This window comes from Miniopterus schreibersii (genome assembly GCF_964146895.1).
Source record: "Miniopterus schreibersii genome assembly, chromosome: 9".
Lineage (NCBI taxonomy): Eukaryota > Metazoa > Chordata > Mammalia > Chiroptera > Miniopteridae > Miniopterus > Miniopterus schreibersii.
In genome coordinates this window covers 54,887,681-55,130,027 of record NC_138118.1, presented here as the reverse complement: position 1 = coordinate 55,130,027, position 242,347 = coordinate 54,887,681, and the positions used below count along the sequence as shown (strand labels likewise).

General features: G+C 38.8%; 3 protein-coding genes and 1 long non-coding RNA gene across 22 annotated transcripts; 2 read left to right on the top strand and 2 right to left on the bottom strand.

Annotated features, from left to right (window-relative positions):
• Positions 1–1,905: 1,905 nt before the first annotated feature.
• On the bottom strand, positions 1,906–43,266 carry CROT (carnitine O-octanoyltransferase). 4 transcript variants are annotated; one of them, XM_081147607.1, is made up of 17 exons: positions 43,176–43,266; positions 41,314–41,449; positions 36,441–36,565; positions 34,727–34,908; positions 34,448–34,572; positions 26,741–26,849; positions 22,017–22,110; positions 21,591–21,716; positions 20,111–20,212; positions 16,054–16,137; positions 15,863–15,970; positions 15,282–15,412; positions 9,326–9,449; positions 8,420–8,498; positions 8,240–8,333; positions 7,997–8,116; positions 1,906–3,388 (listed from the first exon to the last, which is right to left on the bottom strand). In XM_081147607.1, the coding sequence occupies exons 2-17, from the start codon at positions 41,426–41,428 to the stop codon at positions 3,268–3,270; spliced, it is 1,839 nt and encodes a 612-aa protein (XP_081003733.1). In that variant the 5' UTR covers positions 41,429–41,449; positions 43,176–43,266; the 3' UTR covers positions 1,906–3,267. The 4 variants fall into 4 exon arrangements, with proteins under 4 accessions (XP_081003733.1, XP_081003735.1, XP_081003734.1 ...); XM_081147608.1 differs by lacking the exon at positions 1,906–3,388 and adding an exon at positions 4,975–5,053 and having other exon boundaries at positions 43,176–43,259; XM_081147609.1 differs by lacking the exons at positions 34,727–34,908; positions 41,314–41,449; positions 43,176–43,266 and having other exon boundaries at positions 36,441–36,559.
• Positions 43,267–45,563: 2,297 nt separating this feature from the next.
• LOC308561943 lies at positions 45,564–100,323 on the top strand. Its single transcript, XR_013999575.1, has 3 exons — positions 45,564–45,767; positions 47,437–47,630; positions 96,360–100,323. It is a non-coding gene; the product is annotated as an uncharacterized lncRNA (long non-coding RNA).
• A 5,675-nt stretch (positions 100,324–105,998) lies between these two features.
• On the top strand, positions 105,999–129,750 carry TMEM243 (transmembrane protein 243). Of its 6 annotated transcripts, XR_013999573.1 has the most exons (6): positions 105,999–106,224; positions 106,795–107,077; positions 125,035–125,085; positions 126,609–126,713; positions 128,105–128,296; positions 128,412–129,701. XR_013999573.1 is itself a non-coding variant. In XM_081147603.1 (5 exons), the coding sequence occupies exons 2-5, from the start codon at positions 107,000–107,002 to the stop codon at positions 128,225–128,227; spliced, it is 357 nt and encodes a 118-aa protein (XP_081003729.1). In that variant the 5' UTR covers positions 105,999–106,224; positions 106,795–106,999; the 3' UTR covers positions 128,228–129,750. The 6 variants fall into 6 exon arrangements, 4 of the variants coding, with proteins under 4 accessions (XP_081003729.1, XP_081003730.1, XP_081003731.1 ...); XM_081147603.1 differs by having other exon boundaries at positions 128,105–129,750; XM_081147604.1 differs by lacking the exon at positions 105,999–106,224 and adding an exon at positions 106,297–106,394 and having other exon boundaries at positions 128,105–129,750.
• On the bottom strand, positions 128,736–169,585 carry DMTF1 (cyclin D binding myb like transcription factor 1; the record flags this gene model as incomplete). Of its 11 annotated transcripts, none has more annotated exons than XM_081147599.1 (19): positions 169,383–169,585; positions 158,495–158,615; positions 156,688–156,804; positions 154,810–154,932; positions 149,873–149,967; positions 149,095–149,209; positions 147,588–147,664; positions 144,270–144,427; positions 142,879–142,911; positions 141,865–141,974; positions 139,310–139,538; positions 137,972–138,123; positions 136,481–136,690; positions 134,224–134,309; positions 131,698–131,853; positions 130,776–131,141; positions 130,061–130,208; positions 129,733–129,842; positions 128,736–129,335 (listed from the first exon to the last, which is right to left on the bottom strand). In XM_081147599.1, exons 3-18 carry the CDS (start codon positions 156,794–156,796, stop codon positions 129,733–129,735), a joined length of 2,277 nt encoding a protein of 758 aa, XP_081003725.1. In that variant the 5' UTR covers positions 156,797–156,804; positions 158,495–158,615; positions 169,383–169,585. The 11 variants fall into 11 exon arrangements, with proteins under 11 accessions (XP_081003725.1, XP_081003724.1, XP_081003727.1 ...); XM_081147598.1 differs by adding an exon at positions 165,248–165,331 and having other exon boundaries at positions 128,736–129,842; positions 169,383–169,537; XM_081147595.1 differs by lacking the exons at positions 128,736–129,335; positions 129,733–129,842 and adding exons at positions 165,248–165,331; positions 167,442–167,584 and having other exon boundaries at positions 129,855–130,208; positions 169,383–169,510.
• Positions 169,586–242,347: the final 72,762 nt, after the last annotated feature.

The window sequence follows — 242,347 nt, the reverse complement described above, 5'->3', positions numbered from 1 at the left end:
CAAGGCCGGTCACAAACAGCATCTGACATTGGCCTGCACAAGAGACCACCCAAGATGGGAGTCCTAGTAGATAAACCTAATACACAGAAACAAATCCAAACAGGCAGCCAAAATGAGGAGACAAAAAACAAGCCCCAAATGAAAGAACAAAAGAATTCTCCAGAAGAACTAAATGAAATGGAGATAAACAATCTATCAGATATAGAGTTCAGAATACTGATCATAAGGATGCTCAACAGCATGAGAAAATAAATGGAAACTATGAAGTAAATTAATGACATAGCAGAAATAAGAAAAACACTGGAAGGAATAAACAGCAGATAAGGGGAAGCTGAGGATTGGATCAGTGAATTAGAAGAGAGGGTAGGAAAAAAAAATCAGAGAACCAAAAAGAAAAAACAATTAAAAAACAGTTTAAAGGTGCTATGGGACAAGATGAAATGTAACAATATTCATATCTTAGGAGTGCCAGAAGATGTAGAAAGGAAGGGTTAGAGAGCCTGTTTGAAGAAATAATGGCAGAAAACTTCCCTAACTCGGTGAAGGAAAAAACACATGTTCAGGAGGCACAGAGTGTCCCGGGCAAGAAGAACCCAAAGAGGCCCATGCCCAGACACATCATGATAAATGCCAAAAGTTCAAGACAAAGAGAGAATCTTAAAGGCAGCAAAAGAAAAGCAATCTGTTACCTACAAAGGAGCTCCCATAAGGCTATCAGCTGATTTCTCATCAGACACTCTACAGGCTAGAAGGAAACAGCATGAAGTGTTCAAGGTAATGAAAAGCAAGGATCTGAACCCAAGAATATTCTATCCAGCAAGGCTACCATTCAAAATAGATGGTGAAATAAAGAGCTTCCCAGACACACAAAAAAAGGCTAAAGGAGTTTATCACCACCAAACCAGCACTGAAGGAAATGTTAAAGGGACTGCTGTAATAAAAAGAAGAAATAGAGAAATATTGGCATAAAGAATTAAAATGGCAATAAATAAAGACCTATCAATAATAACCTTAAATAAAAATGGGTTAAATGGTCCAATCAAAAGGTTAAGAGTAGCTGAATGGATAAGAAAACCACACCCAAATATATGCTGTCTACAAGAGACCACCTCAGAACAAAGGACTCCCACAGGCGGAAAAACAAACTTCTGGAGGACTTTAAGGGACAGATCGATAGCAATACAGTCATAGTAGGGGACTTTAACACCCCACTGACTTTACTGGATAGATCTTCCAGACAAAAAATCAACAAGGAAACAGTGAGTCTAAATGAGACACTAGATCAGATGGACTTAATTGACATTTACAGAACAATTCACTCCAAAGCTGCAGAATATGCATTCTCCTCAAATATACATGGGACATTCTCAAAGACAGACCACATGTTAGGACACAAACAAGTTTCTACAAGTTCAAAAGATTGAAATCTTATCAAGCATATTCTCAAATATTTACACTATGGAATTCTATGCAGCTGTGAAAAAGAAGGATCCCTTACCCTTTGAGGCAACACTGTGGGACATGTAGAGTATTATGCTAAGCAAAATGAGCAAAATGAGCCAGTTAGAGAAAGACAAGTATCTCATGATCTTACTCATATGTGGAATCTAATGAACAAAATAGATCCAGAGACATAGAAGCATGGAACAGACTGACAAATCTCAGGGAGAAGGCAGGGGTGGGTGGTGGGTGGAGAGAGATTAACCTAAGAACTTCTATGCATAACCCATGGACACAGACAACATTGTGGTGAAGGCCAGGAGTGGGGGGTTGCAGGGTTGAGGGGATCAATGGGGGGTGGGGGGGGAGGAAAGGGGACATCTGTAATACTTTCAACAATAAAAAGAAATTAAAACATAAAGAAAGTATAAGGTCAAACAGGAATAAAATACTCAAACAAAACCATAAGCTATATGATTTCGAGTTTTATTTTCTGAGGGTAGAAACTACAGAACTGAACCAAGGAGGAAAAAAAATGTAAAATTCTGAGAATGTGATTCAATATTTAATCCTTTTAAAGTCATTAATTCTGACAACTAATTTTAAATATAAGTGCTTTAATTTTATATTCAGAAAACTAATTACAACAATATACTATTCATTTTTTAGGGTTTTCATGTGTGTCAGAGGGTGTAAGTCTCCCTACTACAATTTACTTCGTCTGTTTAACAGAAACTTTTATCTTTTAATCCTCACCCAAGGATACGCTCACGGATTTTATAGAGAGGGGGAGGGGGGAGGGAGGAAGGGAGGGAGGGGGAGGGAGGGGGAGAGAGAGAGAGAGAAACATGGTGAGAGAGAACATTGATTGGCTTGACTTCCGTACGTGCCCCAACCTCGGATGGTACCCACACCTAAGCACGGGCCCTGACTGGTAATCAGACCCACACCTTCTAGGTGCACTGGATGATGCGCCAACAACTAAGCCGACCCAGCCGGAGCAACAGAAACTACTTTTGTTAGATCACCATTAAATTGTAGTGGTCTTTCCCAAATATAGTAAGCTTGTATCTCTGTGGTGAATGTAAAAGACACTGATTTCAGGGAAATGAGCATCCAGTCACGCATTTCATACCACTTGGCAACTAGAAAATGTTAAAGTGCTTGAAAGATAAGACTCTACAACAGTGATTTTCAATCTGTGTGGCTCAGCACACTGGCATGACACAAGAATTTTTAAAACATGGAATACCTGACTATTTAGTGATGGGCACTGACCTCTTTTCCCTTAGACTGTCACATAAAAACATGACAACAGCCAATACAACAGTAGCTGTCTGGCGTGAGTGAATCAAAATTATACCTTTTTGTTTTTTTGTCAGATTGGCAAAAAATACATTTTTTGGTGTGCCACAGAATTTTAGTAATTCATTTATGTGTGCCATGAGATGAAAAGGGTTAAAAAACACTGCTCTACAATGATGTTCAGGGAGAGAATTTATAACCTATACAGGTACCAATAAAGACATTCAGAAGTTAAAGTAAGACTTGCATTGTTAAAATTTATAGATTTGCATTGCTGAGGCTTATCTTAAACTTTGCATAGTTCTAAATTCATTATATCAAAATCTGCATTGCTGCTGCATCAGAGGAAGCTTAAAAATAATATTTCTACTTTCTGTGTGAGAATAAATTTAGAGAGCATGATTCTATTAATGTCTACATTTCCTTCAAGTCAACACTCCTTCCTATCTCACTTCTCCAGCCCAATTCCAGCACCCAGGTTAAATGATAAATTTTGGTAAGGGCTTAGTCAATAATTAGTCTCTAGAAATGAGCAAGGTTCATCAGCCGCATCATATCATGGAAAGCCTGGAAAATCTGCCGAACGAGCTTCTCTGCGTCAGTCTCTGGACATGACTTCCAGGCTGAACAGGCCACAACGAACCTGTGGAGCATAATAAATGATTAAGTACTAAGCAAAAGGCACCAAATGATGATGACCTTTATCTATCTGGCTGTTACTATATGAAGCATGAATTCTGGCTGACATTAGGTAAATGTAACCTGACACATGGAAAGTAGGAGCATACTTATACATAATGCTGGGAACACTGAATTCACTATGTGACTGGAGACTAAGGACAAAAGGGAACAAAACACTGGCCAGAGGTCAGAGTGGTGGGAGCAAGGTCTTACTGTATTAAAGAAACAAGCCCACCTCTCCCTAAAATAGACCTTCCCAAGTGTGCTCTGAATGGAATGAGGTGGAATATGAATTCATGCCATTGTTTGCAATGAAACTTTGAACTATTTTTAAAGAAGAATATAGCACTTGAAGAGAGCAAAAAAATAAAATAAAATAGAGAAGTATAAGAGGAGAAAAAAGCTATTTTAGGAAAGCCATGGAGAAACTCTCTTGGGACCATCTTCCACCATCTCCTTGTAGGTCCTCTTGATGAAGAAATCCCAGTCTGGCAGGTGGCCCTGAAAGCTGAAGGAAATAGGAAAGAAGCTGGGCTTCCCGTGGGCTCAGAGCAGAAACTGGGCTATGAACTCCCTTGGAACTAGCCTTCTCCTTTCCAGACACTCAAATTTTCTATAGCAAAACATACATAAAGCTCAAGTAAAAACCAAAGCATTGTGTAATGTAAAGCTGCGGACAACCATGCAATTCTCAGTATATTATGTATCTTTGACATGTACTTTAGATACGCAGAATGAAGTAAAAACATGCTCTGGCCCAGGATACAATGATGAAGTAATCTTTGAGTGGATTATATTTGCTGAAAGATACACAGGACCCTACAGGAAGGCCTTGTTTCACCCAGTGATTTCACATAACTTGTCATTTTCATGCTACACTGCATGTAATTCTCAAATACTTATCAACATCTAAATATATTCCTTTGCAAAGATCAACAATTCCTATTTAAGTGTCAAATTTTTCAAAAATTCAGTTATCTTCCTAAATTAAGGAAAGAAATAACTATCTTCACAAAAGAATGTACATAGGTTTCAGTAACAAAGAAAAAATGTTTTGTTCATAAGTAAAGAATTCAAGTTGTATTATTTTCCCCTACGAATTGGTAAAGAATGTTTTATAATGCTCAGAGTCAGCAATGCTGTGATGAAATAAGGAAGGATATATTATCATTATTTGTAATAATGAAAAACTGGAAATTGTAGGTAAGAGGTTAGATTATAGGAATCCCTAAGACTAGACATTATTCAACCATTAAGATAGCTCAAAGCATATTTAATGGTGCTGGAAGTTGCTTGAAATAATATTGAGACTAAAATTCACACAAAGGACATGAAAATATTTATAATGTGATCTAAATTTTTCAATAGTTTATAAAATTTTTATAATAAGCATGTAGTACATTTAAAACAAAATGCTATTTCAAAAATAAACCAATTTTCTTTAATTCATACAATTTTCACATTTAATAATCAATGAAAAAATACCTTCCAGACAGTTTCCATGCATTTCATTTGAAAACTATTTTGGGTGTACGCACAGTAATGACTCATAAATGTAGACCTCTATCCCTGACCTCTTTTCTGAGTTCCACACTCATAGGTCCAATGGCCTATAGACCCATATTCTCTAGGATATAAATATAATAAATTCCTGTATTAGCAGAGATCTCAAAGTCAACATGTACAAAACAAAATTCTTGGATTCTACCCTAACATGTTCCCAAACCCATTTGTCCCTTAATTTTGTCCATCCCATTAAATGCCACCATCAGAATCAGCAACCCATCAGTAAGTCCTACTAGTTCTACTTCCAAACATGTCTCAAATCCCTCCACTTCTCTTCACCTTCATTATTACCACTGCAAGGTTCGACTTATCCTCTGTGCTTCCTAACTGACTGCTCTCACCTCACTCCTGCCCCTGTCTACCTAACTTATATTCCATATAACAGCCGATGGTCCTTTTCACATGTAAATAAAACATGTAACATTCACGCTTAACACTGATAAAATGCTTCCCATTATTCTTAGGAGAAAATCCAAACTCCTTACCATGTTACAAGGCCCTATACCAACTGACCACCCCAACCAAATCAGTCTCTCCGGGAGCCGTGTTTTTAAAGCTCTCTAGGTGATTCTAATGTGCTCTCAAGACTGAGAACACTGCCCTACAAGATTTAGCTCTTGTTGCCTCTCCTCAGCTTCTTCTACCACACTCCCACTTACTTGCTAATTCACAGCAATACTGCCTCTGCCTTTTCCTTATAAATGGCCAAGCTCTTCCCTCCTACCCCAGGACTTGTTTACTTATGTTCAACATGTCCTGTGAAAACATTCCCAAGTGCACCATATTTTCAAGTCATTGTTTCAGAGCTGGGGACACAACAGCAGACAAATCTTGTGGGTGTATATTCTAGGAAGGGAGATTTTAACATGTATAAGGCACACACACAATTTGGGTGGTTTTAAGTGTTAAAATGCAGCAGGTACATGGGGGGGAGGGGGAAGTGCTATTTTAGATGGTCAGGGAAGGCCTCTCAGTGACAGCAAATATCTGTATGAAGTAAGGGAGTGACTCTTGCATATACTTCAAGGAAGAGAGTACCAGGCCGAGGAAATCACGACTGTGCATGCCTTGGGAAGGGAGCTTGCTTGGTATGTTCAAGGTACAAGGAGGCCAATGTGGCTGGAGTGACACAGGAGAGTGGCAGGACATAAAGTCAGAGAGGTAAGTGAGAGCCAGACCGTGCAGGGTCTCACAGGAGGACTTCGGAGTTTACTGTGGGTAAAATGAGAAGCCTTTGGGGGGTTTTGAGTAGAATGATATGACTTCAGTTACAGTTTTAAAATGACCATTGGGACTGCTGGGTAGAGAACGACCTGCAGGGAAGGGAAGGTGGAAGCAAGAAGGCCACATAGGAACCTGCTGCAATAAGCTAAGTGGAGAGGAGAGTTCAGCTGGAGCGACAGCACGGCTGACAGAGCAGCGATCGGATCCTGGAGAGCTGCCTCCTCGGCTCTTCAGATGAGTAAGTCCTTCTCCTCCTCAACATCTCAGCTTCCTTGTCGCTCCCCAGAGGACGTCCCTGACCATACTACAGGGTGGGGCAAAGGCAGGTGTGCAGTTGTGTGTATGGAAAATAATACAGTAATTCATAAATACAAGAGCTGTCAAACGCACAACTGTACACCTGCCTTTGCCCCACCCCGTCTAAAAGCGGGGTCCCATCTCCCCGCCAGTGAGCCTATTACCACCGCACCTTGCTTACTTCCTCCACAGCGCTCAGTACTACTGGAAGCTATCCTGCTCATTTATTTGCTTTCCCCCCCCTTTCCCAAATAGAAAATAAAATCTGTAAGAGAGGGGATCTTGTCTGTCTTGTGTTCTCAGCACCAAAAACAGTCTTTGGCACACTCTAAGTTCTCACTAAATATTTTTGAGTGACAAAATCAAAGTTCTACCCCAGGATCATTAAAAATGTATTTTTTGAAAAGTCAGAGAGCCCACGACCAAAACTCTCTTATGATTGCATGCAATATGAAATCCACTGCTCGTCAGGAGATGTGTGAGAATGCTTATTCTCTGTATATGGTGATGAAATTTTAGACCTCTGACCCTTTATTCTGACAATAAGATCCATGTTTAACCTTTATCATTCAACCTTTAATTAGTAGATTCATGTACACAAATTGAATACTATGAGACTACATAATCCAAGGATTTAGATATCAACAAATTCTCATATCACTGGCATAACAGACTATCATACTTGGCACGAAAGCAGATGATAAAATTTTGAAAAAAAAACGCTGACTGTAAATTCTTTACACAAGTATAAAAACATATAGTAGAAACTGAAATGTCACATGTATTATCATTCCAAATGTTTACATTCCACCTGAAGTGCCTCCAAGCCTGCTCACTTATTTACGTGCTTCCTGTGGCTACATTATCTTTTATAAAGCCCCCCGTGCTTGGAAAGATCCCTGTGAAGAAACTGCCAGACTGTGCGCACAAGGACCTTCAAGCCTTTCTGTCAATTCCACGTTACCTTGTTCCCAATGTCTTTCCCCTGCCAGGTTTTTATTAGTTTCTTTCTTACTCTTTCCACAAACTTAACTCAAACCCCATACCACCCAAATGAAATGCATCTGAATTGGCAAAGCTTATTTTTTATTATAAGTTAATTTATCCAGTCTCCTGTCTTGGTCTCATGGGTACTGTCTATGACGACATGAACCACCGCATGTTTACGGGCTCACATTTTATCTGAACTCCCATAAATGCTTTGGGTGGAACACCTAGGTTTACATGTGTACTGGCTTTTGAGGAGGACGCCAGAATCACTGAGTCAACCTTAAACGGTATTCTGCACAGAACACCTAATGGGCCAATTTGACAAGTGCCTCAAAAGCAGGATAGAGAAACAAATGCATTCAACATTTAAGTGGTAAAAACAATTACTCATTAGCAAGTGACAGATGACAACACAATCAGAAAGACATTCAAACAACAAAAGTGACAGCTTTCTTACTCTACAGCCCAGGAAGAATAAAAACAGCGGCCTCACCTGTCGTCTCTGATGTGGTAGAAAAATCCGTAGCCATTGTGTACCATGGGAACCACCACGCCCTGGACTCTTAAATAGCCAATCAGACTTGTTGAGAGAACAAAGTTTCCACCTCCTCCGCTGTGGTGGCACAAAGAACAGACATTATATTAGTTACAGAAGTTTACATTGTTCTGAAGAGCTTTTAACATTCAGGAAAGAAGAAACTCATTGGTAAACTTGTAAGATACTACATTGCATTACCTTCTGGAGAAAAGTGGATCCGTAAAGAGTTCTGGAACAGGGAGACCGTTCTCTCTTGCTATGAGTAAAAGACCTAAAAGATGGCGGTCAAATCCTGCAACGAAACCCCAAGTCTGAAGTTAGGAAAAATTTTCAGCATGAGAGAACTGTTTTAAGTCAGAATAATTACAACGTAAGTACCTTTTCCAGTTGAACAATCTTTCATCATTTTATTATGTTTTGCAAAAGCTTCTAACATCTTTTGCTGCCGCTCAAGAAGCTGTGTTAAAAATCAAGAGATACTTCAATAACCAATTGTACAGAAAACAAACAGATAAAAAACCTGAGCTCAGAGAAATTAGGATTCAGGAAGTTTGGGAGAGAAAAGCTTTCCTAGGAAGACACTGAGACATGTGCTTCTGTGTCTGTTCATCTCTTCTCCCACTGCCTTTTCTTTCCTATATGCCCTGCATCTTGGTTCTTTCTTTCCTGGAACAGCTAAACAAGAACTTGTGGGCAGCACTGAAGTGACATTATCAAGTGTAAGGAAAGAACTAACTAAAGAATAGTTACACAAAAATGGTAGTGATGCAGTTCTATGAAATTAAAATAAATTAACATACACTATATCTATCAAAAGTAAAGAAACAAATACAATACCAAAATAGCCGTGGGAAGGAACTACCCTGTTGCCTAAATGCTTCCAAAAAAAAGTAAAACAAAACATATAAAACTGTTAAGAATCTGTGATTTGAAAAATATTCCACCACATTAGGAAAACCTCCTTTTCAAGGCACTCTGGGCATGTCTGCATTTTATTGGTGTTATTCTGAAGGCAGAACAACAGCAGTGAAATACTCAAGGTACTCTGCCTGGAAAAGGACATCGATGGGCTTCTTCTCGGGGGTCCCCCGTTTCCTATTCTTTTCAAGTACTGGACATACTTCACTGGCAAATGAACAAATAAATGTTTTGAAAACTTCAGGAAAAAATGTCTGACAGTATTTTACTGATCCAGGGGAACGGAGATAAAGGAGCTAGTTATTTAAGGGCCAAGGTTCCCTTAGAACAGACAAATTCTGCTACTTTTTCTTTTCAAATACTCACACTGGTAGAAGGATCCTGCATGGACTGGCACCACCTGACTGCTTCTGCTGTACATGATCGCACAGTCTCTGTACGGCCATGATAAAAAAATCTTGTCATAGCTGTTTCGTAGCAGCAACCAGGGCTACAAGAAAACAATGAAAACAAGAGAATGTGTCATAATAAAGGAAATGCTCTAATGTTATTACAAAGAGAATTTACCTAATAAAGCTGGCTTTGGTCAGAGACTAAGCTCTATTAATACAGACTACAGTTGAGACTTTCAACAGCAAAGATGCTATTTCTGATGTCAAAGAACAAAAACCACCCTGGCACACAGGGCCTGGTGTGATATGGGATATTTCTAAGGCCTGGCTGCTGTCAGGTTACATACACTGGAGTCTGTGGTAGGTGGTCGCTATGATGACTGCCCCCCAGTGATCCTTGCCTCTTGCTATTTATGCCCCTCACTTTGAAACTGGGATGGACTTGATGACTTCTAATGAGAAATATATGACAAGTGGTGGGATGTCACTTCTGAAATTAGGTTACAAAGAGAGCTCTCTCTTGCCCTTACTACCTTGCTCTGAGGAAAGCCAGTTGCCCTATAGAGAGGCCCAAGTGGCGAAAAACTGAGGGATGCCTTTAGACAACAGCTTGGGAGGAACTGAACCCCACTAATAACCATGTGGAAGCAGATCCTCTCTGAAGAGTACCTTCAGATGAGAATACAGTCCTGGCTGACACCCTGACTACAACCTCCCAACAGACCTGAAGTCAGAGATGCAACTGGATTCCTGATGGACAGAAAATGTAAGATGATAAATGTTTGTTGTTTTAAGCCACTAAGTTTTGGGGTAACTTGTTACACAGCAGTAGATAATATAGAGTCCTTGGCCTTTAGCTCCTTCATATAGAACATGAATGACTGTAGAATTAAGTAAAAACATGATTTAAGGAGTTCCCCAGAGTGATGCCTGTTTTCCTGGGTTGGAGGATGACATAACAATTTTAGATACAAAGCTCTCTTACTTTCCTGGTGGTTGGAATTTAGAGTTAAAGAGACAAGTGGAGTGAGGGTAGAAGGTTGGAACACGGGCAACTGCAAGGGCTCAAACAGAGTAACTGAACCTCTTCTGTGTTTCTGTAAGGCTGTCTCTCTGGGGTGAAATAGTATCCTTTCAAAATGTGCCGGAGAGTATAAATAAAAATTTAAAACACCACTAAAATAACATTATTTTAAAAACAGATGAAAAATAAAAAGCAGTAATAAGAATGAATGACAAAATATCACTACTCTGCAACCTCTAATGAAATAACAGATCTTGGTAATGATCATCAATGGCTACTAAAAACCAAGTAAAAAACTCAGAGAGGAAGCTTTATAATGGATATTGGCGACAACTGAACCCACTCTCAATTTGAAATGATAAAAGAGAAAATTAGTAACACTGAATATTTGATTTATTGTTGTAAAAACAAAAACAAAAATACTGATTATTATTCTCAAGTCTCTAGATCTAACTACCAGGTTATAGAAAACACAGGAGACCGAGCAACGTGTTTAACTGTGTTTTTTACTTAAAAGGCAAATGCATAAAGCAATAATATAAATTTATATTAATGGGCACACAGTGTACAAAGATATAATCTGTGACAATAAAAGAGGACGGTACAGAGATATACAGAAGCAGAGTATTTGTATACTGCTGAAACTCAGCTGGTTGTTATAAATTTGTTATGGTAACTGTAATCTCCAAGATAACCACAAAGAAAATAGCTAAAGAATACAGAGAAAAAGAAAGAAAAAGGCAATCAAAATGGTAGACTGCAAAAAATCAATTTAATACACAAAAAGGGCAATAATGGAGGAATTGAGGAACAAAAAACATGTAACACTTGCAGAAAACACAGCTATGTGGCAGAAGCAAGACCCTTATCAATAATTATTTTAAATGTATATAGACTGAACTCTTCAAAGACAGATTGGCCGAATGGATTAAAAAAACATGGTCTAACTATATGCTGTCTACAAGGGATTCACTTTAGATATAAAGATGTTAAGAGGTTAAAAGTAAAGGAATGAAAAGAGATATTCCATGAAAATAGTAACAAAAAGAGTTGGAGTTACTATCTTATTGTCAGAAAAATAGATTTTAAGTCAAAAGGTTAAAAAAAGGCAAATAAAACAGTATATAAAGGGTTTAATTCATCAAGAAGATACAGCATTATAAAAAGATATGCACCAAACAACATTACCCTAAATTATATGAAGCAAACATTGACAGTTGCTCTACAGCCACAGTTGGAGACTTCAATACCCAACTTTCAACAATGGATAGAACATGCAGACAGAAGATCAATAAGGAAACAGAGGGCTTGAACAACACTATAAACCTCTAGACCTAACAGACATATATAGAACATGGCACTCAATAACAGCAAAATAAAAATTCTTCTCAAGTGCACATGGAACATTCTCCAGGACAGACTATAAATTAGGCCACATAAGTCTCAATAAATTTTAAAAGATTCAAATCATACCAAGTAACATCTTCAGTGACAATGAAATGAAGCCAGAAATCAATAAAAGAAGGAAAACTGGAAAATTCACAAATATGTAGAAATTAAATCACACACTCCTAAGTAACCGATTGGTCAGGGAGAAATCACAAGGTAAATTAGAAAATACCCTGAGATAAATGAAAAGGAAAACACAACACACAACATGCCAAAACTTACTGGATCAAGCAAAAGTAGTATTCAGAGGAAAATTTATAGTTGTAAACACCTATGTTAAAAAAAAAATCTCGGATCTATAAACTAACTGCACACCTTAAGAGATTAGAAAAAAAGAGAAAACTAGATCCAAAGTTAGCAAAGAGAAGAAACTGACAGAGTAAAGATAAAATACAGAAATAAAAAAATAGAGAAAGTTAACTAAGCCTAAAGTTGGTTCTTTGAAAAGATCAACAAAATTGACAAACCTTTAGCTACATGACTAAGAAAAAAAGAGAGCAGACTCCAATTACTAAAATTAGCTAAGAAAGAGAGCATTACTACTGACTTTACAGGAATACAAAAGATTGTAAGTTAACACAATGAACAGCTGTATACTAAAAAGATGGACAACCTGAAAGAAATGGACATATTCTGAGAAACTTGCAAACTATCAAATAGGACTCAAGAAAAAACAGAAATCTGACTGAACCTACAACAAGTAAGAAGATGACTAGGTAATCAAAAACCTCCCAATAAAGAAAAGTGCTAGACCAGATGGCTTCCTTGGTGAATTTTAACACTTGAACAAGTAACATCAATTCTTCTCAAACTCTTCCAACAACAAAAAAAACAGAAGAGGAGGGAACATTTCCTAACTCATATTGAGGCAAGCATTACTCTGATATCAAAACCAGTCAGACACTACAAGATAAGGCACTATAAACCAATATTCCTTATGAATATAGATTGAAAAATCCTCTACAAATTATTGGCAAACTGAATTCAGCAGCACATTAAAAGGATGATACAGCATCACCATGTGGGATTTAACCCAGAAATGCAACCGTGGTTCAACAAGTGAAATTCAGTCAATGTAATATACCACATTAACAGAATGAAGGAAAAGATCTATGTGGTAATCTCAACTGATACCGAAAAAACATGTGACAAAATCCAACACTGTTCCCATAATAAAAACACTCAATAAACTACAAAGAGAAGGGAACTTCCTCAACATGACAAAGGGCATTTAGAAAAAACCCACAGCTAACACCAGTCAGTGGTGAAAGACTGAAACTTTCCACCTTAGATGAATAAGAAAGGATGCCTGCTTTTGCCACTGCCACTCAACATGGTACTGGTTATTCTAGGGGGAAAAGAAGTAAAAGGCATCCAAAAATTGGAAAGAAAAAAGAAAACTATCTCTAATCACAGATACCTGATCTTGTATTTAGAAAATGCTAAAGAGTCCACAAAAAAGCTGTTAAAACTGATAAACCAATTTGGCAAAGTCTCAAGATACAAAAATAACACCCAGAAATCAGTTTCATTTCTATATATTAGCAATGAGCAATCTGAAAAGAAAATTCAAAAAAACAATTCCGTTTACAATAGCATCAAAAAGAATAAAATATTCATGATTAAACTTAACCAAGGAGGTGAAAAGACTTGTACACTGAAAACCATTACTAAAAGAAATTTAAAGAGTTAAATAAATGGAAAGAGACCATGTGTTCATGAACTGGAAGATTAACACTGTTAACAGTATTACCCAAAGCAATTCCATATTCAATGTAATCTCTATCAAAATCCTAATGACAGTTTTGCAAAAATGAAAAAACCCATCCTAAAATTCTTATGAAATTTCAAGGGACCCAGAATAATAAAAACAAGCTTGAAAAGAAGAACAAAGGTGAAGGACTCACACTTCCAGATTTCAAAACTTACCCAACTGAAATAAGCCAGACACAACAGGACAAATATATAATTCCACTTATCGGAAATATCTAGAACAGGCAAATTCATAGCGACAAAAGGTAGATTAGAGATGAGCAGGGCCTGGGACAGATGGTAGAATGGGAAGTTATTACTTAATGGGTACAGATTCTGTTTGGGGCGATGAAAAATTTTAGAAATACACAGTGGTGATGGTGGCACAACATTGTGAATGTAGTTAATGCCACTGGATTATACACTTAAAAATGGTTAAAATGGCAAGTTTTATTTTATACATATTTTACCATAATAAAAAAAAGATAACTGCTTAAGGCAAAAATGGTAACAGTACATTGTGAGGTTTATAACAAATGTAGAAGTGTAATGCGTAACAACAGCACAAAGCGCAGGGGAAGTGGCCCTGGCTGCCTGGGTGGCTCAGTCAGTTAGAGCTTCGTCCCATACACCAAGGTTGTGGGTTTGATCTCTGGTGAGGGCGCATCCAAGAAGCAACCACCGGCTCAGCTGGCGTGGCTGAGTGCCGTCCCATGCACCAAGAGGTCACCAGTTCGATTCCAGGTCCGGGCACATGCCCAGGTTTCAGGCTCCATCCCCAATAGGGGGCTGGCAGGAGGTAGCTGATCAATGTTTCTCTCTCATCACTGTTTCTATCTTTTAATCCCTCTCCCTTCCCTTCTCTCTAAAATCAATTTTAAAAAAAGGAATCAACCAATGAACTCATAAATAAATGGAACAACAAATTGATGTTTCTCTCTCCCCCTTCCTCTCTCTCAAATCAATCAATTTAAAAAATGGAAAAGTGAAATTGAAGCATTTTAAGGTTCTTATGTTATACTTGAAGTAAAAAATATTATATGAAGGTAGACTGAGATAAATAAGATGTATTTTGTAAATTACTAAAAAAAAAGTACAGCTGACTATGGAGATAAAATGGAAAAAATTTAAAAAATGCTATGAATTCAAAAGAAGATAAAAAAGAAGGAACAAAAACAGATGAATAAAGAGAAAATATACAGCAAGGTGATAAACATAAACCCAACCACACCGATAATTAGATGTAAATGATTAAATATCCCGTTTAAAGACAGATATTTTCAGACTGGATTAAAACAAGCAAGATCAAGGAGCTTCCACTTCTGCTTAGGATGTAGAAAGTCACAACATACCTCCTCTCCTTTCCTAAAAATGAGTAAAGACTAAGATAATCTACAAATCATAGCTTTTCATGAACCCATCAGAAAACTGAGGCTGCAAGAAAACCAAATGATCTGGATTGCAAAGAATGGCAAAACACCTCTTAGAAGTATTAAAGAAATGGAAACCAAGGAAAGACTACGAAATTGTCACAGATCAAAGTTTGTCATTCTTTGCAATTACTGCTGATGAAAGTACAAATTTGGACATGGTGCCAATTGGGGAAAAAAGTAGGAAAAGACACTGGGAGTTAGAATGAAGTAGCTATGATAAAGATATACCCTTGGAGTTCAAGAGTCAACGATGGAAAATGAACGATCCTCACCGTCCGTGAAGTCTGTAATAGGCCAGCTGAAGTGCAAGCTGAATAAATGTATCAGGGTGAAGCATCTTCTTCTTGGTTAGCTTTTTGCCAAAGGGTGTAAAGGAATATGCCACAATCTGAAGATCAGATGCCTAACAAAAAGAATTAAATGGGAACAGTGAAAAATCACCTAAGGAGAATATCCCAAAGATCACCAGATTATCATTTGCATCAGAGTAATAATTAAAGGTATCACAGCTATAATTTCAGTGTTTCATGCTGTCACACTCAGATGCTGCCCAAGTCTTTACATATAGTAGTTAAAAGAGACAGCATGCCCTGGCCAGGTGGCTCAGCTGGCTGGAGCGTCGTCTCGGGCACAAAAGGCTGCGGGTTTGACTCCTGGGCAGGGCACGTACCTAGGCTGTGGTGCAGTGCCTGGTTGGGGCACACGCGGGAGGCAACTGATCGATGATATTCTCCCTCCCCGCCCCCCCCTTCCTCTCTCTAAAAAAATTAATAAAAAATATATCCTTGGGTGAGGCTAGAGAGAGAGAGATTGAAAGCATAACAACCATCTAGGAGAAAAGTGAAAAACCTGCCTGCTTGAGATGCTGGGCTTTAGCTTGGTTGATGTCACTTAACACTTTCTCATCCACAGTGAAAACAAGCTCCTCTGGAAGTGGTATATCCCGTACTTTTTCTGAACCCTGAAAATACATAAGGATGAAGAATATTATATTTGTAAAAAATGAGGAGAACAAAGGATGAGGTATTTGTTCTGGCAGCATACCTTCCATCTCCCTTCATTCTCCAGAATCTTCTCATCAACGTAATAGCTGATGCTTACCATAACCATGGCATCAAAAGGAGCATGCTAAAACGAAAATACACAATATTTTGAATACTTTATATCAAGTTGAAACCTGACCCAATATTTTATCTTCACTTTTCCTCCATTCTTAACACATGATAAAGTGCAGAATTCTCAAATGCCCTTACCTCCTAATGTCCGAGATGGTGGATATTGTGCAGCACAGTAATTGCTATATTTTATTTTCTGAGAAAGAATATTTAAAGTTGGAAGCACCTAATCAGGGCTCTTGAGGTAATGGGGAGGGTCTGAAGTAAACATGAACCATCTAGAGAAAATAATTGCTATTTGTACTGGAAGTCAGAGCAGGCATATGGATGCAGTGCTAAGATGCTCTGGAACTGCAAGAGCACTGTGCAAAAGCAGATGGGGACGGCAGACTCTCTGAAGGCTAAATAGAGAATGGGTATGAACTTTAGGTAAAGACAGAGGCCCACGAGATGAGCATTAAAAAGCATAACAACTTTGTGCACTTATCTACAAAAGTGCTCAGAAGTGGCAGAAATAATTCTCAGTTTTTAGGAGTGTGGGAAAGATGGGCTGAGTAACAGAGTGTTATATTCAGAGAAAGGAATCGAGGCTAGTGAATTTTTCCATTGTTTATTCTGAAAGACAAATTTTTTGCCTTATTTTCCCCCATGTCCCTTTGATGATAATTACATTAGATGGCTTTTTTCTCTGTGTTGCTGCTACTACTTTACATTAAACAAAGTTATCATTCGTGAACTGAATGTGACTTGCTAGCCTTGGGGAGAAAGAAGGGATGCTTAGCATATAAACCCAGCCACTTGGGCCTGGCTCAGGAGTAAGTAGGTGTCTAAAATATCACCTTAACGCCACACAGCTCCGCGTGCCCTGTATCATGGCCCAGTGGAGCCTAGGAGCACAGTGTGCTGTTGTCAAAGGAGCAGCCACAGTGTCAGGAAAGGCTCAGGAGGGAGGTCAGCACAAGATGCCCAAGCAGCTGCTGCCACCTGTCAGCAACAGCACATGTAACCAGACTCATGGGTAACTGACAAACCCCTTTTCCAACTGTAACAACTGTGTAGTGTTTTATGGCTTTACAAAAAATTTTCACAGATATCTTATTCATTGTTTCATTTACAACAACAGTATTAATCTCTAACTCTTACTGGAACCTGTTAGAAAGAGCAAGAGTGATGGATATAATTCTGCTCAACTTATAATTCTACCCACCCATCTCCTGGTAAAAAGCTAATAATCAATTTAAAAAATTAGAAAAATATGAAAAATTCTAATGCTTTCCTGATGCTTTATTTGTTCACATAAGTTTGACCATTTTTATTTCATTTATATGAAGGCAGTATGTGTAACATACTGTTTAAAATGTGGACTGGTTCTGATTCCAAACCTCACTATCTGCTGGCTGTGCAATTGTGAGAAACTTATTTAATTCTTTAAGTAAATCGCCTCATCTGTTAGTGGGGATAATAATCCCCATTCTCATTCAGCTGCTGTGAAAAACGATTTTAATAAGGCTTATATAGTGCTCACTACGGAACCTAGCTCACAGCAATAATTAGTAACTACTGTGATTAGGAACAACTAATGCTTATTACATGCTTCTTCTGTACCCTTCACAAAGCCCTGTAACAAAGCCTATGCTGAGAAAACAAAACTCGTTGACCCAGGATTTTAAATCCTAAGAGGGAAATGTGATTAATTAGCATAATCACAAAAGTATGTACTCAAGCACTAATGGAAGAAAACAGCAGCATGGCTTTGAATTAAGACAGCTTTATTTTACAGTATATATACTTATTAATGATGTTTTACATAGGTTAGATTGCATTTTCTGTAACATCTTAGGTTATAAGGGAAACCTACATGGAATTTTAAAAGCAGATTATCATAGAGATAATCAGACTGATTTTATGAATATATGTGTGTTAATGCACACACATAAACACGTCTACACCTACTACAGGAAAGCACTGCAATAGTGTTGAGATGCACATTCATAATGGGACCAATAGTCTTTATTCAGAGATAGAAAAGATCATTAAAATTATTTTCACCGTGAATTTGAGCAAACAGCAGGATGTTGGTGCTATTAGTAAAAATCAAAGTAGTGCAAGGGTGTTTTTTGGGGGGAGGGGAAGGGGAAGAAAACCAAGATGATGATTTCTTCTTGATGATGAGAGAAACTCAGCCCCATGTAACGATATAACATCCAGTCTGAACAATTTAACATACAGTGAAACAAAACTCTGAAAATGAGAATAGGTAAAAACCAGAAAAGTATAACTGCAAGCCACCTATATAAAAATGGAAGTATTAAACCAGAGAAGAGAGCAGCACAGGGGAAAAGCATGACAAATATTAAGGTCAGTTTTCGAGCAGACAGAGAGGGAACGACTGGGAAGAGGAGGGAGGCAGGGTCTGAGCCTGTGAAGAGGTGACCAACTGCAGCAGGCAGGTAAGGGAGAAACGGAAGGCACAGGCCAGGCGACAGCTACTTTACAAAGGACAGTCCCCAGGGACCAGTGAGGCTATAAACCAGACTGCGGAGGTGAAGAAGAATCAGAGGAGGAGCTTGAAGGGAAGAAAACGGAGGAAATTAACGAGAAATATTTTGTCAACACTGGACTCCAAGGAAGAGCAAAGACAACAAAACTTCAAAATGACTCACGGTAACCTTTCACCCAATGAGCTACTGTACCGGACGGCTGGTTTCATCACCTGCCTGTCCCCCACTCCACCTCTTCACGTGACAATAACAACTTTATTTTTCTTTAGGCAACCACCACATCTTTGTGGTGGTTTGAATAAGAGTGATTCTACCCCTCGGTTCCAAGGTTTGTCATGTGACCCAGACCAAGCAAATAAGGGTGCCCGCTTCCCTGGAATGGGCACATGATTCACACACACCAATCACAACCGATGAGCGTTATTCCCAGGACTTATGATGGGACCACTGGGGGGGGAAAGCTGGCTATTTCCATGGGGAACACTAATCTGTGAAGAGAGTTGTGAAGACATGAGGTTGTGGAAAACAGAACCAAACAGAAAAGTAGCACCAAAAAATGGAGAGGGTAATTTTTAATGGAAGCGTCTGAACACTGGAAGTCACCCTTACCCAAATTTAGCTGCACCCCTATGCCAACAAATATCTTCTTAAGCTAATGCCAGTTTGATTTAGGTTTGTATCACCTAAAACTGAATAAATACTGATTAATACAACCATTGGACCCAGATCAAGATAACAGTCTTTTTAGTATTTTACAGTCACTAAATGCTTTTAGGGGAAGGCCACCAAACACTAACAAAAAAATCTACCTCATACTTCTTTCTACCAAATTACATACTTTATCAAAAGTGTTATAATGAGATTACAAGCGTGTATTGCAAATTTGACTTAGGTTGATTTTTAAATTTTCTTCATCCATAGACCTCCTGAATGTCCACCAGAAAATGGCAAGGTGGAGCTAATGAGAGAGACCATGGCAGAACAGAAAAGAAACAAGAAAAGATTTTTGTTGTTGTTTTTTATAAAGAAGGTAAAAATGGTATTAAATACCAGACACTTTAATATCCACAGTGTAAATAAATAATGTTCCAAAGAGCATGGGTCATTTTAGGAAAATAGTTACAAAATTACTAGGTAAATCTAGAAATATATCCATATATATTTCTCTGTGCATAAAACATATACATAATGTATACATTTTTAAATAGGTTGTAATTTTCAACAGAGAATTTTAAAGAGCTTATATTACATGAAAATATATGCAAATTCCCCTTTGCAGACACACCAAACTATTAGCTTTATCACAGATGAAAATAACTTGTCCTACATTCTTTCACTGAGAACTCATAACCAAACCTTTTATGATGATGCCATAAAACTAAGTATTTACTCATACTACCACTGCACAGCATAAGTGTTGTAGCTTATGCCTTTAAATCAACCTAAAAGATTAAAAGAAACAAATAACTTCAGTATTCTACTTACATCACAATTACAGCCAAATACTCCATTAGAAAAGGAAATCAAGTTATAGGATTTGTCACCCCAGCGTACTGTTGGGTCTCCAGTGAGGACCATTGCTATTGCCTAAAATAAATTTAATATTTCCAAATTAAAATGATTTTAACATTTATTTTTAAGTATTTATATGATATATATATTCTCACTTTTCCCCTTCAGGTAAACCAAATTTAATAAATGATAAATTACACTCAAGAGACAGTAATTCGGGTCCTGACTTTAGATATTTCTTAAAAATCTCGAGAAATCCTCCATAAAAGAGAATGCTGGTACAACATGCGTAAATGTTTACAGAGCATACAATACAATTGAAAGGACAAGGCTTTTGCAACTTGAATAGTGTTAAGAGGCCTTAATAAGTTCAGCCATTAAAAATTAGTTATGAAAAAAATATTTCAAGAATTCAGATCCCACCACACCTGTCTCTTAAACGGTAGGTTTTGGCCCATTAGTGAGTCATGAAATCAACTTAGTGCATCACAGAAAACATTCTTTACAAAAAGAAAGAATCAAATGAAGCATAAACATCAGAGTACATCACAGATAGTAAAAGTAATTACTTTTTTGTGAAACTTCTATTACATACATGTGTGTGCACAAGCACATGGTGTATGTGTGTGTGTCTGTGTGTGTAGTGGGCTACAGTCTAAATGTATGTCTAACTGTATTGCAGTAAAAAAGTTTGAACAATACTGCATTAAAATATATTTTTCCTCAAGAAGTCTGGTGATTCTTCTGCTAAAAAGAAAATAAAACTAAAAAAGAGGAAAAGTTGGTTTCTAGCTACAAGGTTTCTCAATTCTATATTATTTTATTGCTATCATTTAATATAGATGAATGCATTATTACATAATTTGAGTGTTTTTAAAAGACTATGAGACTTCTAAAAATATGACTACCTTTTATTACTTCCCAGGAAATGATAATATCCTGGGGAGGGAAAAGTAAGGCCACATTTACCCTTAAACTCACTACAGTCAGTTTGTTCAATAAAAACCAAATGATAAAATAAATTACTTACAGTTTGATATAATTCTTAGGACAGACCTCACCAACTAAGGTGTCAAGGCACACTGGTGTGGGTTATAGGTACTCGTGAGACCTTTGGCACGAGAAGCTCATTTAGCACAGTGACCTGTGCAAATTTTCTGTTTATGCATTCAATGAAAAAGTCTGAGAAACACTGATATGTGATATGCAAATGATAGTCATACTTCTTTAAACAACATACAGGATTTATCTAAGTGGACCTGAACAATGTGGAAAGAATTAATGAAGCATTATTTATCTACTATAAACTTCAATTTGGTACATGTATATATCATAGCTAAGAAAACATTTTAAGAGCCTTCATATAACAAAAAAATCTTCTCATGCTCAATATATATAAGAGCTCTCCAGAAAAATTTGTGGGAAGAAATAACAGAACAAGATAGTTGAGTACCTGCGAATAATCTTCTGGTGTTACATGTGGACTGCTATCCTCTATGGAATACACCAGTAAACTGTTCTGAATTTTTTCCAACATAGTCAAGTTCTCTGGATCAAGACTAATCAAATAGTCTCGTGCCTAAAGGACAAGGATATAATGATTAAATGTTACAAATTAAATATATCCAGGAGGGAAAAGGTTCATTAAGAAAAGTATATAATTAATAATAATGTATTGGATATTTGAAATTTGCTAGAAGTAGATCTTAAAATTTCTCATCACAAGAAAAGAAATTTGTAACTATTGTGACAGGTTAACTAGACATTGTGGTGATTGTTTTGCAATATATACAAATATCGAATCATTATGATGTTATACACCTGAAAACAATGTTATATGTCAATTACAACTCAATAAAAAAAAAGTGTAAATTCTAACCTTAGCCCATCGAGTTCTCTCCTCGCTAGTTAATGCTGCTATCCCAGGCCCATCAGGTTCGCTATGGCACTTTTTGTGGATGTACGTCAATTGCCTTACAGAAGATTAAAGAGAGAGGATTCAAAAGGAGCACAGGCACCATCACTACCTATTCTGGCCTTTAACAGGCCATAATGTTTACCAGTGTTTAAATGTTTCGATACGTTATCCAGAGAAAGTGATTATGATCTCAACAGCAATGGATTTATTTCCAATACCACATCGTTTTTTAAAAAGATGATTATATGACCAATTAACACCAAAAGTGTATTTGATAGTAGCTTAATAAATTTGGTGTTTGGCTGATATAATTTATACTTTCAAAATGTACATGTACTTTTGGAGTTCACATAAATACCTCTTACACAATGGAGAACTTGAGTAATATTCTGGTAAGTAATCTCACAAATATCACACACACCTTATCTAACTGAAAACTATGTACATATATACTTAATAGAGGACTTACTCTATAGCCAACTAATATGTGCGTTTAACCTAAAACATTAAGTACCATGTAGTCACGTGTTATTGTTACTTATAATCATTATATTTTAAAGACTCTATCAGCTAAGAATAAATTCTTTCCCCCCATAGTTTTCTATACTCCCAGTTTGGTGAATTTCATGTATTTTTAAACATATGGCAGGTAAATAACAGGGTTCTTCCATAAATAAATAAATTTTCATCAGTCAAAAATCCAGAGAGGTTTAGTTTCAGCCTTACTTCCTCATGGCACATGCTAAGGAACTGCCTCAATTAAAAGCTTCCAGGTGTTTCTCAGAAAGTGAGCGAATGTAATTTAATAAGTGATCAAAAGTCACCACTAGTAGCCATCCCTTATTTGTGTTTTTTTCACTCAAAACTGGAAAAAATAAAATGTTTAATTTGCATGTTTTCCTCTGTTCCTTAATTATTTCTGTAATACTGATGAAGAAATAAATCCCTCCCTCTTTATTTGAACACCAAGGGAGTTCTGGGGAGCACATGAGGCTTCTTCACCAAACAATCTGCATCTACAGTGGGAGCCACTTGCCTTGCCTCTTCCTGCTTACCTGTCGTTGCTAACTCTGATTTTTCTTTAATTACAAACAAAGCCTCTACAGTTGGTGGTTATGTGGTAAGCACAGTAACTAGCATGAATTCTGAATGCTAAAGTAATAAAATCTACCTCGATCTTTTTCTTCATATGGTACTGGTTGCTGCTCTTCCCTCATCACCTCAAATCACCAGTTTTGACTATGAAACTTTTTCCTGCTCCCTGATATGGCTATTTTCACATTCAGTGGGAAATGACCACCTCATATAAGGTGGTCATTATCACAGAGAAATTACTAGGGAAAATGTGTTAAAAGTTTGATAATAAAAGGTCAGATAGCAACTAAATCTTCTCCATTAAGAAGTACATACTGCCCAAAGTAATCTACTGATTCAATGCAATCCCTATCAAAATCCCAACGACATTTTTCACAGAAATCCTAGAACTCACAAGAAACCACAAAAAAAACTATGAATAGCCAAAGCAATTTTGAACAAGAACAAAGCTGGAGGTATCACACTTCCTGATTTCAAAATAAATGTATTACAAAGCTACAGTAATCAAAACAGTATGGTACTGGCATAAAAACAGACATATATACACCAGTGGAACAGCATACAGAGCTTCCAAATAAATCCACTTATCTATGGTCAACTGAGGTTGCCAAGTATGCCAAGAATACACAATGAGAAAGGATAGTCTCTTAAATAAATGGTGTTGGGAAAACTGGATTGCATATACAAAAGAATGAACCTGGACCCCTATCTTATACCACACACAAAAATCAATTCAAAATGGATTAAAGGTTTACAGTAAGACCTCCAACAATAAAACTCCTAGAAAAACACAAGGGGGGAAAGGCTTCTGACATCAACTTGGCAAGTTATTTCTTGGATATGACAACAAAAGCACAAACAAAAAAAGTAAAAATAAAGAAGTGGGATGATATCAAAATAACAGCTTCTGCATGGTAAAGGAAACAACAAAATGAAACGGCAACCTACAGACTATGAGAAAATATTTGCCAACCATATATCTGATAAGAGGTTAATATCCAAATCATATAAGGAACCCCTACAGTTTAATAGCAAAGAAACAATCTGATTTTTTAAATGGGCAACTGAATAGACATTTCTCCAAAAAAGATATACAGATGGCCAACAGGTAAGTGAAAAGGTGCTCAGTATCACTAATCATCACGGAAATGTAAATCAAAACTATAGTACATGCCTCACATCTGTTCGGATGTGATATTACATAATCAAAAAGACAAGAGATAAGTGTTGGTGAGGAAGTGGAAAAAAGGGAACCCTTGTGCACTGTTGGTGGGAATGTCAACGGGGCAGCCACTATGGAAAACAATATGGAGGTTCTTCAAGAAGTTAATCGTAGAACTACTCTACGTTCCAGCAATTCAAGCTCTGGGTACTTATCCAAAGGAATTGAAATGAGGATCTCAAAGAGACATCTGTACTCCGTTGTTCATTGCGGCATTTTTCAAAATAGCCAAGAGGTGGAAACAACTTAAATATCCATTGACAGATGAATGGATAACCAAATGCATATACATACAATGAAATATTATTCTGGCTTTAAAAAGGAAAAACTCCTGCCATTTGCAGGAAAATGGAAGAAGTTGGAGGACATAACGCTAAGTGAAATAAGCCAGACACAGAAGGACAAATGCTACATGGTTCCACTTATATGAGGTGTCTGAAATATTCAGACTCCTAGGAGCTCTAGAGTAGAATGGTGGTTGCCAGGGGCTGGGGTAAGGATACAAAGGATACAAAGTTTTACTGTGCAGCATCGTGCCTAGAGTTAACAATAATGTATTGGATACCTAAAATTTGCTAAGAGAGTAGCTTTTATGTTAGTGTTCTTACCACAAGAAGTAGTAGTAATAAAAAGGGCAGGAAACTGTTGGAAGTAATGGATATGTTTATGGTTAAAAAGAAACTATAGTATGTCCATTTGATGGAATCCTATGCAACAGTTAAAAAGAATTCTATGCAACAGTTACAAAGAATATAAAAATATCACTGTCTTATTATGGACTAAAAGAAGCAAACTACAGAAAATGCCAAAAATAAAACTCTTCTTTTAAATGTGTAAAATTACCCGTTCCTCATGCAACATACAAAAATCAATCTGGGGGAATGCTAATGTAAATGTGAAAGTCAAAACAATAAAACTCTAGAACAGAATATAAGAAAATACCTTGACATTGGGTAAGGGAAAATTTTTAAAAACCAGGACATGAGAAGTATGATGCATATGTAAAAGATTAATTAATTGGACTACATTCAAATTAAGAACTCTTGTTGGTTAAACAGACACCTTTAATAGAACAAAAGGGCAGTGATAAACATCTACTCTGTGGATATCAACACATAAAACCAACAAAAATGAATAAAGAACTCCTACAATACTCATACACTAGAGGAAGTGCTTATTAGTATAATTATTTTGGAAAACTGGCATTATTTACTGAAGGAAATTTGCACATACACTAACATTCAGCAAGTCCTCTCCTGGGTATGGTCAGACAGAAATGCAGGCATATGTGCATCAAAAGACTTACAAAATAATTTTCACAGCTGCATTTTTTTGTACTAAGAAAAACTGTAAGAAATCTAAATGATTACCCTTGGGAAGGAGGGAAAGCACAGTAACTGGGAAGTGTCACCAGGGGGTTTCTGGAGTACTGAAAATGTTCTGTCTTGAACAGGGGGGTGGTTACATGAGTATTTAGCTGTATACTTCCATGTGTGCTTTTGTACATGTTATAAATACTTAATAAAAATAATTTTTAAAATATACAGATACATACAACTCAACATTTATAAGTCTGAAATATGAAGAACTGATTACACAATAATGACATTTAAAGACAGTTAATTTTTTAGAAGCAGCAAGTCATTCAACATGAAAATAGTACTTACTACTATATATGTGTATATTTTTAAGGGTCCCTATATTTTAGAGAGACCTACTAAAATATTTATAGTGAAAGGATATTATGTTTGAGATTTTCTTTAAACTAACCCATGGGGGAATGAGAAGAGGGTCATAAGGAGGTAGAGTTGAGACGAGACTACGGATTTATCACTGTTGAAGCGAGAAGCTGATAACTGTTGAAGCTAGGGGAAGAGTGCATGGAAGAGCTTCATTATATAATTCCCTCTACATTTTGAAATTTTCCATAACACACTTTAAAAATACAAACATACAAATAATACTATAACACATACTATATACTACTATAGGTACAATATCTTTGTATGTATGTAATACATACTATACATGAAATATATATATACTTTAAAATCTATATGTACATATAAATAGATATGGAAGGTTAGAACACACACAACTAGTTAACAGTAATGAATTCTGGGGAGGGGATGAAATTAGTAGTATTTATAATGTTTTCCTTTTCTCCAAGTAGAATATATTCATACAAGGCTAGTAAAATTAAAAATTAATTTAAATTAAAAATAAAATAAAAACAGATATTTTAAAATTCAGCATATATAAAATTCTTATTTTTCTGTCATCTTATAACTAGGCAATTCTGAACATTTGTTTTTAACTCATACAAAAGCTTAAGACCTAATGAGATTCAAGAAAGCAGTTCAAAAACCTGAGAATCTCTGGTGGGGTGATCAAACATCCTTCGTGCATTACATCAAAGACAAAAATTCGGCCTCGACACAGCACTGCAATGTGAGTTGGGGAATACCCTTCACTCTCTGGAAAAAAAAAGCACACAGAAAACAAAAGGCCAAATCTCTCAAAGTTAAACAAGAGTAAAGTTGCATATTTACATCCAATAGAGAGAAAAAATTACTCCAATATTTATCAGGTATCCAATACATCATAAGAACAAAACAACTTTAAGGTGATAGAACTCGTTATTATGATAACATTTTCTCGAAGCCTGTCCATGTGAAACATCTAGAAATCCATGGGAGTTTTAAATATTTGTATACCTTGAGACTTGTATAAATTCCAAGCTACTGCAGGGCTTTCTCGTTTTATTTATGGGTAGGAGTGGGAAGAGAAGGGTGGCAGAGAGATCCTGGAAGAGAGCTACTTGAATTAACAAGCTTTTCTTTCGGATTATTTTAATATTGACTATTTGCTGGATATTCTAGCTGTGATTTCTGAATAAAATAGTTTTCAGTAGAAGAAGGACATTGTATGCCTGAGCGTCAAGGAGAAAGACTTCTGCCCAATCTGTAGTTTTATTTAAGGCTCTGATATTACCTAGTAAGTCACTGATACCTGATTCTGTGTTGCCTGTGGCAGACCTGAGCTCCCCAAGAGCTATCTGTTTACCATAAACCTCAGACCATTCTGAATTAGCCCTAGTTTTTCAAGTACTAGTCCCTTTAACAAGGTCTTCCTGTATGACTCCTGCTCCTTCCCTCTAAGAAAAGGGGGGGAAAGTGAAAGAAAAGTTAGAAAAGACATATACTGCCACTGGAAGGACACTTACTAGTTCAAATTATGTACAAAGAACTGTGCCAAATGCTTTACACAGGTAATCTCATGAACTCTATTCGTAAACTAAGAGGCAGGGCCATCTCCTGAAAGGACTCCTAGGTTTTCCTTTAATCCTATTTCCTCGAGTCCTGGGGGTGAAGCCCGTTATTTTCCTTGTCCCTCAGGGCTCCTCCCAACTCGTTTCCTCTCTCTTCCCCTTCAAACCCCCCTTCCCTCTGACATTTACCACTACGACCTTCTGTTGCTGTCATCCACTGACCACAACCTGTCAAAATTGTAAGGCTGTAAAAGAACAAAGAAAATAGCTTAATGCAAAAATAATAAATGGTTGGGAGGAGGGTGACAGGAGGGTGACACCTCAGGATGAGCCGAAGACGGGACATTCGAGCAGGGAACTGAATGGCGTGAATGAGAGAACCATGGAAACATCTGTGGGAAGAGAGTTCCAGGTGAAGGAAACAGCAAGCACAAAGGCATCAGGACAAACCGAACCGGCCTGCTCCCAGGAAAACAGGGTCAGCGCAGCCGGAGCAGGCAGGGAGGGGCAGAGGAAGACAAGGTTGGGGCCGGGCCAGGCTGGCTGCAGAAAGGGCTTTCCACTTTAAGGATGATGGGTTTTAAGCAGGAGAGTAACAATGTGGCCTAATTAATACTTTAAGAAGGTCACTTCAGCTGCTCTATGGAGAAGAGACTGTAAGAGAGAAGAGAAAATACAGCAGGATCAGCTAGGAAGTAACCGTAGTGGTCCAGGCGAAAACGATCTAAGTGGAGGGTGAGGGTGGCTTTGAATGGGGTGTGACACGTGAAGGAGACAAGAGGTGAATTTGTTTTTGTTTCTTCTGAGAGGAAGATGTCACAGATGGGATGAATCCAGTAAGAAGGGAAAACTGATCATGCAGCACAGAGAGAAAGGATCATCCTGAGCAAGGTTCTTGATATGCAAGAGGCCGCGGTGCCCAGTGCACCACATAGAGGGGTTGTGCTAAGGCGTCAGAACAGTTTGTCCACTTTTAAGAAAGGGAAGGCAAAACAGGTGATTGTGCAATAACGTACTGCAAAGGCGTTGTAGGATGGGAAAATACTTAAATGAGTATATTTCTATGATTGCTGTAACAAATTCCCCCTAATTTAGAAGACTGAAATGTGTCTTACTGGGCTAAAATGAAGGTGTCGGCAGGTCTGTGTTCCTTCTGGAGACTCGTGGGAGAATGTCTCCTTCACTTTTCTAGCTTCTGGAGACTGCTCACATTCCTGGGCTCATGCCCCCCCCCTTCCTCCACCTTCCAACTCATCGAGGGGAAATCAAGACTTTCTCATGCTGCTAGCTCTTCGGTTTTCACTTCTACCTCTTTCTCCCACTTATAAGAACTCTTGATTACTTTGATCCCACCTGAAAAATCCAGGGTAATCCAGGAAAAGCCAGTTTATTATATTTATTAGCAACCTTAATTTCCTCTGTAACCTTAATTCCTCTTTACCATGTAACCTAACACATTCAACAGATTCCAAGGATTAGGAAGTGGACATCCTGTGTGTGGGGCAGGGAGGTGGTGTAATTCTGCCTGCCAGATAGGCTGGTAAATTTGGGAATGCAAAGATTGGTTTTACATTGAAAATAAGAAAAGGGTTCGTTAGCTGAGAATAAGGAAGGAGAATGGCATAAAATGGTCTTTTCTGGAAGTGAGGATAACCTAACAGAAGAATATGGCAAGATAGTAACCTGGGTCCACTTGAAACTTAACTGAGAAAAGTTAAGTTTAAAAAAAAGAGAGACAGAAAAGTGAGGTTTTGTGGTTTTCTCTGGCTAAGTAAATTGCTAAGGTAGATCTCTCTGATAGGTGGAGGTAAAGCTAAAGATTGAAATTTAATTGCTATGGTAGGGGGGCAGTGGGGAGGAAGTGGGTGGGCAAAGATCTCAATGTATATGCGGGGGAGTGATTACCGTGAAGAACCATAGAACAGAGTTAAGACTCGGAGTAGGGGAGGGAGGGGTGGAACTGTGAGGAACTGTGGGGTAACTGAATTGCAAGTCACAATGTGGTCAAAGAAATAGCTGAGGTGGACAACTAAAGGAAGTGAGTCTTGGAGAGAAGGTGGATATCAGACTGAGGTGCTTATAACTGTGATGACAGAGGTGATAGAGTTTTTGATAATACGGTTTAGGGCATGACCATAGGAGTGGGTGGCTGCTTAAGATGGAATGAAGATACAGATTCCTAGAGAAAGAAAATAAAGAAAAGGAGCATTGACCAACTACAGCTGGAAGCTCAAGTCATCAAGAATGTGACTGAAGTAATAATGGAAAGGCAGTGACATGGCACTAAAACAATCAATAAATTAAGGCGAATGATCAAAAGGAAAGTCACTGAAGTAATGACAAGCAGTGGTGATATAACCTGAGTGCATTTTTTTTAAGAGCTCAAATGGTAAGAAAGAAGAAAAAATGGAAAGAGCAATGGGAAATAGAGAGGACAAGGAAGGTCTCCTACATGCCCTCTAGTACCCAAGGAGAAAAGAGAAATCCCCACTTGAGATGGTTCTATGAAAAGCAGTGAGCTCAAAGGACAACCAGGCTTCAGTACCAGTGCTTTTCAGAAGAAAACAGGAGCTTTCAGGGAAAATGTTGAGGATATAATGGATTTTGTGACCATGAGTTCCAGGAAGTACAGCAAAGGGTTTGGGGAAGGGTCTGGGGAAGGGGGGTGGGTCACAGTAGTGGGGAACTTGGATCAATTAGGCTGTGAACAAACCCATGAATCCTGATGACAAGACACGACACAGGAAGTCTGAACTTTTTGCGCAAAATGAGGTGAACAGGATAAGAGGTAAGACTGAATTAGTCTTAATGGTCTCTTAGGTGATAAGTAAAGAAACCAGTTCTTACTATTGCCTCCTTACTAAGACTAGCCTCATAGCCACAGCAGCTCGCATGCTGCCCTCTGCTGCCACCCCCCCCCCCGCCCCGTCACACACACACACACACACACACACACACACACACACACACACACACACACACACACACATGATTTCTTCAACTTTCACCCTGTCCAGGATAGATTCCAGCATCCAGCACTATAATCTCCCCCTTGCAAAAGCCCTTCAATCCTTCCCACCCTCTCCTCTGCACCTGCCCCTGATTGTAGATGAAGGAAAAAACCACAACACACCATGTAGCCTAACTTCAAATTCATAAACACACATTTTAAATGGTCACTCGACACCGCTCAGCTACTCCGCATTTCCACAGCATGTCTGCTTTTCCCACTTTCCAAAGTGGCTATTTCAAACTTTCTCCTCTCTCCTTAAATCTTCCACCTGAGGTGGTGACCTCAGTTCTTATTTCACCAGGGAAAACACAAAGAATGCACAGGACCTCCTCATCTTCCTGTAACAAAACTGGCCAATCTGCCTGCATCGAGATGCACACTTTCCTCATCACCTCTCACCCTTGCTCTTGAAGACCAAAGACCAATCCTTCCACCACCTCTGCTCTTGACCCTCTCAGCTCTTACCTTCTCAGTGACTTTGGCTCCTATCCCTTCCCCTGCAAGACTATTTTTCCTTCTCTCCTATGCATTCCTATGATATAATATCACTCATCTTTTTAAAAAATGTGTTTATTGATTTGAGAGAGAGAGGAAGAGAGAGGGAAAGAAAGAGAAACACTGATAAGAAACATCTATCGGCTGCCCTCCACACGCCCTCTACTGGAGATCGAGCCCACAACCCGGGCACATGCCCCGACCAGGTACAGAACCAGTGACCGCTTGGTGCATGGGACGATGCTCAACCAACTGAGCCACACCAGATGGGCAATATCACTCATCTTTTAAAAAAAATAAACAAAAATATCTCCCACTGCACATCAAAACTTTTTTCACAAACATTATTTCCGGATGTTGTCACCACATGTCTGCCTTCACTTCCTCCACTGGAGCTCCCTTCCCCAACTTCCACTAAGGCTGCTCTTGTCAAGGGCAGACTTTGTCAACATCATGTTGACAATTCCAATGGTCACTTTTAATTTTTATCTTATTTGACCTCTCAAAAGCGTAACATAAAATACTTCTTTCTCTTGGATTCTGGGAGACCACTATCCTTGTTTTCTTCCTACCCTGGTCTTTTTTGCTGGCTCCTTCTCTGATCACCAAGTACTTTTACTGGTTCCCTGGTACCTTCATCTATGTGTTCCAAAAGTAATCTCATCTACTCCTATGGCTTTAAAAACAATTTCTATGCCTGCTAATGATGACCCCTAAATCTTTATCTGCAGTCCTGAATTCTCCCCAAACACTCAATTTTTATCCAATTGCCTATTTAACATTTCCACTAGAAGTCTAAAAGTCATCTTAAACTTAACATAGTCTAAGGGAACTTTTGATTTTCCTCCCCCAAAATGCTTCTCAATTTTCTCCACCTTGTGAATCAACACACCTACCTACCCCATTAGTTATTCAAGCCAAGTATCTTGAAGTCATCTATAATTCCTATTTTTTCTTATATCTCATAACCAATCTATGAATAATTCTGCTAAGCCCAAATTCAAAATATATCCAGAATCTAATCACTTTTTACCAGTCCATGCTTCCCCCCAAGTACAAATCATTATTATGGCTCACTTGGACTATTAAAGCAACTTTCCAACTGACCCTGCTTCTACACTTGTCTGTCTCCTAAAATCTTTTCTTCACATAGCATATAGAAGTATCTTTAAAATATTAACCCGGTGACATCACACTTTCTCAAAACCCACTTATAGTATCCATTCACATTTTAAATATAAAGCCAAACACCTCAGTTGGTTTACAAAGTACTGTATGATCTAGCTTCTAGTCACCTTTCCAGTCTGCCCCGCCCCCCACCTACTTTGGTCCATCCACAATGCCCTTCAAACATGCCAAGTTTATGATGCCCAGGGGATTCCCCTCACTCCTGCAACACAAACCAAACAAAACAGAAACAAACTGAACAAAACAAAAACAAAAAACACCAAAAACCTGTGCAGGATTATCTTATCATTCAGATCCTCAGAGTGGTCTTCCTTGACCACCTTGTCTAAAATAGCCACCCAGTTACTCGTTATTTGAATTCTCTATATTGTATTTGTCATCAACTCTCCGATATTTTTCATGTTTACTTATTACCTCAGCTTTATCCCTATTTATACCTCTTCACATAGCCATAAGTTAGAGAATATACTGACCGTGACAGCTTGAGCCACTGTATCAAGAAGTTCATTATTAAATCAATGAATCCCCGTTTTATATACTGTAACTTAAAGGAGTCACCTTATCTAAAGAAATCTTTATTAGGTGATAAAGATTAAATTCAAAACCAGGTCTACTGATATTAGTTTTTTTTTAATATATTTTAATTGATTTCAGGGAGAGGAAGGGAGAGGGACAGAAAGAGACAGAAACATCAATGATGAGAGAGTCACTGATCTGCCTTCTGCATGCCCCTGACTGGGATAGAGCCTGCAACCCGCACATGTGCCCTGACCAGGAATTGAACCATGATCTCCTGGATCATAGGTCAATGCTCAACTGCTGAGCCACGCTCAGCAGGGCCAGATATTAGTTCTTAACTGGTGTACATATTCTCTCTCTTTGCTACTGCTGCTCTCATATAAATTTTCTCCTGTTCATCTTTTCCACTCATACTTAGGCATTAAACTTCATGCCAAAATAACCAGATTCCTTAATTCTTTCTCTTAATTCTTTCACTTGCAACATCAAGGTAAATGTGTGTAGGCTTGAGGACATTATCTCAAGCATCTAAAGAGGTTTACAAAGAGGAGTTAAATTCTACATGGAAATAAACTCATACCTCTCACACTACAAGCAAAGTTGGCTACAGGAATTTTACTTTTAAATAAAATTGTATATAAAAAAAATATCCATTCATAATTACATTCTTTAGTAATTATAAACTATGTCATTAAATTTATAAAAAATAAAAATTCCAAAATTCCTGCCCCGGCCAGCCTGGCTCAGTGGTTAGAGCATCAGCCTACACACTGGAGGGTCTCAGGTTTGATTCCCGGTCAAGGGCATGTACCTGGGTTGCAGGTTCAATTCCTGCCACTGGTCATGGTGTGTGAAGGAGGCAACCAATCGATGTGTCTCATGTTGATGTTTCTCTTTTTCCTCCCCACTCCCTTCCACTCTCTCTAAAAATCAATGGAAAAAAATATCCTCTGGTGAAGATTAAAATAATAAAAAATAAAAATAAAGACCCCCAAATTCCTCAAGTAACAAAACTAGCAGTTACTACAACAGAATTTTCCATTGCAAGATATGCTGGGACACCACCAAGCAGACACTGCTATTAAACTGACAGTAAAAACAAAGACTTTGATGAGTCAATCTGAACTCATGTGCCTTTAAGAAGACTTATACCAGGCTCTCACCTCACATAAGAGGAAAGAAAATCATATTCACAATGAGGGACATGATGAACACATATAAGCAAACACTCAAAAAGAGACTTCAGTTAAGAAGGAAGGAGGGTAGAAACAGAAGGATCCAAATCATATTCCCCAGATTTCCTAACACTCTGATTCATAACTCTACTCTTTAACTAAAATTTAAACTTTCAAATGATGCAACATTAGCATCAGATTTGTATAGAACTATGTAAGACAGTTTAGAAAATCCATCCCCATAAATCACTTTTAACTAATCAGAATGACTGAAAGGTTCATAGAAGCCTTTGGTTAGTCAAAAGCCAATAAATATTTTTCAAAAGAGTATATTCCACAGTGTCATAGAAACTACAGCAAAACTAGCCAATCCCAATGCCTTTACCAAAGAAAATACCCACATTTTATACTTACCAGTCTTAAAATAACTCATAATTGAATCTCTAGAAATTCCTGGAACCTTGCAGGTAGAAAACAGCATGCGGAGTTGACTCATATCTAGAGGAGTATTCCCAACTTTATCAACAGGCACTTTTTCTCTATTAAAAAAAAAAATTTTTGATTAAGAAGTCACTATAAAACTTATAAGCCAAATAGTCATAACTATATTATTCATCCCCAAATAAGTAAATTAAGCTTCTCAACCTGAGACTCTGGGTAAATTTCTTTATAAATTCCCATAAGTATTCTTACTTTCTTAACAGCTGCCAGTAGTTCAAGTTATGCCAAAGACTTATACTTCCTCTTTCCAATTGCGTGCCTTCCTTTGGAGGCCAGTAATGTTCAAAATGGGAGGCAGGACCCCCAAAGTTGACATTCAGTTGTGATGGTATACGGACATCCAGGTAGGCAACATTCAGCCACCACTCTTCCAGCTAAAATAAAGAACATCAGCCTAATGCTACTGATAATACGTGAATGTGTAAAAAAAAAGAAAAAGTTACTGTCTATTTGCATTTTTTTCTCTTCTTTCCTTTGGAGCCATAGGGTCTTAAATACTATTCAGTTTAACTACATTATCAAAAACATGAAACAAAAAAGCACTTTCAGACAGATGATATTAAAGTCACAAATACCCAACAAAGTACTGAGGTGTGTTTTCTCAGAGTACCAGGGGCACGCTAGCTAGTCAATAAATCCTCAATTAAGAGATTTACAATTTTCCTTTTCCATGCAAAAACTGAAATAGTAAATCAGAAATATAAAAGCTTTTCAGTAGGTTTAAAAAATTTAGGTTTTTCACAGTGTTCTGTGTGTCCCTCTTTCACTATAGGCACTTTAATTTCATGCATAAGAAAGCAGATCTTATCAAGTTACCTTAAGTTATTTTAGAAAAGATTGATGTTCTCTATTATAATCAGTCATTCAGAAAAAGATACAAATAAAAAGGATATAGGCAGAACAACTTCTTACCTTTACCCTAATTTAATTAAAATCATTCAAGGCTCGCCCTGGCCGGTGTGGCTCAGTTGGTTGGAGCATCATCCGGTAAACCAGAAGGTGGCAGTTTGATTTCGGGTCAGGGCACACACCCAGGCTGCGGGTTTGATCCCAGTCCCGATGCGTGCAGGAGGTAACCAATCAATGTTTCTCCCTCTCTCCCTCCCTTCCTCTCTCTGAGATTTAAAAAAAATCGTTCAAAGCTCAAGACTGAGAATAAAGGAATCTGGAAATATAAAATTTTATTATTCGTATAAAATTTTATTATTCCATCATAGGTATCAATGGCTGAAGAAAAGATAAGCTTGCTTTTTAATTTCTAAAACTAAAAGCAAATATTGCCATCATTATTTCTAGACTAAAGTAATGATTTTAATTAAATCTTCTGGTTTACACTATAGAAGTAGAGTAGTTAAGTTGAAGAAGCCAAAGATTCCTTGTAGAAAATTGATATCCTTAATAATTACTATAGCAATGTCTTGTTAATCTAACTGAAACACAGAATACTCACAACTGTTCCCCACTCCAATTTTTTGTAATGGCTCTTTTTCTCACATGCACTGTTTAAATACTTGTACACCACCTATGTGACACATCTATTTTAGTAGTGTTTCGAGCTTTTTAGGCAGCGATTACCTGGACAAAATGTTTCTCTCAAGTTTGGTCTACAAACTACATGGAGCAGTTGTTAAAATAAGGGTTTCTGGGTTCCATTCCAGAGATACTGAATCAGAATGACTGGTCCCAGGAAATCTGTGTTTTAACAAGTTTTCCATATGATAAGAAAGTTGTCCACCCATAACACTCAAAACTCCGGAGTTAAGAGGTTCATAAATTCTTCTGAATGATAATGACAATAATAATTGTAAGAATTTTTACAGTAATAATTTTAAAATGAAAGCTATGTAACATTTTCATTTTTTAAGCATCATCAATTTTCTAATCTTAAGGACAATAACATAATTACCCAATTTCTTTTTCCTTTTGCCCTTTCAAGTAATTTTTGGTGCAATTTTTCTCCAATACCATTTTGAAATTTTTGGACAATTTCTTCAGTTTTCTTATATTCTTCTTCATTTGCAAACGGCTTTACTATAAAAAAAAATGCATTAAAGTGCTTAGACATGAAGCACCACAAACTCACCTCAATTATTATTACTTACACAAATCTTGAGACTCAGTTATGTAAAACCATTATGGAATATTAATTATCACAGCAGTCCAATAAATTAGAGTTTACAACATGAAAATAGCTTAAGAGCAACAATACAAAATACTGTAAAAAAAAATAAAACAGTGGAAATTATGTAATCTAATAACCATTTCCTGAAGAATTTTTTAAAAATCATTCTGGATGATAGTTAAAATGACAAAGACAGGAGTATCATCTAGCTATTAGTCCTATTAGTCCAATAGGAAAGTAAATCCTGTTTAGCCACAAATAAGAGAAATTAAAGCATCTTTCCACTAATGTAGCCTTGAACATTCTGCATGTAAACATGCAATATATAAGTGTAAAGCCTGCCCAGAGCAGTGTTGGGTGCCCTGTGGCCAATAATGGTTTCCTTCACACACACGTGCATGAAAAGAAAAGAAAAAGAAAGGATATAGGATTCTTAATCCATTAAAACCAAGTGCTCAGAAAATTAAACTATAGATAAAAGTAAATTTTAGAAATCTTGGGACATTAATATCTACCTTTTGCTCTATTCTGCCTCTTCAGAATCTTACATCAAAATAAATTTAAATATCTGTATTCATAAAGAGTACACCTGAATAATCAAAAAGTGAATAATCAGTAAATTTTTTTAAAAAATACTAGAATTCCCAAATGAAAGTAGATGAGAAAAAAGAAGAAAAGGAATTTTAAAAAAACAACAGAGGGCTTCCAGTTAAGTAAAGTGAATTAAGATACAGATTTACCTCCACTACTTCTGGAAAATCACTAAAATGACAGTAATTAAAAAGGTATAAATCCATAAGGGAAAAAAAATGAACAAAGAGAGGACAGCAGCCAGCTCAAGCTAACATTTTACAAATTACAAAACACATGGAAAAATGGCGACTTTGTAGAATGGAGAAAGTATCTAAAGCCTAGAGAGTGGAAGGTAGCGGGAGATAGGGTAGAATTAGGTGCACACCAAGAAGCCAGCCAATTCCTGCAGTATAATCCCAGAAAGGTTCAAGAATTCAAGACACATGGAATTCCAAAGGCAGGGGGCAAAGTGAGGCTGGAAACAGGAGGATTGCTTCAAAGACTTTAGAAGCAGCAGACAATTGCCCCATCCACACTTGTCTCTGTGTAGAAAGCCAGGCAACTTCCTCCCAATGCCAGTAGAAATGTGGAGGTTTACTCTCAGGAGAAGTTGGACCAGATAAAGCAGAAAACCTGGATTCTAGCTCAAACTGAAAAAAGAGGAATGGATTATACCGAAAGTGTATACCCAGAACAATGAGTCCTCCAGTCCCTTCCCTCTATTAAGCTCCCAAAACACCAGCAGTCAGGCTTACGTCTTTTAACCAAATGATGAGAGGATTCTTCTGGTGAAACTGATCAGGACAAGAGAAAGGAGTACTGGTATTTGGGTATAACCTAATAGAACTGCTAGTTCTCTGCCCTATTACCCTAGAAGGCTCACTCTAAGGCTCACTAGTCACCAAGCCCTTGGACCCATGCACACAGAACTCCTAGTCAGCTTTTTAGGGTCTGACTCAAATATGAATGTCTAAGGATTGCCAGATATTTGAGGAAAGCCTCTCACGAATCAGAGAGCAGAACAAAGGATTGGTAATACTGAACAGTAACAGAACAAAAAGGGGAAGGCATTAACAATGAATATGCATCCAAATCTTTTTAAAAAATATATTTTTATTTATTTTTAGAGAGAGGAAGGGAGGAGAGAGAGAAACCTCGATGCGAGAGGGGAACATCAATCGCCTGCCTCCTGCAAGCCCCCCACTGGGGGATTGAGTCTGCAACTGGGCATGTGCCCTGACCAGGAAATGGAACCAGCAACCTTTTGGTGCACAGGATGATGCCCAACCAACTGAGCCACACCAGCCAAGACTAAATCCCAATATTCAAGAAAGAAGATGCCAAGATGTGTGGTAACTCTAAGGCTTTTACTCTAATTTCCCACACAAGTAAAGTAATACTCAAGGCGATGCAACAAAAGCTTTTACCTTCTAGGAAATACTGGTTGTTCAAGCTGGATTCAGAAAAGAAAGAGGCACCCTAATTGCAAGCATTTGTTGGATACTGGAGTGCTCCAAAGAATTTCAGAAGGTTAGTCTATATGTTATAGATGACAGTAAAGCCTTTGAGTGCACAGATCATGAAAAGCTATGCATGGATTGCTCTGAAAGAAATGGGCGTGCCTCAGCATTTGATCATCCTGATATGTAACCTGTATTGTGGACAGGAAGCCACTGTCAGGGCAGAACATGGGGAGACAGAATAGTTTCCTATAAGCAAATGTGTCAGACAAGGGTGTATTCTATCTCCCTTTTTGTTTAGTCTGCACACAGAATGTACCATACAAAAAGCTGGACTAGACTCAAAGGAAGGAGTGAAAACTGGTGGAAGAAATATCAATAACTTAAGATATACAGATGATACCATCTTACTGGTAGAAAGTTGCAATGATTTGAAATGACTTCTGATGAAAGTGACAGAAGGTGCCAAAGCAGGACTGAATTTGACCATCAAGACAAAAATTGTAACTACAGAAGAAATACATAACTTTAACATAGACAATGAAGATATCAACATTGTTAAGGTTTTGCTTACCTTGATTCAGTCACCATTTCAAATGGAGACTGCAGCCAAGAAATCAAGAGAAAGCTGAGACTTGAAAGGGCAACAATGGAAGAATTAGAAAAGATCACCAAGAGCAAAGATGTGCCATTAGAGACCAAGGCTTAGATCATCCACACCCTTGTATTTCCAATAACTATATAGGGATGCAGAAGTTGGACAGTGAAGGTTGATAGGGAAAAAAAATTGATTCATTTGAAACATGGTGTTGGAGGAGAGCTCTATGGATAACCTGGACCACCAGAAAGACAAACAAGCAGGTCCTAGAGTTTGCCTGAAATATCACTAGAGGCAAAAAGGAGAAAACTGAAGCTGTCCTACTTTGGGCACATCATGAAAAGGAAGGTTTTCTGGAAAAAGACACTAGAACTGGGTAAAATAGAAGACACCAGGAAATGAGGAAGACCAGATGGACTGACTGCATAAAAGAAGCCATAGGCTTCTACAGGAGCCGAGCAGGGCTGTTGAGGACAGGACATTGTGGACATCACTCATTCATAGGGTCACCAGGAGTCAAAGCTCACTCAATAGCAATTAACACACTAATAATGAAAGGGAAACATTTTTAAATTAAAGGCTTAACCTAGAAGGACCCAGATCCAAGTAACAGTAGTTCCAGAAACAGGAAGCAAAGAAGTGAGGAGAAAACTATCAAAGAAACAGTATTTCAAAAATGTCCTAGAACTAAAGAACATGACTTTTTAAACTAAGAGAATCCGCAACATGTTCGAAGAAATAAATGAAAAAAAAAAACCCTACAGGCTAAGAGACATCATTGAGAAATTCAGAATGCTAGGAATAAAAAAAAGAGGTTGCCAGACACATCCAGAGAGTAAAAAACCATAGGTCACATAGAAAGGACTAAACATCAAAACAGCATCAGACTTCTCAAGAGGAACAAACAGTGCCTTCAAAACTCTTTACAAATATAATTTCCAACCCAGAATTCTATAATCAGCCAATCAATCAAGTACGAAGGTAGAATAAATGTCTTTTAGGTCCTATGTTATTTTCTTCCCAGATACCCTTTCTCAAGTGACTACTGAAGAGGTACTGCACTAAAATGTGAGAAGAGGAAAAAAGAGGAAGACAGAATCCAAGAACCAGGGAATCCAACATAGGAGGGGTGAAGGGAATTACCAGGAAGATGACCAAAGGAAAGCCGCAGGACAACAGCTGCCCCATCAGCTCAAGAAACGCTGATTGGAGCAAGAGAAAAAAAGGGCGTTGGGGGGATGCCTCCAAGAAGAAATGAAACTGAGAGAATTTCTTATGTATTTAAAGATATTCAAGGATTCTCAGTGTATTGAAATATTTGGGGGTTAATCAGTTGTGAATACAAAACAAACTAAGCAAATGAAAAATGGGAGTGGGGGTGGGGGGATGCACAAAAAGGTGATAAAAATGCACCAAGTGGTTCTCTTGTGAATGAATAACTGCAAAACCATAAACCCTAAATGGTCAGGCAAATCAATTCAGGTAACTAGTGATTTATATTAGGTGAATCCCTAAATTAAATCAGGTCAATACTAATTTAATCCCAAATGGTGATTTGTACAACTATATTGAAAGAATGAGTGGGCAAATGTGGATATGTTGGATTGCATATATGTTGGGGGGAGGAAGGTTAGGTGGTATAAGAGAGCTAAATCCACATATTTTTAGGAACTAATTCATAATAGCAACAACTGAAAAATCCAAGAAATAGTAGCACAAGAAGTTTAAATAGTTTAAGCCTGGAGATAACACAAGAAACATAAATTATTTGAAAATACTTGCTTGAGAGAGTGGGATTTGTAGGGGGTGGGGGCAAAAAACTACTACTTTTTATTGTAAGCCTAATAACACTATCTGGCTTTTTAAACTATGGAAAAATTAACATAAGAGAAAATTTTGGACATTTTAAGGGTATTTAAATATCATGAGCCTAAAGGAAAAAGCAATTAGACCCTCACTGACTTCTAACAATTTCATAATTTTCTAAGTTGCTAACAATAGTTATACTAAAAGATTACAAACATACCTGATTCAAGGTATTTTTTTAATGATTCTTCAAGGGAAGGAACAGGCAGTGATGGAAGAGAATCCTGGTACTGAAATGTTCGTTCTTCAGTTGACTTTGCCAATTGATTTTCCATGATGCAATCACAATAGGAAAGCTAAAGAAAAAAAGACAACCCTAACAACTTCAACCACATAAGTATTCTTATATATGGTAGGTCCAATTCACTAAATCAATATTTAGGGACCGCAGTATATCCAGGACTTGGTGCTAGCCCTTAATAAATTCATAAACTTGTCAGAGAGAAAAACAATTTTAAAAAAGAATATACTCTGAGGGGAAGCAGAGTTTGCCACCCCAAAATATGCCTTTTTTGGACAATGATTATTTTAAGCTTGTTATTTTTAAGAAACAAAAGACTCAGGAAAAACTTTGACTTTCCTTCCAACAGCCAAAAAAAATTTAGATAGAGGGCCAGCTCCAGGAAGAAAGCAATCGATAGTTTAATAAGAACTAAATGTGATACACAGGGAGTAACTTGGCAAAGCATCTGATCAAAGACCTCTCTGTGTCCCATCTATTTACCAAACATTTGCTTTCCCTTCTCCATGTGAATTGCCTCCCTGCCTTTTGAAGGCCCAAATCACAACCTCCTACTTCTTCTTAGCTCAAGATGGCATATAAACCTTAACTGCCAGATCTGTCCTCAGGGGCCCACATTCTTACAGAACCTCCGTATGTACGTATGTAATATATGTGGTTATTTTCTCCTGTTACTCTGTTTCATGTCAATTTGATTACTGGACCAACCAGAAGAACTTAGGAGGGTAGAAGGAAAAGTGTTTTTCCTCCCCTACAACTCAAAGTGCTAGAAGTCAAGGAATAATCAGTGGGACTAGGATAATTATCATTTATTAAGCACCTCCTATTTGCCAAATACTGCAGTAGGTACCACAGAAAACGTATTATCTCCCTAGTCTTCATATTATCTCCGGAGTGGCATTCACTACCATTTTACAAATAAAGAAACCAAAACTCAGAGAGATTTGATAACTTGCCTCAGATCAAACCAACAACTCAAATCCAGATGTGTTTGCCTCCAGTCTTCCCCCCTATACAAAGGCTACGTAATAGTGGGAGAAGGGACCTGCAGTGGATGTAAATGGGTAGGTAGAATTCAGATGTACAGAAGAGAATAATGGGCTGAGAGAGAGAGAACTTTGGAGAACAAATATATAAGAATATTAGAATACATAAAATCACATGACAAGCTGCTGTACTCTAATTGTGCAGATGCTGTGAGACCTACACAGAATGGTTTTAAGTTTCCCAAAGCAATCGTGAACATTTCCCACAAATGTATTTTCATCAGAAAATTCAAACTAACCCAAAATGTAAATGAGTTTTACAAGGGCTAAATGAAAAATGAGATTTCTCAAAAAAGTCTTTATAAATTATGTATTAAAATACCAATTGAGAAATCAAGGAACATTAATACTAAGAATTTCCTGTCCTTTCAAATACAATGTTTTAAAACTAATAGCAAAGACAAACAAAATATTCCACTCAGAGGTTACAGAATAAAACATTATATTAAAAAAAAAGGTGGTATGGCAGAGACTCTTTTCAGTCAATATAATTTTCCTTTTCTTTCTTAACAGAATCTTGAGTTTTTGCTGGGCATACAGCCACACAGCTATAGCTCTCCTTCTCTCCTTTGGAGCTCAGTATGGCTTTGTGATGTATGTGTCACCTCCAGGTCATGCCCTTATAAAGGACTACATGTGTTCTCCTTGTGCTTTCTCTCCTTGTCACTGCCTAGCAGGTAGTCGCAACTGGAACAGAACCTTGGACCCATTTATGAAAGCCATGTACAGGCATACCTCAGAGATATTGCAGGTTCGATTCCAGACCACTGCAATCAAGTGAGTTGTAAACTTTTTGCTGGTAGAGGGTCTTGCCTTCAATTGGTAAAAAAATCTGTAAGTGAAATAAAATGAGGGATGCCTGTATTAAGGTTATAATAATCCTCCTACTAGTCCTGGACTCTTCCCTCTAGATTTATGAAAACATCAACAAAAAACTTTTATCTTTTTTATACCATTGCATTTTGGGCTTCCTTTGTTAGGGTAGAAGAGCTTGGCCTAAACCAGTAATATAAAGAGATAATCCAAAAATGAGATACAACAAAGATTTCATAATGTCTCAGCTTCTTCCTGTCTGATGACTTTGGCTGCACTTCACTCTAACCATACATAAACATGACTTCAGACCTAACTGAAATGTAGATCTGGGCTCAAATACCAACTCGGCCACTTTCTAGACATGTGACCCTGGACAACTAACTTTACATTTTGTTAACTGTAGAAAGTATAATCATATGATCAGATAGAGTTGTTGTTAGGGTTTTTTAAAATGCCTACATAAGCACATTATAAAAATAATCTGGTTAAGACAACCACATTATGTTAGCTAGGCAGAATTTCTATGAATGACCTCCATGACTCCCCCCACCCCACCACATCCTCAGAACCTGTGAATATGAGATTTTCATTTCCAACACTATGATCCTGTTATTTTACACAACACAACTGACCTTAAAATAGGGAGATTATCCAGGTGGGCCTAATCTAATCACTTGAGCCCTTAGAAGCAGAAAGCTTTCTCCTGCTGGTGACAGAAGAGTCAGAGAGATTAAAACCACAAAAGGTGTTGTCTGGCTTTGAAGATGCAGGTGGTTTTAAGGGACTAAGAGAGACCTCAGCTGAGAGCCAGGAAGGAAATGGGGACCTCAGTTCTACAACGACACATAAATGAATTCTGCCAACAACCTCAATGAGCCTCCTGGAGGTGGATTCTCCCCCAGAGCCCCCAGGAGGAGAGCCCAGGACTACAGAAACATTTATTTCAGCTTTGAGAGTTCCTAAGCAGAGTACCCAGCTAAATCTACCTGGACTTCTGATCTATAGGAACTGTGAGATAATAAATCTGTGTTTTTTAATTGAGTTTGTGATACATTGTTACGGCAGCAATAGGAAACTAAAACACATATATAGAAAACATAAGGTATTTGCTGTATACCTCCCTGCCATTTAACAGACATTAAGAAACTGAGACCAAGAGTACCAATTCCATACCCACTGCAGTCTTAACTAACCAAGAGGTACACATTAAAATACGAATTATCAGATTCTTTCATGAAGGATTGTTTTGAATTCTCAACCATAAAGATTAAATTTAACATAATTCCAAAAGAACCTATATATGCATTAAGAAAATGATGACAATGGATTTAATCATAGCAATAAGATGTAAACTCAAAGAGAAAAGGAGAATCGGGAACAATAAATAAATAAATAAAATTTTTTAAATTGATTGCCACATACCAGTCCACCAAGAATTGTTTAGGACTTCCAGGAGCCTGTTGGAACAATTCTGTTTTGAGATCACAAGTGCCTGAACTAGGCTGGTAACTGTGGGAAGGAAGAAACAAGCTTAACAATTGCAGGGGGGGTAATATTAACAACAGGTGGTGAAAAAAGGTGGCAGACAATCTAGAGATTGGGAGGCCCAAGGCGCAAACTTTTGGGAAAGCACAACAAACACACGCAAAAAGTCCATCTGCTAGAAAGCTGGATAAAAACTACTATAGGGTTCACTAGCTTGCAAACAACCGCTCTTCCTTCCTTGAGGTCCACGGGCTACAATGAAGCACCCCGACCCCCGACCCCCGAGCCCCGAGCCCCGACCCCCGAGCCCGGCAGAGCCGCGGAGTGCAAGGCTCGGCCCTAGAGACGGAAGCGCGGAGGGCGACGAGCGCTCGGAGGCTCCTCCCGCAGCCCAAGGTCAGCTGTCAGCTCCGCTCCCCGGGGGGCCACCGAGCGCGGCGACCACCGGCCCGACGCCCGGGATGCCCCACCGACCCCGGCTGCTGACCCGAGCCCCCGCCCGAGTCCCGGCGCCTCCGCCGTCCCGCATTCTTTAACTCTGCTCTACGCGACTTAACTTTCCCATCCCGCATGGGTTGGGGGGGAGGGAGCGCTGTCTCGGGGCCTCACCCCGCGAGCTTCGCCCACTCCGCGGCCGCCGCCAGCCGCGCCCGCCGCTCCCTCAAGGCCGCCGAGGGGCGAGGAATTGGACAGAAACCCGCGGAGGCCAGCCCCGCGGCCACCGGGGAGCCGGGATTGGACGGGAAGCGGGAGGGTGGGACCCCGCGGCGACCGGGGAGCGGGGATTGGATAGAAACCGCGAAGCTCCCGCCCCCACTCGGTACGGGGGCAGGGCCGGGCCTGCGTCCTGCCCGCGCCGGGCCCCGCCTCCCGCGGGCGGCCGCGGCTCCCGGCTGGACTCTAGCCCGCGGGCCCGCGAGGACGGTCCCAACGCGGTGCAGCGGCGGGGAACTACGTGCTGCGGGCGGAACACGGCGCCCGGGCCCGGGACGCGGCGGTCTGGGCCCCCGCGCTGCGCCCGCACAGGTACCTAACTGGGGCCGACGTGGGAAACGGCGGCTCGGACCCGTTTTTGCCCAACTTGTTAAAGACGCGGTGCCCCGTTTACCTGCCTCCCCCGGCCCCAGCTCGGCGCGCCAGCGGCTCCTCCCCTTCCCGGTGCGACCTTTCCTGAAGCCCCAGAGCAAGAAGTTACACCAGCGCCTGCTACGGGAATGTTAGGGTCGCCCCGTGTCCCGGTGAGGGAGCAGCCCCGCCCGTACCCACCTGACCTCTCTTGACCTTCATCCTGTGAGGCTGAAGTTTGCGGGCGGAGACGCGCCGCAGCGCCCCCGCCGCCCCGGCCCCCTGCGCTCCCGCAGGTCGTCAGGTGCCTGAGGCCTCCGACGCCCCGGGATGCTCACGCTCAAGCCTGGGGTCCATCGGACCAAACAATTGAGCTTTTTAACCAGAGTGGAGCTCGGCAAGTTCTAGAGGAAGATCATAATGCACTTAACTTAGTTTCACCGGTTAATCTGTTTTACATTTACCTCCTGAAATAAAATTGACTTTCATATTAAATACACTGTTTATTTTTGTGTGAAAGAAAACAACAATAATTTACAGTGGCCCCAAACTAGATATCAAATATAAAGAACTAGATTTCAAATGAACGTGTCATTTCAGGTCCCAGTCCTTCATCTATCTTTCCTAACTCCCTTAGTAAAATCTGACCTGAATGGAACTGAGGCTATGTATAAATGAGTAGTCACTCGGTGTGAATATTCACAAGTTTCCTACAGATTACAGTGCAGTTCCAGACCTTGCTGGGAGGTGTTGCACAATATGTGGCAGACACACTTTTCTAGTAAAAGTTCTAAATTCTGAAATATACCAGGTCAAAAAGGTTCAGATAAAGGATTGTTAATTTATATTAGTAATTTCTGAAGCAATAAGGAACTTTTCCCTCATAGTATATAAGTGCTATGTTGTGAATAATGTTAAAATTTGCTTATTCTTAATAAAAAGCTACTCAAAAAACCTTCATTGAACTTTTTTCTCCTTTCTAGTGAATTTTAGCACCTCTTAAAAAGTTTATGCATGTTTAATGCCTGTTGGTGGCATAGAATTTAGGGTCACTTGGCTTCACTGTCATTCTCCTAGTCTTGATATTTATTTAAAGGGAAACTATTTCTGTAAAGATTTCTGGATTCTTGGAAAAAGAAAAAACTTTGGGACAATGAAAATGAGTTGTACAGAGACTTGATTGTGCAGGAGAAAAAAAAGGTAATCTTTTAAAATATACTAATAAGCAAATGTACCAATAGTCCCCCAAAGCATATGTTTATAAATGATTTGTTTTTCTTCAAAATGCATAATATGCATTCTAACAGTAGATTCCAAATTATATTCTCTTCAGGGTAAATTTGAACTGGTCTGCATTCATCTGAATGGAGTGGGAGGTATTGTCTAGTGAGGAAGATATTTCAGGCACATAAAGGACGTTGATGATAATAATTTGTCCCGAGGTTAAAAACTGTGAGTTTTTGCTGTATAGACAATATGAAATATATGGACAGTTTAGCATACTGGCATCTTAGTTTAAATGTTGGATATAAAAGTATACCTTTCAGTTTAGCCTAATTTTTTCCATGAATTATGTCAGAGAATAATATGATTTTTTTCCCCCCTCTTTATCTATGGCCTACTTTTTCAGGGCCTCTCCAGTGTGTCTTCTGCCAAATTCACATTATGAGCACATCATGCATGACTGCATTTGGAGGCAAAGGGTATTCTGTACAAACACCAGGGGAAGTCCAAGAATCCCTGAGGTAATAATACTTGGCAGACACAGCTAAACCCTCTCTTATCAACATCAAGATTGAGCTACAAGCCAGGTGAAAAGCCCAGGTAATGTGCCCTTTTGTGATGATGGAAAAGTTGTGCTATCCAATATTATAGCCTCTAACAACCTGTTGCTCTGAGCACTTGAAATGTGACTAGTTAAAATAACAAACTGAATTTTTTGTTCTATTGTTTTTTAAATTGTTTTATTAAAGTATAGTTGGCATACAATATTGTATTAGTTTCAGGTCTGCAACAGTGATTTGACATTTATATACCATATGATGTGATCGCCATGGTGTGTCTATTAAGCATCTATCACTGTGCAAAATTATTACAATATTACTGACTACAGTTCCTGTGCTATACACTACATCCCAGTAGCTATAAAAATAAATACACATAATAAATATGATACTTATTATAAAATAAAAATATTTTATAACTGGAAAAAATTGATTGGGAGTCAAAATATTTTTTCTGGAGAAAACATTGAAAGTACTACAAGTGATAAGTTTTTTTTTAAGTTGCCATAAAAGATCCTTCATTTTGGGCCCTACAAGATCTTTCATTTTTAGTCTTATGTAGCTCTTTAAGTTCCACCATAAAAAGTATAAAAAAGAGGTTTACATTTTGGTCTGCAGAGCTAGCTTACTCAGAAAACATGACTCTATGAAGTAATGAGGTGTAGTATAAATAGCTCTAATCCATGGGACAGATCTTTAATCTACTTTCATTCTGATGTATAAAATGAACATATTGAAGAAATAATTATGTGATCTTTCCTTATTTTTAATGGGGGAGGGGGAACAGTAGAGGGGTGGCCATTTTACGAAGCAGCCAAAGCAAATTTAAAGTATGCTGGATGCGAAGAGGTCAACCTGCCATTGACAGGTTAGCTCCACTGCCAACAGCAGATGAACATGCAAAGGGCCTCGTTTTAGAAATAATCATTGCTTTGGTTGCCTTTGATGATATTTGTTGTATATAAAAATTGACTACCAAAATTCTAGGGAAGAGTTAACTATGATGTTTTTATATCTCAGAAAAATTCCTTACAGAACATAATATTATTAAAAAATTTAACAGCTTTATCAAAATATAATTTTCAAACAGAAAGTTCACCCATTTAAAATGTATATATCAATGGCTTTTACTATAATCATAACTTATGTATTCACCATAATCTAATTTTAGAACATTTTTATCACCCCATAACAAAAGACATTGTACCCATTAGCAATCACTTCTCACACACCTCTGACCCCACCTCCCAGTCCTATGCAACCATTAATCTATTTCAGATGAATAGGATTATACAATATGTAGTCTTTTTAAAAAATTTATCTTTATTATTGAAAGTATTACAGATGTCCTCTTTTTTCCCTGTTGACCCCGCCATCCTCCCTCCACTCCAGCCCTTCACCACACTATTGTCTGTGTCCATGGGTTATGCATATATGCATGTAAGTTCTTTGGCTAATTTCTTCCCACCCACCCCTGCCTTCCCTCTGAGATTCGTCAGTCTGTTCCATGCTTCTATGTCCCTGGATCTATTTTGTTCACCAGTTTATTTTGTTCTTTAGATTCCACATATGAGTGACATCATGTGATACTTGTCTTTCTCTGACTGGCTTATTTCCTTACAATATGCAATCTTTTCTAACTGGCTTCTTTCATTTAGTGTAATGTTTTCAAGATTCATCCATGTTGTAGCATTTTTCAGTACTTCATTCCTTTTCATGGGTTAATCATGTCACATTGTATGGATATACCTCATTTTGTTTATCCATTCATGAGTGGGTGGGCATTTGGATTGTTTCCATATTTTGACTATATAAATAATACTGCTGATCATTTGTGTACAAGTTTTTGTATGAACATATGTTTTCAGTTATGTTGGGTATATACCTATGAGTGGGATTGTTGGGTCATATGGTAACTCTATGTTTAACATTTTTAGAAACTGCCAAAGAGCTCCTCAAAGTGGCTGCAGCATATTGCATTCCCACCAGCAACATATAAGAGTTCCAATTTCTCCTCACCCTAATAGCAATAACAATATAACAATAACAATGTTATTATTGTCCATCATTTTTATAATAGTCATCGTAATAAATGTGAAATGTTATCTCATTGTGGTCTTAATTTGAATTTCTGTGAAGACTAATGATATCTTCTTTGGAGAAATGTTTGTTCAGATTCTTTACTCATTTTTAATTGGGTTATTTGTCTTTTTGTTGAGTTGTAAAAGTTCTTTATGTATTCTGGATACATATCCCTTTCAGATATATAATTTGCAAGTATTTTCCCCCTTCTGTGGGTTGTCTTTTTACTTTCTTGATAGTATCCTTTGAAAAACAAATGGTTTTCATTCTAGTGATACCCTACTAATCAATCTTGTCTTTTTAAAAAATTTATTTATTTTTAACAATTTTAAATATAGCTGGTATACAGTAGTATATTAGTTTCAGGTATGCAGTATAGTGATTGATATTTTTCAACCTTACAATGTAATCACCCCACTAATTGTAGTAATCACCCCACTAATTCTAGTAATCATCTGTCACTGTGAAAATTTATAACAATATTATTACTGTATTCCCCTTTCCCTTTTCACCAATCCCCCCTAGCCTCCCTTGTGGTCTCTGTTTCTATGAGTGTCTTTTATCACTTGTGATTTTGGTGTTGTTTACTAAGAAATCATTGCCTAAGTTAAGATCTTAAAGACTTACCCCTGTGTTTTCTTCTAAGAGGTTTTTTTTGTGTGTAATTTTTTAATCTTTATTGATAAAATATTACAGATATCCCCTTTTTACCCCCATTGATCCCCTCCACCCCGCATCTACCCCACCCTCAGGCCTTCCCCATACTAATGTCAGTGTCCATGGGTTATGCTTATAAACATATAAGTTCTTTGATTAATCTCTCCCCACCCACTCCTCCATCCCCACCTTCCCTCTGAGATCCCTCAGTCTGTTCCATGCTTCTATGTCTCTGGATCTATTTTGTTCGTCAGTTTATTTTGTTTATTACATTCCACATATAAGTGAGATCATATGGAACTTGTCTTTCTCTGACTGGCTTATTTCACTTAGCATAATACTCTCCACTTCCCTCCTTGCTATCCCAAAGGGTAAGAGAGCTTTCTTTTTTCCAGCTGCATAGTATTCCACGGTATAGATGAACCACAGCTTTTTTATCTACTCATCTACTGATGGGCACTTGGGCTGTTCCAGATCTTAGCTGTTGTAAATTGCACTGCTATGAACATAGAGGTGCTTAAGTTCTTTCTGACTGGTTTTTCGGGTTTCTTAGGATGTATTCATAGAAGTGGGATCACTGGTTCAAATGGCAGTTCCATTTTTAATTTTTTGAGGAACCTCTGTACTGCTTTCCATAGTGGCTGCACCATTCTACATTTCCACCAGCAGGGTAACCCATTCATTGTTTAAAAACGTACTATTTAGCCTCCATGTGTTTGAATGTTTTTTAGTGTTTTTATTGTAGTTGATTTCTAATTTCATGCCATTGTGGTCCAAGAAGATGCTTGATATGATTTTGATCATCTTGAACTTATAGAGACTTGTTTTGTGTCCTAACATGTGGTCTATCTTTGTGAGAATGTCCTATGTGCACTTGAGAAGACTGTATATTCTGCAGCTTTGGGGTAGAATGTTCTGTAAATGCCAGTTAAATACATCTGATCTAGTGTGTCATTTAGGGTCACTGTTTCCTTGTTGATTTTTTGCCTGGAAGACCTATCCAGTGAAGAGACCCGCCTCTAAACAAAATACTCTCACAGAATAAGAGTGAAGGAGTGGGAAAAAAATTTTCCATGCAAACTGAAATGAAAAAAAAAAAGCTGGGGTAGCAATACTCATATCGGACAAAATAGACTTCAAAATGAAGACCATAACAAGACATAAGAAAGGTCATTACACAATAATAAAGGAATCAATCCAACAAGAGAATATAACCCTGATAAACATATATGCACCCAATATAGGAGCGCCTAAATCTATAAAAAAAAAACTTCTAGAGGACTTTAAGGGAGAGATTGACAGCAATATAGTCAAACATTTCCTGCAGTGCTGGTTTGGTGGTGATAAACTCCTTTAGCCTTTTTTTGTATTGGAAGCTCTTTATTTCACCATCTATCTTGAATGATAATCTTGCTGGATAGAATAGTCTTGGTTTCAGATTCTTGTTTTGCATTATCTTGAATACTTCATGCCATTCCCTTCTGGCCTGTAAAGTCTCTGATGAGAAGTCAGCTGACAGTTTTATGGGGGCTCCTTTGTAGGTAGCATATTGCTTTTCTCTAGCTTCCTTTAAGATTCTCTCTGTCTTGAATTCTTGGCATTTTAATTATGATATGTCTGGGCACGGGCCTCTTTGGATTCTTCTTGCTTTGCACTCTGTGCCTCCTGAACTTGTGTGACTTTTCCTTGACCATGTTAGGGAAGTTTTCTGCCATTATTTCTTCAAACAGGTTCTCTAACCCTTGCTTACTTTTGACCTCCTCTGGTATTCCTATAATGTGTATATTGTTACATTTCATATTGTCCCATAGCTCTCTTAGACTGTTCTCCTGTTTTTAATTGTATTTTCTTTCTGAGTCTCTGATTGAGTGATTTTTCCCTACTCTGTCTTCTAATTCGCTGACCCGATCCTCAGCTTCCTCTTATCTGCTGTTTATTCCTTCCAACGTATTCTTTATTTCTGATGTGTCATTCTTAATTTCCTTCATAGTTTCCATATCTTTTTTCATGCTGTTGAACATCCTTACAATCAGTATTCTAAACTCTATATCTGATAGATTGCTTGTCTCCATTTCATTTAGCTCTTTTTCTGGAGACTTCTCTTCTTTCATGGGGCTTGTTTTTTTGTCTCCCCATTTTCGCTGCCTGTTTGGGTTTGTTTCTGTGTATTACGTAGGCCTGCTAGGACTCTCAATCTTGTTGGAGGGTATCTGGTGCAGGCCATTGTTAGAAGTAGTTTGTGACTGGCCCTGAGTACCCTGTTTGGAGCTATCAACAACCCTCAGCTTGAGGTCTCCTCTGCTGGGGTTGGGTGCAGTTGGACAGAACCAAGATGCATGCTGAAGTATGCTTTTCCAAGGCCTGGGTCTGGAAGCAAATCAGGCAGACTCAAAGCACTCTGAAGTCTGCCTCTGCCTGCAGGCTGATTAATCTGATTCTCTTAATGAGACTCAGGCTATAGAAACTCCTCTGGGTAGGGCAAGAGGCTTTCTAGCAGAATGGGGCAATTACTTCCCCACCCAGGCAAAAGCAGTAAGTTGTCTGCCTGAGATGTCCTCTGCAGTCCAGGGGAATTGCTCAGCACAGGAATCCAGACAGGTGCCCTCTGACACCACTCTCCAGAGCCCACAATCCCAGACTCTCCTCACACAGCTCCAGTCCACTCTGCCCTCCCTCTGCTGGAGCCCAAGGTGAGTGGCTGCACAGGAAACTTTGCACATTGGCTCTTTAAGAGGGTGCCTGCATTTCCAGCTGTCTCTCCCTGGCAGACAGAAACCCTGCTGCTTTTCACAGCCAGATGTTATGTGGGCACCTTTCTCAGGTATGGTGCTCTTGACTGGGAAGCCCAGCCTGGGGTTTAGACCCCAGACTCCTCAGTGGAAACCCCCACAGCTGAGATCTCCCTCTAGACCTTCAGCTGCTGCCTGTGGGAGCCCGGCCAGCCCTCTCCTGCCTCCGCACTTCCTACCAGTCTCCATGTGGTCTCTACTTTTCCTCCTTGGTTATGAGGGTGCTGTCCAGCTGGTCTTTAGTTGGTTTTCAGGATGGTTTTTCTATATTTAGTTGTAATTCCAGTTTGGTCCCCGGAGAGTGTTGGTGTAGCTTTTACTCACTCCACCGCTATCTTTAATCTCTCTCTTCTAAGAGTTTTATAGTTTTTGCCCTTATACTTATGCCTGTGATCCACCTTAAGTTACTTTTCATGTGTGGTGTGAAGTAGGGGTCCAAATTCATTTTTGTGTCTGTGGAAATCCAGTTGTCCCAGCAGCATTTGTTGAAAAGACCTTTCTTTCCCCATTGAACTGGCTTGGCCCCTTTGTCAAAAGTCAGTGGACCATAAACTATGAGGTTTATTTCTGCACTCTTATCTCTGTTTGATTCATATATATGTGTGTGCCATGCCAGTACCACACTACCTTGATTACTGCATTTTTTTTTTTTAGTTTTAAAATCTGGACATCCAAGTCCTCCAACTTCATTTTTCTTTTTCAAGATCTTTTTGGCTGTTTTGGAACTCTTGCATTTCCAAAGACATAGTATTTTGCAATATAGCTAGAGGCACAAGAATGCATAAATAGTGACATTTAGTAACTAAGTATTGACTTTTCATATACATTATACTTCTGAGAAACCAGTCTCATCTAGTTAGTGAACTGGAAGTATCAGTGTTCTTCGTTCTTTTCACTATGAAGAAGCTAAATCTCCCCTTTCTCAGTTATGAGGAAAAAAGTATTCACAAATGTAAAATTCAGTATGAGTATTTATTAATAGTACTAGGTTTATAAGCTACGTATTGCATAATATTCATGCTAATGTGTATCTGGAGATTTTCCCAAATAGCATCCAAAAAATAAGAGAAATGATGTGTATGTATCCTCAAAAGGAAACCAGTAATATTTAGTTTCATTTTAAAAACTACTCTATAGTTTACAAAAATGGTACTGTGGTCAGCCCTGTAGTGAAACATCAGTGGGGGCTGATTTACAGACCATATGTTCCTAGGCTGCTTTTAGATCAATAAAAATAAAATAATTTTAAAGCGCTAAGGTTAAAGATACATTATCATATTAGTGTTTACATAGTAATGTATCAACTTTTATTCAACATTGTATTCCTGCTTTGAGGAAAATACATTTTGTGTATAGTACTGAGATTGCCTGCCCTGTTTCCTCTCTCTTCTGGGTTCTGAGACTTATCTTGATACACGGAACCATTTATACTTTAGGGCTATCACTTTTCCAGATAGAATTTTGAAGATGAGAATATAATATCCTTGAATAAACAATGAACTATTGTAAATCGATTTCAGAATAGTCTTGAAGAACCTCAATATTCCATAGCAGGGCCATTATAATACTGATAGTGTGAGGATAGGGCAGAGTAGTATAGTCAGAGTACTCGTGGTAAGTAAGATCTAGAAACCTATTTCTGCTGCTAACAGACGTGTACTTTTGAGCTGATCATTTAAACCCTAGGTAGGCCCCAGCATTTTTGGGGAAATGGTTCTTCTCTGAACTCCATGGTCCCTACCTTCTTTATAGTTCTGAGAAACTCCTAATGAGCTTTATAATGTGACCCAAAGCAGGGCTCATTGTGACCATGTCTCTTGCTGGATAGAAATCCCACAGGAAGGTGGAATAGTCATGGTGTGGTATGATTTGCAATCCCCACAGGGAACTTGTAGACTTCCTTAGAAAACACAATGACTCCACCATCTCTTAGGTCTACCCACCCCTCTTTCTTACACACAGACTCCTGTAGGAAACCCCTTTCTTAGTAGTCTTCTTTTCCTCTTCTCTCGTCTTCACCCAGGCTGACTACACAACCTGTTTCTTCACAGATCTTTCCCAGTGTCCACCCTTTTGTAACTGGAAACCATTCTCAGCTGCAATTTCACCCTGAGGGTCTGAGTTACTGAAGTTGGTTAAGTAGACTGGGCAACTTTGATACACTTCTATGACTTGCAGATTCCTAGCCTTGCCCGGGACTTTCTGAACTGGAGGCAGGAGTGGGACCCAGGAATGTGCCTCTTTAACAAGAGCCCTTCCCCACACTCAAAGGAAATGGAGGGCATAGCAAGTGTGAGAATCTCAGGACCTAGGTCTATAGATCTCATATGAAAAATCCTAAGTAAGAATAACAAAAATTAAAAGGATGGAGAATATCCAGTGACAGATCTTGGAATTAGGAATCTGGGAGTTTGTCAAGAAGAGAAAGAGGGGAGGGGGCATGCAGCTGAGGAAAGGGCAGAGTTGGACAGATGGACCCATGGGCACAGTAGAAGTATGTACTAATAACAAGTCTGGGTGGGACCGGAAAATGATTAAATAAAGACAGTTTGAAGGCCCATACAAAATCTTGAGCAAGACTATGGGAGTGGCATGTAGAAGCCTGGAGAAGGTTAGGTGAGGACACAGCCATCAAGCCAATAAAACACATAAATAAATAGAAATTCAGTTTTAAATTAAGTTCTAATTGAAATAAAATATTTTAATTTATAGTTTAATTTATGCTTGGTGCTAAAATAGGACTGCCTCTAAAGAGATAACATTAAGCTGAGATCTGAAGGGTGAATAAATTACCAGGTGTAACTTTGTAACCAGGTTGTTACCAGGTGAAGATGGTTGGAAGAGCCCTCTAGGTAGATGGAAATCATGTTCAAAGACTTTGAAGAAACACACAGAAGGCCCATGTGGCTGGAGGTCCAAGAACCAGAGGCAGTATATCAAGAGACAAGGTCAGAAAGAAACAAGTTCAGGCAGAAATTTTAACGTAGTCCCAACCAGCATGAGGGAGGGATATTAGCCCCAGCTGCTGCTTTAAATAGCCATTCCAACCTACCTGAGTGTGTTTTGGGAGAGGGGTGCTTCAGTTTGCTAGAGTACAATGTTTTCAGGGACACTATCCAACGTTGTTTTACAATAACCTGACTAGAAGATTTTTCAGCCAGGAGTTCATAAAACAAATAAACAAACAAAAACTTTTCTTCTTGGTTAGGCAAGCTCACTAAATTCCTGTAAGCATTCAACATGTTTCAGTTTGGGACAGTATAAAAAGGTAAGATTTTATTTAGACCTATATAATTAATATTTAAAAAATAATATCACCCAATATGGGTGCAGATTTGGGCTGTGAATATGTTACCCCAGACAGCAAAAGGGATTTTGCAGATGTAGTTAAGGATCCTGAGGCCAGGAGGTTTTCCAGGATTATTCAGGGGGTCCTAATGAAATTGCAAGTGTCCTTGTAAGAGAGAAGCAGATGGATTGGAGTCAGAGAAGCAGAGATCAGTCATGGGATTGCTGGGTTTGAAAATGGCCAAGGAATGCAGACGACCTGCCTCCTCTAGAAGCTGGAAATGGCAAGAAACAGATTATCCCCTAGAGCGTCCAGAAGGAATGCAGTTGTGCCAACATCTGGATTTTAGACCCATTTTTGAGCTTCCCATCTCCAGAACGAAAGATTTTTAAAAATGTGTTGTTTTAAGCCACTAAATTTGTGGTAATTCATTTCCAGACCAATATGAAGTTAATGTGAAATAGATATACCAATTTCTTCCCCAAGGTCCTATCACTAGAGGTGATAGATCATGAATCAAACCTAGACCCTCTCTGACTCCTGAACTCACGCTTAAAACGCTATAGTAGGGATGTGACTTACGCATAGATAAGGGAAGAAGAATCTGTCGAGTTACTTCAGTTAGAGATTTATCCTGAAAGTCTAAAATATTTGAGAGAAGGATATGTCAGTAGTTTGAGTTGGCTTGGGGATCAAACCAGTCTTCTGTAGATTATAATTTCCCACGTCAGTGGTGTGTAAGACCGATGGCAACAAAGGCCAGAAGTGAATCTTGAGTGAGAAGGAATATTGTTTCTCCAAACATTCCTTATCTTCTTCCCCCTTCGCCTACTACTGCCATCACCGTGACCTACTTGCTTTCAATTCTTGAGTGCTTACGCTTTTAGCAATATGTGATGTGCTTTCTGTACAGAAAGTTCACACATCCTTTCCACACAGAGAGAGGAAGGGAGAGAGGGAGAGAAACATGGATGTGAGAGAGAAACATTAATCCGTTACCTCCCACAGGTGCCCCGTCCAGGGATCAAACCCGAAACCTGGGTATGTGCCCCGACCGGGATTCAAACCTGCCACCTTTTGGTGCACAGGATGGCGCTCCAACCAACCGAGCCACACCGACCAGAGCCACACACGTGGACATTTTAATAAAGACCTTTAGCACACGCATCACTGTTCAAGCTTTATGGTGTGTAACTGGAGTGAATGAAAGGAGTAAAGAGGAGAGAAGGGGAAAGAGTGGAAGCTTCTGATATGTTTGAGTCTGTGAACAGCTTCCTTCTGTGTAGTCAAATGAGCAGATTCAAGTCTGAAATGAGTGGCAGATGTGGCCAAGCTCCCTGTGGAATGGTCCCTGGGAATTTACATGGCAGAATAGTTTTCAAAAGTAGTCCAGTTAGGGCGATCCGAAAGGTTACTTTGAAAAGCAAGCTAGAAAGATCCCTCTGCTACCCAAGAAATAGGATACTAGATCCTTTTCAACTACCGAAGAAATAGACAAAAGGCTGGGTGTGCAGTATTTAAGTAAGGGCCTTAGGGATACGTGCAAGCCCATGAGCGGACAGGCCCTGGCTGTCGGGGACACTCAGAGCCACGCCCTGCTCGTCATGACCATCTTTAAAGGCTAACTGTTGCTGCACCCTTTTCATCTTGGTTCTAATTTTTCTAATCTCCGTTTTATTAATAGTATTCATGTCTTGAGTTGTAAACTGTCTTAAGATTGATTCCGATAAGAGATGCAGTAGATATAAATTTAAGTTAAAATGTACAAATGTCTGGACCATTAGTCGCATAAAATCTGAAACTTGAAAGAAATAATTTTTAAATGTAAATTCTACATTTTAGGTCACTTTTTCAAATCATCTCCCTCATGTTCATTAAATCTCTTTCAAAGTATCAGTTTCTTGGCGACCATAAGAATTGATTAACCTTTGCTCTTGCACATGATTCTTGTGGGACGCATGCTGATTGTTCAGGACTGCCTAACGCAGTCCGGCTGTAATCATGCCGAGCACCGCCCTGACTCGGGCACTGTCGGCGGCAAGTGTGAGGCTACAGAGGCGAGGGCCCCGGCGCTGACTCAGTTTGTCATCCGCTGAATCCATTTCTCCTCCTTCACCTCGACCCATCTCCAACCCTATCTCTGATTTGTTTTGTCTTATTTACATCATAGTTTTTATCGGCTTTTTGTGTGCGTGTGTGACTGTCTTCCTGATTTCTATGCTGTAACACAAAAGACAATAAATACTGATCAAGTGAGTAGAAATCTGGAAAGAACCCTGGTAGCGGACAGGATGTAAGCACATTTCTCTAAGCCATATAGGGGAAGACAATAAAGGGACAGAAATGAAGGGGAGAAGAAATTTTCTATTTGTAGTGCTTGAATTTGGGTCACAATGTGCTTAATATTTGTTTTATATGTTGCTGATTTGATTTGCTGATAAATTGTTCAGAATTTTTCCATTTACGTTCATTAATATATTGGCCTAAAATTTTAATTTCCAGTAATGTCCTTGTGGGATTTTCATATTAAAATTATGCTTACCTTATAAAATGAGATAGACGGTGTTTCTTCTTTTTCTATTCTCTGTAAAAGTTGGAGTAAAATAGATGTTATTTGTTCTTTGAGTTTTTGCTAGAATACATCAGAGAAGCCCTCTGGACCTAGAGTAGTTTTTCTATGTATTATTGCTTGAGGCCATCTAATATATTTTATATACATTTAAAATAGAATTAAGCTTTTATCGTTATGGTATGGCCTTTTAAAGAAAACTTTCTAGTTTAAAATAATTACAGATTCACACAAAGTTGCAAAAGCAGTACAGAGTGGTCCCACGTACCCTTCCTCTAATTTCCCCCAATAGTTAACATTTAACATAACATGTTATAGTTTTTATAGCATGTTATAGTTTTTATAGTAATATAAACACCAGGAAATTGACATTGGAACAATGTGTGCATAATTATTTTATCAAGTATGTACATTTGTGTAATCACAGAACTATTCCTTCACCACAAAGAAGGCCCCTGTGCTACCCTTTTATAATTACCCCCTTCTCCTTCCCTCTCCCCACCATCCCCTAACCCCTGGCAACCACTAAATCTGTTTCCATCTCTGTAATTGTCATTTCAAGAATGTTATATAAATGGGATCATACAGTATGTAACATTTTGAGATTGGCTTATTTCACCCAAAGTGCTGTTGATATCCATCCAAATTGCTGTGTATCAAGAGCTCATGGCTTTTTTTTATTGTTCAAAATATTACAGATGTCCCCCTTTCTCCCCATTGACCCCTTCTACCCCTACCTACTCAGCCCTCTCCCAAGCCCCTTCTTACCACACTATTGTTTGTGTCCTTGGGTTAGGCATATATGCACATAAATTCTTTGGTTAATCTTTCCCCACCCACCCTCACCTTCCCTCTGAGATTCATCTGTCTGATCCCTGCTTCCACTGAACCTATTTTGTTCATCAGTTTTTTAAGTTCTTTAGATTCCACACATAAGTGAGATAATGTGATGTTTGTCTTTCTCTTCCTGGCTTATTTCGCTTAACATAATATTCTCCAGGACCATCCATACTGTCCCAAGTGGTACGAGATCCTTCTTCTTTAACAACTTCGTAGTATTCCATGGTGTAAAATGTCCCACAGCTTTTTTATCCACTCATCTACTGATGGGCACTTGGGCTGTTTCCAGATCTTAGCTATTGTAAATTGTGCTGCTATGAACATAGGGATGCATATATTCTTTTGGCCTGGTGTTTCAGGATTCTTAGGATATATTCCTAGAAGTGGGATCACTGGATCAAAGGGCAGTTCCATTTTTAATATTTCGAGGAACCTCTACACTGTTTTCCATAGTGGCTGTACCAAGTCTGCATTCCCACCAGCTGTGTACCAGGGTTCCCCTTTCTCCACACCCTCGCCAGCACTTGCCATTTGTTGATTTGTTGATGGAAGCCATTCTGACAGGTGTGAAGTGATACCTCATTGTGGTTTTAATTTGCATCTCTCTGATGATTAGCAATGTTGAGCATTTTCTCATGTGTCTCTTGACCATCTGTATGTCCTATTTGAAGAAGTGTCTATTTAGGTCCTTTGCCCATTTTTTAATTGGATTGTTTGTCTTCCTCTTGCTGAGTTGTATGAGTTCTTTGTACACTTTGAAAATTAGCCCCTTATCAGGTACATCCTTGGTACATATGTTCTCCCATTCTGTGGGGTTCCGTTTATTTTGAGGTTGATTTATTTTGCTGTGCAGAAGCTTTTTAGATTGATGTAGTCCCATTTGTTTATTTTTTCTTTTGTTTTTCTTGCCCTAGGAGATGTATCAGTGAAAATTCCACTACGTGAGATGTCTGTGACTTTACTGCCTATGTTTTCTTCCAGGATTTTTGTGGTTTTGTGACTTATATTTAAGTCTTTTATCCATTTTGAATTTATTCTTGTGTGTAGAGTAAGGTAGTGATCTAGTTTCATTTTTTTGCATGTACCTGTCCAGTTTTCCCAGCACCACTTTTTAAAATTTTATTTATTTTTTTAAATTTTATTATTGTTTAAAATATTACAGATGTTCCTTTTTCTCCCCAATGACCCGTTCCACCCCGTTCCTTCCCCCTCCCCAGTCCCTCTCCCCACCATTGTCCATGTCCTTGGGTTGTGTATATATGCACATAAATTCTTTGGTTACTCTCTCCCCCTCCACCCACCCGCCCTCCTCCATCCCTCTGACATTCATCAGTCTCATCTATGCTTCCATGTCATTGAATCTATTCTGTTCATCAGTTTATTAAGTTCTTTAGATTCCACGTATAAGCGAGATCATGTGATATTTGTCTTTCGCTGCCTGGCTTATTTCACTTAGCATAATATTCTCCAGGTCCATCCATACTGTCCCAAAGGGTACGAGATTCTTCTTCTTTACAGCTGCATAGTATTCCACGGTGTAAGTGTCCCACAGCTTTTTTATCTACTCATCTACTGATGGGCACTTGGGCTGTTTCCAGATCTTAGCTATTGTAAACTGTGCTGCTATGAACATCGGGGTACATATATCCTTTCTGATGAATGTTTCAGGATTCTTAGGATACATTCCTAGGAGTGGAATCAATGGGTCGAAAGGCAGCTCCATTTTTAATTTTTTGAGGAACCTCCATACTGTTTTCCATAGTGGCTGCACCAGTCTGCATTCCCACCAGCAGTGTACTAGGGTTCCCCTTTCTCCACACCCTCGCCAGCACATGTTTGTTGATTTGTTGATGGCAGCCATTCTGGCAGGTGTGAAGTGATACCTCATTGTGGTTTTAATTTGCATCTCTCTGATGATTAGGGACGTTGAGCATTTTCTCATGTGTCTCTTGGCCATCCGTATGTCCTCTTTGGACAAGTGTCTATTTAAGTCCTTTGTCCATTTCTTAATTGGGTTGTTTGTCTTTCTCTTGCTGAGTGCTATGAGTTCTTTGTACACTTTGGAAATTAGCCCCTTATCAGATTCATCCTTGGCAAATATGTTTTCCCAGACCGTGGGGTTCCTTTGTATTTTGAGGCTGTTTTCTTTTGCTGCAGCACCACTTATTGAAGAGACTGTCTTTACTCCATTGCATGTTTGTCAAATATTAACTGACCATAATAGTATGGGTCTATTTTTGGGGTCTCTGTTCTTTCCCGTTGATCTATATGTCTGTTGTTATACCAGTACCAGGCTCTTTTGATTACAGTGGCTTTGTAGTACCATTTGATATTTGGTGAATTGATCCCTCCAACTTTGTTCTTTCTCAAGATGGCTGCGGCTATTCGTGGTCCTTTTTGGTTCCATATAAATTTTTGGAATATTTGTTGTAGCTCTGTGAAATAGGCTGTTGGTATTTTAATAGGAATTGCATTGACTTTATAGATTGCTTTGGGTAGTATGTACATTTTGATGATATTAATTCTTCCAGCCCATGAGCATGGTATCTTCCACTTGTTTAAATCTTCCTCTATTTCTTGTTTCAGTGTCCTGTAGTTTTCCATCCTTAGTTAAGTTGGTTTTACATCCTTAGTTAAGTTTATTCCTAGGTATCTTATTTTTTTTAGTTGCAATGGTAAATGGGATTGTTTTTTAGTTTCTCTTTCTGAGAGTTCATTATTGGTGTATAAAAATGCCTTTAATTTCTGGGTGTTAATTTTGTATCCTGCTACCTTGCTGAATTCATTTATTAAATCTAGTAGTTTTTTGATGGAGTCTTTTGGGTTTTCTATGTACAATATCATGTCATCTGCAAATAATGACAGTTTTACTTCCTCCTTTCCAATTTGGATACCTTTTATGTTTTCTTCCTGTCTGATGGCTGTGGCAAGGACTTCCCGTCCTATGTTGAATAAGAGTGGTGAAAGTGGACACCCCTGTCTTGTTCCTGTTTTTAAGGGAAATGGTTTTAGTTTTTGCCCATTGAGTATGATGTTGGCTATAGGTCTGTCATATATGGCCTTTATTATGTTGAGGTATGATCCCTCTGTTCCCACTTTGCTGAGAGTTTTTATCAGAAATGGGTGCAGGATTTTGTCGAATGCTTTTTCTGCATCTATTGATATGATCATATGATTTTTGCCCTTCATTTTGTTTATGTGATGTATCATGTTTATTGATTTGTGAATATCGTACCGGCCTTGCATCCCCAGAATAAATCCCACTTGGTCATGGTGTATGATCTTTTTAATATATTGCTGGATCCGGTTTGCTAGTATGTTGTTGAGGATTTTAGCATCTATGTTCATCAGGGATATTGGCCTGTAATTTTCTTTCTTTGTAGTGTCTTTATCTGATTTTGTAATTAGGATGATGCTGGCCTCATAAAAAGTTTGGGAGTTTTCCCTCCTCTTGAAATTTTTGGAATAGAGTGAGGAGAATAGGTGTTCATTCTTCTTTGAATGTTTGGTAAAATTCACCTATAAATCCACCTGGTCCCAGACTTTTGTTTGCTGGGAGTTTTTTGATTACTGCTTCAATTTCATTAGTTGTTATCGGCCTATTCAGGTTTTCTGATTCATCCTGATTCAGCTTGGAAGATTGTATGCTTCTAGGAAAATTCCATTTCACCCATGTTGTCCAGTTTGTTGGCATATAGTTGCTCATAGTATTTTCTTTGGATCCTTTACATTTCTGTTGAGTCAGTTTTTATATCGCCTCTTTCATTTCTGATTTTATTTATTTGGGTCCTCTCTCTGTGTTTCTTAGTGAGTCTGGCTAAAGGATCATCAATCTTATTTATCTTTTCAAAGAACTAGCTCTTGGTTTCATTGATTTGTTTTGTTTTGTTTTTAGTCTCTATGTCATTAATTTCTGCTCTGATCTTTATTATTTCCTTTCTTCCACTTCCTTGGAGCTCTTCTTGCTGTTCCCCTGCTAATTCTTTTAGTTAATGTGTTAGATGGTATAGTGGAGCTTTTTCTTGTTTCTTGAAGTAGGCCTGTACTGCTATTAACTTCACTCTCAGGATGGCTTTCACTGTGTCCCATAGATTTTGGGTTGTTGTCTGTTCATTTTCGTGTTTTTTTTCAGGAAGTGTTTGATTTCTTTTTTGTCTCATTTGTAACATTTATTGTTTAATAACATGCTATTTAGCCTCATGTGTTTGAATATTTTTGAGTTTTTTTATAGTGGTTGATTTCTAGTTTCATGCCATTGTGATCCAAGAAGATGCTTGATATGATTTCAATTTGTAGAGACTTGCTTTGTGCCCTGACATGTGGTCTATTTTGAATTTGTAGAGACTTGCTTTGTGCCCTGACATGAATTTGTAGAGACTTGCTTTGAATTTGTAGAGACTTGCTTTGTGCCCTGACATGTGGTCTATTTTTGAGAATGTTCCATGTGCACTTGAGAAGAATGTGTATTCTGCTGCTTTGGGATGAAATGTTCTGTAAATGTCAGTTAAATCCCTTAGGTCTAGTGAGTCATTTAAGGTCTGTGTTTCCCTGTTGATTGTCTTGATGACCTGTCCAGTGTTTACAGTGGGGTGTTAATGTCCCCCACTGTGATTGTATTGCTGTCTATCTTTCCCTATAAGTCCCCCAAGAAATTTTTATATATTTAGGTGCTCCTATATTGGGTGCATATATATTTATAAGGGTTATTTCCTCCTGTTGGATTGATCTCTTTAGTATTATGTAGTGACCTTCTTTGTCTCTTGTTATGGTCTTTATTTTGAAGTCTGTTTTGTCAGAAATAAGTATTGCTACTCCTGCTTTTTTTTCACTTCCATTTCCACGGACTATTTTTTTCCATCCCTTCACTTTAAGATTCACTGTGTGAATCTTTTGCTCTCAAGTGGGTCTCTTGTAGACATCATATATATGGGTCCTGTTTTCTTATCCATTCAGCTACCCTATGTCTTTTGATTGGAGCATTCCGTTTACATTTAAGTTACTATTGATATATACTTATTTAATGCCATTTTCTCCCTTTATGCCAATGTACCTTTCAATATTATTCTTCTTAGAGCAGTCCTTTTAGCATTTCTTGCAATGCTGGTTTGGTGGTACCGAACTCCTTTAGCCTTCTTTTGTTTGGGAAGCTCTTTATTTCACCTTCAATTTTAAATGATATCATTGCTGGATAAAGCAGTTTGGTCCAGGTTCTTGCTTTTCATTACTTTGAGAACTTCATGCCACTCCCTTCTGGCCTGAAGTGTTTCTGTTGGGAAATCTGCTGTCAGCCTTATGGGGGTTCCCTTATAGGTCACTGCTTGTCTTTCTCTTGCAGCCCTTAATAGTCTCTCATTGTCTTTAGCATTTGCCATTTTAATTATGATGTGTCTTGGAGTGGGTCTCTTTGGGTTTCTCTTGCTTGGAACCCCCTGTGCTTCCTGAACTTGTGTGGCTTTCTACCGCACCAGCATAGGGAAATTTTCCGTCATAATTTTCTCCATCAAGTTCTCTATCCCTTGCTCACTTTCCTCCCCCTTTGGCTTCACTATGATGTGAATGTTGTTTTGCTTCATGTTGTCCCAAAGCTCCCTTAGACAGTCATGCTTTTTTTTTTTTTTTTAAATATATCTTTATTGATTTCAGAGAGAGGAAAGGAGAGAGAGAGAGAGAGATAGAAAAATCAATGATGAGAGAGTCATTGATCGAGCCCACAACCCGGGCATGTGCCCTGACTGGGAACCGAACCCCGATCGCCTGGATCCTAGGTCGACGCTCAACCCCTGAGCCACGCCCGGCCGGGCTGTCATGCTTTTTAAGTGTTTTTTCTTTTTGCTGCTCTGATTTTTTTTTTTAACCTTATCTTCTAGGTCACTTATTCTATCCTCTGCTTTATTGAGCCTGCTTTTAATTCCTTCCACTGTATTCTTGATGTCAGATACAGTATTCTTCATTTCTGCCTGATATTTATTTTATTTATCTCTTTTTCATGTTTTCACTAAGTTCCTGGAGCTTTCCATTAAGTGTCTTGTTCTCATTAATTTCCTTGAGCGTCTTTTTAACCATTATTATGAACTCTGTTTCTGATGAGTTGCTTAAATGCATCTTATCAAGGCCTTTTTCTGGCGATTTTTCCTTTTCTTTAGTTTGGGGGGGGAGGTTGTTTCTTTGTCTCCCCATTTTAGTGACTCTTAGTGTTTATTTCTGTATATTAGATATATTTGCTGTCTCCCAGTCTTGTGGGGTGGGATTTTGTACTGTATGTCCAGTGGAGCCCATAGTTGTGTTTTCCTTATACTTCTGAGCTATTTGCTCTAGGCGTGTCCTTTTTTTGAGTGTCTCTTTTGTGGGTTCTTTGGGCTCTCCTGTTGTGACTTGGTCTAGATTGTTGTTGACCTGTTCTTTGGAGGGCCCTCCTCTCAGACTGGCTGTGTAGCTCAGCCCCAACCTTGTCATTTGAGCTGTTGTACAGGTGCTTGCAAGGCAAAACAAAACAAAACCAAGCTGCCAGGAAACAAGCAGTATCTTACAAAATATGCCTGACAATCACAATGAAAACATCCCAAGAGAAAACAGAATTGGGAGAGCGAAGCGAGAACACCAGTGCTAAAAGAAAAAACAGAGAGAGAGAGAGAAGGATATTATTGCTAATAGTAAACAAACAAAATAATAATAAAATAAAAAGTAAAAAAATAGAGAAGCTACTGGGAGATAAAAGGGGCAGAGAAAAGATTCTGAAAGAAGGGCAAGCAAAAAATTAAGTGTAGATCTTAGAAATAGGAAAATAGTTGAAAAATAAAAATAAAGAGACAAATAGAAACAAACAAACAAACAAAACAGGAAGACAGAATAAAAGGGGAGCAAAAGAAAAGAGAGAAACAGGCAAAAAATTATGTCAATGGAACAAGAAGAGAGAGAAATAAAGCAAGGGCAGGGAAGGAATCCAATAAGAGATATGGGGGAAACAATAGAGAAAAGCAGTAAATTTATTGGTTATAATGATAATATCCTAGCAATTAAGCAGAGAATATCAAGAAAATCTTGATAATAGGACAGAAAAACAAAACAAAGCAAAAAACAAAAACAAGAAAAGGAAAACAAATTTTTAAAAATTAATTAAAAAATTAAAAACAATTAAAAATTTTTTAAATTTTTTCTTCTCTCTCTGTGGACCACCTCCACTTGTCAACTATTTTGCCTCCCCCTTGTGATTGCCTGGTCTTACTGCAGAGTCTTCTGAGGAGTCGTTAGGGTGCAGTTTCGCTAGTGTAGCTTGGAATATTGCTCCCCTTACTTAGAAGTATTGCTTTCAGGCACTCACTGTGGGGAAGTTAGTCTCTGCTTCAAAGCCAACTCCTCTGTCTACCCTGTCCTCCTATTCTAGTTCCCCATCCAACTGGCCTGCTACAGTTTCAGATTGAATTCAGTCTCTTGCCTTTTCTATGTGGGCAGTTTCAGTGGCCTGGGCTCAGTGGGTTCTACTAAAAAACATTCTGGTGAGCCCTTTGCCTGCCCAGCCCCCAGCAAGGGTTTTAAGCTTTTTCTCCAGTTCCCAAACAATAGTCCTTGAGAATCTTATTCTTGTAATGTCCTCCTGTGAGCTGTTCTCCCTTCCCCCTCAGGACTGTGCCCTGCCGGGGTATCTGGGGCTTCTGTTAGATGAACCAGCCCCTTTCCTGTTGGGGGTGGTGCTTCTAGCCTGTGGGAGAGGTAGGCTGCTCCGCCTTTCCTTTCCCAAGCTGGTTGGCTGATCCCACAGGGCACTTATCTTAAACTCTCACTATGCAGACACAAATCCCAGCTTTCGCTGATCTGTCTCCCCAGTGCACGCCAGGAAGGTGGATGCCTGTTCGGCAATTAGAAACTCAAAAACGCACAAAGCAATACACGGGCAGAGAACCCGCCCTGTGAGGTTCCGTCGCCCCTGCCCTCAGAACCAAACAGGAGGGGTCACAAAGTAAGTCCCACACTGCTCCCCTGCACAGCTGATCTCAGTAAAGCTGGGGCAGCTTCTTGCATGCTATCCCGGCTTCCCTGAGGGCGCATCAAAGGTCCCCAATTCGCTGCTGCAGCAGCAGCTCTGGCTGCTGGAGATCCAATCTGCCTCACTGGCCGTCCGATCTCTCTCTGGTGGCTGGAGTCCAGATCCACCTCACCCACCAGCAGCTCTGGCATCTCCAGTCACTCTCTGGTGGCAAGAGGGCTCACTTCTCCTTCCCCACGCCACACAGTTCATATGCTTTCTGGGGTTCAACACAATGTCTTACAGGAAAGCAGAGGGTCCTTGTAGGTGGCTGCTCAATGCAGCCTTCTGGCCCCCTTTATATTGGGAAGCCACACACTGTGGGACAGCCTTTCCCAGAGTCAGCACCCAGGGTGAAAGAGTCCTGTCCGGTCTCCTGCCATTAGACGGGTTGGGAAGGCGTCGTCCCCTCCTCACAGGCACACTGTTCCCCTGGCTCCCTCTGCATGCGTGCACTGGCACTCCTTTCCTTCTCCTCCGCTCCGGGTTTGAGATCCCTGCTTTTGGATTCCAGTCCACACTCCCAAGGGGAGGGAGCTTTGCAGCCTCTAACCTTTGGGCCTCAGAGCCCAGAACAGGCTTCAGGGGGATTTCCCATTTCTATGGTCCCCCTCTTTTGCCAGACTCTGTGATATTTCTTCTGTGCTCCTTACTCGAAATATGTCCACTCAGGTATGTTTCTCTTGTTTTTCCAAGCTGGTTACACAGTATTTTAACCAGCACAGTATTTTAGCACTAAATGAAGTCCGTGGCTGAGATCAACGGTGCTCTGCTTCTTGTCAGAGTGCCGCCATCTTCCCTTTCTGTCGAGTTTATGCCTTTTTAATACTGAGTAGTATTTCAAGGTTCTGATGTACCAGTTTATTTAACTATTCATTTATTGAGAAATGTTTTGCTTGTTTACATTTAGGATATTACACATAAAACTACTATGAATATTTGTATACAGGTTTTTGTGTGAATGTAAGTTTTCATTTCTCTGGGATAAATGTGCAGGAGTGGAATTCCTTGATTCCCAAAACTAAAACAACAACAAAACCCAACCCATTCTTTGCTGATGGGCTCTGTGCTAGGGCACTCCTTCAACACTTAGCCACATTTGCACTGAACTCTAGGGATCAGCTTGACGTGAAAGCTTAAGGTCTTTTCAGATCTTTTCTGAGCATGTTTGCCCTGCATGGTGGGCTTTCTAAATTCCTAAGTATATATGAGTACTTTGAATGCCCTAATTTCCCAAAGAAATTTTCTTCTGACTTTTTCTCTCAGTCTTTAGTAGATCTTTTGTATATTTCAACCATGATCTTTTGTTCCATGCAGATTGTTTGCCTGCAATCTGATGTTAATGAGCAGTGCTTGCTGTTTTTCTAGCCTGGGTAAGTCCCCAATTATGTGAAACAGACAAGCATCTGCCTCAGTCCTCCAGGTATCCTCCAGAAAGGTTAGAACAGAACCATACAATAATTATTGAATAAGGTCTGCTCTGCTCCCTCAGATCCAGGGACCAAGGTCCCACCCTAGGAACACATGGTGCTGTCTTCAAGACTACCTCTGACCTGGGGAGGGAAAGGGAAAGGGCAAGTAAAAATACCACAAAGCTTTCCTATTTTTTTTTTTAATATGTCTTTATTGATTTCAGAGAGAGGAAGGGAGAGGGAGAGAGAGATAGAAACATCAAAGATGAGAGAGAGTCATTGATCGCCTGCCTCCTGCACGCCCTCGACTGGGGATCAAGCCTGCAACCTGGGCATGGGCCCTGTCCGGGAATCGAACTGTGATCTCCTGGATCAAAGGTCGATGCTCAACTGCCAAGCCATGCCAGCTGGGCTTTCCGATTGTTTTAAGTTGCCTTTTTAATTCAGCATTTGCTTGGTTGCTGTACATTTTTTACTATTTTCCAGAGTTCTAACAAGGTTGGTTATGATCATCACTGTTTGACTTTTGATGGTGGGTAGGAGCTTAGAGCTGTCTGCTCTGCTGTTTTGATGTCACTCCCTGAAGTGACCTTTTTATTTCTCTAGCAATACTTTTTGCCTTAAGATCTACTTATCTGATATTATTACAGTTAAGCCAACTAATAATAGCATAATCATAGTAAAACTTTTTCTACCTTTCAGCATTCTGCGTGTTTAATGTGATTCTTATACGTGGTATACAGTTGCGCTTTTTTGATCCAATCTGACAATTTTTGTCTTAACTGAAACATTAAATCCTTTTACATAGAATGTAAAAGCCTACATGTCTGATTTAAAATCTATAATCTTTTGTGGGCTTTTTAATTGAAACTCATCTTTAGTATTTTTTTTGCTTTTGTTACCTTTTGGTATCTGATACTATGTGGCTGGACCTTGAAAATATTACACTAAGTTAAAGAAGCCAAACACAAAAGGTCACATAAGTAATATTCCATTTATAAAGTTCCATAAATATTCCATTTTAAAAACAGGCAAATCCATAGGGACAGAAAATACTCTTGTGGTTACCAGGGGCTGGGAGGAGAGTGGAATGGTATGTGACTGCTAATGGGTATAGGGCTTCCTTTGGGCATGAAAACAAATGCTCTGGATTTTTGGTTGATGGTTGTACAACCCTATGTATATATTTTTTAATCTACTGAATTGTATAATTAAGAAGGTAAATTTTATGGTATGTAAATTACATCTAAATTTTTTTAAATTAAAAAAATTAATGATTCTTTAATATAACCATCTGTGTAATTTTTGTTTCTTTTCCTTATAACATTCTTATTTTTGAGTTTTAAAAATACAGAATAATATGAGTGAAAATGGAAAGTGGCTAATTATCAAGTCACATCTATAAACAATCTGATTTATAGGAGGATACAGTTCCAACAGCAAATTCCTGTTTCATAGGGAAGAGAAAATTTTCAGGATAATAAAATAAAAGGAGGTTCAAAGGAAATAGGAAAAAAGCAGCTTCTGTTTCTTAAAGAAAAAAATAAGGTAATTTTATGGAATTTGAACATGAACTGAACACGTGAGATCAGAGATAGTTAATGAATTAATAGAGATCTCTGAAGCATCAGAAGATGCTTCTAATACCAGTCAAACTTTCAGGGCTGGAGCAACTGAGCAAAAAAGAAAGAAAAAGAAAAAGAAAAAGAACTCATCATGGACACAAACAACAGATTGTTGACGGGGGGAGGTGGGAGGTGGTATAGGGGGGATAAATGTGATGGAAAAAAGAAAAGAAAGAAAAAAATAAAACTGGTGAAACTTTCAGTTATGAGGTTCCAGGGATCTTACATGTAGCATGCTGACTATAGATAATAATACTGTACCTTATACTTGAAATTTGCTGAGAGTAGATTTTAAGTGTCACACACACACAGAAGAGGTAACTGTGAGGTGATGGACGTTTCCATTAACTTGATTGTAGTAATTATTCACAATGTGTACTATTATTAAATCATACCCTTGCACACTCTACTTTACACAACTTTATTTGTCAGTTATGCCTCAATAAAGCTAGAAAAAAAATAAGTAAAACTAGTCATTCATGAACAGTTTTGCTGAACCTTTAGAATCCATGTTGGAACAAATTTTCATTCCAAAAGGAAGCTTAAAAATAAAGGCAGTCAGGCCATTTTTCCAAAGGTGCTTCTGAAAGCATATAGAAATGTGGTTTCTATGGAAACTGAGTGCTAAACCCAAATGGACAAGAAGGGAAGAATGTGGTAAAGTATAGACCCGAGACTGGGCCACCTTGTGGGGAGCCGGCTGGCTGCCCCTCCTGAATAGTCTCCCTGGCAGGGTGCTGCCCTGGAGTCTCTCCAGGGGCTCGCCGACCCTAGCGTCGCCTTAGAGAGAAATCTCTGGCACGTTGACCCGCAGGGTGGGTCGGCAGAGCTAGCACCTCTGCCTCCTGTAGCTTAGTTAAGATTACATAGTATCCTTTGCTTTAGGGAGTAGAAACCCTGCACAAAGACCTTGACTTGGAGACAGAGTGTCTAGACAAACAAGAATGTTTGTGCAGAGCAGGAACTGGGTAAAAGGTCACTGTTTTGGGTATTGTGGTCTGGGTGCACTATAAAAAGCTTGTAATCAATAAACTCGGCGCGCAGCCCGGCTCAGCTCAGCTCAGCTCTGCCTTGGCTGTAGCCCTCCCGATCCCATCCTTTTCTATGAGTCTTTCTTTTCTAATCCTCACCCCCTCAATCAGGTCCTCGTTCGCCTGCCGGCTGGCTCCGGCACCACCTGGCTAGTAACTGCTGAGACAGACCCTGCTGAGACAGCGCTTGATAATATGAATACTAATATGAAAAATAGCACCCAATTATTACTACCTGAGAGTATTAACAACAACACAAACAGCAGCTACCTTGTGCCTTGCGTTGCTGAGTCTTTTACTTACATCACCTTGTATAAATAATACTCTCTACATTCCAAGGCAGAAGAGAGCATGATTGCCATTGTACAGGTTTAGGAAGTAACTTGCTGAAAGTCAGCTATCAAACCAAAATTCTCTAATTTGCTTTGTCCCAAATCCCATGACATATAGCTTTGTCTAGTGTCCCCAACTGTCAGGAAACTGGACCTAGAGGCTGTGACTGCTGCTTCTTAGCAACCAGTCCACCTTCAACAGAGAGCACAAGCAAGTTCAGGGATTTAAACTTGTCTCTTCACCTAGGCTTGTGGCCCCTACTTCTAAAGAGGTTACCTGGACAGAAACGGTCCCCACTCGCCTCACCAGTTTCCAAAGTGCCCCACCCCTTGGGATAAGCTCTGTGTCTCTAGTGGGGCCCAGCATGAATGAATAGGGTCCTATTATTTGGATTCTTCTTTGGTGAGGAAACAAATACAATCTATTCTGGAGCAAGTGCTGCAGCTATTGTAACTCTTCAACAGTTAAAGTACAAGATGAAACTTGTGTTCTATCATGCCAAGAACTCCAGGAGGAGCCTACCTAAATCTGTGCCAAGCCAGGAAATAATTATCAGCATTGTATTAAGAGCATAAAAGAATGTAATTAGATTCATACTCTTACATAAGAAATTAGAAACTTTTTATCGTAAGAGAGCCCTGAAAGGATAGTGTTCACAGATAATTACTGATACAAGCATAAAACTTCCTCAGATTTGTAGCAGTGTATTTTAAGAAGGGTTTAGGAATTACTTTTTCAGTTTATGTATGTTCGTTGCTGTTTTTTCTAATTAAAAAGGGTCAGGGAAAATTCTGGTCTAGATCCATGTTATTCCACATGTGGTCCAGAAACACGTAGCACTAGTGTCTCCTGGGAGCTCATTAGACTCTCAAGCCCCACCCCAAACCTACTGAATCAGAATCTGCATTTTCACAAGATCGCCAAGTGATTTCTGTGCAATAGCCCAGACATAAATGATAACAGCAGCTGAGGGTGGTGGTGGTTGGTCTTTGGAAATAGGGGTGGGGTGAGTGGCCATAGTGAGTGGAGCCTAAAGCGATCCTCAGGTCAGAGGATTAATCCTGGGAAAAGTGATTGGGTAGGCAAGGCCAGCAGGTACACTTCCCCCTGAGGACATGGTTACATAATACTATAATGTAAATATTTATTTTCCCTGGCCTGGTATCTCAGTCTGGATATGCCAAGGTTGCAGGTTTGATTCAGGGTCAGGGTACATACAAGAAGCAACCAAATAATTCATAAATAAGTGGAACAACAAATCAATGTTACTCTCTCTCATCAATAAATTTTTAAAAATTTAAAAATATTTATTATTTCAGTGATATTAGGGTTGGGAGAGAGCTGTCACTTTACTTCCTTAAACCCAGGCTGTTATCCAGTAAAACAACAAAACCCTCCCTTAAATACTTCAACCCCAAATTTGACACAGTTTTAGAAATCAGATCTCAGTCTAAATTATAGAACTGATATTTTCAAGAGCTTATAAATGAGCTTATAAATGAAAAATGGTATAGAATTATGGAAAATATGGGACCCTTTACTTAAATTTACTGTCATCTTCTGTGAACTAGGAATGATGCTGTTTACTGGTGGGTTGTAGTGATGTACATGAATCTAGACCAGAATTTTCCCTGACCCTTTTTAATTAGGAAAAAACCAACAAACATACATAAACCAAAAAAGTAATTCCTTAAACTCTTCTTAAAATACACTGTTACAAATCTGAGGAAGTTTTATGCTTGTATTTTGAAAAATATTAGAATAATTGTTAGAGTCAATATTCATTTCACACCAACAAACACAGCAGTAGCCTCACTGCCTACCTGCATATTAAACCAGTGAGAATCCAGTTCCTGGCTCTACACCTGGCTGTTGAAAGCAGCAGAGCTTGACTTAGAACCGGAAGTTCTGGATTGTGCTTCAACGCTTATTTGTGAACATACACAACGAGGAGAGTTGAAAGTGAATGACCATATGAGACCAAGGAGAACTCGCTTATAAAGGGGTCATTTGTCACCTGTCCTGCCGGGAACCATGGTAAAGAAAGCTGGAAATTCCCATGATCCTCGCCAGTTACTGGACTCAGGATCAGCTCAAGCCAACAATGACACCAGACAGTCTTCACAGTGTCCTGCCTGTTAAAGAGGATATTTCAAGAAAAATTAGAACAGGGTCCAGCCCAGGCCCATTTCTCTTCAAAACTAGCTTATGTGCCTCAAGAACTAGGCTCATTTCCCCATCCCACACCCCCTCAAATTGCTCAGTTACTTTTTGCTGCATAACAAACTACCCACACTTGGTGGCTCAGTATAACAAACAAGTTATTATTTCTCACGATCCTGTGGTTTGACTGGAAGCCCAGTTTCCAAGTCAGCTTTCTAGTGATGGAGCTGATAGTTGATCTCCACCTGTCCTTTTCTAGTGCTGTATTTCTCAGTTGTTCCAAATTTTAGAGGCAAAGGTAATAGCGCCAACCTAAGACAGTGCTCCTGTAACTGACTTTGCTGAAGAGCCGTGAGTGACTAGAGCAAAATTCCATGCAGGGGGAAAACTTAAAAACATACACTAATTACAACTATTTCCACATTACAGGTTTTTCAAACATAGTTAAGCCCTTCCCTGGACACCATGCATTTCCCTGTGTGGGTGTCTGTCCACTCACCTCAGAAAGAGGGAAAGAGAGTTTCTTCAGTGTCTTGCAGCGTACATTGTACCACATCCTTCAGGAAAACCCCTTAGCAGAGCTGAAGTTCAAGTCCCCGTCTCTTCCCCAGCGGCATCTTGCACATGACGATTTTCCATAGAACAGTTCTCCAAACCTTAACGCAGAGTGAGGGGAGGAGCTCTGTCAGGTTGGCCCCTCAACGGTTTTGACCTCCCAAGTCCTCTGTTCTTCTTTGAGAATTCTCTACAGGTGAGCCCCGAGGATGTGCTTCTTCATGGTCCCTGCAGGCTCCTAGTGGATTTCATCCCCCACCCCCGTATGCACCTTTGAGGATAAACAGTCAGAAACAGTGGCATCTAAATCCTTATGAAGGGAGAGAACCGTTTCTCTACGTGCAGCCTCACGAGAAGACCCCCTTCCCTCGGGACACAGTGCCCCACTCTGCAGAGCACCTGTATCAGCTCCTCTTCATGCATTTTTCTGCTTCCAGACTTTGCCCAGGAACCTATTAATATTTTCATATTATAAAAGGAAATCAGGCCCATTTATAGTATCTTTCCAACAATATAGAGTATAATCCTGTTGGCTACCCTGTAGCCATACAGAGTCTGAACAGAAGCACTGATTGTCAGTTTGTTTTTCCCTTGGACCAAACCAAGTTCTTGGATGCTAGTCTCAATAAGCAGAGGATGAACTGTTTAAAGATTACAGAATTCTTTTCCTCTGTCCAGAGCACACACACAGGGCCAGGTTGAGACGTGTATTCTCCTTTCGGCATGTATAACTACTGTATAATTTATGAAAGCCATTCACTGTGACAATCTTCCCCCCAGGGGAAGATAATAACCTGAGGCAAAACGTGCCATGTACCTAGACAGTAGCCAGTGTGCCTTTAGAACCTGTGTCCTGCCACCTCTGAGCACTATTGCTTTGACCATGTCAGACCACCTGGCAAAGGTGGTCAGGCCATGTGGCTCCAGTCTCCAAAACAGTCCCTTTAATACCAAGCGTAGGCTTTACCTTCTTAGCATTTTGACAGAATTATTCATTGAGACTAGAGTTCCTACAATGGCTTTATTGTAAGAAAGCAAAGCACACGCTGTCCCCTCACCCCCTTTTTGAGAAAGCTCCTAGCACGTGATATATCATTTACTGAGAATCTTAAAATACCTGGCTAAAAAAGAAATTAAAAAGTTCTTCAAAAAGTTAAAAATAATTTAAAAACCTGATAAATTTCCTCTGGGTAATAACATGGTGAAAATAAGCACTTGGGCACAGCCTGGTACCTATGACTTGGTTGTAGATTTAAAGAAATGGATTTAGTGAATTCGGTCCTTCTGCAGGTGCTATCTGTGGTGGAGCGACACCTTCTGGCGCACTTGGAGTACTGCATGCTAGCTGGCCCCTTTTGAGGAAACTAGTTGGCCTTAGACAAGAGTGCAGTCAACTGACCAAGTTCAATCAACTGACCAAGTTCAGCCTCATCAACAGGGCCAAAGGTAGGTGACAGTGTTGGTTAGAGAGTTAATCATTTACTCTTCTCTATTTTACAAGTTGTTACTGACCTTTTAGAGAGAAACAAAGTAGCCTCAAGTACACAAATTATCTGGATTTATGGGAAGTATAGGCCATAGCCTCCACACTCTCCACTCCATGTCCCACTCAAGAGAAGACCTCATAAGACAAAAATTCAATGGAGCCCTTCCTGGATGACACAGGTAGCTGGCCAGTCGTTAAAGGGCATCACACCTTGTATTATTCTGATAGGCAGTGGGGAAAAACCCCAACACAATGATGGGGCTCCTAACTTCAGAGGAGGATTGCAATGTATGGCTGTATTAGTTTGCTAGGGCTGCTGTTACAAAGTATCACAGACTGGGTGGTTTGAATAATAGAAATATATTGTCTCACAGTTCTGAAGACTAGAAGTACCAGGTAAGGTCTCAGCAGCGTTGGTTCCATCAAAGAGCTGTGCAGAAGAATGTGTTCCATGCCTCTCTCCCAGTTTCTGTGGGTTTCTGGAAATCTTTAGTGTTTCTGGACTTGTAGACACATTGGCCCAATTTTTGTTGTCATGTTCGGATGGTGTTCTTGTGTGCATGTATGTTTCTTTACATGATGTTCTTTTACAAGGATTCTAATCATATTGGATTAGAGGTACACCCTTCTCGGTATGACCTGACTTTACATCATCACATCTGCAATGACCCTATTTCCAAATAAGGTCACACTTTGAGGTACTGGAGAGTTAGGACTTCAACATATGAATGGTCATGGGGGACACAACTCAACCTTTAACAGTTTGCCTCCTGGTCCCCCAAAATTCATGTCATCAAATGCAAAATACAGTCACTTCATTCCAACATTCTTCAAAGTCTTAACTCATTCTAGCATCAACTCTAAGTCCAAAGTCTCATCTAAATCAGATATGGGTGAGATGCAGGGAGATATTTATCCTGGGAAAATTCCTCTCCATCTGTGAACCTATGAAACCAGCCAAGTTCTCTTGCTTGCAAAAAAATAATAAAGGGACAGGCATAGGATAGACATTACCATGCAAAAAGGGAGGATTTGAGCATTACATTTACCAATACCTGCGCACATAGCAATTTATGTTTGGAAAACATTGACCATGTCCTCTAGCTTACTTGGTTTCTATAGCAATCTCTCTCAATGATGGAAATTTTGGTTTGCTGACCTGTTATCCATATACAAATGCTCATTACTCTCCAATTCCTGAATTCCTTTGGAAAGAGGTAGCATCTTGAAATTCAGTGCTATTGCCCCACACCCCTCTCCTGCCACACACATGCACACTCATAAATATATGCACAAAAACAGTGCCATCAGAACTCCTTCTTTTGAACAAAGTATTATCTTAAAAACTGTAAGATTGGCCATATGTTGATGATTACAGAAGCTGGATGATGGATATTATGGGGCTTCATTCTGTGGTTTTCTCTACTTTTAAAAAAAACATTTTTATTTAAAAATTACAGTTAAAGTATAATGTTATATTAGTTTCAGGTGTACAATCCCATGATTGGACATTTATATAACTTACATATTGGTCACCCCATAAATCTTATACCTATCTGACACCATACATAGTTACTACAATATTACTGACTATACTGTATTCCCTATGCTGTACTTTACATCCCCATGACTATTCTAACTACCAAATCCTACTTCTAAATCCCTTCACCTTTTTCACCCATCCCCCCAACTCCCCTCCCATCTGGCAACCATCAAAATAATTCTCTTGCCCTGGCCAGGTAGCTCAGTTGGTTAGAGTGTCGTCCCAATACGCCAAGGTTTCGGGTTCAATCTCTGGTCATGGCACACACAAGAAGCAAAGCAACCAATGAATGCATAAATAAGTGGAACAAGAAATCAATGTTTTTCTCTATTTCCCCCCTTTCCTCGCTCTCTAAAAAAATCAATTAAAAAAAGACTATTTTTATTTTTGAGTATATTTAGAAATTTCAACAATAAAAATACTTTTTAATTATTAAAAAAGGGAGAAATTGGAAAGAAAAAAAGGGACCATGGGTCCCAAGCAAGTAGAAACCTAGCACAGAAAATTTCATTAGATTTTGAAGCTTGAAAATAATTTTTTTGGGTGGATGCTCTGTCCTCTGGGCCACTGGGGGGGGGGGTGGCCCTGTCCTCTGGAATGACAGGAGCTGGCCCCTGCAGGGACATTCTCTCCTTTTCTTGAAAAAGAATAACACATGTTCACAGCCAGGTAAGTCTATTGTTCTGTTTCCTGCCTCTAGAATTTCAAAAGTCCAGAAGCCTTCCATTATTCCTTCCAATCTCTATCCCTTGTAGTCCAAGCTTGTGATGTTTCTGCAGAGATAGTTGATCGGATCCACAAGCCACACGTCTAATCCCTTTAGGACACTTTCTCATTTTTTGCCATATGAATAGGATGAGAATTTTCCAAATCTTCAAGTTCTGGTTCCTTTTTGCTTGAAAATTCCTTCTTCAATTAATTTCTTTCCTGTTGCATTTTACTATAAGCAGCAAGGAGAAACCGGGCCATAAATTCAACATTTTGCTTAGAAAGCTTCTCAGCTAAATATCCAAGTTCATTGCTTAGAGTTCTACCTTCCACCTTACAGAAGAACACAATTCAGCTACAGTCTCTGACACTTTGTAGAGTGGATCTCCTTTCCTCCAGTTTCCAATAACAGCTATCTCATTTCTGCCTAAGACTTCACCAGAAGTGCTTTCACTGTTCACATTTCTACCAACAGTTTCCTCAAGGCAGTCTAGGCCTTTCAATCAAGCACCTCAAAACTCTTCCAGTTTCTACCCATCACCCAGCTCAAAGCCATTTCCACACTTCTGGTATGTTAGAGCAGCACCCCATTCCCCAGAACAGAATCCATGTTGGTTTGCTAGGGTATTTTTACAAAGTACTATAAACTAGATAGCTAACCAACAGAAAGGTCTTACAGTTCCGGAGGCCAGAAGCCTGAGGTCAAGGTGTCTGCGAGGTTGGGTCCTAAGGCAGGAGTGAGGAACGTCTGGCCCATGGATCATATACACCCACGAAATCACTTGGTCTGGCCCTGCCAAGGCAACCACAGGTGAGATTCGAAATTCAATAAATTTGGGAGCTTTTTTCATAGCTAATTTTTAAGTTGATAATTTTATATGGCCCAAGAATGATGTTATAAATATCCAAATGGCCCTTGGCAGAAAAAAGGTTCCCCACCCCTGTTCTTAGGGCTCAAGGTAGGATCTCTTCCATACTTTATGTTCGGTAGTGTTCTCCCTTTGTGCATGTCTGTCTCTTCACATGGCTTTTTTTATAAGAACATCAGTCATATTGGGTTAGGAACCCACCCTACTCCAATATGTCCTCATATAAACCAATTACACCTGCAATGACCTTAATTCCAATAAGGTCACATTCAGAGGTACTGGGGGTTAAGACTTGAACATATGAAATTTGGGGGAAATACATTTCAATCCATAATATTAAGGAAATATTTATTCTCTTAATCTCATCTCCAAAAAGTAATAGGTGTCCATGAGAGCTATGCATGTGTGTATTCTAGTAGGTTCCACGCTTAAAGTGCAGGTATGCCAACAGGTCATAGTGGTGATGTTAGATAAGAAAAGGATCTTAAGGTTTGGGCAGTTCTTACTGAATGCTATTCTTGCTAAATGTTAAAATGTAGCACAGTATTTTACAGGCAGCTGTAACAGGATGAGCTTGTCAGGAACCCAACCAGATAAGTGTAGCCAACTGCGAAGAAGAAATCAACATGCCATTAACCAAATAGTGTATATAAGCAATGTCTAAGCTTCCTTTCAGGGTGACAGAGCTTTGGATATGACTCACCTATCTACTTTACTTGCTGCAAGTAAATAAAACTGCCTAATGACAAGAACATCTCATTCTTTTTTCTTTTTTTTAAATTAACATTTTGTCAATACGAGGCACCATAAAATGTAAACACTATTACTGTCATAAACCTGGATATACCTTCAAGGATTGAAAATGCCTTTTGTTTAGTTACCCTGTTTGCACATAGTACAGAGAAATGTCTTCATGGTGGTACTATGTACATAAGAAGAGATCCAAATTATAGGAGAGGCAGATAAAATTTGAAGTATTTAAATATTCGTTAAATTATTCTTCAATAGAACATCCCAAGTGGTGAAGTCCTTGAGTTTGGTAACAATGGGAATATTAAACCCACAATAGACCTCAAGACCTACAGCAGCAGCAATCCTTGTCTGCTCCCTGCCATGTGACTGAGCACACCATCACTAAGAGCCCACACTCCTCATGACAGAATGCCTTAGCCAGGTGTAACACACAGTGGGGATGGAAATGGGTCCAGGATTTGTGACTGCTACCTCTGGGTAGGGGCTAGCTGCCTGAAGGAGATGCTCAAAGTTGATCTGGGAAAAAAACAATAGACCAGGCTCTTTGGGATGGGAGGGGAGCAATAGGTGGAGACCCTGCCACCTCTGTGAAAGGCCCTCCATCCTTTAATGATATCCCTATAGGACTCTGGCAAAGTCCTAGTCAGCAAGCACTTCTGGTCTCCTTATTTTGCAAATGTGGAAATAGACTCAACGAGGAGAAGGCCAAGGCTCTGTCTCTAATTAACAATGCCTTCAGTTTGTGCCTCTAGAGCAGAGGCTCCCAAATGTTAAGTGCATCGGGCCCACTGGAAGGACTTGTTAAAAAACAAATCAAAGGGCCCTACCCCTAGAGTTTCTGTGGCTGGAAAATTTGCAGCTCAGGCAATGCTGATGCTGCAGGCCTGGGAGGCCCCGGTTTGCGAACCACTGGTCTAGAGATTCGAAATGAGAAGAAAAAAGAAAATGGAAGTGAAAAGAAAGAAAAGCTTTAGATTTTTTATCGTGTTGGATGTGCTCTTTGGGTTATAAGGACAGCAACTGATGCTGGTTAACTGCGTTAATAAAGGCCTATTGTGAGGATATAGAATATTGTATGAATTTAAGATATTGTGAGGCTATAGATAGAAATTTTTAAAGGATATCAATACAAAGCGAAGCCACATTGGAACAATAGCTACTGCAGCTCAGCCAGGCTTTAAAGTGACCAGAATGTGGTTTAGAGCTGAAAGGCCATTCGGAATTCAGTGAACAACCTGGTTAGCCCATTGCCACCTGCAGCTGAAGGAAACTTATTTGCCCTCAGAGGAGCTGTGTGTGTTTATAGGCTGTGATGCCGAGTGATTCAGTCCGTTTAGGTCTTGCACTGCATCCCGTTTGCACGCGACACCCCATCACCATTCTAGCTTTTGCACTCGGGCACCTTGGTCTTTGGGGTCAGGCATCTGTCTCGGTTCCTGTAAGCAAGTATCGCTTGTGAAGTAGTTTAGGCATTGAGAAACATTAGGGTCTTTTGGATTATAGTCCAGTGACATAATTAAATATAAATTTGTTTGCACAATGGGACCAACTGGGGAGCCATAAAAACAACAACCCACAAACAAATCTGAAGCCTGAGTCTCAGTGCCAGAGACTGGGAAATAATTGATTTGTTGTGTGCTCTGGATGTGGGTATTTTTGAAAGCTCCCCAGGTGATTCCAATGTGCTTCACCTTTAGGGTGACTCATCACATGTCTCTGCTTCTGGCAGAGACCAGTCAGCCTCTAGGGCGGGTAAGGACCCATTACTCAGGTTCTCTACAACCTGTGTTTTTATGGCATATTGTATTTATCTGTTATTCCCACTGCCATGAATGTTGGTTTCACATTTTAAAAAGGCAGTATCTAATTAGTCTTCTTAGTTCCTTTTTATCCTGATTGGGCAAAACTTTCACATTAGGCCAATCCATAGGCTACTTCGTGTGTGTGTGTGTGTGTGTGTCTGTGTGTGTGTGTGTTGCAGTCTTTTTTTATGATAATTTTTCTTTTCCTTTTTTAAAAAAGTTACCTTTGTCCATGGAGTATGCATATATGCATATAAGTTCCCCTCCCCCCGTCCCTTTCCCTCTGAGATCCCTCAGTCTGTTCCATGCTTCCATGTCTCTGGATCTATTTTGTTCATCCGTTTATTTTGTTCATTAGATTCCACATACAAGTGAGATCATGTGATGCTTGTCTTTCTCTAACTGGCTTATTTCGCTCAGCATAATACCCTCCAGGTCCCTTCATGCTGCCTCAAAGGGTAAGAGGTCTTACTTTTTTACAGCTGCATAGTATTCCATGGTGTAAATGTCCCACAACTTTTTTATCCACTCATCTACTGATGGGCACTTGGGCTATTTCCGGATCTTAGCTATTGTAAACTGTGCTGCTATGAACATAGGGGTGCATATATTCTTTCTGCCTGGTGTTTCAGGATTCTTAGGATATATTCCTAGGAGTGGAATCACTGGGTCAAATAGCAGTTCCATTTTGAATTTTTTAAGGAAACTTCATACTCCTTTCCATAGTGGCTGCACCAGTCTGCATTCCCACCAGCTGTGTGCTAGGGTTCCCCTTTCTCCACACCCTCGCCAGCACTTGTCATTTGTTGATTTGTGGATGGAGCCATTCTGACAGGTGTGAAGTGATACCTCCTTGTGGTTTTAATTTGCATCTCTCTAATGAATAGTGACTTTGAGCATTTTTTCTTACATCTCTTGGCCATCTGTATGTCCTCTTTGGAGAAGTGTCTATTTAGGTCCTTTGCCCATTTTTTAATTGGATTGTTTGTCTTCTTTTTGTTAAGTTGTATGAGTACTTTACATATTTTGGAAATTAACCCCTTATCAAATGTATCATTGGCAGATATGTTCTCCCATATACTGGGCTCCCTTTTGTTTTGATGCTGGTCTCTTTTGCTGTGCAGAAGCTTTTTATTTTGATATAGTCCCATTAGTTTATCTTTTTCCTTTGTTTCTCTTGCCCTAGGCATTGTATCAGTGAAAATCCTGCTACATGAGGTGTCTGATATTTTGCTGCCTATGTTTTCTTCTATGATTTTTATGATTTCACAACTTACATTTAAGTCTTTTATCCATTTTGAGTTTATTCTTGTGTATGGTGTAAGTTGGTGGTATAGTTTCATTTTTTTGCATGTATCTGTCCAATTATCTCAATACCATTTATTGAAGAGACTGTCCTTACTCCATTATATGCTCCTGCCTCCTTTATCAAATATTAATTGAGCATTAATGGTGTGGGTTGATTTCTGAGTTCTCTGTTGTGTTCCATTGATCTATATGACTGTTCTTGTGCCAGTACCAGATTGCTGAGGCTATTCAGGGTCTTTTTTGGTTCCATGTAAATTTTTAGGGTATTTGTTCTAGCTCTGTGAAATATGCTGTTGGTATTTTAATAGGAATTGCATTGAATCTATAGATTGCTTTGGGTAGTATGGACATTTTAATGATATTAATTCTACCAATTCATGAGCATGGTATATTCTTCCATTTGTTTATATCTTCTATCTCTTTTCTCAATGTTCTGTAGTTTTCCGAGTACAGGTCTTCTACCTCCTTGGTTAAGTTTATTCCTAGGTACCTTTTTTGTTGTTGTTGTGATGGTATATGGGATTTTTTTTTTTTTTTTAGTGTCTCTTTCTGAGAGTTCATTATTGGTGTGTAAAAATGTCATCAATTTCTGGATGTGAATTTTGTATCCTGCTATAAGCCCTCTCTTACCATTGTACGTGGCCAACAAGGTAAATGAGGGATCCCCAACCCACATTTCAGCTAGGACTTAGTTGTGCAACTGCACACATCGCAGAGCCCCTATGCCTCTCAGCTTCAGTCATCTTGAGATGTTAGCCTCCTCTTTTTCTCCTTTTAACTCCTGATTTTATTTGATAGATTCCATACCCCCATCTTTTTCCTTCACTAAGGATTCAACTAATCTCTTTGCTGCCTGATTGAGTCTCTCCTCTTTCTTTCATCTGTAGAACCAATAATCAAACACTCCACAGCCTTACTGAGAAACTAAACCATGAAGGAAATGGTTCGACATAGCTACAGCAAAAAAATAACCTTATTTTACCTCTTAGAAAAAATTACTTCATTTGTGACACACTTTAAGAAGTATTTTCACTAAATGTGTATAAAAACACAAGAGTAAATTTGCAAGTGTTTCAAATGCCTTGTTTGGCACTCCAATGTTCACTTGGCATTTTTCTTAGAAGCTTTTTATATTCTAGATTTACTATATTAAAAAAATTACAAGGTTTACAACACCATTTCCAGATACACTAGAAAAACTGGCTATTTAAGCACACAAATATGTTGCTAAACAGTGAAGAAGGTATCTGGGATGCTGTTTTGATGTTAAAGATAAAAAGGAAAAACCCTTGCTCAGCTACTAATAAGCAAAGGAAAAAATACTAATCTAAATGCAAATGTCTGTTTTTAAAAAAAGAGCAGGAGCTGGTAGATAAACTTGCCAGGCAGACTGAATATGTATTTCTTCTGAGGCAATGGCTGAATACATTTAAAAAGAAACATAAAACATTTACAATAACACTGCGTTCTACCAGGTTTAAACTGCCAATGAAAGCCCGTCCTGTGTAAGGATGATTTACAACATAAGTAACTATCACACACTTCCTTTTTTAGGGAACTTAGAACAGAAGAAAAATGCAAAGTAATTTTTTTATTGATTAAAATTAAAGAAATTAGATTCTTCATGTCATCCAAGAGAAAATCCCTACCTCAGTTCACCAGTAAAGATGAACCAAAGTCTTTGGGCTTGAAGTTCCCATGAAAGCCAGCATATTTCTCTGCAGGGCATTAACAATGGTTGGATGAATGCACAATTTGAGGCACTAATTTGGCAAAAATAATTTATCCCAATTTTTCTACGCTGAAGTTGGTTCCCAGAAATGAAAGTGATGTTCCAAGGCAGCTGCATTCCTCAAACTGTGGGGTTGAAGGATGTATTTCAGGAACAGCTCTCTGGTTCCAAAGTTGAGGAAAATGAACTAACGTTGTTCAGTCTTTTTTTTTTTTTTTGCAATTAATATTGATAATGTGAGTAAAGAGCTAAAAACAGAAGCTACTGAACTCTGGTGCAATACAATAGTGAAAACCTCATAGGAGGTTGTTGGAAGAAGAAATTCATTTTAAATATCTCTGAAATAGTTAAATACAAAAATCATGAATTATTTTCATGTTCAGAAGTACCTATGTTTGTGAATTACTATTTTTCATTTTAAATAATGCCAACTTTTGCTTCCAATGAAAGAATCCAATCCAAGGCAAGAAGTTTATACTAAGTGTGAGACAGCTAGGAAAAGGGAAACAGTACAGAGTTTCCAGTTCCAAATTATGAGATAAGGTAATAACTAAGATACTTCTATTTTTCACAGTCACATTTAAAATATCTTCAACATAATACTTGTATGGTGAGTTCACGTCTGTAAGTATGTAAACATAGGTCCTGTGTGTTTATTGTCCCTGCTGCTCTTTCTGAACTCTGCTTTTTAATTCTTCCCACCACAAAAATCAGTAGACCTAACTCACTCTTTTTAGAAACAAATTTTGTAAAGTGAAATTTTCCAAATCCAGAAACTAGCTAAGACTCAGGCTGGGGAATAGAATGGATGAGTGAAAAGTGACACTAGGAGGAGGGAGGAGAGGAAAGAGAGGAGAACCCGAGTCCTGGAGAGGAAGAGAGAGAGGGCCCATCACAAGCGCGGGGAACCGTGTGGAGGATCCTGTGCCCAGCTGTGACAGAGTGAGGACCGTCAGCAGCCAGCCCATTGGACCAGTCACCTTCCAGTGGTACCTGTAACAGACCGAAAGTTTCTCCCTCCCCCCCAAATTCACATGTTGAAATCCTAGCTCCCAATGTGATGGTACTAGAAGGTGGAGCCTTTGGGAGGGGGGTGATTAGGTCATGAGGGTGGAGTCCTCTCCTTGTATTAGTGCCCTTATAAGGGGGCCCCAAAGAGCTCTCTTGCCATCTTTCTGCCATGTGAGGATACAAGAAGTCTGAAGTCTGCAGCCAGGAAGAGGGCCCTAGCCAGAAACCAACCTCAGATTCTTTCAGCTTCCACAACTGTGGATAATAAATTTCTGTTGTTTACAAGCCACCCACCCACTCTATGGTATTTTGTTACAGATGCCTAAAGAGATTACACAGTAGCTGAGGGCAAAGGAAGCCACCAGAACAAGAGTTGGCATGGGGTGGGGATAGCTGCTTGAAGGAAAAAAAATCTCACCCCAGAACAATTTAAAATTTCCTTAGTAGTCCAGCAGAAATAGACACATTATTCCTATTTCAGCACATGACTATGATATGGGGCATGCTTCCACCACAGTTTAGTAAAAATAAAGAAAATGTGCATATAATCTTGGCAGTTGATGACTTTTCTTATATCCCAGCCACTGTTCCCTCCTTTCTTCTTTTTGTTTCCTCCCAGTCCCATTCCTCCCTCCCTCCCTGCAGCCCTGCCTCCCTGCCTCCCATTCTCTCTCTTTCCCTCTCTGCCCTACCCCTCTCCCCTGTATTATTTCTCCTTTCAAGCTTTATCTCTCTGGGTCTCTGCTCTCCCTCCCCTCCCCTCCCCTCCCCTCCCCTCCCCTCCCCTCCCCTCCCCTCCCCTCCCCTCCCCTCCCCTCCCCTCCCCTCCCCTCCCCTCCCCTCCCCTCTCCCCCCTCCTGACTTCTACTCTCCCTCAGAGAGTCCCTCCCTCCACAGCCCTCCCCCTACCCCCCAACAGGTGCTCATGCACACATTATCTTTTAAACTGTATTTTTACTGTACTTTTTCTATTGTTTAGATACACGAATACTTACATTGTGTTACAGTGGCCTACAGTATTCAGTGCAGTAACATGAGTAGGGGTAATAGGCTACACCAGATAGCTTAGGTCTGTAGTAGGCTATCTAGGCTTGTGTGAGTGCACTCTGCGATGGTTTCGCAATGACAAAATTACCAAACGACTGATTTCTCAGAATGTACCCTGTCCTTAATCGACAGAAGACTGTGAAGGGTTTAGTACTGTCTGGGGCTTCAGGTGTCCACTGGTTGTTAGAATGTATCCCCCAAGGATAAGGGGGCAGTACCGTGCATGCTTGTGGGAAGAGAATGTATTTTATATTTTGTGTACATACCCGTTCCCTTCCTCCCTCACACACACACCTTTCCCAGGCCTGGCACACAGTAGTTGCTTTATAAATACTTGTTGATGATGGAAAGACAGTCCCATTTGGAACTACAGTATTTGTTTAGTCTCAGATATGAAAACAAGTCTCTTTTCTTTGAGAAGGGGAACATCTCAACATATAACCACCGGAGAGAAGCAGTAATAAAAATGGAATAGGTTTAAGTGTTGTATGTAGTCATACAATTCTCAGAAGCTCAAGAAAAGGCCTCCCTTTGCCCAAGGCTGTTTTAAGACAGTGGAGAGGAGATCAGCCTGTCTTCCCTTTTCTGACTGCCAGATAATCCTGCTCAAATATTCATTGCAGAGATCAGATGCGGTGGCTGTGATGCTTAACTCAGCAAGGGTGTATTGGGACCGATTGCACGAAGGACCGAGTGCAACCAGAGTGTGTGATTCAAGTGAGAGCCTCACAGGTTAATTGGAAGAGTCACTTGTAAAAGTAACTCTACATGGAGATACACTCTCAAGGGGCACTACTAAAGGGGCACATGTAAATGAACAGTGAGCATTTGAAAACCTCTTCTACCTCACAAGTAATCAGAGGCAAGCACATTTACATAATAATAAATGTCATTATTCCCTGATCAAGTCGGCAAGGTTTTTGTTGTGATGCACAACTATATTGAGATGTGTTCTAGAACCCTGTCTTTCATACTCTTTCCATATGCCTATATTAAGCAATAAACCTTTTGCATCACATCCATGCACATCCATACAGGTAGGGAGTAAGCTGGTTCCCACAGTACAACTATGCTACTTGTTTGTCACGAGTGCCTATTTCTACATCATGCCAGTTCTTACGGGTTTTTGAATGTTATATATATTGTTTACACACACACACATACATCTGAAACAAAAGTTTCATGAAATAATACTAAATATGAGTAATGTGATGCACGCTTCTATTTTCTGTTCTGTTCTGTTCTGTTCCATTATGTTTCATTTTATTCCACTCTATTCCATTCTTAAAATTCTGGTTGTCAGTCTCTAGTTGATTTCATCATCCTAAATTTTAAAAAATGCTTTATTTTACAATTACAGTTGACATACAGTATTATAGTTTCAGATGTACAACATAGTGATTAGATGTTTATATAACATAGTGACCACCCTGATAAATCTAGTACCCATCTGACAGCATTCATAGTTATTACAACATTACCGACTATATTCCCTTTATTGCACTTTAAATCTTCATGACCATTTTCTAACTACCAATTTGTACTTCTTAATCCCTTCAGCTTTTTCACCCGCTCCCCCAAGCCCCCTTCTGTCTGGCAACCATCAAAATGTTCTCTATGAGTTTGTTTCAGTTTTGTTTGTTCATTTATTTTGTTTTTTAGATTCCACATATAAGTGAAATCATATGGCATTTGTCTTTCTCTGTCTGACACATTTCACTCAGCACAGTACTCTCTAGATCCATCCATGTTGTAAATGGCAAGATTTCATTCTTTTTTTTATGGTTGGGTCATATACCATTGTATATATGCACCGCTTCTTTATCTACTCATCTACTGATAGACACTTAGGTTTCTTCCATATGTTGGCTATTGTAAATAATGCTGCAATGAACATGGATGCATATGTCTTTTTTGAATTAGTATTTTAGGTTTCATAGGATAAATAGAGTGGAATTGTTGGGTCCTTCTTTGTCTCTTGTTATAGCCTTTGTTTTAAAGTCTATTTTGTCTGGTACAGTATTGTTACCATAACTTCCAGTTTTTTGTTGTTCTTTCCAGTTTCATGAAATATCTTTTTCCATCCCTTTACTTTCAGTCTGTGTGTATTTGTCTAAATGAAATGAGTCTCTTGTAGACAGCATGTGTTAAGGGTCTTGTTTTCTTATCCATTAAGCTACCATATATCTTTTGATTGGAGTATTTAACCCACTTATATTTAAAGTAATTGTTGATAGATATGTAGTTATTACCATTTTGTTATTAATATTTTCATCTTGTTTTTCTTCTTTTTCTTAAAGAAGCACCTTTAACATTTGTTATAATACTGGTTTGGTGGTGATGAACTCCTTTAGCTTTTTCTTGCCTGGGAAACTCTTTATCATCATCTTAAATTAAGGTACACATAATTTGAAAACAATTCTGGAAGAAAATTACCATGCTTATAATACTGGACATTTCCACAGAGGGCACCACAACTCTAGCCAGACACATTTTATACCAAAGGCTCTCCCCCTGGGGAAAGTAGGAGGGCAGGAATGTCGTCTTTTGTAGCACACAACCAAATGGACCAGAAGTGGGCACCTGGCCCAAGGACAGCCAATCTCGTGACCATTATCCTATCTAAAAGCCGGACACAAAAAGCCCCACCCCTCCAGAGCCTATCAGGGTCCATCAGAGTCTCAGTCTTATGAATCTTAAGAAGCTGTAGAGAGATTTAAATGGTTGACAGTAAAGGTCAAAATCCATGAGATGAAGAGAGGCTAGAAGAGTAATAATGAGTCACTAATAAGCCAAAGGTTTCTGTAAGTTGAAGTTATGAAAAAAGAGAAGCTGGAAAAAACAAAAGAGATAAGAAGCTGAAAAAAATACATAGGGCAGGGAAACCTGTCAATGGAAAGAAGAGAGAGCAGCAACCTGTGTAGAAATGCAGTCACTTTAATGGTGGAACTCTGGAGGATCTCAGACCCCTGCTCCAGCATCCCTGGAGCTCCCAGCTCTGTAAGGCCTGGTGACACGTGGATTCCCTTTCTAGGAGTTTCATGGATACGGGTATCCCTCAGTGTAGAGTATCCTTACAGAAAACCTCCCTCCTCTTGCTCACGTCACAGCAGTTGAGTCTCTTCTTTTCATTCCTATAAAGGGGCCTAATTGAAAAAAACAAAAACAAAAAAGAAAGATGTTCCCAGTACATTAAGTTAAAAAAGAATACCACTTAATAGCATTTCTTTACAACATAATTTTGTTTTACTTTTTTTTTTTTTTTAATTTGTCTTTATTGATTTCAGAGAGAGGAAAGGAGAGGGAGACAGACAGAAACGTCAATGATGAGAGTCATTGATCGGCTGCAGCCCACAACCTGGGCATGTGCCCTGACCGGGAATCGAACCCCGATCGCCTGGATCCTAGGTTGACGCTCAACCGCTGAGCCACGCCCGGCCGGGCCATAATTTTGTTTTAAAATGTGTAATATAGTGTAAAATCTGGATGCATATACATTGTTATAGAACAGGAAGAGTTCATCCACTCCGTGCTAGCAGAGCCAAACTCTAAACACCGAGAACTGCAGTGGAGAAATGTTGGCTATTTTATTATGAATGGCACCACCCAGGAGAACGGGAAGCTAATGCTCAAAAGCCTGAACTCCCTGATGGCATGTAGGTTACAGATTCTATAGGGCAAAATCACAAGACACCATGGATCAGGGCTTTGGGGTCATACTGGGAGCTGATTGGTAGGAAGTGAGGTAAGGATAATAAACTATTTCTTGCGGTCTTGAGGACAGATCAGAGGTTTGTCCCTTTATCTGGTTCATGGGAAAGTGGCTGAAATGTTGTTCCACCTTAGGACTCAGGAGCTGAAACATAACTTAGGTCAAGATGTAATTGTAGCTTGCTGGAGGTACAGACTTTGTGATCATTAGTCAGGTCCAGGGTACTGTCTTCTGTGTCTGAGGGGTTGCTGATTATGGGAGAAAGGCTAGGTCTCCGAAGGAAGGAGGGAGGGAGAGAGGGAGGGATGATTTCTAGAGAGCTGGGATTTAAAACTAAATTTAATCGAAGTCATAAGGACCTTTGATTTCAACATCAAGATACTAACAGCAGCTATAGCTCAGTGATGATATCATGAGCATATTTTTACTTTGCACCAATACTTTTTTCCTAAAACAAGCATTTAAGTGCAATTTTCATTAAAAAGAAGGAAAGAATTTTTAAAACCAAGATACTTTTAAAGAGAACAGTACCAGGTTGCAAAATGTCTCCAGAAGGATCATGTGATTTGGGTTGGGCCCCAGAGGCCTTACACGGTACAGGTGTCCTAGGAACTTTCCTCGTAGGGGCCCCTGAACAAAGTCCCAGAGGCTAGTGCCTTTGAGGAATACTGAGAAAAAGGAGCGGGGCTGACTGCTGAAGCAGAGAGCACTCCAAGATTATAAGGGACACAGAAATGGAATATATTTGGTGGAGATTGTTCTATTGTTTTAGACTTGTAAAAATGATGCACTATTTGATAGATATTTTTAAAGCTATAACTTATACGTTATAAAGCATAATAATAAATCAAGAATATATCCATTACCCAAATATAAAAATAGAACTTGACTAATATGTTTTAGAACCTCACATACCCCTCTCTGAACCCATCAAGCTCCCTCCCTTCCAAAAGTAACCACTCTTCTGAATTCCGTGTTTGACATTTCCCTCATGGTTTTATTGCAAATGAACAATCCTTAATAATAATAAGAGCTGACATTCTTTCTGTGCTTGCTCCCTGTAAGACATTACTCTAAATTCTTTATATATTTAACTCTAATCTTCACAACAACCATGAAAGGTAAATATTGTTACCATCCCCATTCAGCAGATGAGGAAACTGAGGCACAGAGAGTTTAAGTGACTTGCTGAATGAAAGTCACATAGCTAGTAAGTGGCAGACCCTGGTTTCAAACCCAGGCAGTCCACTCTAGCTTCTCTACCCTTAACTACCCACTGTACCTGCTCTTAACAATATATTGTTGTTCTACTTATTTTTTAATCATGTTCAGATAGAATCCTACTGTCTTAATTTTGTTTGTCTAGAAACACACCCTGAGATATGGATTCTAATAGAAGTGGTTTATTTGGAAGGTGAGCCACTGTATTAGCCAGGGTTCTCCAGAGAAATAGAACTAATAGGATATCTATAGAGATATATTTGAGGAGATTTATATTTATTACAGGAATCGACTCACATAGTTGTGGAGGCTTAAAAGTCCTGCCATCTGCTGTCTGCAGGCTGGAGAACCAGGAGAGCGGGTGGTGCGATTCAGCCTGAAGGCCGGGGAATCAGGGCCCAATGCTGTAAGTCCTGGTCTGGGTCTGAGAGCCTGAGAACCAGAGTTGCCAGCGTCTAAGACAGGAGAAGATGGGTTGGTGCCTCAGCTCCAGCAGAGAGAGCCAATTCGCCCTTCCTGAGCCTTTCTGTTCTGTGTAGCTCCTCAACAGATGGGCTGAGGCCCCCTGCTCTGGCGAGGGCGCTCTTCTTTTCTCAGTCTACCTGCTCAAATGCTAACTTCTTCCCTGGAGGCCTCCCAAACACACCCAGATGTGTTTTACCAGCTATTTGGGCATCCTTTAGCTCAGTTAAATTCATACATAAAATTGACTGTCATAGCCACAAAAACCCAGTAAGGGAGTGAAGAACTAGGACAGGGAAGGAAGAGCAGGCAACAACGAGGTTACCCCCATGGAGACCTACATCTTAGTCACACCGAGGAGCCAGAGCAGAATATACACTTAGAATTGTCCCACCCTAGGGGTGAGGGAGCTGGGGTGCTTACAGCAGCTCCTGTCGACCATTGGTTGAGGGCAGGCTTCTAGAGGGTGTTAATTCCCTGGCACTTCTTGCCTGCTGTGTGTGCAGGCAGAGCAGCTTCCCCAACAGAGAAACCCTCTGGCAAAGGGCTGAGATGAGTGACAGCTGGGGCTGGTCTGGCCTGTGCCCAGTGGGGATAGGAGTGGGCACTTCCAGTATCTGTGACATACTCCACGAGCATTCACAACTTGCTCTTATGGTTGTGAGATTCATCCATGTTGTCATATTGGTACATAAAACTGCGGTTCATTCATTTTCACTGCTATATGCCATGGTCTGAATATGCTCCATTTATCCATTCTTCTTTAAAATTTTATTTTATTTTATTTTTTCCATCACCATCCATCCACCACCCCCCAACAATCACCACACTGTTGTCCATGTCCGTGAGTTCTCTTTTTTCTTTTTTGCTCAATTCCTCCCCACCCCCACCACCAGGGCTGTCTGCCAGCTATCTATCTATGAGTCTGTCTCTATTTTGCTTGTTAGTTCAGTTTGTTCATTAAATTCCACATGTGAGTGAAATCATATGGTACTTGTCTTTCTCTGACTGGTTTATTTTACATAATACTCTCTAGGTCCAGCCATACTGTTGCAAAAAATAAGATTTCCTTTTGTAAATGTACCACAGCTTTTTTTATCCACTCACCTACTGATGGGCACTTAGGCTGCTTCCAAATCTTGGCTATTGTAAACAACGCAGAATGAACATAGGGGTGCATATATTGTGATTCCTCCAACTTTGTTCTTTTTTCTCCAGATTGCTATTGTTATTCGGGGTCTTGTGATTCCATATTAATTTTTGAAACATTTGTTCTAGTTCTGTGAAATACACCATTGGTATCTTGATAGGAATAGCATTGAATCTGTAGATTGTTTTGGGTAGTATGGACATTTTAATGACGTTAATTCTTCCAATCCATGAACACAGTGTATGCTTCTACTTATTTATATTTTCCTCAATGTCTTTCTTCAGTGTCTTATAACTTTTTAAGTACAGGTCTTTTGCATCTTTGGTTAAATTTATTCCTATGTATTTTATTCTTTTCGAAGCAATTGTGAGTGGGATTGCTTTTGTAGTTTCCCTTTCTGATAGTTCATTATTGGTGTGTGAAAATGCAATTGATTTCTGGATATTTATTTTGTATCCTGCTACTTTACTGAATTCATTTATCAGTTCTAGTAGCTTTTGGTGGAGTCTTTAGGGTTTTCTATGTACAATATCATGTCATCTCTAAATAATGACAATTTTACTTCCTCCTTTCCAGTTTGGATGCCTCTTATTTCTTCTTCTTGTCTGATTGCTGGGGCCAGGACTTCCAGTCCTATGCTGAATAAGAGTGATGAAAGTAGACACCCCTTCTTTTTCCCTATCTTAAGGGGAATGCATGTAGTTTTTGTACATTGAGTATGATGTTGGCTGTGCATGTCTTATATATGGCCTTTAATATGTTGAGGGATGTTCCCTCTATTCCCACTTTGCTGAGAATTTTTATCATAAAAGGGTGCTAGATTTTATCAAATGTTTTTCAGCATTTATTGATATGAGCATATGGTTTTCATCCATCATTTTGTTTATGTGATATATCGTGTTTATTGTTTTGCAGATATTGTACCAACCTTGCATCCCTGGAACAAATCCCACTTGATCATATGTATGATTTGTTTAGTGTATTGCTGGATTCTAATATTTTGCTAATATTTTGTTGAGGATTTTAGCATCTCTGTTCATCGAGGATATTGGCCTATAATTTTCTTTCTTTGTCGTGTCTTTATCTAGTTTTGGAATTAGTATAATGTTGACCTCATAAAATGAGCTTGAGAGTCTTCCTTTCTCTTGAATTTTCTGGAATAGTTTGAAAAGGATAGGTATTAGTTCTTTGAATGTTTGGTAAAATTCACTTATAAAGCCATCAGGTCCAGGGCTTTTGTTTGTTGGGCATTTTTTGATTACTGCTTCAGTTTTACTAGTTGCAATCTGTCTGTTCAGATTTGTGATTCTTCCTGATTTAGTTTTAGATATCCATTATTTTGTTGAAGGACATTTCAGCTGTTTCCACATTTTTGTTATCACAAATAATGTTACCTTGAACTGTCTCACACAAGTCTCTTGCTGCATTTGTTCAAGAGTTACTCCTATACACCTAGGTTTAGAATTATTGGTAGGAAGTATTTGCATCTTAACCTTTACTATCCCATGAGTATAGTAGAAGTACCAGTAGCAGAGTATGACATTTCTTAATGTTTCATATCTTTCCCCAAAATGGTATTGTCAGACTTTTAATTTTTTGCCAACCTGGTAGGTGTAAAAATTATGAATAGTAAAAATTCTTCACTGTTTGAGGATATATTTAAATTTAAAAGTCATGTGAATCATTCAAAAGAACATATGCACCCTTATGTTCATTGCAGTGTTATTTACAGTAGCCAAGATATAGAAGCAACCTAAGTGTCCATCACTAGATGAGTGGGTAAAGAAACGTGTGGTATATATATATATACAATGAAATATTCCTCAGCCATAAAAACGAATGAATCTTACCATTTTTGACAGCATAGATGGACCTAAGTGAAATAAGTCAGTCAGAGGAAGACAAATACCATATAATTTCACTTATATGTGGAATCTAAAGAACAAAATTATTTAAAGAGACCTGCTGGCATGACTCAGTGGTTGAGCATCGACCTACAATCCAGGAGGTCATGGTTCAATTCCCTGTCAGGGTACATGCTCGGGGTTCAGGCTCAATCCTCATTAGAGGGCATGCAGGAGGCAGCCAATCAACGGCTCTCATCATTGATGTTTCTATCTCTCTCCCCCTCTCCCTTCCTCTCTCTGAAATCAATAAAGACATATTTTTTAAAAATTATTTAAAGAAACAGACTCATAGACACAAGGAACAGACTGATGGTTGCCAGAGGGGAGCGGTATTGGGGGAATCGGTGAAAAAGGTGAAAGGATTAAGAAGTACAAATTGGTAGTTACAAAATAGTCACAGGGATGTAAAGTACAGCCTAGGGAATATAGTCAATATTATTGTAATAACTATGTATAGTGCCAGGTGAGTACTGGAAATATCAGGGGGAATACTTTGTAAAGTATATGATTGTATAACCACTGTGCTGTACACCTTAAACTAAAACAAAATAATATTAAATGTACACTGGAATTGAAGTATAAAACTTAAAAGTAATAACAATAATAATAAATAATAGTCGTGTGGATTTGAGTTCAATATTGGTTTGTGTCACTGTAATTTTTTTTTTTTTAATATATCTTTATTGATTTCAGAGAGAAGAAAGGAGAGGGAGAGAGAGAGAGACAGAAACATCAATGATGACAGAGTCATTGGTTGAGCCCACAACCCAGGCATGTGCCCTGACTGGGAATTGAAACCCCGATCGCCTGGATCCTAGGTCGATGCTCAACCGCTGAGCCACGCCCGGCCGGGCTGTGTCACTGTAACTTAAATTGTCTAAGAAAAAGGATTAGATAATCACACCTGGAGTGGTCACCGTTAGTGAATGAAATTGTTTTCCCTGCCTAATGTGCATGAGGGCTAATTGTATGTGTCAATTTGACAGGGTCACAAGGTACCTAGATATTTGGCTAAACATTATTTCTGGGTGTGTCTGTGAGGTTATTTCTGGATTCAACTGGTATTTGAATCAGTGGTCTTAGTAAAGCATTTTGTCTTCTCCAGTGCGAGTGGGCATCATCCAATCTGTTGAGGGCCTGAATAAAACAAAAAAGTGGAGGAAAAAAGAATTCAGCCCTTTCTGCCTGATTACTTGAGCTGCCCTTGGCACTCCCAGTTCTCAGACCTTTAGATTTAGAATGAATTACACCACAGCCTTTACTGGATCTCCAATTTGCAGATGCCAGGTTATGGGACTTCTCAACCTCCATAATCGCACGAGCCCATTCTTTTTCATCAAACTCTCTCTCTCTTTCTCTCATTCTCTCCATATATATAAGTAATTGGTTTTGTTTCTCTAGAGGACCCTGACTAATAAAACTTGCCAATTGGTTCTAAGGTCAGTTACAAAACAAATCTTTCAAAACTATGATGAAGGCAGCAATTTTACTTAGATGTAGTGTCTAAGGATGACAGTTTGGGATGACACTAAAGTTCTGTGTGTCTATTAAAATTCAGTGTCCTTATTTTATAGGTAGATTTCAACCTAGAAAGGTGATAGGTTTCCTTCTCTGTACTCTTACTCCATGGTTATCTTAAGACCCTTTTCACTTTGGGACAAGTGGTTCTTCTCGGGCACTTATCACAGGAGAAAGCTTTATATTAATAAATTCTTGTAACATCTCCAGTGAAGGAGTAAGTGGCCCTCAGCAGAAGTTCCCAGCATTTGTGTCATAGGACTGTTGTAACAAATTACCACAAACTGGGTTGCTTAAAACAACAGAAATTTATTCTTTCACAGATGTTTCATAGAAACATCAATGATGAAAGCCATTGTTGTGGAGGTCAGAAGTCCAAAATCAAAGTGTCAGCAGGGTTGTTTTGCCTTGGAGGCTGTGAGGGAGAATCCATTCCACACCTCTCTCCTAGCTTCTAGTAGCCGCCAGCCACCCTTGGCATTCCTTGGCTGTTTAACTCCAATCAATGACTCTGTCTCCACATGGCCCTCGGTCTCTGTGCTTCCACTTGGCCGTCTCTTAAAAGTGTACTTGCCATTGGATTTAGGGCCCTCCCTAAGCCAGGATGATTTCATCTTGAGAATCTTACCTTAATTACACCTTCAGAGACCTTTTTTCCAAATAAGGCCTCACTGGTTTGGGGGTAGACACATCTTTAGGGAGTCCACAATTCAACTCACTACAGGAGGCAAGAGAAGACATTGTCGATAGGAGAAGCTAATTACATTAGATAGTAAGAGGATCTGCTCGTATCTCTCTTTTAGTGGGTGGGGTGAAAAAAAATATACTGGGTGTTATAGATGAGATTTCTTCCTTTGTGTATTCTGAGAGTTAATATCTTGTCCCTAAATAGAGGCTCAGTAACAGATGTCTGCTCTTACCTAAGGGATTGTCAAGGAACCCAGCCAAGGGGAAGTCATGCTAATATTTACCGGGGAGGAGAGAAATGACTCTCTAAGGAGGAAGAATATGTGTGCTGTTGGATGGACAGATTGCAAGATAATTTATCTTAATTGTTATTTAATTTTTCTTCCCATTCTCAATGTCTTTCCTAAAACAAAAAACAAGCAAAAAAATCTTCCCCAAACCTCATTCTGTCATGTTCTATTTGTTTATTTAAAAAGTCAGAAATAAGAATGACAAATGTTAACTTTTTCATTCTTGATTGGTTTTTTGTTTTTGTGTTTTTACTTTTCTGTATTTTTACAGTTAAAAAGGTAAATTGATGAATTTTCTTAATTAACAAGAGACATCAAGATACATTGTTAAGCAGTACTACTTACTTCTTCAGACGTTTATTTTTCCCTTGAGCCTGGATTTCTAAGCAGTAAGGTAGTTGTGTTCCTGTCTAGTCTCCCTTACAAAAAATTAAAGTGACATTATTCTAAGAAAAGGCATGTGATTACCCCATTGTTACGTCTATTTCGAGAACAACTTAAGTAGTATGGAAAGAGGGACCAGAGCAAGGCTAGCAGGTTTGGGCTTGAGTGTGTGTGGCTCTGTGCTTACAAAACTAAAAATATCTTATCACAGAGAAAATACCTTCATGAGAAAGATCTTACCCCCTCCCTCAAAAGCAAAAGATATTCAGTGTTTCTATATCAAAAGCTAATATAACTACACTGCTTCTGTGAACTACGTTTGCATTTATATTTTTCTTTCTCCCCTTTAACTTTAGGCCTCCCTCTCTCATGGACAGAGTCACACTATTTTACTACCAGAGATCTTTACAAAGCTATCTATCTGTTCAATCATTCTTACTCCACAGTGAGAAAATGGAAACTCTTAGTGTTAAAAAAATAACTGAATGTGACGCAATAAGTGAGAAAGCCAGGGCTGGCACATACTCCTCCTAAAGCTAAATGCCTGAATTTCAAACAATTTATTAAAATTGTTCGCAGGAATATTCTAGATCTGGAATGAAATGGTAACAAAAAATAACTGATGTCATTCCCATCATTTTTCCCCCTAAGCTTTCTTAAGAAATGTACTATAGTTCAAAACTTAAAAATTCTTTACCTTGTCCTTGAATCTTTATTTTCAAATTTCTAATTCATGAAATTAATTAAAAACAATGTGTACACACATAATTTAAAACCCAGAAGTTATTGCAGGAACTTCAGTAAACTGTTTACCTGCTCAAAAATCTATTTGCTCCTATATGAGAGGGTTTGCTTAAGTTGGCATATTTGTTTAGTTTCTCTGTGCAAATTTTGAACTTTCAAATTGAGAACAGTGTGTCAACTGTGTGCAACAGACCACTTATTCCAATTTTATCTGTTTTAGTATCAGTACTCAGTTATTAAAACACCTAAAATTCACTGTTGATCAGTTGTGGCTCATTCGATGAATAACACTTCAGGATATAAGAATCATCTTCACCCACCATAGCTCAATTCTCACAACAACCCGAGGAGGAATTTGTTTGCCTTATGTTTTAGTGCACATAAAACTAAACCTCTGAGATTTCTCAAGAGGAGTGTGTAGTTCTATATTACACATCAGCCTATTTAAAAATACGGAACTCCAAATAAAGTGTGTGGTTTAGTTAATAGTATACCAATGCTCATGTCTTAGGTTTGATAAATGCCCTATAGTTGTGTAAGAAAAGCTAGGTGAAGGGTATATACTGAAACTGTACTTCTCTACAACTTTTCTGTGAATCTAAACATATTTCAAAATAAAAAATTATAAAAAGAGGACCTCTATTCCACAGTTTACAACCATTTCAGAAATGACAGGGCGGAATATAATCTTCACTTTTACAGCTGACGATACCAGTGCCCAAGCTGACTTTCGTAAGCTCAGACCAGACCAGAGATCCCCTAATTACTGAGCTGGTTCTTTCACAACACATGCCCTGATTTGCAGGAGGTATGTAGAAATCTCATCCTTCTGTTCAAGAAAAATTTGTCAGGAGGCCCACAGACCATATCTACTCTTGGGAGCACATTCAGACCTATGTGTACAGTCTGTTGCAATGTCTAAATTCATTGTATCTGTGAATCAATTTTTCTATCACATGATTATTCAAACTACATGCACCTGAAAAGGTCACCAGCATTATTTCCATCTGGCCTCACTGGTGGGTATTCGACTCTGATTTTCCAAGTCCTCATTTCCTGGACTGACTTTGAATGCTGACTCTCTCCTCACCCAGTCCTAACATCTAGTTTCAGTTTCTGAGAACTGCCCTCGGCTATTGAAGGATCATATGATGCCACTGTTGCTACTCAGCATATATTAAGGAGAAGAAAGAAAAAGAAAGAAGCACAAAGTTTTCCTATCTTCTCACAAAGGCACAGAACTTCAAAATCATTCAGGAAAAGAGACAAAGATCAATTTTTAAAACCCTGTTTTTATATTTTACATGTTCCCTTCCAGGCTTGGTTCACATGCATAGACATCTTACACAATTACACTATAGAGATTCTATTTTATATATATATATATATTCCCTTTAACATTAAATCATGTTTTTTTCCATTTTGCTACAGTCTTCATTATGTTCATTTTAGTAGATTCCTAATATTCATAATTTAGAGTGTTAACTATGTGTCGGTGTTTAACATACTTTATTTCATTCCCACTGAATCCTGTAGGTCAGGCATTGTTCTGCTCATTTCACAAGTCAAAACTGGGGCTCAGGGGTGTAAAGTAATTTGCTCAAAATCATGCATCCTAGTGAGGAGGTAAGCCAGGATTCAAATCAAGTTCTGCTGCTTCCAAAGTCTGTGCTATTGATTTGTCAGAGAATGGACTGAGGATCCACCAACCCCAGGCCCAGATGTGTAGCCCAATACTCTCCCACAAACCAGTGGTTCTCTGCTTGGCTGCACACCAGGATCATCTGAGGAGCTTTAAAAAATACGGCTGCCTGAGTCTCATCTCAGAGGTTCTGATATAATTGGTCTGGGGTGTAGCCCCACGCATCAGGATATTAAAAAATCTCCCTAAGTATTTTTTATTTTTATTTTTTATTTTTAAAAATATATCTTTTTTTATTTCAGAGGGAGGAAGGGAGAGGCAGAGAGATAGAAACATCAATGATGAGAGAGTCATCATTGATCGGCTGCCTCTTGCACGCCCCCATATTTTTAAAATATGTTTTTTATTGATTTTAGAGAGGAAGGGCGAAGGGGGGGAACATTGATGTAAGAGAGAAACACTCACTGGCTGCCTCCTGCACCTCCCCTACTGGGGATCGAGCCTGTAACCTGGGCATGTGCCCTGACTGGGCATCGAACCGGTGACATTTTGGTGTATGGGAGGATGCTCAGCCATCTGAGCCACACTGGCCAGGACGTCCTCAAGTATTTTAATGTCCAGGGAAAATTGAGAGTACTGCTCTCTATGACAGCTTTACTATAGAGACAACAAAAGAGGAGAAACAGTTAAATGCTACTCAAAATGAGTGAGAATATTATTTAACTTCAAAAATGGCTTCTTTCATAAGTTATATGCCTCCTGCCAAATTGTGGAAGTCTGTCATGTAGGTTTCAGAGTTATTAGCACAGGGCAGCAACTTTCAACCGGTGTGTGGCAAGAACTTTTAAAACATGCAACACGACCATTTAGTCAGGGGCACCGACCTCTTTTTCCTTAGATTGTCAAATAAAAAAATGACAACAGCCAACTCAACCATCAATAGCCATCTGGTGTGAATGAATCAAAATTATACCTTTTTTTTTGTCAGATCAGCAAAAAATAGATTTTTTGGTGTGCTGCAGAATTTTAGTAATTGGTTTATGTGTGCCATGAGATGAAAAGGGTTGAAAATCACTGGCATAGAGATATAAATGGAAGCCATGGAGGTAGATGAACTGGCCCTGGCAAAGCATGTAGTGAGAAGGGAAAAAGGCTAAGAACAGAGCCCTGGGAGATAATGTTGAAGAGATGTGCAGAGGAGCAGCAGAGTTATAGGAGGGCCTTTTCCAGGATTTAAAAATACCAAGAGGCCATGTAGCAGAAAGTCTGAAAAAGTGTCCAGTGGCTTCAGCAGTCAGTCCTGTCTGGGGCCCTCATGGGAAACATGGTGGAGCAGTGTGGGGTGGGTAACCCAGATTTCAGTGATTGAAGCAAGTGTGGGAGGTATGAAAGTGGACTCAATCTATATGGACCTTTTAATGGAAATTTTGGCTTTAAAAAAGTATTAATGTCTTTTCAGCTGTAAGCATGGGAAAACCCAAATAAAAGTGACTTACACAATAGAGACCCTCCCATTCAACACACACACTATATATATAGTAAGCAGCAGTCCAGAGGTGGGGGGGTTCACAGGTTGGCTTCTCTGGGGATACTCTTGGCTACCCTTTGTGGTCATAAGATGATAAAAGCATCTCCAAATATTCCATCCTCATATGACAACATCCAGAGGGATAGCTCTCCTCATGTGCCTCTCTCGTTGTTAGGAAGGAAACCTTCCTGACATATTCCCTAAGGACTCCTTGGCTTTAACATTCACATACCCCTTCCCCAGCTACAAGGGAGTTTTGGCAAGTGAACACCTGGCATTTCCCCCCACCCCCTTTATATTAGGATGTAGGCTCTGCTTTCGAGGAAGAAGGGGAGGAGAAAGACGTCTATATAGACAACCAAGAGTTCCACAGAGGACATGGAGAAAAAGAGTGTGGGAGCCAGAGGGAGACATAAGCTTAAGGCAAAGTTTTTACTTTAAAAAAACACACATGGTTGGGACTGAGCATATTTAAATGCTTTTTATAGGAAAAATATAATCATAATAGTGAGACTCCTGTGATTGTGGGATGCAATGGGATGTAAAACATGAGAGATGGACAGACATCTCTCCCATTCTAATTGGAGGGAAGGAGAAATGAATGAGGGTGGATATAGGTGAATGTGTAGGTTTCTGGGGAGGTGAGGGAATTCCCACCTGATGGCTTTGGTTTCTTTCCTGTGGAGTTGGTGACCTGCTGAGGGTAAGGAAGTGTTTGTTGCCCAGGCAACACAGGATTTCCAGCTGATTTTAAGGCACAGTTGAGGTTGGCTGCCCTGAATTTAAAATTACTCTAATCAGGAGCATGAATGATTTTTTCCCCCCTCCAGCTGCACTAGACACCTGGTCACAGGTGTTGAGAAGGCAAACAGATTAATATCTCGGGAGTTTCTGCATAAGTGTGATAAAATAAATGAAACAAGGGAACAGGATATTATAAAAAAAGCAACTGCAGTGATAGAACACAGAATCTAAGTTGGACGAAAGTGAAAATAGGGAAGTAGACCCGTGGGGAGAAAGCCAAGACACCAAAGGATCAGAGACATTGAAGTTGCCAAAGGACCAATAAGAGTGAGAGAGTGAGTGAATTGGAAGGGTTGGAGGACAAGGCATACCAAATAGTCTCTCTGGACATATTTCCAACATGGTGCAATTCTGGATGATGACAAAGCCCAGAATGTTGCACTGAAATGAGTGGCTGAAACATAATAAAAAACTAAAAATGAGCTATGGTATTTGGGTGTGTCATCTATATGGCCTGTGACCCAATTTGTAAAAATAGAGATGTGTGAAAGAAGTGCTTTTTAAACTTCAAAGTGCATACAAATCCCTTGGGGATTTTATTAAAATGCAGATCATGATTCAGTAGATCTGAGGGGAGGACTGAAGCTCTGCACTTCTAACAAGTTACCAGGCGATGCTGATTTGGTGGTCTGGGAGCCACACTTTGAGTGGCAAGACCCCGGGTAACCCCATTATTGACTTCCACACAACCTTTGTTCTCTATTTAAAAGTCCTCTACCCTGCTCTGCTGAAAGGGGTGGACCTTAGACTCAGAGATATGTTCTATCTGGTCCCATCTGTTGGTTGGTTGGGGGGGGGAGACCTGACACAAAGTAGAAACCAATTCATAATCTGGACTCAGACAATCAAAATTCTCGTGTAAATCTGAGCTAAAAAGTAGAGAGGGAACCTCCAAAGCAGTGGTGGGCAGTGGAGCTTTAAGATCCATTTTCCCTGTTTAGCACCAACAACAAGGTAAAGTCTTATGTAAATTGAACATTTGGGGAGCAGTAATTATGATGAAATCGGTTCTTAGGGAAAATGGAGCAGAGGCACAAAATTGATATGAGACAAGAGACTAAGCAGCTCTAGAATGAGAGGGTCATTATCCCTGACACAACCTTTCTCCTCAAATATACCCTACACAAACATCTAAGCTCTCTGGCCAGCCTCCTTACTTTGGCTAAATCACACTCATTTTTTTTGGGTGTGTGTGTCTTGATTTAGAAGGCTCCCCAGAAAGCTTCCCCTGCCACCTGAAGCTGTGGGTGCCCTCCCATATATACCTACAGCATCCCATAGTGTCCAGATCTTAGCATTCATCACCATTTATAACCACCACCATTTGGATACTTATTTTCCAGGTGTCAATATTCTCTATTATATGTGGTGTGTATTATATATAGGGTGACCCCAAAAATAATAATTATAAATGCAGTGTTTATTAAAATACACTTCATTTTCAAAATTGAACTATCAGCTGTTAAAGTGTGTATACATTTTGGGGGGAATACATATATATCCAGTTGAAGTTAGATATTCCAGTTTCATTTATTGTTATCAGTCTTCCCTTTTTACATAAGAAGGAGCTCAAGATTAGATAACTTACCCAAGATCACATAGCTTGTGGCATTGAAGTTTGAGGACATATATGACCAACTTCAAAGTTTGTGCTCTTAGGCGTTGTACCTGCTCCTTCCTCTAGACTTTAATCAGGTGTCTACCTTCCACTCCAGCCTCAATACTATGATCTTGCCTGTCTCTTGATCACTGTATTATCCTGTCTGGTGGTTGCCTGTCTTATGTTTGTTCTCAAAAGTATTTGTTGAATGAATGTGGCTGAAGATGAGTTAAAAAAAAGTTATTTGTTGGGCCAATCAACTTTATAATAGAACTGGGTGAACGATTCTGGGTCAAACTTCCCGTTACAACCAAAAGTCCTGAACAAAGAGAGAATTTATAAAACACATAACTGGTAGATCAGATATGCACAATACCTGATTGTACTCAGTGTTGCAAATTCCAAATCTATAACTCTGTGGTTCTTAGCCCATCCCTTGTCCAAAGCCTGGTCCTAAGCTGTTAAGGAACCGCCTGGAATCTTTGCTTGGCCTCTTCAGTGTTATGCAGCTACACGTGCCAGCCTGGCTCTCCCTGTACACAGACGCTGTTAGAGCTCTCCTCACTCCAGAAGCTGGTGTCCAGGGAAGCTAGCCTGGCTGTGCTTGTTTTGTATACTTTATAAATAACCCCAAATGCAGAGGTGCCCACGCGGCCTGTCCACCTCCGGTCCTCTGTGCTCTAAGAAGCGGAGGGAGGCGGACAGACAAGCGTTGTCCGTCGCTGCAGACATGCTTAGTCAGCACCAGCACTAGCAGGCTGAGCGGACAAAAGTACCTAGCACTCAGTACCTCCCGACCGTTTCTGTAAACGACACAGGATCCCTATCACAGGCAAAAAAGACATCCATACCCTCAACCAAATTTACCAATGACCCCGCTCCGTCCTACTGTGCAAAACCTGGGGTGGTTCAAGCAGGCTGGTTGTTTTTGAGCCGCTTTTTGCCAAAAGCAAAGCTATCTTCAGAAATGTTCTTTGCCCCCGCGGCCTTTTCAGGCGCTAATGACCGAGAGGCCACGGAACGCGCAGCCGGAGACCCCGGCCGCCGCCGGGAATAAACCGGCACCTCTAGAAATAAAGCCCCGCAGCCAGTGCGTCGCCGCGGCACGTGGGATTGGCGGCCGCGGCCGTGACGTGACCTGGGCGGGCCGAGGCGGTTTGCGACAGCGGCCGCGGTCCCGGCGGCGGATCCCAGGGAGCCCCTAGCGCAGCGCCTGGGCCGGCGCCCGCCCTCCGCCAGCCCCGAGGGTCTCTCTCTGGCCCCCGCCCCCGAGCCTCGAATCCCAGCGCCGTGCGGCCCCGAGACCCGCGGGCCGCCGCGTCGCCAGGACCCCTCAGCGTGCGGCCGGCCGGGGCGCCGAGGTTTGGCCTGCGGGCGGCGCGGGACCGGGAGCGGGAGCGGGGTTTCCCGGAAGGGCCGCCAATCTGTGCAGGGCTGAGGCGGGATTCTCCGGTCCGCCCGCTCCGCTCCGCTCCGGCCGCCGCGCCCGCAGGGCGCTGGAGGAGAGCAGGGGAAGGCCGGCCGGGCGCCGGTAATGCAACAAATGCGGGGGTCCAAGTTGCTGGGCCCGCCCCCGCAGCCCTGCGGGAGGGGTCCGCGGAGCTCTGGGCTCTGCTCGGGCAACTAACTTCACTTCTCCCGCCGCTGGGGAGCTGCGGGAGGCGGTGGCGGCGAGGAGGTGCCGAGGGCTTGGCGAGGGGCTTGTACTGAATTCTCCCGTGAGAACTTTCCCCCTGAGCCCGAAGGTCCGCGCGCCCGCCGGGCGGGGGCCGGGCGGGAGTCACGTGCGGCCGGGCGGCGGGGAAGCCGATGGGCTCCGCGAGCCGCGGCGCGGGCGGCCGCGCGCTGAGATTTGGGGAAGTGGGGCTGCCCGGGCGGGGGCGTCCCGCGCGGAGTCGGCCAAAGGTGTTTCCTTTCACTTCCTTCGGCAGCTGCTCGAGATGAGGAGGCGAGCGGGGCTGGGGCGGAGCGGCCTGGCCCCCCGCGTCTGAGGCCCACCCCCGGGACTTCCCGGACGCCCGGGCTCGGCGATGTGTGCCCGGTGACCAGGCGGCGCGGGGAGCCCGGACCTGAGCCTTCGGGAGGGAATGCTGGCTTGGTTTTGAGTGACTTTGGGGAGAGTGAAGAGACCCCAACATGGAGGACTTTTCTGCCAGGACCTACGGCACCAGTGGTCTGGACAACAGACCTCTGTTCGGGGAGACGTCGGCCAAGGTGAGCGCCGACCGGGACTCCAGGCCTCGGGGGGTGGGGGTGGGGGGTGTCTGTGTGTCTGCCTGCCTGCCTGTTTGTCTGCCCTCCCGCCCGCAGTCCTGGCGGGTACCTTGCGCTGCCCCTGAAGGTACTTGTAGGAAGAAAGAGCTGGTTCTTCCACCCCGCTTCCCTCTCAAGATGTTTGCCGACCACTCGGCGGCTCCTTTGGGACGGGGCTGGCCCGGAGCCTTGAGGGCCGGCAGGGGGAGGAAAGTTCAGAAAGTTCTGGGCTGTTAGGCGCCCTTCGGCCGAGGGCGGACGCCCCTCACCCGGGCCGGGGGCGGGTGTTTGCCGCCCGCTCGAGGGCTCACCTTCGAGAGGCTTCTGAGGCTTCCGTCGGAACGAGCCGCGAGGTGCTTCTGATTACTGTTGATGGAGACACGAGAGGCTGGAGCCATTAACGGTTTACTGCCGGGGCAGCCAAGCAAAGAAAAGCAGAGGCGAGAAGTGAGAGTTTCTTGTTGGCGGCCATTCCAGGAAATGAGTAAGGGTCTAGATCCAAACAAGCTACGGTACGTTATTTTAGGCTTTTAAAAAGTATGTTTTCTTAAAAGCCTAGTCATGTGATGTCCTGGGCCAGTAATTGAAGAGAGCTCCTTTTCCTGCCAGCAGCGTTATTCTTCTGAGCCATTTGGGCAAGATTAGCCTGTTTTTGTTGTTTTTTCACCCAGAAAGTGGCATGGGTGGTCTTTGACCCCTGACAAATTGTTTTTAGTCTCTCCAAAAGTAGGGCGCATGTAAGTCCAGAGCTGCTCGGCTTTCCCAGCTTTGGCACGGACCTGTAGAAAGGGTAGGGAACTTGTACACCCCACAGTCTGGGGCAGAGCCCTGAACTTGGAAGCTACCGGCCTGCTACAAGACTACTACTTTATTTTTTAAAAACTTCATGTGGATTTTGCTTTCTCTTAAAGTGTCTTAATAAGAAAATGTTTTAAGCTTGAACTCTAGGAAGATGAATCCTGTTTACCTTGTGGCTTTGCATTATCCCAGCCTGCAGTGCACCAGGTTTGAGAAGTATGGCCCTAGTCCAGTAGATGTTTCTATTTCTGCTCACATTATTGAACATTATGTGATAGACCCTGGGGGTCCAAGGAACCCAGCTAGGTGGAGGAAATATGTAAACAAATGTGGTACCGTTCAATCTGTGCTATGAAGGGGCATTGGCTGGGCATGTTGGAGTCAGGAGAAACTGGTCACTTTTATTTGGGAAGCTTGGGGAAGACCCTAGGATAGCTTCTCCATTCAGTCTCTGGTTGTCTTAGGCGTTTGGATATGAATGCCTCTAAACTGGGGTTTGACTAGAAGAGGTTTGGGGCCTGGAGAGTGGAGGCAGCTTGTTGCTTGAAGGGATCCGACCCAGGGCATCTGGCTGCCCAGCTGTTTTGAGAACTAGGAGGTTCAATTGGCACACAGATTGGGGTTTTGAGGGGTGCAGATACTGACCTCACTTAGCTCCATAGCCCCTGAGTACTGAGGTAGAGGACCTTGTAATGGACTTGTTGATTTATATAGACACTTAGAAATATTGATGTTTTCTGACTTGCTTGGGCCTAGATAGTCAATGACTATAAGTTTCCTATTGCCTTTGATCCATTTGAAACCCATCCAGAAACTTTGCTATTCCAAATATGTCTCTGTTTATTGCATACTTTTTTAGTCCAAGAGTATATAGCCCTGACACTACTTAGGCAGCTTTAGGCATTTTAACAGTAGATTCAGCTCCTCAGAGCTCCCTTGATCTCCCTCTGTGGGGCTGACAGAATGATTGGATATAAGAGAAATTGTACAGAACAGAGAAAGGAGAGAGACCTCTAGTCTGAGGGTGGAGAAGACATCATGTTTCTTATAAGCTGAGGTGACAGACCTGAAGAAGGATAGGAATCCATCTTTAAAGACAGCAAATGATTTTATTTGAGGACCTGAAGTGAGTGAGGCACAGGAATGGGGCCTCAATAATGAAAGGACAGGACACATTATAGTGGCCATTCCCATGGAGGACATTCAGTGCCAGAACAGGGTGAATTCCTGGGGACCCTGAGAATCCCTTCACTGGCATTTGCATTCAGATGTTCCCAGCTTGCTCTCTCTTAGATGCCAGGAAACCAAGACACGACAACCACTTTACAGTGGACACCTTATATTAGTGAACTATTACTGAGGAGAAAAATCCAGAAAGGGGAAAATCCACTTCTTGTCATAGTGTGACCAATCTTCTGAGCTCTTATATTTACCTTATAACAACTGACCATAAGTATAGCTTCTCAATTATTTAAAAATTTATTTTCAATTACAGTTTACAGTCGATATTATTGTGTATTAGTTCCAGATGTACCGCAAAAGTGGTTAAAAAATAACATACTTTTCAGAGTTGGTCCCCTGCTGCTTCAAGTACCCACCTGGTCCCCCACCTGTTTTTCTTGATATTATTGACTGTATAATCCCTATGTTGTAATCTACATCTCTGTGGCTGTTCTGCAACTACCAGTTTGTACTGCTTAATTCCTCAATTTTATACTTTTTAAAAAATTTCTCTTTATTGTTGAAAGTATTACAGATGTCCCCCTTTTTCCCCCCATTGATCCCCTCTACCCTGCATCCATACTCGCCCCCCCCCCCCCCGACCTTCTCCACACTATTGTCTGGGTTTATACTTTAAAAAAAAGTTTTTATTGATTTTAGAAAGAGGGAGGGATAAAGAGAGAGAAACATTGTGAGAGAGAAACATCTTTGGGTTGCTTCCTACACGCACCCTACGGGGGACCCAGCCTGCAACCCTGGCATGTGGCCTGACCAGGAATCCACATGGTGACCTCTTGGTTCATGGGCTGACACTCAACCGCTTGAGCCACACTGGCTGACTTATTCCTCAGTTTTAAATCTAGAAAGGACTAGACCTTTAGGTCCAGTCCCTAACTTTAAGGCAAAGATGATTGAAGCCCACAGAGTCAAGTCTGGAGGGAAACTGTTTGCCTAGTGCCAGCAACATGGTACACATTCAGCTTTCATTTGATCTCTATTTCCTTTGTAAAACGGGCACTGTTATTCCTTTTAGAACTAAGGAAACTGAACCACAAAGCAGGTTGTTTGTTCAGCCCCATACCAAGTTTTCTAGTAAGGCTTACTAACTCCCTTTCATGAGTTGACTAGGATAGTAAATTATGTAACTTTTGCTACATACCTCTGAAAGCACTGTAGACATGCACATACCTATTGCCCTTTCACAGAAAGTAGGTGAAGTGGTAACCCAAAGTCATGGAGTGAGTGAAAGAGAGTAGAATCTACTATAGAATTATAAATATATGACCCAGTGGGCCTTGAGCAGCACCCTCCTGGCCAGTCCCTGCGGGAACTTCTGTCTTCCTCTGTACTCACTGTGCAGAATGATTCCAGTCACTGAACTCTAACCTGATTCACTCTTTAGCATGATATTTAGGAATAACTTTACAGATAGAGCCATGGAACCAGTGGCAAAAGGAGACAGTTCTCGCCCGACCGGGCGTGGCTCAGCGGTTGAGTGTCAACCTGGGATCCAGGTGATCGGGGTTCGATCCCCAGTCAGGGCACATGCCCAGGTTGCAGGCTCGATCAGTGACTCTCTCATCATTGATGTTTCTCCCTCTCTCTCTCTCCCCCTCTCTTTTCCCCTCTCTGAAATCAATAAAGATATATTTAAAAAAAAAAAAAAAAGACAGTTCTCTATCATTACATAAATATCTAAGGCATAATAGGCAAAAAAGGAAAGATGTTCAGTTTTTCTAAGAAATATCTCCCTCATTCCTGGATACCTTTGGGATTACATGCTAGATGGACTATCTTATACATCCTGGTCAGAATGTCCAGATGCTTTTTTCATCTGTTTTTATCCCAAGTTCTGGGATATACTGCCTCTCTTTCAGTAGACAAAGAAATGTGGCACAAATGCCACGATAATACAGGATACCTGAGGTTTTTAAGCCTGTGCTGTAGCCTAGCATTTTCTAAAGAAGCACTATCCAGTGGAAATATGTGAGCCACATACCTGATTTTAAATGTCCTAGTAGCCATATTAAAATGTATAAACAGACAAAATTAATTTTGACTCCATACATCCAAAATATCGTCATTTTAATATATAATCAAGATACAGTCTTTTAATTATATAAATCTAAAAAGTGGAGATATTTTTACAGTTTTTTCATCATAAACCTTTGAACTCCACTGTGTATTTTTCACTTACAGCCTGTCTCAGTTTAGACTGGCCACATTTCAGGTGCTCAGTAACCACATGTAGCTAGAGTATATTACATTGGTCAGTGCAGTTGTAAAGCAAGTGAATTATTAGTTACGGTGGTTCCATAGTCATGTTCTTTTTCTTTACTGTGGGACTTCTCAGAGCCTTTAACATGCTACTTTTCATTGGGACTCTAATTGGAGAGGGTAGGAAAGTAGTGCTTTTTGTACTGTTTTGTTGGCAAAGTTTTTTAGCACTGGCACGATACCCAGCCCAGTTCTTACCTTCCCCCCCTCCCCCAGGAGCATTCATGAGACAAGTTTCTACAAAACATTCTTTGGGAAATGTTACTCAAGGAATCTCCATCCCCTGCTCCTCTCTCCCCTCCCCTAGTGTGAACTAAAACTTGGAGATAGTTCCCCATCTTGCCCAGGGCTACCTTTACAAGTTGGCTTTAGGATAACACACAAAGATGGAGTCATCTTTCTGTCTATGTAATGGATGGATATTAAGTTATCCTGGGGGCTTGTGAGGCTGGCTTGATTTCTTGAATTGCTAGGTGACTACCCAGTCATCAGAAATCAGTTTCAGCCAGTCTAGACTGGTGAACCTAGGAGTGGAGGGAGAGGATGGTTCTCTCTGGGGGAGAAAGCAAACCTGTATCTCATAGCTAGTGCAGTTGGGAGAAGGAGGAATGCCAGCCACACTTGGTGGGAGGTAGTGTAAACCTATTTCCAGACCAGCCTATTGATTTTCACTCATCACCAAGTAAGTGATTCATCCTTTAAGAAGGGTGGTAACAGTTTTCATCCCTTTATTCCTACTTGGATGTGAAATAAGAATAGTGAGTGACTTTGGAGGAAGACACATCACTGAACTCAGGTAATATTGGTGGAGGGACCTCTGTGTAGGAGACAAGGCAGTGGGCCCCAAGTCTCAGATCTTTGGTCTCAAGGCAAAAGTTCCATGTACTAAAGTATTTTTCCTGCACCCTCCCCTCCTCTTCCTGTTAAAAAGAAAAGGTATAAAACAAGGTCTCTTCCTGACCTGTAGTCGAATTCAAGCAATTCAAAGTTGGGGCATTTGGCTCCTGAAAATAATGGTGTAAGATTAGAGTGCTGCTTCTTGCCTTTTGGGTGGGGTGGGGGGTATGGAGGTTGCTGCTTTATTAAGAACAAAGCTGTGGTTCAGATTGTTGTCTGCCTGCTGCCTATCCCTTTCCTTGCCCAGGGCCCCAAAGGCCATCCTCCCACGTGTGTGAGTTTCTAGCTTCTTTCCATTGACAGGGTTTCTGGGTAATCCTCAAAGGAGAGCTAGTCACCCAAGGGACCAGATCAGCTGTCTCTCTGCCTCTCACCCAGCCTGCCAAACCACTTTAGCTGCGGTTTCTTGTGCTGGGGAAACAGTTCAGGCAGATATGTGCCATGACTTTTTTCTTTTCTGCTCTAATAAATGTTCTCTCCCCACTCCCAGACCAGAGGACTGGGAATCTCTGGGGATTGGGCTCAGGCATCTTATTTTTAGAAAGCTCCTGACAGGATGCTGGTGCACAAGGAGGGCTGACATCCTCTGATCTCACCCAGGCTCCCTGGAAGCCTAATCCAGGTGGGCACCTTTTCACAGACCATTTCCTTAGCTGCCTCCCTGCTCTCAGTAAATGTTCTCCTTTCTGTAGCACCCTGCCTTCTCCAAACATCTGGATTCTGCTTAGTCTACTTTCCCACCTTAGAACATTCCTTACAGCCCAGCCTGTAGCCATATTTCCTCCTACGAGCCTGGTGGCCAAAGGCCCAGCACTTGCTCCTTGTGCTGTGAGGGGTTTATATAGGTTGTCTCTGGACCAGAGTATAAGCTCCTTGAGGGCAGGAGGCTGTTGCCTCATTTCTCTATAGTACTAGGCACAATATCTTGCCTAGTTCTTGATTTTATGTACACTTAAGTTTACCAGAAAGTTATCTGCATTCTTGGGAGATCCTGAACCAACAGTAATAGGTGGGGGCTGGTGCTCAGAAACCTGGTATGCTGATAACAAAACCAGAAGTGATGCTTCAGGCTCTCCTGCAGTTAAAGTCCTCACTCTCCCCTCTCCCTGCTGAGCTTCAGCAAAAAAGCCAGTAGTAAACGCAATAAAGTATTGTATAAAAACACTTAAACTGAGGCCTGGCCTTTCATAAGTGGATCGTCAGCTGAGTTTTCTTTTCCGTAGATGGGGTTTTTCAGGTCTGTGGTAATAGGCTGGGTCTACTGAATTGAGTCATTTTTTCCCTAGGGTCACTCCATGGGCCATGCATAGGTATAGTGACCATCTTTTCTGAACTGGCATAGGGACATGTTCCTGTGGGAATGATCGAATGTATTTGAAATTGGTGCTGCCTTAGAAATTGGGGCCAGGGTATAGGGCCCACTCAGTTTCCATTCATCTCTGAGGAGCCTCATCTCTCATTGGTAACATGCCCAGTAAACATGGTAGAAATAACAGTACAATATTAGCAACTATTTACCAGTCCTATTACCATCAGTTACTCTATTCTAGGCACTTTATATGTAGTATCTCCGAATCCTTACAGCAACCCTGCATATTCAACCATTGTACAAATATGGGAATTTAGGCCTAATTCTGCAAGTCCACAGGCAGGCATATGGTAGGAGAGTAACTCGAAGTCAGGTCTGCCATGCTCCTAACCTCACAGTCCTTTAAAATATACCTCTCACCTGGCCAGGGTGGCTCAGCGGTTGAGCATCAACCTATGATACAGGAGATCACAGTTCAGTTCCCCATCAGGGCACATGCCTGGGTTGTGGACTCGATCCCCAGTGGGGGGCATGCAGCAGGCAGCCGATCAATGACTCTTTCATCATTGATGTTTCTATCTCTCTCCCTCTCCCTTCCTCTCTCTGAAATCAATAAAGACATATTTAAAAAATATATATATATGTGTGTGTGTGTGTGTGTGTATCTATATATCTCTAATTCTGAAGGCTGGCACATAAAAATTATGCACTTCCTATGGGTAGCAACTCTAGGGATCATTTGCCTCTTAAACATGTAGAATAGGTTTGTTTTCTATTTTTACTGTGATCTGATTTCCGTAAGTGGTGCTTCAGTGAAAAGAATATTATTTCAAGTGCATGTATCTGAGAAAGAGAATCTGGCAGAATGAGTATACAAAAGCATTCACAATGGAAAGATACTTTGCATTATGAATCTGTGATATAAGGGAAACATTTAAAAATGTCTGTGCCGCCCTGGCTGATGTGTTCAGTGATTAGAGCATTGGCCTGCACACCGAGGGGTCATGGGTTCGATTCCCAATCAGGTGCATGTACCTGGGTTGCAGATTTGATCCCTGGTCCCTGGTCAGGGCATGTGCGGGAGGCAAACAATGTGTCTCAATTACCCATGTTTCTCTCTCCCCTCCTCCCCCTTCCACTCTCTGAAAATCAATGGAAAAAAATATCCTCAGGTGAGGATTAAAAAAAATCAATTAATAAATTGATATTTAAAAAAAAATGTCTATGCACTGATTTTGTCCAGAGAGAAATGCAGGAAAAGTTGGTGTTCAGGGCTACACGTAGCAGTGGAGGACGTCGTGAATTGAGAGAGTTTAGAGCAGGAGATTGTCAGGTGTGGGTGTGTCTGCATTCTCATAAATCCTTTCTCACGCATCCTCTGGCACCGCTCAGTCTGGTATTTCCCTGGCAAGTCTCAGAACAGTAAAACCTTTGACCAGAGAAAAGGTGTCTCCTCACTCCCCACTCAGTAGATAATGTCCCCAGGGTTGTCCCTGGTGCCAGCGTGAGGGGAATCTCCTGCTGAGTCAGAGCCAGGTACCTCTGGGGGACCCAGGTTAAACCCACTGACAAGGCCTGAGGTTTCTTGCTTCAGCTGGGCCCAAACCTTCTCCCGAAGTTCACATCCTCTCAGTAGGCTTGTTCCCAGAGGGCTGCTCCTTAGGCGTTTGACCCAGCCATTTCCAGTGCTTCCCTGACAAGTTTTCCACTGTGATTTGGATGAAGAAAAGGAAAATCATTTCTGAGAATTGGCCTTTTATTTATGGTGTCGGAACCCTTAAGTTTGATCGGGAAACGCAGAAGTTTGGATGCAGAATTGTTGGATGTGGCTCAAGGGTCTGAATCACTCCCTCCAGGTTAACAATGGTGGGAAGGTCGTGCCCTTTATGCTGAATAGGTTGCTTTTCTTCTCTCACCCTCATAGGAGAAGACAGCCACTGTCTTCAATGACCGGAAGAATGCGTGGGCTAGGGATAATAGGTACAGAATTTAAAAGGGATGAGACTGCTGGGCGTGGCTCAGCGGTTGAGCATCAACCTAGGATCCAGACGATCGGGGTTTGATTCCCTGTCAGGGCACATGCCCGGGTTGCGGGCTCGATTAATGACTCATCATTGATGTTTCTATCTCTCTCTCTCTCCCTCTCCTTTCCTCTCTCTGAAATCAATAAAGATATATTAAAAAAAAAAAAAAAAAAGTTTTATAAAAAAATAAATAAAAGGGATGAGCCCTTTAATAAAAGGATGACCAAAGTGCCAGGGAGCATGAGGAAGGGAATAATTTTCCTGGGGACATCAGATTAGAGGGCTTTTGAATCTTAGACCTAGAAGTAGGGAGGTGAGACTTTTAACAAAAGGAGGTGACGGGGAATCCCAAGCAGGAGGTCCAGCTTGTGTCAAGGAGTAGGAGCAGGAAAGCACAGGAAGTGTCAAGGGAATGTAATTGTTCCACCGTGACTGGACTCTTGAACTTGGGAGGCACTGTCAGAGGAAAGGTGGGGCTGGGTGGAGAGCCTTGAATGCTGTGCTAAGGAGTATGATTTTCTTCTGGAGGCTGTAGGTTGTTGATAGTGCATGTATATATTTTTTATTCAATTATTAATCATGTGCATACTGCATCCCAGGAAATGTGCTATGTGCTGGATAGTATATCTTCCCTCATGGAGCATATATGTACTGCAGGGAAGATAGGAAGTCATTAAACAAATCTTTGTTCTCTTTCCCCTTATTAAGCTGCAGTCATCCTGGCCTTCTTTTCCTCCTAATTCCCAAGCTCACTTCTCCCTCAGGGCCTTTGCACTTGCTGTACTGGCTTGTTTGCAATACCCTTCTCCCAGATCCTTGCATGTCTCATTTCTTTTTCTTATAAAGTCCCCTGCTCAAATGTCACATCCTCGCAGGGATCCCTTTGACTAAAACTAGTCTCCATCCTGGTTACTCTTCTTTTACACTGTTTTATTTTCTTCCTAACTTCCTAACACTTAGCGTTTGCAAAAGAGTAGAGAATGAATGCTTAACATCAAAGTTGGAAGCAGATGGATGGAAGGCACTTCGAATGTTGGAGGGAGATGAGATTTTTGGGGGGCCATAAAAACTCCACGAGGGAGAAATTGGACATAGAGATGAGGATGGATATGATTAACTGAGCCAGGGAAGGGGAGCAGGATTGGCAGAGAAGCTGTCGCCTCTGGGCCTCTTCAAGCCAGGAGGAGTGAGAATGGGAGAGGAGTTTTCCCCTTTTTGGTGGCATTTTTGTGTGTGTAGGAATTTCTGCTGGCGTACAGTCTTCAAGAGTGGGATCAGGAACCTGAGTTGAGGTGGAGCTTTTAACCTTTTTCTGGAGACAGAAACAGTCAATCCAAAATAAAAGGCCATGGAAATACAGTGAAAGCCTAGCTGAAAACATGAATTTAAGGTAACCCAGTTAGTTTGTTCTTTCAGCTAATTAATATTTGAGCATCTAATCTATGCTGGGCACTATGAGGGAGATGACCAGTGCCTCTCCCCACCAATACGGTGACACCTTCGTACAATCAAAAGGACCTTATCTCCACTCTGGGTGGTGGCAGCTCTCAGTCACATGGCCTGGCTTTGGATTAGAAAAAGGTGCTTCTGCCTCTGGGTGGATGCAGGCCCATGCCGGGGTGCAGAGTGTGGGGAGTGCAGCATTGGGCTGGACTTTAGCCATACAGCCATGTGCAGTGGCCCAGACCCAACAGTGAACAAGGCAGATATGGCCCTTAGCCTCAAAGACCTTATAGTGCAGAAGAGGAGACCGATGAGTAAACTGGCAGTTAAGTTTGGACAGTTTAAAGGCTCATAGCAAGGCTTAGCGCCTGAGCACAGAAGCAGTTGGGAATTGAGCGTGAGTCAGCTGGGTTTTCAAAGTATCACGAGCAGATGAACATATATCCACCAGGAAGTGTTCCGTGTGCTGCTGAAACTACTGATTTCATGGTCAGAAATTGTAGGGATTCCCTCAGGTCAGAGTTTGGGGGTGGATGTGAAGACCGGATTCACGGCAGTAGAGGAGAGGGTTGGAGGATGAGGGATTTGGCAAAGCAGGTGCTGAAATAATGGTGATAACTGAGAAGAAGGGAAGAAGTTGGCATGATAGTGCCTGGGGACATACTTTTCCGAAACACGATGTCTTATTCCATTCCAGCTGCTCCAACAAAATACCACAGACTGGCTGATTTATAAACAACAAATATTTCTCTCTCATGGTTCTGGATGCTGGAAGTGTGAGAGTTGGTGCCAGCATGGTTGGGTGAGGGCCCTCTCCCTGGTTGGAGACTTCTGTTTGTATCCTCATATGGCAGAAGGGGTAGGAAGCTCTCTGGAGCCTTTTTAAAAAAAAAAAACAATAAGGGCACTAGTCCCACTTATGAGGCCTCCACCCTCATGACCTAAGCATCTCCCTCCTAATACTGTCACATTAAGCTTTAGGATTTTAACATATGAATTGGGAGTGTCAGGGGACATAAACATTCAGACCATAGCAGAGTCTGTTAATGAAATTGCCCTGTCAATCTGGCCTGGGGCGCAGGGAATGCCTTGCCCCCCACTCCTGGCCCAGTGAGTGTGGGATGAGACGTGGGTTGCGGGGGAGAATGTTCACAGACAGCAGCAAGGGACATTCAGGCTGTGGGAGAACTCTGTGTAGTCCAAGCAGTGTCCTCACATGGGACAGGCTTCCAGGCTGGGGGTGGGGGTGGCTGACAAGACTTGCAGGTGTGAGGTGTAAAGATTGACCCTGTAGAACTGAGAACACCTAGGGAGGGATGTAGGTCTAGGGCTACCTGTGATGTCTGAATAGATTTTTATGGAGTCACAGAGAAAGAAGTAACACCAGAAATGGAATTCTCATTGTTTTGTGTTTTTTTCCCCTAATCCTCACCCGAGGACATGCTTAGAGAGAGGGAGGGAGAGAGAGAAACATTGATCTGTTGGTTGACTTCCAAAAGCAACCCAGGTATGTGCTCTGACCAGGAATCAAACCAGCAACCTTTTAGTGCACGTATAACACTCAACCAACTGAGCCACTCCGGCTGGGCGAGGAATTCTCATTGTTAACCCCTGCCCCCACCTTCTCTCCAGAGTGTTGAAGGGAATGTCTTCATGGTGGTGTCCAGACAAGGTTTTTCTTTTCTGCAAAGAGCTTTCTCTGTTTTGCTCTGCTTCTCCCTGGGAGTGAAGGACAGCTCCTCGGCAGGAGTTGCTGCATGCCTCTGAAACCCATGCTTGGTCCTGCTCTCGCAGAACATGTATAACTGGGCTTGGACTCAGGCTGCTTTACTGTGGATATTTCCATGAAGTCAGTGCTGGAGCCTCTGTTACGGTGTTGCGCCTTCATGGCTGGCAACAACATGACCCTTTGGGTGGTAGGCCAGGCTCTAGTCTCTGTGCTGTTGGGTGTCCCTCATGGAGCAGCAAGGCCACACGCTATTCTGACCTGCCCGGAAGGTGAGAATTCTTACAAGCCAGATCCCAGGTGAGTGATGAGAGTAGTCTGTATTGGTGAGAGGCGCTGTAAGGGAAATGCTGTTGGCCACTTCTGTTTATGATTCTCTCATTTCAGCAGCCTTCACAGAGCGAGCGCCAATAGTGTGCCAGTCTCTGGGAAGGAAACAGCTGGCTGTCTTCTCCACCCTTAATGAGCTGCCAGTCCTTAATGAAGAGACAGGGAATACATTTTATTTTGGCGCAAGAAGTGTAAAGTGTGCGATGTGATTCTGGAGCCCTGAGACAGGAACATCTCACATCCTGAAGGGAGGGGTCCAAGGATGGTGTTCAGAAAGGATTTATCATAGAAGTGATGTTTGAATTGAATTGAACTCTGAAGGATGAGCAGTCAAACTGGGAGTGTGGCACAGCAGCCACCCCACCTCCCACCCCACATCTCACTCTTTTGGGAACATGCTTTCAGCTTTCCTGTGGGTCAGTATAAGAAATGATTGTGTATGAAGGAGCTGCATTTTCTGTCCCTGTACTTGCATAGACCCAGGCAACAAACTGCTTAGATCCAGGGGAAGTTTGCCTCTTGTGACCCAGCCCACTTACTTTTGTTAGTGAGAACTTGTAAACTCCCTCTACTTCCCACTTAACTGCCAGGAGTCTTGGTACTAACATTTGAACTTAAAGCAGAAAAGTTTTCTTTAGTGAAAATTTTCCCTGTAAACCCTTCTTTCCATTCCAAAATCCCCTTTAGAAATTATTTCTTGTTCTTTTTATTATTGCTTAAATGGGTTAGGGTTTTACTGTAGTAGCACAAGTCCTTAAATCCATTTGGAAGTAGGCAAAACAGAAATTGCTGTGGAAATAGGTCAAACATATTCTTCGTAGCATTTCAAACAGTCTAGAACCAGGATGTTTCCAGGTTGCTGAGCACAAGTGCCAGCTTTTGGTTATTTGGGATGTTATTGCCAATTTCCTCCCAAAGCCATTGCTAAACACCTGAGCATTTGAAATCAGTTTGGGGTTGTCTTGTGGCAAGATGATGGCTAATGGCTGATCAAGCAAGATTGGGGGCTCCTCTGCTTTTTGATTGCTGGGGGGAGTTGGCCTTCTATTCTGACCCAAGTGGTGGTGATCCAGAGCCATAAATCAGAGCAGGAAGGGACCAATTATCATTTGATTTGACAGACCCAAATGGGTTAAGGGATCCTTTTAAAGTTACAAAGCTAGCCAGTGGCAGAACTCAGATGAAAACCTTGGTCTCTGAACTCTAATTTCAGGGACTGTTTGAATTGGTGTAAGGATTCTTAGACCTTTGAACTGCTCATTAGGCTTGCATTTTGCATAAAGCATTGGATAGAGGACTACCATCACCCATCTCATTGAACCTGGTTACCCATTAGTAAATGGGGATAGGGTGTTCTTACTTCACAGGGTTACCATTGGATGGCAGACTTTACCATCACCCATCTCATTGAACCTGGTTACCCACTGGTAAATGGGGATAGGGTGTTCTTACTTTACAGGGTTACCTTCTCCCATCCCAGGAACAAGCCATTTGTATGTATGTCCATTTTTCCCTCCATTTCAAAGGAAGATAAAGATGTGACTCCTGCTCCTCCTTCAGGTTTGACTTTCTCTTCTATTTTCTCCCTGACAGCACAAGGAACCTCGCTTCCTTTCTCCTAAGTGCCTTCTTGCGCTCTGGATAGTGTAAACTTCTGGAAGGTAGAGATGGTTTTATTCCTTGTACTTATTTGCATCTGGAATATATAGTAGGTGATGTTTTCTTTTATTGAGATATAATTGAGATGTTTAAATGAATAACTTATGAGGTAATATATCAGAATCCTTCTCAAAACTCTACATGTATATTTTTATGTTCATGCGCTCATATATGCATGTATATGGGTTAAGACTGTCTCCCAACCTGTTGTCAAGTATTTGTCTTTGGGAGGGACATCCTGATTCCTTGTCCCGTCCTCTGTGCAAGTAAGGATCAAGGCTGATTTTGATCCTGTCAAGCAAGCTCCCTTGGGAAGTGAAAATAAGCAGCAGTGTAAAGTTTAAGGCTCTGGAAGGGGGAAATAGTTTTGGTAGATGGAAATGGGTAATAATAAGACTGGGGAGGAGACAGCGCTAGTTTCTGTGAGAATTTAAGATAACTGAGTTAACAGGGACTAACTATACAAGTGGAAATAATCTGAATTTCAGTTCACTCCATAAACACCAAAGATTAAATTCGGTAGCCTGTCTCCCAAGTACCCTATTTCTGATTTGGAGCCTATTAGTTCTAAAACTCTCCTGAAATGCTAATTAACTGGCTATTTAATTGTTCTCTATTCTTTTATCTTTGGAGACTGGCAGCTGGGGGATTCTAAAGCCCTGAAAAAAAATCTCTGGGTCAGGGAAGGTTCTCTAACCTATGATTTGAATTTAATCAGTATTCATGATGATTTAGTTTAGAATCCAAACTTTAGAGCAGGTGTTTCTCCCTCTCCCTCCTTTCTCTCTAAAAAAAATAAAAAAAATAAAAAAATAAAAACATTTAAAAAACATTTAAAATGTGCATACAAGTCACCTGAGGATCTTGTTAAAATGCAGATTCTGATTCAGTAGATCTGGAATGAGGCCCAGTATTCGGCATTTCTCATAGGCTCTCAGCTGAGGCCAGTGTTGCTGGCTCACAGATTGCACTTTGCTTAGCAAGCATTTAGAAGGAAGAGCCAAAGAGTGGGAGGTCTTCCAAAGTTAACTGCTGTTCCTTTGGCCTGGATTCATAGTTACTTTGATAGCAGAAGGTCTAAGTCCATGCCTTGGCTTGGAGAAAGAAAACCCTGTGAGAAACCCTCTTGCCATTTCCCAAATAGTTCATCCCATCTTGGGAGTCCCAGAGAAAGCGCATTATAAAATAACCGGTATTCATGCAGATGTCTTGGAGTTCCATTTGGTGGACTGTCTAGAAGGCAAGCAGGGTAGTAGTCATTAAAGTTTCATGAGTGATTAAAACCAGTTAGGCTTACACGGATTAAGTCCAACAGTCTGAAAAAAAGTCACTTATGAGGAAGTCTTGGTTCCTGGAAGCTAGCACTTCACTGTAGTACGTTGCTAATAGGCTTTTTGAAGTGTCACCTGCTGCTTGGTATCTTGGTCCAGACCAGCAATAGTATTCTACGGTGCTCTCCATTGAGTATAAATTTTGGAATCAGCATTGAATCCTGTCTCCATTGCTTATTGGTATTGAGAACTTGGGCAAGTTTTCAATATCCCCGAGCCTATTTTACCATCATAATACCGTTTCATCCCAGGATTTTTAGAAGACATGCCAAAACTTTTGGCATAGTTACTATCCCTTCACCATTATTATCCACCCCACCTCTGGTTTGATCCTGGTTGGCAGCTTGCAGTTTGGAGAGCAGTGATTCTTCTTGGCTACCTCTTACCCGAACATCTTCAATGGCTTCTTTTTATCGGTAAGAGGGCTGTTGGGAAGTATGCAGACTTTTGTAAACTTTTGCAAATTCCTGGAACTTATAAAGAGATGGGAGCAGATATTGACTTCCCAGAATAGACCATAAGAGTTTAGTTGAACCTTTTTCACAAGGCAAAATCAGTGGTAATATATTGTCTATATTCACATCTATGTTAAACACACACACATTTAAAATTTGTGTTGTGTGGGAATAGTGATCAGCGATTTGCCCCTGGGTCTCTTCTTCTCTAAAAATGGTCATAATTTCCGACTACTGTGTGCTCTGTAGGCTCCTCTAGCTGAGGCAGTGATAAGATTTGGTCTGATTCCTCCTAGTTTAGTAAGGGTGTGGCTGGTGTTTGGTTTCCTTTGCCCCTGTAACATTTTAATTGCAGTAGCCTTGGTCTGGAGAGAGTGGCTTGTCCTTGGTTAGATCAGGCACACCCTATATAATACTTGGCAGGCAGAAATTTCCCAGCTCTGCCTGCCTCTTAACTTTGGATTCTTATCTTTAAAAAATGCAGTTTGGAAATGAGTGTTGTTGCTGCTCTATGCTTGTTCCTGTACCCTTCCCATCTCTGAGCTTTTGTTTATTCCATAGCCTGCCGTTCTCTGCTAAAACTTTACCAAAACAATCTGTAAGACTACTGATGCAGCCCATGTGGCTCTAGTGGTTGAGCATTGACCCCATGAACCAGGAGATCAGGGTTGGATTCCTGGTCAGGGCACATGCCTGGGTTGCGGGCTCATCCCCAGATCCTCAGTAGGGGGCGTGCGGGACGCAGTGGATCAATTACTGTCTCATCATTGATGTTTTTATCTCTCTCCCTTTCCTTTCCTCTCTGAAATCAATAAAAAAAAATATATAAAGTAAAAAGGATCATAAATTGTCTATGAAAAATTAAAAAAAAATACTGATTCATTACTCAGCTCTGACTTTTCAGAAATAAGACTGTGTGGTATTTATTGGCCTTACAGTAGTGTTTGCAAATCAGGTCTGAAACCCTTATGACCTTATTCTGTAAGCTCTGCAGATAATTTCTATCAACCTAATACATATATGATATATACAATGAATATTAGTAACATATGTATATAAAGTATTACTTTAACTTTTTAGTCCCCATAACTGAAGCTAAATCTAACCATTGACCCTGACTTAGGAATCCCGTTTCGAAATTGCTTCTAATTTGCTGTGTGACTTTAGGCAATATTTAACCACACTCACGGGGCCTAGTTTTCCTTAACCTGTAAAATTAGGATTGGATTAGGTCAATCTTTTCAAACCATTGTGGTTTGTTGGGGGGGACAGGAATGACAAAGAAGCTCCTCAGTCAATCAAATGATTCTACTTTCATTTATGTATTGAACATTTTTCACTATTTAATAAGTTGGAAAATCACAAGATGGTCTGAGATTCGTCCCAGCCTTGGCATTCTGTGATCTCTGTAGCAATAGCATCTACTTTTCAATTACATTAGATAAGGACACCTACGCTGTATCACAAATAGGTCCAAACTCAGTGCTCCTGTCTCTTTGCTTCTGCTCCTAGTGTTCATGGATTTTTTTGTATGTCTCCCTTCCCCACTCAATCCCTCTTAATCTTCAAAAGACTCGTGTAAAAAATGCCGTCCAGTCAAGAAACCTCATTAATTGTCCCTTTGGATGAAAAGGGGTCATGTATTAAACCTGACAAGCTCAGGGGAGGTCTGGGTGGTGGCCTTTCAAACTCGAGTCCTAAAATAACCGCAAAGGATGGTCTAAAATTAAAACTTTTAAACTAAGAGCAGTTGATGGTGGGTAGTCATGTCCTAGGCTAAAAAAAATCTTCCCTGACAAAGGTCAATTTTCACCTTAACTAAAGCCTGTCTGTTGTCTCTTTGCATCTATGATAACGATAACGTAGCTTTGGAATGTCAAAGTAATTTCCTTTTTCTGGACAGGCACCACTGAAAGCACAGGCACTGCTTTGTGGAGACCACAAATCCCCTTTGCTGTGAACTGTTAACTATCCTGTTCCCACCTATGTAAAAGAAGTGTCTATCATTTTACTTTTTATCCAGTCCCTGAGGTTTCCCTGCTTTGCTTTCTCCCGCCTCCCTAATGTGTCACCAATGGATTTCATGTAACCCATGTCTCCTCTTTTGATTGTACTGTATAAAATAAGGTGCAAAACTGCCATTCCCTGGAGCATTTTCTCAGTCTGTTGAGATTTTGCTTCCCGGCCATTATCATCAATTTGGCTCAAATAAACAACAGTTCTCTACTGGATTGAATATTTCTTACATTGACATCCGTGTCTTCCCAAAGTACCCTTCCTTTTCCACTTTGGTGGCTGAGTACGTTTTGCCTTTCTGGCAATTGTGTGTGTAAAGGGAAGGGCAGGATCTTTGTTTCTTCATTCTAATCATGCAGTGCCTACTAGCATTATACTTTTCTGAAACCCTATGGATCTACCATATGGCTCAAAAACTCTCTTCTCTTTCAGGATCGAATCATCAATTTAGTTGTTGGCATCTTAACATCCTTATTGATTCTAGTAAGTATCTTTATTTTGTGTCTCACCCAGGATCCTAGCCAAAGTTTTGAAAATTTTGTGGTTCAATTAACTCTTCAAAAAAAATACAAGGGGCCAGTATATCAGTATGTGAAGTATTCCGGTCATAGTTACATTAAGCCTTTCAATTTTATTACCACTTAGAATTGCGATTGATAACTGGAGTAGCTAAATTGATTTCTACCTTCATCCCCAGTTGAATATGTGAAATAGTACAAGTCACATAAGTTTTCTGAGTTTGCCACGTTTGTTTGCCTAGTAACATGTCAGTGGCTATCAGCAACTCCCTTCTGTACATAACCTACAACTCCCCATTTTTTCTGCTAATACTGTAAGTTTATTTTGTTCCTTAAAGCATATTTATCATAGTGGAACCTCAGTTCTCAAACTTAGTTTGTTCCGAAAGGCTGTTAGAAAACCGAATTTTCCCCCCCATTAGAAATAATGTAAATTGAATTAATCCATTCCAGATCCCCAAATGATTCCGTTTTAACCTTCCTTATATATAGGACATGTCTAATGTTCTGTTTAATCTGTAAACACTTTAAAAACAAAATGGATATGAAATGTGTATGAAAACTTAACAAAAAGAAAATGTATAGTAAAAAATGAAAACTTAGTAAGCAGCAACAAAAGTAAAAAACCACAACAATATTCGCAGCACAATTTCCTGAGATGTTAACAGTGTGAGTTTTAGCAGTAAACTGACTCATACTTACCCATTCTCTCCTTTGTCGCCTGAGAGACTCGTGACTGATCATACAGGTATCAGCATGAAAGGGTTGTTGTGTTGAGGAGCAAATTGTTTAAGATGGAAGATTTTTAAGAACCAAGGTTTGACTGTACTTTGGTTTAAAAAGATTTGGTCAGCATATAGTAATTTTTCATCCTGTGTAATATAGGTTGGTGCTATCATAATAAAAAACAAAGCTCTATTTCTTAGTCTGAGAATGACATTTCTGTGGCACATTTTCATTAAATATAAGAAAATTTTATGGAAGTTTGTTTCCATGACTTAGTAAAAAAGAATGGGTATATTGCTGTATCTGTGGTAGAAACAGAACTCCGTAGGACCTTAGAAATTTTTTTCAGTATTTTTCATGATGTTAAAAACAGTTCTGGTTATATTTTTTTGTTGGAGTACTCAAAATAACGAAAAGGTTAGAACTTTTCCCAGTGTGATTATTAATCCTGGGAATGAGGCTGAAATGCTTTTTAATCTTTATTAATGAAGATTATTTTGAAGTTAGCTAGTTTTATTGCTCTATATTTTGTCTCTTTTCATAAAGGACGGAAGGGTTAGAAAGAGGAAGTACTAAAGGAAGTAACAAGCATTTTTACAAATATTTTATTAAATATTACATTAACATTCCATAAGGCAAATCTGGTAGTAAATATTTTACAGTGTGAAGCATTTTGTAGTATTACTTTGCCTTAGCAGTAATTCCAGTGTAACCAAGTCTTGGAATTACTCCTAAGGCCTGACATAATTTCTCTTCATGCAGGTAACGCTGATCAGTGCTTTTGTTTTCCCTCAACCACCTCCAAAACCATTGAATATATTTTTTGCTGTCTGCATCTCTATGAGTAGTATTACTGCCTGCATACTTGTGAGTACTGTTTAGAACTGAAACTGAATATCCTCGAGGGTTGAAGGTTGCGGTGCCTACCTAGGACAGATATCCAGCCCTGGGTCTATATGAAAGGGTATCTCTAATTACAAGCCCCCTACCCCAACCCCCTGAGGCTGTCAGAATTCTCAATATTAATTGCAGGGTTTTCTTTTTAATCTGAGTTTTTTTTCCTCTTAAATCCCAAAGTTGTGGCTAAAAAATGGAAGGAAAGGAATAGTTTAAAAGACTTAGGAAGCCAAAGATTTGTTGTAATTTACTTTAATTCATCTTCTTTCAAGAACTACATAGAGGGCCCAACACGCTTTGGGAAATGTCATTACTGCTCCTACAGAAAGAGATACAGCACCACTAGCACTCTGGATTTCTAATAATTACAAAATTAGTCTGTTTTAATTTCTGCGCTTATCTTCCCAAATGAAAGTAATTCTCCAGGGTAACCTAAAGCTGCAGTTGTATCCTTATCACAACAATGTTCAGTTTCACTACAAAGAAGCTTTTCTTTTAGGTGAAGAAACAAAGATGGTGGTAGATCTTAGTTGGGTATTTGCCAAGTGTTCAGTCATTCATTAGTTGGCTCTTGTTTAATTTCCTTTGATGAGAGACAGAATCAAAACAGTAAAACCCTTAAAAGCAGTTGTTTTGATTTACATAGGGCTTGAATCGTAATAGCAGTGTACTTACTTAAGATTAAACAGGATGGGATTCTAACTGATTCTGCTATACTCCATGACATGAGGGAAGAACTGAGCATCCCACTTTAGGAATTTTTAGACAAAGCTACCAGAGATGCTCTCCTCCCACCCCCAGCCTAGAGCCAGAAGTGACTGACAGTGATTTAGTTTAAACCAAATGCATGCATATGTAAACCCACTGTTTTATTGGCAATCTGAATGTTAGATGAATTAAAAAGTCATCCCTTCCAGTAACTAAAGGAATTTTATCATTTACTCAAATATACAGGGGTGAGCAAAAGTAGGTTTAGAGTAGTTTGTATGGAAAATATATATACAAGAATAAATATAATAAACTGTGTTTCACATGCTCACAACTGTAAGCTTACTTTTGCCCACCCTGTACTTAAAATATGTCCAGAAGGTACATATTTTTAGATGGCTTGCCAAATGATTGGTGGATGTTATTGGTTTGAACATAGAACAAAGTTAACTGAGCAAGCAGGAATAGTATGATCTTGGATGTGGAAACTCAGTGGTACTACGTGAATTATAAATAAGAATTAAATTCAGGCTGCATTAATTCTCAGGAATGCAGATTAATATAAAGACTGTCTCATACAGGGGGAAAGAATTGTATTTTAAATACTTGAACCAATGGCTATTAATTAAATTTTTATTTAATTCTTCTTTTAGATCTACTGGTATCGACAAGGAGACTTAGAACCGAAATTTAGAAATCTAATTTACTATATCTTATTTTCTATCATCATGTTATGTATATGTGCGAACCTGTACTTCCATGATGTGGGAAAGTGAGGCTGCCAAGCAGAAAATACCAGGTCTCTTCAAAGCTATACTTAGGACTGTGAATAAAAGCTGGATAAGGTATGCTGAAGAATCTCCTGCACAAGTCCAATACATGATTTTCATGTTAATTGTAAAGCTAAATTCCCTCTTGCAGGGGAGACATATCATCAATCACTTTGCTTTTTTCTTTAAGGAGCTGATGTTGCACTTAAACATTCCAACCCTTGAAGCTCAAACAGCACAAGTAATTTTCACTTTTGAAATTAAAAATTTTTATAATGTAATTGCATGGTGAAAGGCTATGTAACAAACAATCTTGCATTTTAAGACAAATATTCTTTTATTTCTGTTAAACTGAATATACAATTATTGTTCCCTAAGCAACCAACTCTTGCTTATAACTACAATTAAATTTCACATTAACAAAACAGACGGTGAAAAGACAATTTGATTGTGAAGATCTAATTACAATAATAAATAAAATAATTTATACAAGGTTTTTTTTTTTTCTTTTTTTGACTTTTCTATAGGAGTCATATGCATTAAAGCTTTAAGAGGCTAATTTTGGTTTAACCTTTTCTAGTACAGGAATGACTCTTGATTTGTTTCCTTTCATTGCAGAAGCAAATTTTGTTTTTTAAAATTGCCCGAGAGGGAGAAATTTTATTACACCCTCACCAGCTAATGCACTAAGTGAACAGCAAACTGATACCCTCAATTTCTGGGTAATTTATATCACAAAACATGTAAGAAACGGTCATGGTATAGGACAGGGAACTTTACTTCCTTCCCATTTAATTTTACTTCAAAGTGCTAATTTTGTAAACTGACGACAGTGGGTTCTGAAGGAGTGAAAACTTTTGAGTTTTGATACTACTTTCACCCAAAGTCCCTTTAAAAGTAATAAAAAAAAACTGTAGTGAATTTTTTTTTTTAACTCTTAATGCTTTCCTCTCTACCCAGCTGAATCAGCTCCCACTGCCAGCAGTCCGTAAACCAAAGATAACTGCCACACCTCCTAAGTCTGTGTCCTTGTATGCTGGTCAAGTCTCAATCTAATGATAATCTTTTTGAAGAAAGTCACTGGTAAACTCCAGACCATGTTGATGTGATTTCTCTGAAATATAAACAGGCCTACTTGAGACTGAATAGAGACTCATATCTGCTCTTCAGAGATGAGTATTACCTCTTCTAAAACAGAGTAGTTAAGCTTTGGTGACTTTAAACTTTTCTCAGAGGCTGAAGTGAATGAAATTCCCGGCTAACAGATGGCACTTATCACAGGGATCTATGTAGTTAAGATCCCCCCATAATCCACTCAACTACACTTCCCTAAGACTAGACGTCAGGTGATATATTTAAAGGAGGTAAAAAGTCATAGCAGCAACACTGTAGTGGCTTAAGCACTGTAGCTATTTAAAAGCTGTAGGAATGGTAAGTTAAGCCTCTTGGGAGTTCTTCCTATTTCTTTGGGGATGTTGTAATTAACAGTGTGGCTTCTTTGCCTGAATTACCTAATGACAGTTTACCAAATCTTCAACATCCTTTGAATCTTCTGAAACAGGACTGCCCAAAGATGATCCAATGATGTTTGATTCTTCTTGATGATGTTGGAGTATGGGATCTGTAATAAGTTTCAAGTTAGTCTTAAATGTACGTAATGTATATATTCTCTAATCCATGTCAAGAATTTAAAGTATTCTACCAAAGTGAAAAATTTAACAAGAAGACTTATCTTTATTGTTGGATCAAGAAAGACTAAAACAACCGAATTAAATATCTGACTGCCTGATTTTTCTCCTTCGGACTTGTCAGGCACATGATGGAGCTGTATTACAGTACCTGTTAGTGTTGTCAAAGGCAAGACAGATTCCGTATCTATAACATCAGATGCCTGGATAAAGCCATGTGGTGAAGGAACAATAAGTATCGTTTCATCATCAATTGTTGTTTGATCAACTTGTTCTTCTATAGTAGGAGACTCTAAATCCTAAATAATAATTAAAAAAAATAAGATTCTGACTCTTTTCTTATTAGTTTTCCTTAAGATCCCAAACATTTTTAGGTTTGAAAAGATTTAACTTTCAAATATCCCATTTTAAAATTAAAATATAAAGAAATGAAAGTTAAGGTCTTAAAGTGGACAAAAGCAGTTAACTTCATACTCTTAATGAACCAAATATTGAGAGAAAAGAATTAAAAAAAACAACACAATTTAGTAACAGGCCCCTGAATGTAGAATAATCCTGTTCTGTGGCCTGATGTTCCTAAGCTAAAACCACAGAGATCTATTATTAACCGCCTTCAGGAAAATGCTTCCATGGTTTCCAACAAACGTTTCCAAGGTAAAGCTTTTAGTGACGAACAGTGGTAAGACAGAGCAACACTGCTGGTTGACTGATACTTGTGAGGTTGGAGGTGGGGGTCTGCACTTTGTGTCTAAAGAAAAAAGGTATCACAGGATATCATCCCATAAATTATTTCTAGGCTCTTTCCAAACTATAGGTTTGAAGCTCAAAGCAAGAACCCGCAGGCTGTTCACTGAAGTGCAACTTACCTCAGTAACATAAGCACAGGCTAAATGAGAGGGTGCTTCCTCCTCTTGTTTAAGGTCGTCTTCTGTTCTGACCATAACACTATTCATCAGTTCTGTGCTATTTTGGTCACTGAATTTGGATACACGAGCATCATTAAATGATGGCTCTACAGTCACCTTAGGTTGATGAATTTCATCTGGGAAAGTGTCTGCTTCCAGGGCATCTGGAGGCTCAGGAAAATCAGATGAATGAATATCACTATCTACTGTCAGTTCTGCTTGGGATACGGAAGAAGTGATGTCCTCTGTGGCAACTGTCTGAATGATGACTCTTGGTGTGTGACACTGGACTGTAACATTGTCACTTGTGTTCAACAAATGCTCTGGCTATAAAATGTTAAAGAAAATAATCAATGGCAAAATGAAACAGTACCCATCACATTCAAGTTATAGGCAGCAAGCGACATTTATAGGTGCTAATATGGGCTACTGTTCCCCCCACCTCTCACCTCTGAAACTGCAGTGTTCTTATGATTTTTCTAGAAAGCCTGTTTGCCTATGTGGGCCTTTTTTCTCCTAATGTCCCTATTTCTCTAAGTTCATCACATGTAAGGGTACACAAGGAATGAGGGATTTACTCCAGTGAAGGCAGAAGGAAGATGTAAAATGTTGCTCCTGGGACAATAGTGGTAGGAAGAATTGTTTAAATAAATGGACTGTATTAGTTTGGGACCTTAATTTTATATCAACTAATTTTGGTTCCTAACAGGTATTCAAATACTTGAACTGAGCTCAAAATAGACCCCCTCCCCCCAGAGATCTTGTTATTGAAGGCACATGAGTTCTATCATAGTATTAAAAACTGGAAAAACATGGTGACACTTGTTAGCCAATCTTCTCTGCAAAAACTAGAAAAATCAAAGATTTATGTAAGATAACATACGGATAAAGCATGAACAATGATCTGTTCAGGAGAAGCAGGAGCAGCAGCCGTGAGGGTTACTGTGGGACTAGCAGTCAGAGTGAGGGGAAGGCCTTGGCTTGAGCTTGTCTGAAGCAGGTAGGTACCTGGCGTCCCAGTCGGCTGTAAATGGAAAGACTAAAAGAAAAAGAAAAACAAGATCAATACAGGTGCAACAGACTATTAAGTAAGTAAACTCACTAGTACTCATTAAGTCCAATTTTATATCCAAAATGGGGGCTAATTTACTAGCCGCAAATGCACTTACCAATTGTGTAGGTGGGAACAAGTAATGACGGATATCCTTTACTATTTATCTGTCTTAAGTCATTACTTGGCCTAGAGTTAAAAAGAAGAGAGGCAAGGCCTTCTATGGTCTGGTTTTATATGTTTCATAGCATGAAGACACGGTCATATGAGCCAGTGTTTCCTATGCAGTAACCAGCATGCCCAATCTTCCATAGTTATCCTTCTCTGTAGCATATAAAAACTGGCATTCTCCCAGTTTAAAAAGCTTCACATTTTTTAAAAGGCACTGCAGCAGTGTTACTTGAAAATATTTTTTTCATAGTATGATTTCAGCAAATATTTTTTATATTAAGAGGAAATGTACAGAAATAGCAATTAGCAGTGTTCTGCTAAAGGAAAAAAAATTCCTGTTTGAAAAGCTGGTAAACAGATAATAGATTGTTTTGTGTTTTTTTGAGATTACAGAAGTATTAACAAGACTATTCAACACCCATACACCTTTCACAGCCATAAGCTTCTATATAATAATTTGAGTTTGGTTTTTCCGAACACTCTAAAGCGAATGTATTTGCACTTAAAATAGAGCTGGAGTCATAGAGCCTGTTCTTTAGTCTGATGTGATCCTGTGCACCTAAGCTGCAACTGCTCTCCTGGGCACAGACTCACTGAATCTAGGTGTCCTTACTGCTAACCTGAGGATATTAACTACTGCTCATGGGAGGGTTGTGAGGCTTAGAAATGATTACAATGGTGCCTGACTCACAGTGGGAACTCAATTTCTTTCTTCTGTCTCCATAAAAGTGACACCTGTTTTCCTAATGGTTGTATTTATTAATCACATGATCAGGCACTAAATATATGTACATTTTAATATACGCACTTTATTTAATATACTTACACATTCAATGCTCACAATTTTTTGAAGCCAAGGCACTATTATTACTCTCTATTAATAAATCTGAACAGACATCTCTAAATATTTGATTCCAACCCAATAAGTGAAAACCTGAATACATACCCCAAATATAAGTGTATACATTGTTTATTTAGTCAGGAGGAGAGGAAGGTAGCAAAAAAAGAAAAAAGGTTATCTTATATGGCCCTATTTTGTAGACCACTGGATTAGGAAACAGAGGCTTAAGTAAAGTAGAAGTTCCAAGGTTGTTCTCAAAGAGAACTTTTGGCTGTGTTGGCTATCCTTATGAGATTTGGCTATGGAGAGGGTAAACTCTTACTCTAATACCCCTTACGTTCTTCACAGCAAATAATCGACATAATTTAAATTTATATTTTCTTCATGAAAATCAAGCTAATTCTGGCTTTACCCTGTTTTAAGAAAGCAGGGCAAGAAGTGCAACTTTAGAAAAATTTTCCAACACCCCCAAAAGAAACTATCAAGTTAGCAGTCATGCCCTATTTCTCCCCAAAACCTCAGTATTGACAGCTACTAATCTACATTCTGTCTAAATAGGTTTGTCTATTTTGGACGGTTCAGAGAAATACACTATATGGTTTTTTGTGTCTAGTTTCTTTCATTTCAGTATAATGTTTTCGAGGTTCATCCTGACTGTAGCGTGTATATAAATACTTTGTTCTCTTTTACTACCAAATAGCCTTTTGTTATGGCTATAGGACATCTTATTTACCCATTTATTGGTGGATGCACGTTTGGGTTGTTTCCGCTTTTTTATTATGAATGTGAACATTCACGTACAGTTTTTTTATGTGGACATATTTCTCTTAGGCATTACCTGGGATTAGAATTGGGTCATACGGTAACTGTAGTTTTAACCTTTTCAGAGACTGCAAGATTCTTTTCCAAAGTGGCTATGCCATTGAGGACCGGGACTCGTAAATTCTGTATCCCCAGTGGCTAGTACAATATTTACTGAATGAATGTTATTAAATAGTTTATTCCACAAGCTTTTTCTCAAATGACTAATACTTGGTTATATATCTCTTATGACTCAATACAAAACTAATAGCATGCGTGTGCCCTACTCATTAGCACTGTCATTTTCGTGTATAAAAACATTATTTTATATACAGATGAAGATGACGACTGAATTAAATTGAGACTTCCACTTTTATATGTTGTCTTCTAACTATCTGGCCTCAAGACCATGGATATAGTTGCACTTAATGCCAGTCATGTTTTTACATTTCATTTGCTTATATGTAGCATTTCTAAAACTGATACCAGCTGATCTTTCTTATGTGTAAAAATGGCTAATATCTACGTTGTGAAGTATTACTCACTGGAAGAATCTCAAACGTTTGTAGTGTTCCACTGTTTAGTGTTATTGTTTCCGAGTCAACAGTAGCAGCAGGGGAGTCTGTTGAAGCTGTGGTAAGAACAAGGACAGCAATAAAATACTTTGTAAATTTACATTTTCCTAGTGTACTTAATTATTAGGAAGGCAATCTCATACTGAATAATTTGCCTAGAAACCTGAATTCATTTACATTTCTTATGAGATACTAAGAAATCTAATGGATTTGTCTGGGATGGCATAGGTTAGGGATTGGCAAACTATGGTCCACAGCCAGATCCAGCCCACTACCAGTTTTTGTAAATCAAGTATTATAAGAAAACAGCTATGTACTTTCGTTTATATGTCCATTGTTAGGAAGTAAGAGGAATACACTAAGGCTAAACCTGTAAAGAGAGATAGGAACTTGGTGAAAAAGAACATTTCCTGGACATTCTGGTAAGCGGTACAGATGTCTCGAATGGTAGTCCCAAACACTAGGTTTTAGTTCTAGTGGCATCACTTCCTAGCAATGTAAACCTGGGCAAATAACTTTAATTCAAATGAAAGTCCAGAGACTTTATCTGTCCTGCCTACCTCACATAGTTGTGAGGACAAAACATGAAATAAATATATTTCAGAACAACCATATTTGGGAAACTGAAAAGCACTTTAGAGATCAGATAGAATAATCTCTTTATAGATGTGTCTATTGAGACTCAGACAGCGTTCTGCTGAAGGTTACATAGAACCAAGACTTACTAGAAAAAATGTGATCTCTTCTGGTACTTTTAGTTGCACCTGTAGGTAAATCCATCTGGAAAATGATTTGGAATCGACTCCTCACATGTAGTGCTGTTTATTATATTCTGAATAACACTTCTCAGTTTGAAAGAAATGTGACACCTTTACCAAAAGAAATGTACTTCATTTGGGTTATTTCTCTTACTGTTAGAATGGATTCTTAAGATCATACCTGGAATAATTTGAAGTGATTCCAGATAAATAACCTTAATCAAAGGTAAACAAACTATGGCCATAGACATGTGGTTCGGGCTAAAAAGCTATGCTGTGAATGAATATTACGGTATCATTTATAAAATGCTTGCTGTTTTCCCCCAAATTATTGCCAACCTAATAGTCAACAAAAATGAACAATCTCCAATGCAAAATCAATTTAGAACCAACAGTAGCTCTTATGTTAATGGTGGACTAGTAATATCAGCTGCTTTGCAATTTTCAAGTTTATAAAAACAAGCAGTGCGAAAGAAAAATTCTTCATGCTTTATTTCACTGGTAAAGCTAAAGCAAATAACCAAATTTAAGTTAGAACTTTAAGAATAAGACAGGCATGATTAACTTACATGTTTGTAAGGTAACTTTGACAGTCACTGCATATGCAGATTTGTAGTGTTAATTACATAAGTGGCCCAGTGATTTTCAAATGGGATCATAGGGTACATTTGAAAATCCGTAGGGTGGTGTTTTTCCTCCCATAATGATTGGAAAGCATGACTTGCATTTTGTAGGAGAGTTCTGCCAACAAAGGAACTGTCCCACTCAAAATCCCAATTATCCCCTGGTTGAAAATAACACACAGTGATTTGTGTACTCTTGGCAGTGACCTCTCCACAGGCAAGTAGCATTATGTAGAAGAAAAAAAGTGACATAAAAGTAAGTGAAGAATAATATGGTTCTGAGATTATTGTTTCATTGCTTTTCTGTCACTAATGGGAAGAAAGTAGAAAGATCAACTTGGCTTAGAGCTCAGAAAATACATTTCCCCTTCCTACAATTGCTAGGGATTCTCATCTCCTTAAACACACAAAAAAAGGGGCTAAGGAAAAGGAGTAAAGAAAGTTTCCATAGGAAACTGGCTTTTATTCCCTGAAGAAAATCTTTTTCGATCTCATCAAAACCCCCTTTTTAAACCACCTCAAATCCTTTTCTAATTTGTGACTTCTGGAGAATTACTACAAAAGATGAGCCACCTTATGAACTCTTATTTTCTTGCTCAATTGACTGTATGAGGTAGTTTTCTATTAATCATTAATTTCTTTATAGCATCTAGAAAGAAAGATGATTTAATACTGTCTATACACATCTTTTTAGCAAATATTGAGCTAATAAACAAAATGCCTTCGATCTCCTTTAATTCATCAACTTGGATAAATTTCAACATTCTAGAAGACTGAAATGTGTCAGAGCCATTAACCAAATTATATAAGTCACATAGCAAGGAATCTTGAGGTCCAAACACTTACAGACATGGGTGATCTGGACTGGAATCTGCAAGGCTGCCATGGGGCTTGGAGAGATGGCTGTATTGTCTTCCAAGCGGGCGACTCTGATCTGAACGTGCTGTACACTGGAATTGGAATTACTGTTTGGAACTCCAGATCCTGATTTATTCTCCAAAAGCGTTGGGTTGTTTTTTTGATTCTCATGTAACTGTTTAAGACCTTTTATTAAGACTGAAGGGAGATGGGTAGACAAAAAGAACATTGACTCTCCGACAGACCACCATCTAAGCAGCAAGGGAGGTGGGGGGTAAGGAGGGAAAGTATTTGGAATAAATAATTGTATGCTGGATGTGAAATCTTACCAAAATAAAAATATTTTAAAACTACAACCTGTCTGGAAATTTTTGGAAATGTTCTCCATCACAACAGATTAAAAAAAAATCCTAACATAGTATTATTCTTGCCATTTAAGATGCATTTAAAAATAGCCATTGTGAGGATGATGGAAATAGGACATTTTCTGTGTCCTAGGGCTTCATAAAATTATTTAGGAAAAACATTGGTAATGCTAAATAGCTTATTTTCATTTTTAAATGAAAATGTACTTTCCCCTCAAGGACACCTGTTTTAGCAATTGCAAGAACATAATTAGTTAGCTCTGAGTCTGATTCACAACTCTAGAACAGCAGCTCATCTTTTCCATACAGTAATATGCAACAATGTTGAGTTCTTGTACAGGAAAGCCAACTGTAGACTAGCCGCTAGGCATGATAAACTACATCAGTTCTCCCAGGTGATACTGCAATCTGGTTGGGTTCATGTTACATTAGTATTCATTCACTGCTCTGGTTTTATCAGATTTATAAATTTATAACAGAGTATTTAATTTAAAAAAAAACCAAAAACATATTTTATCAAGCCAGTCTCTCAGCATTTAATTTTCCTCTGGAAAAATGGACATTGGAGAACTATATTAAGGGGAATAAATTTGATTACCTAAATTAAGCAGGCTGTACAATTTAGGTTAGTGCCTAAGTGCACAGCAGGCAAAAAAATGAAAAGTATGCTATGCTTCACTTTTAAGCAATCCCAACTTAACATTTCTAGATTTATATAACAAATGATATTAGAAATGTACAGAGCCCTTGTACAAAATAAATTACCACAGAGTTTCTCTACTTAACAAGATATTTGAAATTATTCAACTCATAAAAGTTGATTAAACTTCAATTTTCAGAAATTCATCTTTGTACACAATGAAAATATGTACATAAAATTTAGTTCCTCTTCATAGTTTATGTGAGAACAAGTATGTGTGTGAATGTGTGTATTTTTATCTTAGATCCTTGCAAAGTACAAATCACATCAACTCTTGTTTTCCAAAGAAATAAGGGAGAGGTTTAGGTGAAAGTCTACGATTCCATTCTCTAGCTGAGGCAAAGAACTTCTAACCGCTAATTCCTGAGGGGTAAATATGGTTAAAACAAGGTGCTTAAGCAAATAATACATTACCAGGGAATGAAACATCTTTATGGTTTGCAATTTGCCTTTTGATGGTCCACCATTTACTTCGAAGCCATTGTGGTGAACGGACACTGGTCCATCCCTCTGCTAAGAGATCCCAGTTTATGTCATTTTCATCAGCTACATCAAGCTCTGCTATCCTACAGGTTACAAAATAAGCATTTGTCAGATGTTAGTTTACTTCTCCATAAGATCCCTCCTCTGACTGCACAAGATGGCAATGGTGATAACAGGAGTGGTAGGTTATGTCACTGAGATGCTATTGTTGCATGGGAAAGGATTCCAGGAGTGCAGACCTGCTTCCAGAGCTAAAAGCTATGAAATATCACCAGCAACAGCCTTTTGTAAATGGTACAACCAATGGGCTGAACTGTTAATGAACCAGATGAAGCACTGTGAAGGAAAGAGTGAAGGTGAGAATAGGCTAAGAACAGGTTTAGTTGTATAGTGCTCTGCAATGTTTTATAGTGTGTTATAGTAAGTTATTTCTGGGATCTGAGCTTTCCATTTGTAAAATTTTTAAAAAATGTTTAGAATTAAGCTATTTATAAAAACTGGTTTTAAAAAAACTATTAAGAATAAAAACCAAAGCAAAATGACAAGACGAAAACAATACTACAGCAGCAACCCAAAACCAAAAAAAACCCAATTAAATTTGGGGTTTCAACGGTTTGTTTTCTAGCTTAACTGTCATGTTGATTTTGATTTTCAGTAGGAAGCAGCCACAATGATAGTTCCTATTAACTCAGTGTCTCAAATATTTTCTTGCTGGTCTTTTTGCCCACATGAGTCACTGAATCTTAATGGTTAAACCAACTAATTTAAAAAATGAGCTTGGGATTATCCTAAAGTTAGTTTTTTGTATGTATGAAACGGAAGTGCCTGATCTGGTCCAGTTTGAAGGTGTGGGGTAACTGTAGACTGGGCCCCCTTCCTGGTACTCCTAGCATAGTAGCCACAGACCGAGGGCGTGGAGACCGAATATCCCTCTCATCTGCAATATGGCCCTGGGGCTAGGAACGAGACACACTAGTGGGACAGTGGGAAGCTGCATTCACGGCCGCTGCCTGTGCCATACCTGTTCTGTGGACACAGAGAACTTCAGTCTCCACACCTTCAATCTGGCACTTTGAACAAGCACTGAAACCACTAAAAAGGGACAAACATATGCACACAAAAAGAGCTCAATATGAAACAAGATCTTAAACAGTGGCTCTCTATGGAAAAGATGCTTTTCGGACATTAGGCATCTAGGGAAACCAAGAGAGAACAAGACATCCACAACAATTAAGCAGCTTCTGTCATTAAAAGATTTAGGACACAAACCTGAGGATGAGATTAATTTCATCTTCCTTGGTCCACTCAGTACCCCCACTTTGTTTCCAGTTCAGGTAGTTGAGCCATTTAGAACGACACTGCTTTTCTGAGCGGGTACCCACTCGTTCTGCCACAGCTGCCCAAGACACACCCTGTGTGACGATGTCCCCTGGCTCAGTGCTTGTCAATTCATGAACCACTTCTGCAAGTCTCTTTTCTTCTTCTTCTGTCCATTTCCCTGAAAGAAGAAAATCAGGTGGGAAACATATAATACCTAAGACAGTTGCATTTTACTAACCCAGTCAGGTTGTTAGTACAAAAGAAAGTACTATAGAATACTAATAGAAAGCATAAAGTGACTCTTCAAGAAAAACTATCCAAAACATAACTAGAAAAAATTGCCCAGCAGTGTGGTTCAGTGGTTGAGAGTGAACCTATGAACCAGAAGGTCACGGTTTGATTCCCCGTCAGGGCACATGCCCGGGTTGCAGGCTCGATCCCTGGTAGGCGGCGTGCAGGAGGCAGTTGATCAATGACACACTCATCATTGATGTTGCCATCTATCCTTTTCCCTTCCTCTCTGAAATCAATAAAAACATTAAAAAAAACGAAAAAAGAATTATGTACTCTCAAGTTACACTAAGTCCTAAAGTGGGAAGAGCTTCACCGATGGCTTGATGAACACAGAAACTCATAGTCTATCTTAGGCGTAGGCTCACCTAAGCTTCCCTGCTCTGCAGAAGTGGCATAGGCTCAACAGAGACCTTTACTTATAGGAATGAATGGTGAGGGCAAGTGAAATAACATGTATGGCTTCCCACCCATTTTAGTAAAAATAAAAATAGGTTTATACCATCTCCTTTTCCCACTATCCTAACTCCAAGCTACTGTGATGAAATTTAAGTCTGAGACTGGTATTCATGCATATTTTATTCCAAGTCTTTCTGAACTCAGAAACCTACTAACAACATGGTAATGTTCCTCTTAGTCTCTTCTTAAGGAGCTTGAGTTGAAAAACAGAAAGGAAAAAACTTATTTCCTTTTTGTTACTAGTAGCTAAAACCTTCTGGAAAAATTCAAAAATGCTATGTGCTTGCTTCCAGGATTAGTTTAATTAACAAATATTTACTGCTTATTAGGTGCTAGGCACAGTCTGGATACCACGGATTCAAGACAACGTCCTGCTCTCCTATTAGCATGGTAGGAAAGTAAGGGAAAGCCTAGACTGTTGTCTCATGGTGTACAAAGGAGAGAACTCCTGATCAGAAACAGTACATAGCAACATGGAAAGATAACAGGCAGATCAATCCCTCAGGCTGGCAATCAAGGAATGGCACAGTGTTTGTCCCAGTTATGCTAACAAAGGGGGTTCTGTACTCAGCATCTTTGGGGTCCATCCTAATCTAAAGCTCCCATTCTTGCTTCATTAAGTTGTCATTCACCAGAGAATGAGCTGGTGGCATTATGTCTTCATTGCCTGCTGGTAATAGTGCTGGTGGAGTGGTTAAGCAGGAAACATTACTGAATCCACTTTAGCTGGGTACGGGGGTAAGGAAAGAAAATATACTTCCTGGAAGCTCAAGCTTAACTTGAGAACCATTTTTCTTATAAAGACTGATCAGCCTCGCCAGAGTGGCTCAGTTGGTTGGGCACTGTCCCATGCACTGAAAGGTTGCCAGTGCAATCCCTGGCCAGGGTACATACAGAAGGCAACCAACCGACCAATGTTTCTCTCTCACACTGATGTGTCTCTCTCCCTTCCTCTCTCTAAGCAAGTCCTCGGGTGAGGATTAAATAAATAAATAAATACCTATCGGAGACTGGATCCTTCAGAACATTAGGGCTAAAAGGAAACTAGGACACCTCCTAGTCTAACCTCTTCATTTTACAGAGGAACCTGAAGCTCAAACAGGTTAAATGAGAGCTTAGTGGCAGAGCCTAAATACTGTTGTTGGGCACAAAATTTAGGTTTAACAGTACCATCTCTACATGTGTATACTTTAAGAATTAAATAGGCATTTGTGATCTGGCCTAGGGAGTGAAACACTAATCACAAGTTTTTTCTATGGAAAAATTTACTTTGAGTTTAAAACAAGCGAAATACATACAAACTGTTGGAATATAGCTTCATCCTAAGTTGGGACCTGCCTGGAACTGAAGTTTTTCACAAACATGAGTTGAGATAAGCTGTTGTTAACAAAAGCTGAACAGTTAGATGAACTTAAATTAAAATGCCTTCCTGTATATAAGCCTTAAACCTGTATATAATCCTTAAAAATAAATACTTCCCCAACTGGAACAGTTTTGAATTGCTACAAAATGGAAACATGCTAGACCTAAAATCTATGAAACAGATGTTGTATCTCTGTGAACAATGTCACTTTTACACAAAAGCACAAAAATAGTTGGCTCTGTTAAGCTTGAAGAAAAAGGAAGACTAGAAAATAAAATTTGAACTAAAGTGAATAACAAATTTCTTTCCAGAACAGAAGGGAAAGTGGTATCTGAAGGGGCAGGAAGTTCAAATGTCACCAAAACCCACCCACCAGTAGCACTCACAGTACCTGTGTTGCAAGTATCCTTCATCAGTCGGCACCGATCTTTGACGGAAGATGCACTTCTTCCTAGCGCCGCCCCTATTGTTGCCCAGTCATTGCCATGCTTTATCCGGAGCCTAAAACAAGAGTCTGCCAATCAGCATTTGGTTCAACTGTTTTCTCCCTTTTAATTTCATCATTTATTCTTCATTCTTCTTCTTCCCATTTGACTGGTTTGGAAGTTGTGGGCAGCAATACTTTGAGAGCCAAAGTTTGAAAGTGTGGCCTTTTTTTGGGGTCCACAGTTGTCTGTGGGTGAAAAAAAAACAGGCAGCAATTGCCTTTTTCCTGGGTCAGAGAAGAAATAAATAACTTGGATATGTGTTCAAAAAAGACCAAATTTCCCCTCAGGTTATTGACATAATCTCCCAGGCAATCCCCAGATTTTTCCCTTCTGAATACTCCTAACAAGCTCTTCTCAGATATCTGAAAGTTTCTTAAGTTCTTATCATCATAAACAAGACCACCCTTCAATTTTTTTTCATGATTCATCGTATTCATTAACCCATACTTTATGGCCCTAACTCAGTGAAGCAAAATTATGTTTCCTGTGAAATAGCCTTTATAAGATAGAGACTAAGTGAAACAACCCAGACATTAAGTGAAACACTGCCAAGTCACATTCTAAATGAAGCCATGTAGCACAACCTTGGTTTTGATCCTGGTACATAAGTTCCCCAGATTTAGAGTTCAGGCCACCAAGAATGGCCATCTGATCTCTTCTGTAACCCCTAACAGTGGTCTAAGGATGCATTTCATTTGTTAACTGACAACAGGAGGAGACTAAATTTATGGGCATGGCTACTCTGTGCAGGTATGAAATCTGTTAAGTTTTTATGGTTGATCACACTTCACAGTAGGATTAATTAGACCAGTCTACCAAAAACCTCTTGACATTTGAAAGTAAAACTTTAAAAACACAAGACACAAAATAATAAAACCCAACTACAAGAATTAATGAATAAAATTTTTAAAACTTACTCCTTGAGCTTTTCAATTTCTTCAGGCGTATATCTAAAAATTTAAAGAAATTTTAAAAAAAGATCAATTAAAACAAAGAATGCTAAAAACCTTAATAAATATCAGAATTTCATGTAAGGAGCCAAATGTTAAGTCACTTAATATATTGATAATATTTTCAAAGTAACCAGTTTCAAAGTAGATTAATAAAAATTAATGCTTCTACTTTCTTTAAAAAAAACACACCACCAACAAATACTGTTAGCCATAATTAAAGGGAGCAATTTACAATTTTCTCTAGAGAATTCAACATTTAAAACATACTTGCTCCTATGCTGCCTAACTCTTTCTTTAAAAGTTCAGTTCAGGCACTGTAGTATCATAGCTATTCTGAAAAAATTATGGGTGACATTGTAAACCAGAGCTAGAAAGGAAATCTATTGTAAATTCTCACAAGGCACTAAAAAATTTAAAATTCTCATTTCCTCTACTCATGCATGGACATCTGACATACTGTAGCTCCAATGAAAAGGTTCTTTTTTTTAAAGTGGGCAAACACGCAATACAGTCAATGCAATGCTCTTTTAAAAAACAGTATCTAGCCCCGGCTGGATGGCTCAGTTGGATGGAACATGGTCCCATACGCCAGAAAGGTTGTGGGTTTGATTCCTGGTCATGGCACATGCCTAGGTTGCAGGTTCAATTCCTGGTCAGGGCGTATACAGGTGGCAACCAATGGTTGTTTCTCTCTCACATTGATGTTTCTCTCTCTCACTCTCCCTTTCTCTCTCTCTAAAATCAATAAACGTCTCCTTGGGTGAGAATTAAAACACACACACACACAAAACCCAGTATCTAGTAAGCCATATTACTACCACCTAAAATTCCCAAAGAGAAATAAAAAATGTTAAAACACCATATAATCATTGCATTGAAAATACGATGCCTTCCCATGTTACCTATAACAGATATCCATGCATTGTATCTAAAAATTCAATTATTTAAAAACACGAGTCACTGAACTAGGAAATGCTATACTATAAAAGTGAATATGAAAAAATGTTACCAATGAATTTATAGAGTTCTCTTCATACTTCCTAAATCTTTAATCACTATTATAGTTTTTATAATATTATTACAAAGCAGACTTTGATGTATTAAGTCAGCTAAGTCTTAAACTGAACCTACATAAAGTGATTTAGATTCTAATTTCTACAAGAGGCCTTACTTATGAGGTTTCACCATATTCACGACATGGACCTGGAGAAACATAACCCCATGGTAATTCATAGTACAGCTGCCACCAATTAAGGCTATGATCAAAATTCTATTTAAAAAAAAGAAAAAAAAGGCAGTTCCTTAAATATTTCCACTAATTACATGAAATCATGCAGCATTACAAGTTTTCATACTTTCCCACATGGTTTCTGTCATCATACATGCGAAGTACTCTTCTATAAACTGCAAACAAAGGCCGGTTCAGACCCCACGCTATAGTCCTGTAGAAATCTTTTCTTTCGTCTTTTGACATCTCAAAGATGATTTCTGTAGCATCTTTTATTCCGCGTGCCTAAATGGGTTACATTTCTTTGATTTAGGGATTTCTGATGAAATGCATATGGATATACTTTTTAATAGTTTTAAAAAAGATCAATGGCATTTTGAAAAATAATGTATTGCTAATTCATTAATAAATATAAACTTCAAAATGTTGCAAGATAATAGTAATATTTAAATGTTCCAAAAATAAATTGTATAAAATCCAATAAAGTCAAATTCTGTCAACCTCTTTTAAAATTATAAAAAATTAAGATCTAAAGAAGTCCAAGGAAGAAAATCATAAGAACAAAATTCATAGAATCAAATAAAAATACAAAGGGTAAATGATGCTAAAAACTGGTTCTTTGAAAAAGATCCACTGAGACTAATAACATACAGAAAGATAAACTTATGGCAAAAGTAGGAAAAAAAGACAAAACAATATTAGAAAAAAAAAAAAAAATGGAGCCTATAGAGATCAGACAATTGAACATTATGAAAATTTTATGGCAATGAATTTGAAAACTTAGATAAAATATATTCCTAAAAAACTTACCAAAACTGACTCAGGAAGAGATAAAATATGTAATAAGCACAGACCATCAAGAAAATTTAATCAGTTATTAATAATGAAAACCATAATGAAATAATGAAAATCCGAGGCCCAGATGAGTTTATAGGTAAATCCTATCAAACAATCAAGAGAAACTAATTCGGGGAACACCTCCCCCTTCATTTTATTAGGCCAGCATAGCCTTAATAGCAAAAACAGAAAAGGACAGTTTCAGAAAATAAATTTCAGGCCAAGCTCATTCGTTAACACAGATCCTGTAAATCCTTAAAATAGTTTATTTTAGCATGCTGAATCCAGCAATGTACAAAAAGGTTAAAAATCAATGCAAAAAGTGAGCTCATTCCAGGAATACAAGTTTGTGTTAATTTCAGAAAAATTATTAGTGTAATTAAGCACAAGTAGATTTATAGAAAAGAATGTAAAGTCTCAGTAAGTGTGGACAGAGTATTCATGGAATTCAATATTCATATATGATAACACTCCTAGTAAGTTAGAATGTGCTGATAGTCTGATAAAAGAAAAAATACATAAAAAGAATGAAGAATGGAAGAGTCATTTGCAAATATTTTGTATATAAACCCAAAAATCTATGAAAAAATTACTTCATTTAAAACAGTATTTAGTTTAACACATCAACAAATGATATGTCCTGGTGAGGGTGTGGAGAAAGGGGAGCCCTGGTGCACTGCTGGTGGGAATGCAGACTGGTGCAGCCACTATGGGAAACATATGGAGGTTCCTCAAAAAATTAAAAATGGAGCTGCCTTTTGACCCAGTGATCCCACTTCTAGGAATGTATCCTAAGAATCCTGAAACACTAATCAGAAGAATATATGCACCCTTATGTTCCCAGTAGTGCAATTTACAATAGCTAAGATCTGGAAACAGCGCAAGTGCCCATCAGTAGTAGATGAGTGGACAGAAAAGCTGTGGGACATTTACACCATGGAATACTATGCAGCTGTAAAGGAGGAGGATCGGGGACAGTATGGATGGACATGGAGAAAACTGAAATGGTCATCTAAAAATAGTCTCAAATTTTAGTCATGTTCCTTCCCTTTAATCATAAAGTTGGAAGGGTCCTTGGAGATCATCTTTTCCAATCCCCTAGAAAAGAAGCCAGCTGCTTAAATTCCCAAAGTTCAGTGTTCTTACCACTTATTACTGTCTTTTTTTTTGAACTTCAAGACAATTTTAACTGACACAGTTCAAAATTATAACCATTTTATTTGTAAGTTGAGAGTCATAGTTGCTCCTGGACCACTCATTACTGCCTTATCTGAACCCATGTATTTTTTCCCAGTCTTAACTAAAGTGTATGTGACCAGTAGTCAACTTAATACACTTCTGGAATACATTTTTAACGGTCACTGCATTTCTGTTTCTCTTGAAAAAATTACCTCGATAGAAAAGATCTTTATTCATTAACAAAGAATTAAAGTTTTTAACTCTTTATAGTTTAGAAAGCTTAGCTTGGGAAAGATGCAGCTTAAAATTAAGCTAAGAATGTGGACATTCCAGGCAGCAACCTATTTATAACCAACTAAGTATCAAACAGAGGGGGAATGATTAAATAAGCACTGTACACCTCCCATTCCCAAACAATGCTAATGGTATACATTTCAAACACGCACTACTTGAATATAACTTAATTTTGGGGATAGTCAGTGAGAAAAGCACAGATTTACCCTGATCATCTCTAACTTAACTAAGGTACCTGTTTTTCTCATTTCCTATATGGCAAAGTTCTAATTCTTCAGTCTGGACTTTAAAGCCCCGTTTCCAGAAGCTAATTATTTTGGTTCAAGTTAAAGGAGTTACAGTAATTTAATGTGGTCTGGGTTTAATCTCTGATTTCTTGGTGTTCGACATTTACTCATGCTGTTCCCTCCAGCCCTACTTTAGCCTAAGTACTACCCCCTACCCCCCTTTTTAGGGACTCAGCTTAAATCCTTGCTCTTCTATATTTTTTTCATAGCTGTCCTAACCCTCAAAATATTCTTCCTCCTCTGATCTCATGCAGAATTTATAACATATGTCACTCACATACAAAGCCTTGTATCATTCTTTACCTATTTGCAACATTCCTAAATGGACTGCTTTTCAAAATCAAACTCTATGTGTTAAGGCAATTGCTATCTCCAGTGCCTCAAAATTCTGTGTTCAATAGACACGTAACAAATAGGATGACTAAACAAACAGAAGTCTAAATAGGAGAATGAATTAAATTTTTGATTTTTTTAAAAAGGGAAGGACTAGTATGATGTAATAAATTCATTCAAAGAAGGTGTATATCTTAGGTTTTAGATAATATAAACTTAAACTTTAATTTATAAGCTGCTTTAAAACACAGGGCTTTAAGATTCCAAGAGGCTATTAAGATTTTGTCTAAACTTCAGGGTGTTAACTGAAGCAATAAAGCTATTTCAAACTGAGAATTCAAAATTTGTTAAAAAATATATTATAATCATATACCTTAGAATTAAGTTACAACATTAGCCAGTCACCTATTACACAAATTACTGAAAAGCTCTTAAGTTTACATAATATGCTACTTTGATATTTTTGCAACTGGCAGTGAACAAATTAGTGAAACAAAAAAAAGGCCATAAGATACCTTCAGATAGCGTTCAATATTGTTCATCAAAATATCAATTTCTTCCTTGGACCACATCCCTTGCTTCCATTTATGTCCTTTAAAATAAATAGGTAATATTATAGAAAATGTTATTCTTTCAGAAGAATAAAATACCAACGATTTGCCTTCTCATTAAATATATTACCTATGAGAATAACATGCAGCTAATTTAATTTCTCATTCATCTGAAACCTGAAAGATCCCTAGGTAAAGCTGCTTTTGAAACCTCTGCTTTTTAAGAAAGAATATCTTTGACCCTACTAAATAAAGACAAACGTAAGTAAAAGATTAAAAAAATGTTACTTCCTCTCAGTTACTCCTCTTACCCTTTCAAGTAGTACAGAATAGCTAAAAAGACTTGTAAGTATTAGAGAAGCCCAACTAGCTAAAAACTTTCTCCAATGAAAAATAAAATTTTATGGGCAAACATATATGAAAGATTCTAGGGCAAGATAAACATAATACACTGGACACCAAGTGAATAATATATTCTAAATGAGTATTTACAGTGGTTAAAAACAATTTACTTACTTTTGTTTCCTTTCCTTACTTCGGAGCGGCATGCTCAACCCCCCCCTTGTAGCAGCTTCCTAGCAATCGTTATGAGCACAGCAGCAATATAAACACCATGTAACAGTAAGCCTCTAAGCTACTTAGATTTTTGAAAATGCTTAATTTCCTATTCCCATAAGCAGTAACTATATTGTCTTCTTTTTAAAAAAAATATGTCTTTACTGATTTCAGAAAGAGGGAGGGAGAGGGAGAGAGATAGAAACAAGATGAGAGAGTCATTGATTGGCTGCCTCCTTCATGTCCCCTACTGGAGATCAAGCCCACAACCCAGGCATGTGCCCTGATCGGGAATTGAACTGCGGTCACCTGGATCATAGGTCGATGCTCAACCACTGAGCCACACTGGAAAGGCTGTACTGTCTTTTAAATGCCACCGCTATCCATTTGTTCAAAAATTAACAAGACAAAATCTACTTCATATCAGAAAAATGATCAATTATTGAAAAACAAACGTTGGTTTCATTGTCTTAGTCATTTAGAGCCAAATTTAATTCAATTAGAAATAAGTCAGTTAGAAAAGGCTAAGGCCCTTATGATTTCACTCATATGTGGGATGGAAAACTGAAACTCACAGACACAGACAACAGCATGGCAGTTACCAGAGGGGTGGGGTGGGGTAGTAAAGAGAAAAGGGGGCCAAATATATGGTGATAGAAGACAATCTGACTGTGGGTGACGGGCACAAAATGCAATATACGAACACGTTATCATAGAAATGCATATTTGAAAGCTCTATGATATTATTAACCAATGTCACCCCAATAAATGTAATATAAATAAATAAAAAGAAAAGCTCAATTACTGTAACTACTGAATCACAATTATGAAGGTTCAACTCAGAATCCTAATGACTATAAGCTCTTTTTATCTCCATTTTTTTCCAGCAGATACTAAAATTCACAGTATATCTTACCTTTGTTAGTCAGAGAATCCTTATCTTCTTTAGTTGTAAACCATGCTTGGCTAACTGCTGAAACTTCCTCATTACCCAAGGGAGATATTTCATCTAGTTGCTCATTCTGTAAAATCTTGAAAAGGTAAAAGCATACATATATTATTATTTAAATATATAATGTTTATATATTTAAATTAGCTCATACATACAATAAAATGGAAATGCTGGGGTTGAGTTATGACAATGTTCTCACAGGTAGTTTGCTGTCTAAATACATAGCCATCTGTAATGTAATCTCTTGTTAAATTTAAAGGATTAACAGGCTAACTCAAAAGACATTATTGCAAAATTATGGTCTGTTTACTGTTCACTGACAACTTTATTTTAGCCAGCCTCTAGTGTCATGACTCCTACCCTCATTAATGTACCTTCTTCTCAAAGAATTATATGGTACTACTTTTTATTATTAATGTAGCTAAAGCAGTCTTTATCTTACCCTCAATTCTGTGGTTGCTACGTTGTCAGACAAAATATGTTCTCACCATTTTATCACCTAAGGTCTGTGTAAAAGATGATCCTCTTGCAGCCAGTAAAAAGACTTGGCCCTGGCCGGGTAGCTCAGTTGGTTAGAGTGTCATCCCGATATAGCAAGGTTGTGGGTATTTCAATCCCCAGTCAGGACATACAAGTATCAACCAATAAATGCATAAATAAGTGGAACAACAAATCAATGTTTCTTTTCTCTCTCTCTGTCTTCTCTCTCTAAAATCAATTTTAAAGAAAGACTTAACTATACCTGGATCTGTGTCACAGTTCCCTCAGTAATCTCATCATCTGCCACCTCTGTGGTTGCAGTCATGGTCACCTCAAAGCTCTGATCATTTTCTGAAACTTCAAGAAAAAGAACAGTTCAACTCTAGAATAATAATGGCAGGTTCTAATTATTTTTAAAAATCCATGGGGAAAAAAGTGACCATCTAACTTCCTAACACATTCCTTGCTCATATACGTATGTCTATATGTATGTGTATACACACACACACACACATATTTATGCACTTAACCAATATTTATTGTGCATCTAATACACACTAGGTATTGCTGAGTTATGTGGAGACAGTAGTGAGCAAAAGAAACAAAAATCCTGCCTTTATGGCACTTATATTCTAGTAGGTTAAACACAAAATGAACATGACATTATCTTAGATGGTGATTAGTAAGAAAAAAATAAATCAGGAAAGGGTATGTATTGGAAGTGATGAAGGGTATTTGAAATTTTAGAGAGGAGGCCAGGAAAAGTAACCAAGACTTGAAACAAAGTGAGGAAAGGAGCTAGTCATGCAGATGTCTTGAAAAAAAGCACTTCGGGCAAAAGGAAAGCAGAGTGTAAAGGCTCTGAGATGGTGGTATGCCTGAATTTTCCCAGGAAGAGCAAGGAGGACAGTATGGCCAAAGCAAACTGAACAAGAAACAGTAAGATATTGTGTGAAGCCACTATAAAGACTTTGGCTTTAACTCTCAGACAGGAAACCAATGGAAGATTTAGAGAAGTGATGTAATCTTTTATTTTAACAGGATCACTCTAGCTGCTATAAGGAAAATAGCCTAAAATGCAGCAAGGGATGTAGTGAAATCAGCTAAGAAGCTAATTCAATAATCATAAGAGGCTAGTGGCTTGGACTAAAGTGAAAGCAAGTGAAGGTGATGTGAAGTAGTTCAAATTGTAGATATTTTGATGGTAGAGCCAACAGAATTTGCAAATAAATCAAATATGAGAAACCAGAAAGTCAAAGATGATATTACAGGTTTTTAAAATCTCAGAAAATAAAAAAAATGTACCTGCCATGAACGAGATGGGCAAAATTGCAGAAGCAACAAATTTAGAATATAGGACATTTCAGGAATTCAGTATAAACATATTAGTTTGAGATACCTACTAAACATCTAGAGTTAAAAGGAGAAGTCTGGACTGGAATAAATATGGAAGACATCACCAGAGACAAAATTTAAAATCAGGAATTCTAGGGAGTAAAAACAGAAAACAGAGCAGTCTAAGAACTGAATCCAGGGACATGCCACATTTAGAGGTTGGGGAGATGTGGACAAGTCAGCATAAGAGATTGAGAAGGAAATGGACAGAAAGGTAGAAAACTAGAGAAATGGGTTCCCTGAAACCTATGTGACAAAACGTTAAGGGTTTGGAAAGGAGGGAGTGATATTGTCAAAAACTGGATAGATCAAGTAAGACAAAGACTGAAAAAAAAAAAAAATCGCCATTGGATTTAGTAAAAGAAGGTGTGTGGAGACCAGGGAGGAACAGTTTGGTGAAGTGATAAAGGTGAAAGCCTGACTGGAGTGGGTTTAAGGAAGAGTAGAGGAAGAAATGGAGGCAAGTCTTTCAAGGTACTTTGCTCTTAAGGGAAGGAGAGAAACTGGGTGGGAGCCAAAAGTGGGCAAATGGGACTTTTTATTTTAAAGAAGAAATCACAGTGTGTTTATAATGCTAATGGGAACAATCCAGAAGAGAAGGAAAAACTGATGATTCAGAAGAGAAAAGAAAGGATTGCTGCAACAATGTCTATGAGTAGGCAAAGGGATAGGATCTAATAAATCGAAGAGCTGGTTGGCCTTAGCCAGGAGAAAAGACAGAATATATGGACATAGATGTCGGTGTGTATTTGTGGTAGTGAAAACTTGTAGAAATTATTGTATGGCTTCTTCAATGTTCTCAGTAAAGTAGGAAGCAAGACAATCAGTTGAGAGTAAAAAGGATGGAGGCAGTATTAAGAGGTTCCAGGATGTACAGAACAGTATCTCAGAGTGGGAGGAAGAAAAGCACGGCGAAGTATGTATGGTGTAACTGTCAGGCAACATCAGAGCCACTTCAAGGTGATGACCATCAATTTAACATGAGACCAGTCAGTTTGCTTGTGCTGTTTTTCTCCCATAAACAGGCAGGTAGATTTAACAAAGGTTGTGGTTTCGCCAAAGACCAAAGTGAGGGAAGGAAAAAAGAACTTGATGATAATTCAAGACAGTGATTACAATGATTAACCATGAAACTGAAACTGGGTAAGGAGGAGACAGGATACAAAGTGGATGACAGGATACAAGAGCAAAGAAAAAGTGGTAAGATCAATGGGTGCCAGTGGCGCAAAAGATCACAGGAGTTTAAGAGTCTTAGTGGAAGTAAGCTGAAAATATAGGAAGTAGTGGTAGGAAAACAAAATCTGAACTAGAAAACAAATGGATCCCAGTTAATAGGTAATTACAAAAGTGGTAATGGCAGTGAAGCAGTGTGAAAACCAAAAGGAATAGGAGGTTAAGGTACTGCAACAATCAGAGTTCTAACTATGAATAGGGAACGGAGTGAATGTGGTGGTAGATGACTGCAAAAACAAGTGGTCAGTAAGTGACCTAGATGGATTACCACAAAGTTAAGAGGACTCAGACAGATACATTTTATCAGTTTTATAAAGCATGTAAAGCTTAAATTAATATTCGCCTCTACTAAATCCAACAAATGACTTGCCCATTCAATCAGTCCTAGATGACAATGATGAATATAGGACTGCATGCTTTAAAGTGACTTTTTTTTAATGTAGAAACTTTCCCAAGTTAATTTTATCACCATACTTTTTACAAATACAGGGAATATGTAAATACTTCAGGTTTGCTTTTCATGAATTCAGTCTTATTGTAAATATTAGCCTCTAAAATGCCTTCCATATATGATATGCGATGATCCAACATCAAACAGCTCACGTATTTTTGTAACACATCCATATTATCTTAGCCAGTTATGTGAATGAGGGTGTGATGAATTCAGACTAACATCATGAAATAGAACAAAATATCAAGTATAGTTTGAACCTACAATCATGATCAAGCCACTCTACTTTAACCAAATGAATTAACCAGTCAAAATAATCACTCAAAAATTCTGGCTTAATAAAACAAATAAGTCCTGGGGATGTAATGTACAGTATGGTGACTATAGTTAATAATATTGTACTGCATATTTAAAAATTGTTAACAGTGCTCATAATAAAAAAATTTCATAACTATGTGTGGTGGTGGATGTTAACTAGACTTATTGTGGTGATCTTTTCACAATATATAAATTTACTGAATCATTATGTTGTACACTTGTAACTAATATAAATTTACATAGCAATTATAGCTGAATAAAAATAATTTTAGCTTACAAAATGCCTATATAGGATTGCATCTGTACAGACAGGCCAATCAAATTTTAAAACTGAATCACACATAATGATAGTCAAATTAGAAAAGAGTTTAAAAAATCATATGAATCATCATTAGGGGGAAAGATAAAATTTAATTAGATCACATAATTTAATTATAAATAGATTATGTTTGTATAGTCACAACTGGAAGCAATATTAGCAATATAGACATTAACACTGCCTTTCAATAAAGTCTTATAGTAAATTGATATTAAAGGGTTTTTTTTCCTGTTAATAAGCAATTAAACTCTAAATACAGAGACATATCTATTTGTGAAAACATGATTTTCCAAAATGAAAACCTAGTCTCAGTTTTTTCCACTGGATGATGTGATTTTGCTTGACACTGAGGGCAAAATGAAAGTTCTCAGATATGGCAAGACTCTCCTTTATGCAGAGTGTGCCATCTAGAGCCTTGTATCCCAACACCATTGCCCTGGATAAAACAGGGGTGGGGACGTGCGGCCCGTGACTGTTGAAATCATTTGGTCTGACCCTGCCAAGGCCTTACCAAAGAGTAGTTTCAGCCATCACATTAGGGATGAGTTAATGAAGTGTTTGACCAAATATAGCAGGCTAATTTTTAAGTTGATAATTTTCTATGGCCCTCGAATGATGTTATATTCAAATGCTCCTTGGCAGAAAAAAGGTTCCCTACCCCTGGACTAACACATCTACTCCAGCTTTGTGGGGACACCACAGTTCAAGATTTCATATCTTTTGCTAAACAAATCAGAAATATAATCTAATGTTACAGTTGTTGCGTTGTAGTCTTTTGCCAACAGTACCTGAAATACTACATCTTCTTAGAATCCAGTCTACTCTAAATGATCTTGAAATATAAACATGTTAAAAACTTTCTTAGTGAGAAAAACTAATTAAGACTCTTACATAACTTCCATTTAGCTATTTACCATATGAAGTACAGTACTGGGATTAAGAGAATGAATTACAAGAACCAGCATGGCTGGGTATGACCTTTGACAGGTTGTTATACCTCTCTGTGCCTTAGTTTTATCATTTATAGAGAAAATAATCATCTCTACTCTAGAGCATGCTTTCTCAATGAGGGTGAATGTGCTTCTTATGGGGTGTGTGTGAAAAAATCTTATTCTCTTTATTAACAAAGCAAGAACATACAGATGGTACATTAGAAAAAGCATACCCATGGTATTGGGTATACTTGGGGGAGAGCTTGATCAGGAAAAAAAAAAAAGTTTGAAAAGGCTCCTGGGTAGGGGTGGGGGTAAAGGGACAATAAAAAAAGGTTGCGAAGATTAAATTAGACAATATATGTAAAAGCATTTAATACCACTCCTGGCACATATATAAGTCACTCACTACGTGTTAATTAAAAAGAGGTTTTTTGATGAAATGAAGAGAAAAATAATGGGTTTAAGTCTACCTTCAAATGTCAACTAAATGTCTTGCAAGCTAAAATTTGATTTTAAAAGGAAACTGTTCTTAATACACAGTGACTTACGTGGAAGTGCAACAACTGATATGCAAGGAGTAGAATCATCAATACTCTGATCATCCTCAGAAGACAGACAAAGCCTTTTATGTGGAGGTTCAGTACTATCTTCTGAGTCTATTTCATCAGCTTCTGATGAAAAAAACAAAAACAAAAAAATCTCAAAATGTTCAAAACAATGAGGAAAACATAAAATCTTCAAGTAATGACTATAAAACAATTGTCTTAGTGATTTGCTCAGTTAACTAAACCCAGCTTTACATGTGGGATTCCAAACAATATTGTCTCCTCTATGTCTAGTGCAGTACCTCAGCTCCTATTCTTATGACAAGAAACAATGATAAAGATGACGTTTTTTGAACATCACACTTTTATGCTGTCAACTATCTAGCTTTCCATGTAAAGACAAGGGCTTGTTATTTAATTCACTCACAAATATTTACTGAGTGCCTACTATGTGCTAAGTGCTGGCAAAAGAACAATAAGACACTCTGTCAAGGAGTTCACAGTGTCGTGGAGGAGGTGATTAAACTAACAGTTTCAAAATAGTGTAATAAGAACTATGAAGGGGGAATGAAGAGGCTGTTATATGAACAGGGAGGAGAGGCATTTAATTTAGAATGGAGGCAAAAGGAGCTTTCCTCGAGATGTGTTTGACTTGAACATAGCCAGGGAAAAAGGATTTTACTGGCAGCAGGAGTAATACGTGCACTGACACTGATGTATGAAAAGTTTAAGTTATGTTAGGAATATAAAAACAGTCATGAACTGCTGGAACATCGATATGTGAAATGTGGCATAAGTGAGGCTGGAAGGAAAGCTGTGATGATGGGAGGCTATGTGCCAAATTAAACAACCTGATTTATGTTCTAAAAACTATGGAAAGCTTTAAAAACCTTCTTACACTGTTGAGTATAATGACCAACATCTTCACAGTTTGAAAGATGAATGAGAGGTGGGAGACTGATTAAAAGGCTATTAGAGCTACCCAGGTGAGAAACTGAACTAAGAAAGGGGAACCTGAGGAAGAGAGGAAGAAACTGATTCAAGAAACATAATTCTATCAACAAATCTTCATGATGGAATGAATGTGGGAAATGAGAGAAGGATTATGCCTACCTGTATTTATGATCTAAGATACTAAAAGTAATGAAATTGAGTGAGAAAGGAAAGGAGAACTAGGTTTGGGAATTTTGTGAAATAATTCAATTTGGAACATGTGACATTAAAGGTGCTCTGAGAAACAGAGAATTCAGAATAAAGACAGAAGTATGAATCATTTTAATATGTAGGTGGTAGTTAAAACCACAAATTTGAATGAAATAACCTAGGGATTAAGTATGGATGACAAGAAGACAAAACCTAGATTGAGCAAAGACAGACTTCAAGCAAAATAAATAAATTATAAATAAGTAATAGGTAGAGAAATAAAATCACAAGCCCCAAGCCTGCTGAATCTCAATTCATTACGTATGATCATATTGAATCTTATTCAGATAGTCACATAAAATTCTCTAACACAGGTTCCAGCAAAAATGTTCATATATTCATATTGGCATGGCCACATCTACATTTTCTAATATGTAGTAGAAATACTCTGGAGAGGAAGTGTACTATGTATAGTTAATCCATTATCATTTTAGGAGGCTCAACAGATTTTACTAATAAAACAGCTACTCATAAAAGTTAAAATTTATGGTAAGTTAAAAAATATACCAAAGTATAGTTTAAAAATATACATACAAATTAAGATTCATTCATGATCCAAAGGAATAACCTCCTTTTCTACTGTCATAGCCTAAACTATCCAGATGGATAAGAGATCAAAGGTGACATAAAATTGAAAAATCCAAAAAGATTCACAATTATGCCTGCAAGTTCTCCTACCATTCTGAGGGCAATGAAGAATAAGGTTCCCGTCTGTGTCCCGAGTCAAAGTTACAGAGTTCACAGTTTCTACTGTTACTGTGTCAGAATCCTCTTCAACTGTGCTCATACTCAAATCTATACAAGGATAGATTTCAGATTAGGATTTAAAAAATTATTTCCAAATACGAACGTAAAGTAGCCCTCTAATTTCCCCCACCTCCCCCGGCAAAACCTCACAATTTCTAAGTGTTCTTTATGTGAAATTGCAATGACAGTTCAGATTTCAAAGACTGTTTTTCAAAAGTTTATATCCATTATTTAGAATTAGATATAGCCCTGGCCAGTGTGGCTCAGCTGGTTGGGCGTTGTCCCCGTGCACTGAAAGGTTGCTGGTTCAATTCCCAATCAGGACACATGCCCAGGATGCAGGCTCGATCCCCAGTAGGGGGCATGCAGGAAGTAGCCAATGTTTCACTTTCATACAGATTTTTTCCTCTCTCCCTTCCCCCCCCCTTTAAAAAAAATTAATTAAAATAAATAAAAGTAGATATAATAATCTATTAAGAATTGACTGCTATGAGTAACTAAAAACCTACAGCATTTACTTTTTAAAGAGATGTTACCACATGCAATGAAAGTTGTCATGTCAGCAAAAGTCTCACCACTTTTTAGTTATTTTTATTTTATTTATTTATTTTTTAAATCCTCACCAGAAGGTATTTTTTTCATTGCTTTTCAGAAAGAGTGTAAGGGAGACAGAGAGAAATACCTATGTGAGAGAGACACATTGATTGATTGTCTCCCACATGGGCCCTGATCAGGGCCAGGAAATCAAGCCTGCAACTGAGATACGTCACGTTACCTTGGTCACAATTGAACTCAGGACCTTTCAGTCTGAGGGCTGATGCTCTACACTGAGCAAAACTGGCTAGGGAGTTAGTTACTTTTTATTGGCAGCTTAGCCTGAGCCTTTCTTGGAGAGCTGAGCAAGGCCTGGCAGCCTATTTAAATGTGTCTAACTTCTGATTTAGTGGAAGAGTCATCAAAGCTTTATCTTAATCGAAGCATTATTTCTTTAAAACAACTTTTACAAGTATTTAAGCTCTGTTATTATCCGACAAGTACTTCAGCTCTGTTATTATCTGACACTAAATAGCTCTTATAGTTTTTTCATTAATATTAAACAAGTGCGCACATCCATCATTAATCAAATTGCTTTTCTAATAGAAATGGAGCTAGGCCTTCTTCTGAAATAGAGAACTGTTATTGTTTAAACTGCTATTTTACACATATAATATTTTCCTTTTGTTCAGACAGATTGAATGATGAATCTTATAACATACTATTTATTCATGGTCGATGGGGGAAATTTATTGAATTATAATCAATGGCCTGGTTGAAATTTTCAGGCTTATCTTACAATGTTCAATGAAATTCTTCCCTCAATACTCAATTTTGGTCTCGTTCACATACCTTTTATCAGTTACCATGACAAAGAGGACATAAGCCTTGATGTGTATTAAATTATTCATTATTTATTTAGCTCTTATACACAAGTATTAGTGTGTTCACATACAGTATTTACCATTTACACAAATGCATTCTCCCCAAGCAGAAAAACTTAGAATCTACTAACATTTACCTGGTGAATATCCAGTGATTAACTAAAATTTTATTATACAAATTACTGTTTTAAAAGGACATCATTCATTTACAATGGTAAAGATGCCATTCCCAAATTAAAGATAAGTGGGAATCATGATCTAGTTATGGATTAAAATCTGCAAATCATGAGATGAAGTCCTTGGAACAAAGGTAGACTTACCTAGAAAACAGATGGATCAGCTATATCCCTTCCCACAGAATCAAGTCGCCTTCCCTTAGCCACCAGCATCACTTTCATGTTATCCAGATTGTTTCTCTTCCATGTTCCTACTGCTGCAACACTGAAAAAGTAACAGCATTACACAATAAGGCTTGTAAAAACACTTGTGTGCTAGCAGTATGCTGATGACACTCTAGTCTCTGTGCTGTGTCAACTAGAAAAATGACAAAACCAGAATTCTTAGGTAGACCTTTAGGAAATCAGCCTCTAAAAGTATTCCCAGTGAAGGGCAGAAATGGTAAGATCCTAATGCCATGGAGTTAATTCAAAGGCAGTTTCTCAAAGTTGTCCCTCATCAGGCAGGCAAACATTCTTGGAAAAAGGTTGAACTATGCTAGTGGTTCTATGAACTATAGACCTAGGTACATATAACATGACCAAGGGTGTACCTCAATCAATACAGTGCCATAAATATTACCAGTATCTTTTCTTTATAATAATTAACACCAGGGAGCATTTGAGATCTTGTTCCCAGTGTATGTCATAAGTTTGCTCAAATAAACTTATAAAAAATAATAATTATCACCATTCTTTACATAATACCACATTTCAACTTAAAGCGTTAAAAACATGTATCTGGGAACAACCTGGCCTAGAAATATGTGGGGTGGAAAAATCCTAAATAATCAGGCTAGAAAAGGTAAATTACAAGCAAGCTTTTGAATGTGATATGAAACTTAAAAACATGAAATGATTGTTTTGTGGTTTTTTTCAGAGTCTACAAAGAAATTTGTTTATGAAAGCTATGATTTGGAACATTAAAGTTCTTCTGGGAATGATTTGGAAAAAATGTGGTAAGAGGGTGAGACTCAGCAATCTCTGGGTATGTAAAAAGATGTGCACAGATTCTCTGGGGTGAACTCTGCTCTGACATCAGGCCAAAGTGTTAGGCAGCACCCTAACACCTGAGTGGTTGGAAGGCCCTGGCTCGAGAGTATTTGGAACCTTTCCTCTTTTTCACTGGTGTTTTATCTAGTGTGGCATCCACTGCTGCCTCAACCTGCTTTTTGTAGATTTTTCTTCTTTGGGCTTTGTTGGTAAGTACAGGTCATCAAGTGGCAACACTCAATACTCTCGATCCTCAGCAGAAGCATCAGAATTCTCATCCCAATGAGGGTCTCTGAGCTGCTGCTCAACTTAGTCTCTCATTTTCTTGGGTCTTGTGTTCGGTATAATTCTCTGCATTTTTATCTTTTGCCCCTTTCCTTTCCGTTCGGGTCTCTGGAAGATCAGGCCCTGCCTGTTCTTTAGTTCTGCCATCTGCTTGGCAGAGTACTCATGGATGGTGGAGGCACTTGTCATAGTGGAGGTTTCATTCCCATCTGGAGTAGCGGGACTGGAATCATCCTCAGGAATCTCATTACTGTGTCTTTTCCCAAAAATGCAGTCAAGATCTGTTTTGCTCCAAGATGATAGATCTTTCCCTTTTGTGAATTTCTTATAATAAACAGTTTTTGGATATATTTTTTTAATATATCTTTATTGATTTCATAGAGAGGAAAGGAGAGGGAGAGATAGAAACATCAATGATGAGAGAGTCATGCATGGATCGGCTGCCTCCCGCACACCCCCGACTGGGGATCGAGCCCACAACCCAGGCATGTGCCCTGCCCAGGAATCGAACCCCAACCACCTGGATCCTGGATCAACGCTCAACCGCTGAGCCACGCCCGGACAGTTTTTGGATATTTTTTACTTTTCTTCAAGGCTGAAAGATTTTTCTTCCTTGTTGTCTGAGAAATTGTCTGCTGTTTCCAGTACATGGCAAATGTTCACTTCAGACAGAAGCTGGTTAAAACCATCCTGATGAGCAATCCAGTTGTCTTCATTATTGATCGTAGCTCCAAGTCCCAGGTGGTTATTTTTAACTTGAACTTTAATATGATCTGTGGCTCCTTGCTCGAGCCCCTAAACCTTTTCTTCAGACCACACCATCTTCTCCGCATTCTCTGGCCAAACAGAATCATTACTCCACATGGTCTTTCTTGGATCCACAGCCCACTTCTGCTTCTGCCGACACTCAGCCAGCATCGCCATGTCACAGAGCCTGTAATATACAGTTCTTTGGACCTGAGCAACAGGAGCTACGGGGCAGATGGCTAGCAGAGAAGTTAGTGAAGTAGCTGGTCTCTAAAGATTTCTTTCAATAGGTTTCTCATCTTCATCCCAAAGGGCCAACCAAAAGTTAAAAAACAGTAGGATTTGAGGTTCAAGGGGGATATTTCAGCAAAAACTAAGGATTAAAATTCCAATTTTTGCAGTATTCTAATAAGAACTCCTCTCAAGGATGGTTGTATTTGAGAACTGCTATACATAAGTCAGTCAGCAGTGAAAAAGGTACAGATCCTGCCAGAGAAACCTTCAGACAACTATTATATTTCACACTGTTCTTACTTCTGAATCCATTCAATTTTTTAAAAAGTTGGTTTGTAATACTTACTGCAGAAGATGGAAAAATAAAATGTTAAAAAAGCTAAAATCATCCATAAACTTATCATCAATAATGTACAAATGTTGGTGAGGATATTGAGAAAAGGGAACCCTCATGCACTGTTGGTGGGAATGCAGATTGTTTGTGGAAAACAGTATGGAGGTTCCTCAAAAAATGGAACTTCCTTATGACCTAGGGATTCCATTTCTGGGTATATATCTGAAGAAACCCAAAACAGTAGTTTGAAAGAATATATGTACCAGAACACTAATTCGAAAGAATATATGTATCCCTATGTTAATTGCAGGATTATTTACAATAGCCAAGCTATGGAAGCAACCCGAGTTGCTTTCAATAGACAAGTGGATAAAGAAGATGTGGTACACACACACACACACACACACACACAATGGAATATTACTCAGCAATTAAAAAGAATGAAATATTACTTATGCGAAAGCATGGACAGACCTAGAGGGTATTATGCTAAATTAAGCCAAACACAAAGACAAATAGAGTATGATTTTACTTATATGTGGAATCTAAAGAACAATAATATAAATCAACAAACAAAAAGAAACAGAGAACAGAGGGGAGGGGGGTTGGGTGAAAAAGGTGAAGGGATTTAGTACAGATTAGTTGTTACAAAATAGTCAGGAGGACATAAAATACAGCATAGAGAGAATATGCTAACAATATTGTAATAATTATATATGGTGCCAGGTGGGTACTTGAAATATCGGGGGGATCACTTTGTAAAGTATATGGTTGTCTAACCACTATGCTGTACACCACAAATTAATACAAAATAATATTGAATGTAAACTAGAACTTCTTCAGTGGAGGAAATAACAGTCAATGTGGGAGAAATGGCACTAGATCTAGGATTAGAAGTGGAGCCTAAAGATGTGAATGAATTGCTGCAATCTCATGATAAAACTTGAATGGATGAGAAGTTGCTTCTTATGTATGAACTAAGTAAGTGGTTTTCTGAGATGGAACCTACCGGTGAAGATGCTGTAAAGAGTATTGAAATGACAACAAAGGATTCAGAATATCACATAAACTTAGTTAATAAAGCAGTAGTGGCAGAGTAGGAGAGGACTGACTCCAATTATTAAAGTTCTACTGAGGGTAAACTGTTATCAAACAGCATCACATGCTACAGAGAAATTGTTCAAGAAAGGAAGTTAATCGATGTGGCAAATTCCACTGCTGTCTTATTTTAAGAAATTGCCACAGCCAGCCCAACCTTCAGCAACCACCATCCTGATCAGTTAGCAGCCATCAACATAAGACCCTTCACCAGCCAAAAGATTATGACTTGAAGGCTCAGATGATAGTTAGCACCTTTTAGGAATAAAGTATTTTATGGTGTGCACATTTTCTTAGACATAATGCTATTGCACACTTTATGTAAACATAACTTTTATATGCACTGGGAAAATAAAATGTGTGACTTGTTTTACTGCAGTGCCCTGGAACTGAACCTGTAATACTTCCAAGGTACGCTTGTATGCTTAATTACGTCCAGTTTTACGCTAAGCATTAACAGCCTAACCAGCTATTGGGCTTTTCTAACACCTTAGGACACATCTTGCTAACGGATGCACAAAATAAATTGAGATAATGCACAGATGCTACATTGCCTCAACAGCAAGATGAAGAGACAACACTGCAAGTATGTGACACTGATAATAGCGAAGTCCCTAAGGTGGGACATGATTTGGCAGAAATAAGAAAGGAGGCTGGATAGGAGATATAATTTGGAGGCGGTGTTGACAGAATTAGCTGAATGAAGATAAAGGGAAGAGAAGCTATCTCATGGTGATTCTTAGGCTTTTGGCTTAAACAGCTGAGTGAGTTTTGGGGCACTAAGAATATATTTCATTAAATATTTTTATTACTAACTAGTATTAATTAAAGATACAAGGCATCCAAATGAAGATGTCAAGTTGATAGCTGGGAGCTGGAATTCAACAGGCATGAATTAGATCTATAAATGTTAGTGACATCCAAATTGTTTTTAAAGATAAGATGACCTAGAGAGGTTAGGGAGGACAGCCTAGATTCCAGTTCTGGAGCGCTTTCTAACAGTTGTAAGTCAAATGATAAACAAGCAAAGGAGACTGAAAAGGACCAATGAGTAGTACAGGCTGAAAACTAATAGGTGTGATGCCCTGGCTGATGTGGCTCAGGTGGACATCTTCCCATGCATCAAAAGGCTGCCGGTTCCATTCCCAGTCAGGGCACATGCCCGAGTTGCAGCTCAATCTCTGCTGGGGGGTGTGCAGGAGGCAGCCGCTCTCACACATTGTTTCTTTCTCTCCCTCTCCTCTCCTCTCTCTAAAAATCAATACAATTCTTTAAAAACAAAACAAAACAAAAAAAACCTAGCAGGTGATGCGCAAGAGTGTTTTTCAAGGAGCATCAAGTAGTGAACTATGCTAAATAGGACTGCTGAGAGGATGAGAGAGGTGACTATCTGATCTGGCAATATGGAGAACATTGTTGACCTTAGCGTAGGTAGTTTCAGGGTAGTGGGGGCAGCCCTATTGTAATACAAAGAAATTGGAAATAGGGAAGACAATACAAACAGGTCTTCTATAAGGTTTAGCTTTCAAGTACAAAGAGAGAATACTAGCTACTGGAGGGTCTAGACAGATGTTATTTCTAAGAGCATATCTGTATTCTGATATGACTGGAGTGACTGAGATGTTGGTGAATAAACTGACTTAGACAATAAGGTACAAAGTTGAGTACTTTAATAGCTTGTATACATAAAACTATGCTTAACTTCTGGACCGGTTCCCCATTTGATTTATCAGGGAAGTATGTCAGGAAGATCTCCAATTCTATGATCGATTTTTTGGTCCTCTTTGGGGCAAATAAGTACATAGCATCAGCCCATTTATATCTTCCTTTCTCTGTAATGAGTTACAGTTATACCAGATGTACTATTTTTACACTAACTAGAAATAAAAGAGAAAAAAAATTTAACAGCCATTTTAACCAGTGAAATGGTACTTTGGCCATGTTTCCATCAGTTGGTGGCTATATTAAACAAACCAAAAAAATACCCTAATACGGTACAAAACATTTACAGTGGAGTACTTATACTCACATTTAAATGAGAAATATAATTTTTATTTATAGTGCCCAATGAGCCAGACAACATTATTTAATGTAGAACAAAAAGAACTCTTGGATATGTTATTTAACACAGAATTTAGGTAAAGAAATGAATACTTCATCCTATTCCATTCCAGTATTCATGTAAAGCTTTTATTCAATGTATTATTTTAGACTGTATCTCCACCTACATTAATTGTTTTGATTTTCTAGGCAGTTGACAAATACGTATCTTCTAAAAACTAAAAACCAAAAGTGACATTTCTTCCTAGTTTTGGAACTAATTCTGCAGATAAATTTGTATCAGTTCCCAAGAAAAGTACTAGAGTAAGGGTAAATTCTATTAGAGAAGATCATGAAGCACAGGAACTTCTGCTAACACTAGGTGCTTGGAATTGATTCAACATTGAAAGATGGGATGAGACTACATGGTATGAAAAACATTCCTTATTATAAGATAGTTTTATAAGCAGAAATCAAGCAAGCTACAGAACATATAGCACCAGAATTTTATTGGATGATTTAAGAATTGAGAACCACTAAGAGGCAAAGTTTCTGTCATAGTTCAACTAATAAGACAGTAAGGACACATTTAGTTTTCAGATGTCATTTTTCCTGACCCAATATATTATCAGAAAATTACTTATTCCTCTCCTGTTAACTTTTTTGTGATTGCCCAAGTCTCTTACTCATGTATTAACATGCCTACTTAAAAATGTTTTTTACAATAATGATTTCCAATATTACTTACTCTTCCACAGCATTTTTAATGGATACATAGTATCTAAATTTACTTAACCATTAACCTATTACTGAACATTTTTGTTTTATACAGACTCCGTATTGACCATCACCATACCTATCAATGCATATAACTAATTCCTTAGGAAATGTTTATATGGGGATTTCCTTAGTAATGTATAATAAATAAAAGATGTGTTTTAAGACATTTTTATTCTGAAAGAATACAACTCTTCACTAAACAGAAAGTCTTAGCGAAAGAGAACAGACGACAAATTCCTACATCCTGAACATGGGTTACAGAGAAGGATGTCAAAAAAACAGACAAAGGCACAAAATAAATCTTGACTACTAATTTTATTCAAGATAGGAATGGAGAAATGTCATACTTGAAGTTGGATGCTTTGGACTATGGTCCCAGGCCCCAGGGGTTTTGCTCTTCTGTATACTTTGTGGAAGTTTGAGAAGCAGAGCTATAAATGAACATAAAGCATATTCAATTAAGGTACCTAATTAATGCTCATTATGGATTGGTTTTAAGATGGTAAAATATGACTGTACACCACAGAAAGTCAATAAAGATGTTAATGGAGTTTAATATAATAAACTTTAATTGCTTAAGATGTCAATTTCAATTATTGAAAACAATAACATTTTAAGGAGAATTACCTGGTAGTATTACAAGGTGCAGCATTTTGCATCTGGTTTGGCAATAAAATCATACTGCTCATTAAAAACCAAAAATATTGTCCTGGCAGATGATGCTCAGTGGTTAGAGCATTGCCTTGCGCAGGGAAGGGTCATAGGTTTGATTTCTGGCCCCAGCTGGGGTGGGTGCAGGAGGCAACCAATCCACCTCACGTCAATGTTTCTCCTTCTTTCTCTCTCTCCCCGCCCCCATTTCCCTCCCTTCCACTATCTCTAAAAGTCAATGTAAAAAATATCCTCAGGTGAGGATTAACAACAACCCCCCCCCCAAATATTATTTTTTACCCGTGCATAATTTAAGAGCTTACAATGTGTACTTGGCTACATTTTAAGCTTTCATCCATTTAAACTGAGCACTTTATGCAAAGCATCATCAGAAGATCTTTAAAGGAAATACATCAAATTATCACTATAGTCCTGATTTACATGCAATGTGCATTTCGTCAACAGACATTTCAAATACTCATATAGGCAGTACATAAATGTAACGAGCATTTTGTTGTTGTTATATAACACCTGATGATAAATAAAGATTACCACTGACAACCTGGTGCTTGGAAGAATGGCCAGACAACACAATGTACATAACCAAAATAACAGGAAAAAAAAAGGGGGGGGGATAACATTTTAAACAAACAAACAACAAAACCTTCATAAAGGGCACTTCAGTGTATTTTTTCCTGACAACTTATTCTTTCATGTATCCAGTCACAGAATGGGATATCTACCCACAAACTTTAAAAAAAGCAGACTTGATAAACAAGTTCTTTTTAATTTAAACTTATTTTTTACCTTTACGGAATCAAAGCAAAAACAAAACCTATTTGTGATTTCTATTACAAGAATTCTCTTCACAAAAGGAAAAACATGAAAAAAGGGTTCTATGCCACAAACAAATGCCACATACATTTAATAACTATCTGTATTTTATATTTAACATACTTAGCAATAGATTCATCACTTTCTCAGGTCATTTCATATCATTTGGGGATAGAAAAAGTTTTGGAGCTAAAATTGAAAAGCATTCAGAATAACTAGGGAATCTTTTATGGGAAAATAAAGTGCCAAAAGTGATAATGATGAGAAAACTGAATATTAAAAGAAAACTCAATTTTGAGAAGGCAGGCTAACATCCCTCAACGTTAAATAGGCAGCCTCTCTATACAGTATTTTAAAAGTAGAACTCTTCCTAAGCTTTATTGCTGTTCTAAAGGTTTGATGTCTTTGCAACATATACTTTCAAAACACTTCCCCAATCCCTCAATATTTTAACATTTATGTGCCAGGCTGTGAATCACTAAGGACACTTGTTTCACACTGTCTTATTCATCTTCACAAGTGTTAACTTAAGCCAATGTTAAAGGAGGATGACAAAAGCCACTGTTCAAAATAACAAGATGTTACTTTCAGGACAAATTTATTACAACATTAATAAAAATTAGGGTCTGTAGACCTTGAAGATAATTGAAGTGAGCAGAAAGATAGGCATTATGTGGGGAAGGTAAGGACTAGTTTTGCTGTTCCTATTTCAATACTAACTAGTAACATTTAACTAACCTTACAAATATAAGTTCTCTCGCCTGCTGCCTTGAAGCGAAATGAGGTAACCTTTCTCCATCTCAAAAAAAACCCACACAACTTAAAAAACCCCAATTAAAGTGGACACCTATCTTATTTTGATAATTCTCTACCAGTAACCATTTCCTAGCCATGCTCTCCTTCCAAAACTTAAATCCTAACTTTGATTGCTTCCCCTCAAAATACTTCTGAAACCTGAACACCTAGAGAAAAAAGGTTTATATAGAATATATTTATTCATATAATTGCTCAAAGTATGGACTTTAAAGTTCTAAATATGCAATGCCCAGTACTTACTGATTAACTGTTGATGAAGACAGGGCAATAGCATTTTGGCTCCACCATCTAGCTCAACTGCAATCAATTTAAAGAGATTCATGCTGAATATGCAGGTCTAGATCGGTCCCCAAAAAAATCACATTTTGGGGTGAGCCTATCAACTAAAATAGTAAAAAAATAATTAGTTTTGTTTGGTGGTAAATAAAAGAATTTAGTATATGGGAATTAAAATGAGATAAAATCATCACAAAACATGAAATGTACTTTCCTCCAAAACTGTAACAATGTCTTTTTCACAAAGATCAAGCTGTTTTTTTGTCCCTTGTGAATAAACGAAAATGTTTAATCCCACATCAGACAGCCTAACTTTTAAAAAAATTCAATCTGACCATTTTTGTAATGTTAAGAAATGTAACTTTAATTTTTTCCTAAATCTTAACTAAATTTCCAAATCTTAACCTAATATAATAAAATCTCATCACTACTACACCATCACAGTAAAAAGCTAAGATTTTGGGGTATTATCACCAGAGTCTTTAAATATTACAGTGGTGGTAAATTACTCAAATTACTAAAAAATAACAGTATACAGAGTTGTTTGAAACACATATTTAAAACCAGCTCAAAGAAAGAATCTCAAGTAATGAAAAAATATGAAAATCCTTAACTGAAAAATTAACTGAAAATCCTTAACTGAAAAATAGATTTTGTTTGTAAAACTTTCAAAGCAATAGAAGAATATTTTCTTACTTGGACTGGAGCTTAAAAGCTGTAAGAGGTTAACTGTCTCTCAAGAATTAAAGGTATAATTATTAGCAAAATATTTTTAAAAATTACAAATAGTATTATTTTACGCTTAAAACACTGATTAGAAAGTAATCCTACAGAACTGACACTTGGTCGGACGTCCCGACGTGAAGCCTCGCCCACTGTCAGAAAGGAGGAAAACAAACACACATTGAATTTGCATGTCCAAATTCAATCACGGAAAGGGAAAGCGAGTCCTGACTTAAGTGTCACAGAATTACCACCCTCTCCTTATCTACCGAATATGTTTATCATAAAAACACAAGGCGTATCATCATTCAACAGCACAGAAAGGCACTTGGACGCCTCTCTCAAACCTACCGGAGACCGGGCTAAAAACATTCTACGTCCCTGAAGAGATACTCAAAGTCTATTTTAAAGGACACATGAGATTAAAAAATGTAAAAACTTCCTCAGAACTTGGCAAAAATTGACAATTACTATTTGCCGACGCATTTTGCTGTTCTCTGGTCGGTTAGGACTGTCTTCCCGTCACCCAGCCCATGTCCCTCCTCTTAAAAAAGACACTCAGTTCGGCCAGCAATCCCGATTCCCTCTGCCTGGGCCATGAACAGCTGAGTGAGAGTGAATCCAAAAAGATGGGAGAAGAATTTAAGACGCAAACAAGGTTAAAAAAATAAAATAAAAATCAAGGGGTTTGGGGTCAGCGACACCCACCTCTTTTTCATTGAACACCACAATTAAAAACGAAAAGGTAACAACAAAAAATAAAAAGGACAACGCCACAGAAACAAGCAAGGCTTCCTTACTCTCCGCATTCCCGGGCCCAATTCTCTATCGAAGCTCCCTCCCCACCCCCAGGGGTCCCGGCGCCATTTAGCTCCTCCGAAGCCGCCGCCATTTTCCGCCCCCGCCGGATCGCTGCTCTGCCTCGGCGGCCGCTCGTTACCCTACTCTGCAGCCCGAGCCACCGCCACAGGCCCGGCCCCGAGAGGGAGGCCCTGGCCTGAGCGTGCGGGGACGGCAGCTTCAGCGTCACGAAGGCCCAGCTCCTACCCCACCCGCGGTGCCCGGGGGCCGGCAGCTTGCGCCGGCCGGCGGGAGCAGGCGGGCAGCTAGGGGGCCGGACAGGCTCCACTGGGCGGAGCGGCCCTGGCGGCTGTTGGGACCTGAAGGTTCCATCGCACTTACTTCCTGTTTTGGGTCCGGGCACTTTGGAAGAACCAGGATGAAGGCTCCAAAAAATACCAGGATGGAGGAAGCAGCCACGGGCAAGAGTGGCTGCAGCTGGAGTAAGCGAGCGCGACGAGCCACCGGAAACGGAGCTACGGCCGCCCCCCGCCCCCAAGCCCCTGCACGCTCCCCCTCCCGCTCTCTTCTCCCTCGGGGTGGCCCTGCGCGCCAGATGCTACGTCACTTCCGGCCAAGTTGGAGCGCGAAAAAAGATCTCGGGTTTGCTGGAGCTTTAGACCATTTGTATGTGGCGGCGTTTGTGGTAGGCTGTTCTCTTGCTCTCCTTATTCTAGGAAGCCTCCGTAGGGATTATCCCGCTGCTGAAGATATAATGGAAGCTTTTGGGTTTTTGTTTTTGCGCAACTGTGGTCCTTCTGGCTTAGGAGAAAGTTGGGCTCGGCGCGCGGGCGGAGTTTCATAGTTAAGCGGGACTCGGAGCGGAACCGCTTGAAAGCGGGTCTGGTTGCAGGAGAAAGCGGGAATTGTGTGTCTGGCATTATTAAGCGTAAGAAGTGAATCTGAAAAAGTTACATACTATATAATCCCAACTATATGACATCCTGGGAAGGGCAAGACGACGGAGATGTAAGACGATAATAGTTGCCAGGTTTGGGGCTGAATGGAAAACAGGGAGAGAGCACAGGATTTTTAAGGCAGTGAAGTGATTCTGTATGATCTTAATGGTAGATACGTGTTGTTATACATTTATCAAAGCCCGTAGAATGTACCACACCAATAATGAACTCGAATGCAAACTGTGGACTTGGGTGTTCATGATGTGTCCTGTTGGTTCATTTGTAACAATGTGCCTCTCTGGTGGGGAATGTCGGTAATGGGGGAGGCTAGGCATATGTCCTGTGGCAGGGGTGAGGGGTAAGTATATAGAAAATATCTGTACCTTCCCCTCAATTTTGTAGTGAATCTTACACTACTCTAATATATATATAATTTTTTTAAAAAAAGAATGTATGAAAGGGCTTAAAAAAGACTTTGAATTTGGACAATGTGGGCCAACATTTTTTGAGAGCTTATGTGCCAGCTAAACGCTTTTTCATGTATTAAACTCATTTAGTGTTTGCAAGTGCCAAATGCATAAGTATAGTATTACTAAAGAATCCTATTTTAGACAGGAACCAAAAAGAAGTGAAGGAGTATGTCCCAGGGCACACAGCAAATGAGTGGTAGAGTCAGAATGGAAGCCTCAGCTCTAGTGCCTATGATCTGAACTACCCTTCTGAAGCTCACAAAATACACTTTGGCAACAGTCTTTTTATAATGAAAATAAAGTACTGCAACCAGTTCCCAGAGTCTAAACTGAAATGGAAGATGGACATGTCAGACCAATTTTCCAAAATAAATGTCAGAAACAGCATTTTATTGCATCCAACTTTATTACCAGTTTGTGGTACTTTCTGCATCCTATTGTAGTTATGACATATATCATTCAATTTTTAAATGAGTATGTAAGTAATATGTAAGCAAAACTGTGAGGCAGGATAGTGTTGTGGTATAGATGTTGGAGTCAGACCTGAGTGTGAATCTTGGCTTCATTGCTTAGTGGTGGGTATGGTACTTCACTTCTCTAAAGCTTTATTTGCTTTTGAAAAATGGGATAATAAAACTTATCTCTAGAATAATGAATTCAACATGCTTTGCACAGAGCCTGACGTGTTTTAAGCACTTAAAAATGGAAACTAATAAATTTCTGACCCAGAAAAGCAATTAAGCTACTCAAAGAGCAGTTGTAATGAAATAATCACATATATAAAATTATTAACATTTATGAGGAAGTGGTTCCTAATTAGCCATACTTTTCGTAACGCATAACCATATAGGATTTTCACTACGGCATAAGAGAATGATACTTAAGTTATAGTCTGGCCTCCCATTCTCTTCTGCAAAATCTTAGGTCAGCCTGTACTCTGCTGTTAATTCCCTAAAAATGTCAAGTGCATCCTCATAATTCTCCCTTTCTGGTGACTTTCATAACTGCCATTTCCCAAGGTAAGTTGATATTTCCTTGGGGAGAACAAGTGTATTTATTATTTTAATATTGGTTTAATACATAATTTAAAAAGTAAATTGGACATCCCTTTATGATAAAAATAAGTGGGTATAGAGGAAATGTACCTCAACTTAATAAAGGCCATATATGACAAGCCCATAGCTAACATTATACTCAATGATGAAACGCTAAAAGCTTTTCCTCTGAGATCGAGACAAGGATGACCACTTTCACCACTTTTATTCACCATAGTACTGAAAGTCCTAGCCAGAGAGCGTTTAGGCAAGAAAAAGAAATAAAAGGCATCTAAATAGAAAGGAAGAAGTAAAACCGTCACTATTTGCAGGTGACATGAATATATATATATATATATGTATATGTATATACTCACCCTAAAGACTCCATCAAAAAACTTAAAACGAACAAAGTCAGTAATGTTGCAGACTACAAAATCAATACACAAAAATTGGTTGCATTTCTATACACTAATAAAAACTATGAGGAAAAAAATGCCATTTACAATTGCATTAAAAGGCATAAAAATACCTAGGAATAAATTTAACTGAGGTGAAAGACCTGTATAGTGAAAACTGTAAGACAGTAATGGAAGAAATTGAAGAAAATACAAGAAATGGGAAGATATTCTGTGCTCATGAATTGGAAGAATAGTGTTAAAATATCCTTATTACCCAAACAATATACAGATTTAATGTAATCCCTATAAAAGTTCTAATGGCACTTTTCACAGAAATAGAAAAAAAATCTAAAATTTGTATGGAACCATGAAGATCCCAAATAACCAAAGCAATCTTTAGAAAAATGAACAAAGCTTAGGCATCATGCTCCCTGATTTAAAGCTATATTACAAAGCTATAGCAATTCAAGTAGTATGGTATTTGCATAAAAACACACATAGATCTATGGAACCGAACAGAGAGCACAGAAATAAACCTGTGCATATATAGTCAACTAATTTATTACAAAGAAGCCAAGAATATACAATCAGGAAAGGACAGTCTCTTCAATAAGTGGTGTTGGGCAAATTGGATAGTCACATGCAAAAGAATGAAACTGGGCCACTGCCTTAAACCATACACAAAAATTAATTCAAAATCGATTAAAAACTTGAACATAAGACTTGAAACCATGAAACTCGGGGAAGAAAACATAGGCAGTAAGCTTCTTGACATAGGTCTTGGTGATAATTTTTTGACACCAAAACCCAAAGTAACAAAAGCAAAATTAACAAGTGGGACTACCTCAAACTAAAAAAACTTCTGCACAGCAAAGGAAAACCATTAACAAAATGAAAAGGCAGTCTACTGAATGGGAGAAAATATTTGCAAATCATATCTGATAAGGGGCTAATACCCAAAATATACAAAGAACTCATTCAACTCAATAGCATGAAACCCCCAAACAATCTGATTTAAATATGGGAAGAAGATCTGAATAGACATTTTCCATATAAGATATACAGGTGGCCAACAGGTTCAGGAAAAAATGTTGACATCATTAATCATCAGGGAAATGCAAATCAAAGCCACAATGAGATATCAGCTCACACCTATTAGAATGGCTGTAATAAAAAAGATAGGAATTAACAAGTGTTGGGAAAGATGTGGAGAAAGGGGAACATTTGTGCTCTGTTGGTGGGAATGTAAATTGGTGCAACCACTATGAAAAACAGTATGGCCCTGGCTGGTGTGGCCCAGTTTGTTAGGCATCATCCCATTGTACCAAAGGGTAACTGATTCGATTCCCAGTCAGGGCACATGCCCAGGTTGTGGGCTCTGTCCCCAGTGAGGGGCATGCAGGAGGCAGCAGATTGATGGTTTACTCTCACATCGGTGTTTCTCTCTTTCCCTCTCCCTCTCAAAATCAATAAAAATATTTTGTTTAAACTGGTATGGAGGTTCCTCAGAAAATTCAAAGTAGAAGTACTGTAGGATGCAGCAATTCCATTTCTGAGTATTCATGTGGGGAATACAAAATCACTGATTCCAAAAGATATGTGCACTACATGTTCATTGCACCGTTAATTGCAATAGCCAAGATACCGAAATAACCTAAGTATTTATCAATGGATGAAAATAAAGAGGATGTGTATATAGATTGAAATATTAATTAGCCATAAAAAAGAATGAAATTTTGCTATTTGCTGCAACATGGGTAGACTTAGAGGGTATTATGAAGTAAGTCAGACAGAGAAAGTTCTATACAGTATATGTATGATCTCTGTTACCTGTGAAATCAAGAACAAAAAAACAATCTCGTAGATAGGACAGATTGGTGTTTGCCAGGGTGAACTGTTTTTGTTGTTTCCCCCGTTTAATAAGAAAAAAGGAAAGTATATCTATTTTAATAACACCTGCGTATCTTTAACTTGCACATCAATGTAAGATTATCCTCAACATAATTTGAATCCTAGAGCAACTTTCTGCAGTTAGACTTCTAGGTTATTCCTACCTCACTACTTAGTCAATGTGTACCTAAGGAATGCATGAGATTGTTTATATTATCCTAGGATTTACTTAATTGGGAATAAAATATTTTGTAGAAATATCATAAGAACTTGTTCTATCCCAAATAGAATTTAATATATTAACAAAGTATTTACAGCACAATCATGGTATTTTCTGCATTTGCTAGGTATAATTAACTGTTGGATTCCAGATTTTTATAACACTTAATGAACTTCATCAGTGATAGAATATTGATGCAATTACTCATCTTTTATGAAAGGATGCTATATTAACATAAAAATCTTTCAGATACTGAGAGGTAGGTTCTGTTGTTTCATGATTGTCTCATGTCCTAGAGAGTGTGATTCAGAAAAAAAATGCTTGTAAGGGCTTTTGTTCAAAATAAATGAAAAATACAATTGCTGAGTAGTCCGTTTTCTTTCTACACAGTCTCTGTGTCCTGTGAATACAGCTGATAGGCATACACTGGGAGGCCTTCCAGAACTTCCAGAGAGCTGATGAGGATTCCCATGCTAATAGAGGAATGAACAAACTGTCTCTAGTTAGGGCCACACATCAGGCTGTTCCAGGTCTTCTCTCAGATTCCCCCTTAGGCTTTTCTCTGGGGCTGTGGCACTCGGTCTTATAATCGTTTTCCTGCCCTCTGCTTTGTGTCCTGTCTCATCTCCACACTTTCTTAAATTTATCAACCTGGTTAATACCTCTCCATACCCTCTTCACTTTTTTTTTTTTGCAAATGATCTTTACTGAGACCTACTGATGAAACATTATCAAAAATTGGTTCCACTTCCAGTTAGAGGAGTGGAGAGCTAAGACCAGATAATCCCAGCAAAGGAGGGTAAAACTTTTCATTCTGTCCTTGAAATTTTTCTGTTGCAAAACAAAACAGTAAGGTTAATTTATTAAAATTTGGAGAATGTCTGAACCTAAATTCAAAGGCCTATTCCTTTAAGTCTGGCATAGAAGGAAGAGAGACAGTATATTCATGAATCAATAAATAATTGTCAATTTTTATAAATTCCAAGAAGGATACAAATTGGGTGCTATGGAAGTGAGCTTTACATAGGGAATTCAGAACAGGGCTTTCTGAGAAGACATTTGAGCACAGACTGAAAAAGTGAGAAGAAATCTGAAATCTCAGTAATGGGGTGAGGAATGGTAGGGCATTTGTTCAGCTAATGTGGGAGTGTATTTGTAGAAAACAACTGGCCTCTATAATATTTGTAAAATGGTAAGGGCACAGTGTTGTAAGTGGTAGGCTCAGTCTCTCACAGACATTGAGTTTAAGCCTGCACCTCTAAGGCTGGAGATTAGCCCATGCCAGAGATGGCTGGACCATCTGCCACCCCTGCCTTGTCTTATAGCTTCAGTTTGCCAGCATATGGCACAGTACCTTAACTTAGCAGACACTTAAATGTCTATTGAGATCAAAGATAATTAAGTGTCTCAAATCAGAAGATTAGGAAGCTAGCCATTTCTATTCTTTGGCAATAGTTATACTAACTCTAGGGGAGCTTAATTATTTTTTCAGATAGTGTCACTACTTGGGCAACTCTGGAATAAAACAAACAAATGTTACCCTAGTGGAAAGAGGTTATTTTAACACAGTCACATGCTCCCAGTGTTACTGTAAATTTATTACCCAAATCTCTTTGTTCATCTAGATGTAGTAATTTAAGGATAGAAACATTACATTTTAACCAGCAGATGTCCCTATTCAGCAAGGTTTTTTGGTTTGTTTGTTTGTTGTTGGTTTGTTTTCTTTCCAGAGTAGTAGCTTCAACGGCACAGGGGAATTCTGTGGCTTGAATTTGTTAGTGATACACGGTGGTAAACCAATGACAAGTTTCAACAGTAATAAAACCAAAGAGATTATGCTTTGAAATCTGAATTTGAAAGGTCTGCTGGCATTTAAAGAGTTGTCATTGATTAATCTTCTCTTTTTGTGCAATGTACATCTAATTCCCTAGAGAAGGATATGCAGTGACGAAGAAGCAGGGAACCTGTGTAACCTTTATTGCTTTCAGAAGTTTGCACATATGACATTCATCCCTTTCACTCGGCAGACCTTCCTGAGCACATAACTGTGTGCTGAGCACTGTTCTAGACATAGGGCATACGGTAGAGATCAAGAGAAACTAGGTCACTGCCCTAAAGGCACATATATTCTTGTGGAGGCGCTAGAGGAGCTTACATTAGTGTTTTTCAATGTGTCTTTGTACAATACTCTGGGTTAAAGTACCAATTTACTAAATTATTGCAATTGTCCATAAAAATTGCTCATGATTAACAGTTTAATGAAGTATTAAGACAAAATATGAATCAAATTAGTATCAGATTAATCAAAATTGCAAATATTAGGAATGATGGACCAATGTTCATTAGTTTTGCTTAATCAAAGCACTTTGAACAATATCTGACAGATAGTAAGTGCCCAAAATGTCAGATATTATTATTTGCCTCGATTTCGATTCCAGTCAAAGGCATGTACCTCAGTTGTAGGCTCGATCCTGGCCCCGATGTGTGCATGAGGGAGGCAACCAACTGATGTCTCTCACATCAATGTTTCTCTCTCTCTCCCTCTCTCTCCCTCTCTCCCCCCCCCCCACTCTCCCTGAAAAGCAATGGAAAAAATATTCTCAGGTGAGGATTAAAAAATATATATATCCAAACTGAACAGAAAGCACTGTTGATCAAGCAAGCTATTCCTCCCCAAAAATTACCTGAAATAGCAACCTAGTCTTTCAACAACAATCTAATTTAAATATTTCTATGAGATATTAAATATAACCATATTAAATTTTAGAGCTTAATAACTTTGTTATAATGACTGTATCTTAAGTAGGCAGACTGAGTGAAGACATGTAGTATATGATTAACTTAATGAAATTGAGAAAAACAGCATTAGGAAAGCACAGTTCCTATGGGCCATCTGTTCAGACTTGAGAATAATATTATTATATATAACCACATTTTATAAATGTTGCTATTGAAGCGGTATTATATTGATATTAGCAAACTTAGGGTTAGGAAAATATGTAGCTCCAGTGGTCACAGTATCACTAAGTCTTTTTTCTGTGTTTATGTTTCCTACTAGGAGTAGGAACTGAACTTTGGTCTGTGCTGGTTCAACCTGATGTATTAAGACATAAGGCTTATTACAGCCACTGTCTGAAGGTGAAACTCCTTTCTCCGTTTCCATTATAACTGGATAAGCTCTATTTCTGTTGAACAGAAGCCCATTTTCACATGATGCTGCAGTCTTTTCTTTCTTTTCCTTTGCCAAAGAGCCATCTGCTATGGTATCATACTATACTGAGAACACTCTTGATCTTGAGTCTGTAATAAATTTTCACAGTAATCTCCTCTGAGAAGGAACCCATGCTGTTTTACCATTGTTGACCAATTGCAGGAAAAATATATGATACAATGTCTCATGCATAATGTTGTAAATAACGATGTTATTTGAAAAGTTCATAGTAAATATAATACTCTAAGCAATCTGTCTCTTGCAATGGGTAAAAACAAAAAGAAATCTGAAGGTTTTTACTTTTAGGCCTTTCCTCCCTTTCTCTTCACTGAAACTGCATTCTGATAAAGTAAAAATTGAATGAAGGATTTGAAAATTATATTTCCCTACTACAGATGGCTTATAACCGAAAGTAGGATGCAATAAGTGACCAGGGTATTCTTACCATCTCCACATTCACCCGGCAGTGCAATTCAATATCATTAGATGTTTTATTTTTATAAAATTTTAAATAGAGAAATGGTAGGAATGATAGACCAATGGTCATTAGTCTTGCTTAATCAAAGCACTTCGAACAACATCTGATAAGTATAAGTGCTCAGAATGTCAGCTATGATTGTCTACCTACAAAGAATGAAAAGCAGGAAAAGAGAATTTTTATTTTCACTTGTTTTTAATGTTGTTTATATATGTAAAAGGTAAAATTCAATCCCAATGACATTTTTTAAAGTCATAGGTCATACACACCCAAGTTTGCAAAGAATAAATCTGTCATTTCTTTGGTAACAAGCCTTCAGAGTGCTCCTTAGTCCCTGATAGGTATTTATTCTACCTCTCTCCCAACAAATGACCTTTAGGGAGACTTTTAAGCATTAACTCCCTCAATAGGCTCCCCACCCCACCCCCACCCCCACTTATACATTCATCAGGGCTCATCCTAAACTCCTTCCCTCCAATCCTAGAGATGTTTCTTCTCTTATTCAAGGCTAATTCATCTTCCTTCAAGGACTATTCTTATTACTTCTTCTACGGTTTCTCCAACACGCCACTGAAGATCATTAACAACCTCCACATTGCTAAATCCCGTGAATAATAGCCTATTATCACTAGCTTAATCTTTCCACAGCATTTGTTCCTGCAATGACCATACCTTCTTTCTTTGAATACTCTTTTTTTCTCTGTCTCTCTCTTGATTTTGAGATTGAATACTCTGGAATTTCTCCTACTTATCTAAACACTTCTTCTTAGCTGACCCGCCTTTTAAATTTCAGAGTTCTTCACAGTGATCTCCTAGGCCTACATCTCATTCTCATTCTATCTTCTCTTCCTAAGTGATATCACCCACTGTAATGGATTCAGCTGCTCTCGATACACTGATGACTCCTAAGTTTATAACTCTGCTAATCTACTGCTCAAATCCCCTGTTGGTTGTGGCACGTGGTTTAAATGTGGAACCCTTGCAACGTAGAAGATTGTATTTCCCAAAGATGGTTGCACCAGTATTTCCCATCCAATACACTCTTCATACAATACAACTTTGACATTCCTCCCATCAGGACGTAGAGGTATATGACTCCTTCTCTTGAAACTGGGCAACTTTGGTGACTATGTTAACCAATAGAGCATGCAGGTAGTGGTGTTATATGACTTTGGAAAATAGGTCATAAAAGCCCTATCAGCCACCAAGTAAGCAACCATTGTATAAACAGTCCAGCCTTGTTACTGTGAGGAAGCCCGAACTAGGCCATTCAGAAAACCACGTGGAAAGGCCCCGGGACCGTATGAAAAGAGAAGGGTGGCTGGAGAGTCCCTAGCTGCTTCAGCTTCCCCTCCAGACTAGTTATCTATTGCTATATAACAAATTACTCCAAAATTCAGTGACTTAAAACATCAAGTATTTATTACCTCCCAGTTTCTGTGGCTTAGGAATTCAAGAGCGGCTTAGCTGAGTGACTGGCTTAGGGACTCTCATGAAGTTACAGTCAAAGTTACAATCAAGATGTCAGCTGCGCTTCATCATCTGAAGGCTTGACTGAGGGTGGAAGATCTAGTTCCAAGATGTAGAACTCACTCACATGGCTGTTGGCAAGAGACTGTATCCCTCTACTCTTTAAGTGTGGGCTGAGCATTGTGACTTCCTCCCAGAGAGTATGTTGGGGGGGATGTGGGGTGGTGGTGGCAGGAGGGTAACTTTAGAGTTGTGCGGGGGAGGCTAATAAAATGGAATGTTATCTTGGCACTCAAATATTGTACTATTGCTGCAGAAGAAGGGAAGAACACAAAAAGAAAAAAGAGACTACAGTAATAGCCTCTACCACAAGTAACACTAAGTATATTAGCAAAATCACGATTTATAAGGCAAGAAGAGGAGCTGGCTTTGTTCCTGAGAGGTGGACATGACTCTTTTTGGGAGAGTAGGAGAGGAGAGAAAGAAGTCAGGAAAATGGTGGAAGTCTAGGACTCCTCTCTGATGCCTTTAATGCTCTTATAAAGCCCCTAAATTCTTGGAATGTGAAGCTCTGTGGTAACTAGTGAAAAAACTTGATTCTTTAAGACAAAATAGAGTATATGCCTGGATTCCAGAATGAGAGGAAGAGCCCAGTTGGCGTGGATCAGTGGTTGAGTGTTGACCTATGTGCCAGGAGCTCCCGTTTGATTCCCAGTCAGGGCACATGCCAGGGTTGTGGGCTTGATCCCCAGTAGGGGGCGTGCAGGAGTCAGCAGATCAATGACTCTCATCATTGATGTTTCTATTTCTTCCTCTCCCTTCCTATCTCTGAAATCAATAATAAAAAAAGGACTTAGAGGAAGAGTCATGACAGTGTAAAACCCCAAGAACCTGAGGAAGACTATGAAAGCTTTGAATGTAACTGGACTTTGGAATTGGGCCTTTGAGGCAATCTTACATTGATTTCATGAGACAGGAGATAGGAGGCCCTAGGTGATATGTGAGTACCACCACAGTTCCTTTTGAAATCCACAATTTTTACAAAAAATAAGGGTGCTAGAAGCAGTATTATGCATAGTTATAAAAAAAGGTTTCTTTTTAAAAATTCAGTGTAGAGTTCCTAATTATGCTACTTATAGCAACTATAAAATTAGCAATTTGAGAGAGCTTTTACTTAGGCTTAACATAGCGTTAGTTTTAGCAACTGAAAATAGATATGAAGTATGAATCACTTTCTTAACTGAAATGTAGGCTAAATGTAACCATCACAGATTTTAAGAATTTCACCTAAATTTCTTCTCAATCACATTTTGTGTGCTGACACTGAGACATCAGTAAAGGAAACAGGATGAATTGGCCAATTTATGTCTTTTCAAGACTCCAAATGGACTATAGTTTATAATGTTAGTGGAAATGGCAGAGCAGATGGACAACTGTGCACTTTTGATAGATTGCCACGTGCCTGATTACAAAATAATTCATTGCTGAATAGGCCTCATCACTAGTAGAAGCTCTCCTAGAGGAATTTTATTTAGAACCAAATATACCTAAACCAAGAATCATTGAGAGAACCCTGTGTAAGCTTCCAGATGTCACTTTTCACAGAAAGTGATTTTTCAGATGTTAACCAGGTACAACACTGGAAGACCCCCTTAGAAGAAATTCCTTGTTGAACAAGTTAGGTCTGCCTGCCTGTGTAAGCTATGGGAGCACAAAAGTTGAAAATGTCTGGTCAACTAAGAAATGCAGACCATGACTCTGTCCTTTTTGGTGGGTACTTCAATTTTCTGCCCAGATGTTCAGGTAATCTCTATGTTACTAATCATGGACATGTAGAATTCAGGTAATTTCTATGAATATTTCACATTATTAGTAATACAATAAATATGGAAATATCTATTATGCTCAGACAACATTCCTTTTCTATACACACCATGACTTGAAAGTGCTTGTGACAATTATATTTTAAATATGTTCAAAAGAATCATGGACATGTAGAATTCAGGTAATTTCTATGAATATTTCACAGTATTAGTAATACAATAAATATGGAAATATCTATTATGCTCAGACAACATTCCTTTTCTATACACACCATGACTTGAAAGTGCTTGTGACAATTATATTTTAAATATGTTCAAAAGTAATATGTAACAATTTTTTTTCAGCTTCTGACAAAAAATTTTCCCAAATCATAAACTTTTTACTCCCTTGATCTCCTGTGAGAGGACTCAACATCTCTGGATTGTGCCAATTATCACTTCAGTGCCCTCACACTCTAATCTCTCCATCGCTGGAAAGGACTCAGATGGATACTCCCCTTCTAGCCTTTGGAGACCCAGAGGCATCTCTGTAGTCTTGGAAGGCATTCTGCTGAGTGCTTGTTTTCTAGAAATACTGGTAATTTCCAGATACATGTTTCCTCCAATTTCCATTACCTATGGTACAATGTTGTAAATTGGAATTCCAGTTCTGGGTATCCATTCCATACCTCCAAAATTCCAAAATCTATGCTAAAAAAAAAAAAGACAGAGAAAGATAATGAACTATAACACGTGTACATACTTTGTGCAAACTTTTACTAATTACAGAAAGTCAAATACCACCTAATATAAATGTGATATGTTGATGATTCCTTTAACATAGTAATATTTTTGAGCTATCAGTGGGTTGCTGTTCCTTTCAGCACTTTCTCAATGATTTATTTGTGTTAGTATGGACTCATGGGCATTTATCATATACATAGGGTTATAATCCAATACTGTTTTTTATTTTGTTGCTCAAATTGTCCCAGCTTTTGTGACTAGTAGTTATTTCAGTTGGCTCTTGGACCACTTTGATATACCCCCATAAATCATAGGTCGATGCAGCCTAGAAAGCCAGGCTACACAAGTAAGCCGCAGATGGCATAAGGCACAGAATGCAAAAAAGGGGAAGCTGCATGAAGACAACTAAAAGGCAGTGGGAAATAAAAAAAGGCTTAACCCCCTTTTCTTATATGAATTGCAGAAAATAAGAATTATCTCTTTATAGCAGATTTCAGGGTTGAAGATATCATCAGGGGAAAGCCAGATTTTAACTACATTATTATAACCAAAAGAATACTTTTAGGAAAGTTCGAGGGTTCAGAGAGTTTTTACAATTGAACAGAGATGCAATAGAATGCAGTGGAAGGAGCTAGTGAAATGTTCAGCAGGGATTGAGCACCGCGGAAGAGGCGGGGAAAAAGGTGGAGCCTTGTGAATCACAAGTGTACTTATGTTACAATATCTCAGTATGAGCCCCAGGCTAGAGATTTGATAGTTAAATAAATAAATAAAAATATCTTCTGACAAATAGCAAATTAGTAATTAATAATTGCTTGCTCAAATAATTATTTGGCACAAGAATGAAAGAAGAGCATATGCTGCTTGTTTGAGCTGTCAGTACTTAGATGAGCTGTTTACAAAAATGGAAGAATTTTAAATTAGAACCACAATCTTGCAGAATGTATTCAGGGAATACTGGAAACATGAGCACTTTAAATATCCACATGGAAAGGTCATAATGCAAATGACTTTTTACAATATGTGAAAAAATTATATAATGATATATGGGTTATGCTGTTATACTCTCTTAGGTTGGGGAGAAGGAAATACAATGATCTCTCTTTCTCCCAAAATACTCTTTACATTCCCAAAACATTCTGGTACCCATCCCTCACTTGGAGTTTTCATTTGGGGATAAATGGAAGGTGGGAAAAATGTTCTGAAAAACAGACATTTAAATTGAGGAAAAAGAATACCCTCCCACCCTGCCGGGCATGCCTCAGTGGTTGAGCATTGACCGGGGATCCAGGAGATTGTGGTTCGATCCCTGGTCAGGGCACATGCCTGGATTATGGGCTCCATCCCCAGTGGGAGGCGTGCAAAGAGGCAGCCGATCAATGACTCTCTCATCATTGATGTTTCTCTCTCTCCCTCTCCTCCCTCTCTCTGAAATCTAAAGATATATTTAAAAACAACAACAACAACAAAAGAATATCCTCCCTTCTCATCTCTCACCTCCCCACCCCGCCACCTCCAGCCTCTCTCCTACCATCACTGAGAACTGGATTTGGACAACCTAAACCCAAAGAGATCAAAGATCTCCATGAGCCTGCTCTGAGTAACACAATGAGAATAGAATCAGAAACTAGATTTAAACTCAACTTTGAAGACAGAAACATCTGAAATTTTTGAGATGAAGAACTGGACAATTTAAAATGACCCAAAATAATGTAACAGAATTATCTCCTGCAGGGAAAAATCTTTATAAATCTGGGCCAGAAGTTTGCATCTGTTATTTAATGTTAACCTTCTGTTACTTACTAGTTACCTGTCCTTGGGCAGATTAATTCACGCTATAAAATTTCTTTAATCATAGGATTCTGGAGACTTAAATATACTATGTATATAGGTTTTTTCTTTCTAGTTTTTTTGTTTTTTAAAATCTTCATCTGAAGATATATTTTTATTGATTTTAGAGAGGGAGGGAGGGAGAGAGAGAGGGAGAGAGACATCAGTGTGAAAGAGAAACATCTATCTGTTGCCTCCCCTACATGCTCAGACCAGGGTTGGGAATTGAACCTGCAACCCTTTTGGTGCACAGGACAACACTCAACCAACCAATCCACCCAGCCAGGGCTAGTTTTGTTTTATTTTTATTCAAAATAGAATCAACTTTAAATTTAGAGAACTATTGCAAGTACAGCATAATTAACTTTTCTCGTAAACCATTTGAGAGTAAGTTGCTGGCATGGTAGTCCTTTACCTATGAATACTTTTATGTGTATTTCCTATAATGACATTTCCTACATAATCATAATCAATATATTACCACTACCTAATCTTCAGATCTCATTTAAATTTCACCAGTTGTCTCAGTATGTCCTTGACAGAAAAAGAATCCAGCCCAGAATCAAATGTTGCATTTAATTTTCATCTCTCTTTAGTCTTCTTCAATATGGAAGGGTTCCTTGGTCTTTACTTGACTTTCATGACCTTGACATAAATGAAGATTACAGATTATTTTAAAAACTCTCACCATTTGTGTGTATTTTTAAAAAAATATATCTTTATTGACTTCAGGGAGAGGAAGGGAGAGGGAGAGAGAGAGAGAGAAACATCAGTGATGAGAGAGTCATTGACCGACTGACTCCTACAGGCCCCACACGGGATCGAGCCCACAACCCACGCATGTGCCCTGACCCGGAATCAAACCGCGATCTCCTGGATCTTAGGTGGATGCCCAACCGCTGAGCCACGCCTCGCCAGACCCACCATTTGTGTTTGTCTAATGTGCCGTTGAGACTCAATTTAGGTTCTGTGCTTTGTCAGCAATACCACAGAAATAATGCCAGTTTCCCCTCATTGCATCCTATCAGGTAGCACAATTTTGATTAATCTCATTGTATTACCACAAATTTAGTGCATTATAACCACACAGATTTATCCTACACTTCTGGAGATCAAAAGCCTGAAATGGGTTCACTAGGTTAAAATGAAGGCAGAGCTGCATTCCTTCTGCAGGCTGTAGGGGAGAACCTGTCAGCTTCTCTTTTCAGGCAGCCTCCTTTCATCTTCAGAACCAGTAACCACATTGCTCTGAACTCTGCTTTCATCGTATCTCCTTCCCTGACTTCTCCTCCTGCCTCCCTTTTCCACTTGTAAGGATCCTGTAATTACATTAGGTCCACCAGGATAATCCAGACTACTCTCCTCCTCTCAAGATCCTTAACCACATCGGCAAAGTCCCTTTTCCTATCTAAGGTAACATATTCATAGGTTTTGGGAATTAGGATGTGGGCATTTTGTGTGAGGGGCATTATCTATCTACCATACGAATTTTTGGTAATGTTCACTTTAGTCACTTGATGAAGGTGGTTCCTTCCAGTTTCTCTGTTGTAAAGTTTCTTTTTCTCTCACTATAACTAATAATTTTTATAGGGAAAATTCTTTGGGACTATGTAAATACCCAATTTTCATCAATTTCTTTCTCTCTTTCCCTCCCTTCTTTCCTCCCTTCCTTCATTCCCTCCCTCCCTCTCTTCTCCCCTTTTCTTTTTTCCTTCCTTTCTTGGCTTATAGGTATTTATGGATTACAAAATAAATTTTAAAATTGTTATTTATAAAGTAAGTAAACAAGCAAGCAAACAAACCTCTTATTCTAGGCTAAAACCTTATACTTTCTCTGACCTCATCCCTTGAATCAGTCATTTCCCCAAGAAGCTCTGGTTCCCTTTCAGTAGAGAGCAGTATTTAGAAATCAAGAATTGAGTACTAGGTGTGGTCATTACTATTGGAATGTTGCTGTTCCCAGGCCTCTCAGTGGACAGAAGTTTATACATGTCTTCACAAAGAATAGTTAGTTGTGCAACTTTATTCACAAAAACTCAAAGCTGGAGTCCTGGTTGGTGTGGCTCCAGTAGTTAGAAAGTCAGGCTGCACATCAGAGGATCATGGGTTTGATTCCTGGTCAAGGTCATGCACCTGGGTTGCAGGTTCCATCCCGGCAGGAGGCAACCAGTCGATGTGTCTCTCTCACGTCAATGTTTCTCTCTCTCTCCCCTCCCCCTTTCACTCTCTCTAAAATCCAATGGAAAAATATCCTCTCGTGAGGATTAGCAAAAACTAAAAACCAAACAAACAAAAAGCTCAAAGCTGGAAATAGCACAGGAGAGTGCATGAACATTGTGGTATATTCATATGTTGAAATACTGCTTAGCAAAAATTTTAAAAATAGAAGAAAGAACAAATAATATGTGCTGTCATGTGGGTAAATCTTAAAATCACTGAGGTAAAAGGATCCAGACACAAATAAGAACACTCTGCACGAATCCATTTATATGAATTTTAAGAACAGGTAAAACTAAACTATGGCAATTGATCAGAGCAGTGGTGGCCTGTGAGGACTGAAACTGTGTGGAAGGAGACAAAGTAATTTGCTACCATTATGGAAATATTTTATCTCTTAATTAAGGTTCATTTGGCAGTACACCCATTGAATTGTACACGGAGGACTTGTACATTTCACTGTATGTTCGTTTCTACTCAATTAAAAAAATAAGATTGGCAGAGAGGTTTTTAAACCTCAATTGCCCTTTCTTCTTCATCTTTTTGTTTAACTCTCACCCAAGGATATATTTTTCATTGCTTTTCAGAGAGAGTGGAAGGGAGAGAGAGGAAAAAAAACATCGATTGGCTGCCTCCAGCACACACCTGGACTGGGGCAGAGCCTGCAACCGAGGTAGGTGCCCTTGGCTGGAATCGAACCCATGACCCTTCAGTCTGAGGGCAAACGCTCTAACCCCTGAGCCAAACTGGCCAGGGAACGCCCTTTCTTCTTTGAGTATGGATGGCATGAGATAAGGGTGGCAGAGTAAAGAGATAGGGTGTAAGTTCTTCATGACACTGCAGGACCCCATATCATTCCTTAAACTGCATACCGCTGGAATTGTGTGTGTGTGTGTGTGTGTGAGAGAGAGAGAGAGAGAGAGAGAGAGGGAGAGGGAGAGAGAGAGATTGGAGATACAGGAGAAAGTTTGAAATCCAAATGGATTTAAGTCATTATAGTTGAGCCTCATTTCCAGCAGCCCAAACCATTCCCCAACTGACAGACTTACCCTGATCTCTTTTTCTTTCATCTTGTCTGGTTAGGAGTACAGTATTTCTAAACTTAAATATTTAGAAAAATTCTCAGTCCTGAAGGAGAATTAAGCAGTTATTTCACATGACAGTAATTGCCTGTTCCTAAAGCATATTCCACAGAATATTAATGTTATAAAATAATTTTATCCTTAAATAAACTAGATTAGCCTTTTATGTATGACGAATTATAAATTATTGAGAATGATAAATTCCCACTAGGGGAATACATTCTATTAATTTCTCAACTATTTCTTGGTGCATCAGGCTGAATCTGAATATAATTTTGGAGACACCACCCGAGGTTAAGTGTGAAACTTGGAATGAAATCTTAACTGTAAAGAACACTTCCTACTGGGATTTCCCATCTTCCCCACCCACCTCTCCTCCCCTCAGCAAGGTATGTAACTTGCTTCAATTCGCTGTCATAAACCAGTCATGTGTTTCCTTTTTTGGCAGAACTGCAGAGAAGCTCCCTAAGACAGAGTATTTGGATTTTTAGAGTCCTTTTAGTGCAGTGGACTCACCTTCTGTCCTGCCAGTTTTGCCCTTCCCTTTTCAGACACCTATTCTTGACAATCTGGGCCTCTGAGATTCCTCTCACGACCAGGACCTCTGTAAATACTGTGCATGTGCATGTCAGACCCCAGCAGGCATCATTCATTTATACAGTGATATGAAAAGTGCCTCCTGGAACGTCCAGTGGGTCAGCCCTAGTCCCACTCTGACTCTTTTGGTTCCTGCCTACACCCACTTTATGACAGACTCTATGTTCCAGGTTTCACTGTTCATGAATTGTGACTTCTTTCAAGTTTCTGGTTTCTGACTCCTTGATTTTCGTATCCTTACTTTCATCTTATGTATAATTTTGAGCTCCTGATATATTGTTCTGGGAACTGACTTTGACTAAAATAAACTGGTATCCATATTCAAGTAGTAACATTTCTCAGTGATCTCCCTTGCCTTACAAATGCTCTTCTGCTTAACAGTCTTTTGCCCAGATAATACTTTGGAGACAGATGAGGAGGGAAGGCTAAAGAAGGAGGAATGTTTGAAATTCAAGATGACTGTGTGTTGCGAATATTTGGGGGTGAAGGTGAGCTCCCTTCTCAGTATTTTAGATTGCATGTTGAGGATTAACATTTTAAAAGGATTATGGGACAAAATAGAAAAATCTTCTCTGAAGAGAAAGAATGGTTGCTCAGCAGGTAATACTGAACTATAACCTGACTGACTATATTTGGTAGCTGAAGAAAGAACAGGTCAGTCAGATGGTGTGGAAGCTTGGCTGGTCCTGAAATTTCTGAAAAAGAAAGACCACAAAGATACACTGTGTCTAGGAACAGGAGACATTGGGCCAGAGAGAGCATATAACTGACATCTATCATTCTAAGGTTATAATCCCCAATAAATCTTTTGATTTTAAGTTAACTTCCCACGCAGTGTTCTTAAGGGTAAAGAATGTGCGGGCCATAGCAACAAGTGGCAGTAAACAGTTTCTTTTGCAAATGAATATACTTGAATTTGACTTTATCTATCAATCTCTGTGAGCTGGATTAGTGGGATGCTACCTAGTGAACTGGCAAATCGGGTTTGTGAACTTTCATAGCTGACAGCCAACCCTGTGAGGATCTACCCTGGTAATGCCACTCTGCTGGCAGCCAGATGAGTAAGCCAGTCACTCCCTAGTCCTTTTTCTTCCAGCCACTGCCATGCACTGAGAGCACATTTTCTTCAGATTTCTAGTCTATGTAACTCAGATTAATCAAATGTGTCAGTATTAATGGCCTACCAGTGTCCCTGTACTTTCACAGTCTCCTTCCTGCTTCCATTTTGGGTTGAATGTATCAGCAGGAAACAGGGATATTACGACCACACATGGGAAATTAGATAAAAGAAAGGATTTCCTCACAGGTGTGTTTTGAAAGTTATGTTTCTTTTTAATTTTTTATTTTAATGTAATGTGATTAATTTTAAGAAAAGAGTTTAGACATCAGTTTGCCTGAAATGCCTTTTTTTTTCCTCCTGGAAAAAGGGAGCAGGGTCTGATGACCTCACTCTATTTCATCTAGCCACAGATCCTAAATTCTTGATGTTATTCTGAGCAAGGATCTCTGCCAGTTGCTATGTAGGTTTGAGGCTTAGGTTTCCCTCACAAAGTTGAGAAAGCAGGAAATTGATGTGTTTATTTATTTAATTTAGGTAACCCCCCCCCCATGAGTTTTGCTGAATTCCTGATTCCATATTGATAGGAAAAACCTAGGTAATTTCCTTTTATTCCAGCTTTTTTTCATGGAAACATCTGAATCAACATGTACAACTGTTTGAATCACTGTGATATAGATTACCACCCAATCTCTTCAGCGCCATAATCTGTACTGTTTGTAGATGGGCAAAATAATTAGCTTGGCTGTGTTGCCATACTATTCAGTGACATTTTATGATCATAATTAAATTGTTTAGGCTTCGTTTCCCATAATATAAGTGCAAAATAGAGTATTTGATGGCTTAACATGTTGATGATTACAGCATTATTTGAATTTTTGAAAGGCTCACATTCTCCACCCCCTGGGAGAATACACTGAGGTTTACTGACAAAATTGAGTTAAATGAAACTCTTAAACATTAACACGAGAAATTGAAGTGCATGTGGATGGCTGCAAGAACAGATCTACTTCTAGTTTTGTTTATGTCGAGAAAATTAAACTTTCCATGCTGAGTAACAATCATTCAGTGGTAAAAATTCTCACAAATTATATTTTTTTAATACCAGGATTGAGAAAGTTTACTAGGGCAGAAATTGGACTAGGGCCTGCCCACTACACCTTTTTGCCCGCCCCCAGAGGCATGTAATTTTTCCTGGAAAATTGTGTTAGCTCAGGTTCCAAGTTGACTGTATCCTGATTCTGAGAAAATTTAAGGAGAACAGATTATCACTCAAGTATTAATGTTATGTAGTGTTTCTCAAACCCTAGTAATTTACAAATAAATCCCTTTCAAACAAACAAATTTCCATGGACCCCCTAATGATGAAAAATGTTACTGTATAAATACAACCATAAAACTAGATTTAACATCCTTATGCACATAGATCTTGTACATTCATAATCCCCAGTAAATTTACAAATTAAATAAAAAAATAAAAAAAATAAGTTCACATTAACAAGAAAATGAGAATGGTGCCGTTCCTTAACTGAAAGTAAATTATTTGCAACATAAATACGGTACTGACCCATATAGTAGGTGTCCTTTTGAATTTAGTATGCCTATCATTTGATCACTCAGTTTTTCTACTTTTCTCAATTAGAATCACCTTGAAGCCTCAGATAACATTTCCGCTCGTCTTGGTGATCTACCTGGTGGTATGACACCCCGCCCCTCCACTCTCATTCCTGAGGAGTCAGAGTTCCTGGTAATGGTACCCTTCCCAGGTTAGGGTTGCTACACTTTCCCATTCATTACAACTGGGAAAGAGAGAAACCAAGAAGCACCCCACTGGATACCCTGAAATATCCTCAAAGATCCCAAGTGTATCTTTGGGAGTGATGGAAAGTAAGGCCATTCCTGCTTCCACACTTGGTTCCTGAACCCATGTATTCTTCTTACTGAGGACACAGAACCGTGTATCAAAACTATATATTGCCTCCTAGAAAAGTGGTGCCTCTTTTTTATACAATACTGCCTCTAACTTGGTGCTTCAGCTGCATCTTTAGAAGACCATTCTATTACTCTATCAGATGACAACTTCTGAGTGGTGAAGCTGGTGTTATGACCAGTGTATCCCATGCTCATGGGCCCTCTCTGCTTATGGACCAGGCATAATGGTGCTGGCTGAGTCCTCAAGGGCAGAAAAAAATCCATATTCATAATAAGTGTCTATTCCCATGAGAAAGAATTGTTAGCCCTTTCAGAATGCAAGAGGTCCAATATAGACAATTTGCTACCAAGTGGAAAGTTGGTCTCCTCAAAGACTAGTGCTACACTATGGGTACAACTTTGGTCCCTGTGCTGGTTGGTAAGGCATTCAGAGGCAGCAGTGGGAGTAGATACTCATGCATGGCCTCCATATCTGTGGCCTTGACTGCTTCATTATTATATCTATTGGCTGGAGTGGCTGCTGACATAGACTGGCTAACATCACCAATCAATTCATTTTATCTAAGTTGCTTAGTCCCTCTTTCATAGTGGGTGCTTTCTGGTGGGTGTTAATATGTGCTACAAATATATTCACTCTTTGTATTCATTCGCATTTATCTATTTATGTATGCTTTCTTGCACAACTTCTGGTACAAAATATTGGCTTCTCCAGGAAGCAGATATTGAGATGGAGTTAGGAGTTTAAAAGGTTTCTTGAAGAGTAACATCTATGAATGAAAACTGAAAGAAGCAAGATTGGGCAGGGAGAGCCGTTAGACCATGATGCAGAGTTGGCAAAGTCTCTGTCAGCCCAGTAGGTAGTTATGGAGCAAAGATTGTCTGTTAGAGACTTCCATTGTGTAGACATGGTTAAGCCTTTGTGCCACCACCTTTCTCCATCTTCATTGCCTTGGGGCCATCCTAAGAAGAGTATGACTTTATCTTAAAACCCAAGATGGACCTTTATGGAACCAACAGTCAAAGGCTGTCAGCTCACCACATCTTTGCAGCTGGATGGCTAATTATTTTTGAAGGAGGTGGAGTGTAAGCTTTGTTTCTCAGTATCTGCCACAAGTAGGCAGTTGGATAACTGGGTCTGGGGCTTAGATGACTTTCTGGGCCAAAGATATAAATTTGTGATCTATCTGCATAGTCAAGGCTTATATAATAGGGTGTAATCTAACCACTGTGTGTATGTGAAATTTTCTAGGAAGGAAGTGAGTGTCTAGGATTAATATTGAGGGGACTCCAACATTTAATGGCCAGGTAGAAGAGGAAAAGCCTGCAATGATGACACAAGGTGGAGTAGTTAGAGTGCAGAGTCAAAAAATCCAAGGGGAAAAGAGTATAATTGGTCCAACTGTTGAAGGCCTTGAGAGATCAAGCAATGTAATCTAAGCACTGAAAGATATCAGCTGATGATAATGATAGAGCAGAAGCTAAATTCTAAGGGGTTGAGAAATGTGTGAGGGGATGAAGAAGTAGAGATAGAAAGTATAGATAAATATTTTGAGAAATATAGGTTTTAAAGATATGTTTTAGTAATGTATTAAGATAATAATGTCCAAATATATTTGTAACTAGATAACCAGCCAAAAGTGTGAACAGGAATAGCAATTACTCCTGTTAGAACTATTACTCCTAAGAGAACTGTATTTCTTTCACATTCTATTCTATCTTATCTTAGTTATTTTGAAAATTACCTATCCCAGAACCTTAAATTTTAACTCAAATATTTAACTAATGGATATGAATCAATGGAAAGATAAACACATAAAATAGATGATAAAAACAAAGAAAAGGTATTATACTCGGATCCTTTAGAGTATAACATAAGGGATGATTCATCATTACCATGATTTAGCAATGTCCAGCTGCTGAAATAGCAGTCCTCAATCAAAATAGCATACTTCCAGGAAAAACATTTAACAAGAATTTTTTGATCACCTGTTATGAAAGAGACATTATTCCAATTCTTAAACATATAAAATAAAGACAGTATGACTCTATAAGCCATCATCATTTCCAGTATAAGCTTGGATTTATTTATGATAATCCACTCTTTCTTGCCACATCTCATTCTGAGCCCACAGTACTTATTGGGGTCACAGCTACCCTGTGCAGCTTTACTTGTTTTTGAACAATTCTTGCCTGACACAACTGGGACTGGTAGTTGGTTAGCTAATCAGCAATGTGGCAAAAACTGAGAATCTTTTCTTAAAATTTTTTTTCTTTTTCTTCAGAGACTCTTTAAAAATTAATATTTTAAATATGTAATTCAAATTTAAAACATAACAATGTATGTTTATTCATCAAACTTTTGGAATAGAGTCATGGACTTTATTTATTATTTATTTATTTTGCATATGGGTCTCACAGTTGGAATTTTGTAATCTCTTTCAGGTGTACACACAATAGTCATCACTTATGTCGTTCAGTTTTGTTTTCTTAAAATAAGATGGAAAGTTTAAAACACTTGTGAAGTGAATTTAGAGAAAGCTGTTATGTTATTGAAATTTTTTCACCTATTTTTTGGAGTGCCTGTCTAACACCTAATTCGATGAAAATAGTTCTTAGAAATTCACCTTTATTGAGTCACTGAAGTGAATAGACAGTATGATTTGATTCTATTACCTAGCATTTCTAAGACATTTAACTTAGTTTTTATTGAAATGACTTTGCTTTTCACTTGTATTTCACTGATTTTTGTCATATTTATTTGGATTACATATTTACAATGATAATCCCAACTGGGGCAAATAGGTTTGAGCAAACCCAACTGACATGATGACAATATACTTCAACTAATGGGAATAGAAGTGTGTGGGCACAAAGGAGAAGAGTATTAGCCATGACTGTGAAGTGTGACGAGAACTTTAGTATGTTTTACAGAAGAAATAGAGAGCATTCGTTTTCTAGCAGGGCAGTTAAGTGGATGATGGTTGAAAGATATTACTACAAGTGTCTGTTGGGTAGGTTCATTACATAGCTATGCTATTGTGATCTTGAGACTTTGTTATGGAGTGTTTTCAGTGGAAAAGCTGAAAAGGGATTCCAGGCATAGGACTCCAAGGCTCTTTACTCATCAGTGATTCTCTTGGTTTTTCCTTCCTCCATATCTTGGCTTAATCCTCAGGCTGACTTCCTTTATGGTAGCGGTTCTAGGCCTAACATCCACGTACCCCACCGATTGGAATAATCAAGAGTATCTTTTCAAGCAGCTTCAGCAGGAGAGCAAGAATGTTCTCTTCCCCAAAGCCTCCAACAAACATCTCTTTTTAAAAAAAAAATAAAAATCTTCATTGATTTCAGAGAGAGAAGGGAGAGGGAGAGAGAGAGATAGAAACATCAATGATGAGAGAGCCATTGATCGTCTGTCTCCTGCACTCCCCTGACTGGGGATTGAGCCCGCAACCCAGGCATGTGCCCTGACCAGGAATCGAACCTCGATCTCACAGATCCTAAGTTGATGCTCAACCACTGAGCCACACCCGGCCGGGCAACAAACATCTCTTGTTTCATTAACCTGAATTGGATCATGTGCCCTTCCTGAATTAATTACTGTGACCAGGTGATGGGGTGTGCTGCTTGGCTTAAACCCATCCATGTGTATCCATAAAACACATGGAATGAATGGAAGAGGAAGAATGTTGGAGTGAACATTGTGGTCCTATAAGAGGACAGAAGAGGAAATGTCCACTATAGGATGCAAACCAAGTCTACAAGTCCTTTAACGTGTTGATGAATTTAATCAAATGTTATCCTTGAAACTACAGGCATTATTTTTAAAGTAGTGGAAATTCATCTAAGATATTTTTCATCTAAGATATATTCATCTAAGATACATAATGTTAAAATAATTCTTGTAAAACACTTAGTACAGTTTCTAAATGCACTTAATAAGTGTTAGCTATTACTATCAGGATCTGATCAGAGTGAGTTGCACTTACTACCATCTCACAACCTGGAAGGCTCCTGGAGCTCTGGAATCAAACTTTGTACTACAGCTTTGAAAGAACCTTATATAACTTGAAAGCCCATCCTGTATATTTCTCTAAGTGAAGTGATAAATTCATCAGTTATTTTTCTTTCTCACAATGTAAACGTAAGAATGAAAGGAACTATAACTACATAAAATAACATAATGTTAAACTAAATAAAACTGGGCATAGGAGAGTAGATACTATGTGGTTCCATTTAGATGAAGCCAGTACAGGCAAAAACAATGTATGGTGCTAGAAGACAAGATACTGATTAGTGTCAGTGGGTAAGGGTGAAGTGACTGAAGGGACATGAGAAGAGACTTCAGGGCTAGTGGCCATGTTCTGTACCTTGATTTGGATGCTGGTTGCAATGTTTACCTAATGAAATTTATTTAGCTGTACCCTTATGATTTGTCCATTTTTCTTTCTTTCTTTGTTATACTTATTAGAAAGTTGAAAGTGAACATGCCTGACTTTCTTTGGATCAAGAGATACAGATCCTCAGCTTGTTCAGAGTACAAATTATACAAAGATAAACCAGTAGAAACCTATTTCTTTGGAGGAAATACGGCCTTACAAGGACAGTCTTTCCCATGATTCTTTGGTATGAAGAGCTGACTGCTGAACTGGGTAATTCACATAGGAGAACAGATGTATCTGGACAGAGTAGCAATTGAAATAGCAAACCCTTCTCTTTTGACGTCCAAAGTTATTAGAACTTCTTTAGTGAGTTGGTTGGTCCTAATGGAAGACAGTTGTCAGGATGTCTTCAAAGTCCCCCAAAGGGTTGCTAAACATCACAGAAGGAGGAAGTGGTCTGATAATCGAGGCCTGGAGGTTTATGAATGTAGAGCTGGGTACATCAAACATCTGTTGCAGAACATGTGGGCCATGCTGACTTAAGCCAATCTGTGTATCCCATCTATCTGACCACAGTGATTGTTTCAGACATTGGTGCATCACTGGATCAGAACAATGATATTTAAAGTGACACTTGCTGAGTTATCTTGTTAAAAGAAAGGTAAAGAAAAAAAAGCAATTGTGGAAAATGGTAAAGAAGATATCTCTTTGGTCCTAGATTTTGAGCCATAAGGTGTAAAATGAGTTTTATTATAGCCATATTACTCCCACCAGCAGAGAAACCCTGAAGCTTCCCAGAAAGCGCAGTGCATAGATCCTGAGGATAAAACCTATGTTATGCAAGGCAGAGTGGAGAGATAGAGAGAAACCAAGTCTTTGATGACAGATTTTTTTGTTGTTAAAGCCAGTTTGAATCAGGTTTTCTCTCACATATAATGATTGATAATGGATTCAACAATTTGTGTTTTACAATGTATATAATGTAATTTTAACTGATTTTATTTGTACATAAATGTTGGCATGGGAAGGAGCCACACAAAATGATTAGTCTGAGTTCCTTGACCCTCATGAATAGTTCTGCTCTCATCGCTCCGTAACTTCTACCTCTTTGTCCCACTTACAAATTTTGAAGGACTTTCCGAGGTTATTGAATCCTTACATCTAATTTATTCTTGTATGAGTTCTATTATACTTCCTTCATAGGGAACCAATGCAAAAATTTGGTCAATAAAATGTTTGTTGAATAATAATTATTTATTTTAAAGTAGACCTTAGATTTTCTTTTTAGATGACTTCTTGTGATCATGTCTTAAGTATCCATGGTTGGAAATCTGTCATCCCTAGATTCTAACTATATCAACAGAGACCATGAGAAATGATTTCTGCTGAGAAGCATGGAAGTCATTAACAGTTTGGCTCGTCTCCATTTTTTGGTCCACACTCTCATACCCTCCCGCATTCTATTTCCAGTATGTTCATGTTTTCCCAGAATAGCTATGAAATCATGTAATTAGCCTCGAATCAGCAATGCTGACACAGCCATTGGCATTAAGTACAGAAAAATTGATCAACTTATTTTAAAGAAAACATTCCAAAGGATTCAGTTCTGCTTCCTAATGCCAGGAAGAGTCTGAGATATCTATTAATACTATGCTTCTGTCATTACAATATGAAATGGCTACTGAAAACTGTCCCCACACTGCCTCCAAGAATGCATACCCCCAGATGAAGTAAATACCCAGTTGGACCAGATTTCCGCACATGAAGCATGGTTTGCCTATCAGGACACTAAAGGAGCTGGATCCAGAGGGGTCAAAAAGCCTATAAAATAACATAAAGGGGAAAGGGAATCAATGGTCAGGTAGGTGGTATATGGGGTAACAAGTGGGTTGCCACTCAAGAAATTTTAAAATAAGCAAACTTAGGGTTTCCTTTGAGATTTAATCTATAAAATCAACATAGAATGGATGGGTTAGACATATAAAATACTACCCAGGAAGACAGGAAGACTCACAACTAAAGGCAAAACATGTTGGTGGCCTAATTGGTGATGTGTGTGTATACATTTGTGAATATGTGCATATAAAAAGTAAGTCAATCCAATTTTCTCATTATTTGAACAATGCAAATAATAATAGTGCCTATTATTTAATCCTCACAGATGTGAGGATTAAAATGGAATGAAGTATAAACATTTAGTACATAATAAGAGCTTAGGAGAGGCTAAGAAGGAAGGAGCAAGCCCAAGAGCACACAGACAATCCAATGGACTCCTTTTCTGCACTGAGGTCTTTCCAAGAACCACTCTAAGTGCTCTATATGTTTTAACTTCCTTAATCTTCACAACAGGTTCTTTTAAGTACCTTCATGTAAGGTACTGTTATCTCCATTTCACACATTAAGAAACTGGCACCAAGAAGTTACTTAAGCACAGCTTCACCATGGTTACAGAGCTGGCAAGTGGACAAACTCTGGAGCCAGGCTGTACCTCAGCGTGTGCTGTTGGCTCTGTGGGGTGTGAGTGTACCTGAGCCCACTTCACAGTTATGGTGGTTTAGAGGGCTTCTTACTTTTTGCCCAGAGGCTTATCCATTATTAGTCAACTCAGGGTTCTTAGTTTGTGAAACTGCTGATGTAATAAAATACATTTGCATAATTATAGATTTACAGGAGACCTCTATATTCTTTAATCTTTCCACTTGCTTCCAGGCATCTGTTGATTGCAGTTTTCTCTTAAGAGCTATTTAGATTTTCTTGTTTTTTTGTATGCCTAGAATTTTAGATTTTATCATGAACCTTTTGAATGTTTCATTGAGCCTCTGGGTCCTATAAAAATCCTCTAGAAATAGTTGATTTTGTTGCTGTTTTAACAGGCAGTCAGCCTGGTTAGGTTCAGACTGTGAATCCTGACTGTCTTCTGTGGGCAGTGGTTCCATTTGTAAGTCTTTATGGATATTTGTATCCCACTGGGTGCCAGTCTGGGACCTGGGTGGGGGTCTATACTGTAGTTCAGTTCTAAAGCCTTCACTGTGCTGTTTTAGGTCTCTTTTTCTGCATGTGTATCTCCGGGGTGCCTAAGATTATGTGGGTTCCTACAGGACATACGGATTGAAAGATTCTCCTTTAGCTTTCTCCCCTGTGATTTCCCCAGTTCCAAGAACCCCTTATTCCAGTCCCCTGACTAGAAAGCTGTAGTTTCTCTTAGAGTTTTAGCCTCCCACACCGTTGTGCACTTCCCATAACTGGGGCACGGGGGCAAGAGAAAATAGAGAGAGAGAAATATCCTGGATTTCCCCCATGGTTTTTGGGGTGGAAAGCAGACCCTTTCTTGCATCTTCTGGCTGGAGATAAGGGCTTTTTCTCTCAGGGTTTTAGGAGCCTGTTCAACCATAATTGTCACTGCCCTCACACTGGTGTTTGCTCTGGGGAAGGCTGGGATAGAGAAAATGGAAAAAACACAATACAAAGAGATTTCTCCCATTCCATCAAGCATGCTGCTACTTCGTCCTCTGATCAGAGAGTTTTCTCTTGGAGATTTTCATGTCCACACCTGCTGCACGGTTACAGGATTTGGCCTACCTTCAAGTCTAAGCTGGGAAGCTCTGCTGTACAGATTGTTCTTTGAGTTTTGAGTTTTCCCCCTAATATGCCAGCTCTTATTTATTTTCAGAGTCCTCAGATACTGCTTTTTGTATTTGTTTCAGGAGTTTAGTTGTAATCACCATGAGATATTAGGGTGTAGTGAGCTTATACCACCTTAAATTGAACCAGAAACTCCTTAGTTATCTCTGAAACTGAGATATCCCATCCCTGTGTAGTCTGATAAGTTCAATATGCATTGTCATATAAGGAACTTTATTCCACTAGAGTTATTTATTCATTGATTTATTTATTCACTAAATACTTGAATGCCTACTACGTTCTATACCTTGAAAAATGTGTTAGAATATATATATATAAATTGTCCCAATTTCTACCTAAATTTCTCATAGTCTGGTACAGAAGGCAGATAAACTAGAAATTGTGGTGCAGAATAGGTGCTATAGTGGATCTTGGGTTTTATTTTATTTTTTACAAGCCCCAAGTAGGGAACTTTCTCAAAAGCTAAGCTCTTTGAAACAGATCTCTTTCTGGTTTATTTTTTTCTCTGATAGCTCTCCATTTTCTTCTCTGATTTTTTTTTTTTAAACACAGTCTAGAATAGTTGGTTCCAGGTACAACTAAATGCTTCTATTTACAAAGAAATTTCAATGCATGTATTGAGCAAAACTAAAACTTTACTGGGTTACTTGAAAGGGATTTAGAACCTGGATCCATCTGTTCCAGCCTTCTCTGCCATCATTACCCCTTGATCTTTAGATCTTATCTCTTGTCTAAGAATCAATTCTCTGAGTTGCACACTTCACAAATATGTTTCTCCAACCTTTGAACCAGTGCAAAGTTATAACTCTGAGTCCTATTTTGGCTTCTTGGCAGGACTGCGAAACACTCCTTGTTTTAGTTATCTATCACTGCTTAACAAATTATCCCTAAAATTTAGTGGCTTAAAAAACATTTATTATCTCACACTTTCTGTGAGTCAGAGATGCTAGATGCCTCTGGTTTTGAGTCTCCTGTGATGTTGCAATTAAGCTGTCAGATGGGGCTGCAGTCTCATCTGAGACTTGACCGGGGAAGGATACACTTCTGAGTTCATTCACATGGTTCTTGGCAAGATTCAGTTTCTTTTGGGATGTTGGACTGAGGGCTTCCATTCTTTGCTGGCTGTTGGTCAGTTCCTTTCTCCATATCTCGAGTTTCTTGCTATGTATATCCAAAGGGCTTCTCTTAACATGACAGCTGACTTCCCTCAGAGTGAATATCTGTGAGAGTGAGAGAGAACATCCAAGACAGAAACTACCATCTTCAAGTAACCTATTCTCAGGTGATAAGCTACCACTTTTGTCATAATCTATTTGTTAGAAGCAAATGTCTGATCCAGTCCACACTCAAGGGGAGGGATTACAAACCTTGACTGGCTACATTTCTTACTTACTGTAAACAGGACTTCTCTGTCCTAAGTCATGGGCTATTATAGCCTCTGCATGCTGGCTCAAAGCATCTAAAATTCCACAGATATTTATCCCTATCTTTTTTATTTTGTTTTTTTCATCTTGGCTTTGAACTACTTCTTTTCCAATAGGTTGGATTCAATAAAATTAGACCTCACTTTTAAAATATCCTGCAGAAAGTCATAATATATATTTACATATTAATAAAATAACCATCTTCTTTAAAAAGTCTGTGGTGTCTTTCAAAAAGTATGTGAGCCCAGCCAGGTGTGGCTCAGCAGTTGAACATCGACCTTTGATCCAGGAGATCACGGTTTGATTCCCCGTCAGAGCACATGCCCGGGTTGGGGGCTCGATCCCCAGTGTGGGGCGTGCAGGGGGCAGCCCACCAATGACGACTCTCTCATCATTGATGTTTCTCTCTCTCTCTCCCTCTCCCTTCTTCTCTCTGAAATCAATAAAGATATCTTTAAAACAAAACAAAATGTGAAATATTTGACTCCATATTTACATCTGACTAAAATATGCCTTGACTTGATTAAGTTATGTTTGAGTTTTGTTTCTCATTTTCCAGTTACTTTTGGGAGAGAGAGGACATTTTGTCACAGTGGAAAATCTTTTATCACTCAAGGTCACTTGGGTAAAAATGTTCAGGTCATGTGATTCTTTCTGGGAGAAATATAAATTAAACATATATTATTTATGTATTGATATATACCTAAAGATATGCTTATCAAAATTATAGCAAAGGCATCGCTGCCATGAAAAATATACATATTTCATTTCTACTATGTGATCTGCATCAATAGGACTATCTCTAATAGAAGATAATTAACAATTTTAACATTTTAGCATTGTATAAATGAATAGGAGTTCCACTTGTAATCTTCACTTATTAAATTTGTGTTCACATCAGATTTTAATAAGTTAAGTATATCACATATCCTACAAAATATATTATTTTCTTTTTCATATGATATAATTTTCATTTCATCTGTTCAGGCAATTATCTACTTGTTACTAAAGCTAATTGAGCACTATTGGCCGTATTATTATCACAGTGCTACAGAAGCACATGGCACTTATGTTGAGAGCCATGTGAAATAATAGTGTGAACGTTTTGTGCTGAGGGGTTTAAAAGTCCAGGGATAGAATCTAAAGACAAGAAATTCAAATTTAATTACTGTACATAGATAATGCAGAAGTGAAAAAATCAATGTCACTTAAATCCAAGAACAAGATGTATATTTCGTTATCCAACAAAATGTATATTTCATTATCCTTTGTCAAAATTTTTAGTCATTGAACAAAGTATATTGAGTACCTATGTGTGCCAGTTCTGAGCTGAGAATTGTCACTTTCTTCAGAGATCACAGTACGATAAAGAAAACAGGAGTAAATGCTAGAAACAGTGCCATCCTGTTTTTAAAAAAATAAACTTTTTAAGAAAAAGATTTTGTTATCAAGTATATCACACATATATAAACTTTGACAAAGAAAATATTGAGCATAAATGGTTTAACTATATGACAACCCTTTAAAATTCTCTCACCAAAGATATTAACCAGTCATTTTAATCCCAGTCACTTTAATCCTCTCCAAACAACATTATTCACAATCTTAGTGCTCTGAACCTGTTGTTCCCAGATCAAAGGCTTTCAGTACTTCCTCTTTGTTCACAGAATATACCCCAAAGTTTAAAACCAAAAGTATAAACCTTGTGGTCAGAGAGGCCTTTTCTAATGCCACCATTCCCATTCATTACTTTATTACTCTCCAGCTTGGACGTTCATAATGAATAGTTGTTACACTACCATTTCAAACAAATGATTCCCATGCCCTGTGCTATTTCTCTCCATGCCGTTCCACATGCTATTCCCTTCACCTGGTTCTTTGAGTGGTTCTTAAGCAGGGTTGATTTTGCCCTTTCCCTCCTCCCCTTACCAAGAACATTTGGCAATGTCTGAAGACTTTTTGGATGTCACAACTGGAGAGTGCTACCAGCATCTAGTGGGTGGAGTCCAGGGATGCTGCTCAATATCCTACATTGTAGGACAGCCTTCACCCATGACAATGAATGATCTCTTCCAAAACATCCCTAGGCCAAGCTTAAGAAACCTACCTAGACGATCCTTTCCTTTGCTCTTTGTTCAAATTTTAACCATTCTTTATGGCCTCTTTTAATGGCTACCTCATCCATGAAAGCTGGTCTTGATCTTTCCACCCAAATAATCACTTTTGATTTTGAACTTTCCTAGGCAAAGTACTTTTGGTATTTAGTACTTCCATTTATTTATTCAGTTAAGATGATTTTTAGCTTGGCTGGGCGTGGCTTAGCGGTTGAGCGTCAACCTAGGACCCAGGCAATCGGGGTTCAAGTCCCGGTCAGGGCACATGCCCGGGTTATGGGCTCGATCCCCAGTTGGGGGCATGCAGGAGGCAGCCGATCAGTGACTCTCTCATCATTGATGTTTCTATCTCTCTCTCCCTCTCCTTTTCTCTCTCTGAAATCAATAGAGATATATTTAAAAAAAGATGAGTTTTAGGTTCACAGAAAAGTTAAGAGGAAGGTATAGAGATTTCCCATATATGCGCTGCCCTGTACATGCATAATTTCTCCCATTATCAATATTCCCCACCAGAGCAGTATATTTGTTACAATTAATGAACCTCCATTGACACATCATAACCATCCAAAGTTCATTGTTTACATTATGGTTCACTCTTGATGTTGTACATTCTATGGGTTTGGACAAAAATATAATGGCATGTATCCATCATTATAGTATTATACAGAGTATTTTCACTGCCCTAAAAATCTCTTTGCCCATCACGACTGTTTTACTGTTTCCAGTTTTGTCTTTTCCAAAATATCATATGGTTGGAGTCATACGACTGTAAGTTAATTAACCTTTTCAAATTGGCTTATTTATTTATTTATTAATATGTATTTAAAGTTCCTCTATGTCTTTTCATGGCTTGATAGCTCACTTATTTTTAGCACTGAATAATATTCAATTGCCTGGATATACCACAATTTATTTATCTACTCACCTACTTGAAGGACATCTTGGTTGCTTGCAAACTTTGGTAATTATGAATAAGCTGCTATAACTACCTGTGTGCAGGATTATGTGTGAACATAAGTTGTCAGCTTACTTGGGTAAACATCAAGGAGTTGAGTTGCTGGATCTTGCGGGACAAGTATTTAGTTTTTGCCATCTCCTTTTTACACCCACATAGATCCTTTCCATCATTGAAAGTGCAGCTTATAGTACATCTTCTTCAGGAAGTCTTCAGATCATTTCTGTTCTCAGAATTCTGTCATTCTTTTAAAATTATTTTGTAGAGATGGCATGGTATAGTGCAGTGGTTCTCAAACTAAAGCAGGCATGAGAATCCCGGTGAGGAGAGCTTATTAAAACACAGATTCCTGAACCCCATTCTCAGAGTTTCTGATTCTGTAGGTTTGGATGGGACTCAAGAATTTGTATTTCTCACAAATTCCCAGGTGATGCTGATTCTGCTGTCTGGGGACCACACTTTGAGAACCACTGTTGTAGTGGCATAGAAGACCATCTTTGGGGACAGGCAGGTCTGGATTTGTATCTCATTTTCTCCACTTCCAAGCTATATGACACTGAACTAGTTATTTTACCTTTCTAAACCTCAGTTTCTTCACTTGTAAAGGGAAACAATAATAATAACTAAATCATAAATTCGTTTATTAGTATTTAATAAAATAAGACACATAAGTAATATAAAATACTGTATTTCTTTGGTATTATTTTTGTTTTGTTTTGTTTTAATGGTAAAAACTAAAACACACCAGTTATTATTTTTGTTGCTGGAAAATAAAAGTTCAGAGATATTTATATATTAGTTGACATTCATAGGTTAAACCCAGAGAATAGTCAGCACTTAAAATTGGCATGCAAGCAAGCTAAATGGAGAAATTGAGCAATTGTTTATCATACAATGGCTGTGATGACCCACTCTGTGTGCATATTACTTCATCATTAACAAGAGGAAGAGAGGGTGTTGCTACATTACCATCTGATACAGTACATCCCTATTGGACAGAGTTTTGCTCCAAGCTTCTCAAAGGACTAACTCTTTCTAATGTTCAGCTATCATGCCTGCCTTTAGCATACATAGAGAAGAATATCTGGTCTAATTTGGTCAAAACAGCTTGGTTGCACTTGATGTGCATGGTATAAGTCACAGCAGAGATAGCAGGGAACTGCTTTCCTCACAAGAGTACAATGGGAATGGCAAATAGGACTGTGCTGCATGGGCTGTGCTGACAGATATTTTCACCCACAATTCTTGGCTGGACTAGCTGAGTGGCTCTGCTTTAGGGCTTGTCTCTAGGTTGAAGGGGCTTTAGAGGAAGCTCTTTTCATGGCTATGGCAAAAGGTACACTAGAACAAGCAGAAACATGCAAGATATACTGAGGCCTAGGCTTGGAACTAACATTTTGTCACTTCTGTCTCCTCCTTTTGGCCAAAACGAGTCACATGAGGTAGAGAAAGGTAGTCAGCCTCTATGATACCACTAACACAATCAATTTACCAAAAAATTAACAAAACAAATGAAGGCTCTGCATGAATAAAACTATATCATTTCAACACAAAATCAAGGTCAGAACAAATTGAAAGGCATACCATGTTCTTGGATGAGAAGATTTAATTATAAAAAAGCTAATTATTTCCAAATCAATCTATACATTGCATACAATTCCAATTAAAATACCATCTTAGATTTGTTTGGGAAACTGGACACAATGACCTTAGAGTTCAGTTGGAAGAGAAAAAGAATCTTAAAAATAAACAAGAAATGTATCCAAAAGAATAGTGAGGGGACTTCCCAGGTACAAGAACATTGTATAAAGCCACTAAGACCAAAGAATATGGAACTGGCATAAAAGTAGACAAATTATTCATGGAGACTTACAGCAGGAAACATGAAAATTTAATATATGACAAGAGTATTTCATTTCTGAGAGAAAAGATTTACTTAACAGTTGGTGCTGGCTTGATCCTTGGCCCAAGTGGGGCACCTGTGGAACAACCAATCTGTGTCTCTCTCACATCATTATTTCTCTCTCTCTCCCCCACTCTCTGAAAAGCAATGGAAAAAAATATCCTTAGGTGAGGATTAAAAAAGAAAAAAGAAAAGTAAATTACAGTTGAAAGACTTAAATATAAAAATTATAATGTTAAGAATTTTAGGAAAAAGCTAGGAAACAACATATACAATGTAGGGAGAGAGAAAGACCCTAATAATAATTTTAAAAAGAATCCTAGGAGCTATTTTGAAAAACTGACATATCCGAGAATATAAATACTAAAATTTTTGTATGCAAAATAAACTCTAAGCAATGTCTGCAGACAATCAGTAAATTTGGAACAAATATTTGCAAAGCAGATGATAAACTTAGCAACGGTTAATAACTATAATATGAGGAGAGCGATTCAATATGGGGATTGTGGTTGTGGTTGTGGTTGGGGAAAGGGATGTGGATAGGGAAGTAGGGAGCAGACCAAAGGGCAATTTGATAAAAAAGACAACTCAATAGAAAATAAACAAAGGATATGAATATGCATTTTAACAAGAGCAAATCCAAACAACATATAAATATATTAAAATATGCTTTAATGCACTGGTAGTCATAAAAATGCAAACTAAGTTAACATTTATATATTGCTTTATACCTTTCATGCTGTCAAATATCAAAATAAATAAAACAAAAAAATTAAAACAGCTATTGCAAGCAAAGGTACAGGAACCAAAAGTGCAGCTATCATGCTAATAGAAGTGAATTTTCATAGTCCATCTTTTTGGTACCCAGTGTTACATTTTTTCTTTCCATTTATATAACCTTTTATTCTTTTCTCAAAGTCTAAGATATCTGGGTAATATTCATTCCTCTCAGTCAGGTCTTCTTGTGTTTTGCCAAGGCCAAGTGATATAACTAAAATAAAAGTTGTTGGTTCTTAACACAACCATATGCAATGATTAGGAAGTAGCAGGAAAAACTACAATATAAGCTACCATTTGGAAAGAGACAGAGTAAAAAAACACCTAGCTGTCACTGGTCTACAGCAAGTAATCAAACCCTGTTTATCAAGAGTGGCAAAGGCTGTCTGTGGTGTCAGGAAGTTGCTGCCAATAGCAGACCCTGTTTCTGTTTTCTGGGAAATCTCTCTGTAGATCCATTCCATAGCCTCTAGTAATTCCAGGGCTGGGAGTATGGAATCGTCCTTGTCCATTGCATTTCATGACCAAGGGTGAGTTCACCTGCCCAGTTGTTGGTGAGTTTGGAGGACCTGAGGATAGCTCTAGAGGCTGATTGATGGAACCATTGATTCTATATTGGGATTGTGGTTGGGTTGGGGTAGGAAAATGGGTAAGAGAGTAGGGGGCAGACCCAGAGTGCAAGGGATTTATCTGCTGGCTCCTTTTTGTGTCTCATCTCTCAGAAGATGTAACCTCCTCCAAACTGTGAGCTCTGTTTATCTGGCCCCTCTTCTGGGGAACCCAGATCCCTTAGCTCTTCTTCTGAGCTGAGGTGGTGAGAAGAGCCAGAGCCTCAGTCCCTTCAGGTCTGAGCGGGACACAGGAACTGCAGGGGCTCCATTACTGTGAGCACAGCGGGAGGCTGAGTGAGCCAGAGGTGTGGGGAGACACTGCTAACCGCTTGGATAAGTCTGGACACAAGTCATCACTGTCCCATGTCAGTGGGACAGAGGGAAGCTGGAGCAGACCCAGTACAATCACTGCTGCTGACTGAAAGGATTGGGTCTCACACAATTCCCACTCATCTCATTCATGCATGTGCAAATTCTAAAAAGGGATGAAATCATGCACTTAATATTCAATATTTATACAACTGACTAGTTAATTATTTATGCAGGATCTTACATTTACCTCTGTTAATTTTCATTTTGTTAATTTAATTTCAGAATTGGTGAGATGGAAGGAAGCCAGCTAGTCTGTAGTTCAGGCAGAAGAGGGAAAGGTGAAGAGCAAATCCTTTTTTATTAGGGCCTGCATAGCCAGGAATTGCATAGCCAGGAATTGTGCTGGATTGGGCAAATATATTAACTTGGTGGTTTTCAACCTTGGGTATGTATCAGAATCACCTGGCAGTTTTGTATAAAATGAAGATGTTCAGGTCTTATCCCACTTCAGTGAGCCTCTCTGTTCTTCATTAACTTCCAGGTAGTTTCAATATGTTTCAATTCTCTCTGCATTAACTCATTACGTCCAAGTAGGTATCATTTCTGTCTTTACAGAAACCCAAGTTAGGATTCAGAGAGATTAAGTAGTTAATTCAAATAGGGCTAGAAGAGAGGGAGGAACTTAAAGTAATTTCCACCTGAATTGGTGGGGAGTTTAGAAGCTTGGAGATCTTAGTTAATATTAATGTGACATTGTTCTTGCTCAAAGTCTGGTGAGGAGTGATGACATTACAGTTATGTTTTATAAAAGTATCACACATTAAACAAAGATGCAAACAAATATTCTCAGTGTTAGCTAGCTACCTTATAGTCTTAGCCCATTTTTTACGTTAAAACTTTCAAATATATTGCACATAGTTAAAAAAATACATGCCTTGGCAGCCGTGAATAATGCTGCAATGAACATAGGGGTGCATATATCTTTGAAAATACATGTTTTCGAGCTTTTCGGGTATATGCCCAGGAGAGGGATTACTGAGTCATACAGTAGCTCTATTCTTAATTTTTTGAGGAATCACCAGACTGCTTTCCATAGTGACTGTACCAGTTGACATTCCCATCAGCAGTGAATGAGGGTTTCCCTTTCTCCACACCCTCTCCCACACTTGTTATTGCTTGTCTTGTTGATAACAGCCACTATAACAGGTGTGAGGTGGTATCTCCTTGTGGTTTGGATTTGCATTTCCCGAATTCTAGTGAGGTTGAAAATGTCTTATGATAGAGGACTGGATAAAGAGGATATGGGACATGTACACAATAGAACACTACTCAGCCATGAGAAAAGATGAAGCACTGCTATTTGCAACAACATGGATGGACCTTGAGAATATTATGCTAAGTGAAATGAGTCAGTCAGAAAAAGCTAAGAACCATATGATTTCACTCATATGAGGGATATAAAACTGAAACTCGTGGAAACAAACAGCAGCGTGGTGGTTGCCAGAGGGAAGGGGGTGGGGAGTGAAGGGGGTCTTAATATATGGTGATGGGAGAAGATATGACTTTGGGTAGTGGGCACACAGATCTTGTAACATAGAAACCCACACCTGAAATTTATATGTTCATATTAACCAGTAAATTTAATAGCGATAAAAAAAATAATAAAACAATGAAGAAAAAGTTTCTTCCTCAATATTAGGTGTTTCTAATATATCCTGGGTGGAGTGTGGGGAATGTTCATGCACTTTTTGAAGATATGTAAGTCATTTTGGGTCACCTCCCTTCCCCACCCCCAATCCCAGCTTCATCAGTTTCCTGCTGCATATACAATAAAATGTAAACTTCTTTACACAATCTAAAGACTTTTCATGATTTAGCCCTGCCTGCTTCAACTTTTTCTACCATCTCTTGTAGACATATCTCACCACACTGGCTTTGCGCTGTCCGAGGGTCTTGCATTGGATGGCTTTTCGGTCTTACCTCAGCCTATCTTATGCAGTTTGTCCATTAGTCTGTTTTACTTTCTTTTCTTTTTAAATATATCTTTATTGATTTCAGGGAGTGGAAAGGAGAGGGAGAGAGAGACCGAAACATCAATGACGAGAGAGTCATTGATCAGCCGCCTCCTGCATGCCCCGGACTGGGGATCGAGCCCGCAACCCAGGCATGTGCCGTGACTCAGAATTGAGCCACGATCTCCTGGATCCTAGGTGGACGCTCAACCGCTTAGCCACGCCCGGCCAGGCTGTTTTACTTTCTTTATAGCACTGATCACTAGCTTTAAGTATTTATTTATCTGTTTACTATCTTTCTCTTCCACTTACAAGTAAGTGCCATGAGAATAAGAACTTTGTCTTTTCCATACTATCTAGAAAAGAACAGTGGCCGGCACATAAGAAGGCATAATATATATTTGTTGAATGAATAAATAAACCTTTCCAAGGACACTCATACAAACACACATATACATGTGCCCACACTTTAAGAAACTTATACCAATGGGATCATGCTATCCTCTTTTTAAAAATTATATGTCTTGGAGATTTTCCCAAATGGCTTGAAGTTCTTCAGGATATAAAATTTAGGTAAAAATAAAAAAGCAGAGGGCAGAATTAATACTATTTTGTGGATGTACTGGATATTTTGGTTGATTCCAGGAGTGTTCCATTTCAAAAATGCAGCAGCAATGAATATAATCATACTAGTATCTTAGAATACACTTGTTTCACTCTCACTTTAAAAATTTTAATATTCAGATGCATTCATATTTGAACAACATTTTGTCAGAACCACAATATTATGTGACTTATTGCTGGTGGGAGGGAGGTATTATTCATTCAAATTAGCTGCAGCAATCTTGAGAAAGTAGAATAAAGTAGGAGGGATCACAATACCAGACATCAAGTTATACTACAAAGCCCCTGTGATCCAAACAGCCTGGTACTGGCATAAGAACAAGCATATCGATCAATGGAACAGAACAGAGAACCCAGAAATCTACCCAAGCCATTATGCTCAATTAATATTTGACAAAGGAGGCAGGAGCATACAATGGAGTAAAGACAGTCTCTTCAATAAGTGGTGATGGGAAAATTGGACAGGTACATGCAAAAAAAAAAAAAAAAAAAAAGAAATTAGACCACCAACTTACACCATACACAAGAATAAACTCAAAATGGATAAAAGACTTAAATGTAAGTCGTGAAACCATAAAAATTCTAGAAAAAAACTATAGGCAGCAGAATCTCAGACATCTCTCATATCAATATGTTTGCTGATACATCTCTTAGGGCAAGGGAAATAAAGGAAAAAACAAATAAATAGGGCTACATCGAAATAAAAAGCTTCTGCACAGCAAAAGAAACCATCAACAAAATGAAAAGGGAGCCCACTGTATGGGAGAACATATTTGCCAATGATACATCTGATAAGGGGTTAATTTCCAAAATACATAAAGAACTCATACAAGTTAATAAAAGGAAGACAAACAATCCAATTTAAAAATGGGCAAAGGACCTAAATAGACACTTCTCCAAAGAGGACATACAGATGGCCAAGAGACGTAAGAAAAAATGCTCAAAGTCACTAATCATCAAGGGATGCAAATTAAAACCACAATGAGATATCACTTTACACCTGTCAGAATGGCTCCATCAACAAATCAATGAATGTCAAGTGCTGGCGAGGATGTGGAAAAAGGGGAACCCTACTACACTGCTGGTGGGGATGCAGACTGGTGCAGCCACTATGGAAAACAACATAGAGTTTCCTCAAAAAAATTAGAAATGGAGCTGCCTTTTGACCCAGTGATTCCACTTCTAGGAATATATCTTAAGAATCCTGAAATACTAATCAGAAAGAATATATGCCCCCTTATGTTCATAGCAGTGCTATTTACAATAGCTAAGACCTGGAAACAGCCCACGTGCCCATCAGTGGATGAGTGGATAAAAAAGCAGTGGTACATTTACACAATGGAATACTATGCAGCTGTAAAAAAGAAGGATCTCTTACCCTTTGGGACAGCATGGAGGGAACTGGAAAGTATTATGTTAAGCGAAATACCCCCCAATCAGAGAAAGACAAGTATGACATGATCTTACTTGTATGTGGAATCTAATAAACAAAATAAACTATGGAACAAAATACTGTAGATCTAGACACATGGAAGCATGGAACAGACTGACTAATCTCAGAGGGAAGGAGGGGCATGGAGAGATTAACCAAAGAACTTATATGCATATATGCATAACTCATGGACAGAGAGGTGAAGGCCTAGGGTTAAGGGAGGGTTCTGAGAGCTGGGTGGAGGGGGTCAATGTGGGGGAAAAGGGGATATCTGTAATACTTTCAGCAATAAAGATAAATTTTTAAAAATACTCCAAAAAAATTAGTACCTAAGGATTTTCAAAGATCAGTAGGATGATTATTAGGGAGAAAACATTGTTCTTTTTACTTTAGCTTTGGACTTCCTATAAGTGATATTATTATATGTGAGATGCCAATTTTAAAGTGAATTTCTTGGAAAAGAAAGAAGTGCTTTCCTTATTACTCTAACTTTTTAAAAAATTCAAAAATTGGTTAACTTCTGAAGTGTAAAATTCTGCAAAGCCCATGCCTCCTGACCCATGAGGAATTTCAAAAGGCTGGCTAATGCATTATTGATTGTGCTTTTTCTAACCCGTTCCAGGAAGTGGGCAGTCCTTGCAACGGGGTGGAGAGTACAGGCCTCAGTCCGGTCACATTATGTCTCCCATTTTCTGCTCTACTGGTTTTGTTTATCTAGTGTTATCAGGGCATGAGGAACACACACAGCCTTGATGGGGAAAAAGTTTCTAAAAGGGCTATGGCCTGAGGATAATGCAAAGAAGTGAGAGGTAATCTCTCCAGCTGAGCTTTGTGGATAGGAATAAGGTGCACTTAAAAAAAATTGTTTTAAATTTATTGATTTGAGAGAGAGACTAAGAGAGAGAGAGAGAGAGAGAAACATCAATTTTGTTGTTCCACTTATTTATGCATTTATTGGTTGCTTCTTGTATGTGCCCTGACAGGAGATCTAACCAGCAACCTTGGCGTATCAGGACAATGCTCTAAACCAACTGAGCTACCTGGCCAAGGCTTAAGGTGCACTTTTAAAGCATATTCTTATGTAAAGATGTAAGCCTCAGGTCTAATTAGCCAGCAGAAACAACTCCTGTGGCTTCCTTGAGTTACAATTCATCTTTCAACACTAGGAGAGGAGAAGGTGAAGGACAGGTGACCCAGGTCAGTTTATCTCATTTGCACATCCTATATCGGCGATTCTCAAAGTCATCTTTGTACCCTAATTTATCAGTGTTTATTTCAAAAACATTCATGTAAGCCTAAGGAGGAACTCCCATCTACTGCTACCAACACCAATCTGATCTTGCTATGTCACCACCCTCTGGGCAGCCACAGGTTATAGTGGTGAGAATCAATGACCAGCTCCCTGAGATCCGGCATGACCTGCCTTTCCTTGGTGGCAATGCCATGTCTGTTTACACACCCAACCCCAAGAAGAGAGAAGGCCAAGAGAGAATGTGTATGCTCCTTGTGCACTTCAAATGCGCAGTGAACTCATGTACTTTCAAGTGTGGCCAAACGAGTATTTTGAGCCTTATCAATCTGCTAGCAATTCCTCTCTTCTTGGGGGGAAAAGAAAGGTTGGCCTAAAGTAGGGAGAGTACCAGATGTATTTTCTCTTCTATATCTGGATTAAGTTTAAAAAGAGATGCTTTCAAGTAGAAATGCTAAAACTCAGTTTAAGCAACAAAAGTCTGAAGATAGGGAATATATATATACATATATATATATATATGTATATATATATATTTTTTTTTTTTTTTAATTTTTTTTTTTACTAGATCTTGGGAAGTCCCCATGTAGATCTAAGTAGCCTCTCTGGTGATATGATGTCAGTGTTATTATCTATCTTGGGCCTCTTTACAGTTTAATGGCTAAGATCCAGAAGATGCCAGAATACCTCAGAAACAAGACAAGGCCACTGGCTGAGACCCTCCACTCCCCAAACAGGACAGTACCACAGAAATATAGATGAAAAGCACATTGTGAGATTTTTCTCTCCCATCTTCTTATATCCAAGGCTTACTATGGAAGGTTTTAACAGTAATTAGTGTAGTATTGAACTTTGAGGATATAAGGAAATATGGAAAGTTTTTAACCTATATATGAATCTTTGCTGGAATGTTTGCCTTTGAGCCAGGCCTGACCATCTCATTACTTATTCACATGATTCCAGGACTGAATTGCATAATAGTTTCAAGGATTCTACCTGCCAGACTCTTGTCTTTTATCATGTTATATTCCAGAAGACTCTGCAAGGACCTGATACTTCGGGAGAAAGGGCTGGTTCTGCTCATAGAGACTATAAGCTTTGGCTCATTTTCTGTTTGGGAAAATTGCCATTTTACCAAGATGTAATTAAACAAAAAGGTACTTATTCATTAAATGATAATGTAGGATTTTCTCTTCAAAATAGGGAGAATGAATATAATTTTTTTCTAAAGAACCTATTATTAATGTTAATGATTTGTAGATTACATTACTTTGCTTGCTGCTGATGGGGCAGTGGTAGGGTCTGAAGGTCCAGAACCTTATTCCCATAAACATAGATATAGCCCTTCCAATAATAACTAAAAAAATGTTTGTAAATGTAATTTGATAAGTAGTTGTATCATAATGAATGCTCTATGGTGAATTATTTTAGTTTGTATAAGTTTCCATTTTATTTTATCAAAGTTTTTTTTTATTAAATTAAGTACACTTATACTTTCTTATTGGTTATATTCCACCTTGGAAATGGATAGTCATGTCTCTTTTATCCTAGAAGAAAGGGAGTAAAGAAGTAAAAATTACAGGAAACAGGAGTAGGTTGAGTTAAGTAACAAGGAGAACAGTCCCAGGATGGATCTACTGTTCTCAGAAAGAGGCTATTTCTTGAGTCTGGTGCAGATATCCCATCAGAAATAATATAATGAGCAGATGTGAGCACAGTACATAGTGAACAGATGTCTTCTCTATAGGAATAACATTTTACATCAAAGATATATTTTCATGCTTAAATTTTGGTTCTATGCCCTATTTCAAAGCTTTGAAGTGACTCTACAATTATATTTGACTAAGAGATTTGAAAGACAAATTGTGCATCTTTGGAAGGTTGGAGTCTGACAGGCACCAGGAAATCACTGCAGTTAGTGGTAAATGATCCAAATCTATGTCACAGCATTCTTATGATTTGACCAAACTAGATTCAGAAATGATGGCATAGTGGTGGGAGGAACAGGTAACACTCTGTAAGGAGGCGATGATGATGGGAAAGAAGATTGCTTTAAAAGGAAACATTTGTTCTCCTATCCTGAAAATATCAGAAGATTGTTTTCTAGAGAATTTGAAAACAATGATTTGAATGACGACAACATTCAGACTTCAGTGGTAACAAAGCTTAATACAATTCAGTGTGGGACACGTAATTGAGTAAGTATGAAATACCCTTTAACACACAGATCAAATTTTTGTCTGATTAATGTTAATGATTTATAGATTACATTACTTTGCTTGCTGCTGATGGGGCAGTAGTAGGTCTGAAGGTCCCGAACCTTATTCCCATAAGCATAGATATAGCCATAAGCATTTTTTCATGACATCCTGTTGTGGTGAAAAAATGGCGATAAACAAGCATAACAAGAAGAAAGGCTTGTTTATAATTCCATCTTAAATTTGTTGCTCTTTTTCCCCCAAAATCCCCTAAAAAATGAATAATACCACAGTTTAGCTAGAGATCTCTCAAGCTTTGCATTTCTTTCTTCCATTCCTTTTCCCCCTTTTGCTCAGCCTTGAGCCAACATTATTTAATACTCTAGTTGTTTACCCCTTGAATTAATTATCATGAGTTACAGAGTCACACATTCTGCTATCTGTTGTACATCATTAAGTGGCTTTCATTAAAAGATTAAAATATATCAGGGTGAAAAACATTTGTGAGCTCTGCTCATTTCTAGAGCATCCTTGAAAGCCCTCTTTGTGAAAAACCATCTGTGCAAAGATTTTGATGAGGGAAGAGAAGAAAAGCCTATAGGTTATAGACAGTGTAAAAACACAGTTGAGGAACTCCACCACAATGGTTGGCTCACAATGAATCCCCCTGGTACTCAAGTATAGTTTGGGTGAGATTATGGCCAGAGCTCCACTGTCTTGACCTTTAAGAAAACTGTTTGCACTGATCAGGGAACATATACTAGTTTCCTAATAAGAACATGTACGTTACTGCATCTTTGTTAGGAAGTTACTGACTCAGCACTAAGCTAAGTCTGGTCATTGTTACTCCAGTGATGTCAGATGAAACTGAAAATGCAAATCACGATGCTTCCATTCTTTCCTAAAGACTGGAAGTGATAGAGAGTGGAGGATGAGTGTGACTGGAGATAGCATGGGGTTACCTTCTAGGATTTCCCACAGCTCTCAGCGTTCATGCTACTTACTGACTTTTCAACTTTGCTTCCTTCTGTTCCAGAGCCTGAGTTGTAAGAGTCAGAAATAATGGACTGGTGAGTAGACAATACTGAGGTGAGTACATATTACTCAGCCTATATCAAAGTACTTGTTTCTAGATAGATACAGAATTGATTGTGGTCAAAAGGAAGCCAGAGGCAACCCTGTTCATTACTGAGTGAAGAGGAGAGATTCTGAGATTAACTATGTTGAAACTTCTAAAGATTACTAGACTAAAACAAATAGAACATTTATTAAACACTGTGTTATAGGCTGAATTATGTCCCTCCCCTCAGATTTATACACTGAAGTTCTAACCCTCAATACCTCAGAGTGTGACTTTATTTGGAAATAGGGTGATTGCACATGTATTTATTTAAGGTAAGATGAGGCCATACTGGAACAGGATGGGTCCCTTATCCTATATGACCGGTGTCCTTATGGAAAAGGGAAAATTTGGAGACAGACACACAGACAGGGAGAATGCCATGTGAACATGAAAGCAGGGATTGGGGTCATGCTTCTACTAACCAAGGAACACCAAAGATTTCCCCGAAACCACCAGAGGCTAGAAGAGAGGCATAGCCCTCAGAAAGAACCAAGGCTGTCAGCACCTTGATCTTGGACTTCTAGCCTCCAGAACTGTGATACAATATAGTTATTTTGAGTCACTCAGTTTCTGGTACTTCATTACAGGCAGCTCTAGAAAACTAACACACATGGGTAAACTTATTTCCACTTCTCTTATGTAGGGCTGGGACTAGGGTGAAGCAAAGGAGGCACTTGCCTCAGGCACAACCTTTAAGGGGCACAACAAATGCACTCAGTAATCAAAATAAGTAATATCTTAATGCAATGTTTTAAAAAATTGATTAATGCAGAATATCAATATCAAGTAAAATATCAAACTTTTAAATACAGATGGGATGAGTAATAGCTTCATATCGAGTACATTGAAGCACGGGGCAAAAGGAATGAAGAAATTAGTAATACTGAGCATGTCTTTATTTAGACTTTTGATATTTTGTTCATCACGGTCTCTTGTGTTAACGTTGATATTCTAAAATACCACATAAAATATCACGTATCCTGATTTCTGAGATTTGGGCACCAGTTAAATTTTACACCCGAGGTGAACGCCCCACTTGCCTCGCCCTGGCCCCTGCCCTGCCTCAAGGCCACCAGTTGAGGCTAGGACCCTAATGTCAGCACAGCAGGCTGCCGTCTGATCCCAACATACATCACTTGGGTTTTGGCTGAAGAAATGAAGACAGTGCGTGCCAGATATTTCCACGTGGCTTTGATGCCGTCTCAGACACGGATGGACGAGACGCCCAACTTCACAACCCTGAAGAGATTCCCTCGTTGTCACCCTTTCTTCAGCTGCAGTGTTATTCTCCAGTTAGTCGTGGGCCAGCGCTTCCATGTCATCCCTAGTTCTGCCGTCTCTCATCACCCACATCCTCTGAAGTCAGGCTAATCCTTTTCCTAGCTCCTAAAAATGGCCTTATTGTCCTTTATACAAAGTGTCCAGATACAAAACATCATCTATTTTAGCAGGTATAAAGAATAGAGTAAGAAATTATTAGTGAGGGCACCATCCAGAGACAGCTGTCTCAGGGCTGGAGTGTACATCCTTCCAGACGCTTCACATTTCTACTTGCAAATATTAATGTTCTTTATGTATTCTGTCTTTTGGGTTTTTCATCTCTTTCAAAGTGCTTTTCAGTAAAGAGGTTTTATATTATGGATATTAACTCCTAGTTAATATTATATATGTTATATATAATATATATAGCTGGCATTTTCTCCAGTTTATCAGTTGTCTTTTAATTTAATTTATTTTATATTTTACACAACCATAAATGTTAACTTTTATGTAGACAAAACTGTCAATATTCTTCTTTTTTTCTTACTTTGGAGATCCTTTTCTATTTCAAGATTATAAAAAAATTGACCTAAATTTTTTTTTTTTTTTTAAATACCAAATGTGTTATGTTAGGGCATTTTTTTTTTTGGCGATTTATTTCTTTTCAAAATTTTTTTATTTTTCAATTACAGTTGACATAAATATATTAGTTTCAGATGAACAACATAGTGATTAGACATTTATATAACTTACAAAGTGGTCACCCTCATAAATCTGACACCATACATAGTTATTACAATATTATTGACTATATTCCCTATGCTACATTTTATATTCCATGACTATTTTGTAGCCACTAATTGTTCTTCTTAATCCCTTCCCTCTTTTAACTCATCCCCCCCAACCCCTCTCCCATACCTATATATATATATTTTAGAACAGCCATAGTTTAATTTTTAAATTACATTTTTAATCCATTTAAAGTTCATGTTGGTGTAAAGATTCTGATAATTCTTCCTGTCCTTTTCTTTCTAATCTCTTGTTACTGACATCTTTTGGGCTCTGTAAGAATGCAGCCATCTCCTATTTATAATTCTTGTCCTCTTTTAAAAGTTTTTAAAATACTATTCATGTGATACTTGGAAAAAAAAACACTCTAAAGACTGTTCATTGTTAGGGTGGAAAAATAGTCCTCAAAGCCCTCTCACCAATCCTATTTTTCTAATGTTGTTACTCAATCTTACCTCTCCATAGGAGCTTTTTACCCAAGATGGGCTGTAATAATCATTGTCTCCAAAACATATTCTTGCCTCTGTGTGTGCTGTTCTCTCCTCAGGACGTTCCCTGCCCAAACCCAAGCCATTCTTAAGGTATCTCCAGGAAGTCATTTCTGAAGCACACTGTTTGTCACAAAGCCCTCTCCTGCTTTTGAAACTTCTGTATCACTTGTATATTTGATACCTAGTTGTTTTCTGACTGGCTTTGTTATTGAACTTCCTAGTTGTATATTTAAAGTCACAGATTTCAGAGTTTCAGAGTTGGGAGAGACTCAAGGTATTTGTCATCCAATGTGTCATCTGACATTAAAACCCATCTATAATATTCTTGCTAAGTAGTTACTTAGCTTTTGCTTGATTACCTCTAATAATGAAAAACTCACTATTTGCCCATGTCATTCCCAGTCACCTCCTAATGATTAGAATTTTTTTCTTATTATAAGCCCTCAAATCTGTCTTATGTCTTTCACTCTCAAAGGGAGTTGTGGGAAGGACAATAAACATGGCATTTGCTAAAACTAGTTTTGAATCTTGACTCCACTTGCTTATAGTTTTGTGATCTCAGGCAAAATGCTCTATTTCTGTTGGGCTTCAGTTTCCTCATGTGCAAAATAGGAATGATATCTACCTCATAATATTGTGGTAAGAATAACATTAAATGAGAATTAAAGTAATTGAATGAGGACATATATGAAAGTTCCTGACAGAGATCTTAGCACAAGGGAGTGTTCAAGAAATATTTGTTGAATTAGAATTTATCTTCTAGAGTCATGCAGATAAAATCAAATCCTATAGATGAATATAATATAAACTTTGCTTTAGTCTTTTCTTCTCCATCAAATATTTCCAATTACTTAAATTATTTTCTGATATCATGATTTCTTAAATCATATGTCCACCACCACACCACCACCGTCCACTGCCTGGTCACTCTCTTCTCAACATAATCACTTCTCAGCATCCCCCTAAAAGGACAGGATTCTGAACTCTGGCAGGCACTCCCAAAGTCACCTAACCAGAATCCTATCATTCTGTACATCAACTGCAGAGGCTCTCAAACCTGGATGAATGTTAGAATCACCTGAGGAGCTTTTAAGACATACTGATGGCATTCAAAGTCTTTCTGTTGTAAAAGATCCTGGGTGAGCCCGCCCAGGCATGGCTCAGCAGTTGAGCATCAACCTAGGATCCAGGAGGTTGAGGTTCGTATTCCTGGTGAGGGCACATGCCCAGGTTGCAGGCTTGATCCCTAGTCGGGGGCATGCAGGAGGCAGCTGATCAATGACGACCCTCTCATCACTGATTTTTCTCTCCCTTCCTCTCTTTGAAATCAATAAAGATATATTTAAAAAAAAAAAAAAAAAGATCCTGGGTGAGAACTGAGTACTCACACGTTTTAATAGCTGATCAGGTGATTCTAATATGCAAGTTCCTTGGGAACAGATTTGCAATCCCTATTTGAGATACAGTGGTCCCTCAGTTTTCTAATGTACTCCGTTCAGAAGACCATTTGAGTTCTGAAACGTTGGAAAACCGAGGGATCAGCAGCCGACAGCTGGGCCTCAGGATCTTGCCCTCAGAGGAATCCATGTGGCATGTTTGACCTTCAAGGTGAAACCGAAGCATTTCCTTCTGGGTTTTCGTAAACCGAAATGTTCATCAACAGAGACATTCGAAAACCAAGGTACCGCTGTACTTGGAGTCAGAAGTGTTTCAGAATCATATTTTTTTCTTCTGCCTTTTGGAAAGGCAAAATGGTGCACACACAATTAATATGAAATATCCTCAGTTGGTCCGAATCTTCACCTTGCAGTCAAATACATAAATATTTTCACAGGGACAGACGTAAACATTCAAGTTAAGTGGAAACAATAAAGACTATAAATATGCTCATGTGAGCTGAGATCCAGTTTTGCAGCTAAATGAATTTTGGGACAAAATATCAGAAGAAAATGGCAGTTTTTAGAACTTCCAAATTGTAGATAAGGGATTTGGGACCAGTCTTTAGTGGTTATTTTTTCAGCACTTGGTCTGGTCTACTGCCCAAACCTACGAACTTAACACATATTTGTTGAATGAATGAATGAGACAAACTTTTTTATGTACTATCTATAGAGGTATTGGTATATTTCCTAAAGTTGATTCCCATCCAACAAATAGTGCCTTTGGACCATAAAACTGGGAATAAGTTAATTTGAAAGATACTGAAGGAGAATAAAAATCAATTTGTTCTGTTGCGGTTTTTTTGTCATCTCAGGATTTCTATCCTAGAAATAAATGCATATCAAATTACTGAAAACAAAAGGAGAGGTTTTCTCTATTTGTGCAAGGCATTACATCATATTCTATAACCTCTGAGAAAAGGAGTAGAGCACTGCTGGAAAAAAATCTAAATTTAACTAAGAATCACAATGAAGGAACCTGAGGAAGAATACAAACAACCCTTGATTTATGATGACTGCACTTTACGACAGTGAGAAAACAATATGCACTCACTAGAAACCGTACTTTGAATTTTTAAATTTTGATCTTTTCCCAGGCTGGTGGTATGTGAGCCACTGCTCTGAGCCAGGCACATGATCAGGAAGGTAGACAACCAATACTCTACAGTGTGCTGTGTTGCCAGTGTTTTTTGGATTTATTCTGGGCACATATAAGGTAGTCTAAGCTAAACTATGGTGCTCTGTAGGTTAGGTGTATTGAATGCATTTATAGTAAATAGATGCTAGCAATTATTACTATGATTCCTTGATTTTTAGATTTTAGATTCTCTCCCAATTCTTTCTTTTTTGCTCATAGAGTTAAAGCTCACACCTCTCTCTACCCCTACTTCTAAGGGAGCCAACAGACCCTGAGACCTGTGTGCACTCCTTCCCTCTCAGAGCCAGCCCGACCTACCAATGAGCGTGCAGGGAATAAGAAAAGAGGGGAATTGCCTTTTCAGAATATGGAGGGAAGTGGTGACACCAGTAGGGTGAAGGGATAAGAGGAGAGGACTGTAGGAATTAGTGGAGAGAAGGGGGAGAACCTGGGCAGGTAAACCCCTGTGTTTAGCTTCCATTCTCCAGATGCCCCAGGTGGGGACAAGGCCTCTCTCCTCCATGTAGTGCAAAGGAATCAAATAGCTGCACTGGAGGCTCTGTGACCAAACCCATATCCCCACTTGCTAATCCTCTACAACTGGCACTTTTCACTTGAACCATTAAATAAAGAACTGCTTAAACCATTCTGAGGGTCTAGTGGGTGTATATTTTGTTTGAGCATAGGTGAAAGAGTAGGTAACTGGAACAGAGAAGATGGTAGATCCTTTTTATACGGTCACAGACAGACAATTTAAATATATATATATATATCTTTATTGATTTCAGAGAGCAGAAGGGAGAGGGAGAGAGAGAGAGAAACACCAATGATGAGAAAATCGTCATTGATCGGCTGCCTGCTGTTTGCTCCCCACTGGGGATCGATCGGGCAACCTGGGCACGTGCCCTGACCAGGAATCAAACTGCGATCTTCCAGATCCTAGGTCGATGCTCAACTGCCCAGCTTCCCCTGGCCGGGCCACAGGCAGACTATTAAACATGAAGGGCAGGCACCTAAAATGAACAGCAGTCGAGAACAATGGGAAAGAGCTTTTCACTGCATCTCCCCACCCCTGAATAACAGAATACAGATACACCAAATAGTTGCACATTGACTGATTCGCATGAACTAATGACTTCTACTTTTGGGGAAAGCCAATTTGAGTTAGGTTTTTTTGTCATTTGTAGCCAGAAAGAGTCCTAATTTGTGGGCTATGTAATTTGGGAAAATAATTATTTTTTCTGTCAAATACAGGGAGATATTTCCAAGGAACCTGAAGAATCAAAGAAGTAGACTTCATTTCTCTGGTTTTAGAAGTTAAAGGCTCAGGTGGTGTTCCAGATGGACTAATTAAAAATGAGAAGATGAAATTAGGATTTGACACCAGAGTTATGGAGGGTATTAGTATTTACACACATCTAAAGCTCTAAATATAAGGGCTGAATTAGAACTGAGGACCAGAACCTCCTGTTTACCCTCACGGAGGTCTGCCTCTAGTGAGAAAATGTGCTGAGCCCATTGACTTTAGGCATTCTGGTTCTTGGGCAATTACTTTTTTATTGTATAATACTAAGTTGGCATTTGGTTTTTAATGCTTCAGTCTCCTGAGTTGGTTAATAGGAGTCCTCCCTTGGGAGACGGCAGTGGACCAGTTACTTAGCTATTGTCATTTTACTCCAAAATTACCCTTCTCTATTCTCCTCTGTGGTCATGTAGCTGAAAACTTTCCAAACTACGTTTCCCAGAGTTCTTTGTCTGTTAGGCTTAGTGGGCAGCAGGCTCTACCCCCTACTCTCCCCAAAACTGGAAGTCAGGAGGAGGAGAGAAGGGATTCTTACCCTGTTTGTAATTCCTGTTAGAAAGGTACATAAGCATTTTATTCTGGGCTCCAGCTCCTCTAGGTATTTTGCTCTTTTGTCTCCTCAGAGGTACCTGGAGCAGCCAGGTCTCCCTCCTCTGAGCTTTTAGCCTCTGATAATCTAAATTCTTCCTTGAATTTCCCAGGCCTAAGGGGTGGTAGGTGCACTTACTATCTTTGAGTTATCTCAGTGTATCTATTTTGCTCCTTCAGCTCACCTACACCTGTGTAACCAATTCCTTATATTTAATTCTTTCTTGAAATACTTACCTTTGGTGTCTGTTTTTCTGACTAGATCTAATACGTAGTCATAGGAGTAATCCCAGGAAACATGTCCTAAAAGATAGGATTCTGGAATTGGTTCAATTATGCTCTTGGCCTTGAATACACTGCTTAATTTCCTGGCAATAAAAAATGAGTTACTAATAATCCACGTCATACATTGGTATCATGATTAATTAAATGATCTCTTGTGGTTGATTGTGACGAAGTGTTTGCTGAAGCATAGGTCTTGGAGGCCAAGTGGCTGTCACATGTATCTTTTTCAGTACTAATAAAAACTACAGAAACTAGAAGGTAGAGTAACTGCTTTTGATTGCACTGGTGAGCTTACTGAGAGAAAATGACAAATTTAGGCCTTTAAACTCTCAACTAAAGACAGTGTTGCAGAATTAGTTTCTGTAGCAAACCTAAAAGAATCTCTTATTTTCTGTAGCCATTGAGCTGACTTTGCTGCAGATCAGTCCATAATTTAATTGTGTAGAATGCATAATTACAATAAAAGTTGGATTTATAACTTGCCAATCTCTTATGTAAAAGTTAGAACATTGATTGAGAAGGAGTGAGACCTGGAATGGAGTATCTGTGTGAACTGAGACAAAATTGAGACTTGAACCCCTGAGTTTTTCTGGGCCACCTTTGCCAGTAAAATCAAATCTCCTGATATATCTGGGGAGACTGGCTTTCTCTTGCTCCAAGGTCCAGTAGTAACCTCACCTAAGGCAGTTGCCGTGAAAAAGGGATGCATAGCCTTGTCAAGACCCACTAGCACCACCTTTCATGACCTCTAGAACAAGTACAAAATATGACTCAGGAGGGTACAGATATGCTCAAAAGAAATGTAAAATTTTGCTATTATATATTGGCAAAAAACTAATGAATTTATGTAGGAATGTATTTTCTGGTTGTTAGACTAAGGTAGATGAAATATAATAATACTGGGTTAGGCTAAATTTATTGACACGAATTCACAGAGAGTCTGGATTTAACTATATTAGCTCAAGTAGCTGGAAGTGGCTGTAACAGTTTGCTTGGTTGATTGAAACTTGGCCTCGATGGTTGTTTACATTCAATGAGGTTGTGAAGCCAGAACTTGAACATAATGTGGAGGAAGGAATTCAAAGGTTTAGGGTACTGGGAACTTTGAAGTGGATTAATCATATACGGTCTCACATTGCCCTACTCCCTCCGCAGTAATACTAGAGAGGTCTAGCCTTCCCTAAGGCAGTGAGAGGGGCTCCGGCATCCATAAAAATAACTGTGTGGCTGTGGTGTCTGTCATCTGGAGATTAGGGATGATGTAATCAGAATGTTTTGGCTCACTTTACACAGGAAGATACTTAGGCCCCCACACCGCCAACCCAAATTTAAGTTTGCTGGAAGCAGAGGTAGAACCAGAACCCATATCTCTTGACTTCTGGCTGAGACTCCTTTATTAAACTTCATTTTGGTCAAAAGCCATCAGACTGGACTGTTCTGTGTGTACTTCAAGACTCAAGGAGACTTGGATTTTGCACGTTTATATTGATGCATACTTGTCCTTTCTCTCTCTCTCTCTCTCTCTCATCATGGGTAGAAAACAATGAGACAAGCCTATAAGATGCAAGAACAAAAATTGCAATCCATTACAATAACTGCTGCTTACATATATATGATCCTTTCGAGCTTCAAAGCCTGAAGTGTTTACTACCTGGCCCTTTATGGAAAAAGTTTGCCCACTCCTGCTCCAAAATTAAAACACTACAGATAAAGCTTAAATTCTTTGTGATTGCCCCTCTTTTTGTCAGTATCAATTTAACAATATTGCTTTTTCATGTTTGTTGATTACTTATAGACTTAAATAATCAATGGCTTCTCTGGTCGGAAAGATGGTTAAATTTCCCAGAAGACAGAGCAGAATGACTGTCTCCTAAAGAAGGTGGGCTACTTGGTCTCCCTTTCCACAGGTATATTTTAAAAAATATAATAACTACAGAGAACTTTTACAGGTCACTGCCACAATGCAAAGTTGCCTCCTGATAAATAAGAGGTAGCTTTATCTTTTTCAATTGTTAACATTTACTATATTTTTAAAAAAAATTTTCCTCACTAATTTTTTCTCTTTTTTAATTTTCTTAATCCTCACCTGAGGATGTGTTTATTGATTTTGAGAGAGAGAGAGAGAGAGAGAGAGAGAGAGAGAGAGAGAAACATTAATCAGCTGCCTCCTGTACATGCCCCAACCAGAGATCGAACTTGCAACCTTTTTGGTGCACAGGATGACACTTGAACCAACTGAACCACTTGGCCAGGGCTAATTTTTTAAGGTTTACTAGTTTGTCAAATTTAAAAGTGATACATATATATCGTATAGAATGGGGAAAATATAAAAAAGAAGAAAGAAAAAAATAACTCTCTAGACCAACCACCGTTTATTTTAAATTGAAAAACATTAAATACAAAGAAAAAACTGATGCATTCATTTTCCCCCTTTCATAAAACCAAGAGTTTATTTGAGCCAGATGACATATAGAAGGAATGAAATCTCAAAATCTCCCCGATGCATTCATTATTTTCTGATTGTTTCTAATTTAGCCTCAAATGTAATATTTATAGAATATTTTGTCAATAAATAATTAGGTGTCACCTGCCTCTTTTTTTCTTATGAGATGTAAGATTGAATGTGTTTTCCAAATGTCAAGAAACCATATTTAGGACAGGCCATTATTTCCTAAATTACCAAAGTCATCCCGAGATGGAGTTGTTTTGAGATGATTGATTTTTATTATTATCCCACCAGCTCAAATATTTACTGCAGTGTTCCCTTTTCACCATTCACGTTTTAAAAGTCTCTCAGGGAAAGAGAAACAAAGAAAGCTAGGAAACTTCTCCACTCTGTGCCTCTGTCTCCCCTGTGGAACCCCACCCTGGCTTCTGTCGTATTTGTCTTCTGGAGAGACTGCATGTTGTAATGCTTCCAGATGGAGCAGCAAGTGACAATGTGTCCCTCTGGAAACCTATTTCGAACACCTCTTCTGGTGACTAAACAAATATACTGATATTTTCTGCCTTGTTTCCCTCCCCTAAGATTATGTTCAAAAAGAAACCTTCAGTGAACACTGTATTAGTTTCCTATTGCTTTTGAAACAAATTACCTCAAATTTAGTGGCTTAAAACTACAGAAATCTATTATCTCACAGATCTGGAGGTAAGAAGTCCGAAATGGTTCTCATAGACTAAAATCAAACTGTTGGTAGGGGTGTGTTCTTTTCTGGAGGCTGTGGGGACATGCTGTTTTCTTGCCTTTTTCAGTTTCTAGGGGTCTCCTTCATCACTGTTCATCTTGAAAACCAGCAGTGGCCTGTCAGTCTTTCTCACATCGAATCCCTTTGACACTCCTGCCTCTCCCACATTTAAGGTCCCTCATGATTACATGGGGCCCACCCTGGATAATCCAGGATAGCCCCCAGGTCAAGATCGTTAACTTAATCACAGCTGCTAAGTCCCTTTTGGCATGCAAGGTAACATGTTCACAGGTATGGGGTTTAGGACATGGGCCTCCTTCTAGTGGGGGTCATTATTCTGTTTACCACAATTGCTTTAACTCAGAAGAGTAGATAATATTTGAAAGGGACAGAAATATTGGAGAGATACTGTTTTTCTTTTGCTAGTTCTCAATCATACTATTCTTACTACTTTTAGCTGTTCTAGTATAAACTACCTTTCAGTAGTAAAACTATTATTCTTGCTTGCCTTTTTTCAGGCCTGGCCCAAGACAAAATTGTGAAGCAATTTGTTTAGCTTCTCAATTTTTTTTCTCCAGTCCTATTTTTTCTTTCCCAGAACTTTGCTCTCTTTTCTTACTTCCAGTCTTGGGCTAATTCTGATAAGGTATTTTAAAATAGGAGCTAAATAAATGACACTGTGAGAATATTTTCATGTTATCAAAAGGTTTTAAAATTAAAAGACTTAAAAACACAGGGTGTAGCCGTAAGTTTCAAAATGATCATAATAGACTGATAGTAAATTGAATATATATATATATATATATATATATATATATATTCCTTACCCAAGGAGAGGATAGGTTTTTATTGATCTTTTTAGAGAGAGAGGAAGGGAGAGGAAGAGGGAAAGAGAGAAACATTAATGTGAGAGAGAAACATCAATCAATTGCCCCCATACACCCTGACCAGGGATCGAACCTGCAACCTGGGTATGTGCCCTGACTGGGAATTCAATCCACTGCCCTTCCATGTATGGTATGATTCTCCAACCAACTGAGCCACACTGGTCAGAGCTGTATTCAAATATTGATTCATTATATGCTATGCTGATTATTGTAGGGATTCAAAGATAAGTAAAGCTCAGTTGCCATTCTCAAGGAGTTGACAGTCTGGCCAATTTAAAATTTATATTATTGGATCAGAAAACTTTCAAACTACCCATGTAGGTTTTAGGCCTTTGTGGCTAAACTCTTATTCACAGATATTAGGGTTTAAAAACTAGAATTTTTCTTATGGAATTGCCATGGACCTGTATTTACCAATGATTGCAAATTTACTAATACGGTGTGCCAAATGAAATGTAGCCTTAAAGTTTCCTATACCTTCTGATAGCAGAAGTGGGGAGGAAGGAATGAGACATAAGTTTTAAATTTGCCAGTGTACCATATCTTCTGGTTTAAATATTCTCTTCTGAATGACTCAGATTCTTAGATTTTACATTGACTTCCCCTCCTCTATACTTTTCCAAAATAGTATCTGGGTGTATTTGGGGATGAGGCTTACGGGTCCACAAGATACGGGGCTTCTGGATTTTAACTGGCCTCTGCTGTGGAGTAGCAATTTTGGTTTTCTTCCTAGGCTAGTGTCCATTGAAATGCCTGTGTGGTCATTTGGACACCATGCTGGCATACACCCTGATCCCAGATATATATTTCTAGAGGTGAAATCTCCACATAATTGAGACCACACAATCTCAACTCCTGGCTTTTGCTGGTCCTTCAGCTCTCTCGGAGCTTTGTGCTCCTTTATCAAGGCAAGTGGGACCCTCTAGGCCCCTTGTGTCCCTTGTGCAGGCTGTAGGAGGACAGGACTGCTGCTTCAGGCTCATCTGTCCTTCACCAATGCAGCATTACTGCTGCTGCATCATGTTGGGTGAGGCTGTATGTGGCACTCCATCTAGGGGCATAAAGTCTTCCAAGCTCTGGTTGGGTGTTGCAGATAAGATTGCCAGGAGACCTATCCCTAAGAGGGAGATTTGCATACAAAAGTTTATTGAGAAGAGCTCCCAGAATCTACACCTTTGGGGGAATGATGAAAGCAGGATTGAACTGTGATGAAATGCAGCAAAGGCTCAGCAAGTCCTTTGGAGAAGCTCTGAAGCTGGAATGAATTATAAAATTATCCTGAATTGAGGCAATGGCGTTGGGCATGTAGAACCGTCTATCGACTGGTCACTGAATGAGAGTTGCTCCACTTCCCACCCCTTAAGGGGGAATTCTCTTGAACAATGAGGGTCTCTTTAGTTGAGAGCAGTTCTCTGAGAAATATTTAGCTGTGAACTGCTAGACATCAACACACCCATCAGCTGGGGAGATAAGTGCTTTAGTCTTAAAGGAGGGAGGAACTGGGGGCCACACCACAGCATCCCCTACCCTGGGAAAGCATACCAGTAGCTTCTCCTGACTCCCAGTTGACATTTGTGGGATTTCCCCCCCTTACCCATCTGGATATTTCTACTGGGTCTCCATTTAGCTGACTGCCTGGGCATTCCACCCTGAGAGGGAAAGGAGGGGGCATATTTATTTGATCTTATTTCTGTATTTCCTCTTCATTTCTGTTTTCTACACTCCCCTACACAGTAAGTAAGGTGTGGGCTTTCCTCTCCTCCACTCTGAGTGGACTTTTACATCAAGGACTGTCAAGGACTGTCAAGGGTCTGAGATTTTACCCTGCTTTCAGGCTAACGAGTTAGCCTACCACAGTGTCAAGGATGCTGGCAGAAGATGAGACTCCTGAGTCAGAGGCTGAGGGCTTTATTACTCATGGCACAACACACAGCATGAGCTTTGTATTTGTGCCCATTTTCCATTTTCCCCAGATTTCTTCAATGGATGCCATCCATTTGGCCAGCTGACTAGCAAAGTGTTAAGGACAATATAGAAAGCTTTAGGGGTCAGATCAGAAAGTGAGATATATCACCACACATATGTAGTTGGCCAAAGCTTGTTCATGTCCTGACCTAGATGCACAGGATGGGGAAAGGTAACCTTCCTATTTTCTCTGTCATATTCTTTAATAAGAATTTGCCAGAGGACCTGAATAGACACTTCTCCGAAGAGAACATACAGAGAGCCAAGAGACATATGAAAAGATGCTCAATGTCACTAATCATCAGATATATATATATTAAAACCACAATAAGATATCACTTCACACCTGTCAGAGTAGCCATCATCAATAAATCAACAAACAAGTGCTGGTGAGGGTGTGGAGAAAAGGGAACCCTCATGAACTGTTGGTGGGAATGCAGATTGGTATAGGCACTGTGGAAAACAGTATGGAGGTTTCTCAAAAACTTAAAAATGGAACTGCCTTATGACCCAGCGATTCCACTTCTGTGAATATATCTGAAGAAACCCAAAAACATTAATTCAAAAGAACATATATGCTCCTATGTTCATTGCAGCATTATTTACAATAGCCGAGCTATGAAAGCAACCCAAGTGCCCATCAATAGATGAGTGGATAAAGAAGATGTGGTAATATATACAATGAAATATTACTCGGCTAAAAAAAAGAACAAACTCTTATCATTTGCAACAGCATGTTTCGACCTAGAAGGTATTATGCTCAGTGAAATGAGTCAGTCAAAGACAAGTACAATATGATTTCACTTATGTGTAGAATCTAAAGAACACTATAAATGAACAAAATAGAAACAGACTCATAGATACAGAGAACAGACTGATAGTTGCCAGAAAAGAGGGTGGTTGGGGGTTGGGTGCAAAAGGTGAAGGAATTAAGAAGTACAAATTGGTAGTTACAAAATAGTTCAGGGATGTAAAGTACAGCTTAGGTAATATAGTCAATAATATTGTAATAACTATGTATGGTGCCAGGAGGGTACTTGAAATATCAGGGGAACACTTTGTAAAGTATATGGTTGTCTAACCCTTTTGTTGCATACCTGAAACTAAAACAAAATAATATTAAGTGTAAACTGTAACTGAAAAAAAAATCTGCCAGTCAACAGTATTATTGGTGCATATCATTTTATTAGGCACTGTGAAAGTAAAAAGAGAGTCAAAAATTTCCATGCATAGATATAGAAAATTGGTTAAGGCAAGTAGTTTTTTAAAACTCATTCTGTTATCATTTATAGATTGTAGCCAAACTTCATTGAGAGTTAGTTATTTAGAAATTAGGGGCACATTTGAGCCTAAAAATAATGTATAAATTATGGTGTATGTATCAGATTATATGTTTTCTGGGTTCAAATTTTAGGTGCCTGGATCTCCAGGAGTGACTGCAGAGAGTCCTCCATGTTCAACAGCTGAAGCAACAGAAGAGGGTGGGCCTAAGTAGTGCAGGAAATTGGGTGTAATAGGTTAATTCTTTCCATGAGCATTAAAAAAGACACTACATGTTAAGCGGTGAGTGGAAACCTAAAAGAGGATGGGATTGGGACTTGGGATCTGGGTCATGAGAAAACTATATAAAAAAACAGGAAACAAGTGACAGGACATGATTATTGTTATCAACTGGCAAGGGCTGTCATATAAAATAAGAGAGGGAATGAACTGGTGTGATTATTGATCTATAGTGATTTAGCTAAAGAAAATAAAACATAAATTAGAATTAACATTACCTACTTTTCATTGCAACAGACTTATAAACATATTCTTAACAGACTTGGTGACCTTGTAATTATGGAATGAAAGCAAATTAAGCAACTAGCTGCTTTCTGGGGTTCAATTTTGTCCTTCTACCCCCATTTTTACTTTTAAATGATTCAGGTGATCGAATAGCACAGTGATGGTAGTAGGGAACTGATATTTGTTGAATGTCAATTACATGTTGAGCACCACAGAAGCACATTAAAAATAAGTTTATTTTAACTCTCATGAGGATGCTCTGAGGCAGGCATGGTTATCCCTGCTTTAACAAAAGAGAAAACTGAAGCCCAGTGAAACTGAATGACTTGATGAAGGACACATGACCAACTAATTGTGGAACTAGAACTAGAAATCTGGCCTTTGGGTATGGTCTGTTGCCGTATGTTGTAATGCTGACATGAATATAACTGCTTGCTGTAGTCTCTGGTTGATATTTTGAGCATTTTATGAAGCCATGTAAGCCAGAATAAAAGATTGCTTACTTGAACTCTGCAAAAGAGGCAAAAGGAAGAAAGGTGAAATATTGAAATACTGAAAGGTATTGATTTTGGCATCACAGAAAAATATGTGTACCTCTGGTTCTAGTGTTCATACTCTCATTCGCTTTCTCTTCCTTTCTAATTTATGTCTCATCAGCTTCTGAAAAAGGATTGATGAAAGCTCTTTGGTTGACTCCCAGGAAAGTCATAGGTATTAAAATTATTTTCAAATTTCTAGCTAAATAGATTGCTTGCCTTAAGATTGTGAAGAACTAACAATATTGATAAACAAAAAAATTTATGAGGGTAGTACATGCTGTTGTGCTTCTTTATATGAATGGAATGATTTTATATGTATTTTTTATAACCTGCTCTTCTGTTTAATATTATATTCTTGAGATTCATCCATGTTCTTTAATTTTTACTGTTGAATGTGAAATTCCATTCTACGTTTATACCACGGTTTGCTTACCCTTTGTATTGTTGACCGACATTTGGGCTGTTTCCTGATTTTTGCTGTAACAAACAAATGCTGGTGCGAGCATTCTTTTACAAGTATCTTGGTGCACATTTCCAAGTGTTTCTGTAGGAGACATATTCTTGGGAGTATAATTGGTAGGTTATAGGGTAAGTGCATCAGTTTTATTAGGTAATGTCATAATGTTTTTTCCAGAGTGAATGCTGTACCAATTTATACTCCCAACAGCCACGTAAAAGTTTTCACTTGTTCCATACCACACCTATACTTGTTATTGTAATTTTTAAACTCTTGCCAATCTGATAGCTCAGTGTAGTTTTAATTTGTACATCCCTGAGTACTAATGAGATTAAACATCGTTTCTTATGTTTTTTGATCATTTATGTTTCCACTTCTGTTGCTTTCCAGGCCCTTTGCCCATTTTCCATTGGGTTATTTACCATTTTATCATTGATTTGGAAAAGTGGTTTTTTAAAAAATGTATCTTTTGAATACTAATTATTTGACAGTAGTTTGTGATGCAAATCTTTTCTTGCAGTTTATGATTTATCATTTCATTTTAAAAATGGATTTGTTTTATAAACACAAGAATTAAATTTTAATGTAGTCAAATGCATTATCTTTTCTTAAATAGTTTGTATTTATTGTGTCTTAGTTAAGAAACCCTTTCTACGCTAAGGTTGTAAAGATAGTTTCTTATCCCTTCTTCAGAAGTGTTTCTTTTTTTTTAAGTACATGGTTTTCTTAATATATATAGTGTGCTTTAGGAATATAACATTTTCCCATATGGTTAACCAATTAGAGTCCATACACTCTCCACCAAGTTGGGGTGCTACCTCTGTCATGTATCAAATTTCGTAACTTGTGTAATCAAAAGGCCACTCTCCATTCTTTGATCAGATTCAACATCTTATTATATGGTTATGATTAAATGTGTTTTTATTAAAAAATAAAGTGTGGTCAAGGCAGATTAATCTAGACCTGGTAAGCAGGAAGCAGGCAGGGTATAAAAGAGAACTTTGAAGCAGGGAGGCCAGTTAGGAGTTTATCACAATATTAAGAGAATGAAGTTCTGAATTATAAAAGTGACATGGAAATGGAAAGGACAAAAATGTGAGAAAACTTGCAGAGGATCTATTTACTGAATAACTGGATATGGAAAGCAAAGTAAGGTAAGTGGCAAGCGTGACTACAGGTTTTGATCTTTGATGACTCTGTTTTTCAGAAAAACAAGATTATTTCAATGTTAAATTTATTACAACTGATCTGGCTATAGGACACTGAAGTAGAGGTTTAGGAAGTACTTGTATATAGTTGATAAGTTAAATATTGGAGAGATGTTTTTAATAAACTTTGTTGGTTTCTCTATCTTAGTGTTTCATAGGAATTCTTTGTATATTCTGGATAGAAATCCTTCTCCCAGGAATATTTTTTTCCATATTGTACCTTTTTGTTTGTTTTTAATCTTTTATAGTAACTTATGAGAAACAGAAATTCTAAATTTTTATGTAGTTGAGTCTATCAATCATTATCTTTATTTTTACACATTTTATTTAAGAAAATTTTCTGTTCAGCAAGGTCGTGAAAATAGTTTCTTATATAGCATTTTAATTATTTTATAAATATTTAAGTAAATTGAAATTGATTGTTGTTTATGGCATCTGGTAAGGATACAGGGTCATATTTTTCCCAGTTGTCCCATCACCATCTATTGAAAAGTTTATTTATCTCTCACAAATTTTTAAGACCATCTTGGTCATATGTTAAGTGGTAAATGCATGGGTCCATTTCTAAGCTTTTTAGTCTATTTAATGTCTCTAATTGCCAATCTGTGACAACACCTCCTGATTGTAATTTCTATAACTTTATAATAAATCTTGATATATAGTAGGGAAAGTTCTCCAAACCTTTTTCTTCTCATTCCACAGAATAGTGTCTTCACAATCTTGACCCTTGAACCTAAAATTTGATTTTAGATTCAACATGTTAATTAACATGCACATAAACACACCTGATGGGATTTTTATTGCCACTGCATTGAATTTACATAACAATAAAGAACTGTAATCTTTACGACATTGAGTCTTTCAGTTCATAATCATGGTATAGTTCTTGATTATTTAGGCTTTCTTTTTAGTGTATTTCAGTACAGTTTTATATTTTTGTCCGTAATGGTTTCACATATTTTTATTAAATTTATTTCTGGGTATTTCATATATTTTTATTTTAGTTTTAAAAAATTAATTTCCATCTCTGTAGTGCTGGTATATAAAATGCAATAGCTTTTTACATGTTGATTTTGTACTCTGCAAATTTACTAAATTCTTTTCTTATTCTAGAAATTATCTATAGATCCTGTTGGATTTTTGTAACACAATATACAACTTGAAAATATTGATATTTTAATTTCTTTCCTTCTATTCTTTCCACTGTTTACTTACTTTTGGTACTGGCAAGAGACTCCAGTACAAAGTTGAAAAAAGTGGAGCCCAGCCGGGCGTGGCTCAGCGGTTGAGCCCCGACCGAGAATCCACATGATCGGGGTTCGATTCCCGGTCAGGGCACAGGCCCGGATTGTGGGCTCGATCCCCAGTCGGGGGCGTGCAGGAGGCAGCCGATCAGTGACTCTCTCATCATTGATGTTTCTCTCTCTCTCCCTTTCCTTTCCTCTCTCTGAAATCAATAAAGATATATTTAAAAAATAAAAAATGGACATTATGGTAATTGGCCTGATCTCAACAGGAATATTTTTCAATATTTAGTGGTAGTTGTTTTGTAGATATGCTTATCAGGTAAAGAAATTTTGACAATTAAAAAAAAAAAAATCAAGGCTGAAACATTGGTCTGAACCAAGAGAAAGGGAAAGCGAATGGGAAAGAAAAACCTCTTGGGTTTTTTGTTGTTAATCTTCACCCCAGGATATGTTTTCCATTGATTTCTAGAGAGAATGGAAGGGATGGATCGAGGGGGGGGGAGAAAGAGAGAGAGAGAAAGAGAAAGATTTATGTGAGAGGGACACACCGATTGGTTGCCTTCTGCACCGGCCCCTACCCAGGTTGGGATCCAACCAGCAGCCCAGGTATGTGCCCTTGACTGGGAATCAGACCCACGGCCCTTCAGTGTGACGGCTGACACTCTAACCATTGAGCGGCACTGGCCAGGGCTCTACTGAGTTTTTAAGTCCAATTATTATATTTTTAATCTCTAAATGTTCTATGTAGTTACTTCGTTCCTCCCTCTACTTCTTGTTTCCTTCCTTCCTTCCTCTTTCCCTCCCTTCCTCTCTTCCCCCTCCTCCCTCCACCTTCCTCTCTCTCTAAACCAGTTTTGTCTTTTTGAAACATTCCCTTATTTTCAAGCCCTTTAAATTTTAAAAATTTATTTATATATTTAATATTTATTTTTTGTCTTCTAACTCCAAAATCTGAAGTCTTTATGCATCAAACTCTGCTGTCTGTTGTTTCTACCCCTTCTCACTCTAGGTGGCTTGTTTTCTCATACATTTTGTGAGTTTCAACGACAAGTTCATATTTTCTGGAGTTTTTATCTGTTCAAATTTTTCAAGCCCTGTATTGGCAATTTACACCTCCAGGGACTATATGCATTTGCTTCTACCAAACATTGGGGAACTCCACCGACACAGAAACACTTTAAATTAAAATTGTTATTGCCTGAGGGTTTTTTTTTTGGATATCCCCAGGTGACATGAGATCGGGCTACAAGCTCAGGGAGGGTCAGCTTGCGGATATCAATTTCAAAGGGTGATTTTGCATTTCCTTCTGCCCAATGCCACATTTTATAATAAGCAATTTTCCTTGCTGTCCCCTGGATTTATTTCTTATTCACATATACCTTGCGGGTTAGGACTTTGGGGTGCCTGATTTATTGACGCATCTCCTATTAGATTCCTCACCTTGGTCAGGTGCCCCCCAGGATTTATCTCCTGTAGCCTGTGAATACAGAGGCTCTGGTTCACCTTTGTGGGTAAATGTCCTTCAAGTGAAAGCCAGATTCAAAGCCCAGCTTACCTCCCTGGATCCCTGTGGCTTTCGAGGGTACTTACCTTCTTGCTAACACATTGGTGTGTTTAAAAATATATTTTTTTATTATTTTAATTATTTGTCAGTGAGAGGGTTGGTCACAGTGTCAAGTGTATCATATTACTGGAAAAATGAATTTTTTAGAGTCTTTGAAAAGAATTTATTTCTATGATAAATTTAAAATTAGCATGAAAGGCATGAGGAGATCCTTCATGAATAATAGGTAGTATAAATACAAGATCATGGACTATACGTTTACTCATTTATTTACTCTCTTACACGTTTTTACTGCACACTCTATTATGTGAGGTGCTCTGTTCCACTGCAGAAGATGTCAATAAGTATATTAAAAGTTCTCGAATTTGAAAGATAACTTATGTCATTTATAGATGTAAATGATACATTTAATGAGGGTGGTACAAACTAATTATTCATACCCAATTGAGGAACTAAAGCAAATCATGCAAAGAAGGTGTTATTTTATCTCAATCTATAGGGTAGACAGTGGGAGAGGAGTGGAAGTTTATTCCAGGTAGAAAACAAAGTGCATGAACAATGGTGTAGAGGTTAAAAAACAAACAAAAACCAAGGAATGGCTTGTGTGTTTGATCGGATTGCAAGCAAATTTAAGGAAACAGTTAATGATAAGAATGGAAAGCCAGGCAAAGTCTTGAGCATGAAGGACTGTGAATTCTAGACTAAGCAATTTGAACTTAAGTTAGTAAGGGGACTGAGTGTTATTAATAGATGCATTTGATACAGTCTAAAATGTGTCATTTATGAGAGGATGAATGTAGAATCAAGATTGATTCAGTTAAACTAGCAATTATAGATGGGGTAAACGGGAATGAGATGAAGTATGGGAATGTGAAACAAGTAAAATAGTGTCTTATTCAGGATTTTTGATATGAAAAATCTCCATTTCTTTTTTTTTTTTAATCTTCTCCCGAGGATATTTTTTTCATTGCTTTTCAGAGAGAGTGGGAGGGAGGGAGAGACGAGAAACACTGATGTGAGAGAGACACATAGGTTGGTTGCCTCTTGCACGCGCCCCGACCAGGGCCAGGGACAAGTCTGCAACTGAGGTACATGCCCTTGGCCAAAATCCAACCTGGGACCCTTCAGTCCACAGGGCGACCCTCTAACTGCTAAGCAAACTGGCCAGGGCGAATAATCTCCATTTCTGATGATGGCTTGATGTCGTTTACATAATTCTTTCTTTCTTTTTTTTTTTTATAATTACTTTCTTCCATTACATAGAAAAATATTTATTTATTTTCTGAATAGGTTTCAAACCACATCTTGGTATTTCCTTCCAAGATTCAATCCTGAGTCATAACCCTAAGGACACATTATTTAGGAACTAATTTTTCCCCCTTATTTTAAAGAGAAATAACTGGGCTGGTTCTTGCTCAATTTGCTCTGATCATTTTATCTTATTTTTTAGATTATGATATTAGTGGAACAGTGCATCTCTACAAATTTCTTAGGCTACCTTACTTTGTTAGTAAGAAAAGGAATCATTAAATAGGATTTGTGGTATCAAAATTCAAGGTCTACTTTATAAATGCCAAGTATCAGAAAGTTATCAAAGGGACACTAATAGGTATACTATAAATGACTAATGTAATTTTTATTTCTGAACTGAGATGAAAAATGGGAATGTGTGTCTTTCTTCACTCTAGTACCAAAACCTCATTAGGCCTGGCCAGCATGTGGGGAAATGACACAGCTGAGGCTTTCTCGGGCAAAATACATTAACATTACAAATGAAACTTGGTCTGAATTTATCTCAAGGAGCATTTCTCTCAGAGGTATAGTATGAATTACATTAGCAGTGCAGTTATTAAGCTCTGTTGAATAATTCTGTTTTAGAAAAGGAAAGTGACCTTTTGTATCTCTCAGAGGGGTAATAGCTCTACAGATATATTTAAAATAATACTAATTAGGACAGGACATCAGATTTACAAAAACATGTAGGGAAATTTGGTATTCAGTTAAAGAGTATAAAGTACCTTAAATACAGCATTTCATAACATTAGACAGATGCTTGACCTTTATTACTTCCAAATCAAACAATTATATCCTCTGTTACAGGTTGTAGATGGGGAATAGAAGACAGGAAAATACTGTTGAAAATTCTTAATTTTGTACTGCTTGAAATATGGGCACAATTTGTAATTTAAACTCCTCAGTAATTACCATAACTATTGTTTTTCTTTAATTATCAGACTTACATATTTTTCACATTTTGATATGAAATCTTAGGTGTGTCCTAAAAAGCAGTGTTAAAAAAAAAAAAAAAGCCCCAGTTTCTATGTTTCTTCGTGGTCATTATCTTCAGGAGTGATAACATAGTCAGTCGTATGTGTTATATGTCATCTGTGGTAGCATTCAGATGCTTAAATTAACTTAAGTTTGAATCTCTAGTGCTGCCTTAAATATTTAAAAAAAAGATAATATAGTAATATAGAACTGAATGGAAACATTATTTTACACAAAGAAAGACTATTAAATGACAAACAATGAAATCAAAGGTGGTTGCAAACTGCCAAATCTCCTGAATTTATTGTGGCATTTCAAAGCCGGGAAAGATTGTATAACAGACTCGTGGTCTTACAGGATTATTCTTCAGATGCCAAGCATCTATCTATCGAAAGGAAGACTTTCAAGAGAAGGTAACTCACAGTGATGGGTAATTCAACTAAGGAAAAAGCGTAACTATCAGCTTAACCAAATAGGAAATGCAAACAAAACCCTAAAATTGACCCAGCTGGCGTGGCTCAGCTGTTGAGCATTGACCTATGATCCAGGAGATCGAGGTTGGATTCCTGGTCACGGCACATGCCTGGGTTTCGGGCTCGATTCCCGGGGGTGGGGCAGTGGGGGGAGGAGGGTGCAGGAGGCAGCTGATCAATGATTCTCATCATTGATGTTTCTATCTCTCTCTCTCCCTCTCCCTTCTTCTCTCTGAAATCAATAAAGAAAAATTTCAAACAAAACAAAAAACAAACCCTAAAATTGATAGGGGGAAGAGCACCTAATAGGCAGAGGACCACAGTTGTTCAATGATTATTCACCTTACTAACAATAGATACTAGGTTTCCTTACAGATCCTGGGAAACTGGAGGATGTGTTGCAAGATGAAAAACAAGGCTGTAAAAAGAAATACATTTTAAAAGCAGACCAAGGACAGGACACACTTTGACTTGGTTGCTGTGCTGGGACCCTGACCCCCTCCGGAAGTTTGCCTCAGGAACACTGATCATTCTCTGGTCCCAGGAACCCGCAGAGCTGTTTGTAACATCAAAGAAAATTAGCCACCTTTGTTACCAAACTTTGAGCTCCTGAAGGCAACACTGCAGACCCTGCCCTCCCCTTTCCCTGTTACACATGCAGCTCCAAGCTGCTTGTAGTTATCTTCTCCCTTATATGTATATAATCAGCCAACTGGTGAGAGGAGTCAGAGCAGAATTTCAGGGTGACTGGCTGCTGTCCCCATACTGCCAGCATTATTGGAATAAACGCTCATACATGATTCCACCCTGTCTCTGCTTAATTTGGCTCAAGTAGTGATGAGTGGCCTCGGACCCATTGTGTTCAGTATCAAAATTATACTGCTGGTCTTAAAGGTGCCCAGGGGTCACGAATACAAGCATGGATTATAAAAACGAACATGTTGTCATGCTGCTTGACCAAAATCAACTCAGAAGACTGAATGGGAAGACACTGGAACTCATACTTAATTTTGATGATGTAGAAATTGCTATCCCCAATTGCACAAATAAAAACATAGTACTAATGAATATGAAAACAATGTAACATATATCTAATTAATGTTTTGTTTCTGAAAACATAATAAATACTTAGAAGCAGTATGGTAATCACTAAGATTGAAAATGAATTTATTATCTCTAAGTTACTTCACACTAGTATAATATTCTTTTTTTGATAGGGTCACTAAGTTTAAGCTGGGAAGAGCACTCTGTATTTCAGTAGGACACAACAAATTCATTGTATTCTTGTGGACAAAATGGAGAAATAGAGCCTAGATTAGACGATTAGATGTTCGATGACTGTGCTGACACCTTCTGATGATTGGATTGATGGTGTCTGGGGAGAGGTTTCCCATGACTTGTGGATGACTCTTTCCTAGGCATTCCATGCAGTGTAATTTTTTGGTAACTTGAACACATGAAAGCCTTTCTTATAAGATTTACAGTTATAAAAAAGTATCATGGGTAATAATACTTTAGATGATCAAATCAGTATCTCTAAAAATTTTGAGAGTAGAGTGATGGACCAAATCCAATACTGGATAAATATAAAATTCTGAACTTGGGTCTATAAATTAAACTTGTTCAGATAAGTTAGTTCTCTCTCAACTTCTTCCCATTTTGTTATACCTCTCAAAGCCTCAGTGTCCCTATGTGTAAAATGGGAATGATAATACTAGCTACCTACCAGTTTGAGGTAAGTGTTCGGCACAGTTCTGGCACACAGTGAGTGCTCAATAGGTGTTAGCTGCTTCTTTTCCAGAAATCCTGAGATAGAGTCTGAATTCGGTCATTTATGGGGTATTTGACTTTGGGTAGGTCAAATTATTTGTCTTTCTAAACCTCATTTTCCTCATTTGAAAATGGCAATAAAAATAGTACTTACGTCACAGATGGTTGTCATGAGAATTAAATGAGATAATGCATTGTGTGGCCCTCTTTGAGGTACTTGGCACATATTGAGTTCCTAATGAATGTTAGCAATTGCAGTGAACATTAGTGCAACTTACAGAAATTCTACCTGGACACTGTATTGCCAAATTAGAACCACAGCCATTCTAGAATAAGGCAAATTATATTTCTACTTTGTTACAGACTAAATCTATGCTATTACTTCAGTTTAAATGTATACTTTTAAGAGGAATATTGGAAAACTGACATGAACATAAAATTAAATCGTATGAAAAATGAGGTTAGAAACTGGGGATGCTTATCCTGGAGAAGAGGCAATTAGGATAGGAGGATTAGGATAGGAGGAAGCTATCTGAAGGGTCATCATTGGAAGAGGAATATAGCTTGCCCTTTGGGCCCCAGAATTAGAATTATGATGAGACGGATTTTTGCTCCCCTGAAGGACTTTCTTACTCTGAGAGCTGTCTAAAGGTAGGAGGACTGCCAGGGAAGGTAGTCATTTCTCAGTCCCTGAAGTTTTTTTTTTTTAAATCTGAAAAGTCATTTGAGGGAGAGCTGCAGAGAGGATTCAGGGATTTGAGATGAGATTTGGCTCAGTGATCTTTAAAGGCCAGTCCTTTTCTGAGGTTCTGTGGTCCTGCAGCCGTTGACTTCTTTACAGTGCTTAACATTTAAAACCTTTGAAAACCCTGCTTTCAGTCACCTAGTCTTTTCTTTTAAATTGACAGAAGCATCTCACACTAAGTAAGAATTGAATATCCCTGACCTTTAAGGGCTAAAATTTATTTCCTTCACTGCTCTTATCTAAGGTATCTGGGTAAATAGATTTGCAGAATCTGTGCATGCCAATCATACTTGCACTTCTTTTAAAAGAGGAAAGTTGATAAAATGTTAAAAGAATTGTCAGGTCATAGGACTTGTGATGGCTCAGCTTCAGTAGCCAGCAATGCTCCTGCCCCAACTAGTGTAAATATTAGTGAATAAACATGCACACATTGGGTGTAGGTTCACAAACAAGCTTGTTATCCCATGCATGAACAATGTGTCTTATGGGAAACATTTTTATTGACATTTGCTATCTGTTCAGCATAATATTCTGCTGCCAAATGGTTTAATTTTTCTTAGATTTTTAGTTCATGCTTCCTGGCCTTAGAGTATTATGTGTGGAAAAACTCAAGGCCCACCTCTCTGCTGTTATACTGATTAGCAAATAAATCATGAGTGACTCTGAAGGACAATGGAAAAGGGAACCTCTCCAATGGGTACGTCTGCACAGTGAACTTTGCCTGCCAGAAGGTGACATGATGTCAGATCGACACCAGTTCATGGGCAGTAACTGAAGTTTTCGCCATATGGTGAAGTCGCTGGAAGGAACAGGATTGGGGGGTTGCTGTTAAGGAGGACTGGGGAAGATTTATGTGAGCGAATCTCTTGAAAATGGGCCCAGTATGTGGGAGTATTAAATGTGCTATATGAATTTTCACCAAATGTTTAATAGCCAGGTGAACCAGATGACTCAGCTTGTTGATGTCAGCTTCTTCCCCCAGTGACCTCACTGTTTCAATGAACTCATAAACAATGGTCCATCATATGAAGATTGCACATGCCTCAATAAAAATTTGATTGCCTCTCTCCAAGGCTAGCCTGGCTCCCCTACCATTGCTGAATGCCCAATCTGCCAGCAGCAGAGACAAATAATGAGCTCTCTATATAGCAGGATATAATGAAGGGACTTGCTTACCTCCTGGTTGATTCTGTTGGGTCCCCTCCATTATGGAGTTAATGGTGTTTTGTCCTGACTGGAATAAACACTCTTGATATGGTTTGTTTTCCTGGGCCACCATGCTGCTTCTGTTGACTTAATTCCTTATTACATCATGTTTTCTCCCACAATATTGCTTTTAATCAAGAAACTAATTTCATAGCAAAATAATTAAGGCCAGTGCTCTTGGGGTTCAGTGGTATTCCACAAAACCTTCACCAGAAGCACCTGCTTATGGCATAGCAATGGTTTAAGGAACTGATTTACTGTATCAGATGGGAAATTACACCCTTTGACACTCGGGTGGTATCCTTTAGGACAAAGTATATTCTCTGAACTAGTGACTAATATATGATGCGGTTTCTCCCCAAACCAGAACACACTGGTCCAGAAACTGAGGAGTGAAGTGGGGGTGATATTTCTCATTACTACACTGAATGACCAATGCACAAAATTTTCCACTCTCAGTTTTTACTTTAGACTTTGCTAGTCTGAAGGGCTTAATATTCGATGGAGAAATATTCTACCAGGGAGACAATTGAACTGGAAGTTGAGACTGCCACCAGCTTTTTGGGCTCCTCCTGCCAATGTCCTAGAAAGCAAAAAAAAAAAAAAAAATGTTGACTGTGATG

Coding starts and splice junctions, on each gene's coding strand:
- CROT (XM_081147607.1), bottom strand. CDS start 41,428: ATGGAAAATCAATTGGCAAAGTCAACTGAAGAACGAACATTTCAGTAC. Junction 34,909..36,440: donor CAAAAGGAAAAAGAAATTGG/GTAATTATGTTA, acceptor TCTTTATTTTAG/CTGGAAGAGTGGTGGCTGAA. Junction 20,213..21,590: donor CACCAGAAGATTATTCGCAG/GTACTCAACTAT, acceptor AATTTATTTTAG/GCAATAGCAATGGTCCTCAC.
- TMEM243 (XM_081147603.1), top strand. CDS start 107,000: ATGGAGGACTTTTCTGCCAGGACCTACGGCACCAGTGGTCTGGACAAC. Junction 107,078..125,034: donor TCGGGGAGACGTCGGCCAAG/GTGAGCGCCGAC, acceptor CTTCTCTTTCAG/GATCGAATCATCAATTTAGT. Junction 125,086..126,608: donor TAACATCCTTATTGATTCTA/GTAAGTATCTTT, acceptor CTCTTCATGCAG/GTAACGCTGATCAGTGCTTT.